This window comes from Symphalangus syndactylus, chromosome 14 (genome assembly GCF_028878055.3).
Source record: "Symphalangus syndactylus isolate Jambi chromosome 14, NHGRI_mSymSyn1-v2.1_pri, whole genome shotgun sequence".
Taxonomy (NCBI): Eukaryota; Metazoa; Chordata; class Mammalia; order Primates; family Hylobatidae; genus Symphalangus; species Symphalangus syndactylus.
In genome coordinates, this window is record NC_072436.2 from 68,761,359 (window position 1) to 69,011,772 (window position 250,414).

General features: G+C 49.0%; 1 protein-coding gene across 15 annotated transcripts; it reads right to left on the bottom strand.

Annotated features, from left to right (window-relative positions):
- Positions 1–1,074: 1,074 nt before the first annotated feature.
- DYSF (dysferlin) lies at positions 1,075–233,455 on the bottom strand. Of its 15 annotated transcripts, XM_055241797.2 has the most exons (58): positions 232,917–233,455; positions 206,079–206,134; positions 205,042–205,133; positions 183,632–183,737; positions 174,813–174,927; positions 173,403–173,495; positions 172,802–173,007; positions 170,656–170,784; positions 170,165–170,227; positions 169,383–169,433; positions 166,206–166,236; positions 165,509–165,624; positions 160,030–160,156; positions 157,965–158,068; positions 150,921–150,989; positions 150,699–150,742; positions 146,806–146,888; positions 138,313–138,354; positions 136,522–136,637; positions 135,958–136,071; positions 134,495–134,672; positions 133,757–133,881; positions 131,616–131,722; positions 125,702–125,894; positions 123,431–123,586; positions 119,543–119,674; positions 119,287–119,453; positions 117,591–117,705; positions 117,191–117,296; positions 116,788–116,930; positions 112,621–112,794; positions 98,928–99,021; positions 98,334–98,411; positions 89,896–90,077; positions 87,793–87,933; positions 87,100–87,129; positions 85,816–85,845; positions 80,024–80,065; positions 77,282–77,383; positions 77,002–77,163; positions 75,821–75,986; positions 75,216–75,292; positions 67,291–67,353; positions 44,324–44,422; positions 32,109–32,237; positions 29,365–29,520; positions 27,748–27,839; positions 23,936–24,106; positions 23,071–23,213; positions 20,850–20,989; positions 19,527–19,615; positions 19,159–19,254; positions 18,620–18,761; positions 14,060–14,159; positions 9,126–9,304; positions 7,234–7,343; positions 5,671–5,818; positions 1,075–1,384 (listed from the first exon to the last, which is right to left on the bottom strand). In XM_055241797.2, the coding sequence occupies exons 1-58, from the start codon at positions 233,002–233,004 to the stop codon at positions 1,346–1,348; spliced, it is 6,441 nt and encodes a 2,146-aa protein (XP_055097772.1). In that variant the 5' UTR covers positions 233,005–233,455; the 3' UTR covers positions 1,075–1,345. The 15 variants fall into 15 exon arrangements, with proteins under 15 accessions (XP_055097772.1, XP_055097778.1, XP_055097774.1 ...); XM_055241803.2 differs by lacking the exons at positions 80,024–80,065; positions 173,403–173,495; XM_055241799.2 differs by lacking the exons at positions 80,024–80,065; positions 138,313–138,354.
- Between the last annotated feature and the right edge of the window lie 16,959 nt (positions 233,456–250,414).

Genomic DNA, 250,414 nt, shown 5'->3' on the forward strand with positions numbered 1-250,414 from the left:
AGGCTCAGCACCAGACTGACCTTCCCAGAAAAGCTCTGACCCCAGTCCCTGCTGTGTCCTACGTGCAGTGTGACCCCTGGCTCTAGGGTTCAGGTGTCAGGGTCTCAGGACTCATAGCCACCTCTAGCCTGAAGCTCTCCTGATGTAAGAAGCACCCTGCTTTCAAGGTGTAGCTCCCTCACCCAGGCAGGTTCCAGACATCAACCCTGTCCCAACCACCCCCAGTCCCGCCAATCAGTGAAGAGCCAAGGAGGACTGGGCCAGGATGCAGGGTCACCGTGGAAAACAGGGGACACCCGCTGGGTAACAGGAGTGGGGGCTGCCAGCACTGCGCTCACAGAGTTCAGCCCCTCAGGCGAGAGACGCAGGAGACTCTTGGAAACGTGATGTTTTCAAGCTCTTGGCTTTCTCTGCAAGTATGTTCCTGCTGCTCCTGTAGATTAAGCCTGATTCCTGCAGGAAATGTCAAACCAACGGCTACAACTAAGCTTTAGACCACAAGAAAAAGGTGTCTTTGTCCAGATCAGATTCTTAAAGCAGAGGGAGGAAGCAGAGAGAGAGAATTGCAAGAAATCCCAGGATTCTATGGGAATAGGCCAAAGCCAGAGGTGCAGTGGCCTCCCCTCCTAGGGGATTTCTGGCCGAACCCTCCCCGCTGGAGTTCCCTTTCTATAAAATGGAACCTCTTCCCCAGCATGGTCAAAGAAACCAGAAGATACAGGTAGCTGCGCTCCTAGGCAAAGGGCAGCCTGGGAAAGAGACGGGGGTGCCCGAGTGAGGAGAAGGCAGGAGGAAAGGGGAAAGTTCTGGATTGGAGAGGAGGCACAGAGAAGGCCGAGGCTAAGGCAAGCCAGACACCAAGCCCCAAGCCCACCCCACCCCCAACCAGTCTTGTGAAAGCAGCAGCAGTTCCACGGGGCCCCACCCACTGCTTCTCAGCTGCCTCTCCCTCCAGAAGGCTGGGCCGGAAGTAGCACCCACACCCGGTCCACCCTCCCCGCCCACCCAGGCACATCCCCCTTCACAGTCACACCCTGTTCAGGTACTGTAGAGATACACACACTGACACTGCTGTGTGGTTCAAACTGTTTTATACTGAAATATGTCCGAGCTGATCCAAAAAAGCGTTGGGTTGGGGGAGAAGGAAATGATGGAAGTGGGGTGATCTCAGAGCTCCATGTTAGCAACTCTGGGAGTGTGGGCCGGTCCATGTGTCCGTCTGCCCACCCTGGCAGGACAATCAGGCCTGGGAGGTCTGGAGGAGCTCGCCGAGCTGGGTGGAGGAGGCAGGCCAGTCCCATGCTGGAGGGGACCCCATGCCCCCTTCTACAGGGCAGGAGAGTCCTCAGCTGAAGGGCTTCACCAGCTTCATGGCAGCATAGTTCTGGAGGGAGGGAGGAGACAGGGACCCATGGTGATCCCACTGGGGCAGGCACAGCCAGAGCAGCTGTCCAAGATCTGGGGCTCAGAGGATGCGGCTAAGCTGCCAGCAGGCAAGAGGTTGGGAGAGGACGCTCGTGGCTCTTCAACCACCTGCCCACGCCTCGCCCTCACCACTCGCCATCCATCCCATGTGGGGCTCAACACTCGGCCCTGCCTAGTGCTCCAGCCCATCAGGCAAACCCATACCCTCCAAAACTCCACCCGCACCCTCCCACCTGGGGGCCAAAGCTGCCCAAATTGCTCTGTCTTCTCCCCCATCAAGCCAGGCCCATTTCCAGGTACAAGCTGACTGCCCAGAGGACTCTGAGCACCCTGGACCTGGTCTCTTTCATCAGACAGGTGCTGAAGGCGGGGCCCAGGGTCCTCCCCCACATGGCAGCCCAGGGCTTACGGGTCATCACACCCCTGTCCAGAAAGCAGAGAGAGAGAGTTGGGGATGGGCTGTCATGGATGACCCACGGCACAGCCCAGCACTAGAGACAGGGCACCCTTGATTGAGCCCTGCCTGCTGCGGGATTGACAGTATCCTCCCCTCCCCACTTCTCCCCCCAAAAACCATGAAAACACATACAACACAACACAGGGCTCCTAATTGGGACAGTATGTTCCCCAGCGCCGGCTGGGGAAAGCCAACTCTGGAAACAGAGCTGGCCCGCCTTCCCCGCCAAACGCCTCCTGCCTCCCCACGCTGGCCCTGCTCCCGGCTGGCTCTGAGGGGGAAGCTGAGAGGAATCAGACAGGCTGCCCCCTCATACCCCTCCCAAGGGAATTTCCAAGAGGGTAGGGGATTAGGCCAACTGGAGGGAGCTGCCCTGTCCTTGGGCCCCTCTCCACTAGGCCCTGGCTTGGGGCAGGCAGCCTCTGTCCCACGGCCTGAAAGCCAGGTGAGGGTCACCAGGGCCCGGCCCTCATCGTCTGGTACTGGCCAAATGATTGAGTGACTTGGGTGGAGGAGGCAGGATGTGCTCAGCTTGTAGCAAAGACCTGTGAGCAAAGCCAGTCTGCAGACTCAGGCCCAGGCTGCCCGCTTCATCCCTAGACTCCTTACCTAGGATCTGACACCCCTACACCAGCCCTGGGAGAGGTGAGGCAGGGTCCATATTTTAAAGGGGACAACTTCCTGAAGAACTCAAAGGAGAGTGGCCCACTGCTGGGGGGGCCAGGAGACAGGGAGGAGCTCTGACCAGGCCCTCCACAGGGCCACTCTGCTCCTGCCCACAGGGATGAGGAAGGACCACAGGCTGGAAGTGACTGGAATCTTTCTTTCCTCTCCCAGCCAGGCAGCAGGGCCTCCTTCCCCAGGCCCCTGGAGGCCTAGATCTGCCACCCAGTAGCCTTGCAGTGCAGGGCGCAGCTGGCAGGGGCTGGGCTTAGGCATGTCATGGGTGGTGGCGATGCCACTTTGGACCTGCTCTTCCCCTCCCCTTGGCTTTTCAGAAGGAGGCTTGGCTTAATGTACAGCACCCAGGGAAGATGATAGTGCTCCCCTAAGCACAGTCCCAGCCACAGAAGGCCAGAGCTGACCTAGTGCAGCCCCTTCCTCATGTGAGCAGGAGGAATTTGCCAAGGTCACAGGGAGAGTTGGTAATCCTGACTCCAGTGACAGAGCTCTGTCACATCCAACAGGGTTTCTCCAACCAGCAGGTGCCTACATGCAAATTCCCCCTCAGCAGGGCGGGGCCGGCCCGGGACTCTGAGTTTCTAGTGAGTTCCCTGGTGCTGCTGCTGCTAGTCCTCTGACCATACTGAGGGCAAGGGTCTGCAGCAGCTCTTCTCTTCCTAAACTCCCACGGCCTGAGCCTCCCAAAAGAGCATTTGATCATCCACAGTATTTTTCCTTACTCTCTGGTTTCAATGTCTCTCCAGGGGACTGAGCACTCCCCAGTGGCATGAGGCCTCATCCTCTTCTCCCTCATCCCCAAAACACGCCCTTACCTCCCAGACGCACATGCGTGCTTAGAGTCTCTGTGGCTAACTGAACACTGGCCAGCTGGGCTCCAAATGGGAGGAGGAGCTTGAGGTAGGCTGGGAAGGGTGCCGCCTGGGCAGGAGACACCAGGCAGAAGTCCTGGGGCCTGACCCCGGATCTCAGGTCACAGCAACAGCTCATGCTGCAGGACACCACACGTGCACGCACCCTTCCATAGTCCTGTATCTCAGCCTATATTTGTAATCCCGTCTCTCTTTGCTTAAAGAGGCCTCCCACATCGTACACACCTCGAGTCCCTGCAACCTAGATCTACCCTGGACCACAGTCAGATTTTGCTGATCAACAAACCTCAGAACCTCAGAAACATCTCTCCATGGCGCCTCAGGCAACCATGATACTTTAGACCTTGAAGGGGTTGCAGCATTCTCAGGCTGACACCTGATTTCTTTTTTTTTTTTTTTTTTTTTTTTTTTTTTTGAGACGGAGTCTCGCTCTGTCCCCCAGGCTGGAGTGCAGTGGCGCAATCTCGGCTCACTGCAAGCTCCGCCTCCCGGGTTCACGCCATTCTCCTGCCTCAGCCTCTCCGAGTAGCTGGGACTACAGGCGCCCGCCACCACGCCCGGCTAATTTTTTGTATTTTTAGTAGAGACGGGGTTTCACCGTGGTCTCGATCTCCTGACCTCGTGATCCGCCCGCCTCGGCCTCCCAAAGTGCTGGGATTACAAGCGTGAGCCACCGCGCCCGGCCTGACACCTGATTTCTAATGCTCTTTAAAATTTAAAAGAAATCTTTTTAATATGAAAACTCCAACCCTATATAAAAGTGGAGAGAATGGTGTAATCCACCCCTTGAGGACCTTATATTGGTGGCAAAGATGCAAACACCCAGAGAAGGAAAGGGCCAGCCAGCTTAGCAGGCCTGGCCTGTAGGCAGACCCTTCACCACCCTGGTTCTAGACTCTCCGTAGTCACTGTGGCCCAGATGGTAGCTAGTTTGGACATCCAAACCAGACATCCTTTCCCCAGTTCCTCTCAGTTCAGCTGTTAGGAACTGCATGGAAAGGTGTGTGGTTTTAACTCTCTTCCCCTCTGAGATGCATTCTGCAGACACAGGCATAGCCAGCTACAGTGGAAGGGGGGGCTCTTGCCCTTTCCTCCTCCTGGAGGACTCACAGAGCAAAAAGCTCACCTGGGGGCAGTTCCCCAAGCAGCCTGTCTGCCATGGGAACAATGCTCTGGGCCAGTGGCCTGGTGCTGACCAGGACCGAGGCCTGAAGTGGGAATCACAGTAAGCCCTGGATTGGGAGTGTGTGCGGAGTACTGTGCAGCCTACGGCCAGGCCCTTTCCTTCTCTGGGTGTTTGCGTCTTTGCCACCAATATAAGGTCCTCAAGGGGTGGATTACACCATTCTCTCCACTTTTATATAGGGTTGGAGTTTTCATATTAAAAAGATTTCTTTTAAATTTTAAAGAGCATTAGAAATCAGGTGTCAGCCTGAGAATGCTGCAACCCCTTCAAGGTCTAAAGTATCAGAGACACTGGGGGAAGCTCCCTGGTGATCTGGGTTCCCTGATGAGCTGTGTGGGCTGGGGAAGCATAGGCAGGGACCTTCCTCCCCAAAGCAGGGCCCCACAGAGCAGGGGCACGACAGCCGCCTCTGGTATGGCCCCTCAAGCTCATCAACTGGCTTCTTACCAAATGAAAGGAAACCCAAATGGGCACTGAGCCAAGTAAGGGCTCCTGGGCCAGCCTCCCGCTCCCCAACAGCTTCCCTATGCCCACCTGCTGCAGGAGGCAGGACACCCTCTATTAAGGGCCTCAGGTGGACCCTGAGATGCTCTCCCAGCCCCAGCTCCTCCCTTCCTCTGGATTTGCAACTGCTGTCAAGACAAAGGGACCTTCTCCGCTCTGCCATCAACATCTCACCTTCCTTTCAGACCCAGTTCCACACCTCCCTTCCAGAAAGTCCTCCTGCCCACCGCAACCCAAAGGGCCTCATCTTCTCGTAACCCCTTGATTACATATTCTAGGGGCTTGCTGAGGACAGCTTTGTCTCACCATGAAGGGCAAGAACTCAGTTTCTCTCACTGGACTGAGAGCTTCCAAGGGTAGAACTTCGTACAGCTACCAGACTGGAGACCCCCCAGAGCCGGGCTCTGTATCCTCATCGGACCAGGGGCTCTCCAAGGACAGAGGTTACTTCTCTCCATTAGACTGGGAGAGCTCTTTGAGGACAACGACGAACCCCCCCATTAGACCCAGAGTTCCTCCACCACAGTGTCGTCAGGCCTGCTTACCGGGAAGGCGTAGATGAAGATGGCCAGGAACAGCAGCAGGATGAAGAGGATGATGAAGAGGATGATGGCCCACCGGAAACGCCGCCACAGGATGAACTTCATGGTCTTGTATGGGGAGGTAAACCACAGGAAGGAGGTGTCGGGGCGCCTGGAAGTGAGATCCCGGAGGTCAATTGGGCATCCTCTACTAGGGCTGCTTTCTCCAAACTCTGCTCCCAACAGCAGGTCCAATGGCCTGGCCCTCCACAGTCCAGCCCCAGCGTCTGCCCAGGCCCTGTCCCTAAACTAGCCCTTTGCACTTGCATTCCCTCTCCCCCAAGCCCTTGCTACAGTGTCACCCCCACCTGTGCTGCCCTCCTCTTCTGGGTGCTGCCAAGCCCTAAGCATCCTCAGGGGCCCAGTTCTCTGCCATCCACTCCAGGACACCTTCCTTGGTGCCCTCACCCATTCCTGACCCAGGACTTAATCACAAACTACAGATTTAGGAGCTGGGCAGTGCCTCAAAGTGCTCTCCAGCCCACTGAGCCCCAGATAAGCCAAGCCACCTGTCCAGATGCACATGGCTAGTCCACGCTCAGGGAAGGATGGTGGGAAGAGAACGTAGGAAGCTGGTTCTCTCACAACCAAGAACCTCAAAACCTTTCCCTAGGCCAGCTCCACAACTCAAAATATGTGGAGGATTCTGTGTCTCCATCATGACCCTGTTAACATCAGATTGCACACTGGTGTCTCATGGGTCTCTCTTTTCTTCCTGTGCAGATCCCAGCATCCTTGGGCAAGGGTGCCTCTCACTGCTCTGCCAGGCCCATGGCACTCAGGCACAAGGTGCTAATCATAGCACTGTGACTAACTGAGCCATCTATGCTAAATCCAACTTGAGCCAAGTAGGCTGGTGGGGCGGGATCCAGCAAACACATTCCTGAGCCCCCACAGCCATCTTTCAGTGACCCTGCCCCTGTAACTGCCTTCACAGCATCTACATCCATTGGCTTGGTCTATCTCCCTAAGAGGTCTGTGACGTAGGGAAGACAGGGATTGGGCTCCCCATTTCACAGATGGGAAAATGAAGGCTGAAAAACCGTTTGAAAGTCACACTGGCACCATAGGAGAGCCACGGAAGGCAGCTTGGTAGGGTCAAGACCTTGATCGGACTCTGGAGCCAATCAGACCAGGTGAGAGCATTTCCGCTTCACCACTGTCCTAGCTGGAATGCCCTTATTTAACTTTGCTGAGATTGTTTCCTCATCTGTAAAATGGGGATAATAACAACTACCCTGCAGGGAAGGTTCCATAGCACAATGTACACATGCATATGATAGCATGCTTGGCACACAACCAACAGGTACCCAGTAGCACCTTCGTCTTGAATTCACTGAGCCATGTTCTCTGGGAAGATGCCCGTCACCTGCCCCCTAACTTACTATGTGGTCTTGGATGAGTCATGCCCCTCTCTGAGCCACGTGGGCTTTGTGACTTCTACATGGCCATGCAATGGGATGCCTCCTGGATGTGGCCTATACCCCTAGACCTGTGGGCATTGGGGCTCAGGGGCTGGGCACTGACCTTGGGTCCTCAAGCTTAGGGTTCATGTTGGGCTCATCCCGGCCCTGGCCAGCGGGCCGCTCCTCATGCTCACTCTCTGTTACAATCTCCAAGGTCATTTCCAGCTTGCCCTGAGGGGACAGAGAGCACCTGGTTAGGGGCACAAAGGCTCTGCTCAGTGGCCTGGAGAGTAACCAGGCCAGGAAAAACATAAGGACCACTTCATTATTTAAAAAATAAAAAAAAAAAAGACGTAGGGTTTCTGAACATAAAAGCAGCACCTGCTCTTTGTAAAACATTTGGAAACCTCAGAAATGTATAAAGAGGGGAGACTCTCCCCCATACTTCCACTACATGGAGACAAGCACTGTTAACATCTGCATGCATCATAGCTGATTTTCTCTGCAAGTGTATGAAATGTCACACTGTGCATATACAGTTCCATATCTGGCTTTTTTCACTTCGGAATATATTTCACTATGTAGTTGTCTATTCTTTAAAGTTTGGTTTTTAATGACTGCCAAACATTCTATGGGATGGTTGACCATAATTATTTAGTAAACTACTTATTTTGGTTCATTTAGGTTGTTTCCAACTCTTTGATAGGATAAATAATGCTGCAACAAATATCCCAGAACCTAGATTTTTTAAATTTATTGGGTTATTTATTTAGAAGAGATTTTAGAAGTAGGATGACAGAGTCCAAGGGCATAAAAATTGTTAAATCTGTTACTATATGTTATCAAATTGCTTCCTCCACACAGTAAAAACATTAGCGCTCCCAGCAGAAGTAAAAGGGGGGCCTGTCTTCTCTCTGCATGCTCAGCAGCAATGAGCATTTCTATTTTAAAATATATATATAACTTAATAGACCAAAAAAACACATTTTAAAATACAGTAGTCCTCCCTTACCTTTGGGTTTGATTTCTAGGGTTTCAGCTCCCTGTGGGCCAGTACGGTAAGTTATTCTGACACACAGAGAGAAAGACCACATTCACCTAACTTTCATAACAATATATTGTTATAATTGTTCCATTTTATTATTAGTTATTGTTGTTAATCTCTTACTGTGCCTCATTTAGAAATTAAACTTTCTCATAGATACGTATAGATGGGAATAAACATAGTACATAATACGGGTTTAGTAGTATCTGCAGTTTCAGGCATCCCCTGGGGGTCTTGGAACATATCTCCTCCAGATAAGGGGGGACTACTGTATCCCTTTATTTAATTACTAGAGAGACTAAACCTCTTTAAAAATGTTTTGCAGACATTGGTAATTATTTTGTGAATTATCTATGCATGTTGTTTTCTCATTTTTCCTTTGGGGTACTAGTATTTCTTATTGTTACCACTCTTTATATAACAAGTATATTCAATTTCAAGGACCACTTTCAGGGTTGGCTGGCTGCCTGCAATTTCTAAGTAAACTTTCAGGGATTAACTTCCTCTCCGTGGCTGCTGTGGACTCAGGGGAAGGATGGTTCTCTCGGGCCCTCCAGTCACCCCTCTAAGCAGACCTCTCAGAGAGTAGAACAAGGATGGTCCCTTGGAGGGTCCTGCTCAAATGGGAGAGGCATGACCCCTGTCCATTCACCCAGGAAGCCCGGATCAGAGGGAACCCAGGACACAGGTCACTATTAAAGCCAATGAGCAGAGTATAAACAGAGTAATCTTTTGATTTAAATAGGCTTCCCCTGGGATGTGAGCCTCAAAGGAGAAGGCGGCTGGGAATTGGGAGGAAAGAGGGAGAATGCCTTGGAAAATAGAGAGAGAGGGGGGACGGGGGCAGGAGAGGGGGAGAAAGGAGGAGGAACAGTAAGCCTGTATTTTCTGATGATGTATTTTCCGACAATTTCTATGCAAGAAGCTGCCCCCATGCCCTCCACTGGGGCTGGAGGAAGTAGACTTACCGCCAGTATTTTCTTCTCACCCTCTTGTGCTACACAGGGCCACCAGCCCTTCACTGTTTTCTGCTCAAAAAGGGACACAAACCATTCTGGGTGGAAAGTATCATCCAGCTGGTCCAAGGAGCACTTCTCGGCTGTCTTGGCTGGCTTGGGCATGCGGTTGAGATCGAGCTGCAGGGAGCCTGCAACAGACAGGTGGTTTTTGGCCAAGGCTTTCTCGATCACTGCCAGCCTGTAGCCACCCTTAGGCAGGGCAGGTTCAGGAAAAACTCAGTCACCTCCTCTGTCATCAGCTTCTATCCATGGCCGAGCCACAGGTAAAATCTCACAAACTCTCCATCTCCCCACCCATTGTCTCCCATTCCATCTATACAGCTTCCCATTCATCTACTCATGCATTCATACACATGTTCATCCACTCCTATTTACTCACCCTTAACTAAGCCACCCACCTCTTCAATTACTCATCTATGTACAAAGCCATTCATACACCGTCTATAAACAGCCATCCATCAATTTTTTTAAAATTGTTTTTATCATGGTAAAATACATATAACATGAAATTTGTTATTTTAACCATGTTAAGTGTACAATTCAGTGGCTTTAATTACAGCCACAATGCTGTACAACCATCACTACTATTTCCAAAACTTTTTCATCCCCCAAACAAAAACTCTGCGCCCATTAAGCAATAACTCCCCATTCCTCCCTCCCCTTCGCCCCAGTAACCTCTAGTCTACTTTCTGTCTCTATGAATTTGTCTATTCTAGATATTTCATATAAGTGGAATCACACAATATTTGTTTTTTTGTGTCTGGCTTATTTTGATTTCCATAATGTTTTCAGGGTTCATCCTTGCTGTATATATCAGTAGTGTTTTTTTAATCCATATTATTTTTTATGGTTGAATAAGATTCCATTCTAGGTATATACAGGTTGAACATCCATAATCTGAAAATCTGAAATTTGAAATGCTCCAAAGTCTGAAAGTTTCTGATTGCCAACATAATGCTACAAGTGGAAAACTCCACACATACGTACTTAAACTTTGTTTCATGCATAAAATTATCTTAAATATTCCATAAAATTCCCTTCAGGCTATGCTTACAAAGTATATACAAAAAAAATCTTGTATTTAGATTTGGGTCCTATCCCAAAGTTATCTTATTAAGTATATGCAATTATTCCAAAATCCAAAAAGCATCAGAAATCTGAAACACTTCTGGTTCCAAGCATTTCAGATAAGTGATATTTAACCTGTACCACACTTTGTTCATTCATTCATCTGTTGACGGACACTTGAGTTGTTCCCACCTTTTAACTTCATATTGTGAATAATGTTGCAGTGAACGTTAGCACACAAATGTCTGAGTCCCTGTTTTCAATTCTTTGGGGTGCATACACACACCTGGAGTAGGATTCTTGGTTCATTAGTAATTCTATGATCAGCTTTTCAAGGAACTGCCGAACAGTTTTCCACAGCAGCTGAATCATTTTACACTCAAACCAACAATGTCCCAGCACACCAGCAATTTCTCCACATCCTCAAAACACTTGTTATATTCTGGTTTATTATTATTATTATTACTATTATCTTAGTAGGCGCGAAGTGGTACCTCACTGTGGTTCATCCAACAGTCTTTTTCATCTACCACCTAGTTATCCAAGCGGCCATCTTTTTATATTGTTTTATCTAATCATCCCTTTTATCTGTCATCTCCCAGGATACCTTCAGCTATTAGGTTGAACCATATGAAAATTCTTGTATTTAACTATCTTTGACCCATTTAAACAGTAATTTCATGTGATTTCACCTAATCTAATCATAATCTGATAAAGTCGATGGGATTGGAGCATAGGTTGCTGAAGGGATTAAGAGAGATCAATAGAAAAATTGTTTTCCGAAGCCAAACTAAAGAAATTCTCAAACACCATGCAAAGGTGATTCAATTTTTTTCAGTGTAGAATGCATAGTTACTATAACTGAACAGAAAATATAACTCTTTTTCTACTTTTCTTTCTTTCCACTCATCCATTTATCAATCCGTCCTTCCATCTGTGCATCTGCTTTGACCTAACTATACACATTTCTCTATAGCTACCATTTGTTAAGCACTATATCTATCCATTAATCAGGTTATTATTCCACCTGTCTGTCCACTTATTCAACTGTATATCGGCATTCATCTATGCTCCACCCACCCATATATTTCTCCATCCCTCCAGTGCAGATGAATGAATGTTTATTTTCTATTTGAAATGTGGTGCCAATATACTAAGCAAATGTCAGAATATTAAAACACACACACACACACACACACACACACACACACACACACACACTATCTCAGCATGATCTACATAAAAGACTGTAAGGAAACACAGGCTATCTGGATGGTGAGCTTATAGGTGCTTAACCATTACCTTTAAAATTAAAAAGTAATAAATATTCAAAAGACATACATTATGTAATTAGAAAACAAATTATGAAGGTGGAAAAGAAAAATTTCATGTATAAAAGCTAGTATTTGTTAATGGTTTTATTTTTTAAGACGAAGGATGAGTCTGTTTAACTTTACTTTGAACATGATTTACTCAGTCAGTAAAAAATACAGGGTTTTTTTGTTTTTCTTTTAAAAACTAATTTTCTAAAGCCTCACTGCCTAAAGGAAAGATTGATGCCATAAATTCATAAAGTCTGTAAGAAAAAAAGACTCCATAAAAATTTTAAAGCATAAGAAAAATTGGGGGAAATTATTTGCAATGTATTCTTAATACATAAAAGGCTCTGAAAATCAATAATAAAAGATGAACATTGCAAAACCATGAAGAAAATTCCACAATACGGATAATAAATATATGTTAAAGTTCTACCTTAAATGCAATAAAAAAATGCAAATAAAAAGGAAATATCTTATTGGCAATTTTTTTTTTAATGTACAGTGGTAGCAAAAATTTAGGGAAAATGGCACCCTGTACAAACAGGGCACAGGTGGGAGGATAAACAAGTAAAACCTTGCTAGAGGGCAACTGAACAAAATGTTTCAAAAACCATTTAAATGTACAAAGACACATCTACTTCTTAGAGTTAAGGAAAGATATGCACAAAGGATCCAAAGATGTGCATACGCCGAGGGTCTCACTCACATTGGAAAACCTGGAGATGACCTGAATACCCACCAAGAGAGGATTAATCAAAATGAGGCCCATCTCTATGACAAAACATAGGCAGGCATTAAGTGTGATGATGGAGATATAAATGCAGATCGATACCTACTGACCAGAAAGGATGTTCTTGGAATATTAGGTTTACCAAAAAATCAGGATATAAAACAGTCTGTGTAATAGAAATCCATTCATATACATATGAATATATGTATATATTGTATATGTATGCATGTATATGTGTATATATAAGTACATATATAAAATACTTATGTTTAAGTCTCAAATAATATATAATACAATAAAACATGCCAAAATGTGAGTGGAAATTGGGTGGTGAGATTAAGGTGGGGAGGAGGCATTACTTACCTGCATTTTCTAATTCCTCTACAGGAATTATGTACACAATAATAAGTAAAATAATAGAAGTCAAACTTGGTGCCACCCTTTTTACACCTGATGCTTTTATAACAAAGTTCTCTGTGCATTTGGCCAGGCCAGGTGCGCAGGGCGGGGAACAGTCAAGTGAACAGGCAGCCTTCTCCCCACTGCCGGAAGCCACGCCTCAGAGTATCTCCTGCAGGGGCCCCAGGGCTCAGCTAAGAACGACTCACCTTCTCCAATCAAGGGCTACCCCAAGAGGGCTCCAGGCCACCCCGCTCCCAAGTGGCAGAATGGATCTAGAAACCAGGGATCCTGACTTCCTGGGCTGCCGTTTCATAAGCTCGCTTTATTTTTTAATCAAGGTAAAATCCAGCTCACGTAAATGCACCACTTTAACCACTTTAAGTGTACAAATCAGTGGCTTTGAGTATATTCACAGAGTTGTGCAACCGTCACCACCATCTAATTCCAGAACCTTTCCATCACCCCAAAAAGAAACCTCTTACCCATCACAGTTACTCCCCATCGCCCCTTCCCCCAATCCCTAGCAACCACTAACCTATTTTCCATCTCTATGGATTTGCCTATTATGGACATTTCATATACATGAAGCCATATAATATTTGACCTTTTGTGTCTGGCTTCTTTCACTTGGCATGTTTTCAGGTTCACCCACAGTGTAGTATGTATCAGTATTTCATTGCTTTCATGGCTGAATACTATCCCATTGTATGGATAGACCACATTTTCCAGAGTTAACCTTTATAGCCATGACAGGGCTATCTTGAACTCACTGCTCTCAGAGATGAGCGTGCTGGCCCCATACAATGTCTTCCTCCTTGTGCCCATATCCTAACCCTACAAGGCCACCATCACCACCTTCCATTCAACCCAGCCTCCCTGCTCCCCAATCCCAGATTTCATCACAGCCCTTCCCACTAGAATCCTGTCTGGGGGTAATGGGGATGGATCCTGTGTTTGTTCACCCAGTCGGTCACACACGCACAAGGATAAAGACTGACTTGAGACCCTCACTCACAGGGCTCAGTCTGTGTCAAATGTGAGGCCAGACAGCTGGCGACAGGCAGCACACACTTGCGTCCCTCGCATACTTACATATCTGAGTCCCATCATCCAACATGGCCCAGTGTTCAGTGCCACCTCTACTGACAGGCCCACCCTCAGTGGCCACCAATCACTCTGACACTTCTGTATGTCATACACCTCACTTAACACTGGGGACACATGACCCTGAGCTCCCTGAAAGCAGAAAGCGGGACTACTCCTCCTGCTAGGCTTCCCCAAGGGTCCAACAGTGGCATAAACACACAGTGTGGGTTCTGGGGCAGCCCCCGTGTGCAGAATGGGATTCTAGCAATGGTGCTTACCCAGAAAATCATCAAAGGAGAACTTGTCATTGTCCCAGATCTGGAATACCACTCGTGCTGGGATTTTGCTCTCAGTCTTGTCCAGCCTCCAGAAGGCATCCTGACCCAGAGGAGGAACAGAGAAGGATGCAAGGAAGCAAGGTTAGAGAGAGGCAGTGTTCCCTTCCAGCCTGGAAGGCTGCCTGGAGGAGGCAGAGGAGTAGGACGTCCCCAAGGGACCTGCCAGAGCCAGGTCCTGTGGGAAGACTGGGAAGGGCAGATCCCAGAAGGCAGTGTTCAAGGGCCCAAAAGGGTACCATGCAGGCTCAGTTCACATAAGATGGCTCCATTAATCCTCCCAAATCTGTAAGTCAAGGTTATCACTCCCATTTTACACATGACGAAGGTGAGGCTTGGAGAAGTTAAAGGAATGTGCCTGAGGTCTGACCACTAATAATAATAACAACATTAATATCATGCTTCCTATGCGTTGGCCCTCTACTGCTATGAACTCATTTATCCTTCCAACCATCTACAAAGGAGATACTATCTTTACAGTGGAGGAGACCAAAGCAAGTAATTTGTCCAAGTCCAAGACCACACAGCTAGGAGGTGGCAAGCTGGACTCAAACCCTGGCAGCCGGGTTCCAGAGTCCTGCTCTCTACCTTAAACCTTGCTCTGTACCTGGCATCTCAGGGTCAGGGTGGGGTAACTGAGACCCTGAAGGACCCCACCCTACCCTGGCTGTCATAGAAGGATCTCCCAGCGTGCTGCTGTAAGGAGCTGGCGCTGGAATCTAGACCCCAGCTCCTCCCTCTCCACCCCACCCAACTTCACTCCAAGAGCTTGACCCAGGGAAAAGCCAAAGCCTAAAGTGCTGGGAAGTTCCGTCTCCTGCTGAAAGGAGAGGAGGGGCCCTTCTCTCCCCACCCACCTCCCTCAGACCAGCTCGCCTGGAACACGGTCATGTTGGGCTTCCTCTCACTGAGGCTTCATAGAGCAACTGAGTGGTGTGGGACTGCACATGCAGAGGCCAGGGAGCACCCCTCAGTCCAGCCACACTCAACCCACGGCACTGCCACGAGGGCTTTCCAGCACAGTCTTGTTCTCTGTTTTCTCACTATAACTCTCCCCTGGGTGAGTGGCAAGGACAGGAAACAGTGTGACCACCCTGCAGATGGCGGGTGCCAAGTCCTGAGTGCCGGGTCAGAGCACGGGCCTGGATCCAACTCTGCAGGGAAAAGCTCCACCGAATGCCTGGTAAACCCACCCTTGCTGTCCAGCCAGGGCCTGCTGTGTGGCCACCCCAGCCTCAGAGGTTGGCCTTGGAAATCCCAGTGAGCTCCCGAACCAAAGACCACGACCCCTGTCCCGTGAGGACTAGTCCCCGTGCAAAGCACCCAGCCACGGCCTGGACTGCTGCCTGGGTTGGGGAAGGGGCTCAGGTCTCCAGCTGGCCCCTCGCCTCCAGCCCTCTGTCTGGTGCCTCCCACCTTTTCCGGGCCCCAACCTTTCTGCAGGTGCCTCCCTCCTCTGGCGAGCTTTTATGGCCAGCTCCGCAGGCCCGCCTGCATGGCCCGCCAGCAGCCTCCATTCCTCTGGCCGGCTTGGTTTATGGGCTCGGTAATGAGCCAGAGGTTCAAATGGCCCCTGGTGGGAGCAGCTGGGCTGGGGCTCCAGCCTGGGGAATGAACCCCCCCAGGTCCCAGGCGCTCATTATGCTCCTGGCCTGGGCGCTTTTACTAGCTGTTTATTTGCAGGGTGGGTGCCCGACGCACAGGCAGGCCCCAGTGGGTGTGCTGGGCTCCAGGTGGGGAGCCGGGCCGGGGCAACCAGTGGTGGTTCAAAGCCGCCGGATGAAAGGAGACCTTGTACTTTACGACAGTCTCGTCTGGTTAATAGGTTCCCTGGAGGGCCTGCCTGCCAGAGGCCCTGAACCCCACGGCAGAGGGCTGGCTCTGTGGCAGGCCCAGGGAGCCCAGAGGCTGTGTAGTGCCCCTGCACTCGATCCTTCAGCCCAGCCCAGCTAACTGGTGCCCCACTGTGGCCACGGCTCTGCCTGCCTCCCAGGGTCCCTTCACTCCAAGAGGGACCCTCTGGCTCTACCTTCGGCCAAGCCAGTTTCTGTCTCCGCCTTTGGCCGAGCCAGTTTCTGTCTCCCACTTCTGGTTGACTTCAGAGCCACGTGGCCTCTGCTTCTGTTTCTCAGCCCCGTCTTCTGACCTTCTCCGCCCCTCCTTCCAGCCACCTTCTCCCCAGAGTCTGGCATCACGGAGAACGTCCCTTCCCCTCTGGCCTTCCCTCCCAGTGAGCCTCTCCTTCCACTCCCTGACCTCTCTTCCTCCTCTCCACCCCTGCTCCCCCATGGGCTTCTCATTCTCCCAAGTCTGACCCAGACCCTGTTGGCCATCAGGCAGTCCCTTCCATATCCTCAGCCCCTGTCTTCCTCTGGAACTCGCCCACGGGTTGGCCCCACTCTCCCCTTCTTCCTTCCTCCTGACCAGGCCCTTTGATGCAGAGACAAAACCACATCATTGCCAGAATGGAGCCACCCCAAATTCTTAATCAGCAACCACAACTGGGTCCCCAGAACTGCCGGGTAACCCTCTCTGTGCTGCCAGTCGCATTCCCTCCCCATCTCTCTGTGTCCCTCCCCCACTGTCACTCATAGCAGCTCTTTCCAGCCTTTTCCACTGGTCTCAAGTCACCTGCCCCAGTACCAGATCATCTCTCCTCTTACTTCAGAGACAAAACAGCCACTCCTTATCCACATCTCCACCTGTCATGAGGAAGGGGCTGTCCCACCTCCCACTCCTCTCGGTCTCAGTCTCCATCTATGTCCAGCCCTTGTAGGTGAGCCCTGGGCGTGCCACGGGGTGCACAGCCCTCCCTCTCCACTCCCAGGCCCCCTCTCCCTCTGTCCACAGCAGAGCTGGCCAGGGCAGTGCTGTGTCTTGGGGCAGATGCAACCTTGGCTTTCTGATGGAAACAGGCTCCTGACAGGGAAGCACACTGAACAGCAGCAAACGAGGCTCAACCTGCAAACGGCCCATGCTCTCCTTGACCTCCCAGAACCCTGTTGCTCAATTCTGCTTTCTGCCAGTCACTCCACAGCAATGGCTCGGTAAAGGGATCCACTTAACCCTGTTGAATTCATGTTTTCTTTTGTTTCATGGTTTCAGAATGTTCCGTGGAACATTTTGCTTTCTCCAACGTGCAGATGATCCTGCATGTTAGGCTGGGAAGGGCCATGCAGAGGGGATGTAATGAAGAGAATTAAGAAAATCCAGGCACTGGAACGCGTCATATATCCCCTTTCTTTCAGGAGACAAGGAGTCATAGGAGCTTTGAGGCTTAAAGCCTTGAGCCACCTCTGGAAGGAAACCAGGCCAGCAGAACCTAGACACCAGAGAGGCATTTACCCCCTTGAGTTGGAGAGCACCTCAGGGTGGAACTTAATGCCAGGTGGGACAAGGATGCCCAGAAGCTATAGCAGAGACCCCTCTGCCTCCAACCAGCATAGCCCTGAAGTCTCCACTGCCCTCAGCACCTATTCTGTGCTCTGAGGGCTGCTCTCTGAGGGCAGGCCTGGTCCTACCAGGAAGAGGCCGGCTGCCCTCGAGTTCTGCCTAGTTCAGGGGTAAAAAGTTGATGCCCCAGATGAGACCTAAACTAGCAGTTGCTGAGACACAGAGACCGAGGTCCCTAAATCCAGCCTCCCCTCTGGCTGATGCAAGCCAGGTCTCCCTAGGTGCCTTTGGCCTGCAGTCAGAGGTGGGAGTGGAGAGGAGGGTGATGGCTGTGGGCCTTGCAGGCACACTTGGACTGTGACCTAGCTTGGACGGTGACCATAGGCACAGATGTGGAAAATGGGATATGAGACTTAGCCAAGCAACTCCCAATCCTGTGGACACCATGATCTATAGGCCAGACTGGCCTTCTTGGGAAGCTCCCCGATGGGGTCTGCCCCACTGCCCCTTTGAAGGCCATGCTGGGTGTCCCTACTCTACCCACTCAGACTCCATGATCCTTCCTGCTGCTTAACTTGCCTGAGGTAGGGAGGGAGGCAGTGACTTTGGGATCCGGATTTAGCTGCAAATGATGGATATGGCACTGTGTGATCATGAGGTGGCCGTGGGGTGGCAGCAGGGCTGGGGATGGGAAAGATGGTGGAAGAGAGTGGAAAAGGGGTGGATGCAGAGACGGTGGAGGTGGCTTTGGGGGTAATGAGAGCAGGGGTGGGACCACGGTAGTGCCATGAATGACAGAACAGTGGTGGTGACATTTGGCAGTGAGGAGGCAACAGTCGTGATAACACCAGTAGTGATGGAACAGCAGCCACAGTGACGTTAGCTGTGATGGGACAGAGGCCATCACACAATGCTGAGACAGCAGTGGCGGTGACACTGGCAGTGCTGGGACAGTGGAGGTGGTGGCCATGTGGAGATGGCAGTGGTAGCTCCAACATGGTGAGGCAGCAGTGAGATTGTGACAGTTGCCGGGCAGTGACTTGGTGGTCAGGTCAGGCTAACTTTAGAAACCCTGGTGCTGGCACCACAGGGAACAGGAAGGACACTGACCTTCTTGGCAATGGTACAGACTTGCTCAGCCGGCAGGTAGTCGAAGGGGAAAATGAACCTCCAGTTGAAGTTGCCTTCACCTCCCAGGGAACGATAATGCACGTCTGTCTTTTGCTTGTGTTCTTCAAAGCCAATCATCCAACTAGACATACATGTTTTTAGAGAACGGTTCTCATTAAGATTTCCAATACAGTATATACATCGTCAGCTTAGGCAGACCAGGAGTTAAGAAGGTAAATGAGCTTATTGCAAAAAGAATTCCCAGGAAATCGGCATGATGTACAAAATGTGCCATAAATTTGAAAACATTCTAACTTCCCAGCCACTAAACTTGTAAGTTCAACCCAAAGTTCAGTGCAGAAAAAGAAATCTGGTGGGAGAACGATTTCCCCAAAGGCAGGGACCACCCCCAGGAGCCCTCCTTGGAACCTTGTTTGTTCTCCTCTTCCCTAAGCCAGAGCCCCCCATGCTGTGCACAACCCAGAGGGAGCGCGGGAGCTGCGGCAAGCTGGACAGGCAAGAGGACGCTGGCTCCCTACCCTTTCACATAAATGTCGCTCATCTTCTCCCCCGTGAGGCTCAGGTCATCCAGGATCACATCTCTGGTATTCCAGATAATACAACGCAGGAAAAACCTGGGGAAAGGTATGACTCTAATCCACCTAGATTTCCTACCAAAGGATGGGAAGGGCTTGGCCAAGAAGCCAAGAAGCCAAGAAGCAGACTGGTCCAAGAAGACTCGATGCCTGCCTGGCTGGACACTGGCCCAGGCCCAGCGAGAACTGTATTCCATGGCCCAAATAGCCTGAAGCCCGGCAGAAAAGAGCAACCGCCTAGTCCCACCCACAGCAGGGTGCAATGCCCCCACCCCTCAGTCCAGCTCAGAGCCTGTGGCTGGGCAAGTCACCTTCTGGCTCTCCGTGGGGTGATGTTGAAGGGAGGTCCAGGCCGCCCCAGGGCCTTCGGAAACAGGTCGACCCACATCTGCAGCTTCCCCTGTGGAGACAGGGTCCATTCTCTCCCCAGCCTTGTCATTTAACCAACTGTTACCAAGCACCTGCTCGGGGCCAGACGCCGAGGACACAGAACAGAGAAACCCAGGCCCTTCCAGAGAAAGCCTCACTGCCCTAAACAGGGGACTACAGGGTCAACTGCATAGGTGACCACTGCCCCACAGGCCTCTGACTTGGGCTTGTGCCTGGGGGTCAAGGGTCAGGGCGGGCTTCTCAGAGATGGTGGTGGTTGAGCTGAGTCTTGGCAGCTAGGGGAATGGCATGTGCACGGTCGTGGCGTGTCAGAGAGCACCATTCAGTTAGGGAGGGCTCAGAAGGCTTCCATGGCAGGACATCGCTCTCCCTGCCCACCCCTTATCCTCCTCCCTCTCTGCAAGCGAGGTGTGAATTTGTCTCATCTTAGAGCAGAAGGAGCAGAGATTGAAGTAATTCGATTAAGTCACTTCTGCAGGGTCACAGAACTAGAAGATGAAAGAGCCAAAGTTTCCACACCCATTGTGCCACTTTGGGGAGGCCGGTAGCCAAACCACCTAGGTGGAGAGAGAGCTCAGTTCCAAACAACAGAGGTAATATCCTCTGGCATTCACAAGGGCATCCTCATGCCTCACTTTGGCCTTTCTCTTTGCCTGTAACCTTGTCTCCCCTTCTCCTCTTCCAAAACCCAGCTCTGAGCTCACCTCTTCCAGGAAGCCCTCCCTGTCACCATCCCAAGGCTGCTGGCTCTGTGGTCCCCACCCTTCAGTGTGAGAGGATTCCCCTCCCACTGAGGACTGTTCTCTGTGGGTGGCTTTGTCATTTGGTCATAGGATGCCAGGGCCACCTTGGCTGCATACCCCACAGCAGCCCAGCACAAGGCCAGGCATCTGAGACTGAGTCACTGACAGATAGCGGTTGGATGGGGGAATCCTGAAGTCAGGCTGAAACACAGAGGCTTCAGGATGACAAGGAGAGGTCGGAGGCCAGGCCTATAGGGGTGAAGGGGGAAGCTCAGACTCGTTTCGCAGACCCTGAGGGATGGAGGCAGCCAGGGGAAGCCAGGCCCTAAAGATCCCCTCCCAGGCCAACCATGGCCGCACTCAGACTGTGAAGAAATGGGTCAAGGAGGGATTGACCAAATCTCAAGGGACCCACTGGCTCCTCTGGGATATCCACGTTGTCCCTGGGGTTAGGGCTATCTGGAGTTCAAGGACTCTGGGGCCCAAGGGTCAAGGTCCTACCTGCTCGATGTCTGGCTGCAGGGGGCTGTAGAGGGGCCGTGACTCCACGTGCTCTGGGACCAGGCCCTGCTGCTGAAGCACGTGCAGAGCCAGACGCTCCTCCACTGGGCCCAGGTGTGGGTTTGGGATCCTGCCAGCTTCTGCCCCAGAGAGAAGACAAAAAAAGTTGCAGGAGCTGGGGAAGCGAGAGATAATGGGCCTGCCCAGTGAACAGGCTGAGCAGGGCTGCCTGAGAGTCATAAGAAGCCCCTAACCCCCACAGCCTCACCCCCAGCACAGATGCACTTGTTCTGGTCCTCATGTCTCACTTTCGATAGGGGAAATCTTGCTGTCCACTAGCTCCAGGCTTAAAATCCAGATTCCCCATGGCCATCATTTCTACCAAGCCTTTTCTATAAAGTTTTTCTTCCTATTTTCCACCATACAAATCCTCCTGTCTCCAAAGCCCACTTCTTCCAGGAAGCCCTCCCTGACTGCTCCCAACTCTAAGCCTCAGCAACCTTTATCCCTAGATCTGGCATCTTAGTGCTGTTAGTATTATGCTCTCGTTCATGTAAGTTGTTCTATTAGTAGCAATAGCTAAAATAATAGCAGTAACAGCAAACATTTCTAGAGCAGGAACCATGTGCCAGGCACTATTCTTCAAGCTATTAACATATTTAATCTTCATGAGGATCCTAGAAGCTGAGTGCTGTTATTATCCCCATTTTATAGATGAGAAATTTGAGGCACAGAGAAGCCACACAACTAGCAGCAGGGCAGCTGAGATCACATGCTCACTTAGGAAAGGTGTGTGACTAGGCATGAACATCCCTTCCTGCCCCCTAGGTGCGTCCCAGGTACAGCTCCTCCCTGCTAGGGGATGGGTCAAAAACTGGTGCTACAGGTGGGGAGAAGATATGGGGTATTCCTGACCCAGAGAAGCGTGGCTGACCATCCAACAACATGAACTTGGAACCCACTATCTCAAAGGCCTTGGCTTGGGGAGCCGATGGTGGACACACACATCTGTACATGTACCCAGGTGTGCTCATGCACACCTATATATACACACACATGTGTTCACCCATCAGACCTACCCTGCCCATTTCAGTAGGGGCCTCAGAGGAAGAGGCATGCACCTCAGAAGGCACACAGGGCCAGGAACCTGGCTCTGCCTCTAGCTGATTGGGTGACATTGTGCAGGTCATTCACCACTCTTGGTCTTACCAGCCTCATCTGTAAAAGCAGGCAGATGCTGGGCCTCACCATCTCTAGCTTTCTGGCTTTTGTTTCCTATGACTTTATGACCATGAGCCATGGCCCTGCGCTAAAGTTGCTCACAGACTCGTAGAAGGAAATGAGACTCCCCCGAAAACAGATGCACATTCTATGGGAAAACGGAATGAAGGGGGGTGGGGCGGGGGGCGCCTTATGGCCGAGCCTGGCTCAGCCATGACCTGGGAGAGTCAGGAAAACAGAATGAGAAGGAGGAGGGGTTGGGGGATGGGGGCATCAAAGCCATCATTTCCCTTTTATAACCTTGGCACCAGCTCTGACATCAAACATCTCTGCAGCAACCAGGAGGCGAGGGGCCAGCTGGGCCTGTAAACACCTCTGGGGAGTCTGAGCTGCTCTGAGTGGGTGATGCAGGCCTGCGGGCATCTCAGACACACGGAGAGCACGTGGTGGGATTCTCAGCCAGGAGTGCTGGGCAGGACCCAGGGCAGGGTGGGGGCACTACAAGGCCTGCCTGCCTTGGGATCCTTTAGATGCAAGGGCTGTGAGTGGGCAGCTTGGAAGGTACCATCAGGGTCAAGCTGCCAGGCTGGTGCAATTCAAGTAGAAAACTGTTTCTGAGAAGTGGACTGTACCCTAAACTCCAACCAGAGTCAGACCAGCCAATGCCAGAAAGAGACTGAGCCTAACTCTGACCCTGACACTGGCTTCAGACTCACCTCTGATCCTGCCCTCAGATGGGCCCCAACCTGGCCTTGGACTGCACTCTGACCCTGGCTGTGCCCTGACCTCTAATTTTCACAGTGGCATCACAGGTCAGTACTGGTCCTCAAAGTACCAAGTGCAAGTGGAGCCCATCTGTGCTGCCCTGGAGAGACCCATGCCCACAGCCTGCTGATGTGGGTTATGTCCGCTTGGGTCTTTTATGGCAGCAGAGTGTCTTATGACAGAGGGAGGAATACAGCGAGAGCCCACCATGGTTTGGGGTCATGTGGCAGCTCACCTATCTCTTCAATGGAGTATTCTTTATCCTGAAACATCACATGGTCTGTCCGATACACAGGTGCCTTGACTCTACGCTGCTGGCAGAAGAGGTGGAGGAGCTGGGAGGGGCGGAGCTGGTCCCGCCACTGGTTCGGTCCAGAGCTGAGGAGCAAGCACAAGACATAGATGAGATGCTTCAAGGACACTCATGAGGGCAGAAGGGCATGCAGGGACTGGTGTACCCCATGCACAGCATTGCCCACCCCTTTCTTTTACAGTGGGTGTCCCATCTGATCGCTCACCATGACTGGGCATCCCCATTTTACAAATGGAGAAATGGAGGCTCAGAGAGAAAAGGACTCGTTTAAGTATGGAATTGCAACTTAAATGTTTTCAATTTCCAGAGTTAGAGAATCAGACCCAGAGAAGACTCGAGAGGGTGGGAAGAGGGGTGCAGTCCTCACATGCATTCCCCTGACATAAACCATCACAAAATTCCCCTTTGGGCCCAGTTGCAGCACACATGTCCTCCCATCTATTTTCCCTGCTTCTTTCCTGCCTTCCTTCCCTCTCTCCCTTTCCAGGTACCTAGCCCTCTCTAGGCCTTATACGTGCATTACAGATAACTGGATTCTAACAATGTGATGAGCCAGGTTCTTGGTTCAAATCCTAATTCCACCACTTACAAGCAATAACATCTCTGGGCCTCAGTTTCTTCATCTGTGGAGTGGGGATAGGACTCCCACGGGACTCAATGAGAGAATGCCTAGGAAGTGCTAAGCCCGGGGCTGGCACACAGTAAGTGCTCAGTGGTGGTGTGCTGTCAGAGAAGACAGGGGTGGTGTTTTGTCAGAGAAGCGGCCAGCCAGCCCCCATCCACGTACACACAGTAGGTCTGTGGGAGTCCACAGCGAGCCCCAAACTTGGACAGCAGCCTGTTCTCCAGGTCGATGACCGTCTCACCGATCTTTTCGTCCTTGGAGAGGAGGTCATAGTCATAGAGAGTGATCTTCAGGTCCTTCTCCAGAGGCAGAGTGCAGGTCAGCTCGAACATCCTGCAAGAGGGGCAGATTCCCGATGTCAGCCAACACGGGGCATCCAAGGGACAGACAGGCAGGGCAGGACAAGAGCTCGAAACTACCCCAGGGAGTCTTCCTTCCTTGGGCCCCCTACAGCTTTTACAGGCCCAACCACCCACAGCACTGCTGTACTGGGCCTGAGTGTGTGTGTAGGGGGAGGGGGGACAGGACTTTCCCAAATAAACTGTGCTGGGCATAAGGCAAGTGCCTGCCTGATGGACTACAGACCGAAAGAATGAATTGGTAATGCACATTAAAACTGAAGCTTTGACCGTGACACCAGGAGACAACAGATGCAAGAGATGTGAAACTCCAGAGCCAGGGGCCAGAGCTTTGGAATTTACCAACAACTGGTACCTCCAGTCCAGGGAGGACTCCCGGTAAATTGGGGGACTCCAATTTACCGACGACTGGTACTCCAGAGCAAGGGGCCAGAGCTTTGGAATTTACCGATGACTGGAAACTCCAGGCCTGGACCTGCTTTCTAGACTCTTCACACCCACTTCTGGGATGGGATGGAGGGAGAATTTGTGAAAAGATTTCTTTGGCGAGAGCTCTTGCTGTATCTGAGACCTCCATCTACCATGGGTATCAAAGGGAGAGGTATTCTCCCTTCTCCCCCTAAAATGAGCTCCCTGCAGGTGGGAGACACAAGCCTGGCACCTAGTGCATGCTCAGGGAAACTTAAGCAACTTGTGGCATGGAGAAGGAGGGCAGGGGCCACATTTGGGAGGAGCTGCACTCTGGCCCATGCCTGGGCAAGGAACGCAAGGACTTCCTGGGAGGAGAAGAGACCACCATGAGGCTAGACTGGAACTGCTCTGAATCCTGCCCTGTGAGACCCCCAGAGGGTTGCAGCAGCGACAGATTGCAGAGTGGACCATCTGAGAACCAGGGGCTGGGGACAGCAGCTAAAGGCACGCAGCATCTGCCATATCCCAGAAAATACAGTGGGAGGGCTCACAGGGGGCTCTCTGAGGAACCTCTGGAAAGCACCCACAGGAGAATAAGTCGGCTTTCAACATCTGTGGTCCAGAGAGTACCCGGATGACAGCGGTGGTGGGCACATGAGACGGGCCCTCTCCCCAGCCCAGACACTGCAGGAGTCAGAACCTCAGAGGCCAGCCAGAGCAGGAAGGGAGAAACACTGGACCAGGAAGGGAGGAAGACAGGGCCCCTCCTTCCCTACACCACACACACACACACACACACACACACACGTATACATACACACATATACACACACCACACACATATGCAGACACATGGACACAGACATACACACACACAAATACGCACACAGACACACACATGCACATACGTGCACACATATACACACACGTACACACATACATACGTACACACACATACACACACACATACATGATGGACACACACACACATACCCACACCCACACACACATACACACAAATGCACATATACACACACCACACACATAGACACACAGACACAAACACACACACACACACACAAGTACACACACAAGCACATACACGCATACATATACAAATACACATACACATACATACAACACACATACATATACACACACCACACACATACACGGACACATGGACACAGAGACACATACACACACAAAATACACTCATGCCACACGCATAGACACACAGACACACAGACACACAGACACATACATACACCTACACACATATATACACACAAATACACATGCACACATACATACACACGCCACACACATACACACACACATACACATATACACACACATACACAGCATGCACATATGTGCACATATACACATATACATACACACACATACACACACACATACACATATACACACACATACACACACAGCTGCATCCAAAGAGGGGACACACTCCCCTAGAGCTATCAGGGAGCTCGGGATTCCATACAAATGGGCAGTGAGTTATGGCCTGAGACTGGGTTCATGAGTTAAAGTGGCTGAGCTCAATGTGGGCAGAAAAGTCACCTGCCTGTCAGTTTCCTCAGGGGAAAGCAGAAGCTAACGCCATGGAATACATGCTGAGAAAAACCACCTCATGCGTTGTGTTTGTCTGACACATGGGTTATAGAATGGAAGGGTTTCTGTTGTGATCTGAAGGAGGCTTGAAGCACCAGGCAGACCAGCTTGCCCAGGATTCGGGGGAGATGGGAAAACAGGCATGGGAGGGGTGTGTTCCTGCACTGGCTCCCCTATCTCCCCTGAGCCCTGACACGCCCCCACCCACTGTGGAACAGGCCCTGCCCACTGCCCCATCAGCATTAGCCTGAGGCCCTGCTCCAGCCCCTGGAGCTCGCCAGCCCCTGGAACTCATACAGAGTTCCTCTCTCCCACCTACCACTTCCCTCCAATCCCTGCTTGGTGGGGGCTCATCACTGGCCAGGGCTGATTCACCTTCAAAAGCTGCATTTCCCCAAGGAGACTGGGTCCTCACTGCAGGGTGAGTGACCACAACTAACTCAACAGACCCCGGTTTATAAGTGCAATATGTGACTTGATGACATCAGAACAGTAGGTGTCTTCTGCAGGTGCGAGAGAAATAGCTGCCACCCTCCCTCTGCATCCTCCCCTCTCTGGCCTAAATAAGCTCACATCCAAACAGCAATTCAGGATGCCTAGGGATTACTCCCATGTAATGGGCATTGATTCTTCCTTTCCTTGTTCTTAGATTCCAGGAATCATTTTACTATCTTGGGTCTACATTCTTCCTCTAGCTCTTGCTACAGACACATGTGGGACACTTACAGAGAATTAATTACTAAATGCAATGTCGTATAATAGATTGGATCCTGAGACATTAGTAAAAGGATATTAGTGGGAAAACTGACGAAATCCTTTAAAAAAAAAAAAAAAAGTCTAGTTTGGTTAATCGTAATGCACCAATGATGATTTCTTCATTTTGACAAATGTCCCGTGGTTAGGTAAGATGTTACCAGTGGGGGAAATTGAGTAAGGGGTATGTGGAAATTATGCGCTATCTCTGTAACTGTTTGGTAAATCTAAAATTATTCCAAAGTAAAAGTTTATCTTAAAAAAAAAAGAATTAGCAAATGCATCTTCTGAGCTTACATACAGATTTCTACTTTTTCTTTCTTTTCTTTTTTTTTTTTTTTTTTTTTTTTGAGACAGGGTTTTGCTCTGTCACCCAGGCTGGAGTGCAGTACTTTGATCACAGATCACTGTAAGCTCAAACTCCTAGGCTCAAGGGATCCTCCCACCTCAGCCTCCCAAGTATCTGAAACCACAGGCATGCACTACCATGCCTGGCTAAGTTTTTTTTTTTTTTGTAGAGATGGGGTCTTGCTATGTTGCCCAGACTGGTCTCAAACTCCTGAGCTCAAGTCATGTAGATTTCTGATCTTAGAGGTAATTGTTTAGTGTTTAACTAGGAGCTTCTGTTGGGATCAAGTCTTTAGCAGCTAAAGAAGGGCTAGCTGATGCTATGCCCCCATAGACATGCAAGATTTAAGGAACACAGTTCTGCTCCAAGAGATACGGACTTCACAGTGCCAGTCACATCTCCCCCACTAGACTGTGGGTTATCCTGTCTGGCTCCTCCACCCCAAGACCCAAGATGCCCCAATTTACTTTCCAAATACAGGCTCCAGCGTGCAGGGGATGTAGTTATCCTGGTCACTCACTGATTTCTTCCCTATGGAGATCTTGATGTAAGGATCACACTGGAGGAGGAGACAAAACACTTCTGTGAAAACACTTTCCCAACCTGTCTTTGGGGCTTCGTGAGTGCCTTGCCTCTGCATGGGATGAGGGAGCAGCCATCAGGAAGTTGAGATGTGGGCTGTGTCCTGCCAGGACAGGGCCCCCTCCCACACACCACACCACTCCACTTGGCCCCTGACATAGGCTTCTGGTCTTGGCTCCAGCTGTGGGAATGGGGCACCTGAGTCCTTCACACTCCCAATCTACTGCTCCATTGGGAGAGGCCAGGCCCTTATCAGAAACACAACAGTCTGCATCACACACATGATGAGGCCAGGCTGGGGTCCTCTCTGTGACCTCTGCTTAAGCATATGGAAAAGGAGAGGGGCGGTCAGCCTATGTCAGCCTAGGCTAACCCAGGGAGGTCTCCCCCCATGCTTCCTGGAAGCAGCAGCACCCCTCAGCCAGCGGCCCAGCAGCTGGGGCTGAAGAGTGCCCAGGGTTAGTCTGGCATCAGGAAGGCTTCAAGCATATAAACCAATCCGCCGGCCATGACCACCCTTGGAGGCCGTCAGTGGTGCCTAGGCTGAGAACTGCTCCATTCTGTCCCTTGAAAGGTGAGGCTACAGGGTGGGATACCAGGCCTCCACCCACCACCTGAAGGACACATGCTGGGCCTAAACCTGCCTCAGGAGACAAGAGGGGACCCTAGCCTTATGCCTGTAAAGGCAAATCAGGCCCCACCCCTGCCTCTCTTCTTTCCTCTTTCTTTCTCTTCCCAACATTACTCTGCCTCCCACCTCTGTCATCTCCCCATTACTCCAGACTCCTTTCCTCCTTCAAATCTCCCCTCTCTATCTCAGGCAATGACTAGGGAGAAACAGCTCAGGCACTTATCTTGGGCACAAAATGTAAGGAAGGGCCAAAATAGTTATTAAGATAAACAGTATTTTAATGAAATATTTTAAAAATTAAAATCAATGTCAATAGTCCATGATGAACAAAATATCAAAATTTTAAATAAAGACAGGGTGAGTGTTACCAGCATTCCCTTTTGCCTGGGGCTCTGCCATGACTAGGCATAGCAGTCACTAACCCTGCTCCTCTCCCCCATCACTCCTCCCCATTCACCATTGAGAGTCCCAACCTATACCTTCAGCCTTACTTATCTTTATGCTTTATTCTTGTTCTAGACACACATTAAGCAATTTTCTTTCAAACCTTTGCCTATGCTTTTGGCCCCTCTTAAAACACTATTTTCTTCTCCCTCCCAGCCTATCAAAATCTCATCTATCCTAAGAGTCCTGTTCCTTCCAGGAAGCCTTCCCCATTTTCCCAAAGTCCTGTACTGACATTGGCCATCCCTGACCTTCTAGAGCACTTGGTCCTTAACACAACTCCATCCAGGCACCTCTCGGTTTTGTGTGTTTGTCTATTTCCAAACCTACTATGAACTCCCTGAGGCAGAGTTTGTGAGCAGGTTCTATAGGCCACTTGTACCTAAGCCTGCTACTCTGGGGGAGGTGAGAGCTCTAGGAAAGTTACCTTCCCATTGGGGTCCTTGGGCTGCAGGCCAAATGCTCGGACAATGTAGATACGGACCAAGCACTCCTGGGGTCCCTGGGCGGCCAGCTGGTGGAATTGTCTTGGGGGCATAGGGATGGCTGGGTCTTCTGGGAGAGGATAAATTTTGAAGAGGCCCTGAAAAGAAGGAAGGGTTAATTTTCATTTTATCATCATTGTTGATATGGTTTGGCTGTGTCCCCACCCAAATCTCAACTTGAATTGTATCTCCCAGAATTCCCACATATTGTGGGAGGGACCCAGGAGGAGATAATTGAATCATGGGGGCCAGTCTTTCCCGTGCCATTCTCATGATAGTAAATAAGTATCATGAGATCTGATGGGTTTATCAGGTGTTTCTGCTTTTGCTTCCTCCTTATTTTCTCTTGCCACCACCGTGTAAGAACCGCCTTTCACCTCCTGCCATGATTCTGAGGCCTTGCCAGCCATGTGGAACTGTAAGTTCAAGTAAACTTCTTTTTCTTCCCAGTCTTGGGTATGTCTTCATCAGCAGTGTGAAAACAGACTAATACAGTAAATTGGTACCAGGAGTGGGGTGTTGCTGAAAAGATACCCAAAAATGTGGAAGCGACTTTGGAACTGGCTAACAGGCAGAGGTTGGAACAATTTGGAGGGCTCAGAAGAAGATGGGAAAATGTGGAAAACTATGGAACTTCCTAGAGACTTGTTGAATGGCTTTGCCCAAAATGCTGATAGCAATACGGACAATAAAATCCAGGCTGAGTTGGTCTCAGATAGAGATGGAGAACTTGTTGGGAACTGGAGCAAAGGTGACTCTTCTTATGTTTTAGCAAAGAGACTGGTGGCATTTTGCCTCTGCCCTAGAAATTTGTGGAACTTTGAACTGGAGAGGGATGATTTAGGGTATCTGGCAGAAGAAATTTCTAAGCAGCAAAGCATTCAAAAATTGACTTGGGTGCTGTTAAAAGTATTCTGTTTTAAAAGGGAAACAGAGCATAAAAATTCAGAAAATTTGCAGCCTGATGATGCAGAAGAAAAGAAAAACCCATTTTTTGAGAAGAAATTTAAGCCAGCTGCAGAAACTTGTATAAGTAGCAAGGAGCCTGATGTTAATCCCCAAGACCATGGGGAAAATGTCCCCAGGCCATGTCAGAGATCTTCACAGCAGCCCCTCCCATCACAGGCCCAGAAGCCCAGGAGGAAAAAGTGGTTTTGTGGGCCAGGCCCGGGGTCCCTGTGCTATGTGCAGCCCAGGGACTTGGTGCCCTGTGTCCCAGCTGCTCCAACCATGGCTGAAAGGGGCCAATGTACAGCTTGAGCTGTGGCTTCAGAGGGTGGAATCCCCAAGCCTTGGCAGCTTCCAAGTGGTATTGAGCCTGTGGGTACACGGAAGTCAAGAACTGAGGTTTGGGAACCTCCGCCCAGATTTCAGAAGATGTATGGAAACACCTGGATGCCCAGGCAAAAGTTTGCTGCAGGGGTGGGGCCCTTATGGAGAACCTCTGCTAGGGCAATGCAGAAGGGAAATGTGGGGTCTCTGATGCCCCACATCTGGGGCACTGCCTAGTAGAGCTGTGAGAAGAGGGCCACCTTCCTCCAGACCCTAGAATGGTAGATCCACTGACAGCTTGTCCCATGAACCTGGAAAAGCCTCAGACACTCAATGCCAGCCCGTGAAAGCAGCCAGGAGGGAGGCTGTACCCTGCAAAGCCACAGGGGCAGAGCTGCCCAAGACCATGGGAACCTACCTTTTGCATCCGCATGACCTAGATGTGAGACCTGGAGTCAAAGGAGATCATTTTGGAGCTTTAAAATTTGACTGTCCCACTGGATTTCAGACTTGCATGAGCCCTGTAACCTTTTGGTTTTGGCCAATTTCTCCCTTTTGGAATGGCTGTATTTACCTAATACCCGCACCCCCATTGTATCTAGGAAGTAACTAGCTTACTTTTGATATTACAGGCTCATAGGTGGAAGGGACTTGCCTTGTCTCAGATGAGACTTTGGACTGTGGACTTTTGGGTTAATGCCGAAATGAGTTAACTTCGGGGGACTCTAAGGAAGGCATAATTGGTTTTGAAATGTGAGAACATGAGATTTGGAGGGGCCAGGGGCAGAATGATATGGTTTGGCTGCATTCCCATGCAAATCTCAACTTGATTTCTATCTCCCAGAATTCCCACGTGTTGGAGGAGGGACCCAGGAGGAGGTAATTGAATCATGGGGGCCGGTCTTTCCCGTGCTATTCTCGTGGTGGTGAATAAATCTCACAAGATCTGATGGGTTTATCAGGGGATTCTGCTTTTGCTTCTTCCTCATTTTCTCTTGCTGCCACCATATAAGAACTGCCTTTCGCCTCCCGCCATGATTCTGAGGCCTTGCCAGCCATGTGGAACTCTAAGGTCAATTAAACCTCTTTTTCTTCCCAGTCTTGAGTGTGTCTTTATCAGCAGCGTGAAAACAGACTAAAAACAAATACAATTGTCACCGACACCATCACCATCACGACCACCACTCTCATCTCTACCAGAGTCACCACCACTGAGATCACCAAGCCCAACACCATCCCATCACCAGTCAGATTCTGCGTCAGCGGCATCACCATCACTACCCCCATTACCCACGTGGTCACCAACATCAGCACCAGGGTCACCAGTGTAGGTACAACCCCTCCCCTTCACTTATTGCTCCAACACCATAGTCTTAGGCCCACCTGGGTTAGGGACATGTCTTTGAGGATTTACCTTAAATTCGCCAATGACAGATGGATCTTCTGTCTCCTCCTGCGTCTTGCCCCGGTACAGCTTGAAGGTGTTACAAAAGTCAGACAGGCCGTCAAAGGCCTCCACATTCTCCAGCTGTGTGTCATAGACCTGCCACACATGGGGATTAGAGGAGGGGACAAGAGACAGAAAGAAAGTAGAACAACAGCAAAGGAAAGGAAACAAGAGAAGGAGGGGAAACATGACAGTGTGAGAGTGAATAAAGAGAGAGAAGGAAGAGAGAAGAAGAAAAGGAGGGAAGGTGACCAAAAACAAAATAAAGGAAAGAAGGCAAAGAAGAGAGCAGGGTTGGAGAGGTGGAGAGGTCACAGAGGGAGCCAGGAAGGAACAGAGGAGGAGATGGACAGAAAATTCCAGGGGAAGGGAGCAAAAGGAAAGATATTTGTTCAGCTCCATTAGGGAATAGGGTTTTCTGGTCAATCAAATATTTTAAGTACCTGAGAGTCATCAGAGACATGGGCAGTACATTTTTTAAAAGAACAAGATTATGAATGAGCAAAGGGTGGACTGACATTTTATTTGAAGACTGTGATAGATGTCTGGAAAATTAACAGGTCAGCATTTCAAGCAAAAATGTTCACATACAGGATATCCAATGACAATGGTATCAAATATCAATCCAAGTGTATCTTTGGAGCATCACTTTAAACTTGTTAGCTCAATTGATTTACTTGTCTCTTCTCAAACAGCCAATGATTATTATTTGTTAAAGCAGTGCTTTAGAATTGCTTAGGATTTAATAAAGCAGCAAGCTGTTTTTTATTATGCTGATAAAATGTACCTAATAAACAGTAACATTAAACAGGTTAACATACATGCTAAATTCATCATATCTGAAATCATCTTTCTAAATATTATTTCTCACTTAGGCCCAGCTCAAATTCTGTCTCTTCCTTGAAGGTCAAGTTCTATCTTTTCTAATAAATATTTAATTATGCAAGGGATACAGGTTCATTATTAAAATTTAGAAAAATATAAGCAAATATTTTTAAAAATTAATATTGTCTTAAATTCTAATTCTCAAAAATAACTAGTTATTTGATAAGTGTTTGGTATATGTCCTTTTGAATATTTTCTTTATATATATAATTTTTTAACCAAAATTATGGACTCACAAGATATAAACCTATAACTTGTTTTGTGGATGGGGGGCGCAAGTGAGGGGAGAAGTCTCATCTGTCACCCAGGGTGGAGTGCAGTGGCGCAATCATGGCTCACTGCAGCCTTGACCTCCTGGGCTCAAATGATCCTCCCACCTTAGCCTCCTGTAGCTGGGAGTACAGGCGTGCCACCACAATGAGCTAATTTTTCTATTTTTTATTTTATTTTATTTTTGTAGAGATGAGTTCTGGCCATGTTGCCCAGGTTGGTCTCAAACTCCTGAACTCAAGCAATCCTCCCACTTCATCCTCCCAAAGTGCTAGGATTACAGGTATGAGCCACTGTGCCTGGCCTGTAACTTGTTTTTTAACCTAATGATGTACCATGAAAATCTTTGCAAGGTCAAAAAATATACTTCTATAAAACCCTTCCTAATGGCAATATGATATTCAATTTTATAAATGTATCACAAGATATGACGAACATTTAGTTTTGCAGTATTTCAATATTATTATTTTATTTTCTGTAGAGACGGAGTCTTACTATGTTGCCTAGGCTGGTCTCCAACTCCTGGCCTCAAGCAATCCTCCCACCTCGGCCTCCCAAAGTGCAGGGATTACTGGCATGAGACACCAGACCCAGCCATCAACATTATTTTTTAAAACCACTTCTAGGGTATAGGAGTTTTAAAAACTCCTATCCAAGTGTTTTGTGCACTTGTTTAAATCATCTTTATTATAAGCTCCCAGAAAAAGAATTCCTGGACAAGGAGCATGCACATTTTAAGACCTCTGATGTGCACAAATTGCTCTCTGGAAAAACTGTATGGATTTATATACTCCTATCTACAGTGTTCAAGTGTGCCCACACTCCCAGCCTTTCACCATCACTGTACACTTTCACCCCTTTTTAACTTTGTTAATTTGATAGATGGAAGATGGTATGCTGAATTTTAAATTGCATTTATTTAATAGAGATAATAACAATAGAGAAACTTGCACGGGTTTATCAGCCATTTGTATTTCTTCTGCTCATCCTTGTCATTTGTACATTTTCCATCTGTTGGTGTTTGTTTTCTGTTCTGTGGTGATTTGAGAGACTTCTTGGTATATAAAGGATATTAAACTTTGGTCTATCAAATGTTTGTCTCAGTCTGTCACTTGCCTTTCAGTGATTTTTATGTTATATTTATGATATTTTTATTTATGGTATGTTTATGTTTGTGTTTATGTTATATTTATGGTTATGTTTGATCATCTTGTTTATATTTACAATTTTTTAGCCATACCAGAAATTTCTTTTTTTATTTTTTTTAATTTTATTTTTTTATTATACTTTAAGTTTTAGGGTACATGTGCACAACGTGCAGGTCTGTTACATATGTATACATGTGCCATGTTGGTGTGCTGCACCCATTAACTCTTCATTTAACATTAGGTATGTCTCCTAATGCTATCCCCTCCCACATTCCCCCACCCCACAACAGGCCCCGGTGTGTGATGTTCCCCTTTCTGTGTCCATGTGTTCTCATTGTTCAATTCCCACCTATGAGTGAGAACATGCGGTGTTTGGTTTTTTGTCCTTGCAATAGTTTGCTGAGAATGATGGTTTCCAGTTTCATCCATGTCCCTACAAAGGACATGAACTCATCATTTTTTATGACTGCATAGTATTCCATGGTGTATATGTGCCACATTTTCTTAATCCAGTCCATCATTGTTGGACTTTTGGCTTGGTTCCAAGTCTTTGCTATTGTGAATAGTGCCCCAATAAACATACGTGTGCATGTGTCTTTATAGCAGCATGTTTTATAATCCTTTGGGTATATACGCAGTAATGGGATGGCTGGGTCAAATGGTATTTCTAGTTCTAGATCCCTGAGGAATCGCCACACTGACTTCTACAATGGTTGAACTAGTTTACAGTCCCACCAACAGTGTAAAAGTGTTCCTATTTCTCCACATCCTCTCCAGCACCTGTTGTTTCCTGACTTTTTAATGATCGCCATTCTAACTGATGTGAGATGGTATCTCATTGTGGTTTTGATTTGCATTTTAGCCATACCAGAAATTTCTAGATCATCTCATCTAAAGATCTTTTTCTTTATAGTGTCTCCCTCTCAAATTATACTTACAATGTCTTCATAGCAAGATTATTCAACACTCAATTCAATTTGGTACCCAGCGTGAGGCAAGAATCTATTTTTTGCTAAATGGTTAGGCAATTATCTAAGCATCATATTTGTTTAAACTTCTCCCTTTCCCATGACTTGTGTCATATGCCAAATGCTCACGCCTCCTTTTGTTTGTTTGTGATCTCTTCTCTGTACTATTGATCTGTGCGTTTTTTTCACCAATACCATGTTTTAATCACTGTGGCTTCATAACCTGTTTCGTTACCTGATGTTCTTCCAGATGAAATTTTAAAACATTAAGTTCCATTCTCAACAAAATGTTTCTTTGGAATTTTTGTTAGGCTTGCATTAAACTGAAAACTAATTTTCAACAGGGGAATTGGTATCACTATGGTACTAACATTTTAATACAGGAACATGATCTGATTCTCAACTTACACAAGACTTTTACTATTTATAGGCATCTTCATACAGAGTCTATGTGTTTATTGTTGAGTTTATTCCTCATGAAGCTTTTTTTGTTGGTATTATGAATGTGAATTTTTCTTCCACTAGATTTTCTAAATAGTTGCTGCCATCTTACTGGGTTCTCCTGATGGTTCTACTAATTTTTTGGTTGGTTCTCTTCAGGTGGTAAGCAAGTCAGTCAGACACAGGGATAATTTTGTCTTCTCCTTTCTAAAATGAACGACCTGTTTCTTTTTGTTGACATTGAAATGGTTAGAAGATACGGACCAATGTTAGTGATAACATGAATGTGATCACAGTGAATCTTGTCTTGTCTTTGTGAAAGGACTGCCCTAGTGTCTCACTCAGTACCTTGACCTATATTGAGTCACAGAGCGCTTCCGTAATCTACAGTCAATAAGCCATGGACTCTCTCCCCAGACAAATGCACTTAGGAACATTCTTGAGAAACACAGGTTCAATTTCTACAATAAAGAAACCTTCTGAAGTTATGAAGTTGGATGTTGGATGTTGGCTGTTGGCTTGAGAGATGTTCTTTTTAACATGAAGGAAACTCCTATTTCCAATATTTTACTTGATCTTAGAAATCATCAATAGATATTAAACTTTACTGACCGCTTTTCAGCACCAACTGAAATAATCTTTGTTAATGTTACCTACTGATATGATGAATACTGTTCATGATTTCCTAACGTTGAACTTTTTATATTCCTGGAACGAAGAAAATTCGGTTATCATGACACTATTTTAATATGAGTTAGATTTCATTTGCTATTATTACTCTAAGATTTTTCATATATACTCATGTCATAAATGATATTTATACATATGGCTGAACTTTATCAGATTTTGGTGGTAAGGTAATTCTAGCTCTGTAAAAATTGAGGTTTTCTACATTTTAATATTTTCTCTGTTGTGAAATAGTATATATAGCAGAAGAATTATTTATCCTTTGAAAATTTAGGAAATTCACTTTATAATTCCCTGGCTCCAGCTCTCTCTTTGAAGGTAATTCTTTGATGATTTTCCTGTTTCTTTCATATTTTTTGCTGCTTCTTGAGACAGTTCTGTTTCTCTTTTCCTTCACATTATCTCATTTTAAGGAGCTTTTCAAATCTATTAACATAGAAATATACTTAGAATTTTTCTAAAATTCCTAACTCCCAATTATCTCTGCTGTTATGTTCCTGTTTTCATTGTGGGTTTTGGCTTGGTTTTCTCTACTTCTCTAAAGTAGATTAGCTGAAGAGTTATCTATTTTAGTTGATTCATTCCAATCAAAATGCCAATTATTTGATTTTTTTCAATTCAATTCAATAATTTTCTCTTTTCTAATTTTTTCTGCTTTTCCTTTTTCTTTTCTCTTTTTTGTCCTGCTGTTTTAAGGGCTTTTCATTATCATTATTCTAACTTCTTGAATTGAAGCTTTATTTAGTCCCTTTTTCCAGATAATGAAAATATTTACTCATATGAAATTGCCTCTGCTCACTAATGACTTGGCATTGCCTCATTTATTTTGATACATGTTTTCATTTTCATTTTCCTGGCATTCTGTAATTACAGTTTTATCTTTATTATTTGATCCAGAGTTAGATACTTAATTAGTTTTCTGTTTTTGTAATTAACATAATTTCTTAAGCCACAAATTTCCTCCAAATGCTGCTTTAACTATAATCATTAAGTTTTAATATGTAGTGTTTTAGCACTGTTTCCTAGATGTTCTGTGATTTCTGTTAGAATTTTCTCCTTCACCCAAGAATTGTTAAAATAGAGAGTTTTTTAATTTTCCAGGTAGAAGAGGCCTTTTGGGCTTTTGATCTTGTTACAAAATTCTAATTTTATTGCATTTCAATCAGAAAATGTTGTCTGTGGTATTGTCACTTTCTGAAATTTATTAAAGTTTTCTTCATGGCCTGTTACATGGTCAATTGTAGTAAAAGTGCCACACATGTAGTCTTTATTTTCAGGCTACTGGGTTAAATCAGGTTACTAATCATGCCAAGCCTTCTACATCCTCTGACCTTTTTTTTTTTAATTTATTTATTTTTTTTTTAAGATGGAATCTTGCTCTGTCACCCAGGCTGGAGTGCAGTGGCACCATCTTGGCTCACTGCAACTTCCACCTCCCGGGTTCAAGCGATTCTCCTGTCTCAGCCTCCTGAGTAGCTAGAATTTTAGGCGCACGCCACCACGCTCGACTAATTTTTGTATTTTTTGTAGAGACAGAGTTTCGCTGTATTGACCAGGCTGGTCTTGAACTCCTGACCTCAAGTGATCCGCCTGCTTCGGCCTCCCAAAGTGCTGGGATTACAGGCTTGAGCCACCGCACTTGGCCTCCTCTGACATTTTTGTCTCCTTGATCTGACATGAACTGAGAGAAGGGAATTAAATCTCCCCCTACCAACCAGTGTGTTTCTATTGCTTCTCATATCTCCTGTAAGTTGTGTTTTGTAAGTATTGATGTTGTATTATTTAGCACATAGATATTCTCATAAGTGTCATATCTTGGAATTGTACCATTTAGCATTATAAAGTGTCATCCTTTGTCTCATTTAATTTTAGGAACCTGAATACCCTTTCATCTAATATTAAGATTATGACTTCTGCTGTCGTTTCATTTGCATTTGCCTGGAACACATTTTCTTAATCTTATTTTCAAACTTTATCAATCTTTTCATTTGAGAGTTAGATTTTGCTTTGAGATCTGATTTAAATTTTGTAATTAGTAAGTGACTGATGTAACATGTATTGACAAGACAGATATGTTTGGTCTTGGTTTTAATTGTATAATTATATAGTCATGTAATGTATTTATATCACATTTCCTGATTTCATAGGTGTTTTTTTTTTAAATCTTTGCACGGTCCACTTTCTGTGTGTGGGGAGGAGGGGAGTGGTGCATGTGACAGTTCTTCTGATAGCTGGAATGATCTCAGCTTCTGTTCTAGTATTATTATACATTTATATATTCTGATAATACTTAGCCCTCTATGTCTTTAGGCATAGTATTTATGGGGTCCCTACTGTAGCAATAATAAAATAATCCAATTTTATCTCCCTCCTACTCCCTATCACCCAGTTTTAGACAACATCTTCCTTAACATTTACCTTTGTACTATTTGCTTGTATCTTGCTTCTATGCCTATTATGTGACTTGCCAATTTCAAATAATATCTGTCCACTGTATTTATTTTATCATACGGCAATCATTGTCCTTACTCTATATTCCATACTCTTTTGTCCTTCTCCACCTAATTTTTGTCAGTTTTACCATCTCTACATTTTCAGTATATATGATATTTACATTCTTACCTATCACCTTAACCCTTCCATTTGTTTTCATTTTGGTTCTAAGGTAAAATATGACCATATTCGCTTTTTTTTTTTTTTTTTTTGTGGAGACAAGGTCTTGCTCTATTATCCAGGCTAGAGTGCAGTGGTGCAATCATAGCTCACTGCAGCCTCGAACTACAACCAGTTCTTCTGTTGTGGTTTCTCCGGATAACTTCCCAGGTTAGCTGAAGTTCATCCCCTAAGAGGTCCTTCAAGACAGGCTCATTGGAACCATATTACCCCAGTTCCTGAATATGTATAACTGGTTATCTGTAGCCTTTATGCTTGGAGGGAGCTTGGCTGAACATATAATCCTCAGGTTACCCTGTTTTTCTTTGATGATCTTGTATCAGTGTGTTATTGTCTTTGGATATGGAATGCTGTTACGAATAAATGGAAGCCACCTTGATTTAGTTCCTATTTTAAATGACTTAATATTACTTTTTTCTTTTCAAGGGGTGGGGAGGAGGTATGACTACCCAAAGAATTATTTCTTTATCTCTAAAGTACAATAATTATATTAGAATATGTCTCAGATTGACCAATCTTTGTCAGTTTTTCCTGACACACCATGAACATTTTCGATATGTATATTCAACTATTCTTTCATTTCAATAAGGTTTTATTAAACCATTATGGGTTTTTTTGTAATTTTTTTTACTATTTTCGTTGTCTTCCTCGGAGACTCCAATTATGCAAATGTTAGGTTTCCTTTCCCTGACGTCTATATCTGTCACTTTATCTTTGTTCCTTTATAACGTTTTCATTATTTCCATTTTCGTTTGCTTACTTTTATAGTTTCTGTCCTCTGTGCCCTTGGTTGTGTTTTCCATGTGGCCATTCTGCCCTGTGCTCCTTCCAACTTCACGTTTTCATCTCTTTCTTTCCTGAGTCCTGCCGGCTCATAGTTTATCACTCGTTTTATCAGCCCTTGACTACTTTCATTTTTGCTTTGCATTCTGACTGCCCCATTTCTAAAAAGTTCATAGCAAAGCATTTCATATCATCTGCTCCTTGGCAAAATTTTTCAAGTAGGTATATGTCCTCTTCTATTGATAAGTTTTCATTTTGATTTTCTTTTCTTTGTTGCAGGATTTTTGAACCCAGGCTACACCATTTTTAAAAATTATTTCTCACTAAATGAGCTGAATTTTGTTCCCACCACAGAGACAGACTGCTTCCTGCAAATATGGCTGATTTGTGTAATTCTTGTGTAGCTCCACCTCTGCTTCTCTGAATCAAATCAGGTCTAAGAGGCTTCTGTCATCAGCTTCAACCTGTCTCCAAAGTTTCCATATCCATGGTTGTAAACAAAGGATGTAACATTTATATTTCATGGTGAAACCTCACTTTCAGGAACTGTATTTTGAAACTATGATGAAAATTTTCAAACACACACAAAAGTAAAGAGAATAGATAATAAACCCCTATGTAACCATTATCTGTCCTAAATAATTTTCAACATTCTTCCATTAGAAAGTATATTTTTGCTAGGGCTTTCTGAGATCTGCTACCACTCTGATCTTTCAACATTCTGCATGTATCTTCTCTTCACTTACTGCTGAGTGGCCTCTAACCAATTTCAGTTGTCTTTGAGCAGCCCTTACATATATTTTGAAGTCTGTGGCTTCTATTTGTTTCCAACTTTTCTGAAAATGGATTTTGTGGGTTTGAATGATTTCCAAGAGAAAAGGGGAAAAATGCTGACTTATGCAGCCATGTTCATACTGGAAGTCCCAATAAAATATTTTTTAAATTTCTAAGCGGTTGAACTTTTTGTTTAAACTTTTGTTATTAATTTCTCATTTTATTGCATTATAATCTGTCTTGTATGATTTCTGCTTTTGGTAACTTACTACAAAACTAATATGTGATCAAATTTTGTAAGTATTCGCTGAGCATCAGGAAAAAATGTATTCTCCATTTTTTATTATTTTTATTCTCTATTTTAAAGCTGTAACTTTAACTTCATGTAGCTTGAAAAACATTTACCTTGTTATTCAGATCTTTTATCTTCTTATGTATCTGTTGTCTGCTTGATAGTTAAGGAGAATGGTGTAATGAAATCCCCACTGCAACTTTAATTTCTGTCATTTTGTGCTTTTGTCAGTGTGAGATATTAGTTTATACATTCTTATCCATTTTTGCTTTAAGTATTTCTAAGCTTTACTATTCTATGCGTAAATATTTGAGAGTCTTTTCATTGAAATATACATCTTTTATTTATATAAAACACTCTATTTTGTTTCCTTTGCTCTTCACTTTAAATTCTGTTTTCCTTTGGTTTACACTTACCTTGTTTGCTAAAATATTGTTTTCCAAAATCTTTATTTTATAGCCATTCTAAGTTGTATTGTTTTAGATGTGTCTTTTAAAGACAGCACAATGAATTTTGACTTTTGATATAGTCTAAGAGTCTTTGTCACTTAATGGGGAAGTTTAGTCCATTTTTATTAATTAGGAACATTAAGATGTTTTGTTCTTTTTTTACTATGCGTTTTCTGTGGTTTCTGTTTTTAATGCTTTCTTGTTGTGTCTTTTGTTCCTATATTTTTCTATTTAGATTAGGAGCTGTTTCGTCCCCCTATGCTAGTGATTTCTAAAATCTGTTTTCCTGTACCCACTGTGTGCGCCACTCTCTCCATAATGTGGCAGGCTATTTTTCAAAGACCCACGTTGGTGATGGTGGTTTTCTTCCATTTACTTATCTTTAAAGAACCAGCGTTCCTTCCAGGTCTAATTTTCCCCTAGAAATAGTTTGAATGCATTTTTCTTTGGACAGCCTATTTCCACTTGGACGCTGTCAGAGACCTCCTCCAAGAGGTCAAGCGGGAGGGCTGGGTGCCAATTCAGCATCCGCACCTGAGGGAGCAGCGAGGGGCCAGGGCCATGGGCCGTGCTGGCAGGAGTCCTCATTCTTGCTTGGGTTGTCTGACTTTTTGGCAAGGCCACAAGACCACATGCCAGACCTAATGTGTCAGACCTTCTTCCCGGTACACAAATAGTTCTGTCTCTTTGCCCAACCTCACACACCCAACTACCAAGTCGAGGAGGAACTTGCTGCCTGAGGATCGCAGCTGCTGCTGCCTGTGCCTCATCTCTGAGCAGCCAGGTCTCCAGGCACAATTCACCAGGCAGGCCCATAGAGCAGAGACAACTTTTGCTGACTGGTGAAACTGCCCTCCAGGGTGCCTAGCAGAGACTCTGCGCCAAAAGAATCACCTGAAAGCCCAGGCCACCTGCTACCCTGACAAGCTTCAACTCTCTCTCATCCAGTCCCCTTCAAAGGGCTCTTGGGGCCTTTCCTATGTGTCTAACAGCCTGTGCCCACCTCTCATTTTCTCCTCTCCAAGCCTGGGAGGTAACTGCGGGGTACAGAGTCTCCCCCATTTTTAATCCAGAAGTAGTGTTGCCAGATTTAGTAAGTGAAAATACACAATTCCCAGTTAAATCTGAATTTCAAATAAATAACTGATACAGAATGGGGTCAGGGAAGCGCTGGGTAGAGGAGGATGGGGTCCCTGGCGAGGGCTTCACCCCCGGGCCTGTGCCCACAGACCTAGGGAGGACAGGCATTTCTGTTTTCTTGCCCAAATGCTGCATTTCACAAGACCATCCTGGCCTGCCACACCCCCATCCTGTGCCTATAAAAACCCCCAAGACCCTAGCAGGCAGAAACACAAGTTGCTGGACATCGAGAGGAACACACCAGCAGAGGAACACACGAGCGGCGGGATGTTGAGAAGGACCCACTGGCATAGGAGCACACCAACAGGCTTCAGCAGGCCAGCAGGCCATTGACCAGCGGAACAACGTGGAGTTTGGTCCCAGTGGTGGGAGGAGAGTCCAGGCCACTGAGCAGCATGACTCCAGGGGAAAACCACCTTCCCATTCCATCTCCCTTCTGGATCCCCAATCTGCTGAGAGCTACTTCCACCCAATAAAACCTTGCACTCCATCTCCAAGCCCACGTGTGATCCAATTCTTTCAGTACACCAAGGCAAGAAGCCCCGGGATACAGAAAGCCCTCTGTGCTTGTGATAAGGCAGGGGTCTAATTGAGCTAACACAAGCTGCCTACGGATGGCTAAGCTGAAATAGCCCTCTGTAACACACGCCCACTGGGGCTTCAGCTGTAAAAAAAAAATTCACCTCTGGACACTGCTGTGGGGTCAGAGCCCCACAACCTGCCCATCTGCATGCTCCCCTAGAGGTGTGAGCAGCAGGGCACCGAAGAAGCCAGCCACACCCCCACTGCACGCCCTGTGAGGGGGATAAGGGAACTTTTTCTGTTTCATAACCAATAATTTTTAAAGAAATATGCTCTGTGCAATATTTGAAGCATGCTGATATTAAAAAACTATTCATTGTTAATCTGAAATTCAAATGTGACTGGGCATCCTGAATTTTAACTGGCAACCCTAGCCAGGAGACCACGCAACTCCTTTAAGGAGTAATTTCTGAGTCACCTCTGATTATCTTCTTTAAAAGTAGTCTACTTTTTCAAAGCATAATTATATTTGTATAATTTCCTCAAAATACCACAATTTGGCTGACGCATTTCTGTTTTTTTCCACAGAAACAGGGTTTCCCATATTTTCAGATGTGTAGGTAATTTTCTGGCCCAATTGTAGGAGTTAGGCGTCAGGAGTACATTCTCAAACCGACTCTCTTTTTATTTTAACACAAATTTTCTATTATAGAAAAGTTCAAATAACACCGAAAGACATGGAATAGGACAACAAATCCCTGCGTACCCATCTCCAAGCTTTAACAATTTTCAACGTCATGCAATATTAATAATGTTGACTATTTTGAAAATCGGTGAGGGGACCACCCCGATTTTGGGAAGGGGTAGGGGGCTGGGGCATGTTAACACAGGTCATTTCACCTCTAAACACTTCCGTATTTCAGCATTCTCCGGGGAATACTGTCTTGGTTATCCCAGCCCACACTCGCTTCGGGCTGTAAATCGGTGGGTGGCTTTCTCACCCAGCTGGTCTAGCAGCATTCATCACCCTCAGACACCAAATGAGGAGACAAATGCAAATAGATCTACTGCATGAGCTCTCTTTCTGTTGTGTCTCCCACTGCCCAGCACACACACAAACAGCGACTGTCAGACTGAAGAGAGACCTTACCTTCAGGGTGTCAAAATCCTTCTCCAAGTAGGAGCCGCATTTTTCTCTCTCCCCTATGGAGGCAAAGAATTTGCTCCACCAATCGATGAACTCTTCCTCCTGAGTGAGTAGAAAGAAAGAGACCATTTCAGAAACAGGACTCGCCAAGCAGCGTCCTTCAGAGTTGGAAACCCTCCCTGCCCTGCTGGGCCGCTCTGGACCACAAGGCTTTCCTAAGGGTGATTTGGGGGAGCAGAGAGAGGAAACCTCTGCCTCTCCTTCGGCAAAGACTGCAGACTGAGGAAGAGGTTTCAGCATTTGGTTGGTGTTGAGAGGCGGAGGCTCTAGCCCTGGCTCTGCCCCACAAGCATGTGTGTTTCTGTCAAACTCCCCAGCCTCCCTTTTCCTTTCTGTGAAGTGGGCATAAGCATCTTCGTAGTTCCTGCATCCCAGGGACACAACACACTGAGACCAAAATCAGAGGGTACATAGGGTAGCTCTTAGGGGAAAATGTCAATAGCGTATTATTTATGAACAAAATGCAGTAGATCCAGGAAAATCCAGACCCAAAAGAGTTTTATCTATTCTGCCCACCCACGTCCCTACCCAGGCAATAAAGGAAGCATTGGAAATCAGCACTTAACCTCCCCAAGGTCAAATCAAGGCAGAGTCCCTGAAAATCAACTAATACTAAGTGCCCTTTATTCCAAAGACACTGCTAAATGCGAGGTATTAGGTGAGAAGAAAGGAAGTATATGACAGCACAAATTTTCTGTGACATCCGCATCCTTCCTCCAGTCACTCCTATTTGCAGGAAAAGATGGACAGGCCTGTTGTGGCAAATCCTGACCTCCCCACCTTTTAACTCCTCCTGTACATGGTGTGTCTACAGGCCCTTTTAGCTCTGGTGTCTAGAATATTCCTTCAGCTGTGTCCTGTCTCGGCGGGTGGGGTGTCCTATCACCTAGAGGGTCACCAAGCTCCCTGAAGGTGGGATGGTCAGCCCACCCCAAAAGCCCACCAAGGTCCCATCACTCAGTCTGAGCCCATCTGTACCATTAGAGCTCATCTGACTTAGTGGGAAGAGCCAAGGACACGGCGTCAGGAGCTCATTCTGGAACTCGCTTTCCTCCTCTGTATGAGAAGGTAGGCTAGAAGATCTCCCAGGAGCCTGCTCTAATTCTCCACCAGGAACTGAACATCTATCACAGAGTTTCTGAAAATGCTGGTGGCCCCTTCAAACTAAAGGCAAGTGCTCTGAGCTCCAGCTTACTAAAGGCAAACACAAGCTGGTACCCAGCCAAGTGTTCCTGAACAGGCATCCTGGGGAGAGGGTAGGATGAGGTTCTCAAGTCTCCACCCGTCCTGGAAGTGTGGTCCTAACACACCTTGTGTGGCCAGGTGGTCTCCATACACACCACACAGGGAACGTGTACCAGAGTGAGGCTGAATCTGCAGCCAGGCCCTACCAGACCCACTTACCCGGAGGGTCTTCTGCAGCCAGGAGAGAGGAAACAAGGTCAGGTGGGGTAGGGTACAGCATGGCAGAACTTTCTGACTTGTAACCACTCTAGAAAAAGCCAGCTTAGAGCAAGGCAGACCCAAGCCTTTATGTTTAAAGTTCAATTTAAAGAAAAAGATGCTATGGGTGACACACATATACAGACATACATATCAAACTCACAGGATGACCCACACGCAGAAGAACAGACTTACACAGTCACGTCCAAAGGAGATGTGTATGCTAAAACACACATATGCCCCCACAGAAACACACAACTGCACATACTGGCACACAGGCAAACGTGGACACTTAGGTAGAAATGGTTAGAATGGAATCCAGTTTAGCTGTTGAGTCCCCCTAAATCTTTATTTTTCTTTCCCAGCCCAAATACTTAAAGGTTTGAGTTTATAACTCAGGCGCAGAGTCAGGCACAGACAGACAACCAATCAGTAAGTTCTGTACAAAGAAAAGACAGAAACAAGAATTGTGGGGAAGGTATCACACTTCCCTCAATCCTGAATAACCAAGTAAATTTCCAAAGGAATTAGAGGCAGATAGTCTGAATAATACCATTAACAGTGACAACTAAATAGACAAACATTATTTACACTAAAAACAGAAGATATACCTTCTTTTCCAGCATCTTGAGAGCACTTAGAAAAAAATTAAAAAGCCACAGAGCAAATCTCAGTAAAGTCCCAGAAATAAAACCACTATCAGTCACATTTTCTGACCATACTGCAATAAAACTAGAAAAATGAGAAATTTTAAATAAAATACTAACCTTTTGGAAATTTAAAGGCATATGCTTAAAGCCCTCCTGGGTCAAAGAGAAAACTAAAACTAAAATCTCAGATACTTAGGAAATACCAACAATAAGAGATACATGTCCCAAAACGTATGGGTTGTAGCTAAGCCTGTATTCAAAAAAAAAATTTATCTTAAGTGTTTTCACTTTTATACAAAAGGAATGAAAATAAATTACCTGATAATTCAAGAAATTAGAAAGGGCAGAAAGACCAAAGAAAATTATAAATAGAAATGAATATATTAGAAAGGAGAATATTACAATTGATAATTAAACCCCAGAGCAAGATTTCAAAAGACCATTAAAATAGGTAAACATTTATCAAATCTAATTTTTAAAAGTAGATATACTATTTGGAATGAGAAAAATCAAATAAAAAGATATTATAGCAGACAATGAAAATATTAATAGGTTTATGAGGCTGAAACCAATGACAAAATCTTAGAAAATGTAGATGAAGTGAGTGATTTTCTAGGAAAATAAAAATTGCCAAAATTGATTCAAAAGTAGTAGAAAACATGAAGAGATCAATAACCTTAAAAGAAAGTAGAAAAGATCTCAATGAACTACTTCCAAAAAAAGACAGGAGGCCAAGATCATTTCTTTGGGGGAAAATTCTATGAGTGTTTCAAAGAATAAATCATTCTTTGTTCCACAGCACAGAAAAAGACGAAAGTTTTTACATTCGTTTTGTGAAGCAAAGCTTGACAAAGCAACACACACACACACACACACACACACACACACACACACGGACTAATCTCATTCCTGAAGAGAGACATAAAGATCCTAAATAAAACACTAACGAACAGATGGCAGCAGTCAATCTGGCGTGATCAAGCTGGGTTATTCCAGAATACAAGAGTGGCTCAGCATCAGTGAGTCAGGAGAGGAAACCCACAGGATCATCTACAGCAGAGATCTGAAAACTATGGCCTACTGGCCGGCCACCTAGTTTTGTAATTTAAATATCAATATATTTTGTAGCAGCTTTCAGCTACAATTGCAGCGTTGAGTCATTGCAACAAAGACCTTATGTCCCCCAAGACTAAAATACTTACTATCTGACCCTTTAAAAAAAATTTGCCAGCCCCTAGTTTATAAGATGCAAAACAAAAACAAAAAAATGGATATTTAAGAGGTTAGAATTTTTCATTTATTCTCAAATGAACCTCTCAGTGAATTAAAAATAAAAGGAAGCTTTCTTAGTATTATAAAGAATATTTTAAAGCAATAGTCAGCATTGTGTTTGACAGTATCAGGCTTTCTCCCTTCTGGGCTCTTGCACATATAGGTGCCTCTGCCAATAATTTTCATGTGATATAGACATAAAGAAGCAGTAAAGCAGGGTGGGTGAGAGTCAGGACCCAGAAGCTAGACTGCCAGTGTTCAAATCCTGCCACGCTCAGTGGTGTGACATTGGGTCACTACTTAACCTCTCTTGGACTCAATTATCTGTAATGGAAAAATAATAGTATCAATTTGACAGTTATTGTGAGGAATCAATGAGTCAATATAGAGAGAGTGCTCAGAACTGTGCCTACACATAAATGCAACATAAGTGTTTATTGCTCTTACTGATAATAGTAATATTGCTGTTGTTGCATGGACCTGGTTAGCTTCTTGGCCAAGAGCTAATCTCCTACAAACTGCTGGTGGGGCACGGATGGCCACAATCATTCCAGAAGGCAAATTGGCTGCACATTTCCATAGCCTAAAAGAACATGCACTTTGATACAGCAATCTTATTCCAGAATTCTATCCAAAGAAAGTAATCATGGATATGCATAAAGATTTTACTTCATTTAAAACAGTGAAAAATTGGGAGCAACTTAAGTGTCCAACAATAAGGAACTGTTTGGACCTGAACTGTTTGGAACTGAATGGTACCTCCATATGATTAAACATTACACAACCTAAAAAGTGATGCTGGAAAAATATATTTACTGACATGAAAAGTTACTCACAACTGATGAGACTTATAAAGGGTTAAAAAATAATGTGATCTTATTTTAACAAAAGGACTAAACCCCAGAAGTTCATAGTGGCACTCTGAATGGTAAAATTGTACATGTTTTATTCCTTTTATTTTGTGCATAACTCAAAAATTTCTAATTTTTCATTGTATGTAAGTATTCCTTGCATAGCTTTAAAAATTAAAAATTTTTAAATAAAGAACAACAGCAAGATGCTTCAAAATACATTACCAATAAAGTGAAAAAACAACTCACAGAATGGGAGAAAATATTTGCAAATCATATATTTGATAAGGGATTTGTATCCAGAATATATAGAGAACTCACAACTCAATAATAAAAAGACAAATCATCCAATTTTAAAATGGGCAGTGGATTTAAGTTGACATTCCCCAGAGAAGATGTACAAATGGCCAATAGCACATGGAAAGATGCTCCACATCATTAGACATCACAGAAATGCAAATCAGTACCTCAATGAGAAACCACTTCACACCTGCTAGAATGGCTATCATCATAAAGTCAGATAATAAGTGTTGGTGAAGACACGGAGAAATTGGAACTCTTGTACACTGCTGGTGAGGATGTAAAATCTTGCAGCACTTTGAAAAACAGTTTGGCAGTTCCTCAAAACATTAAACGTAGAGTTGCCATATGGCCTAGCAATTCCATTCCTAGCTATATATCCAAGAGAAATGAAAACTTATGTCTACACAAAAAGTTGTACATGAATGTTCAAAGCAGCATTATTCATAACAGCTAAAGGGTGGAAAGACTCAAATATGAATCAACTGATGAGTGGATAAAGAAAATGTGATCTATCCTTACACTGGCACATTATTTGGTAATAAAAAGAGAATGAAGAACTGATACATGTTATGACATAGATGAACCGCGAAAACCTTAGGCTAAGTGAAAGAATTTAATCACAAAAGACCACATATTGTAGGATTTCATTTATATGAAGTTCCAGAATAGGCAAATATATAGAAACAAAAAATATTTAGTGGTTGCCAGGGGCTGGGAGTGGTTGGGAGGGACTGCTCACTACTTAACCTCTTTAGGATTCCATTTATCTAATCTGTAATGGAAAATTAATAGTATAAATTTGACAGTTATTGTGAGGAATAAATCCTCTTCAGTACTTTTTTTTTTTTGTAGTGATGAGGATATTCTAAAATGGATTCCGGTCATGGTTGCACAACTCTGTTAATATACTACAAACCATTAAACTGTACACTTTAAATAAGAACCTGTATTCACATGGATTATCTCAATAAAGTTGCTAAAATTAAAAAGAACAAATGATCAAATACAACCATATAACATCAAACAAAAGAATAAAAGCAGGAATCTCAAGTGTTTCTTTCTAAGGAAATAAGAGTTCAATTTTTTTTAATAGAACAAGCTATTTACCACCAACGGGACCTAAATCTTACCACACTCTGTTTTCCCCAAGTTCCCCTCTTGGCTGCAATTCCCTCTTCCTTCAAAGTTCCAGGTGATGTCTGGTGGCTGCTATTCCCCAGCAGACTCACAGCTGCTGAGATGAATGGCCTATGACCTTCCTCCTGGCCACGCCAGCTGGCCGGCTGCTCAGTGAGTTTTGCCCCCATTTTCTTCCTGCATCCCACAGGCAAACCCTCTTCTAATCAATGGCCCCCACCTTTAACAGCAATTATGCATGTGGCAGAATCATGATTTACATATTAACTAATATTTTCTTGGCCCTACAATGCTTTGTTTACCCCCTCGCCCTTTCCTTCTCCTAAACTCCTGGCACCTCTCTTGTTCCATTGTACTTCTGGCCAACGCCACCTGGGGTTAAATCCAGCTCTTCTCCACTTCACATCAGCCCCCCACAACCAAATGTGGCTGAAGGAAACCATGAAACCAGCTTCTGGGTCTCACACCAAGTTCCTGGCACAGCTTCAAGGAGCCCCAGTGCCGCCCAGCACCCCATCTCACTTCCCTGGCCCTTTACTCACCCCTTCTCCTGATACCACCTGCCATACTCACCCTCTCCCCAGCCCTCTAGCACCTCCTCCCTGGCCTGATGCTCAGCCCATGTCCCTGCTTCCCTTCTCCTAAAAGCAGAAGCAACCAGAAGAGACTTCCCCAAGCCCCCACCAGCCATGGGCTACCTTCCCTTCTGCTCCTGTGGGTGCTCGGCTTGCACCCCAGCCCAAGGCCAACCTCTGCCCTCATGCCTGGGGCTCATCCCCTCTGGTCCATTCAAGGCCATCACTCCATGACTCTCCCCACCCTCTCCTGTGTCACCAACATCCCTCTCCTCTAGGTCATTCCAGTTAGGCTTCACACACAGGCACCAGTGCCCCACTATTCACAGAATATGTCTCTCTCTCTGCCCACACATTCCCTTTTGGCTTCCACCTCATTACCTTGGCTCCTTGACAGAAAAACTTCTAGAAATAGTTGTCCACACTTATTGTCTCTAATTTTTATCTTTCCATTCTCTGTCCTCCCTCAAACATTCTTGTCAAGGTCACCAATGACTCAGGCCTCAATAATCAATCCAGGAGCAGTATTTGGCAAAAGTGGTCACTCCTCTGTCCCTGAAGCATCTCCCCTTGCCTTGCAGAGCTCCACTGTCCAGAGCACCACAGTGTTGTCCTCCCACCTCATCGGCCACACCTGCGCAGTCTTCTTTGCTGCCTCCTTCTTGTCACCCACACTTTGGCCATCTGAGTGCCTCGGGACTCAGTGCTTGAGCCCTTCCTCTCTATCCACTCTCGCTGCCTTGGGCTCTCCCTGGGTCTTAGCTCTTTAAATAGCACACACGTTGATGAGTCCCACCTTGAGCTCTGTCCAGCCTGGGTGCCTTCCCTGGACTCCAGCTGCCCATGTGACATCTCCCACTGGACACCTGATAGGCTTCTCAAAGGTAAGTCCAGATTCCTATCTCTGAACATCTCTGCCCAACCTGCTCCTCCCACATCCTTCCTCATATGAACTAATGGCAACTCTCTCCTTCTAGATGCTCAAGCCAAAATCCCTGCACTCAGCTTTGACTCCTGTTCCTCATGACCTGCACTCACTCCAGCAGTCACTCCTGCTGGCACTACCTCCAGTGTATACTCAGAACCAGACCACTCTGTCACCACCGCCCCAGTCCAGCCCCATCATCCCCTGTGGGATGACTGCAGCAGTTTCCTAACTGGCCTCCCCGCCTTTACCTTTGCCGTCCTGCTCCCTGAATCCATGCTCAACCCAACAGCCATGTATATCAGATCCTGTTACCCTCTGTGCAAATCCCTCCAGTGATTTGTCAGCTCACTCAGAATAAAACTAAAGCCCTTGTAGTAACTTCTAAAGTCTCTTGTGATCGAGCCCTCACACCTCCCTGACCTCACGTCCTTCTGCTTTCTTCTTCACTCATGCCGCTGCAGCCAACAAGCCTTCCTGGTCCTGAACACTCCCAGCATCCTCATGTCCTTCCCCTGGCAGGAACACTGATAGATCCCTAAGCCACTTCCTCACTTCCTTCTTGGCTTGATTCCAGTGCAGCCTCAGTCTCACCCTCGTTATTTTCCATATTGTAAATCACAATCCCCTCTCAACAATTCCTATTCCCTCTTTGTTGCTTTTTCTCCACAGTGATTATCTCCATCTGATATCCCATAGATTTTACGTGGGTATTAATATTTGTTTATTGTATCTCCTTCTCCATGAAGGCAGAGCCCTTCATCTTTCTTCTCTTTTTTTTTTTTTTTTTTTTTTTTGAGACAGAGTCTTGCTCTGTCACCCAGGCTGGAGTGCAGTGGCACTATCTCGGCTCACTGCAAGCTCTGCCTCCCAGGTTCAAGCAATTCTCCTGCCTCAGCCTCCCAAGCAGCTAGGATTACAGGTGTGTGCCACCACGCCCAGCTAATTTTTGTTATTTTTAGTAGAGATGGGGTTTCACCATGTTGGCCAGGCTGGTCTCAGACTCCTGGCCTCACATGATCCACCCGCCTCTGCCTCCCAAAGTGCTGGGATTACAGGCGTGAGCCACCGCACCCAGCCCCCTTTATCTTTTGTAACACTCATAACCTCAATGCTTAGAACATTGCCTGAAAGACATAATTGCAGTTTTGTCAATATTTGATGGATACAGGAATGCCTAAACAGCAAAATGTGGGGAAAGAGGGGGTGATCCTTGGCTTTTAAGTTTACAAAGGCTGGTCATGTGCCATTAAAATAATAGGTTTAAAAGAATGTTTTGTCCAGCCAGTTTTTCCCCATCATAGGCAAAAGAAATGAAAGCGTAGAAGGAGAAAGGAAGCAAGAACTAGAGACTTGTGATGGTTTCTGATAAGGCACCACACACCCTGCCTCCAGGTCAGCTCCAAAGTGTACACAGAAGAGACCCCTCCATAACTTTGGGTGTCCAGGCAGCAGCAGCCACCCATAAGTTGCCAGAGGAATTGGATGTGGGGCAGTTGACTGGAGATGGCTGCGTGGGTGTCATGGGAGACAGAGCCTAAGCCCTTGGAATTTCCCATAGACCCCAGAGTGTCACAGGAGAGCTGCTTAATGGTGCCCCACTCCCTGTAGGGCTTGAAAGTTAGTGGAGAGAGAAAGAGCCAGGAAACCTAGAAGGATTTGGGGGCTGAAATGAGAAGATGCAATATGGCCTGTGTGCCCAGAAATCAGTGGGTCTCTCAATGTCAGAGTAGACACATACTGGTGACCAGGACTTCCTCCCTGTGGAGGTCATGACATTATGGAAGCCCAACCCAGAACTGAGCTGCCTCCCGGGGTTAAGGAGGAAGATAGAAAGCCCAGACTGCCTAAGTTTAAACCTAAAATGTTGAAGATTACCGGGGTTTTTCTGCCATCAGAAAAAATGTGGGCTCACAGGAGAGATTAAGTTGATTTACAGAAAAATAAAGTTATATTTTTAACACACTCACAGATGTGACTTGAAAATATCATTTCTGCTATTTCACTAATCTGGCTTCTGATGGAATTATTTCAAGCCCACTTCTCCCTTCTCTTCCCCAGGAAGTCCAGGAATAAGTTAGCACATAAGAAAGAGTCCCACAAAAACAGGACAGCTATTCCATGTCTGAACTCAGAGGTGCCAAAGCCAACTAACCCTCTGATGTTAATGGAATCCCATATTCCAAAGCTCCAAAAGGGAAATGGTCGTATGTTTTCTCATTCCAAATGTGTTTTTTACCTCATTTTGCAACAGCTAAGCATCCAGTTTTGGAACATGGCAAGGAGGAAAAAGAAACACAAAAGGTTTGATATTTGAGGTATCACCTTAGGCTTTAACAAGAAGTCTGGCCATTAAAACACCACTCCCCCATGCTCAAGGTTCAAGGCCCCTCATTGTGCAGTCAGCCAACCCAGTAAGTCTGATCAAGGCATGGACTGGAAGCCTCTCCAGTTTCAGCTAATAGCCAATATGCAGTTCCTGGGCAGCCAGAGCAAAATAGCGGAGATCTATTTCTCCAGGCTTGATCCAGTCTAATGAGCACCTTAATCCCCCTGAAGACTCAAATCAGTATGATACATTCCAAATATTTAATCTCCCATCATCATTCAGTAGACCTAACACATTTCATGAATATGGCTAGAAAAACTGGCAATAATAATTCCTTTCTGTGAAGTCAGGAAGCAGGAGACAGGGGGCAGGTACAGAACTTGTTTTCTCTCCCCAGGATGACCAGTTGAATCAAAGAGAAAAATTTCTGGTCAAATCCATTTGTCACCAAGGTTATAACATTAAACCTTGGGTCACTATACAGAACTATATGCCCAACTCTTTAAAAAAATGTGGTCTATTATTGTTTATAATTTTAAGTAGGCCTTCATGCCTATGTCAACCCAGAGATAGATATCCTAGACTGTGCTGAAAGTAATTTCCCTCTTAGTACAAATCATCATCATCAAGATAATAACATAACAACCCAACACTGGGGTTACTGTAAGGCTCAGAGTAGATATCTACAAAGATATGCTGTAACCTGTAAAGTCTACCATGATTAATGTTCTTGTTGATAATGCCAGTGTCATCAGTTTGATCTCCAGTACTGCTACCCCATAGCTCTACATCTGTATTACTGGAATCACGGTACAAGGGTTCCTCTAATTCTTTCATGTCCTAAGATTTAGGAAACGAACTATTTACTCATGCACACATGAATAAACACATAAGTAACATAAAATTACTCATGCCTACATGTAGATCAGACAAACCCCCAGACACGCAAATACCCTGACTTCAAACCTACCCCACCCTGTGTATACCAAATCACTTATGACCCCCAAAGCCACACAGACATATGCCCACAGCCAGCCACCGTGTTGATTCAGCAGAACTCCACACACTCATAACAAAAGTCACTTAATTATTTCTACAAGTGGAACACTGGGCTTTCAACCTCTTGTTGACACTCCCTGCAGTCCAGCCTCCTAGTCTGTGGAGGGGATCATTACTCCACCTACTCTGACTTCTGGATCAGCAGAGGTGGGAAAGAAGTGAAGACCTTTAACCAAAATGCTGAATTGCTTCCAAAGGCCCAGAGACTACATGGGACTGAAATCCAGTAAAGTCAAACAGATGGCAAGGGGACCTGATCACTTGACTATTGGCCTGCTCCAGATGGGGGACTCACAGAGTGTCGGGGAGCTGTGGGGAACTCCAGGTTGCTGGTGCTTTCTCAATTCAGGAGCCTAAGATAGATCCTTGGGGGCCCATGATTGGATTGCTCTGAGGGCACCATGACCCCACACAACTATGCAGAAAGCCTAGAGGAATGGAACCTAGCCCGTAGGTGAATGAAAGAAGCTCCCATCAGACTCTTCAAACATATGAAGAAAGCAACAAAACATGACTAATTCAGAATCTGTGACAATTCCAATAGGGCCTGGGCAGCATACCTTATCTTCCTTCTGCTTATGTAGACAATTTTGCTTAACAAGAGTTCCAACTACTTAAGAGAAAAACTATTTTTGAAGGCCTTCCCAAGACTGCAGAAGCATTCATCAAGCTACAGACACTAATATTAGCTCTCCTAAATTCAATTTTAAGAGGATTTGGGGGGAGCCTACTATGTGCCAAAGTCAACCTACTTTCTAGTTACTATGTGCATTTTCATATACAAAATCACATTACTTTTCAAATATTTTATATTTTGAACTTGTTGCTAATTTGCTCTGGTTTCCCTGTGCCTTCGTTAATGTAGAGAAGAGTTAAAGACAAAAGGTGGGTTAATAAGCTTCACCAAGCACACTCAGAGGGGTCTTGTGCTCAGCAGTGAGCACTGCACCAACTTCCAAGGACTATTTTGACCCAGGCTAGGGAGTAGCCAGTGCATAGGACCAATAGGGATAGGAAGACATCAAGTTAGAACTCAGAGAGAGTTGCCTATCCTGTAGATTTCCAAGGGAAGCCGAGAATATCCCTCTAGGAAGAGATGAGTGTTTTTTCTCTAGATGGGAAAACAGATCCCTCTCAGACCAGGGGAAAGACCTCTTGGGGCAATGGGTGGTGGACGGGTTATGTCAGGATGAGGTGGAGGCAAGGAGGGCTGGATGGTGGGAGGCAAGGAGGGCTGGATGGTGGGAGCCAGGGCCTCCTCCTCCCTGATGGAGCCCTGAAGTTTGCCAGACAAGTTTCACCCCAGGCTGTCCCCCCTGCATTGTGCAGCGAGGGAGGAGGGGTGCACCCCCGAGGAGACCACAGGAATGCCAAGCAGGGAAAAGGCGCCCCAAGCCAAGGGCTCCGGCAACGAGGATCCAATATCGGAGGGTGACTCCAGCCCCTGTAACAGGAGAGACCGTGAAGTATGTGCTCTGCTTCCCAACCAGCAAACACAGCAAATAACCAATTACTCCAAATAGCTAACAGATTTCGGCTCTGATTCCCCCCCTCGCCTCCCCTGTGCTTTCACTTGTCATTTGATGGGCGATTTGTATTTGTTCTGAGAAAATGAGAGAAAGAATGAGTCACAAAGGAAGGTCCAGATTACACCAGTGACGGGCATCAAACCTCCCTAATCAGAACTAATAGGAGTGGGGGGAGGCCAGGCTGCACTGGCAACACTTCTGAACGGGTGATATTTTTAAAGAAGTACAGTTATTTCAAGCACATACAGTAATTCTTGCTAAATCAATATTGCCAAATACATGTCCTTAGGAAATTACTTTAAGGAAAAGATAAGTGTCTTCCTAATTAGCACATCTGATATGTACAAAAGTACAGGTAAAACCATGAATGTTATTAAAGTTAAAATACTCCCCCTCTAACTCTCAAGTTCAGAGGTGCAACCGTGAAGTTCAGAGACAAACTGCTTTGGATGCCTTCTGAAAATGCTTCCTCACTTAGGAGCCACACCCTGTAATTGATTCCTTTGCTCAGAAAACCTTTGCTTCAAAGTCTTGGAATAAATTGTTGTCAGTACTCATGAGCTGCAATAAGGCATCCCGTATCCCCCCAACCTGGAATTAAGGGAAATAGGGCTGCCCTTGGAGAATTAGACCATGAAATAACTTCATAGTCGGTGACAGCAAGGAGAGGCAAAGTCACCTCAACAGGGAAGAACGCCTCCTACACTAAGACTTAACCATAATTGGGAAGAATGAATTAATCCAGAGAAAGAGCATATCCATGAAGAAAGGTACTAATCAGGCCTGAAGAACAGGCAAACAGGAGTAAGGGGTAAACACTGACAGGTGTCCACACCAGCACCATCAGGAGAGAGGGGACCTAGGCTTAGGGACTAAAGCTGCCCCTACCTTTGGAGATGGATGTGCCAGGCCATCTTGTTCAGCTGGCACTAAAGTTCAAATTACAGAACTCTCTCTCCTCATTCTGATTTCTCACTCTTAATCACAATTTGGCTTCCCACTCACTGAGCCTACAGGAGACTATGGGCTGGACCAGACACCAAGGTCACATGCCCCAGGGAGCTATATTTCTCATGTAAGTGTATGCATCTGGCCGTGAGAAAATTGACCCAACAGGTGTCTGAACCCACAAGGTTAAGGATTCACTCAGCCAAAACTGTAGAAACTTCCCTAAAGAAACACCCGGCCTGGTGGGCCTAGTGGGAGAGGGTCAACTCTACTTCACTTAAGAAATTCCTATATAGGAGTTCATTGGTAGGGGCAGCAGCTCTGGCCCTCTGGCCTACCCTAGCTAACCCCTGACTACCATAACAAACATAGGAAATAAACGCTTCAGCCCAGAAGAATAGCCCCACATAGCTGCCTCTGATCCTAGTTTCCTTCTTACTTCTCTCACCCTGCTGGATTTCTAACCAACAAAGTGAAACTACTGCAAATCTAAACTATTTCCTTCTTCCTTTTGTTTCCTTCTTCCTGAGTTTGAGATTAGAAGGGCCCATGAATTTATGGAAAGAATCTAACTGAGCTCCCAGTATTTGACAAGCAAGGACTTCCCTCTGTAAGGATAAACACAAGGAAAAAAAAAAGAAGATATTAAGGGCAAAAGAAGGAGAGCGATCTGAAGACAAAGGCAAATGTCTCCCAATGCTCTTAAAGAGTTGAGTAAAAAGCAGAAGAAAACAAATGGCTCATGTATATTCATAGGATGTCTTAAGAGGAAACTGCAAACAAGAAATTAGAGTACACAACCCTGAAGGAGATAAACCTGCATGATGAAAACCATGACTTCAAATTTAAACCTCTAATAAAGACATTGATTTCCAGCAAAATGATAAATTAGACAACCGGAGAAACCCTCCAAGTAAGAACACCTAAATTAACAGAAAAGATACTTCTAAAATCCATTTTAAATGCATGGCTGAGCTGATGGGAATGTAAAGAAAATCCTTAAGGGCAAATGAGAAAGGAGAAATCCAGAGAAATAAAGAGCCAAAATGCATACTAACTAGTGGACCCAAAAAGCCACACACTGAACATTTAGTTTTAAGTTAATCTGGGTTTATAGTGTCTCCAGACATCTGGTAAAAGTAAACACATATCCTCTCTAAAAGAATGTAACTTCCACCCAGGCCCCAAAGAATTCTCAGATAAAGTTCCAAGGAACATGAGTTCACAATCAAACACATAAGGAACTAGGCACCATGAGCAAGAGCCAGCTAAGAGCCAATCAATTGCAGAATCAGACAACAGAAGTCAGAGTAGTCAGAAATAGGGCTTTAAGGAAAAACTGTTTAAATAAATAAAAGGCATTAAAAATATGCCAAAGGGACAGGAGACCTTCAAAAATAAACAAGCACATTGGGGGAATAAAACTTTTAGAAATAAAAATATAGTACTTAAGACTGAAAACTCAATACATAGGGTAAAAAAGCAGATTAGAAACTGCTAAAGATCAAGTGAACTAGAAGATACATCTTCAGAAATTAGCCAGAGTGCAACCCAAAGAAATAAATAATATGAAAGAAAATTTAACAGACATGAAGAATAGAAGAGGTCCACTGTATATCCAGAGTTCCAGAAATGATGGGAGAATGGAATCTGTAACATTTGAAGAGATAATGGTTGAGAATTGCTCAGAACGAATAAAAATAACATCTTTTAAAAATTAAATTAAACTAACTTTATTTTTTAAATTTTTTTTTTTGAGACAGGGTCTCACTCTGTGGGCCAGGCTAGAATGCAGTGGCACAATCATGGCTCACTGCAGCCTTAACCTCCTGCACTCAAGCGATCCTCCCACCTCAGTTTCTCGAGTAGCTGGAACTATAGGTATGCACCACCACACCTAGCTAATTTTTTGTATTTTTTGTAGAGACGGGGTTTTGCTGCATTGCCCAGGTTGGTCTCGAACTCCTGAGCTCAATGATCTGCCTGCCCCATCCTCCCAAAGTGCTGGGATTACAGGCATGAGCCACTGCACCCAGCCAAAACTAAACTTCACTTTAAAATAAAATTTTTTTAAGTCCTCAGATTTGTGAAAACAATAGCACAATGGAAGCCAGAAAAGAGTGTTGACAGAAAATAACTGTTAGTGAAACTATTATTTCCAAAATAAGGGTGAAAAAAATATTTTCAGCCAGTTAAAAAGTGAGAAAGTTTATAATGAACTGACCTCAATTACAGGAATTTCAATAGGCCCTACTTCAGGAAAAAGATGACAGATATTTTTTAAAAAAGTAAATGTGAATATAGATAAAGGAAATAAATGATTACTTAAAATATAATAATGCTTTAAATAGGTAAAAAAGATAAAACTAAAATATTGTACAAAAGTTTGCAAATTGATAGGTGATTGGAGTTAAAGCAGTCTAAGTTTCTTGTAATATTCTGGAGGAAGATATAAATACCAATTAAATTTAGACTTTGCTAAGTTAAATATGCATGTTAAAATTTCTATACTAATCGCTAAAGAAATAGAAACAATATATAGTTTTGAAACTAAAAAGAAGAGAAGGGATGGAAAAAAGAGGTGAATATTTTAATTAAAAAAAGGCTGATAGAGATACAAAATAAGATGGCAGAAACAAATTCAAATATATTAGTAAAGATTGTCAGAATGCATTAAACTCAAATAGAATCTATTTGCTGTTCACAGGAGAGATAGTTAAAGACAGAAAAGTTGAAAGTAACAAGATGGAAAAAGCTATACAAGGAAAATACTAACCAAAAGAAAGCTGGGGTAGCTATATTAACATGACTTTAAGAAAAACTCATTAGCAGAGATTTTAAAAGACAGAGATGGGCAGAGGCTTGCTACATATTGTTAAAAGATTCAATTCTCCAGGAAGATATAAGAATTCTCTATAGAGACAGAAAAAATATAGACAGCGTCAAATATATAAAAGTAGGTGGAATTATAAGGAGAAATTGACAAATGTCACATCAAAGCAGAATACTTTTATATCTCGCTCAGAAATTGATAAATCACACACACACAAAAATCAGGAGTACCGATTTTAATAACAATTAACAAGCCTGTTCTAAATGCACATTAAATATAGAAGACATCTGGACAATACACATTCTTTTCAAGCATACACAGGACAGTTACAGATTTAAACTAGACCATAAAGCAAGTGTCAGGCCATTCCTAAGTATTATATCATTACACACAGACTACATTCTCTGGACCATAGAGACCATTCCAGTTAACCTAGAAATCAATAACAAAAGATAACTTAAAATATAAGTTAGTAACTTCCAAAAACCATATTTTTAGACAATTTAGGTGTCAAAAAGAAATAATAAAAATCCGAAAATACTCAGAATGGGAAATAACAAAAATATTACTTGTCAGAACCTACAGGACGCATAAAGCAGTAGTGAGAGGGAATTTTAGAGCCTTAAATGTTTACATAGAGGTTAAAATATAATAAACTCCCCCAAAATAGAATGAAGAAAAGAAATAAAATGGAAGGAATAAAATAGAAGAAAAGAAGTTAATAAATTATAAAATAAGGAAATAATAGAGAAGATCAACTAAAAATTCTTTGAATAGACTGAAAAAAATCTGATAAATTCTGGCAAGAATAATAAAATATAATCTTGAGAATGAAAGGAGGTATAACTAGATGGAGAAGAAATTCTTTTTGAAAAATTAAGAGATCATAAAAAATGTTACACCAATATTTTTAGGAAGAAATAGATAATTCCTAGAAAATTTAAATCACCAAAAATCACTCTCATAGAAACAGAAAATCTCAAAGGTCCTATAAACATTTTTAAAAGTTGCATCAGCAGTTTAAAATATTCCCAAAAAGAATACTAAGTCTAGACAGTTTTATGAGTGAATCTACCAAACATTTAGGCAACGGATAATGCCAATCTTATGGTTTACACAACAGAAGTCATTTTATAAACCTGAAAATAATAGTATGAAAAAGAAAAACTTTTAAGCCAATATCATTCCAAAAAAGATGCAAAAAAAGTCCGAAACTTAATGTTTGCAAACTGAGTCCAGCAATGCAGAAAAAAGATAATATATCATGATCAGATTAGATTGTTTCAGAAATGCAAAGTTGTTTAAGTACTCATATAGATATATTTATTAGTGTATATTAAGCTCTCTAAATCTGAAATTCCTGTTATATATATTTTAGATACCTTGGGTTATCTAATTAACATATATGTAAATATATTATATAGTTATGTATTATATATTAATGTAATTCACTACATCAACAGGTTAAAGCAGCAAAATTATACGATCACTTCAATGGATACTTTAAAAACATTCAATAAAATTTAACGACATTCATGAAAAAACAGCTAACTAGTAAAGTTCTAACAGGTAACTAGGTTCACCTGATAAATTTGATGATCAGTGGTAAAACATAAAAACATTCATTTTTAAATTAGGAGCAGAAAAGAATACTCTCTATGACCAAGTACATAGAACATCAGCTGAAGGTTCTAGTCAATGGCAATAAGACAAGAAAATAAAATAAAAAAAGTAAAAGAAATATAGACAGAAGAATTAAAATTGTAATTAATCATAAATTATATGATTGACTCTATAGAAAATCCAGGAGAATTCTCAAGCCAGTATAATTCATAAGAGAGTTTAGCGAAGTTTCTGGATATAAAATCTGTATATGAGAATCAATTTCATTTATATACAAGCAAAAACCAGTTAGAAAATGTACCTTTAAAAATTCAAGTAAAGAGAACCATAATGCATAAAATTGCTAGAACTAAATATAATAAAAGTTGTACTAGACTTTTTTGGATAAAATTATAAAAATTCATTAAATTACCATTAAAGAAGGCCTAAATAAATGGAAAGATATATTATGTTCATGGTTAAAAGGCAATATAATAAAAATGTCTGCTTTCCCCAAACTGATCCAGAAATTCACTGTAACTCTATCACAAATCTCACCTTTTTTTTAAGTTGACAAGCTGATTCTAAAACTGAAGCGGAAAAGCAAAGGACTAGAATAGCAATGGTACTTCTGAAAATGAACAAAGTACTTCCTTATCAGAGATCATGACCTATTAGAAAGCTATAGTAAATAAGATAGTAAAATAGCCCAAGGAAAGACAAATAGACCAATGGAACAGAATAGAGAGCCCACAAATAGCCCACACTTATATGGAAACCCAACAAATGACACAGCTGTCACGGTGGATCAATGAGAAAGGACAGGTCATTCTATGATGATATTAATTCATTGGTTAGTTACATGAGAAAAAAATCTCTACCTCACAGTTAACATGCATGCAAAATCAATTCCAGGTGAAATAAATACTTAAGTGTGAAAAGCAAAACTTTAGAATTGTTAGCAGAAAATATAGACAAATAGCTCCCTTTAACAGTCTTTTCTAAACAAGAGAGAGAGAAAGAGATAAAGTGATAACCCAAGATATCTAGAATACACATAATAGGAATTTCAGATTGAGAGGGCTTAAAAATGACTTGAACGTAGAAATTAAAGAAACTAATCTATTATAATATCAGCAGAATTTTTAAAGAGCTGATTCTTTGGATGGAAAACAACTATAAAATAGATGAAATGATATGAAGCCTAATAAAAAAGGAAAATAACATAAATACATAAAATTAAGAATGAGGATGAAAACAGAATAGATACAAAGCTTTTATTATAGTAATATGTACAAATTTATACCAATGTTAACAGGCAGTATCTGATGACATCTCAGCTACCAAATTGATTGAAGAAATACAAAATGATCAAAGAATCCCCTCCCAGAAAATGTGGTGAGCCCAGTTTTACAAATGCGTACAAGACAGTTGCATCTTATGCAATTATATAAGATATGCATTCCTGAAAATCTTCTATAATTCAAAACATATAACACCATTTTAGAGAAAAAACGATGGCTATCCTGTGTTAGCTAAACCATAGATACAATTTCACCACCTTTTAAATTACATGATTGTCAGTCATTTTTTTTAAATTTAGGTTTCCTACTATTACACATTTTGTACATAAAGCCAAACTACTGAAATATTTGTATCATATAATTTCCAAATTGCATAATTTAAGTTCATAAACAGTGGCTCTGGTGTATTTTAGGGCCTTTCAGCAACAATAATGATCATGCCATACAGCCTGTTTAAGAGCCTGTTTAAGAGCAGAGAAAGTAGAAGTACACCTGAAAAGGATTTTAAGGGACTAGTATAACCCTGATATCAAAGTGTAACAAAGACAACTTGAAAGTAATACTTATTAATAGAGATGTAAAAATCCTAAGTAGTAGCAAATCCAACTCAATAATATATAATAGAAGCTCTCCTTAAAACTTCTTCTTAGCCAGGATTAACAAATGCTGTCTGTCCTGTCTGCCAACAATCTGCCTGAGGTCCAGAACCACTGACTGTCCACAGCTGTTCTAGGATGCCCACTGCAGCTCTAGAAGATGAGCTGGGTGTTTGCCATCAGTCAACTGTGTTTCCTCCAAGACCTGTTTATGCCAGTTGTACTAATATGGTAATTGGACAAACAAAGTATATATTTAAAAACACATAGAATTTGAATATAAAAAGGAAAGGCATTGTATCTATGAAAACTAATTTAAGGCTTTTGTGTTTTGGTGAGGTTGTTTGTTGCAACAAGGTCTCACTGTCACCCAGGCTAGAGTGCAGTGATGCTATCACGGCTCACTGCAACATTGTCCTCTGAGGCTCAAGCAATCTTCCTACCTCAGCCTCCTGAATAGCTGGGACTACAGGCATGTGCCACCACACCTGGCTAATTTTTGTATTTTCTGTAGAGACGGGGTTTCACTGTGCTGCCCAGGCTGATCTCAAACTCCTGTGCTCAAGCAATTTGCCTACCTCAACCTCCCAAAGTGCTGGATTATAGGCAAGAGCCACCACACCTGGCTTGCTTTTGATTTTTTTTTTAAGTGATGAATATCAAGTACAAGTGAGATAACACAAAAGGTGGAAGGGCATCTTAAACTTTAAGAGGACTCTACACTCAGATTTTTTTTGCAAGTATTGTTAAGTTCTCATCAAATTTTAATAAACCTAAAACTAAAAATCCTAGATAATGCATTTTGGATATGATTTATACCAAAAGGATGACATGACACGCAAGTAAGCACATCCAAATTCAAAAAGAGGGTGTGGCACATGTCAAATGATTGGCAAATAAAGTTACATGGATATGGTTAAAAACAAAATGTTTGTGGTACATTTGTATGACTTTTAATAAGTCCCTATTTAATCAACTTTTTCAATTAGCCAATCAACTACCTGTCTTGATTGCATTGGATAAGAAGGTTGCAACTGTAGTAAACTATAATACCATGACCAATTGACTGATTTGGGTTTACCCCAGGAATATAGCACAATTATACACTATATTAACAGACAATGGAAAATAAAATTATCATCTAAATAAATGCCAAATGACATTTGATAGAATTAAACTTCCATGCCTAATTTTTAAGCTATTAATAAACTAACAATCAGCTGGGTGCGGTGGCTCACACCTATAATCCCAACACTTCGGGAAGCCAAGGAGGGTGGATCACTTGAGGTCAGGAGTTCAAGATGAGCCTGGCCAACATGGTGAAACCCTTTCTCTACAAAAATACAAAAATTAACAGAGTGCGGTGGTGGGCACCTGTAATCCCAGCTACTCAGGAGGCTGAGGCAAGAGAATTGCTTGAACCCAGGAGGCAGAGGTTGCAGTGAGCCAAGACAACACCACTGCACTCCAGCCTGGGCAACAGAGCAAGACTCCATCTCAAAAACAATAAAAAAAAAATAAACAAACAATAAAGGACACAACCTTGCCAAAATCAAATATCTGTCTGAAACCATCAATCATTATCCTAATTAATGGAAATCTGGCAGAGGCAGTCTCATTAGAATGAATGACTAAATAAGTCTGCTCAGCAGCATCTCAAATATCAAATGGTATTTGGAAAAAGGAATAAGGCATTACTATTAGAAAGAAACTAACACGTTTATCATTATTTGAAGAAAACGATCTTACCTACTTGGAAAACCAAACAGAATCAATTAACAATAGTCAGAACTAATAAATGGGGCTTAACAAAGAGTCAGTCCCAAAGTAAATATACAAAAATATTGTTTTCCTATATTCTAGCGATAGTTCGACAAAGTCATGAGAAAAACATATATTCCATTTAGAACAGCACCAAAGACCAAAAAATGCCTAGGAATACACTTTAACAAGAAATGGCCTGAACAGGTGTACCTGGGCGTAACAAAAAACAAACAAACAAACAAACAAAAAAAACAGAAAGAAATCGTCTGGATGGACATATATAAAGTGAACTAAAATAAGTCCTTTAACGGACAAAAGAAGACAATCGGAGAAATAAACAAATTAAATGCCAAATGATAAGGAGTAGTTAAAAGTTTACGAATGTTCATGTGACATGCAGCCATATCTTTAAAGAATATAAGAATAGGCTGGGTGTGGTGGCTCATGCCTGTAATCCCAGCACTTTGGGAGGCCGAGGTGGGCAGATCATGAGGTCAGGAGTCCGAGACCAGGCTGGCCAACATGGTGAAACCCCGTCTCTACTAAAAATACAAAAAATTAGCCAGGTGTGGTGGTGCACTCCTGTAGTCCCGGCTACTCAAGAGGCTGAGGCAGGAGAATTGCTTGAACCCGGCAGATGGAGGTTGCAGTGAGCCAAGATCGTGCCACTGCACTCTAGCCTGGGCGACAAAGCAAGACTCCATCTCAAAAAAATATATATATAACATATATAACATACATATTATATATATATATAATATATACACACACACAAATATGGAAAAATATTCATATATACTTTTAAATTTTAAAAATCCAAATTATAAAAAAGTATGATTCCCATTTTGTTTTTAAAAAGTATTCATGTGAGATTAAAAGATATCTAAAAACTCTAGGCACATCAAAATCCTAACAGTGCCTATTATTAACTGGTAGGAATGAAAGTGGTTTTAACTTCCTACTTGACACTTTTTGTGTTTTCCATATTTTATTTAAAAAAGATAAATCAGAAAAATATATATATATATCGATAGCCTCCTTCTAGAAGCTCATGAGACCCCCAGTACAGCAGTGCCTCCTCTTGACACCATAAATAGAATGTAACTCACTGCCTTTAGCAAGTTCTGTCTCTTACGCCACCCTCCACAGGTCAGGGGCTCCCACTGGCCCTCAGCATGGGACTTCAGGGGCACATGCTGAAGGCTAGACATCAAAGTCATCTTCCTAGAGGGAGCCACAGCCCAGAAAGATGACACCTAAGGAATCCGCTCAGGCAAGCAGAAAGGAGCCCTGCCGGAAACTGCAGGAGCAGACTGTGGGCCCAAGCAGACCTCTTAGCACCCGAGGGGACCAGCCAGGGTGCCTGCCTCAGTCACACACACCCTTCACGCATCAGGGAGGAGCACAGAAAGTCAGCCTGCCATCTGAGGTCCCATGCCCAGAAGAGGCTTCTGGGGTCCCACGCTCCAGAAGTCAGAGTCTAACTGAGAGATTTCCCTGCTTCCACTGGCCCACGCAGCCCCGCTTAAGCCCCCAGCCCTCACATAGGTAAATAAAGTTAAGGTAAATCCCAGAAAGTAACCTAGGGGTGTCCATTTCTGAGCATCTACTCCATAGCTTTTTCTCCCCCTCCTTTTCGGTGAGGCAAAGATAGGTGACTTCCCTGCTAGGGCTCAGGAAACACCTCCTTTCTTCCCTCCCACTCTCCCTTCCCATTTCCCTCCTAACCCCCCTGCCCCCAGCCCCACAAGGGAATACAAGGAGCCCACAAATAAGTAAACAATACATACATGAGGACTGGATGGAGGAGAAGCCATGTTAGTGGGGGCCAAGCTCGACAGACCGTCTGCAAGCTACAAACGAAACATGCTGGTTAGCAACAGGATTAGAGAATCCACTTTAGGGAAGGCTGGACAGTCCCCAGGAGGTAGCGCTCTCTGACTAGGCACCCTCTGCTCTTCCTCCAGGGAGAACATGTGCTTTGGAGGTGGACAAGCCTGGCTCCAACACCTCACCAGATGTGTGACTTTGGGCAAGCCCCTTGACCTCTCTGGGTCAGTATCCTATCTGGAGAATGGGCCCAAAGCCCACCTCACAGGGCAACAGTGAGTATGAATGAGATGAAGGCTGTGCACGCCCAGCACTAGGCAAGGCACGTGGAAAGGGCTCAGCCAATGCCTGACTCTTGCCCACTCTCTCACATGTCCTCCCTCCCTCTCCAAAATCTGCCTATTTCAGGGACACTCCAACCCCAGCATCCTAACCTCTGAGCCACACCAACACTGCAGGGCATGGTTCCTAAGCTACAGCAGGTTGCTCAGTCTTCCCGCCTCCAGGACAAGAACCAGGGCATCATATGTCTTCCCCAAAACCTGACATCAATGGGGACTTCAGGAGTCTTATAGTCCAACCTCCACTCCATGCCACAAATCACTTTCTGCATCCTTTTCTGAGCATTAGCTCCTTGCCTGCAATCTCCCAGTACTGTGAATCAGTCTCCCAGTACTGTGAATCAGTCTCCCAGTACTGTGAATCCCTGGGCTGTAGCCTGAGGAGGGCCTCAGGGCTGAAGGCAGGGAGACTTGTTCAGAGACCACTGCGATACTCTAGGAGAAGGGGATGGGGCTCTGGGTGGATGAGTACCAGGCTAGCGGGTGGGCAAAGTGAGAAGACGCATGCTAGGCAGAGGGAATCGCAAGCGCAAAGGTGGAGGGGAAGAAAGAAGCACAGCCCATTCGAGAAAGAGCAAAGGGGTCAGGAGGGTAGGTGCTGGGGAGCAGCCAGCTAGGACCCAGAGCTGCCGGGGCTGGCCCCTCAACCTCCTAAGCCTTGAGCAGGGGGCTCTGGGAGGACTCCAAGGGGCTAAAGCCCAGGCTGCCCTGCCTTCCTCAACAGGAAGATCCTGGGAGACACTCCCCCGATGCCCACAGAAACCCACGGAAGGTGAAGCCCTGCTGGGCCCAGGAGGGGCGTTTGGGGACTCAGATCCCTCCCTGCTCTGTGAAAAGACACATCACTGAGGGGCCCCTCAGGGCTGTTCAGAGCCAGAAGCATACGCAGGAGGGCAGAATCAGCCTTGGGCACCTAGCCAGGGCTGCTGGATGGCCCTGGGGTGCTGGCCACATGTCGTGTGACCCCTGGAATAGACCGGGTGAACTCCACGTGCCACCCCTAGCTGGCCAGAGACGGGCCTCGCCAGGCAGCAGCTCTGCCCCTCCCATTTGCATCCTGAACCCCACAGAAGCCTTACTGTTATTTTTAATGCAGTTCTTTTTTAGAAAGGTGAGAGGGAAACCGGCAGTTCACCAGAGCAAAATAAAGCTAAACATAGTGCTCCAAAGATCTGGTCCAGCTTCAGAAATTACACGTTCCCCTTTGGGATTCGGGCATAATTTGCCACTCTGGTTCTGGGAGCACGTTCCCACCTTCACGGCATCCCAGAGACTATAACTGGAGCAGCAGGCTCAAAATTAGCCCCAGCCCTAGCGCCTGGGAGCCTGGGAGCCTGGGAGCCCGAGAGCCGGCCAGCCCCCAGCACCCGCCCCACAGAGTGAGGAAACAGTCTCCTGAGGCCTCTTGCACACTAGCAGGACAGGCCTGTCTCCTGCTGGCACTCCACGCTCACCACACACACAAAACACACACACACACAGACACATACCGACCACCTCTACTCCATATACACAACCACCTCTGCCACACACACCATCTCTACCATGCACATACAGTCACATCCCACCTCTACCACACACACACACACCTCCTCTACCACACACACCACCTCCTCTAACATACACACCACCTCTACCACACACACACCACACCTCTACCACACACACACCACACCTCTACTCCACACAAACACACACACTCCACCTGTACCACACACACCCCCCACCTCTACCACACACACACCCCCCACCTCTGCCACACACACACCCCCCACCTCTACCACACACACACCACACCTCTACTACACACAAACACACACACACCACCTCTACCACACACACCCCCCCACCTCTACCACACACACACCACACCTCTACCACACACACACCACACCTCTACTCCACACAAACACACACACACCACCTCTACCACACACACACTCCCCACCTCTACCACACACACACCACCTCTACCACACACACACACCTCTACCACACACAACCCCCAACTCTACCACACACACACCACCTCTACCACACACACACACCTCTACCACACACACACACACACCTCCTTTACCACACACCCCACCTCTACCACACACACACCTCTACCAAACACACTCACCACTTCTACCACACACACCCCTCTACGAAACACACACACACCTCTACCACACACACCACCTCTACCACACACACACACACACCTCTACCACACACACACCACCTCTACCACACACAACCCCCCACCTCTACCACACACACACCACCTCTACCACACACACACCACCTCTACCACACACAACCCCCCACCTCTACCACACACACACACCTCTACCACACACACACACACCTCCTTTACCACACACCCCACCTCTACCACACACACACCTCTACCAAACACACTCACCACTTCTACCACACACACCCCTCTACGAAACACACACACACCTCTACCACACACACCACCTCTACCACACACACACACACCCCTCCTCTAACACACATATACCATCTCTAACACACACCTCCTCTACCACACACACCACCTCCTCTACCACACACACACACACCTCTACCCCATACACACACCATCTCTGCCACACACACACACCCCATCTCTACCACACACACCCCACCTCTACCACACACACACACACCCCACCTCTACCACACACATACCCCACCTCTACCACACACATACACACCACCTCTACCACACACATACACACCACCTCTACCACACACACACCACCTCTACCACACACACACACACACCTCCTTTACCACACACACACATCCCACCTCTACCACACACACACACACACCTCCTTTACCACACACACACATCCCACCTCTACCATGCACACACACATCACCTCTACCACACACACACACACCTCCTTTACCACACACCCCACCTTTACCACACACACACCTCTACAAAACACACACACACCTCTACCACACACACCACCTCTACCACAGACACATACACCACCTCTACCACACACACCCCCCTCCTCTACCACACACCCCCCCCTCCTCTACCACACACACACCATCTCTAACACACCCCACCTCTACCACACACACACATCACCTCCACCACACACACCCCACCTCTACCACACACATACACCACCTGTACCCCACACACCATCTCTAACACATACATATGCTTCCTCTAACACACACACACACCCCACCTCTACCACACACACACCCCTCCTCTACCATACACACACACCACCTCCACCATATACATCACCTCTACCCCACATACACACACCCCACCTCTACCACACACATACACACACCACCTCTACCACACGCATCACCTCTACCCCACATACACACACACCACCTCTACCACACACACACACCACCTCTACCACATACACTCATACATACACACATGTACCCCTTTGTCACATAAAACATACACACAGAGTCCCACTTCCAAGCCTTTGCCCGAGCCCTTTTGCCCGCCAGGAAAGCCTCCCTGTCCTCCCCTGTTCACCCAACTGCCTCAGAGGCCGCCTCCCCGGAGAAGCTTCCCTGGTTGCTTAGCCTATGATGAACTTGCAGGGCCAGGAGACTCCAAGAGCTTGGTCTCCTTGTTAATGAAACATCTCCTCACTTTGACATCACTCATTTGAGATCTTCTGGACACCCCCTCATCCCTTGTCTCTTTGTGACCAGAGTCGGAACTTCCTAAAAGTTATTTCTCTAATTCTTCAACACTCACATATTCCCACCTCCCGAAATTCTCCTTCTCGGAGGACTTGAAAAGGAGCCCCTCTACCTAAGTGTGCTGTCTCGGAATGCTAAGCAAAAGCCGCCCTTGCCATGCCCAGCTGGCTCTGGGGGCATCTCAGTGCCTCAAAGGTGCGATTTCTGGGGGCACAGCCTCTATTTGGAGCTTTGAGACCCTCTATAGGAAATGGACAGGGGGTGGCAGGCTCTCTGTGTGTTCCTGAACATTGTTTTTCTTCCCCTAATCATAATCATAACACCAAGAACTGCCTTAATAAAAAAAAAAACAATAACTAGTGAACAAAGGCCTTAATTTTATTTTAAAGGTAGAAATGAAGTCAGAGACAGAATCAGAGACAGAAAGAGAAACCTAGAAAGAAGAGGAAAGAATGAGAATGAAATGTTGGGAGCAGTGCATTCGAACTGTGTGTTTGGTTGGAGGTAACGCCTATTTTTTCATTATTTTTCTATATTTTCCAAATTTTATATAATGAACACGTATCATTTTATTATCTGAAAAAAATGAATATATCGTTTTCTAAAGCAGAGAACTAGATGGAATAGGATACTTCTGCTCTCCCTGTGTGAGGACACACCCAGGCCTGCCCTCAGAAAGTTCAAAGTCAAGGCCACAATTCCTGTAACGCCACCATCAAGCCTAGACACACCTCTGGCCAGCACCCATGGGAGCTCTTGCACACACCTGCTCCTATCCGCACCTCTCATGCTCACTCATGTGCACACACCACCCCCCACCCCTAGTCTGCCACTCTAAAGTCTACACATAGGATGGCTGCACGGACCAAGAACAAGTGGTGGAGTTAATACGTTTGAGTATTTCTCATCCCAATCCTCATCACCACGGAGAACAGTTTAAAGACGCCAGGCACCCCCTTTAAGCCTAGAGACAGACACTGATCTGCGAGCCCTGGGATGCTGAGCACAGACCTGCCTTATACACTTTTTGAGTCACCTCCAGAACTGGCCACTCTCGACACAAACCAAAACATTTCTAGAAACCTGAGAAATGCTCCGTGTTGAGTGCCAGCCCATGACCTGAACATCAGGCAAGGGTCTCTGGTGACATGTTCTAAATGTGTGGCCAGCTCATCCCAGGACCTGGGCAGATGCTGGTAAGAAGGCTTCGGGAGCAGACAGAAGGTGTCACTGAGGAAAGAGACAGGAAAGGACCAAGATGCAAGGGTAACTTTGGCAAGAGCAGGTTTGAGCTAGGAGGGGTCCTAGGACCACAGCCAGGACACAGTGAACACATCCAGCACCAGCCAGGGCTGCATCAACTGTGAGGATGGAACAGGCTGCTGAGAAACACCGGTGGGGCAGACAGGAGCCAGCCAAAATCCAAATTCTGCCAGACCTCTCGTCCCTCCTGTCCCCAGAAGCCAGGGCCCTTCATGCTATCTGCTTTGGGGGAAGAGGGAGAGGAAGAGAGCCCAGCCATAGTTATCTAGCAAACCATTGGAACTGTACCCAGGGTCAGCTGCCTCCTGGGTTGGCCTTGGAGCGCCTGTCCTCCAGAGTGCCAGGGACAGGGAGGAGAGGCGAGCGAGTGAAAGATTTCCTGGATCAGCCAAATCAGAGCAATAGATCTCAGAGAAAAACATGGAACAAAGTCAGATACCAGAAAAGGGGCTTCCCCAGAGGGCCAGGGCTCCCTGCAGAACAGAACTGGTCTCCCTGCTGGGTTCGAGGCTCTTGAGAACAGAGTTTTGTTTCCTTCATCAGACAGGGAGCTCCATGAGGGCAAGGTCCAAGCCTCCCCCATCAGAGCAAGCCAGTGTCATTTCCTCCTCCTCCCCATTCCCAGGCCAGGGGAGGCCCAGCCCCTCCCCAGGTGGAGACACCTCCAGGAGCCCCATCCCAGCTCCCACCAGTGCTGCTGGTCTGGCCGGCAGCTCTAGCCAGAGTGGCCGTGTGCTCCCACAAACAGCACAGGCCTGGCTCTGGCTCAGACCCCAGCCCCAGTTCCCTCATGTCAACACCGGGAGGATGGCCAGGCTGGGCCTCCTCATCGTCTGCCTCTGGCTGTGCTTGTGGCCAGCAGGACCTAAAATAGTCCCTCCCCATCCGAGTGTGTAGACATTTTGAGGGCAGCACACACAGAACGGAAATCCTGCTGGGCAGGCCCTGCACTTCCCTGCACAATCTCAGACAGGCCCATGGAGCAGCCGGGAAACAGGAGCCAGGAGCAGGCAGCCAGAGTTTGGGGCAAATTATCTGCCTAATTTAGCTATAAACACCCAAGCAGGCCAGAGGCACTAGCACTGAGTTTAGCTAAATTTCACGTAGGGACATCTGAAATTTCCATTTGGGTTTCCCCAGCCAAGAGAGAGATTCCTCCTCAGATCCATACAGACAGTAGCCAGAAAATCCGTCCATCCATCCATCAACCCATGCGCCCATCTACCCACTTGCCCAGACAGACAGACTTTCATTAACACCTCCGCTAAGCGAGGCATTGTGGTGAGCATTGAGAATACAAAGAGGAAGGAGCCACAGTTGCTCCCCTGAGCTTAGCCTGGGGAATATGCTAACATTGACAGAGACGAGCAGGCCCTAGAGCAGCACAGTGACCCAAAGATGGGCAAGTCTCACAGGAGAAGAGGAGGAGCCAGGAAAGACTCCCCCAAAGAAGTGACCATGCCTAAGCTAAGTCTTAAAGAATGATCAAGAGTTGGCCAAGGGACAGGGGGCAGGAGGTCTTCCCAGCAGAAAGGCTGGCAGGGCAGAGCCCTGGAGAGCCACAGAGGCTGGAGAGATGGAACGCAGGGCTTCTGAGGACTTTTAGCATCAGTGAAACTACAGATGCAGCAAGGCCCGAGGACACAGGTGTTGTCTACACAGGCCTGGAGGCTCCGCCTCTGGGTGGCCCAGAAGTTCTGGGAGCCCCAGGGTGCCAGGGGTATGACCAGTATCTTGCAAAGCCCAGAGAGGAGGGTGACAACCTGGAACAGATGGTGAGTTCAAGGCTGGTGCTCACAGTGAGACCTTTCTCCATGTCTACTGTGGGAAGGACCAGATGGGCTCAGCCCTACAGAATCCAGAGCCACTCCATGGCCCACAGTGGGGGGAGCGCTGCCCCTCAGCACAAGATGCCACAGACCTCCTGCCACGCTCTGTGGCATTGGCATCTGCATCACCGGCTGGCCCTCAGTTGCTGAGTATGCAGCAAAAGGATGACTCCTACCTCCCCCAGGGCTGGAGACCTTAGAATAAGGCCCCTTCCTGCCTCCTTCCTCCTTTTCCCTGCAGATGGAGGAATGGGGCGAGATGGACTCTTGGCTTGGACACAGCCTCCTCTTTCTAAGCTGTCTCCAAGGAGCCACCAAGCACAAGCCCACAGAATAACCTTCCCCCTAAGAAGGGGCCTGTCCCAGGTAGGGAGATGGGGCTGGAGGACCCCAGAGATGGCCCACTCACTCCCTCCCCTGTCATCTTTCTCTCATTTGCTCCTCACCCTGATTTTCTGGTGATCTCCAGGAGAAAGCCCTCACCATGGCCCCCAGGGTAGAGGGGCTATTTTTCACATATGCGTCCAAGAAAAGGGATTGAGTCTTGCCCAGATGAGCACACCCCATTCCCCTCAGCCAGACTGAAAGCTCGCATCTGGGTCTCTCTACTGGACAGTGGCCAGCCACTGGAGCCCAGAAGGGGATATGTATAGAGGCTGTGTGATAATGAAGGGTGGGGGAGAAGGGGGTGGGAAGAAATGAGGAATGAAGGGGAAAGGTGACCCAGGCCTCCCTGGAGGATGCCCATCCTACCTGGATGGGGATGAGGGGCTCCTTGTCATCAATGTCGATGAGTACGTCTTCCCCAGGACTGAGTAGGCTCACATCGTCTGCAGAGGAGGGAGCCATCCAGGCCTGAGAGGGGCTCTCTCAAAAGGCTCGCCCCTCACCAGCCCCAGGGCTCAACCAAGGGACCAAGACAAGACCCTGCAGTCTCTCCACATCTCTCAGTCGGTATCGCTCTCTTCCTCCTTCCCAATAAGTCCCTCTCTCATCTCCATCTCTCCCATCCTCCTTCACATGCTCTGTCTCCCACTTCTGTCTTCCTCTCCTCACATTTCTTTCCTCCCTCCCCGCATCACTGTCTCCCTGCCCTCTCTCTCCCTCCCCCTGGGCCCACTTTGAGCCCTCGCCCCTCAGCTCCAACGGGTGTACAGTCACCTGCTCCTGGTGCCCCCCAACCAGAACTAGGCTCCGCCCTAAGGAAGGTCTCCACCCTGTGGTCTAGCAGAGCAGAAACCACTTCTCATTCAGGTCTCCATAAGAGAAGGGCTTCAGGATGCATCTCAACTAGGAAGGGTAGCTTGGCCCTGAAGTCCCCCCTTTCCTGACCTGCCCGTCATCTCCCCTTCCCCTACCTGGGCCACCCTGTGGGGATGGACTCTCCGCCGAGTAGGGGTCACACAGGAAGCTCTCCAGGGAGCGGATGGTACACTGGCCCACCACAGGCCGGCGGCCAAACTGGCGATTATCAATGACCTTGATGGTGATGGGGGGGCAGTAGAGCTCCTCCCTGGGCAGCATCTGGGTGGAGGAGGAAGAATGCACTGGCCTGAATCCCTCTCTGGGAAGTCTCCAGGTCAAGCCCAAAGAGCAGAAAATGACTATAAACCTCAGATAATCCCCACAGCCAGAAATCCAAAATGATGGCTGGCCCAGAGCTAGGCAGTCGAGCGAAGCCACACACCTTTTCTGTCGGCCCCTTGAATGCTGCATGCAGAGGCTGGCTTTCCCCCCACAGCTTTAGCTTCCAAATACAACCCGTTCAGCCTGAAGTGAAAACAAGGCTGCGCTCCCTCACTGGCTGGGGAGCGGGCGAGGGGAGTTGGCCCGGGACTCAACATTTCTTGCAGACAGCCCCCCCAAAGTGGATACTCAAGAGTTGGCTTACAGACCCAGATTCTTCCCCCCACACACCCCAAAAGCACTTTGAACACAACTTGAAATAATTTATATGCTCTCCTTCAGGGGCGGCTTTGGCTCGGCCAAGAGGAGGCTTCTGTTGACAGTCACTGGGCCTGGAATTTCTACAGTGCTTTCATCTTGCAAACCATTTTCTTTTCCTCAGATCTGCCTTACTCCAGTCACTAGGTCTAAGCATCCCAGAGAGCTGGAGAGGCCTGGAGGACCTGAGGACTGTGGGGGTGAGCTCCTTTGAGGGGGCCAAGGCTGAAGGAGGACATGGTCAGAAAAGGTTTGGAGGAATCCTGGGAAGCCAAGCCCTAGCAGGTCCCTGAGGGCGCTCCAGCGGACTGAAACCTGTCCCAGAGGGAAAACAGCCAGGGGATGTCTCCTTGGGACTTTCGCTGATCTAGGATCTGGGTATAGGAGGAGCAGGTTGGCCCCGTTTGTCCTACTCAGAAGCCTGAACCCTTCCAGTGAGGAGGGTATGAGCATTTCTCTCCATGTTCACAGGAAAGTGAAGGGTCCTACCCTGGATCCCGCAGGGAATTGGAGAACAAGCCCCAGGCTGCTCAGGGACATGTAGAACTTCTAGCCCCAGGACTCTGGAAGGGGACAGTAGGGAGGTGGGGCTCACCACTTCCATGAAGAGGGTGCAGATGTCAAAGTTGGGGTTCTTCCGGAGGTTCCTGATGACACAGGACTGCACCGTCTGGCCCCCACACTCTACCACGAGGCTGGGGGAGGAGATGTTGGCCAGCTGGTAACTCTTCATGTTCCGCAGGCCCCATGCCAGGATCTAAGCACACAGAATGAGGAGAGTAGCTCGGAAGGCCCCGGGCCCCAGGAAAGGCTGGGGCCAGGAAGGGGAAGGGCAGGCTGCTCCCAGCCTCCACGCCCAGGCCCGGCCGGCTCACCTCGATGGCGGTACGCTGAAGTGCTGGCTTGATGTTCTGAGGAACCATGTAGATGTTGGCCTCCCTCTGGGGTGGTGGGTAGGGCAGGTCTGTGTCCTCAGACTGCAGTGGACAGCAGGTAGAATGGAGACAAAGGTGGGAGGAAGACCAAGGCAAAAAGACAAGAGAAAAGGACAGATAGGGCAGAAAGAAATGCCAAGTGCAGGGAGAAACAGAGAAGGAAAGACAGAAGTGGACAAACAGGGAGGCAGAAACGAAAAAGCTAAGTCAGTTTCAGCCAGGCACCATCTTCTCCAGCATCACAATTCCAGCACCTTCACCCAGGGTTCGGGTCACCTTGTTTCAACTGAATCCCAAGTCACCCCTCCTCCCATAATGCAGGCTCTGATGCCCCCTGAGCTGCTTCGGGTCTGCCCCCCCTGAAACGCAAACAGCACATGCGTACACACACTGCCTGTTCCATCCTGGCAGATCCACTTCAGCCCCTCTCAGTCCCAGAGAGGACCACGTGCCTGCCTCCCAGCCTGGTTCTCCTGCCTTCTGGCTCAGACCTTTCTGGGTTATCATCTGCCCTGGTATTTCCTCCCCACCCCCATCCCCACCCCCAGACACCTTCCAGTCCCAAACCCCACCTCTCATACCTGTCCCCTGTGAGGACAGAATACTTGTACTGTGAGCCAGAAAGAGGAGAACAATTGACCAATGGGAGAAGGGGCTCCCCAGAGCACCAAAGCACACTGCTGGGGAGGGTCTCTCTCCACTACAGAGACGAGCAAGTGTGTGTCAATTCTGGCCTACTAAGGGTTTGCCAGAAAGAGTTGGGCAGGAATCCTCAACGATCACAAAGAACTACATGAGGAAGCAAGGTGGGGCAAGGGAGGCAGGTACTGCCTTAGATAGTTAACCACCAATAACAGCAGTTAGGAACACAGCTGTGAGTCCTAGCTCCACTACGTATGACATTAAATAAATTATTTCACCTCCTATAGCTGAATGTTTTCATCTATAAAATGGTTAGCAAAAGTTGTCAACCTCTAAAGGTTAGGGTGAGGGTTGAGGAAGTTAATACCTATATAACATTTAGAGCTTCATGTAAACCTTCAACAGGTCTATTAGCCCATGTGGTGCCTTTGTGACGATTAGAGAAAGATGTGCATAAGACTCTCTATTTCCATGTCAGAAAATCATCATATCATATTTTCTGAGTTTATTAGAACAAGACACTTTACTGCCACCTATTGGGAAATTGTTATAATAAATACAAGTATATGGTGCCTGTGCTAGAAATGCAGCCCCTTGGACACAGTATCCTTGTGCAGTGCCCAACCTGCACATCCATACGTGGAGGGCCTGACACTTAGGAAATGTTAACTATAATTAAAAGGACTGTGATGGACACTCTACAGAGCTTGCCTCATGTAATCTCATTTATTAAACAATGAAATCATTGGATTCATTCTCCAAGTGACTTGTGTTGGGTTCCTTCTGCAAGGATGGTACATCCATATACAGACGCTCCGCCATAGATGGTGGGAGCAGTCAAAGCAGAGAAAGATATCAGCTTCCCCCACCTCCATGAGTCACTTCTCAGCCAACCCAAGCCACACTCCTGTGCAGTGATGAACTGATGACACCATGTTTCCCCTGACCTACAGCAGTTGGAAGCTTAGTCCTAGAATCAGACCTCAACTCTAGTTCCAGCTCTGCCACCTCCTCACCGTTAGACCTTGGGCAGATTACTCAACTTCAGTGACTCAGTATTCTCAGATGAAGATCTGAGATAAGCTGCTCTGAGAATTAAATGAGAGAACAAATCTGAAGAGCGCCTGGCACACAGGAGGCGCTTAGTAAATGGCCATGACTGTAACTATTACTAGAATTGTTGTTAGTACCATTTTTTTTGCCATTGGTGTTGGTGTGGATCTTCCCAGGGTGACTTCAAGAGAGCTGAGCCATCAGAATCATCTTTCAGGGCAACACTGGCTTTATTACTATCTCTGAGTCACCAGGGCATAAAGCAAAAAAACTTATCATTTTCCTCCAGACCCACAATGCAGGTGACATGATACAGGAAGCACCTGCATTGCTGACTGCCTGATAGGGAGGGGTGATGGACAGGGCTGCTGCAGTGCACAGCTCCAGGGACTGCTATGCATGTCACAGTCCACATGAAAGGTGCCCTTGGAGGATGGAGGCAGGGCCTGCACAGCTTCTGCAGTGACCTGGCTGCTATGGGGACCCCCTGTTTGATGTCCCCCCTGGGCACTCCAAGGCCACCAGCTGCAGGTGGCAGCACAGCAGGGTGTCCTCTTTAAAGACAGGGTTGCACTTATGGCCTGTTCATGGCCCCTTATGGCTAGTGCCCAACCCAATATGGACCCAGAGCCAAAAACCCAAGACAAAGAGGGGCCAAAAAAAAACCATCAGGGAGGGAACAGCCCCAGGATCCCCTGAGTGGAGTGGCAGAAAGACCAATCTTTCTCATACACTTGTTCTCTTAAAAATCACTAAGGAAAACTCAAGAACACATTCCTCCCAGAATATTTCCTCTCTAGGCCCCCAAACGCTGGGCAGTATCCACTTCATCCCTCGTTTCCTTGGTCTGTCTCTCCCTCGGGGCTCCCTCGAGCTCCGTGGTGATGACATTCCTTTCTAAAGGCTGGGGACCAGGCTCCCCATCTTCAGGAGCCTGCTTGCTGAGGACAGGAGAACAAGAACCTGGAGAAGGTCAAGCTCCAGTACCGTTTGGAGAAGGCCCTGGAGGAAGAAGGCAGGAGCACACAGCTGTGGAGCATCGGGCCCAGCGGAGGCAGAAGGAAGAGACAGGCAGAGACAGTGGTTAGAGGTATGTCCAGGCAGCTTCCTCAGCACGAGGCCACCGCATGCATCCCAAGGCCACCTCTGTCCACCGTGCTGTCCCCAGGGGTCCCAGGACATGCTTCTTCCCTGCCATTTCCTGCCACCTCCCAGGGTTGCCTGCCTCTGTGGCTCCCCCTATCCTATGACCATGCATCCAAATGCTCCTCCCCAATTTTTCACACTATCTCCTGGATCTTCTCCTTCCCAATTCAAAGACATCCCCATCTCCCAAATCCACCCGCGCCCTCCTCTCTGTGTCCCCTCTGCAGGCTCCCTCCTCTCCTCTCTCTAATCCTGTCTCCACCCACTACCTCTCCTCCCTCACATCCACACCATCCGCTGCCCAGTGCACCCTGCTTCTGCCCTCAGCACCCCTCCCTGGAAATTTGTCTCCAGAGGACACTCATGGGCTCTTCTCTCTCACCCCCTCAGCAGCATCTGGCCAGCTGACCTCGTCTCCTTCCCAGTCTCTCTGGATCCACACCGCTGGCCCCCACCCTGTTTGCTGAGCCTCCTCTGCAGCCTTCCCATCTTTCTCCACCAAGCCCTGATCTGCTCCTTAGCCCTCTCCTAGACTTTCTGTTCCCAAACATCTCTGCTAAGCCCCAATATCTTACTGTTTAGTTCATTAATGTGTCCTACTGGCCTCTCACACTGAACTTGTCCAAAACTGGATTCTTCATCTTCCCCCTGAGAACCTGCTCTCTTCAAGTCTGACCCCACCATCTAGACAACCAAGCCAAGAGCTCCCATGCCACCCTTGGCTCCTCCTGCCCCTCATCGCCCTGCCTGACTGATCACCAAACACTGGTGATCTTGTCTCCTGAACATCTCTCACGCCCGCCCACCCATCTCCTTTGCTCAGTGCAAGCCACCACCCTCTCTCGCCTGGATTCACCAGCATCCCCCTTTCACTTGGTTTTGACACCCTCTCCCAATAGCCCACGCGTGCTACAATCTGCAGCCAAGGCGGGCTTTCTAATAATGTCACTCTCCTTTTCAAGTCCTCCAATGTCTTCCCATCTGCTCAGGATGAAGTGCAGACTCTTCAAAGTAGCCTCCACAAGGCCCCTAATCTTCCAGCTCCTGCTGCCTTTCTGGGCATGTCTCTCATGAGAAAAATTTCCCCTTGATGACCCCAAGTAGTGATGAACCACCTCCTGGGATACACGCAACCCCTGCCCTTCTGAATGCTAGCAGGTTGCAGGAGGCACCATGCTCTTTTACCTTTGAGGCTTGGAGCTCAGTGGTCCCTCTGTCTGAAATGCACTTCTATCCCCACTCCTTCTGTACTTCCTATTCAGATGGCAGGTGTCCATTTAAATCTTCCCTGGTGCCCCAAGCTTAAGTACTCCCGTAGCTCCCATAGCAACTTACACTTATTCCCATAGAAAGACACATCAATCCATCACCCGTGCTATCTCCACGTGTTCATTTGATTCTGTCCTTGGTTAAACCAGCAATTCTGTACACAGGGACCATAGATGAATTCCCCCTTCCAATAAATAAATGATTATGAATGGATAACTGAAGGGGAAGAGGGAAGGTGAAGACAGAAGAGTGGGTGGATGGGAGGATAAAGGAATGAATCCAGCACACACTCTCCTCCTTCCTAGCACCCATGCCTGCTCCAGCCTGACCCCGGGTCCTCCCCGGGCCTGTTCATTACTCCCTCTAGTTCAGTGGGCTTTCTTTACTGCCAACTGAATCTAACCCATTTTTAGGGCCTAATTCAAGGTCTCTAGAAAATCTCCCCAAGACGCTCCAGAAATGTCTCATAACCTGACTCTGACTCTCTTAACCCCGTCTACATGACCCTTTCTCCACATACCCCATTCCCATGGTCCTAAGGGATCTCTGATCATCTCACAGGCAGGAGTCCTGAGGCCTCTGCCAGCTCTTGAGCCTGGTTTTCAACTTTTTTTTCTGGTCCAGCCCACTTGAGGGGTACAGCACCACTCCCTCCAGGACAGTAATTCTCAGTGAGGGTGCTGTGACCCTCACTGCAACTGGGAAGCCTCCCAGCACTGCTGGGCAGATGGGGTGTAGACTAGAAGTGCCACCAGAACATCCTGATTCACTGTCCTATGGGTGATGGTGGACTCTGATAAGCCTAATTGGAGGAAGCCATATTTGACCAGCTCCCATCTTACTCCCTCAAATGCAGGGCAGACCAGGGACAGCTGCAGAGATGGGTTCTACAGGTGTGCAGGATGTTGATCAAGCCAGCCCAGACCAAGAGGACCCCAGGAACAAGTGAAGCTCTCTCCCCTACCGGAGCTGAAGCCATCCTCAAGCCCACTTCAGTCTACCTGTCCCGCTGGCCAGTTTAGCACAAAGAACCAAGGCCCTGAGCCATGAAAGGGGCTCCCCCAGACCAGTCTAGGGGCCACCACGTTAGACAGGAGTCGCTCCCAGGGCAAGAGAAGTGTTGGCAAGCCTCCTGGGTCAGCCCAGTCACCAGTAGCCTATGGACCCTCACCTCACCCAGCAGGGGACAGAAGACTCTGCAGTCACATCCTGGTTCCTTGGGGAGCTCCAGGCAGGGGGCAGCCAGGCAGGCTGGGAGGGCTCCATTGTCTGCCTGCCCCACCCAGCTCGTTAGGAACAACATGTTGCTCTAATTACACTTCCCAGGAAAAACAGTGTTTTAAATTAAGGCCTTGGGGGAGGAATGGGGGATGGGGGACCACTAGCTTTATTTTCCTGATTGCAAAACACCAAATTTTTCCTTCCAGTGGATTTAGGGGTACAGAAGAGTACCCCAGGTACATCTCAAAGTAAAAGCCATATACCCTGCAGCCTGGATGGGTGGATGGAGTGGTATCCAGTGGCCCCCACCCCTGAGCTGGCAGTAAAATCAGCCACAAAGCATACAATCCCTCCCACCAGGGCATCCCCTGCCCCAGCAGGAGAACAGCAGCAGAAGCAAGGGTAATACTCTAAACCACGCCCCCTCCCCTCCCCACCTCCCCGAAATGGTTAGGACCGCAAGCCCCATGGGTCTTCTTCTATACATGTTCTGTATCCTAGGGGGCCCTGGGCATTCAGGGACCCACCATCACCTCTGCTGCTGTGTGTGCGTGCATGTGTGTGCCCTCGAGAGTGTACATACTCACACACGCTCACACGTGCATGCACACATTCTCCAGTTCTCAGGAAATCTAAAATTGCAGTTTCTTTGAACTCATTCCCCTTGGCAGCAAGGACTGCCTTTGTTCTCCAGACAAAAAGGAAAAGAAACGAGACAGAGGGCTCAGAAGAGGCGGGGAGAAGGAGGAAGCTGGGGCCAAGGAGCAAACAGGAAGAGTGAAACACGAAAGGAGAGTGGGAAGAGACTCAGGAAGAGAGGGAAAGACAAAGAAAATGCAGACTGGAGAGCGAAAAGGAAACCCTTCCCTCCATCTGCTCTCTCTGTGAAGACCCAGATCTCCCGGACATCATCAAAGCCTCAGACACACCGTGCAACAGCCTCACTTCCTGACCAAGAGCCGCAGAGAGAGGTGTACCAGATGGGCATAAAGCCTGGGAGAAGGGAAGCTTGTTGTCCAACAGGCCACATCCAGGAGGTGACATGCCCCCAGCCCAAGACACTGCTGCCTGGGCCACCTCCCCACATTTTCTACCAATCCCAACTTCAAAAGCTAGCTCAGTGGCACCTCTTCCGGGAAGTTATCCTCACTCTCCTACTCTGGGAGCCTTTGACAGGGGCAGAAAGTACTTCACCTCATTCACAGGCACTGTGGCTTGGGAATCTCCGCACCTGGCTGCGCTAGCTGAAAGGCACTTCCCACAAGAGAGGATATACTTAAACCATCCTTCAGAGTCACTTGCCCCTTCCGTTCCTACTGGCCTGTCTCCAGTCCAGGCCCCTATCTCAACTGGCTCAAGAGCCTCCTAGCTAGTCTCTCAAACCCACACCCCCTGCAGCCAGACAGCTCCCCAACACACCCATCCTTCCCTCGCTGCCCCTGACTCTTATGGGATCCCGTGGCCAGGAGCTCAGGAGGAGGCTCCCAGCCCTCCAGGAAGGCTTGAGCACTCTTCACGGGGATCGGGCCGGGAGCCTGGGAGCAGCCAGATGGGAGATACAAGGCAGGAGCTTGGTCACAGCAAAGACAGAAAAACCCTGCTGCAGGACTGGCGGCAACAGAAGGACCACCCAGTCCCGGGGCTTCTTAAAGCGAAGAGGACTCAGCATCTTGGCATCAGGCTTAGCCTTCAAGTGAGAAGGACATGGGCTGAGCTAGGGGGGTCCCAGGGCTGTCCCCTGGGACTGAGGGAGATCACAAGGTCATCTTCTGGGGCAGGTCCCTGGACCAGCAGATCATTCATCCCACTGGGATAGGTCCTCCTCGGACCCTTTGATCCTGCTGGCCTGGCCCAACCCTGTGCCTAGCACACTCCTAGGACTTGCTCTCCCCTGGCCCTGCTGACCCACACCCACCCTCAGCCCGCAGCCTGCTTGGCGCTGCAGGGGGCACTCGGCACTCTTCCGGCTCTGGCCCATGAGCTACAGTTTTGATTTGCTTTCTGACTAGACTGCAGCCAGATCCCTGCCCTCGGAATCTTGAGCCTTCACTGTTATATTTTACGAATCTAGTTATTAAGGATTTTAACTTTTTTTTAATAACTCATCCCTGGGCTGGGTCTTCTTCAGAGCAGGCTGTGGGTTTTGGCCACAAAGTGCACTCAATCAACAGAGAGGGCTCCGGGCTGCTTCCCTGGACAGGACTCCACCTCCCTTTCCAAATCGGCAGTCTTTCGCAACTGCAGCCAGAAGCAGGAGGCCGCCTGTCAGGCGCAATTACGGCGAGCTTACTTGGCGGACCCCACCTCGGTCTGGGAGCAAAAGGAAGTGAGGTAAGCGGTGCGGGGCCTGTGGATCCCACATCCTGACTCTGCACTTCCAGTCCAAATTGCACTGAAAATGTCAAATAGTGTCCGCTGTCAGTCTGGGGATTCCCTAATGGCAGGAAGTGGCTGCCCTTTTCCCAACGCCTCATCTGACCAGGGCTCTCCTTCCTGTCTCTCCACCCAGGTCTCTGCCACCCACTCTCTGGCCTGGCTCATGACAATCCACCCACAGATGCACAGGAGGCCATAGGGAACATGCGTCTCTCCTCCCATGGCAAAGGATACAGCCTTGCTTTATCTAAAGGCAAACTCTAAACTTCTTCCAGTCCCTAGGAGGTCCCCAACTTGCCCCATCCCCCAAACCAGCCAGGACCCAAACTGGTCCTTGGCCTTTTGAGCCAAAGCCATGTTTCTCACTTTCTTCCTAAGTGCTGATGGGCATAAAGACATTTGACTAATGCCACCTCCACCAGAAAGGCTTCCTTGACTACTCTAGCCCCTTCCAAACAATTTATTCTTCAAAATGTGCCACCTGGTACTTAATCATTTAAGACTCTGTATTGCTGTTCATGTTGTCTGGGTGAAATCTGGCCTCCCAGCAGGACAGCAAGCCTTCTTAGACCAGGATCACCCCCAGGACACACTCTGGGAGGCCCTGAATCCATACAGAGCATGGGGAATAAAATACAGGCAGGTCTTCATGTGACAGGTGCCTGCTGGGCACCAGGAACCTGGAAGCCTCCAAGTGTGTGCTTGGAGGCTGGCTTCACCTTCCCTCCACCTCGGCCCACCCACCCCAGCCACCACGCCCAGCTCACCTCATCCAGGATCCTCGATGTCTCCTGCACCTGGCCCACAGCCATGGGATGTGGCACATCCAGGAGATGGTGAAGGGGGGTGGGAGAGGAAAAAGTTCTCTATTAGTATCAAGGAGCACTAGGCAGGGCCAGAGGTCAGCATGCCAGATGCCAGCACTAAGAGGAGCCAACAGAAGCCACCTCCCACCAAGGGTAAGAATGATGCACTTCCCAGCCATGCCCCCAACATGGTCCCTGAGAAAGAAGGTGTGATGGATGTCAATGCAGAGGGATGCCTGGAAAGGCTAAAGCATAAGCCTGGACGCCAGGAATCTCTGGAAGCAACAAGAGGAAAGAGAAGAACAGCAGGTGGTGGGAAGGGCCTGGGAGCCTGTGGCCTTGGCAAGCCGAGGAGAACCAACCTAGAACCCCCCAGAGCAGCAGCAGCACCGAGAGCAGGAGCTTAGGACAGGGAGGGAGAGCTGGAGGGACAGGGCTGGTGAAGGAGGGCCTGCATGAAGGGAGGGCCTCCCAAGAACTCTCTAAAAATTGTGTGGGCTGCCTTGTGAAGGACCATGGAGGTATCCAAACGCAGCCCAGATGACTACTTCTCATAGATGCAGCTGAACTTGGCATGGAATCAGGTAATGCATCCAGTGCACCTGGGTACCAGTCAAAGCTCAACATTTTCTACCAAGACCCCCAGAAGAAGGAAGGAGAGCAGCAGTAAGGGAATGAAGCCCCCATCACAGGAAAAGAAAAGAAAATGAGGTCTTGGTAAGAACAATTCAGTGGGAAATGTAGTCTGAATCAGAGCTTCTGAAACTCGTGCGTGCGTGAGAAGGCCCTGGAGGGCAAGTTGATACAGAGGTTGCTGGGCTGCTCCCTCAGAATTGCTTCAGTGGGTTTGAAGTAGGACTCAAGAATGGGCCACACTTTCGGAACCCTGGGGCTAAGTCAGTGATTCTTAGTCCTGGATGTGCATTAAGATTCCCTGGGCAGTGCTGTCTGGGAGATTCTAATGCTCAGGCAGCTGAGAGCCACTGGGCTGGACAATTATGAGGATCCTTCCATCTGGGATTCTGTGGTTCTTGGACTTCTCAGAGAAGGGCAGCAAAGGCCTGAGCTGGGCAGAGAGACTTTGAGCTCCCTCCAGCCCGGGCCCTCCTCTGCTTGAAAGAGCTTCCCCGGGGGCTTGAGGCAGGATCGTGGTAATGCATGACCGCCCTTCCTAACCCAGAGAGATGCCAAACACAAGAAGACTGGCAGTCAGTTTGAAGAAGGAAAGGTCAGAGCAAGACTTACCTCAAAACCAGGAATATGGTGGATGGCCGGCTGGAGTGAAGAAAAGAGAGCTCTGGTCATGTGCTTGTCACCTAAGGCCCCCATCACCCTCATGACACTCATGGACTATGTCACTGATCAGACAGACCATGGTTTGCAGCCTCTATTCCTTGGGTGTAGAAGGGATGCTAGGTTGGCACTGTGCCCATCCCTCCAGACACTTCACCCAGAGCAGCCCTACTCCTATTCAGTCTACATATTGCGGTTCACATCATACAAAGAGGAAGTTTGAAGGTATAGCTCCAACCCAAACCTCTCATTTTACAGCAGGGGAGTGGCTGGCCCAGGGCCAGGTCATGGTGAAGCCAGCACTGCAACGGGGATCCTGCCCTTGCCTGTCCCTGGAGTCCCTCACACTGTGGCAATTAAGGCTCCCTTAATCAGACCACAGAGGTCCTCCTCCCAGAAACCACATCAGGATATGACCCAAGGAAGATTAAATCCAGTGACCAGAGGCCTCAGACATTCCTGATCCCCAACTTTCTATTCCGATGTTAGATGGTGTCCTGACTTAGGGTTCAGAACATGGGTCTCAGCAGGAGGCCTGGCTTCAGAAGAGGCGTTCCAGGCTCCCACAGAGGGTTGGCCCCCACCCCACCCCTGCCATGCACCTCCTGCCTGGGCCTCCTGGATCTGGATACAGATCAGCCTCACCTTCTCTCTCTGGATGAGCTCAAAAGAGGCCAGCAGCTCCCCCGATGGCTGGCTGCCCCTCGTCAGTGGGAACCAGGCCAGCCGGGGCATCCGTTCCAGACTCGGTTGACAGATGCAGCGACCCATAAACTCGTCTGCACCCTAGACCAAGCGTAGAGAGACAAGAATCAGCATCCCTTACCCAGGGCTCTGGGGAGCCTCAGAGAGATCAGGTCTACATGTGCCTTCTGAACTAGAAAGGGCCTTGGTAGTCAGGGCACCCCCTCCCACAGAATGGTGAATTCTGCTCTCCTTAGCAGGACTCAAGGACAAAACAAGCTGTGAGCCGCCTGTGGTGACTGTCACTAGGTTTGAATTCCCATCATGGTTGGGAAGTCCCTCTGGACAGTTAAACACTGTCCAACTAGTGTTTGCCCTGCTATAATTTAATCAGCGCTGAGACTATTGGAGACCAGAGAGACAGCCTCCTGGCATTTCTCTAATGCACTCAGCAGTACAGTGTTTGCAGTTCCAGGGACTTCTGTATCTCCTGCTCATTTCACCCTTAAATTCCCCCCCACTTTGCAAATGGGGAAACTGTGATCACGTTCATCAAATTAAATGAGCCTGGACAAAATGATGTTTTCATTAAGGAAGGTGCCTTTTCTTCAGGCACCTTCCTTGACTCCCTGCTGCCCAGAAGACACATCCGTCATACTGGATGCAGGGGCAAGCCCCCTCAGGGCTCCGGCAGCCTGCAGCTCGTACCGCTGCCCTCCCGCCCTGTTCTGCACTTGCACTCAGTCCTGCCGAGTCCCCCTGAGAAGTGCCAGCCCTGCCGCCTGCCTCCCTCCTGCTCCAAAGGTGCCAGGGCCTGTGCCCTTCTCCAAACAGTCCCACATGGACTCTTCTTCCGGTTGCTCATTCCTCCCCATGATACCAGCTTTTCCTTCCAAGCACCCCAATGCTGGACCCCCAGCCCAGGCCCACCTTACCCATGGCCAGCTGCCCCTGCCATCTGGTGAGGCATATAGACAGCAGCACCTTCCCCCACCCCTGTTCACCACACCCACCCAGGGAACCTGACGTCTGGTCAGGGCAACTCTTACTGACAATGTCTTCCAAACCCAGCCCCTCCCCTTTCATCCCACCGCCACCTCCAGCACAGGCCGGGCCTCTTTGCTGTGCGCCCAGTGGATCTCTTCCAGCAGCATCCAGCCTCCTCTTCGGAAAATGCTGCCCTGACGTCATCACTCTCCTGCTCCCCTGGCCTCATACTCCCTTCTTCTCCTTCCAGGCCTCTGGCTCGTGCCAACGCCCCAACCCCACATTTCCTCCAGGGCCTGGGTCTTTCCCAAAGGCTTCCCTTTTCCTTTCATTCCAGCCCATAGCACTCTCTCCCTCCTGGGAGTCTCCTAGAGCTGCTCTGTCCAATACAGGAGCACCAGCCACCTGCAGCTATTTAAATTTTAATTTTACTTCGTTAAAATGAAATAAAATTTACAATTTCATTTCTCAGCTGCACCCGTCCCATTTCCAGTGCTGTGCAGCCTCGTGCAGCTAGAGGCTCCCTTTTGGGACAGCACAGCCCTAGAGCTCGCCTGTCACCACAGGAGGTCCTGTGGGACAGTTGTGGTAAGAGGCCCTGCCTGTGGCACAGAGCTGGGAGGCACTCGGGGACCCGTGCTCTCACATGGAGGATTCTCTACTGTGTGGGTGTCTCGGCTCCCACCTAAACAGGGAACCCCAAGTGAAGGGCCACTCAGCCAGAAACGCAAGTGTTTGATGTACATTTAAGGATTCCACGCAGCTCCTCGATGAGAAGAAGGGACAGGCCTGGGATCACACAGGCAAGGCAGAGGCAGAGAAAACCCAAGCCCCTGACCCACAACCAAGTGCCTTTTCCGGATATGTTCCCTTTCACTGACGAGCAATGTCTGCTGTGGGAATGGCATCTGTGCTAGCAATCCATTTTTAATGACTCTAAAATAGTTTTAATTGTTCTAGGGCCCGCAGGGTTAGGGAAGCACCCATCTGGCTGGGCAGCCACGAGTCCCTGGAGACCCCACCTTTGCACATGGTCCCTCTCTATGAGGGGACGAGGCAGGAGCTGGGCAGACTCACGTAAGTGTCATGGTCATACAGCTCCACCACGATGCTGGGCGGCTGCTCAGCAACTGTGGCCGGCTCGCCGAAGATCTCGATCTCGTAGAAGATGAGCGTCTGGTCCCAGGTGGGGTTAAGGGTGTTCTTCACCACCACTGTCTTCTGGCTCTGGTGCAGGAAGGAGACGATGGCATAGGGATCTGCATGGGCCGGAGATGGGGAAGGGAGACAGGACACAGCAGGTACCATGAGAGATGTCTGCTCCAGAGCCATGTGGGGCCACAAAGCTGGAGCAGGGCTGTGGCTGCCACTCTGGAGCAAAAACATTCATGCTGGGATGCATCTTCCCTATGGGGCTCTCCTAGCCCCACCATGAGGCCAGCTGGGGGCCACAGTGGGGACATGGAACCTGGGTCCTGGCAAATGGGCACAAGATCCAGAGAGCATCCCCTTTTGTGCCGCTTCCTGAGCTGTGGCTGCTGGAAGCAAGGTCCAGCTGGGGGAAGTGAGTGCCTGTATGGTCTATTCATTTATTCATTCATTCATCCAACAAGCATTTATTGAGTGCCTTCTTTATGCCAGGCTAGGGGCTAGGTGCTAGGGGCTGAGAATACAATTTGAACTAAATATAAAATATCCACACAAGCTAATGTAAAATTACAATTTGGATCAGAGCCTTGAAGAATAGACATAAAATGCAGTGAAATGTGTTAGGGAGGGATCTGGCTTCCTTGAGGAAATGGGAGCAGAGCAGAGCTGCTGGTGTCTGTGAGCTCTGGGATGCCACCAGACTGACGTGTCTAGGTCTGCATTTCAGCAAGCTCACTCTGGCTGCCACATGGAGAACAGACTGGAGGGAGCATGAGGTCTAGGGAGACCAGTTCTGAGGCCACTGCAGTGGTCCAGGGAGGAACGATGGTGGCTTAGATGGGTGTGGGGTGCTAAAGGGAAGTGCACAGACTCAGCAGCTATTTAGCAGTAGGGGTGTGAGAGAAACCCAAAGGCCCCCGCAGCTCCCTGCTGCCCCCAAACTCCTTTCCAGCCTGCCAGCCTTGGCCACGCCAGCCTGGGACCCAGCCACAAGTCATCCCCTCTACCTTGTCCCAAAGGCAACTTGGTGTCACTAAAGCAGACTCTAGGGCAGTGGTTCTCAAATGTGAGCATGCTGCAGAATCATCTGGACAGCTCATTCAGGCTGCTGGGCACTGCCCCCAGAGACTCGGATTCAGCAGGGCCGGGGTGGGCCGGAGAATGTGCATTTCTAATAAGTTCCTAAAAGTGATGCTCATGCTGCCTTCTGGGACCACATTTTGGAAACCAATGCAGGAGAGGGACTGAGTGCATATACCTTGGGAGAGGAACACAGGGCTTGGAGGAGGGGATTCCCTTCAGCTTCTCCTAATGGGATGTCACCTTGAGGGCTGAACCCAGTGCCTAACCATGCACTCAATACTCTTGGCACCCTACTCCATCCTGCAATGGCCTGTGCCCTCTGAGCCCCACAGTCCAGCCCTAGCACTGCCATTCACTCCCCATGTGACCTCAAGAGGGCCTCAGTGGCCTCAGAGGTCATGGCTTCTGTGTCGCTGGCCTCAGAAGGATGCAGGTTCAAACACAACCCAGGGGCTGGGATGGGGAGACAGGGCTTCCGCACAAAGGGGAGAAGAGCAAGACAGGCTCCCTGGCCACAAGAAGACCAAATGGGACACCATGGCCACTGCACAGGTGGCAGAGAGAAAGGCTGGCAAGGAGTGACCAGGAAAGAGGTGGGAAGGTTGGGGTGGGCAATGGCAGGAAACCCATCAAGCGATGGAGAGAGCAGGGTCCAAGGTTGTGCCTGTTGCCCAAAGAGCTGGTTTTAAGAGCAGGAGGTATCTAAGTTAAGGGGCGGACTCAGCCATGGCCACCCACTGGCTGAGCAATGCTGGGTCTGGTTAATAGAAGGCAGCCACCAGCCTGGGATCAGCCTGACAGCCATCAGGCACGAATCATGGAGGACTTCCTGCAGGAAAATGGTTTTGAGCCTGATTCTGTGGAACAGAAGAGGGCAATGGGAGGCCCTTGGCAGGGGAAGGAGCCAGAGAGAACTGCCCACCCCCACCTGGTGGGAGCCTCCCTGGCATGGGGCTCCCCTTTCCATGCACTGGACCTGGTAGGGCTGGCCCTGAGCCCTTTCCATCCTGCCCCTGGCAGGGCCCAGCGGCATCTGTGCATTTAATGAAACCGTCTGGCTGTGATACCATCAGCTCCAAGCTCGGCAGAGAACCTCTCCAGGTTCCAGTAAGGAAAGGAGGGCGCGTTCCGATAAATAAAACCATATTAGAGAGCCAGCGAAAAAGCCCCTTTTGTTCCCGCCCCGCCCCGTGCTTCCCTACGCTTTATTTTTATAAGCGTGCGGGCCCCAGACCGACCGCGTTTACACAAAGATCACAATTGCACATTGTAGCGGCTGTGCACGCTGTATTGGTGTTGGCAGCACCCCCCACGCTGGCCCCCGAGCAGGCTGACTCCTTCCAGCAGCCCCATCAGCCCAGGCAATGAGCTCAGCGCTGGGGGGAGAACGGAGAGGGGGTGGCTTTCAAACAAAAATCACCCAGACCTACACACGTGCCCCACCCGCCCATGGGAGGAAAAAACACACAACAAAGGCATTGTAAAGAGCAGGCCTGGAGGCCTGGGGCCTCAGACACTGGGCTACTGTGTGCAGGGGCCTGGCCTCTCCCTGCATGGGACCCCACCCCTCAAAAAAAAAAAAAAAAGGAAAAAGGGGAGTAGGGGTGTTGCTAGAGCAAGGTGGTCAGATGAAGGACAGCCAGACACACTCACAGACAAATCCCTCTTCCAGGAAAGCTAAGAGGAGGGAGAGGCAGATTCCCAAAAAGCAGTGGAGGGGAAGGTGAGGGGCTGGGTTTTGCGCATGCATCACAGCATAGGGCTCTCCCCAGGCCACACCCACAAGCCATATGCAGCGCGCAGAGTGCCCTAGCTGAGGCAAGCACTTTGGATTGCAGCTCTGAGGACCACGGCTGCCCCAGGGAGGATCCAGCCATGAGCACACGAGGATTCTACCTCACTGCATCACCACAAGGGAGTCAGGGACCTGTCACCAGGCCCCAGGCAGACGATTCCTTAGCTGGATCCAGAGCCCTGCACCAGGCTGTTCGGGCTGAGCCCTGCTGCTCAGACCTTCCTGGAGCTCTGGGGAGGACCTTCTGCATTCACAATACACTAAGCTTTCCTCCTCGGCCTTCCCACCAACCACTCAGACCACCAGGGTCGGGGACAGAGTGGGAAGTATCACCCCATTTTTCCGAGAAGGGAGCTTTCCCCAGGAAGACTAAGGCGCTCGGCCATGATTGTATGTACTAGACCCCCTGACTCCTAGTACAGTGCTCCTTCCACCATGCCACCTCATAGGAAAGGGCCCTTAAGAGAGGGTGGGATCAACTGCCAGTAATCAAGGCAATGCAGATTAAAACTAGACTCCAGCAATATTTTTCCTATAAAATTAAGAAAAATTGTTCAAAATTATAAAAAGCCAGTATGGGCAAAGAGTTGATGAAATAGGTACTCTCCTTTATTGCTGGAAGCAATTCAACAACCCTTCAGAAAAGCAACTGGGCACTATGCCCTGAAAAACATAAAACCATTTATACCCTTTTCCCATATTCCTGGGAGTCATCCAGATTCACCAAAAAGCTAGATGTATGTACAAAGATGTTCACTCTTGCGTTACTTGTATGCATCATTCATTCACTATACAATTATTGACTGGCTACCCTGTGGGAGGTTAGCACAGTGCTAGGAATAGGAAGATGAATGAGACGTAATCCAGGCTCTTAAGAGTGTGACTACTGGTTGGAAATTGTAACCTAAACGGGTATAATACAAGGTGATGTGCTACTTAATAGTGGAGCATACAGGGGAAGGGGTGAGGAGCGCCTGATGTTGCCTGCTGGCATCAAGTCAGGCTTCCTAAAGCAGGTCTCAAGGATGAGGAGGTAGGCCATGCAGACCAAGGAAAAGGGGGCATTTCAGGCGCAAGCACGGCATGGGTAAACACACCAAAGATTTTAGGCACTTGGGGAGCAGCAAGCCATTGGTCTGGCTGAGGGGATGAAGGGAGCACCAGGGCAGTGGGGACAGAAGGGCAGGAGGGGAGGAGGGGCAGGTCACAAATGGTCCTGGATCCCTGCTGAGCAATTTGGACTGAATCCTGTAGATCAGTATTTCCCAAAATGTGTTCTTTGAGTGGTGGGTTCTCTGGGGAGCTAATGAGTGCTTAAACAGATTAAACAGGCTCCTTCCCTGCAGCCGCCTCAGAGCCTCTCATATGCCACTGTGCATTGTAAATCTCGAAGCGTGCAGTGTTTCCCAGTCTCTCTTACTCAGGAACCCTTTTTAAGTGGAGCATTTCACAAGCCTCCAATGCACTTTGGAAAACACCTCCTTAAGCTCGTCTGGTGGATTGCCCCAGCCAGAGCCAACCTTAACAAAAAGCTGTGCTTAAAAAGGGGTTGGGAAGGAAGACTGGAGGTCAGACTTCGGAAACCCAAAAGCAAGAAACCCCCAGCACCACCCAGGACTGAGTCTGAATCTGAGGGAAACTAAGGCACCAGCCATCAAGACGTGGCCCCAGCTGTGGGCAGCTCTGGCTCATCAGACCTCACTGCGGCCTGGTCTGGCAGGACCATCCCACAGGATCACCTACCTGGCCCACCGCTGTGACTTTACCTGGAGCTGTAAGGCCAGCAAAGAGGGCACAGGACCTTCTAATTTCTTGAGAGGTACTCACCCCTGTAAATTAACAAATGATATGGCATCTGGTCTATCAGCCATCTCTCATTGGCTTGGTTAGCCAAGTTGGACCCCCTGAGCCCAGTGACCTGGGAGGCCCTCAAAGAGGGATTTCTGGGCCCCTCCTAAGCTGAGGGCCATCCCTTGGAATGTGGTGACCTCATGATAGAGCTGCCTGAGGGTCTTCCATCTGGGCGGGCAGCTCTATAAACAGAGCTTATGATCCCTCCAACCACAACAGCAGTTCTTAGCTGGCAGAGGGGGCCAAACTGACAACTTCCTCCCTGGTTCCCTGTGAGACATGCCAATCTACAATGAAGAGTAACTCAGCTCAGGCTACCATTCAGGGAAGCAATGCTACCCACTCCACACCAAAGGGGTGGGCACGACGGAGCTAGGTGTGGTGTTGGTGATGTGTTCTAAGTCCTCTCAAGTCATAGCTTTTCATTTCAAAGCAAACCCAGTACATACAACAGATGTTCACAAAGCAGTGGCAACCCCATCCCAACAACAAAAAGAAGTCATTGAACTGGCCAGGCACGGTGGCTCATGCCTGTAATCCTAGCACTCCGGGAGGCCGAGGTGGGTGAATCACCTGAGGTCAGGAGTTCAAGACCAGCCTGGCCAACATGGGGAAATCCCATTTCTACTAATACAAAAAAACTAGCCGGGCATGGTGGGGGGTGCCTGTAATCCCAGCTACCTGGGAGGCTGAGGCAGGAGAATTGCTTGAACCTGGGAGGCAGAGGTTGCAGTGAGCCAAGATAGCGCCATTGCAGTCCAGCCTGGGCAACAAGAATGAAACTCTGTCTCAAAAAAAAAAAAAAAAAAGTCACTGAATTAAGTATCACTTTATGTTTTTTATGACTAATTGCTGCACAGGGCACACACATTAATAAACACACAAGCACACACCACAGATGCCCTTCCACTGGTCCAGAGAATTGATATCCCAGCCATACACTCAAACCCCACCCAAGGTGCAACCCTCAGGCCATCTGGATGGCAATAGCTCTAGGAGAGCCTCCCTCTCCCAAGTTCAATATTATTCAACAAGTGTTTTCTGGGCAACCCCTGCCTATCTCCTCAAATATTTGACCGGGGAGAAGGAGCGGCCATGGCCCCAGTGTCCACGCAGCCCCGAGACCCACCATATAGAGAGAGGCAAAGAGCACAACAGAGGGCTGTAGGAGCCCCTGGGGAAAGGCCCAAAGAGCCACAGGTCAGAGGCACTGGGAGAGTGGCTCGAGGAGGGCCCTCTCTGCCCCAGACACCCAGCAGGCAGCTGGAAGCTGCATCAGCGACAGACACTGTGCCAGGCCCTCTGTTGGCCCCAGACATTCCGGATTCACACATGAGTTTCCTCAGAGAAATGCCAGCCGGTGGCCGTGCACAGCCTCCGGCCGCCAGCCGCCCCAGGGTCAGTTCCAGGGGAGAAATTGCTTTGGTTTAGGGTTTGGGAGTGAAAATAAACACTCTGGGTTTTATAGGTTCACCCATGTTGGCTGCTGTTTTCCTTTCCAGCAGCTGCTCAATCGGGCCTTTCATTCAGAAGCCAGTGGCCTCTGAGGAAGCCCTGGGCAGTGCCCTCAAAGCTCAAGGGATGTTTATTTGGGGGAGGGGGTGGGGCCAGGATGGAAAGTGTGACGTCTCCGCAGACCAGTGCCACTGCCCTACCAATGCTGTCTCCAGAGGGGAGCATAAGCTCCCAGCACTGGGCCCTTGGAGGAGTTCCCTCCCCTCTTTGCAGGGTCCTCGGCCCGCAGGGCCCACAGACAAGGGGGCTTCTGCCTGGGCCCCACCTGGCCACCCCCCTCTCACAAACCTGCTCCCAGCACCCTCACCTCTCACACCCTTCCAGGAAGGGAGAGGAAGCAAGGCTATAAACTCATCCATGTCCTTTTTCTCAGAGTAAGCTCTAATCGTCAGACTCCTGGACAAGTTTCCCAGGACAAGTTAGCCACTGCAGATGCTTATCTGGCCTGGGCCTGTCAATTCTGGCGGGCTGCTGCTGTATACACTTGCAGAGGGAGCTCTCAGGACCCTGGCCTCAAAGCAAAACGGGGTAGCACTTCCTCATCCACCCCGCACCTGGCTGCACAGAGCTGGACGATGGGCCACTGAGGGCCACAGCTGCTGGAGAGGAGGACGCAGAGTGGACCCCACATCGGGGAGGAGAGTGGACCAGCAAGGAAGCCGGCAGATGGCCATCAGCTGCAGAGCCATGCTGTGACCAGGAAGTCACTCCCATGGAACTCAGTTCTACTCAACCAAACAGCAGGCACTCAGACAGTGATAGCCTTGGGTTCCCTTCCAAGCTCTGTCACTTGGTAGCTATTTTAATGCAAGTATTTAGTTAACCTATCCGAGTCTCTGTTTCTTCACCTATAAAATGGGGATGTTGACCACCTACTTCACAGGACAATTATAAGGGTTACATGAAATAATGTCAGCAAAATGCCTGGGCACATAGTGAGCACTCAGCAAGTGTTTGTTCTTTAGCCATCAAGTGCTGCAGGTTCAAAGGTAAGACGAGACCCTTTCCTGGGGGAGCTCATGGTCAGAGCAGGAAGGAGATGGCAGAGATAGACCACTGTTGATCTGTACAGAGGGGAAGGCCTCTGAGGGAGCTGCTGGTGAGGAACTGGCCAAGTGCTGAGGAAGGAGCAACCAGCTTGGCTTGGGAAAGTCAGAGGGCATCTGGGCTGGGTCTTGAAGGATAACTAGGAGTTTGCTGGTTAGAAATAGTGAGCAAACGCGTTCTAGACAGAGAGAGCACTGAGTGCAAAGGCCAGGCGTGGGCAATGTGGACAGAGTTGGTGGGGCTGGAGCTACTGGATAGAGGGCAATGAGCAAAAGGTGAACCAGGTGAGGACCACAGGGTCAGATCACAAGGGACTTGTCTGCTATGCTGAAGAGTTGGAGGTTATCTGTCAGTGTCTATACTTGAAATCAGGGGAGGGATGTGACCAGGTGTGTCTGGGGCAGTGCGGAAGGTGCCAGGGAGATCAGGAGATAACCAGAATGACCTAGATACAAAGGGGCAAGGCCAGTGTCAGATGGCAGTGTGACATTAAAGAGGAGGGAACAGATCTGAGAGGGATTCAGGAGGTAGAATCCTCAGGACTGGGTGACTGAGAATTTCCAGCCTGGGTAACAGATAGCTGCCAACCCCAGGGCCACAGCAGGAAATGCAGAGGCAGCCTGGATCTGGGTGGGGGGAGCTGGGGAGCAAGGTGACATGGCAGTTTGCACAGGATGAACTGAGGTGAGTGAAGGTGGAGAAGTTGGGGGACCCCGGTGCCCAGAGAGAGGACACAGACACGACTTCCTGGAGCATCAGCCTTATAGGGCAATGAAGCATCAAGGAGGAGCAGGTCAGGGAGGAGGCTGCAGGGACCCTCCAGAGACTGGCAGCTAGAGCCAAGGCCAGAGGGGCTTTCAGGAAAGACGGGACAGTCAGCGAAGCCTGATCCTACCAAGGAGTCCAGCAGGCCATGGACAAGAGTTTGCTGCACCTGACGACCAAGAAGCCACAGGACCCTGGTGACAGCAACCACCTCCATGCAAACAGCACCCCTTGTTGCCCGAAAGCCAGATGTCTCCATTCCCAGCTCTCAGCCCACAGTCTCTGACTCTCCTGCCTCTCTCCCACCTACCAGAAAAAGAGTCCTTGTCCATCGCAGCCAGGTCCCGGGCCTGGTACATGTAGCAGCGTAGATGGTAGCGGTTCCCATCTTCACCAAGGGAAAAAATAGAGGTGCCAGAGTGAGTAGCTGGGGTGGTTAAGAGCTGGGGCTCGGGGGGAGGTGGAGTCTGTCCCTAGAAAGGGCAGCAGACAGAGGGGCTGAACAAGGGAAACCACGCAGGCCACTATGCCAGGTCAGGAGAATAGACCACAGCTTGAAAGCGGACACCTGACTAATTAGCGTGTCCTTGGGCCAGGCTAGGGCTGGGGAGAAGAGGTAGAGGAAGAGGGGAGGAGGGGAGGCCAAAGAGACAATGGGAGCAGCCACAGAGCACAGGGCCTTAAATGCCTGATCTCAGATTTGAGTGGGTGGACACACACACAGACAGGCACGGACACGTGCGCGCGCACACACACACATACACACAGCACTGACCCACCAAAAAGCACACTGACTCAGCTCCCCAGAGCCCCACATACACATCTGATCATACAACTCCATCCAAACAGAAGCATAAGCTGACACACCCCTATCACCCCATAGAGGCCTCGAAGCCTCACTTACAGTCGAATATGCAGGAAATCGTGGGTCTGTTCACACCAAAGCTCAAGGTGGAGACGGACATGGAATCTTCACTCTTGTCATCCATCACGCCGCCCTGGAGACACGAAGCTGGTTATGGCAGATTCTGCCCCCAGGCCTGGGGGTGGCAGGGAGACTAGCCCAGAGAGGCAGATCCCCAGGGCCAGGAGATCTCTCCGCTGCTGAAAGCTGAACCATCAGCCTCTAATTTCATTCTGGGGAGCTCATCCTCTCCTAAAAAATCACCAGACTCCAATGTCAAGGCACCAAAGGACTGTAGGAAATTCTTCTCCCTCTCTAGTGAAGACCAGATGAGCCAGAATGGAATTTTTAGTTGTTCCAGGCAAAGAGATTAGAAGGAATGACTGGAAGGGGCTCTCCAGGGGAGAATCAAACGGGGATCTGCCCACTAGGGACAAGTCCAGCAGAATCGAAATGTGGAGGTTCCAGGCCAGCATCTCTGGGTCCCCATCTCTGCCACCCCCTGCTAACATCGAGCTGGGTCCCAAGCTCTGGAGGAAGCTGCACCACACACCCACCATCTCTCACCAGTTCCCACTCTGCTGAGGGTGAGCAAGGCTCAGGCTGAGGCCAGAGGTGGCAACAGGAGTGGGTGGACAGTCAGGCTCGGAAGCCAAGCTGTCTGTTTACTGTGTATAAAGCTAGATGGTCAGCCCTGCCACCTCGCCCTCATTAGCACTGGGCTCCAACCACTGAGCCACAAACCACTTTGGGGAGCACCAAGACCAGACCACTTCCCTGGGCCAGACACCCAGCTCTCCGACGCACTTTCTCAGCCCAGGGCCAGAAGCCCAAGCCACAGCCTACAGAGGGACTGGGGAGAGTCGGGGGCCATTACTAGACACCCCGCGCTGTCTGCTCCCTCTGCACTCGCTCAGATTTCTCCAGGTGCCTCTCTCCTCTCCCTCCTGCCCACTACCCAAATTGTCGCCTGCTCCATTTCAGAGGGGTGGGGTTAAGTAATAAAACGGTCTCTGCTCCACTTCCTTGTTCAGTCCCACATCTCACAAATGTATACACACCCTTGAAAGAAAACCCTGGCCTCTTCCTCAGACAACCCGTTCATCCCACCCAGGCCCACCCAGAGTGGCCAGTTCCCAGGATTCTTCTGCTGGGCCACCCTGACCTTCACCCTGGAACCATTTCCCAAGAATTTCAACCTCTCCCCAGGCTCTGAAGCTACAAAGCCCCCCAGTGCCTCCAACACAAGACACCACTGCCACTACTGTGCCCCTGCTCTCCAAACCATGCCCACCCTCAAGGCTCAGTCCCAGACCCCCTTGTCCAAGAAGCCTCCCTGGACACCTATTCTCCCACCTCTGGCCAGCCCATCCCCAAGCCAAAACCAGCTTCATCACCCTCAGTCACTATGCGGCTCCTTGGCCTGAATCCTTCGGTGGCCTGAAAGGTCCAGTCCAGCCTTCTCCCAGTCAGACCCCCAGTGACCCACCCTATCTTTCCCTATCCAACACCAAGGCTTTCTTCCCCCAAACCCGGCCCTTGGCTTCAGGCAAACCACGCTCCTCAAAGCTGTCCCAGACGCACTCACTCCCATAGCAAGCTTATGCTGTTCCACAGCCAGAGGTGCCGTCAACCATCCCAGGCCTCCCCATCTTCAGATCATCTTAGGACACCTAAGCAAAGCCTGCCCTGGTCACTCTGGGTCAACAAAGAATTGCATCCTAAAGGTAGGCTGGGTCTTCCTCTGCTCCCTTGCTGCAAAGGGCCTGCAAAACACACACTTGGGAAAGACTGAGTCCCTCTGTTCTCCCAGGGGACTCTCCAAGGTCCTGCTATCCCTGGGTGGTCTCTGACTTCCACCACAGGACAACCTCATTTCTGTCAGGGAGATGCCCGGACTCTCCTCTTCCTTTGGCCACAACTTCAACATGGGCTCTGAAACCAGATTCCTCTGGCTCCAGTTCTGGCCCTGCCGTTTACTACTGGCTGTGTGACTTTGGGCAAGTTGCTTAACTTCTCTGAATCAATCACTTTATAAATCTGGGATAATTATACAGTATCTATTTTAGAGAGTTGCTTTGATTATTAAAGAAGACAGAGAACATGTAGTTCTTAGCACACTTCCTGGTTCACAGTAAATGCTCAAGAAATGCTAGCTATCAATGACCTTACGAGAGAAGGCACAGGGCTTGGGGAGGGGGCGTGTCATAAACTATAAAGTTTGTCATGTGCGGGAAGTGGTGTTCACATCACTCATATTGTTCAAAATGATTCCAAGGTGTAAAAGTGGACATTTCAGTAAGAATCAAGCACACCAGCAAGGGCCTCTCCCAGTGCCTCCAGGCAGTGGTGGTTTGTACATGGAGTTTCTTTCTCCCTCTCTCGCTCTCTCTCACGGACCCAAAGGCCTGAAATCCTCCCTTGTGAACAGGTATGGAAGCCCTGGGCCCCTGCCAGGAGAGGCGTTTGGCCTGGCCCTGCGGCGCTGGCAACCCACTGGAGGGAGCACCAAGCCCAGCAGTGAATAACCACAGAACACCCCTCTGGCTGCAGGGTGTGCAACACCAAACGCAAAGCAAACCTGGGGACCCAGCAGGACTCTTAGACTTGGGAGGCAGGGACACTAAGGAAAGCTGGTTAGGACGCTGGAAATAGGGCTTGGCCAGCCCCGAGGTGCAACAATGCGTGATGCCTGCATCTCCAGCACCTCCAGCTGCTGGGGCACTGGTAAGGGGTGGGAGCAGTGGGAGTAGGGAGGATAGGGGGTGGACTCAGCTGCAGGCAGGCGGGATGGACTCTGTGGTCTGTCTACCTCAGTCCGGCCGCACACATGTGCCCCACCCACAGGTAGGGGGCTAGGGTGAGCATAGGGAGGGAGGCGCCTCCAGCTCCAGGGCCCCATCCTTCCTCTCTCCCTCCCAGCGCCTGCAGGGACCTCCCTGCTCGCGGAGGGCTGCCAGTGCACATCCCCACTCACCTCGCACCTCCTCTAGATGGCCCCCCTCACCGGGCCCCTGTCAGCACCACTCCCAAGGCCTCTGTCTGAGGTTCTGGCAGCACGTTCTGGGTCTCTGTCCAAGGGCAGGGCCTCCTGCCTGCAGTCAGAAGCAGCATCTCCCTCCTTGGGATTTCCATGTGGACCTCACTGAGTCCCTGGCCCTGCAAGTGACTGTTCTGCCGGGGGAGGAACCAACGCTCCCTCTGGGAATGCCTCTCACGCTGCCTGGGTTCCAAAACCTGACCTGGCGCCAGAGGAGGGGCCCAGCCACATCACACCTAGTCCAGGGGCCTGCTGCCCACTCTCACCCCATCTGCCACCCAAGTGCCGACCTTCTCCCTCTACCTCAGGGAGACAGATAGGGATTGTTGGGAAGAAGCATTGCTGGCGGACCAGGGGAGACACACCCCACAGAGCCAGGCTGAGGGAAGCCACTAAGCTCAGTCCCTCTTTGTACCTGATTCACAATCTGGGCAAAATTCCACCCGCACGCCTGGCCAACATCCTTATATCCTCTGGTCCACTGGCCCTCCCAGGGGAGCCTGGGCTCTCCATACATCCCCATTAGACCCTGGGAGCAGAGGGAAGGCCACCCCTCCCTCCTGGCCCACTGTGGCCTCTAAATTGAGTCTCTGGCAGTCAGGACACTACAAACCCACAGACCCCCAAACCCCTACACCCCCTACCTGCTCACACCAGCTGGGACACTCTGAGGTCTCCTTTCTTGCCCCCAGGCCCTTGCCCCATGTGTCCCCTGATGTTTCCGTGCAGTCTTATCATCAAGGTCACCCTTCAAGGATGTGTTAGGTACCCCTCCTGGGCACTCCCACTTCGCCCTGAATTTCCCCAGCCCCTGTGCAAGCCAAGCTGCAGGAGAGGCTGATGCCCTGGTTTCTTCACCCACTCACACACACACACTCTTGCCCAGCCCCAGGGCCAGGCCCAGGGCATTGGGTTTCCCACAGTCACATTCCTGCCTTGATAGCTCATGCCACCACAACTCCCAGGCTGGGGCTGGCAGCCACGCGGTCTGTGGCCACGCACTCCATCTTGGGCTAGCTGTGTAAGGGATCTTGCTGCTCGTCCAGGGGACTGGGTGGCCTCCAACCCGCTGCTGCCCGGCTGGAAGCCACGACTCCCTGGAGGAGCCTGAGCATAGGAATATGAGGAACTCTCTGCCTCCCAGAGCCACAGGGCTCCCCCAGGGGTCCCCAGAGCCAATGGCCAAACTCACCTGAGTCTGCCAAGGACTAATATCCAAGGACCACAGCCGGGAGGAGATAGTCAGGTTCTGGGGAAACACAGCCTACAAAGGGGACTCCTCAACCCACCTAAATCAGATCAGTACCAAGATCGAGCCCACCAGCATGTCTGAGATTCCTTCTGCACCACGGGGTGTCTGTGCCCTCTGTCTGCAGACCCTCTGTTTGCAATGGTGCCTTGCTCTAAACAGGGCCTAGAGTTCTGGCTCAGGATATATAAAGTGGAGATAGTAAGGTGACAGAAGGGCCAGAGCAGAGGTGGACACAGCAACAAGTCACAGGCTAAGCAGTAGGCTTCCTGGGGCTGAGCAGGCAGGGGAAAGCCCCACAGTGGCCAGAAAGGAAACATCTCAGGGGCCACCAGGGAGGCCACAGAGACCTTCCCTGCCCCAGCAGAGTCAAGCAGATGGGTATGGACCAGCTGGAGGCTGGCTACCCTCCTTCACTTTATGGGGAGGACTCAGCTCCTACACAGGATGGGCCTGAAGAGCACCTGTGGCAGGGTTGTTGGAAGGGGCACTACTGTTGGGGGCCATCCACTATCTCTTATGTAAAAGGGGCCAGGGGGCCCCTGACAGCAGCAGGTGCTGGAGTGAGCATGTGTGGTTCACAAGAGCAGATTATATTTTCAGGAATTCTGCAAGCCAGTTTTTAAACACAGCCATTAGTGAAAATTAAATCATATACACTTACCACTAAAGAAACTATATTTAAAAACTCAAGGTGATAAATACTTGAAATCATTCTAATTTCTGAGCAAGAGTTTTTGGAGATGGACTCTTGCTCTGTCACCCAAGCTGGAGCGCAGTGGCGCAATCACAGCTCACTGCAGCCTTAACCTCCCTGGGTTCAAGCAATCCTCCCACCTCAGCCTCCCAAAGTGCTGAGATTACAGGCGTGAGCCACCACGTCTGGCCCATTCTAATTCTTGTACTACCTTTTCCCGTTATCTCTGCTCCTGAGGCTGCTTCCGTCTCATGTATCTGTGATGGAAATATTATGTATCAGTGTGCTACTGCCCGTCTCTTCCCAGCTCTGTGTTCAGTGGTGCCACATTGCTAGCTTGAAATTGGTCATGGCAGGAACAGCTACATCATGGAAATCAGCAAATGCTACAAACCAGGGCTGGGGATTGTTTTGTTTTGTTTTGGAGACCTGGTTGTTAAACATTGACCAGCACAGTTCTAGGGTGACCTTCCAGGTCTTCACCACCTTCACTCTCTTCACTATGGGCTTTGCTGGGACATCCAAATGCCAACAGGATGATGTAGTGTACACTACCACAAACCCTGCGCAACCCAACCATTATCCATAAAATTTTTCACAATATTCATGGGAGGAAACACAGCTAAACAATTACGACTTGGCTTCTCGGTTGCCTCAGTTTGCTTAAGTGTAAAATGAAATGGGAGTGCTGACAGACCCTATCTCCTAGAATTGCTGGAAGGGTTAAATGAGATACTATGTGGACAGGACAGAAGGCAATGGCTGGCCCATGGTACATGCCCTAGAACAGAGGTTGACAGACCTTGTCTATAAAGGGCCAAGTACTAACTACTTTTGACTTTGTGGGCCACAGGGTCCCTGCTGCAACTGTTTGGCTGCTGTTGTAACACAAAAGCAGCCACAGGCACTACGTAGGTGAATGAGTACCAGCTGTGTGCCAATAAAGCCCTTTTTTTTTTTTTTTTTTTTTGAGACGGAGTCTCCCTCTGTTTCCCAAGTTGGAGTGCAATGGCACGATCACAGTTCACTGCAACCTCTGCCTCCCAGGTTCAAGCGATTCTCCTGCCTCAGCCTCCTGAATAATTTTTGTATTTTTAGCAGAGATGGGGTTTCACCATATTGGCCCGGCTGGTCTCAAACTCCTGACCTCAGGTGATCTGCCTGCCTTGGCCTCTCAAAGTGCTGGGATTACAGGTGTGAGCCACCGGCCAATAAAGTCTTATTTACAAAAGCAGGCAGAGGGCCAGATTTGGCCTGTGGGGCATAGTTTGCCGACCCCTGCTCCATAAGGGGAGGTTATTATTTTTGTTGTGTTTTTAGCATTCCCACCTGATAAGCAAGAAAACTGGGGCCCAGAGAGATTAAGGTCTTCCCTGGGGCTACACAGCAAATTAGCTGGCAGAACCTGGGGTCCTCCTGCCCACTCTCAAGACTCTTCCCAGGCTCCTACTACCCCATCAGAGCTCAAAGCACCTGAGCAAAGTTCTGGAGCTACAGATGGTTGAATGCCAAGTCAGGGCTGTGGGGAACCCAGGGCCCACTTCATTTCCCTGGCTGCTCCAGCCTCAGCTTGCAGGGAAACCCCACACAGGCCAGGAGCCCAGGCCAAAGGAGGGGAACCCTTTAAAAGACAGAATGGAACGCAGGAACACACAGACTCCCTTTCTAATCAGGGCTGATTGCAACCTTAAGTGGAATAGCAGGCGAGAGTGCAACCCCATTTAATTTACAGCTGGAGCCAGGGCTTGGAAGCAGCTGCTAAACTCCTTGCAAAACTACTGGCTGGCCCCTGGGGAGCTGAGGGTGGAATCAGGAAACCTGGAGAATCCACGATGCCACGTGTGGGCTGGCGCGAGCATGTATGCGTGTGTGTTTGTCCCTCTAGGGTTTCCATGTCTCCACATGTGGATGTTGCAGAGAACACTGAAGCAGGTTTCATCCCATGCCAGGGTGCCTTGGTAATTAGGACAACTCTATGGCCCAGTTTGCCTAGAATGGTCCTACTTACGCCTGTTTTTCCAGTGTGATTATTAATAGTGTTCCAGACTGGACAGTAAATTATATGGTCACTCTAGCAATGGCAGATGAAGACCCTCATGCATGTACAATGACCCACATGGGTGATACCCAACACACGCGCCCGACTGTAACACACTCCTCTGCAGCCATGAATCTAGGCGCTGGCATTTTGCCTGAGGCACGTGGATATGCAATCGAATCCTCCAGACCTTGGGGTTCAAATCTTGAGTGAGACAGATGCAGGGTCCACACATTTAGAGTTACCCAAATTGTCCCCTACTGTGGGGCAGTAGGAAGAGCAGCGAGGCCTCTGCTTGAGAGGAGACCCAGCCCTCAAGCCGCCCATGCTAGCACAATGCCAGGTATAGAACAGGTGCTCAACTTGAATATTGGAGAAACAGAGTCCAGAGATCCACAGAGCTGCCTTCCAACACCCCAGCCCCAGCACCAGCCGTAGGCCTTGTTTCCTAATGAGGTAAACCCCTCGCACCTCCTAGGGCCTGCCCTTGCTCACAGTGCCAGCTCTGGGAACCAGGCCTGGGTCCCCTGCCCACAGCATGGCTTCCTTCAGGCGCAGAGCCGCCCCTCCCTCCCCATCCACATCTGACCTCCTTTTCAGCCAGCTCAAGTCCCAAATTACTCCTCTCTGGAACCAGCCTTTCCCTGACCCACTTCCCTGCACTTCTGACTCTCAACTGGCCTTGCTCGCCGGCCCAGGCTTGAGCCACCTGTCTCCGAGGGTCCTCTCTACTGCAGTCGGGACACTGGCCTCCACCAACCCTCTGGAGGTTTCCCAGGGTTGGGGCCCAGGGGCCAGCTCCTCTCTAGCTGCCCGACTGCCCTAGGACTGCCAAGCTGCCTGGCTATCAGGTGAGGAGAAGCCTGCCCAGGGCAGAGGCCTCTAGCCAGCAGCATCCAATCCTCCCACCCTGGGACTCCACCACAAAGGGACTCCATGGAGCAGGAGGGACATGATGCCATCATATAAGTGAGGGAATGAAAGCGCCAGATGGGGGTTTGGCTGCAGGTCAGGAGACACCTGGAGAGAGGGGCAGAAGAGCCACTGCCTGGACCTTGGTTCTAGCACTGACTCGTGCTGTGCTGCTGGACATTCCCACTCAGGCCTCTTCCAGGGCGACATTAGGGCTCGGAGTCGTTCCAGAGCAGCATTGTCCAGTAGACCTCCCCACAGTGATCAAACCGTCAACGGCTGCACTGCCCAATGTGGTAGCCGGCTGCTCGGCAGGTGTGGCTACTGAGCACTGGAAATGTGGCCTGTCTGATTGGGGAATGAAATTTTCTTATCTGATTACTTTAACTGTAAACTTAAGTAGCCACCCATGGCTAGTGGCTACTGTGTGGGAGAGCGCAGCTCTAGAGCCTCAGTCTCCCCAACTATAAAATGGGGCTAATAATAGAATCCAGCCTTCTGGGGTCACTATGAGATGATGCATATAAAGCCTGGTTTTTAGTACATGGTAAAATCAATATTAATAATTCTTATCCTCTGTGGGGTCCTGGAGCCCCTGGAGAACTGGATAAAACCATGGCCCTCACGCCAGATCATACATGCGTGCATGCACATGCATGACTTTGCATCCAATATCAAGAGGCTCCTACACCTCCCAAGGCAGGTCAGGCACGCCTTTAGAAAATGAAAGTTTCTTCCAGCAGCAAAAATCTCCAAGACTCTGAGCACACGTTGCCGACGTTTCTGTCCCTCCCCTCCCTGCCAGGCCCAGGCATCTCATAGAACCCTTCCCAACACAGGGCCATGCACAGAGGCAGGGCTTGGAAAAATCCTCGATCATGGAGGGCAGGCCCAGGGCAAGGGCAACAGGATGGATTCTGTGAGCTCATCCCGGCAGCCGTCACCAGAGTTCCCAGAGAGGCCGGTGGCGTCAGGAGGGGGTGACTGGGTGGGAGGCGGCGGTGGTGGCTGCTGTGGCCACAAGGGGTGTGGGGTGGAGAGGGAGGCTGGATGGAACGCGCTATAATAGCGGCTTTGTGCTCTGCTTCCCAGCTCCCTGGGAACGCCAGGAAGATTATGAAACCCGGTGTCTTTGGAAATGCCAGGATATTAGCTGGAAAAAGAATAATACGAAAATAAAATAATGCTCGGGATGGAGACAGCAGACGATTAGCAGACGGAGCCAGGGCCTCCCGCTCCGTGGAAGGAGCCAGGCTTGGCCCCTGCAGAAGGTTTCAGGGAAAGGCTGCCCGTGCTAATGAGCAGACAGGGCCTGCCTTCCAACAAGACGTCTTCCAGAGGGGAGCTGGCAGGCAAGGCCCAGCTCGCTGGTGGACGTGTGGGTCAGGGAAAAGGTGGCAGGAGGCAAGGGGGCGCCACAGACCTGGTCCAGAACTGTCAGATTACCTGCAAGGCTACCTGGCTTCCACCCACGGTCCTTCCCCAGCCCCTGTAAGGCCTGCCTCCCAACATCCTTCTTCAAGAAGCCTCCCCTCATTAGACACTGCCACTCTGGAATGACTCTTATTCTACCTCCAACACTTCAAAGACACAGATTCTAGGGGTTTATTTGCACTCACATGTGAACATCTCTCTTCTTGATCAGACAGGAGTTCCCCATGAGCCAGGCCTCCACCATCAGATCAGGGGATCATCAGAAGACCACGTTTCCCCCACCAAGCAGCAGGGAGAACATGTCATCTTGCCATACCTCCCTCTCCAGGACCCTGGCCACACACCTCCCAGCAGGAAGGCACATGCTCTGCCTCTCTCAGAAGGGCACCCAAGTAGGGGGCCAATGGGAGCCCCATCTTGATGAGGCACTTTGTACTTCACATCTGTGCTACTCTGAGATGGCCCCTGGATCAGCGGCATCAGCATCATGTGGAGGCTTGTTAGACACAGAGACTCTCGGGGCCCACCAGACCCTGAATCAGAGTCTGCATTTTAACAATATCCCCAGACGGTGCCTACTTTTGCTAAGTCTGAGAAGTGCTTCACTACATGCATCGTCATTCATCCTTAAAATGGTCCTGGGATTCAGTTACTTGCACGAGTGAGGTAACAGAGTTGCTAATGGCGTGAGTGACCCGTCCACAGCTAGTAAAGCAGGGAAAGCAGAATTCGAGCCACAGAGGCCTCACCCATCCCACCCATGAATCACCAGGCATCAGGGACCCGTGGGCAAAGACCAGCTCTCAGGACAGAAGCCAGGTCCTAGCACCCAGAAAATCCAACCACCTTCCCCAGGAGGCAGGGAGGACCTTAGCCCCAGTGCTGTGCTGGGGCATCAGGACATCCCGGGACAAAGACAGCAGCTTGGCAGTGGGAGCCCAAACTGTTCTGGGTCCCAGGAGGCAGACAGAAACGTGACTGTGGAGGGGGGGTGTAAGTGTGAAAGAGTGTGTGTGGGGGGGGGGTTGTGCATGTGATTGTGTATGTGCGAGTGTGTGTAAGAGTGTATGTCAGAATGTGTGTGTGTCTATGTGTTGGTGTGTATGTGTAGAGTGTGTTGGTGTGTGTGAGGGTATGTGTGTGATTGTGTACGTGTTAGTGTGAGAGAGTGGGGGGTGCATGAGAGTGGGGGAGTGTCTGTTGGTATATATGGGAGTGTGTAGAGAGAGGGTGTTGGTGTGTGTGAGGGTATGTGTGAGAGTGTGATTGTGTATGTGTTAGTGTGGATGGATGTTAGTGTGTGGGGGTGTTGTATGAGTGTGTATGTGTGCATTAGTGTGCTTGTTGGTGTGTATGAATGTGTGGAGAGAGTGTGTGTTGGTGTGTGTGTTGGTTTAACAGAGTGTGTTGTTGTGTATGAGTGGAAAGTGTGTGTGTTGATGTGTATGAGTGTGTTGGTGTGTGTGCTGGTGTGTAAGACAGTGTGTGAGTGTGTGTCACTCAGGTATAGAGTCTTCCAGACAGTCAAGTGGGCCTGTGGCCCTGTCCAAACGCCAGACACACCTAAACCTTCCAAAACTCTCTGGTCCTCCAGCTGCAGGTCTGTGGGATCCACCCTCTGAAGCCACTGCCTCCCTCTCTGGTTCTCTCTGCCAGCCAAGCTGTCCCAGGACTCGGGGCTTTGCCACTTTGGTTTCTTCCATGTATCACAGGCAAGTCACAGGTGAATTACAATCCATCACCCGCCCATGGCTGCTGACTTCATGCCCAGTTTCAGCCATCCCTCAGGACAGTCTCTTCCATAAGAAGAATACGCAGATCGGTCTCTCTGCTTCTGGGAAGTGCCCCCCTCATTCTCCCAGGCGCTGAGCCATGAAAGCTTGGCCTGGGTCCCCCAGCCTTGTCACTTTCTTCCTCCAGGCCCTAGCCAGCCCCAGGGCCCATCCACGCTTTGTCCACGTGTCTCCAGTCACCTCTTCCCCACTCCCGGCCCCCTCGGCTCCCCGCTCCAGCCTTCCTGCCCTGGGCCGCCTGGCAGGCAGCCGTCAGCTCTGTCTCCCTCACACAGCACTTCACCGTGTGTGTCAGCCTTGCCAGGGCCAACCGTGAACTCATCACAACCCGCTCCACCCTGCCCTGCGGCCTGGCAACCACAGGGTCCCCATTGTCCACCTCTGACCCTTCTCTCCCCAAACCCTGCGGTCCCACCTCCCTCCACCTCAGCCCCACGGCCTCACACCAGGTGGTCACCTCTCCCAGATCTCTACCCAAGACTCCTGGGATTTCCTGATGTGAGGCTGTGCCTCCCAAGCATCCTCCATGGCTGCTTGACTGATGGTCCTGAAGCCCAGCTCTGACCAGAGCACTCCTCTTGTCAACAACTCATACTGGCTCCCTACTGCTCTGGTCACCGTCTGGACCATCTGAAGCTCTTTGCCCAACATTGCTTTGGTTTTTGTTTTTTGTTTTTCTTTTCAGAAGCTCCTCTCCCCAATCTGGTGGCACTGTCAATCACAGAGAAGGGGCATGACCCATGCCGGCCAATCAGAACGCTCCATCCCTCACCCAGGTGCAGGGGCTGGCTGGGCACCAACAGGCAGAGCCGGTCAGTCATGCCCAAGACTTCACTAACATTACTGAGAAAGCAGCACTCAGGGGTCTCTCCAGCTGCAAGGAAAACAGAGTGTGGCGCTGTGGGCTGGGCTACTTTATCTAGCAGGACTTTGCTGGCTGGAGGGATGATGTTGGCCTTTCGTCACCAGCAGCATCTTTGCTACCACACAGAGAGAGCCCGTGTGAGACAAGGCCAAGACACGGGTGTGAGTCCTGGGGACACTGTGTGAACCTGTTTCCTGCCAGGCCTAATGCCTGCTTCACCTCTTGGGTTCTTCCCAGTTCTGTGAGTCCACAAACCACTTTTCTTCTCAGCCCCTTTGAGTGGAGCTCTGGCTGATGAAAACAGATCCTGATTACACAGCGTGCTTTCCTGGCCTTCTCAGACCTGGCCCTGACTCTGAGGCCTGCCAAGGTCTTCACACTCCACCCCTCAGCTAGAGCCGCAGGACCATCACCAGCCCCTGCCCAGTGCCCAGGCCAGGCCCTTTCTGACTCAAAGCAGAGGGGGCCACAGAACACCAGCTGCACCCCAGGAGGCTCCCCAACTGCCCTGACCTGGGCAGCAATTCCATCCTATCCTGCCCCACCCTGGCCAGAAGACCAGTCCATAGCCCAGAGAGCCGACAGCTCCGCTACCTCCCCTCAGACTCCCCTTGACCTGGCCCCAGGACAAGCGAGGGGCTCTCTCCGAAGCCTATGGCAGCCTCCTCTGACGTCCTCAGGCCCCCAGAGAGCTTCCTCTTCTACACTGCCACTGCTGGGCCTTGCCCACCATCAAGGCCTGAAACTGACAGAGCCTCCCCAGCCCACCCACCCCTCTCAGGGCCGTGGCTGGCTTCACCTCCCTGCGGGTGCCCAGCCCGACAAGATCCTGAAGCTCCCCACAGCACTCCTCCAGCCTTCAAAGCCAGGCTGTCCTACAGATAGGTGCCCAGCCTGACCCCAACCACACAGCTGGCTTCACATGGACACCCTCACATCCCATGGGACCCGCTCTGTAGGGCCCCAGCCCAACCCCTAGGGAGGTGCCAGTCCTGGCTGGATTTCAGAGGGAGCGGCTCCTTCCCCAGAGCAGCAGAGTGGGGACTGGTTGTGTGCCAGTACCGAGTGCTCGCTCAGACTGTCCCCGAGGCATCTGCTCCTCTCTTTTGAGGAGCCCGTCACCCAGGCCCTGGAGAACCTTGAGCCTACCCCAGTTCCACTGGCTACAGAAAGTGCACCCTGGGCAGGAAAGCCATCCTGGGGCTCAGCTTCTAAGACACACCTCTTCCCCAAAATTGCTGAGGATGCCCATGAGATGGTCTCTGCCTCAAGAGGATGCACATGCAACCAAGGACACTGTGGGGCCACAAGACCTCTCTCACTACTTCCATGGACCTCCTCGCCCATCTTCATGCCAGCCAGCCAGGGACAGGCCAGCCAGACGGCCAAGGCCATCTTCCCCTCTGCTTTCATCTTGACACCTCAAAGTAGTAGCAGCAAGTGTTTCAGTGCCAAGGAAGGAGCTTTTTCATTTTAGAAGAACACTCAGACTGGGGCTGCTTTCCCCACATGCCACCCCACAGGTACTGATGCCAGGATGACCAGCCAGTGTTCCATCCAAAAGTCCTAACCTGGGGTCCCGGCACCTCTCCCACATCAGCCCGAACAGCCCTGGGAAACCAAGATACACCTCACCCGACCCAGAACAAGTGCAGCCCCACGTACCAGGGCCCCCTCAAGGGCAAACACAGCCGCAGGCCCCGTCTTCTCCAGTGGCTCCATGCGGCGGCGCCAGCGGCGGCGGCGGAAGGCATCTGTCTTGCGGTACTCCAGGTGGAACTTCCAGCCAAAAAGAGAGGCGTACTCCCAGCCCTCACCCTCCGCCTCCGCCTGCCTGTGCTGCACAAGAGAAGGGGCAGACTCAGAGGCCGGTGGGAAGGCTGGGGGAGTCCTGTGCTCAGCTCCACCTTTGCCTTCCTGTCCTCCATGAAAAATCCCCACCAGCCCCCACACTAGCTGGGAAAACCTGGGAGCGCCACCTAGAGGAGAGGGGCTTTCTGCAGCCACAGGAACCCCAGGTCAGAAAATCAGGAGGAAAGGCCAGGCGTGGTGGCTCATGTCTGTAATCCCAGCTACCAGGGAGGCTGAAGCAGGAGAATTGCTTGAACCTGGGAGGTGGAGGTTGCAGTGAGCCAAGATCGTGCCACTGCACTCAAGCCTGAGCGACACAATGAGACTCCACCTCAAAAGGAAAAGAAAAAAAGAAAAAAAAAAAGAAAAATCAGGAGGGGAGAGGAGGCTCCATGGGTAGCGGGGAGAACCAAACAGCCAGAAAGGGAAGGTAGGCTGATGCAGTGACGAAAACACTGGGCTTTTGACTTGCTTATTTGTTTGAATTCTGGGTGGATTTCATGAATCCAAAGTTTTCTTGTCATTTCCTTTTTCATCTTCACATCCTGTAGTGGGTCTGCTGCTCAGAGGTAAAAGGAAGATCCTATTTCCCAACCACAGCCAATTTCACCCCCGGGAGCTAGACCCAACTCAGCTGTGGAGGCACCCCTGTACCTCATTCATGGGGTCCCTTTCCTGGGCCTGAAGGGAGTCCTGGGAGCCCCCTTGCCATTCAGCTCCTGGGAGAGGGTGACCTGGCACTGTTGTCAGACACCACCTCAGGTCTGGGCCAGAAGCACAGTGACAAGGGCCAGTCCTGGAGGCCAGCTGTGCCACTATCCAGGAAGGACGCTGGCTGTGGGGTGGTGGGCAAGGCACATGAGCCTGGGCAGGCTTTGCCTCTGTCTGCTGGGTGCCCCTTCAGGGAGAAAGTTGAATCTGTCTGGTTCACAGCACCAGGAACAGCTGGTTGTCCAAACGCCTTGCCCCTCCCTGGACCCAGCAACGGTCCTCTCTAGGTTCTCTGCCCCCAAGGAGAAAAGAAGGAACCTGGGTCATACCACAGGCTACTCCTGGACTAAGGGAGGTCTGGTTCTTGAGCCAAAATTCAAATGTGTGTTTAGGAAGGAAGATCGTAGACCAAGAAGGTCCAGGGCAGGCGGGCACAGAGGCTGTGCAGCGCACAGGCCCCTGTGTGACCCCAGAGCAAGTGCATGTGCTTGCGTGTGCTCATCCATGTGCACGTTGGGCGTGACAGTGTCCCGTGGCATCTGTGCTCCACTGTGGGCATGTATGCTTGCATTGCATGAATGCCAGCGGGGCCCACCCCAGCCCCCTCACCAGCCAGTGTACACGTGTGGTGCACCCATCCCCAGCTGCCATCAGCATCGGCAGCTCCCAGCTCCCAGAAGCCACCTGCTCCAGGGAACCCCCATGCTAAAGGAAACCCCCTCACTGAAAAGCTAGGTATGTGCCCCAGCTCACCCCAGCAACCCCAAGCCTAGACAGATGGCTGAGGGGATACAAAGCCCAGCCCTGCCTCCAGGTGAGGATTCTGTGGTGTTCTGAGTTGTGCACCTCCCCAGACCACAGCTCAGGCCACAGCTGACCTGCCTGAAGCTGCATCCTTGCTCCTCACACTCCCAAGGGCACTGCCCCAGTAATGTGCAGCCAAATCCACGTCTGAGCTTCTGCCTCCAGGAAACCCAGCCTAAGACACAGTCCGTGGGTGTCTTTCCATCTTCCAGGTTGGTGTGTGAACTTTGTATGTGACCTCCTGTAATCATGGGCATCTGAATGTGTCTGTCTATAAGCATCTGTGTGTGTGCTGGGTGCGATCTGTGGGTGTGATCTGTGCTGGGTGTGATCTGTGGGTGTGCTGGGTGTGACTTCTGTGTGCTGGATGTGATCTGTGGGTGTGCTAGGTGTGATCTGTGCTGATTGTGATCTGTGCATGTGCTGGGTGTGATCTGTGCTGGTTGTGATCTGTGCATGTGCTGGGTGTGACCTGTGGGTGTGCTGGGTGTAATCTGTGTGTGCTGGGTGTGATATGTGCTGGGTGTGCTGGATGTAATCTGTGCCGGGTGTGCTGGGTGTGATCCATGCTGGGTGTGATCTGTGGGTGTGCTGGGTGTGATCTGTGCTAGGTGTGCTGGGTATGATCTGTGGGTGTGCTGGGTGTGATCTGTGTGTGCTGGGTGTGATCTGTGCATGTGCTGAGTGTGATCTTTGGGTGTTTTGGGTGTAATCTGTGCTGGGTGTACTGGGTGTGATCTGTGTGTGCTGGGTGTGAACTGTATGTGTGCTGAGTGTGATCTGTGTGAACTGTGTGTGTGCTGGATGTGATCTGTGGGTGTGCTAGGTGTAATGTGTGTGTGCTGAGTGTGATCAGTGCTGGGTGTGCTGGGTGTGATCTGTGCTGGGTGTGCTTGGTGCGATCCGTGCTGGGTGTGATCTGTGGGTGTGCTGGGTGTGATCTGTGCATGTGCTGGGTGTGATCTGTGTGTGTGCTAGGTGTGTTCTGTGTGTGTGCTGGGTGTGACCTGTGCATGTACTGGGTGTGATCTGTGTGTGTGCTGGGTGTGATCTGTGTGTGCTGGGTGTGTTCTCTATGTGTGCTGGGTGTGATCTGTGCATGTGCTGGGTGTGATCTTTGGGAGTTTTGGGTGTGATCTGTGCTGGGTGTACTGGGTGTGATCTCTGTGTGCTGGGTGTGAACTGTATGTGTGCTGAGTGTGATCTGTGTGTGTGCTGGGTATGATCTGGGGGTGTGCTAGGTGTAATGTGTGTGTGCTGAGTGTGATCTGTGCTGGGTGTGCTGGGTGTGATCTGTGCTGGGTGTACTGGGTGTGATCTCTGTGTGCTGGGTGTGAACTGTATGTGTGCTGAGTGTGATCTGTGTGTGTGCTGGGTGTGTTCTGTATGTGTGCTGGGTGTGATCTGTGCATGTGCTGGGTGTGATCTTTGGGAGTTTTGGGTGTGATCTGTGCTGGGTGTACTGGGTGTGATCTCTGTGTGCTGGGTGTGAACTGTATGTGTGCTGAGTGTGATCTGTGTGTGTGCTGGGTGTGATCTGGGGGTGTGCTAGGTGTAATGTGTGTGTGCTGAGTGTGATCTGTGCTGGGTGTGCTGGGTGTGATCTGTGCTGGGTGTGCTGGATGTGATCTGTGCTGGTTGTGATCTGTGGGTGTGCTGAGTGTGATCTGTGCATGTGCTGGGTGTGATCTGTGCATGTGCTGGGTGTGAGCTGTGTGTGCTGGGTGTGATCTGTGTGTGTGCTGGGTGTGTTGGGTGTGATCCATGCTGGGTGTGATCTGTGGGTGTGCTGGGTGTGATCTGTGTGTGGTGGGTGTGATCTGTGCATGTGCTGGGTGTGATCTGTCTGTGTGCTGGGTGTGAGCTGTGTGTGCTGGGTGTGATCTGTGTGTGTGTTGGGTGTGATCTGTGTGTTCTGACTGTGATCTGTGCATGTGCTGGGTGTGATCTGTGGGTGTGCGGGGTGTGATCTGTGCCGGGTGTGCTGAGTATGATCTGTGTGTGTGCTGGGTGTGATCTGTGTGTGTGCTGGGTGTGATCTGTGCATGTGCTGGGTGTGCTAGGTGTAATCTGTGTGTGCTGGGTGTGAACTGTGGGTGTGCTGGGTGTGAACTGTGGGTGTGTTGGGTGTGATCTGTGTGTGCTGGGTGTGATCTTTGGGTGTGCTGGGTGTGATCTGTGCATGCGCTGGGTGTGATCTGTGTGCTGGGTGTGATCTGTGTGTGTGCTGAGTGTGATCTGTGGGTGTTCCCAGTGTGATCTGTGTGCTGGGTGTGATCTGTGTGTATGCTGGGTGTGATCTTTGGGTATGCTGGGTGTGATCTGTGAGCACCTCCAGTGAGTCCCAGGTGTCTGGGCATGCTGTGTGTACACATGCATGTGTCTGTGTGCATGCAGGTCTGCATCTGTGCCTGCTGGCCACCTGTGACCAGAGGCCTCACTCCCACCCACCACCTGCTGGCTCACCCTCTTCAGTGCTTCCATTTGGCTGAGATCCCTCCTGCGCAGGCGCACCCAGCGCCGCCGTCGGTGTGTGTAGTACATCTTCTCAGCAGGGACCCAGTGCTTCGGCTTCCGCTCCGGGGGGATGGTGATGCTATACTCCCAGCCTGGGGAGAGGGAACCCGTCACTCATTGCCTGGCAGTTCCCCATCTCTCCTGGGACCATCTCTGAATTTGGGGCATGGTCACAGATTCTTGAGTGGCCACTGACTCTCGGTCCTAATTTGCAGCTTGGAGTGGGGGTGCCTTCAAGAAGTGTCCCTGGGTGAAATAGCCCGGTGAAGGGCCCTGGCATTCAGTTGTCCCCACCAGCATGGCTTGAGAGCTTGCCGGGGATGGGGCTCGCCAGGCTCCACATGCTGCCCACCTTGCTCATCGACAGCCCGGTTGAGGTCTGTGGACCATTCCTCATCTTCCCACTTCCAGCCCAGTGGGCACTCAATGTCATCCTTGGGAAGCACCTTCTCCCCGTTCTAAGGACAAAACCAAACAGGCAAGCAATGAGAGGAGACAGACAGATGTGAGCAGGGAGGCAGAAAAGATGCAACTTGACAACATACGTCCTCCAAGTCCCAGGTAGAAGGGCAGAGCCCCAGAGTCAGTGTCCTGCCACCACTGCACCCCACACTTTCCCTCTGGAAACCAAAGCATGAAGCCTCCGGAGGTAAGAGGGGGCAAAGAGGAACATGCCCCACCCTTCCCTGAGTACCAGGTGCCTCCAGAGACCAAATGTCTAGACCCCACCTGCCCCTGAGTGCCTGCTTTACCACATCGGTGTAGTTGTCACTCATATAGATCCACTGGCCTCCGGGAAGCCGGGTCTGGTTCTCAAACACCTCCTCCACGAAGCTCAGGTGACCGGCGTCCATGTCATGGAGCAGACTGTGGAGGAGGGCTGGTCAGAGTCTCTGCTGGAGAGGCCCCCATCCATCGACCACCTCCTGGAGAGCAGCCCTGCCTGTGTCAGCCTCACCCCAACCAACAACGAGAGACATGGGGGTGGGCAGGGAAGGGTGCAAGAGACCAAGGCAGACAGTGAAAAGGAGACCTAGGGACACTCCGAGATAATCAGGGACAAAAGAGCACATCACCCAAGATAAAGAGAAAAGGAGGCCAACTGAAGACAGCAAAAGGAGGATGGGCAGTCGAGGCTTGATGGATAGTTGTAAAAATATCAAGTTTTATCAAGTTGTACTCATAAGATTTGAGTGCTTGACTGCATAATATGTTATACTTCAATTTTCTTAAGTAAAAAAAATTAAACACCACAGAGTTGAAGCCCAACCAAACAGGAAAAGGAGAGGAGAGAGAGGCAAAGGCAGCAATAGACATGGAGAAGGACCACGTGGATCTGAGAGGGACTGAGAGAGAAAGGACCACTCAGGGGATGTGTGAGCAGCCCAGACACGAGAAGGGTTCATGTGCAGAGGAGGTGATGGGCTTGTCCTGGGTGTCTTGGAGGATGGGGCCACATCCAATGAGCACCACACAGAACGGAGGCTTAAGAATAAAGGCCTGGGCCGGGCGCGGTGGCTAAAGCCTGTAATCCCAGCACTTTGGGAGGCCGAGGCGGGCGGATCACCAGGTCAGGAGATCGAGACCATCCTGGCTAACACGGTGAAACCTCGTCTTTACTAAAAATACAAAAAAAAATTAGCTGGGCGTAGTGGCAGGCGGCTGTAGTCCCAGCTACTCAGGGGGCTGAGGCAGGAGAATGGCGTGAACCCGGGAGGCGGAGGTTGCAGTGAGCCGAGATCGCTCCACTGCACTCCAGCCTGGGCAACCAAGCGAGACTCCGTCTCAAAAAAAAATTATAAAAAAGAGAGAATAAAGGCCTGGCCGGGCGTGGTGACTCAAGCCTGTAACCCCAGCACTTTGGGAGTTCGAGGAGGCAGAATCACTTGAGCCCAGGAGTTCAAGACCAGCCTGGGCAACATAGTGAGACCCTGTCTCTACAAAAAATTTAAAAATTAGCCAGGCATGATGGCTACTCATGTGGTCCTAGCTACTCAGAAGGCAGGAGCAGGAGGATCACCTGAGGCCAGGAGGTTGAGGCTGCAATGAGCTGTGATCATGCCACTGCACTCCAGCTTCCAGACAGAGTGAGACTGTCTCAAAAAAAATTTTTTTAATGAAAAGAATAAAGGACTGTCTGACCATCCAAGCCCTTCTGGAAAGGATTGCTGCCTGGCGAGCCTCAGTCCTGGGAGAGTTCAGTGGAAGTTCCTATGACCAGCGCGGGAGCAAGCAGAGGGATCAATAGACCCCAGCCTGCCTCCAAAAGGGAAAATTTTCACCAGGGAAAATTTTCAGTTTGCATTTCCCTGAGGCTACATGGCCAAGAGGTCAGAACCCAGAGCTCATCCCCTCCCAGCAAGTCCACCAGGCACAAGTGCACCAGGGTGCAGTCCATGGTGGGCAGCCTGGCCTGGCTCTCCCCAGCCCTCCCTGCCCACGACTCACGTCTTCTCTGGACACACGAACCAATCTCCAGCCCAGGTCCAGCCGGCCGAGGGGCGAAAGCTGTCCTTGGGTAGCTTGATCTTGCCCGTGACGTCAGAAAACTTGGGGTAGGTGAGGCCCGTTGTGCCCCAGTTCCCAACCAGGGCCAACTTGGTCTCGTTCTCATACTGGAGGGCCAGAAAGAATGAGACGTGAGCAGGGGGCCAAGGCAGCTCCAGGGAGTGGGAGGCAGAGGTGGGGGCTAGCAGGTACTCACGGTTTCAGCAAAGACAGACAGCTTCCCCTCAGCAAACTGGTTGAACTCCTTCTCATCCACAGAGAGCCCAAACCACAGCTTGACCCGTATCTGCACTGGCATCCGGGCCCCAGGCACCTTCTCCATCGGATACTGGGTACCAGAGAAGGACAGAAACCCACACTCCCCTTCAGGATCCGGATGTCCCAATGAGAGGTTGGGGAGGAGGAGTCCTCCAGGACTGGGTAGACCAGCCTGACACCCTCACTGGGAGTGTCCCTTGTGGGAGCGCTTACCAGAATTGCATGGAAGGGGAGTGTACAACTAAGAAACGCCCACCCCACCCCCTACCCCTCACCAAGATTCCTCCCCATCAAAGGCAAAGGCTACATCATTCCCTCCCAGGAGCGCTCTGCAGAGAAGAACCACGTCTAGCCCAGGACCTCTCCTCTCCCCTTCTCCCACCACATCCTCGCTTCCATTTTCTTCTGGAACAGTGCTTGCCAATGGAACTTTCCGCTATGATGAAAATGGTTCATATCTTCACCATCCAATATGGTAGTCAACTAGGCCCATGTGGCTACTGAGCACTGGAAAGTGTCCAGTATGACTGGGGAGGTCAAGTTTTCAGTTCATTTACTTTTAATTAATGTAAATTTACATAGCCTTCCGTGGCTACCATATTGGACAGCACAGTTCTAAAACTTGTCTCTAAAGGAGATACAACGACACAGATGTGGAAGGAGAAGAAATCAAAGCCTCCCCCTTCATGTTTAGTATTTTATTTCTTTGGTTAGTGTATCATCTAATATCCCTACCCTTTCAAGTGACTATCAGCATGTCAACCACTATTCACTGGTCTTCAACTGCTTTTTATCCTGAAACTTTCAGAAGCTCTGCCAAATGGAATAACCACAACAACCCAACATGAAACAAAAATTATTCTCCACAATTACTTCACCATTTGATTGAAACCAAAGGTCAGACATGGCCTGAGGAGCAGAAGCTCCTGCTCTTAAAATTCACATTGTCCCCTAGAGGAGGCAACACATCAAGTACCCAGGCCTAACGTCATGAGCTCAGAGCAGTATATATCCTTCGGGGCAGGGAGCCGAGTGAGAAAAGGGGTGGGTTCAGAAGACGAAAGGGCAGCTGAGGTAAGGGGTCCCACGCTGGTCAGGGAGGCCTGGATCCCTGGAGGGAGAGCCCAGGGCAGGTAGGAGGCTCAGGAAGGGCCAGAGGACATGCCAAGGCTGGGGCCACCTCACACTTCCCTCCTGCGGACACAGCCCCCCTTCTTTTGGTTCATCTTCAATGAAGCCTGGAGGAGCCCCTGAGTCCACGTGTCATGCCCCGGGGAAACCTCTCCATGGCTGTTCGCTTCGGCTGTCCTCTCCCCAGAGTGGTTAACTGCCTTCACCCTCCAAACCACCAGCCCCAGGGAGATGGCAGGAATGCCTGACCCCCACTTCCCCCATCCACCCCCGGCTCTCTCCCCTGTCCTCCCCCAGACGGGGCCGGCCTGCCGGACCCAAAATAGCAACAGCAAATAAAGAAATGTCTAGTTTGGGGCTCCTCTCTCTCTCTGCTGGTGCTCATTTTTTCCAACTTTGGTTTAAGTTAAGAAACACCAATGTTTTCTTGGTCTCTGCTTGCTGCCAACATTTTTGTAGAGCTTGCTCAGGAGCTACTGGCGGGGCTCATAAACTTAGTGGGGAAGACTTCGAGAAACAATTCTATATCTTTTTTTTTTTTTTTTTAAACCAGGGAAAATTTTCAGTTTGCATTTGCCTGAGGCTACATGGCCGAGAGGTCAGAACCCAGAGCTCATCCCCTTCCAGCAAGTCCACCAGGCACAATTCAGTAGCACCCCCCACCCCCCACAACTCTCACAGACAGGCTTCCCCGGTCACCCTTTCCCGGTCAGCCCCACTCAGATATGGCCACTCCTTGACTTCCTTTCCTTTCTGCTCTACCAGGCCAGGAACTGGCTTAGGAGGTAGACTCTCAGAGGTTAGACTCTGACAAGCACAAGAGGTTAGAATCTAACGGGAAACATGCCCCAGGTGGCCTGTGAGCAGGTGGATGGGGGCAGCCTACTGCCCAACACACACACACACAGACACACTCACTCACACAGCTGTGTGCAGACATCTACTATCCTTGGCCTTGAGTTGGCCTCCAGTCATGGCATGCATAGAGCAGGGGAGCTCCCCAAAAGGAAAAGGGGAGAGGTGGGGAGAGAAACTGACATCCACTGATCACTTAGTTCCAGCAAGACCCACCACCTGTGTCACCTAACTCAACACTCAAAACTTGTAAAGTAGGCAGCCCCACCCACCCTCATTTTACAGATGATAAGACAGCAGGCAATTCAGAGAGGTTAAGCAACCTGCCCAAGGCCACACAGAGCTCCAACCAGCCCTGGCATCCTCTGTGCTACTGAAACCTGCCCTCTCCACACCCTCCAGGGGACAACAAGACGACTGGCCAATATACGAATGCACCAGCATCACTCAGGGGGCTCTGCTTCAGGGTTCCAGGCTAAAGTAAGTCAACAACGACTTCCTGGAAGAGGGGAGGAGGGAAGAGAGATGTAGGGAAGGGGAAGGTCGAGTGCAGAGGGGCTTTGGAAAGGTAGACTAGGCTGGATGAAGGCCTGGTGCCTTAGGCTGAGGAGTCCTTGAATGCTAGTAGAGCTATTCAGGGCAAATGAAAAGAGGTAAGGAGGGCGGGCGCAGTGGCTCATGCCTGTAATCCCAGCACTTTGGGAGGCCAAGGCAGGCGGATCACCTGAGGTCAGGAGTTCGAGACCAGCCTGGCCAACATGGTGAAACCCCATCTCTACTAAAATTCAAAAAAAAAAAAAAATGAGCTGGGTGGGGTGGCAAACACCTATAATCCCAGCTACTCAGGAGGCTGAGGGAGGAGAATCCCTTGAACTTGCAAGGCGGAGGCTGCAGTGAGTGGAGATCACACCACTACACTCCAGCCTGGGCAACAGAGTGAGATTCCATCTCAAAAAAAAAGAGAGGTAAGGAGCAGGCCTGCTTCTCAGGGCCACTCCTCCCCAAGCAGGGGCAGCCTTGCTGACAGCCCTTCAAGGAGGGCTCTCCCTTGGGCCTGGGCAGCCATCATGCAGGGAGGGATCTCCCACATTGTGTCCTGCAAGCCAGGCCACACCATGACCACAGCAGCTTTGGCTCTATGTCCACACATGGGCCTAGAGAGGAGCACAGATGGGCTCTCCCCAAGCACCCGCTCACCTCCCTGTCACCCATCCCCAAAGCTGGTGACTCTCCTGGAAAGGAGGAAGAGGGAGCAGGGATAGGTGTTAGAAGAGGAGAAAGGGCAGGAGAGGTGGGGACTGGTGAGACCGAGGGACAGAATTACATGCTCCCAGCTCTCCAGTGGGTCCAGATTGTGGTGTGCCTGTCCCAAGCCCCAGATACCAGCCTTCCCAGCAGGGGGGAACCTGAGCCTCAGAGTGGCTCCAGCTCCAGTCCAGGGCACTCGGGTTGGTGTGGAGGCCAGGTCATGCAAGGCCTGCTAGTGCCTGGGAGCTGAGGACTGAGGCCTCCCTATAAGGGACCTGCCTGGAAGGACAAACACAGCCCCAGGGGTCAGCCCTCCCAGATGGCCTGGGCCACAGACTCCACCTCATTCACTCCCAGCGCCAGTGATTCCAGCTCAAACCTACTAACTTCCTAGACTAGGTGCAGGGGCCTGGGGACTTTGGGGGGAGCTGAGGAAAAGAGAAATTGTTTTACCCAAAGACCTCCTCTCCTTCCAAGACCACAGCCTAAGAACTAAGATAGGTCAAGAACAGGAGGGGGAAACAGAAGAGGTGGGAGAAAGGCCTTGTGTTGGGAAAAATACGATCATGACTTGGGAAAAAAGAAAACTCACTTTCAGAAAGATTGTCTGCAGCTTCCCACAATTCTTGCCACAGTAGTTGGCACCCCGCCGGGAGAAGAGGACTTGGTGGGCGGGCACCCGCTGGTATGCCACACGCTTGTCTCCCTGCAGCATCCAGATGACGATGTCTGGCAGGCTGTTCTGGGGCTGAAGAGAGGGTGGTGGTCGGGGTGGAGATGGTGACACACCAGGCCCATGCCCCACAGCCACACCGTGAGCTGACCTCTGACTCAGAGGCCACAGAGGCCTCTCTTCTCCCAGCTTCCATCCCACATGCTGTCCACCCTGGCCTTCCCCCAGACCTCCCAGGGCTGGCCGGTGTCTGGCTTGAGTGGCGGTGAGCCCCCAGAGGACAGAGCATAAGGCTGCCCCCAGCTCACATGAGAAGTCCGCCAAGGTTACTGAGCTGAGTATATCCTTCTGGGAAGAGACACTCCTGCCTGGACCTCAGAACTTACATTCTTAGGTCCTCGCTACCAGGTAGACATTCCCAGGGGGCAAACATCAGAGAACTAGATTTGACCAGGGAGGTAACATTACGCCTAGGACACCACCCGCCTTCCTCAGCCCCAGGAGTGGGAACAGATCCACGGAAGGCATGTCCTTCCCAGAGGACACACACCCTCCTCCCCTAGCAGCAGGACTCCCATGGCCTGAAGACACTGGACTCTGAAAATGGTGACTAGTCCAGAACAAAACTGCGAGGCCCGTAAGCCCCTCCAGCATGATTGACAACTGCTCCCAGCTGCACACTCTGGAGAGCAGGCTCATTGGGTAAGGGTCCATTTGCTTCCAAGGATGGTGAGCAAAGTGAGCCCAAGAGGGGCCAGGTCTCCACCCAGGGCTCCTGCTGAGCTGATGCTCCTGCAGCGCGGGTGAAGCATGCCCATGCATCGCTTCACTGAACCCCAACAGCGAGCCCAGGAGGTAGGACAGGCAGCCCCATTTGACAGGTGAGGAAATTCAGGCTTCGAGAGCTTAGGAGCCAACGCAGCTTTTTCTGACTCCAAATATGTGTTCCTAACCACTATACCAGGGGTTCTCAAAGTGTGGCGCCCACAGCAGCAGCAGCAGCTTCCGGGAACTTGTTAGAAATGCATATTTTCAGGCTCGCCCCAGTTCCAGGCCGGCAGGAACTTGAGGGGTGGACCCTAACCTGCTTTTCACAAGCCCTCCAAGGGATTCTGATTCACATGCAAGTTTGAGAAGGGCTCTCTCCACGGGGCCCTTACAGTGACAGCACTGTTTGACCTTAACCCCTTCCAACCATATCACAATTTGTGCTTACAGTTCACGGGTCAGTCTGGGCTGAGATTACAGAGGGAAGCCCGTGACCAGCCTGAGGGGTTGGTCTGCTGCCACTGTGAGGGGTTGGTCCACAGCTGAGTGACACAGTGTCCACCAGGAACCAGCCTGTGCCTATAGGCCCTGCTGACTCCAGGGACCCACATCCCTTCCTGAGCAGCCTCCCTTTCCCCTTCCACAGCTTCCTCCAGCAACCCCTCTCCTGGCTCTGCCCTTCTCACACTCCTGGGGAGAGCCCCTAGCTCTGCCCTGGGAGTCCCACATGGCTCTGGTCAGAGCAGGCAGCAGCTGTGTCTGCCCACCACTTAGGAGCAGACCCTTATCATTCCAGACAAATCCCTGACCTGCCTGTTTGCCACAGAACCGGGTGGGTGCATCTGGCCATACAGATCTCAGGGGGAGGGTCTGCAGGTGGGGAAATAGTTCCCCAAAGAAAAACCAGAGCCAGTTCTCTCTGATCAGATACAGCAAAACTCAGAGTTACTGAAAATGTAGCCTCCTTGGGCCTGGGGTTCAGAGGCATCCAGGACAACAGGAAACAGAGGGTCTGGGCAGAGCAGGTTGTTGGCCAGGTGCAGACAGGCACTGGCTGGCAGGAAGAAGGAGTCGGGAACCTGGGGAAGCAGGCCCTGGCACTGAACCTAGAACCAGGTACCTTGGATTCTGGTCCCAGCTCTGTCTCTGACATATTTTGGCAAGCAGAGGGCATTTATTAGTTACCTTTTGTGTGCCAGGCTCTGTGCCAAGCCTCATAACACCCAGTATTCCATCGTACCCTCTCTCTTCCTTCTGCAAATTGGTCCATTGAGTTTCAGAGAGGTTAAGTCACCTGCCCAAGGTCATCCAGCAATGGAACCACGGTGGGTAATAATCCAGACATTCCCCTTGTCCCTGCCAGTTCTGATGTCCCAGGCAGCAGGAGAGCAGGAGAAGAAAGGCACACACAGGCTTAATTACCTCCTCTGCGAGGGCACGCAGACGCTGGAGAAAGTCCTCAGCCTGCTCCAGAGCTGCAGGGAGCTCACTGTGGCTGAGCTTCAGGGCAAGGGCAGCCTCAGTGATTTGGCTCAGGTGACAGGTGCGCAGCTGGTACAGGTACTGGTCCAGGTGGGTGGCAGAGGGTGTCTCACGGATATCACCCAGAGGCTGGCTGTGAGGGACAGACAGATGGAATGCGCCTGATGAGCCCAGAGGTCCCCTAGGTCCAGGCATGCACATGTGCCAGGTTCTCACAGCAGGCCCCATCCCCTCCGCCTGCCTGCTGGGTGCCTTCTTCAGCCCGCTCCACATGCACAGCCATCTCTGTGTGATGTGCTCCATCCTCACCTCCTCCAGGAAGCCTTCCTCACCCATGTCAGCCTACGCGCCTCCTGTTCTGGAGCCCCCATCCCTCGACTCCAGGACTGCCAGTTTGGAATCTGTCCTCAACTCCAGTCCAGTGAGTTCTTTTTCATGTGTGTTCCCCTCTGCCCCACTGACTACAGGCTCTCGGAGGGCCCAGGGGGTCCCGCTGCTGCCCCCTGGATCCTCCTAGAGTAGAGGCTCCAGCGCTGAGTGTCCTGCACTGAAACAAGTCTGCTCTGTGCTGTGTGTCCACATTCTTCAAGGAAGAAATTTAGGAACCCCTGACGAGCTACTGCAGGCACTGCAGGGAGGCCAGCAGCTCAGATGTATCCACCTGAGGTGGGGTGGGGAGCCACAACAGAACCCTTCCCAGAACCCCCTGCTTTGGGAAGCCTTTGGAGAGGAGGTGGGGGGTACACGCAATGCCAGAAACACAGCCCTGAGCCCCGAGAGGTAGGAGGTCAGGTTTAAGCTCAATCCTGTTTAGAGGCAAAGAACTCTGACCTCCCCCATCCCACGGAGACGCCCTAAAAGTCCTTCATGTGGCTCCTCCTCGCCATTCCAAGCCCAGGGGTCGGTACCCACACAAGGGCCATGCAGAAATGCGGCGGGGCGGTCGGTGCACTCCCTAACCAAGCGGGACTCCTCTCCATTTTCCATTCTCCACTGAGGGTATGGGGGCTGCCCTGCCCCCACCCCACCCCCTTGACTCCCAAACAGGACATTAGTCAAACCCGCTCCACCAGGTCTGCTCCCACCACTTGCAGCACCCCCACCTCCCCTCCCTGCAGCGTCTGACTCCCGGCTCCCGGCTGATTTATTTTTCTGCCAATTTCCCCGAGCTATGCAGAACCAATTACCGCCGGAGCGCAGCGGCACCGCCGCCGCCAGATACACCACTGTGGCAGGCCCTCGGCGCACTACATTTTTCCTGTTATTTTTTTTAATTGAATTTTTAGGATGGGGGGAGCAGTACGCAAACTCCATCTCGGGAAACTTAAGCCCCGGGGCCTGTCTCAGGTCACGTACTGCACACGCTGTAGTAATATAATATTTACTGCCCCGAGGGTGCCGCGGATGGGCTGCCCCAGGCCGCTCCTTGGTGGTGGAGGGGCATGCTCGGTGGGTAGCGGGGCCGGGGGCGGGGGGCCTGGGCCAGAGCCTTGGGCTGGGGCCTGCCTGGGAACCAGGCCTGAGTGGGCCTGAGGGTGGGGGCAGGCGGGTCTGGAGAGGGATAGGGAGAGCAGAGCCAACCAGGGTGATTTATGCGCCCAGCCTGGGTCGGGAGCCGGGAGGGGCTGCAGTACAGACCACCAAAGGGAGATTTTCATGGAGACCACAGCCCAGCCAAGACTCCCCAAGAAACATTTAGGACCTGTGAGTGCCACTAACAAGCTGTCTCCGTGCTGTCTCGGCTCTTTCCCTCCTCAGGAAAGCCCAAGGCAGGGGGTACGGAAAGAAGGGGAGACCGGGAAGAGGAGGCTGATGGCGCTCCACCCAGCCCTAAGCAAAGCCAGGGGCCCCGCCAAAGCCGGCTGACTTGGAAGTTGCAGGTAGGCCCAGCGCAGGGCTCAGCAGGCTGAGAGCAGAGTGGGCTGGGCTGCTCCCAAGGTCCCTGCCTGCCTTTGCGGGGCCAGGTGGGTACCTGTACCCTGGGCAGTGTCCAGCCTGAAAGATGAACTGGCCTCGGGGCATTCATTTCACTCCTAGTGAGCTACAGCTCTGCCCTGGGCTTGGGCTGGATGCTGCCTCCGGAGATGAGACCTGGCCCTGCTCTCAGGAAGTCTGCAGGACAGAGACGCAAACAGATCCCCGCCTGAGCAGCCTCAGAGTCAGGAGCCCTTCCTGGAGAAAGTGGCCTTGAGCTGCACCTGGCAGGGCCAGCAGGAGTTAGTAAGGCCCAAAGAGCGGGAAGGGCATCCTGGCTGATGGAGCAGCATGTGCACAAGTGCAAAGACACAGAGGCAAGGGGGAGCCTGTAGGGGTGGGGGCGCTGAGGGCCGGACGAACGAGCGCAGAGCTTCAGAAGCGCTAGGGCTCCGTGACGCAGGTGGTGGGACAGAAAGGCCTGTCCACCAGGATGAGAGCAGGGGCTTTTCCTGGATGCAGCAGCAGCCACTGCAGGGCTGACATGGAGGCAGGCATGACACAGCTTGAAGACGATGGGGATACTAAAGGAGGGGTGGGAGAGGAAGGAAGGAGGAAGGACATGGGTGAGGCAGAGCCACCAGGGCTGGGCAGAGAAAAGAGGAGGAGGGCAGTCAGAGCTGGCTCAGGTTTCCAGCATGGGTTCTGGGGACCCAGGAAAAGACAGTGCTGGGAGGTGATGAAACCTGTCTGGAACATGTGTAGCCCCAGACGCAGCACGGATGTGCTGGTGGGACATCCACGTGGACATGTCCAGCACGTTGGGTTCATAGGTCTAGAGATCAGAGGAAAGGGCTGGGCTGGAGGAACAGAGTGGACACCACCGGCCCTGGGGAAGGGGGAGGCTCCCGGAAGATGAGCCTGGAAAAGGGCTGAGATGGAATGAGGAACACCGATGCTGGAGAAGTGGGCCAGGCTGGCTGGAGAAAGGGTGAGCTACTGTGTTCAGCTGTGGGCCTGAGTTTGCTCAGGGCCCCCGTGCCCGGCTGCTCTGCCTGTCGGCTGTGATGGTGCTCAGCACTGGAGTGGGAGGTGGAGTAAGCCCTCTAGCTGAGGTGCTGGGCCACTCACTGGCCTCAGGTGGAGCTGAGCGAATTGCTCCTGCTGCCTGGAATCCCTCCCCTAGAGAGCCATTATGCATTCCCAAGAGGATGGGAACCCAGCTCCACTCCCAAGCTCCTGAGCTGGAACCAGCATCCCTGCTGGGAGGCCCAGCCACTCTTCCAACCCCGGGAGAGTGACTCAAAGGGGCCAGAAGTGTTTGTAGGCAGATCCTCCAAGAGCAGAGCCCTGCGGAGGTCACTGAGGGCAGCCAAGAACTCAGGGCCCACAGGTCTCAGATGTCCCAGGCCCCTCAGACCTGCCAAGCTACAAACAACACACGGATCATATGCAGGGCCACGGGTAGAACCCAGAGTCCTGGCCCACCCACCTCACCCAAGGTGGTGCCAACGTGGCACCATGAGTCACCCTGCAGGTGGGGTCTGGGGCCCTGGGGATGCCCTGGGGAGCTCACCCAGTGGCTGCAGCCACCACAGGCTGACCATGCCCGTATGTGCCCTTCCAACCCCACTCTGTCCTCCCACCTCCAGACCTCAGGCCAGCTTCCTCACAGATGCCTCAACACAGCCTGTCCTGAATGCCTCACCTCCCCCTCAACTGGCTCCTCCTCCTGCTGGCCCTCTCAGAGCACAGCCCCCATGCCCACCTAGCCCCCCTGGCCAGGACCAGGGGATCATTCTGAACCCTCCTGTGGCTCCCACATTCACCCCATCATCAGGTTCTGTCCATTACAGAGCAGCACAGCAAGGGGGTCCTGCCATTCACTAGGTGTGTGAATCTGGGCAAGTTAACCTCTCTGTGCCTCAGTTTCCTATCTGTAAAACGAGGGTCATTTACTTTTTTTTTTTTTTTGAGACACAGTCTTGCTCTGTCACCCAGTCTGGAGTGTAGGGGCACAATCTCAGCTCACTGCAACATCCACCTCCTGGGTTCAAGCAATTCTCCTGTCTCAGCCTCCCAAGTAGCTGGGATTACAGGCACCTGCCCCCACACATGACTAATTTTTGTATTTTTATTAGAGATGGGGCCAGGCTGGTCTTGAACTCCTGACCTCAGGTGATCTGTCCGCCTCAGTCTCCCAAAGTACTGGGATTACAGCTGTGAGCCTCCACACCCAGCCTACTTTCTACCTCATAAGATTTCATGGTTGGTTAATATATGTAAAATTCTTAGGACAATGCCTCGCACAGAAGGCTGTTGTCATCATAATCCCTCCTAAATAGTCCATGCCGCCCGCCATTTCCCTCAGCCCCCACCCCTCCCACTATCACTGCCTGAGTTACACCATCATCACAGCTCACCTGCCATATGTCCAGTCTCCCCTCGCCTGGTCCCAGCATCTGCCACTCGCCGCCACCACCAGTCCATTCCTCACATTGCAGCATTTAGACCCTGGGATCACCTTGCCCTCCGCCTTGCTCCCAGGGCTGAGCTCTCCTTAGCACAGACCCTCGGGGCCGCCCAATTGGGCAACAGCCTCTCCTGCCACCTCCCCCACCCAGGAGGCAGCAGGCATTTCAGGCTTCTGTGCCTTTGCCCTGGCAGCCCCCTCTCCAAAGGGGGCTCTTGCTCTTCCCTCAAAGTCCACCTCGGGCATCCCCTTCTGCAGGAAGCGTCCCTGAATTCAATTTGTGGGAATGAGATGCACCTGCTTGGAGCTCCTACAGCGCACCTCTAACTTCCTAACACACTTTACCTCCTCTGCCCATTTTTTGCATCCAACCATCCCTGGAGGGCTGAAGTTGTACCTTTGTCAGTATGCTCTGGGCGTCTGGCACTGAGCCTGCCAGGCTTCAGGAAGGTTGGGGGAAATAGGTGAATGGCCTGTCTGGAATTCCACTGCTGGGCTGGGAGCATTTCTCTGGGGTAATATTTTGATAAAGATATAATTCCTAACTGAGCCACAAACGATAGAAAGGATGCTGGATCAGTGGCCATGGTTATCAATTTCTCAGATGCGTTCAGCAGGGCTGTACAGCCAGGCCAAGGGAGGGGTGATGAGGCATATGGAGCATATAATACATTTGCATATATTCACACATCTGCATATATTAACCCCATGGAGAGCAGGGGGGCAACTATTTAAGTCCATTTAACAGCTGAGAAAACTAAAGTCCAGAGAAGAGAAGCTTCCCAAAGTCACAAAGTCAGATAAAGAGACCAGGAGCTAAGTCTCCTGACATTTCTTCTTCTGAGCAATAATTATAGCTACCATTTATTAAATCCTTCCCAAGGGCTGGGCACTTTGTTTAGAAGATATTATGAAGTAGTTATTCTTCATGCCAGGTTGAAGTTGAGAAAACCAAGGGTCAAAACCCATGGGCGGCTCCCCAAAACCGCATGGCAGCGGAGGAGATGTGAGATGTACCCCTCTGCTGGGCCTCCACACCCCGGGCCCTCTTTTCCTGAAGTCAACAATCAGCCGTGTCAATAGGAGGCTAAACAGAAACCATGATCCCCGACATGGCCTTGAGGGAATGAGGGGCGCCGTCACCCCACCCCCCAGCCAGCTCCTCCTGGAGATTCCATCAGGGAAATAAGAGGTCGGGGATCAGAGACACAATGCTCCCCATTCAGGTGAGCCGGCCGCCGGGCCCGCAGCTGCCGCTGCTGCAGGGAGATTTATGACCTGCTCTCAATGTCACCTTTTCAACTCCTGCGCTGGCTCCACCACCTTTGGACTCAGCACGGGCTGGACTGCTGGCCAAGCGTGGCTGGGAGACGTGCCATTGCTCACCGCCACACAAGAGCACTCCCAGCGAAACAGGCCCAGTTGAGCCAGGAGAGGAGGGCACCGAGGGCGCCAGGTCCCCCCTACCTGCAGCCTGCAATGAGCTCATCCATCAGCTGAGCCACCAGCGAGTCCACGTCCTCCGCAGAGCACTGCGCCTTCAGGGCCAGGTGGACCTGCTCCAGGCCAGCTTCCTGTGGAACGGGCAGGCAAGGGTCAGGTGTGTCACCACAGGGCAGAGGGTGCATGCTGGACCCAACCCCTAGGCCTTGTCACTGCTACTGAACCAAAAAGGAGTGAACAGTTAGAGCAAAGAAGGCAGAGTCCAGGCCCAACAAACCAGGGTCTATCCTGGCTCAAGAACCTTCCAAGGCTCACCGCACCCAAATACATCCAGTCTCATGCCTGTAACTCCAGCCTCACAGGTAGTCATGAGGAGCTCAGGGGGTGTCTGCAGACTTGGACAGAACTTGATGGCTTCTGACTCCTCCCTGCCACCCTCAAACCAGGCCTGGCTTCCCACAGGTGAGTGGCCCTCTCCGAGCCTGCTCTGGTTCCCCACCTGGAACCCTCTCTCCTTTCCAGATTCTACCACCTGATGAGGCTTAGACCAAGAGCGCCCTCCTCCAGGATCGGCCCTGCCACCTCTAATCACAGGCAGCTCCTTCCTCAAACTCCCGTGGCCTGCTCACTCCCTGTGCTGCCTCCCAGGGAAACAGGCCCTTACCGAACTCTTCTCCAGCCCTCTCCATGGGGCCTCAGCCCTGAGCTGAAAGGCCAAGGACTGTCCCTCAACCCCCAACACACCCCTCCCCACCCACTGGCCTTCGTGAGCAAGGACACGTGCTCAGGACTTGGACTACCAGTCTCGTAGAACTGGAAAGAACACGGTCCCTGCCCTCTTGGAGTCTGGAGTCTTGCTGTGAGCCAGTGATTGGCCCAGAAGGCAGAGTCTGAAGCTATATAGCATCGACTCCATGTTCTCCTCATCTCAGCATTCACTGGTCTCCTCTTTCCCCTAGAGCTGCCAGTCTCTGGGAAGGTGGGGCCACCATGGCCTCCTTGCCTTCTCTGTCCACCTTTCCTTCAAGCCATGCTCACCTCCCCACCCACAGACATGCCCAGGCCTCTCCAGTCCCCCTTCCCTCCACCTGCTGATCCAAGCATGCTCCTGCAGTGGGGCCTGTACATGTCTCTTCCACTTTCTCACCAGCTGTCCCCATCCATGCCACAGAAACCCCTGGAGCCACCGCCAGGACCATCAGCTTCCTGCCCAGCCTCTTCACCTCCCTTGGCCTCTACACCTCTGCCCACCTGTGATTCTCCTCCATTCTGGCCAAGTGCCAGGACTGCAGCATCCACCATCTGCAGGGGGCTCCCCAGAAGGCTCCTCTTCACCCCCAAAACAGAACCTCACCTCATATGCTCTGCTCTTCTCCCCAGCTTCCCAATTCCCCAGCCACTTGAGTTCCTCCTTATAGCCCTTCCTCAGCCCCAAATCCAGTCGACCACCAAGGCCTTGTAGCTCAAGTCCTGCAATTTCCCCCCGAGGCCATCTCCTTCCCAGGGCTTGGTCACCCTCCCCCAGGCCCCCGCAATGGTGGCCTAGCTGAGTTCCCAGCCCCCATCTCCTTGCACTGGACACAGCCCCCTCGCTGGCCTATGATGCCTTCTTGATGCTCCTTGGCCACCCGCCCTGCTCTGAGCCCCACATCTCTTTGCCCCTGGAGTGTCACCTGTACCTAAATTTGGAAAGCCCTGTATGAGAGGCACAAGTGAGCCTATGCCCTCCTTTAATAAACTGACTCCCTGAAGACAGAGCCAACTCCTTGTTCACCTCTAGCCTCTAGCTTCTGGCTAGAAGTTTCTAGCACAAGCCCTTGTGTGCATTAAAAGTCCAAAGGCCTGTAATGAGTGAGTAGGGGAGCGAGAGCCAGGCTGTGCCCTGCTGCGTGGCATAGGTTTTCTTTCTGCTCCCTTGCTCTGTGTCCTACTGCACACTGGGACTGCCTCAGGTTGCTCACATCCCCTCTCTTCTCTTCCAAGCGTGCAGGACAGGACCACAAGCCTGGTATTGCTAAGACACAGAGGACACCAACCACGAAGGTCAGTAGGCACAGCCATGTGTCAGTATGTGCACCAGTGGGTGGTGGTCTGAGACACCCCATGCAGCAGGGGTAGCAGATGCATGCACAGGCGTGTGCAGCTTTGGGCAAGTTTTCACTCACCAGCCGGTCAGCAATCCCAAGCAGCTGGTTCTGAGTCTCGATTCTATGGCTGATGTCCTCCCAGTAGGATGACAGCACCACCACAGGTTTCACATTACCCCAGGGTAGGTAGTAGTAGTGGCACCCTGGAATGCAGAGACAGGCCTGAGCGCTGTGCCAGGAGTGGAGGGCGGGTGGGATGGGGTGCTAAGAGTGTCGGCCTCCTGGGCACTCCAGAGCTACGACTGGCAGAGCTGGGAAGGGGACCACACGTGGGACAGAGACAGGCACCTGCTCACCCTTCCCATCTAAGAACCCCCTTGGACACACGTGGAGTGACCCGTACCCTTGTTCCCCAGTGTCTGAAGAGGTGCCTGAGCTCCCTTCGTGAGTTGAGCAGACAGCTGCAGCTCTCATTAGGGCTCCTGGGCATGTCAAAACTGAGGAGATGTTAGAGCCGCCCTGGGAAACCCAAGGCCACACTCCCTAAAATGTCCAAACCAAGGCTGGCTGACTCCTTGAAATGATCAGAATGGGTCAGGGTCAATGCTGGCCACAGCTGGTCCCAGGAGCCGCATCTGTGGGCACTAGTAGCAGCGCCCCTCACCTGGAGGAGAGCAAGGGCGGCTGGAACAGGTTTGCCAGGGCCAGGGCCTTTGAGTAGCCTCCGGCAGCTTTCCATGGGAGGCGGGATTTAAGGTGTGGCCCCCCTGCTCTATGATCCTGTGATCGGGGTCCCAGCCAGGAGCACTGCCTCACCATCAAAGACTGCACGGCTGTACTGAGTGGTGGAGGCCAGCGGCAGGCAGGTCATGTCGAACTTGTTCCCATAGTTCCCAATGCTGACCTCAAACTGGATGGCGTCATCCACATCCTGCAGCATGGTGGCTGAGTAGAAGGCCGCAAACAAGGAGTACTTGCGCCTCCTAAGGTACTTCTGAGAGCAGAGAGTAGACCAGAGGGTCACAGGAGGAGCAAAGGAAGGCACCAGGGCTGGGGAGGGGACATACATCTGGCAGGCCCTGGCCATAACTGGCACCCAATAGCTCCTGGCTGGACTGATGGGTGGCAAGTAGCCCAAGAAACAGCATCCAGATTTCACTGCTAACTGAACAAGTTCATTCCAGGTCTGCGTGTGTCTGGCCATGTTTCCCTGATAAGAGCTGCTCCTCTAAGGTCAAGCTGCCCCTAATCCAAACCAGCAGCCACGGTACCACCACGTCAGCTGAGTGGGGGCTCCCACTGGGCCCGCAGGGGCAACCTGGGCCTTATCTGCCATTCAGAGGGGCTGAAGTCTCTAAGCCATCAGGCGCCTGCCCAGAGCTCCTGTCCCATGCCACTCAGGGTCTCTCCCTCAGCAGCCAACTCTGCAGGACACACGGGCTGCCACTGTCATATGCCTGGGATGAAAGGGTCTCATTGTCCCCTCCAGGCTCTGAGCACAGGGTGGGGACAGGGCAGGAACTCTATCCTATGATTGAGAGAAGAGGAGTCAGACAATTAGGTGTTAGGTGAATGTAAATAGTAGCAACAGCTAGCACTTAGTAAGTGCTTACTGCATATGTGTATTAATTTCCTTAATTCTCACAACCGTCTTACGAGATAAGTATAATCATTACCCCCACTTTCCAGATAGGGAAACTGATGCAGCCGGTAAGTGCTAGAGCCAGGATTCAAACCAGAGCCATCTGACCACTGTGTCTAAGAGCTTAAAGCACCACACAGACTCCGCACAGCTGCCTCCTGGACACAAGGCCCAGCTCTACGATTTGTTGCTCTGATATATCTGAGCCTGTTTCCTCATCTGTGAAATGGGGATAATAATAATAATAGCAGCCACCTCATGGTGCTGGGAGGAGTCAGTAACGGCAGAGGTGTCAGCAGCACAGTGCCTGATACATGTTCAGTGCTTATTTGACTTAACAGTTAGCTATCCTTATGTTATTATTATAAAATCGCATCTCATTTTGCATCAAGCTCTAGACTTTTTGAATATTTTCATTTATCTTCTCTGAGCCTCTGATCATCCCTCTAGGGAAGCAGAGCAAGTGTTGATTTATTCCTACTTTACAGCTAAGACCTGAGGCCCAGAGAGGTAAAGGCACGATGCATGCGGGCAGAGCTGAGTCCTCCCTCTGCCATGACACCTCAAGGCCAGTCCCGGCCTGGCCATCCCTTCCCCGCCCCGACGCCCAGCTCCCACCCAGAGCCACACCCCTCACCTCCACCCGGAGGATGTCATCCGCAGGAAGGTCCTCCACCTTTTGTTCACTGTGCTCCACCAGCTTGGTCTCCAGGGAGAGCAGAAGCCGGCCACGATAAGCCACACCTTCCCCCTGCCAGGGAGGTCAGGTCACCAGGAGCAGGGGAGACAGAGGGGAGGAGGGGAAGGAAAGGGGCACCCTCTGGCCCTGAGGTAGCTCATCTCTCTGGCACCCAGGAGGTCCCTCAGCCAACCTCATCCCCCCTGCAGGTGAGAAAAGCATGGCCCAGGGAGTTCAGGGGATATGACAAGCCACCCAGATGGACAGTGCCAGATTGCAACTCAGCCCAAAAGACAAAGACAGAGAGACGGGGCCTGGGTGCTTCAAGGCGAGGAACATGGAAGGATCAGACTGGCACTCAGGCAGAGGCAGCGTCAAGGGGCAGAAGGAGAACTCCCTGAGGGGGTGGCTGCCAAGTCATGGGCCCCCAGGAGGGGCTGGAAGACCCTGCATGCAGGCCTGGGCTCCCGAGGGACCTGGGCATCTGGCATCCTGCCCTTACCAGGGCTCCAGCTGGCTTACCTTGCCTGTGTTGAGCTCTGCATAGGGGTCCGGGAAGCCCGTGAACTCTCTGGGACTGCCATAGAGGTTGATGTAGCAGGGCCCAAAAGTGGGGAGGAAGCCCAGGTAGTCATCCACTGGGAGACACAAGTGGCAATCAGAGGGGTCGGCCCAATGGGGCTTCCCAATGCTCAACCCAGCCACCTTCCAACCTGAGCCCACCCCTGGCCCTCAGTCCCCGTCCACATGCATCAGATGCAGCTCCTGTCAGTGTATAAAGAAGAGCGCCACGAGCGATAGCTCTCATGCCCTCCCCTAAGTCTCTTTAGTCATCACCATCATGCTGAGATGCAATCATATTTTTATTAGTCTCATTTTACTGATGAGGAAACCAAGGCTTGGAGATGCAAAAAAACACAAGACTACAAGGTGGCAGGGTCCAGAATGGTGATACGGTGGCAGGGTCCAGAATGGTGTCACCTCAAAGCCCATGCACTCAGCCAGCACACAAAGTTGGGGTTCGAGGCCCTCCACTGCTCGTGCCCCTCCCCAGCCCCACCCCCACCAAGTCCTGCATCTGCTCTCCATCCTACGCTTCTATAGGCACTGTAGGCCCTGCGGCCAAAGGGGAGGGGCTAAGAGGTCCCAGAGCCCGGTAACCAGAGAAACCATCTCCCAGAAGGCCAGGGATGGAGCCCAGCTAGACATTCCTCCTCCCTAGGGCAGCCCCCAGGCACATACCCCCTGCCCTAACAGCCTTGCTTCATCCCAGAATCTCCTCCCCACACACACATTGTACAAAGAACAATTTTTTAACAGAGCAGGTCAGAGGAGAGTTAGAGAATTACACTCCTGAAGAGAGGAAATCTCTCCACATTCTTTCATCCTTTTTTGGAGGCTCTCTTTTACTAACATCATTTTCCAGCTCACAGCTGAGTTTCCTGGACAGGACTTTACTGGCCATGCTCTGAAAACCCTAAAATGCCACAGTGTCCCTTTCAGAGGAATGGGGAAGAGGTTGTTTCCAAGATGCCAAAGGTAGAAAGCAGGGCCAGAGACAAGAACCCTCTGGAACGACCCAATCAGTCCACACAAGCATGGGCCGAAATAGGCACAAAACAAATGGCCTCAGCAAAGAAGTGTTTGAGCTAGACCTAAGGTCATGCACTGTGAGTCCAGCCCCTGCCGAGACCCTAGGGATGAGGGAGGGGCCAGGACAGGGAGGGACCAGAAGGCTGGAGCCTCACCTACCCTCTCAGCCAGGGGCCTCCCCACCTCCTTCAACACCTTCTCTCTCCTAGACCCCAGCACAGACAGGGCACTGGCCTTCAGGAGAGGTGGGAGGCCCAGGTAGATGGGCTAACAGGAGCATTACTAATTATTTGCGTTAATCATCTCAATTATGATTTACCTTGGGGATTTCAACTCCAAGAGTTTTTAACTCCTCTTGGCCTCCTCCTGGCCCCTGAAACACCTCACACTCCCCCTGCCCCACTCCAGACCCCCATGCCTGCCCCTACCCCTCACTACCAGACAGAGTGGTCTAACTTGAGCATCAGCCCAAGCCTATCCCATTTAGGAAGGGTTGGGGGAAGTGGGAGGAAATTGTCCCTTAAAGCATTCCAGACGATTTACATGCTCCACAGAGGCCGAGAGGCGACAGCAAAGGTAAGTCCAGGGACTTACCTCTGTGGGGGAATCTCAATCCCACCTCAGGCAAATCAAAAACCCCATGCCTCCAGCACCCTCACCCCTCCAGCCAAAACCCAAGGCCCCGCTCCCCTGGTTGTCCCCCAGGTGACAGCAACGTACAGTCTGAGGCTTTCGAAGGCTTGACAGCACCTGCAGGCTCCTCTGAAGCGTAAAGAAATGGAAAAGGGGTTAGGGTGGGCATGGCTGGGAGAAGGACCGGTTACATGAACAGGCTGTGGATGGATTGCTGGCAGACAGACAGATGGAAAGACAGCTCCCGGGTGTGAAACAGATGCGGCCCGAGGCCCCACCCTCTGCCCAGCTGTGAATTTATCATAAACTAAATCATCACGGCCCCTCCAGATGCAGCCCCCAACACCCCATGAGCCCCGGGGGTCCCACCTGGCCTGCCCATCACTGTGGGTTCCGTTTGCCAGTTGAAAACCGGGCCCGAAACTTGATTCAATACACTCAAGGAATAATTCAGAAAAGAAAATGTGCTTTTCCATATGATAGCCAGATAAGTGGGGGGAACAAAGTACAGACACAACGGAAGGGTGGGGAGACACAAAGGGGCCAGAGCTAGGCAGCGAGGCACACCCCACACTCCAAGCCCACAGGCAGGTCGCGCTTGGGACCAGGCGCGCTGAGCAGGGACATTTCAAGGCACAACATCTCCACCTAGTGGCCGTGTCCAGGATCACCCCTGAAGGCTCCGCGTTGCATTTTCACAACAGCAGGCACTGGCATCTGGCTTCTGACACAGGCCACTTCCAGGGAAGCGCAGAGCCAGACACTGTCCACAAGCTGAACACGCTACACACCTGGGTGTGCCCCTAAATGTTGGTAAGGAATGTCTAGAAATAAGAAAAGCAAGGAAGGAAATGCTCTGGCACATGTATGGACTCTGAATCTGTCCCTCACTGCTAGGCAGGTATGCAATGCCGCCAAGGAAGCGGACACCCCTCAGTCTTCTTCCACTGTCCTCTGATTTCTGCCCCTTCCCAAATCTGACCTTCCTGTTCTCCTTCTCCAACAGTAAAGTGTAATACAGTCTGAGGTCACGTGCACACTCGGGTCGTGGTTGGTGAACTTGCTGATTACTTCCCTTCCTTGTTCACCTTTACCTGTTGCTGTCCTCCAGAAAACACTTGTTTTGCCCCTAGCTCTGTGACTGCAGTCAGAAGTCAAGGGTTGAAGAAAACTTTGTGAAGGAAGAATGCACAAAGACACAGAAAGAGTGGAGAAGAGAGAAGGGAGCGTGGCCATCCAGAGTGAGGACAGGGCAAAGGCAGCAAGGAGGGCCCGGCCCAGCCCCTCGGCCCTCCTCGGCGAGGCCTCAACTATGAATGCCAGCCAGCAGACACCAGGGCTACAGAAATCATAGTTCATGGTCACCTTCATCTCCAAAGCAAGAGGTTTCCTTCCATGGGTGAGCCAGGGCTCTGCTCAGAGGGAGCTTTCTGCAACAGCGAGAGGGCCAACACAGGCACAGCTGCAAGCCCGAGGAGAGCAGTGGCCAGGGACCACCGGAAGGAAACAGATCCCATTTTAAGCTCCTTCTAAATGATTACTAACAGGCCTGGCCTGTTATCTCGGGCTAATGAGGCCAAGGTCACAGTTCCAACCCCCATGCGCTTCTTACAGAGGCAAAGTCGGCTTCCCACCCAGACTGATTGTGAATTCTGGCTGCAGACTGGTGCCCAGCCCAGATGCAGATGTCCCCCTAATCCCATCGGCCATCTGACCAACACATGCTTCTGGTGGCTCAGAGGATCAAGTGGGTGGCTGCGGAGCAGCCTGCCCCCCAACCACACCTTTTCATTAATTCACCCATTCTTTCTTTCTTTTTATTTATTTATTCATTTATATATTTTATTTATTTATTTATTTAGACAGTGTCTCACTCTTGTTGCCCACACTGGAGCACAGTGGCGCAATCTTGGCTCACTGCAACCTCTGCCTCCCAGGTTCCAGCAATTCTGCCTTAGCCTCCCAAGTAGCTACAATTACAGGTACCCACCACCACGCCAGGCTGTTCTTTGTATTTTTAGTAGAGATGGGGTTTCACCATGTTGGCCAGGCTGTCTCGGACTCCTGAACTCAGGTGATCCACCACCTCGGCCTCCCAAAGTGCTGGGATTACAGGTGTGAGCCACAGCACCCAACCTAATTCACCCATTCTTTCATTCATTTGTTCATTCAGCAAACCTAACCAGGTGTAGGAGGAGGCACTGGGAATGTGTAATAAGACACGGCCCTGTTGATGTCTTAGGTCAATGACTCCTGACTTGGGGGCGGATCACAGTCTCTGGGTGTGAAGGCCCATCCCGGGCTGTCTGCAGACAGTTCAAGAGCACAGTGACCAGTGAAGCCACCCAAGACAAAGCCTCTATTTAGTCCACATCACCGTTCTGCCAAAACACAAGTGTTTTATTGTGTTTTCCCTCAGCCCAGGGAGCTGGGGCTGTGGAAGTCCAAAACACAGATGAATGCTCCCAGTTCTGTGGCCCGAGCAACGAAGCCCAGCAGCTGCCTCACCTGGGGGAAGCTGAAGGAGATAGACAGCAGGACCTCCCAGCCCAGTGAGCCCCAAGTTCCAGCCCTACACACAGTCCCCAAGACGTGCATGAAGAAGCTGAGGCCGTCACCTGCGGTCTGCCCCGCCAGCTCCCTCTGCCTCTCGGCACATCCCCAAGCCCATGGCGGCTGGCTGCCTGACTCTCACTTGCGCCAGGCAAGAGGAGAAACTGAAAACTGCTGGGAAATCAGCATCATCTACATTCCAGAGACGAAAGGAGACTAACTTTGGATTTCTTAACTATGGAAAACACTAGGATACAAGTGCTATTTATGGAGCATGAGTTTCCTATGTATAAAGTTATCAAAGAATCTGTGTATGTTTCACAGAGCTCATGTGCCTGTTACCTCTCAAAAGACCTGCAGCTTCTAAGGAAAGCACTCTTTTTTAAAAAACAAAATTCTTACTTAATACTTCAGCGCACAGGGTCCAAGGAACACTCTAGCATGCCCAGGCAAACTTGTGGGCAGAGGTGTTTAAGAGGTTAGTGTCAGCTCTTGTCCTCACTGGAAACAAAAACAGAAACAGAAAAACAAAACCTCCTGGTTGAACCAAATCATCTAGTGAACCCTGAGGCGGGGAAATACAGAGAAAGAACTTGTTTGGTCTTTGAGAGCAGTGAGGAAATAGAAGTGTTGTCCATCGCCCCAATGGGCTGCAAGCCCACAACGTGGAGAAACAACATAAAAAAGGGCTGAAAGGAAAGTTGGAGCGACGCGTTCTGAGGGGGCTGCGGGCAAGTCGGGGAGGCTTGGCCAGAGCAAGGCAAGGGCCCAACCTCAAGGCCAGAGAGAGGCCCTGGCCCCAGAAAGGGACCCATCTCTGCAGGAACGGGTCGGCAGGGTCCGAGAGTCATCAAGGACAGCTCCAGTTGGATGCACAAGTTTAACTCTTTTACTGCCACTTAGATCAAGCTATTTAACTGCATGTTCAAAACCGGTTAGCTGGTTGCAAGAAGATTCTCATTTCTTTCCAGAACCATCTGTGATGGAAGATGGTCCCGACTTTGAATGCCTTCCGAAGCACGCTGGGTTGCCCGTGACCTGAGCGCCATCTAGTGACCATATAAACATCTTTCTCGCCTTCCCACCAGCACACTCATGCGGACACAGAGAAAGGTGAGGGCTCACACAGCATAGAAATGAAGAAAGGTGGGGGGATGTGAACTCTCCGTCAGGGGCTGGTGGTAGGCACGGCTGCAGCCTCATGAAACACGACTGTCGGAAAACAGTCAGAAATGCCACACTGTGCCTCCACCAGTGTCTGCCCCTAGATCGAGAGACAAGAGACAGTGCCAGTCAGAAAACTGAAGACGAAGTTCCTTCCATACCAAGAGTGCTGACCTGTGAGGTGACCCTCTGTCTGCATTACCACCCTCAAATCTCTCTACCTGTGCAGGAGACAGCCCTTCTCAGAAACTATCTGAACAGCAATTAGTGAAGGGGCCACATCCCGGAACAGATGGTTCCCCCAGCAAGGAAGGGAGGGGCTGGGGCAGGAAGAGCAAGTTCGCAGTGCCTTCAGGAAGGTCGTTTCTGGGACTAGTCCAAAGTCCCAACAAGGAAATCAGAAGGCAGACAGCAGCTAGATGTGGAAGCTCAGGGAGGATGTCTGGGAGTTTACTGTACAATTCTCTACTTTTGCGTGTACTTGAAATTTTCTATAATTAAAAGTTGCCCTTTAAATGTTTCAGAGAACTCAGCCAAACCAGTCTTTTCATTTCTTTCTTGCCACGTGGCCTTGGAATATGTCATCACCTCTGTCTGGAACTCTTTCCTACCTACTCCTCACATGCCAGTGGCTTCCCCTCTGGCAGCCTAAGACACTTCCTCCTAGAAGCCTTCCTTGACTCTATCAGGCAGAAGCAGCTCTCCCCTACTCTGTTATTCTCTTTCACTATGCATGTCCTTTTCTTCGAGGGCACTTAAGACAATTTATACCCATATTTTTATTTGTCTACTTGTTTGTCGCCTGCCAGGACTCTAAGTTCCCTGAGGATGAGATCAAGAATATTTTGTTCAATCCTGTATGCCCAGCCCCTGACAGAAGGCATACGCTCAATAAACATCTCCTAAAAGAATGAAGTGAATGAAAAACAGTGTCAGGTATATGCCTCTGAGAGCTGCCTACATTTATGGAAGGATATGAGGACATCAAGCAGTTAGAAGTCTAAGTTAACAATGTCTTGCTTAAAAATGATGTAACATTTGGAAGGACAAGGCGGGTGGATCACCTCAGGTCAGGAGTTCGAGACCAGCCTGGCCCACATGGTGAAACCCTGTCTCTACTGAAAATACAAAATATTAGCCAGATATGGTGGCAGGCAACTGTAATCCTGGCTCCTTGGGAGGCTGAGGCAGGAGAATCGCTTGAACCCAGGAGGCAGAAGTTGCAGTGAGCCAAGATCACACCACTGCACTACAGGCTGGGCGAAAAGAGCAAGACTCCATCTCAAAAAAAAAAAAAGGAACATTTTTAACAATGGTATCTCCTCCTGTCTCCTCTTCTAGAAGAACCCCTAGAGGTCTCCTACAGATCTAGAATCTGGAGACGATCTCCAGCTTCAAGAGCACTGGGTAGAGTTGGCCAGAAACTGGGCACGTTAACCTGTCCTCCAGCTAAAGATCTGAGGAGATGGATGGACAGAGAAAGACCCACACACCCTATCTGTGGGAGATACCAACACTGAACAGATCTTGTGGGAGAGTGAATAAAGCAGGGAGAGGGCAGAGAGCCAACCAGGTTATGGAAACTGCAGCCATAAGATTCAGGAAAGCATTCACCTGCATATTGCAGAAAATGATTTGGAATCCTCAGTAGAGTACAAGAAGATGTCGTTTTTGTGGAACAAAGCAGACTGCCAGGAGAGAACAGACAAGGAACAAAGAAGTAAAGGAAAATATAAAAGGAGTGACAGGGGAAAAAGAAGGCTTGACAAGAAACTACAAATGCAATAGCCCATTTTAAACCATGTACGAAGCAGTAAAAGGCAGAATTGGTACAGAAAAAAATCAGATTAGCAACATAGAAAGCCCATCTTGATGATGATAAACAGCAAATGTTACTTTAAGGTTATTGTGTACTAGACATTATAAGAACCTTACTTTTATAACCTCATGATTTTTACAACCGCCTCATGAGGGTTGGGACTTGTAAGAGCCCCATTTTACAGAGACTGGAGCAACTCAGTTACAAAGAAGCAGAGCCAAGAGCATTTGAACCCAAGTTGGTGGGCTGGAGAGCTACAGCTCTCCCCACTCCCCCACTCTGCCTTCAGCTGTCCATGGCATAATGTCAGAATTTTTAAAAAACAATCCTCAACTCAGATTTAAGAATTCATCATGTCTCAGACAAAATTCAATGGAAAGTATCCTGTACCAAGATAGATTAAAATAATTTTCTAAACTATAAGAAAAAAGATAAATTCCTATAAGCAGCATCTAGTCAGGGAAAAAAATAGACTAACTATGAAAGAATCAAATCAGACTGCTGTCAGAAAACACACAAAAATAAATTCAAAATAGATCAAATGTTTAAATGTCAAAAAAAATTAATAGAGTTAAATATAACCTTAGGGTCTGCTGAATCTTAGGATTTGAGTGTGACACACAAGGCAGAAACCATACTTTCATTATTTAAATAAGAAATTTTAAAAATAAAGACAAGAAGCTAGAAAATTAAAGAAGGAAACAATAAAATCAGTCTAAAGAGAGTTAGAAAGTGCAAAGATTAAAAGTCCAATAAAGTTTTAAAATAAACTTCTAACCAGCTAATCAAGAAAAAAAACCTCAAATACATAGCATTAGAAATAAGAAAAAGTAAAACACCACAGGTAGAGAGAATTATTCAAATTATAAAAATTTGCTCTGTACAACACTATGTAAATAAATTAGACCTCAATGTAATGGATGCTTTTCTAGGAAAATATAAATTATCAAAATTGACTAGAGTAAAAGCGACGAACTAAAAATAACAATCATCACAGGAGAAATTGAAAAGTTTTTAAAGAGCTATTACTATACCCACTCAAAAAGGGCACCCAGCCCATATGGTTTTATGGGTGACTGTATTCTTATGTTATAGAAACTGTTCCAGATGTTAGAGAAGACTTTAAATCTTTACAATTAATTTTACAAAGCCAGCATAACCCAGATATCAAAACCAAAGAAATAATAAGCAGACATACCAATTGGAGATAATAGAGAAACAGGCCCAAGAACACATTTAGAAATTTAGTAGGTGATAAAGGCAGCATTTCGAAATATAGGGAAAAGATTACTCAAAATACAGTGTTTGTACCACCAAAGAATAATTTTGAAAAAAGTAATGCTAGATCCTTGCCTTATTCCCTAAGGAAAAGACTAACAGATTTGGCTACATAAAAATTTTAAATTTCTATAGGTCAAAAACTATTAATTGGTAAAATAAAGCCAACAAGAATTATTTACTACATATATGACAGGGGAAAAGTTGATATCCATATATATACAGAACTCTTACCAAAGTATGAGAAAAAGATAAACATTTCCTCATATGGACTAAGAACATAAATAAGACATTTATAATAGAATGAATATAAATTATATAAACATGTTATATATAAATATAAAATAATTATTTAAATATATTCAAATTGAAATCGGTCAACTTCACCAGCCATCAATAAAATGAAAATTAAGGCAACAATGAAATACCATTTTCACCTATAAAATTAACAAAGTTCTTTTTTAATGTTATTATTTTACCCTGTGTTGGGGAAGGTATAGCAAAATAAGCCTAGGGGCATAAAGAGAGTATAAAAGTAGTCCAGCCTTTTTGAAGGGCAATTTTGATAAATATCAAAAGTCTTAAAAATGTTGAAATCCTAGGCTGGGTGTGGTGACTCATGCCTGTAATCCCAGCACTTTGGGAGGCCGAGGTGGGCGGATCATGAGGCCAGGAGTTCGAGACCAGCTTGGCCAGCATGGTAAAACTCTGTCTCTACTAAAAATACAAAAATTAGCCGGGCATGGTGGCACACACCTGTAGTCCCAGCTACTCGGGAAGCTGAGGCAGGAGAACTGCTTGAATTGGGGAGGCGGAGGTTGCAGTGAGCTGAGTTTGGGCCACTACACTCCAGCCTAGCAACAGGGCAAGACTCCATCTCAAAAAAAAAAAAAAAAAGTTGAAATCTTTTCACACAGCAATTCCAATTTCAGGTATTTATCCAAAAGGAAACTCATGAATTATATAAAGATTCAGCTACAGAAATATTCATTGCCAATTTAGTTGCTTATAATGTGGAAAAATTTGAAAACACCTACATGTTCATCATTAACTAGTTAACGTGGATCATGATACATTCACATAATAAAATATGTGTATTCATTTAAAATTGTATTATAGAAGAACTTTTAATAACAGGGAAAGAGATCTATGTTGTATTGTCAAGTATCAAAAAGCAATTTTCAAAACAGTTTGTTCTAATGTATATATACACATACCCATGTATTAAATACACACATCTTACGTGCATGTACAGATATATACATACATACATATATACATACATACAGAAAGGTCTGGGAGTGCTAATAGTTCTTGTCTGGAGGGGAGGGCTTGTGGGTAATTTCAGGTAAATTTTATTTTCTTTCAGATTATTTCTTTATTTAAAATTTTACAAAATGATGATGAGTTGCTTTTTTAATAGAACAGTAAGAGCTATTTCAATAGCTTTTGAAACTGCTAGAGCACAGTCGGCCAATGCAGGACCTGATGGATGGCTTGGCCACAGCCAGCCAATATTCTCTGCAAGAGTGAATTATCCTCTTTGTGCCCTTCAGTGGCATATCCCACAATCCAAGTGTGGAGAACCCTAAATGTCTGCAAGACATCTCTTTCATTGCCAGAGCCCTTCTCAGTGGAAAATGGGCAACAGAGGCCTTATAATCTCCCCTTTTCTGCATAGTCTCAAAACTAGAAGTGTAAGCTGGATAGAGGGGGGACAGGGGAGAGCACAGGGGGTCAAAGGGCAAAACGAAGAGGGAACATACCTTCTATTTCTCCTCCAGGGGCAGAGATTTTTGACATACTCAGGTAGGTTGTAGCCACGATGTCATTGTGAGTGAGGCGGTCCCTAGAGCAAGGGAGCAGAGAGGGCCTGAACACAGGAAAGGAACTGCAGGCCACTGCCCACCCGGGAAGTATGCGGCCTCGGTTACACATCACAGGGGGACAGGGGGCGGGCAGAGAGCACTCCTGGTCTTCACTTTGGTATGTTACTGAGGCCCGGTACTCCCAGAGATGAAGAGACTGCACAGAAGGCTTGCCCAAGACTCTCTGAGAGGGAACTAGTTCATCTCGCCAACCACCAGCATCCCATCAGGCAACCAAACCCAGGCTGCCGGCCTGGATCTCTGCAGAGACATCTGCAGGCTGACAGGGAGGAGGCCAGAGGCAAGGAGGCAGGGCCAGGGACTGGCCTGTTCAGGGAGCCAGATTCCCAGACCCAGGAAGAACTGAGAGGCTCCAGGAGCTAAAGAAATGTCCAGATCAAGGAGAAAACTAGGTGACCAGGAAGAAACTATCTCCAAGGCCACAGTCTTGAAGTAGCCAATGGTAATACACGATTCCTTTTTGTATCTGACTTTGTATGTAATGGAGCACTTTCAGCCTTTATCACACAGGAGGCTCACACAGCCTTGAGAAACAAGCACTTTTATTATTATCTCTGTTGCACCCATGAGGAAACTGAGGCTCAAAGCCATGTAGGTACTTGCCCAAGGTCATCAGGGGAGGAAAGGCAAGGCCAGGATGGAAGCCCTAGCGTCCTGATTCCTGGAACACTGGTCCTGCATGGCATAGGGCCTGCTTCCAGGGGGACACTTCTTGGCTCCCCAACCAGGGTAGGGGACTGTGGCCAGGAGCTCAAGGAGGTTAACTGCTTGATTCACCTATTAGCCAACCACATCCTATGCAGACCCTCCCTCTGAACGCCACTCCTGCCTCCTTTGATAATAATAAACAGTAATAGCTAACATTTATTGAGCACGTACTAAGAGCCAAGCACTACGCTAAAACCATCAGGTGACTTAACTCACTCAAACTCACATCAGCACTACCAGGTAGGTACCACAATTAGCCCCAAATTCAGATGAGAAAGCCAAGGTTGAGAAGGTTAAATAATTTGCCAAGATGGCAAAGCTGGGATTTGAGGCCAGATATGCTGACGTGGAGACCAGAGCTTTGATTGCAGCCACCTGCAGCTTCCCAGGTAGGCTAGACCTGGGGTCAAAACCACTAGGTTGAGAACCCCTACAGCAAAGAATATTCCAGCCCCAAATGCCAATGATGCAGAGGCTGAGAAACACTGGGCTGGGCAGGACCCATCTCCTTCAGGAAGTTCCTCCTGGGTATTTTCCCCTTCTTCTTGGTGCCCCTTAGACCCCCTCTCCCTGTTGTGAGTGCCTTAGCCATGGGCAGCTTCAGATGACACATCCCAGCTCCATTGTGAAAGGCACACCCTGGCATGGTGCTTCGATCTTTCTTTGAAATCCTAACCCTACGAGGTACCCTAATCTCTGCGCAATTTCTGTGCTCCTTTCTTCCTCTTCGTATTTCCCAGGGAGGTGATTAAGCTTTGATTTTTAAAGTTTTCCATCGCCAGCGCTACATTAGGAAGAATGAATTGTCAGCACAGACAGATCTTTATCATTTTTCCAAGTGAATGATGTTAATAAGAACTGAAAAGCAGGGTGTGGTGGCTCATGCCTGTAATCCCAGCACTTTGGGAGGCCAAGGCAGATGGATCACCTGAGATCAGGAGTTCAAGACCAGCCTGGTCAACATGATGAAGCCTTGTTTCTACTAAAAATACAAAAATTAGCCAGGGGTGGTTGTGCGTGCCTGTAATCCCTGCCACTTGGGAGGCTGAGGTAGGAGAATCACTTGAACCTGGGAGGCAGGAATGCAGTGAGCCAAGATCACGCCATTGGACTACAGCCTGGATGACAAGAGCGAAACTCCATCCCCCCGCCCCCCGCAAAAAAAAAAAAAACTAGAAAGTAAAAATTTCCTGGAACATTTTACAATGATATTCTCAGCACCAGATGACTGACAGTTGATGGCATTTGTACCCGGTCTTCATGACCAAACCCTAGAAAAGGCCAGCACTTAAAAGTCCAGCCTTCTCTGAACTGGGAGAGGAGGGAAGGAGAGTGGGAGGAGAGACGTTTTGTTTTATGGAGGTAGGGGGTGGTTTGGGGTTTTTTTTGTTGTTGTTGTTTGGCTTGGTTTTTTAATGAAAAAGGAATTTCTGAAGAATTAAATGGAAGATTAAGTTACAGAGAAAAGGCCATATGGACTATATCCTATTTCCAGGATTCAGGTAATAACAAGAGCTTATCTGCATTGTCTGGGAAGAAAACACTCTTCTGGATAGGAACTTGAAGCAGCAGAATGCTTTCTGGCCAAGAGCTGGGTTTTGGGGCTTGGGGTTGCTTTTGGAAAATACAGCAAGTCTGAAAATAGACTCACAATAAAAATGCCACTTCAACCCAAACCAGAGATGCAACCACCAGATTCTGTAATGTGTTTGGATTGTACAGTATGCCGATGCCTTTGACACAGCTCACCCGGACTCGGGCCAAACACATCCACAACACAGGAGACAACCGCACCCATTCACATCCACATGCGCAAACACGCAGGGACACGCACAGCTCATCGCCCGCAGTCAGAGCGGCACACATGGAGAGCAGAGATGAAGAGATCATTCTGGGATGTAAAGCACATCTTTCCTCCAAACCGCTTCCCCATGGTACATACCCGTGGTCACTGCCCTCGCAGCCTCTCCCTCACAGGCCCTCCTGGCGGCTCTCTTTTCTCTCCTCTAATTCTCACAAGCTGTTTTCTTTAGGCCTGGGGAACTGGCACACAGCTTAATGGCTCTGTGGCCTGGGGGTTTTTCCCTAGCCTCTCATTATCCTCCTGGTTGGGGGTGTCATGGGCATGAGACCAAAGGAGAACACGCTGGGGAACCACATAGCCAAGACTTCTTGGGGGCAAAGAAAGGACAACTCTCTCTTTTTGGGAAGCCCAATGCCCGGAGATCACACGTGTAGGCCCCGAATGTTCCCCTCAAGTGTAAGAGAGAGCTCCCCTCAACTAGTAGGAGGTGGCATGGCCTAGTGGTTAGGAACACAGGCTTTGGAAACAGCAGGCTTGGGTTCAAGCCTGGCCTCAGCTACTTTCCAGCTAGCTGTCAGCTCGGGCAGGTCACTCAATCTTTCCCAACCTGCCTTCTCATCTGCGAACTGATGTCGGTGAGTTGATGGTCAGATGAGATGACTCGTATCAAGTGCTTGCTGGGAACAAGGTTTGGTGTATAGCAGGCGCTCAACAAGTATTAGATGCTGTGATCTTTCTAAGACGCCCGTGAGCTGCTGTCCTCACCTGCTGCACAGCTGCCGTGGTGTCTCCTGCTCAGGCAATCTGGTCCGCTCCTCCAGCCTGGGGACCCTACCTTTTCATCCCACCAACCCAGGGCAGCACCGCAGCCCATCCTCCCTGAAGCTCTGCTCTTTTCAGCCCCTTCCCTTGGTTTGTGAGCCTCTCCTCACTGGAATGTCTTTATCGTGAGCTTAGCAAAACCCCACCCCTCCTGTCAGGCCATCACCTGCCCCACCTCCTCCAGGAAGCCTTCCCAGTTCCTTCTGCCCTGAGAGATGATTCCTCCTTATCTGCCTACCTCCCAACAAGCAGGTGTGAGTAAGCTTCCCAGGAATTGCCCACACCCTCTCCATCCCTGGCTACCCCAAGGGGACATTACCTCACCTGAAACTTCTCCCTCACACTCTTACTACCAGTCACTGAGCCGAATGAAACTGAGGGACCCAGCGCCCCCTCAGGACAGCCCGCCCCAAAGACTCCAAGACTCAGAACTCACCAGTCTATGACACGAATCCTCATTTTTTCGCACATGGAGGGAAACTGAGGAGGGAATCGAGGCGTGTCGGGAGAAGAGTCCTTTTGAAGATAGAACAGCCCCTCCCCACCCTGAGCTGAAGTCTGGGATAACGGCAGGATGCTGGGGAGGCAGGAGCCCTGGACCTCCCGAAGCCCAGAGCCCCAGGGGCCTCCTTGGGTGTGCTGGGGGCAGGAGGCTCACCATGGCAGGCAGTGTGATGTTCTGGTTCCACTGAGGGTTGGCCGTCTTCTCCAAGATCTTGCTGCAGAGCTAGAAGACACAGGGAGGGGACAAGTGGATCGAGCTCCATGGGGACTCTGGGCTCCCCCGGGGCCACCATGCCAGCCAGTGGCCATTCTCTGCCACGCTGGCTGCCATTAGGGCTGGGTGTAAGACCCTGGGGTTGGGGCCTAGTGCAGGGGGCTGACACAGGGAATCTTTGCAGAGACAAAGCTCAACGGAAGGTCAGACCCAGAGCTGGGGAGTGGGTAAGGGTGGGGTGGGTTGTCTGAATGCCACAGCCCTTCTACCCTTAACTCACATCTCTGGCTGAAAATCCCCCTCCATACCTCCTATTATGGCCATGACCCTAAATGTGGGGGCCCTGAGTCCAGTCCAGACGGGCTTTCCCAGAGGCCCTTATGGCCCAGAAGTCTCTTTTGCCCATTACCCCAGATCATCCACCATGTAGGAAGACTGTGACCCCTAGGAGATCAGAGATGGGGGAGGGGAGCCATGCACAGAGGTCAGAGAGTGAAAGAAAATTCAGTGAAGATACAAACCCTATAAGCCATAGTCTGCCTCCAACCAGCCCTGCCCTAAAGACCAGGCTTTTCCCAAACAAGAAACCTCACAGGAGTGGAAACCACGTCCAAACCAGCAGCTCACAGGCCAGCCCTGGCCTTGGAGTCCATAAGGAACACCAGGCCCCTTAGCCAGCCCCAGGGCATCCTGTATGCACACACGGGGGCAGCAGGTAAAGACTCAGTTTCAGATACACAGAGCCTGGTAGATTTCCATGTTCTACACATGAAAATAATGAGCAGCCTTTTCAGAGCATTTAGTATGATAAGCCCTGCATTGTGCTAAGCACTTTATGTGCATTATCTCATTTAATGAGCATCTGACTTAAATCAGAGACTTCAGGTCCCCAGGGGTGAGGATGATGTCTCCATTCCTGGTCCACCCAGTGCTGGCCCCTGCCCCCACCTTCCCCCTCCTCCCTGTAAAAAGAGCCCCAGACAAAGGCCACACAGGGCTGGGTGTGGGGCTGAGTGCCAGGATTTGGCCCTTGTGTTAGTTAGCAAAGAGAGGAGTATGGAAAGTAGAGAGACCAACGATCCAATCCAGTGGAACAAAGAGCAAAGAGCAAAGAGTGGAAGAGACAGTTCACAGAATGAAGACGCAAGGCCTTGAGACATATAAAAAGATGCTTCATCCCACTCATAAAGAAACACAAAGAAAACCAACAAAATACCATTCCCCACCCATCAGATTCATAAAAATCTCTAAAGTCTGATAGACCACTGTTGGCAAGGCTATGGGAAAACTGCATGCTCATGTTTTGCTGGTGGGAAAACAAAATAGTTTGACCCCTCCAGAGGACAATTGGCCACTATCTATTGTAGTTTTAAATGCATGTTCCCACTGCCCTATGAATCCTACCTCTAGACACCCATCCTACAGAAATACTTGCACATGTGAGGAATGACATATGTGTGAGGCTATTCACTGCAGCGTGGCTTGAACTAGCAAGGATTTGGAACAACCCATGTGTCCACCAATGGAGAGCAGGTTAAATGAAGCATGGTCCATCCATACAATGCAGTACTAGGCGGCTCTCAAACAGAATGAGGATGCCTCTAGGTAGTGACATGAAACAATCTCCAAGTTATATGATTAACTGAACAAAGCAAGGCGCAGAGCGGTGAGTGTGATGCGCAGCCATTTGTGCTAAAAGGTAAAAGATGAAAATCTGTAGTTGGCCAGGCATGGTGGCTCATGCCTTAATCCCAGCACTTTGGGAGCCCAAGGCAGGTGGATCACTTGAGGTCAGGAGTTCAAGACCAGCCTGGATAATGTGGCAAAGCCCTGTCTCTACTAAAAGTACCAAAATTAGCCAGAAGTGGTGGCACATGCCTATAGTACCAGCTACTCGGGAGACCAAGGCATGAGAATCACCTGAATCCAGGAGGCAGAGGCCGCAATGAGCCGAGATTGCACCACTGCACTCCAGCCTGGGCTACTGAGTGAGACTCTATCTCAAAAAAAAACATAAAGGAACAATCTGTAGTCATATTTGCTTGCATGTGCATCACAAAACCAGAATAATATAAAAGAAACTAATTGCAGTGGTTTTCTTTGAAAAGGAAGAAATGGATTGATTGTTGGATGGGGTACAGAGCAAGAGGGAGATTTTTCATGAAAGATAGATAAAATAAATGTATATAGTACATAGAATAAATGTACTACCTAATTCAAAAATTAGATAAACAAAATTTTAAAACAGAAGACACTTTAGCAAGACCCAGCTGAGCGGCCCTGCCAAGTCTGTGCCCCAGGTCCCTGGAATAAGAAGGCACAAAGGCACAAGCTGCCCCAACACACACACAGGATGCACACGGGCTGCTTCGGCCCCTGCCCCAGGCATCTGGCCCTCCTCCATCGCAAACACTTCAACCTGGCTGCCTTCACCAGGATGTGGGTCTGGGGGCTGAACAGCAGCTGGTCCATCTGCCACACCCCAGCCAGCACTGCCTCTGGCCCCAGAGATCCCTGCCAGCCTTCCCCCATCTTGTTCCACCCACAGGCACTCAGCCAGGGCCGCACCCTGCTGCTTCTTCCTCTTCCTCTGCTTCTCTTTTTTTCTTCCTTTACCTTTTTTCTTTACCTTCCTTCACTCCCCAATGGAGTATTATTAGCACACTCTCTCTGGAAGGCTATTTGTCCATCTGTATCAAATACTTAAAAATAAGCCCTCTGGCTTAGCAGCCCCAATTCTAGAAACTTCCCTACAGAAAAGCAATCAGAGTGTGGACAAAGATTCCTGTATGCTGTTGTTTGTCACAATGTTGTTTATAAAAGAGGAAAATTGGAATTATATATATCCAAAAATCGGTCAAATGTTATGGTATACTCATTTGACAGAATATTATGCAGCCATCAAAAAAAATCATTTCAATGACTATTTAATAACCTGAGAAAAGATGAGACAGCACAAGCAGTTTACCAAACTGCATGTATATAGTTGATTCTCATTATTCATGGCAGTTACAATCTATAAGGTCACCATGAACCCTGAATTAGTGAATACTGACTCATTACCCCAGAGGAAAAGCAGGGTTAAATTCCTGGCAACCTCTCTCACAACGTTTTTGTCAACTGATCAATACGTAACTTTGGTTTATGTGTGCTTCTGTTGAAGGACACCTTACTTTTTAATATATATTGCTGAGTCATCAGCATTGAACTCACAGCCAATGACACTGTGACTCAAGCCTGCAGGAAGCTTATCTATCACACACACTTCCTCCGTAAGGCACATCACAGCCTTTTTGAGCTTAGGAACGCCAGACAGCACTTCAGCACGACATTTGGGGCCATTTTAAACAGCGAAGTCACCAACAAAAGGCACAAAAATGTGAAAAACATGAGACTACACAGGATACGTATCAAAGGACAAGTATTTTGTCTGCGTCCTTTGATACGTGTCCTGTGTAGTATCGTGTTTTGAGACTCTCTGCCTCCCTGTTTCAACTCTCATGGAGTAAATGCATGTCCTTTGATCATGGACATATTGTATTTAATCCATGAAAGTTGGAGCAGGGAGGCAGAGAGTCACCTTATTCAATCTCAGCAACCAACATACGTGCCGGGAGACTCAAAGTTTTCAAAGCCCTGAAAGTGTCCACAAATCATCACCAAAGTGCCATGAGTGTTGATTTTGGGCTTGCAAATACATTTTAGTGAGTAGGCAAATTGGCAAATACAGAAGCCTTGAATAATGAAAATCAATGTTTTCATTATTTTTTCCCAGCAAGTGGGAAGAGGGGAGGTAAGAGGGTAGTGGGAGCTAAAGAGAGAAAACATACTAGAAGGAAATACAAACCAATGTTATCAGTAATTCTCTCCAGGGTGGTGCAAGGTACAGAATATGGTGCAGTGGGAGTTTTTGTTGTTTTCCTTTTCTCTGATTTTTTTTCAATTTTTTGCAATTAATGGGTTTTATTCTTGAATTCAGAAAAAAAAAAAAAAGGTTGTTTTAAAACTTCGTGTCCTGCCCTAAAGTACCTACCTTTACTTTCTTCGATACCATGAAGTGCACAGTCGCACACACTCTCCCACACTATCTTCTTAGTAGCTTGGCCAAATCAAGTATTGTTCACATCTTGGATAATACTGCCACCAAGTGTCCATAAGGGGAAATGCAAAGAAGGCCAGCTGGGGTGGGTGGGCACACAGAACGTAACCTCAGGGCTCTTCAGCTTAGGATGTAAAGAGAGAAAAGGGACATGCAAGCAGGCTAAAAGAGAGGGACAGGCAGAATGAGACACGCCATAAGAGCAGCAGAAGCCGGGAGGCCACAAGGAGGTGGCTCAGGGCAGAGAGGACGCAAAGGCCTGGGGCCCAGCGGAGGAGGCTGGCCAGGTTGAAACTTTCAAGACGGAGCATTCCAGCTGCCTCCTTCACCATAAGGTCATTCTTCAACTCCCTCCACCTCCTTCTAGAGGAAAAATGAGACGTACAGCTTCTTGCATGAGCCCAAATGCCAATCCACTGTATACAGTGCCTTGCCTTGGCCGCCTTTGTCCTTTCACCTCCCCCTAGACACTGGTACCTTCCTAAAGAAATCCCCAGGGCCAGCCAAGGGCATCTCAGAACAGAAGACCCTGGGAGATCAAAGATACTGGCAGGGACCCAGGAGCAGCCAGGAGCCCCAGAGCTCTGAGGCTTAGTTCCAATGAATGTGAAGGCACGTCGGTCTTGGTTCTAGCCACCATCGAAATACTTTCCATGTTGGGAATGCGAAATAAGAACAATCTCAGGATGTGAATTTCCCCAAGTGTCAAGTGGAAAAATTAATCCTAGTCCTTGGAACTAGTGTCCCACAAAAACGTACAGCCGCAGCTTCCTGTTTCCTTTCTACATTCAAGCAGCTGTCCCCGTTCCTCCTGATGCCAGGCGCAGGGCGTAAGACCTGGACCCTGAGCCCACACCAAAACCTTCACTCAGGTGAGAATCTGCAGTAAGCATTTACACCTCCACATGAATGAGTTTAAAATCTACATTACATCGGCCGGGCGCAGTGGCTCATGCTTGTAATCCCAGCACTTTGGGAGGCCGAGGCGGGCGGATCACGAGGTCAGGAGATCGAGACCACGGTGAAACCCCGTCTCTACTAAAAATACAAAAAATTAGCCGGGCGTGGTGGCGGGCGCCTGTAGTCCCAGCTACTCAGAGAGGCTGAGGCAGGAGAATGGCGTGAACCCGGGAGGCGGAGCTTGCAGTGAGCCGAGATTGCGCACTGCACTCCAGCCTGGGCGACAGAGCGAGACTCCGTCTCAAAAAAAAAAAACAAAAAAAAAAAATCTACATTACATCCCCGTGTACATTTTCATTGGGACCCTGTGCTAGTCTCTGAGGAGAGAGAGCCCAGCTCAAAGGGGCTCCTGATGGCCACCTTCAGTATAATTCATACATCAACACAATAATGACTGATTTAACACATTAAAAATAAAAAGTATTGAGGTCCATACTAATACTCAACGAAGCAGGAGGTAGAAAGCTCTTCTTTACAGAAAAAAAAAAAAAGTTGGCTAATCAAGAGAAAAAGAATGATAATGAGAAAATCACCACTTTGCAGTCCCAACTAAATGACTTCTTCAGACAGGAAGGTCAATGGATGCTTAGACCATTAGGTAAGAGGTAGCTGAGAAGTAGGATATCCATATAGTGCCAAGATATCGCCCACAGTTTACTTGCTAATTACAAAGTGGGAAGATTTACTTTTATAAGGGAGCTGTCTGGAGGCACCATTTTAACTGTGTGATCAGGCGATCATCCCTGATGATGGGACAACCCGACATTATGGCTCTCTGTTGTGATGCCATACGACATGCAGATCACCTATGCTGAGTTCTTGCCGAAATACTTCATCTGAATCTAATGGAGTCTCTAGACCTAACTTCCAGTTTACAGAAAAGAGAGGAGCCAGAGAAACAAGTTAAGCAACAGAAGGAAACAACCGAACAAATCCAGTACTTGGACAAATGGCCTGGGCTGTTCAAAAATTCAATGCCATGAGGTGAGAAACAAGGGAACAGTCCTGGGAAGAGCTGGCAGTGGCTATGGGGGCACGAGGTAGGGATGGGCCGTGGGGACAAGTTTAAAGTCAAAAGCTAGAGATGGCATGTGGGATGTGGAGAGAGAAAAAAGAGGGAAGAATCAAGGCAGGTCCACATTTTCTGCCTTTGATGGTTGTACCTGGTTAAGACAGAGGCTTTTGGATATGGGGCAATTTGTGCAGAGAAAATGACTCCCTCCAGGGCTCAGAGGGGCAGCAGGCAGAGCTGTTTAGAGGCACAGAGAGGCCTGGGGTTGAAGGGAGGGGTCGGAGAGCTACGGAGTTCTCTGCAGAGAGGTGATGGCTGAAGCCTGGGGAGGGCTGGGGCTGCCAGGAAAGCCTGTGGGGGGCGCACAGACATTGGGGAGTGGGCAGCCTGTGTGGCGAGAAGGGCTGGGACAGAAGTCAGCAGGGACTGGAGCCACAGCCCCACCTCAGGGCAGGAAGGTGGGCTGCAAGGAAGAGGCTAGGGTGCCCACCAGAGGGGTCTTTCTCTGCCCAACTACCTCCCACAACATTTTTAAATAATCATTATGTTTTTATCCCACATCTTTAAAATACAGTTTCCCTATCTTTATGCCTTCATGTCTAGTTTCCATGCAATTGCTCCATTTTCCCCCAAATGTTCCTCTACTATCCACTGTCCGACGTCCTCTCCTGGGCCATCAGCATCTATGTGTGTGTCTGGGACACCCCAGGGCAGACCTGTCCACATTCGTGTGCAGGGCAGCCCCTGAGAGCTGGGCCTGTGTGGGTGTCTCACCACACACCAGGATCAGCCCCTCCTTGTGCACACACCTCTGGTGGGGGCGCCTCACTCTGTCTTGCTCTCACCCGGCACCATCCACAGGGCGCCAGGAAGTCCCCTCCCAAGAGAACCCTCCTGCTCCCTTGCTCCTTACCATTTTCCCCGCAAAGCTGACCTCCACAAAGGGGTCCACCAAGTTCTTCTTGTTACTCTCAAAGCCAAAGATCTGTTTCACGTTGTCCATCACGGCATCGTCCACTGGGAAGAGGGACACACCAGTCACTGCCTGCCTGCTGTCTCTCCTCTAAAACCCTGACTATACCTTCTCTGTCTCCAGGCAGTCCTGGGACTACCTCAGCAAGAAGCTTTGGCCCCTTCACACAGGGACTCAGCCCAGGGGCTCCCCAGAGGGAGGACTGTCTCAGAGCAGCAACTCCTGAGAGTTCCCAGCCACTTTGTCACCAGTCCCAAACAGCTCCTTCACTGTCCCCACCCTGCATTCAAAGCCTTTCAGATTGAATCTACCAATGTATGGACTGCCTGACTAATTAGAAATCTACATCACTAAGGGCAGTAAGTACTCAGAAAAGGACTGGCAGTTGTTATAACAATATCCCATTATTGGTGCCTGGTTGACATTTTCCTTTAAATCTATTAGCGCAGTGATTTACCTGAGGTTAACCAAGAAGTCAATTCTGTCTTTTTTTTTTTAAGAGTTTTTAATCTATGCTGCCCCAAACCAATTATTTTTTGAATCAGTCAGATTATTTATATATGTAGATACAGATAGATATGTATATGCGTATACACATACATATGTGTATAAATCATGTTATGTTTATAGACATATGAGTGGGTGAGTGGAGGGGGGTAATTAAAGATTATACGCTAGCTAATATCTACATGAATACAAAAGGCAACAACAATTGGCAAACATTTATGATCTGTTTGCCCATCTATTTTGGTTTTTTTAAAACAACCTTGCAGGGAATTCAACACAAAGCTTTTTCACTTTAAGAGAAGCAAACATTTCTATTTCCCCATGCCCCTCTTGAAGTTCGCCAGCCTCACTTCTACATAGTTGCAATCAATAAGTGCAGACTATTTTTAAGCATGTGTTTTAGTACTGAATTAATACCCATTACTTATTTACAGGCTTTCTTCAGGATTTGGTCCAAGTAAGCTTGTACATTTCATTTCTTGATGTCAGCAGCCAAAGCAGAAACTCTCAATAATCTTTATGGAAAAGTTGTAACCAGGGACCCAAGTTGCAAACCTTCTCACTGACTCTGCGGTGGACAGTGGCTTGGTTTTGTTAATGCCATGCTCTAAAATAGTGGCTCACCACGGGGCCTCACCACAGAACAACCTGGGGAGCCTTTAAACCCTACCAATGCTGAGCCCTGCCCTAACTCGAATCAACCTAAAATGCTGGAGGTGGGGCCCCGGCATCTGGACCGTTTTGAATCTTCCCAGGGAATTCTAATATCATGCCCAAGTTGATAACCAGAGCTCTAGAATATTCGGTATAATTCCTCAGCATTTACTAAACACACAGATGGGTCTACTACTGGGCCAACCACTGTGAGAAACCAGGCAGTGGCCACATTGGCCTTCCTGGGAGGAAGAGGTGGTTGCAAGTCGGGTGCCCACTGTCCCAGTTTGCCAGAGACTGCAGGGTTTCCTGGAACAGGCACTTTCAGTGCTAAAACCAGGACAGTCTCAGGCAAGCTAGGATGGTGGGTCACCTTGTGGATCCATGTCCTTCATCTGTGAAGACAGTGGGCCCCAGGAGTCCTTCATGCAAACCCTTCCAACGTTAGAGCAACTGCTCCCCAGCCCAGCTCTGCCACTAGCAGGAAGAGCTTCCTCATAGAGGGAGGGAAAATCAGTGAGAGCCAGCCCTAAGGCCAGAACAGGGTCCAGATGGTGCTGACTTCTCCATGAGAACCAAGAAAATGGGTCCACAGAGTAGCCAAATATTGCCAGACCAGGCCCAGAGGACACTGGAATGGAGCTGAGGGGCAGCTATTACTCTCAAGAGTTCTTGAATCTTTGTAACTCCACCAGCACTGATTACTTTTCATTAAATTCTGATTGTTTTCCTAGACGCCTCTCCTTCCCCCAGGGAGCTGACCCCGCCCGCCATCGCCCACCCTCACCAGCCCTGCGCCTTCAGCCTCATGTAGCCCTCCCACCCAAGGGCACGCCCCACGCACTCTGCGGCAAGTCTTCGGCCCGGAAGACCTTCAGGCAGAAGTGGGCTCCTCGCAGGGCCACGCCTGTGGGCCGGAGCAGGTTGCTTTCAATGTCCTCCTTGTCTTCAGAGGGGTCTTTTCTCTCCAGCTACAAAGAAAACCAAATATGATTCCTTCACGCGCTCCTGAGCACAGGGTTTTACTTTCCTTTTCTAAGAGTTCCACCTTCGCCGCATAAATGCTGCATTCTGCAGTAAGGCAGACTGCGCTCCGCCACTTACTACCGCGTGGTCTCGGGCAAGGTCCTTCACCTGAGCCTCAGCTTCCTCTTGAGTACAGCAGAGACCATGATACTGACCTTCCAGGACTGTACGAGGAACGTCTCCAATAATGATGTAAATGCATGTGGCACACAGCAAGCATTCCACCAACCTCAGTCTCCTTCCCGCTCTCCCCAACCTCCCAGTTAAAACATGGTACAGGAGTAACTGAGGTCTAAACTGGCCACTCTGTCTTCAATAACATACAGGTGTTCATTCACCCAGCCATTAGCTACTGAGTGACTACTAGGTGTCTGTATGGTGCTGAAGGGCAGGGGATATGGCAATGAATAAGGGGACGACATGAATAAGCACCCTGTTCCCATGGAGCTGACTATCATGCAGGGAAAACAGACTTTCAGCAAACAAATCCAATAACATGTCCTGTGTCTTGTGGCTGGAGCAGTAATAAAAAAATCACATCCCACATGTATTGGTGTGTACGCAGTCTCTCATTTAATCCTCATAGCACCCCCACCTTGAATGGGTCTCAAACTGGGCTGCATATTAGAAACACCTGCGGAGAGCCAGGCGCGGTGGCTCACACCTGTAATCCTAGCACTGTGGGAGGCCGAGGCATGCGGATCACCTGAGGTCAGGAGTTCAAGACCAGCTCGCCAACATGGGGAAACCCCGTCTCTACCAAATAATACAAAAATTAGCCAGGCATGGTGGCATGCACCTATAGTCCCAGCTACTCAGAGGCTGAGATGGGAGAATTGCTTGAACCTGGAAAGCAGAGGTTGCAGTGAGCTGAGATTGCACCACTGCACTTCAGCCTGGGCAGCAGAGTGAGACTACCCATCTCAAAAAAAAAAAAAAAAAAAGGAAAAGAAAAGACACACCTGGGAAGCCCAGGTCGCACCCTAGACCAATTAAAACAGAATTTGTGGGAGAGACTACCCATGCAGCAGTGGCTTGTAAAGCTTCCCAGATGATTCCAACTGGCAACAGAGGCTGAGAATCAGTGTCTTCTAGACCACTGCTGTGCATTCCAATTAAAATGCACGTTCTAGTTCAGCAGGTCTGGGGTGGGGCCCAAGATTCTGCATTTCAAAAAGTGTCCAAGTGATGCCCACGCTGCTTGCCCACAGATGATGCTCTGGGTGCAAGGGGCTAGAATGCCCCCACTTTGCAGATAAGAAAGCTGAGGTTTAACACAGGCTGGAAGCAGAACCCACATGCTTGGAGAGCACAGAGCAAGGGGGCTTGTAACTAGGTGGGGTCAGAAATGCTTCCCAGCTTGAGACCTGGATGATGAGCAACAGGTGGAGGCATCCAGACGAGGAGGCAACTCATGCAGAGGCCCTTGCACAAGGGGAAGTTGGCAGCTGGAGGAACAGACAAAAGATCTGGTGGCTGCTCTTGGGCTAGCGAGCAGCGAAGGGACAGGAGAATAGCAAGGTCAGGCTGTGCCCAGCAGCCAACTCCCTGGACAGTTGCCTGGACTAGCCTCACCCCATTTCTCACGCAGTCACACTTGACACGTAGAAACCTGCTTCAGGATCCTTGCTGCAAAACACTCAATCCCAGAATTGCCCATATCACAGCGTGCCCAAAGGGATGTGTTCTGTGTTTATTCTCCTCAGCTCATATCAGAAGAAAACAATCATCTTTCAGCCATCCATAAAAATATCTATTCCCCTAGACAATAAGCACTGATTGAGCACCTACTGTGTGCAAGACCTACCATACTAGGCAAGAGGGAAGATAAAAGATATCACATTTGCTATATTGTCCCCATCATCAAGAAACTGAATCTCAGTGATGAAGACAGACACATAAGCTGATTAGACTACCAAAGGGCTGGGTGGTGGCCCAAACGAAAAACCAGTAAATTTTCCTGGAAGACGAGGCAAGCTTCAGGGAGGAAGCAGCATCTGAACTGGGTCTGGAAGAACAAATCGGCTCTTGGTAGGCAAAGAGAGGAAAGGCATTCCAGCAGGGGAAAAGGCCGGAGAGGGATAGAAGAGCATTCTGGAAAGAGTCACATCATCTGGTGTGGCCACAGATGGTGCCCATGAAGATACATAACAGCAAGTGGGACTGGGAAACTAGGCTGAGGCCAAATGTCAAGGGCCTTGAATGTCACGCTAAGGATCTTGTACTCTATCCTAAAAGCAATGGGAAGTCACTGGACATTTTTGTAAGAGGAGATGCACGTGATTCTACCTGGGTTTAAAAATGATGACTGGAGGCCAGGCGTGGTGGCTCACGCCTGTAATTTCAGCACTTTGGGAGGCCGAGGCAAGTGGATCACAAGGTCAGGAGTTTGAGACCAGCCTGACCAACATGGTGAAACCCCGTCTCTACTAAAAATACAAAAATTAGCCAGGCATGGTGGCGTATGCTTGTAATCCCAGCTACTCAGGAGGCTGAGGCAGGAGAATTGCTTGAACTCGGGAGGCGGAGGTTGCAGTGAGCTGAGACTGCACCACTGCAGTCCAGCCTGGGTGACAGAGTAAGATTCTGTCTCAAAAAAAAACAAAAAAAAAGATGACTGGTGATAAGGTGGGGATAGGTGGAGAAGTATAACATAAGAAGTTAGGAGACCTCAGAGGACACTTAGGAGGGATGACAGAAACTGCTAGTTGTTCTCCCAAATCCAGTCTTTTCTGCCTCCTCTAACAAAACCTCAATTTTTAGCTGGACAGCATTAGGATGGACTTTATTTCCCAGGCTCCCTTGTAGTTAGATGTGGCCATGTGACTAAGTTCTGGTCAATGGGACCTAAGCAAAAATGTGTACAACTTTTGGATCATGCGTTTGAAGGAAGAGATGTGGCCTCCATTGTCCTTTACTGTCATTTCCCTGGCTGGATTACAAACATGGTGATGGGAACTGGAGCAAGCATCTTGGGCCGTGTGACGGAGGTTACATGATGATCACAGCGGAGAGAAGACCAGGAGCCTGGGTCTCTGATCATTGCCGAAGCACTGTGCCAATTCTGGACGGTGGCATTCATGAGAGAGGAATAAACATCTGATCTCCTTAACTCCTATTATTTGGGGCATCTTTGTTAAACCAGCTGAACCTATATTGCAATTCACAAAGAGACCCAGGTGAGAGAGAGTGGGAGCCGGGCCTCAAACTTGGGTCTTGGGATGGGAAAAAGAAGAGGCGTACACTGAGGTTTTCATACCATCAAGACTGGCCAGCTGCTTGCATGGGGTCTGAGGGGTAAAGAATGAAACTCTGGCCTCTGGTTTGGGGGACTAAGTGGATAACCATGCAATTTCCTAAGATGTCACCTGATACAGGATGGGGAACAGGTGTGGGGAGTGGGCAGCAAATGATACCAGGCTTTGCTATAGTAAGTTAGACTTACTATAATAAGTTAGAGGGGCCTAAGGGACACGTTAATGTGGCCTGATGACAAGGCAACTGAAACTGAGCCTCCAGAGCTCAGAAGATCCAGGCTGGAGAAGAGCAATTTACAAGTCTCAGATGGTGTCTGAAAGAGACGGACTCCTCAACAGTGAGGGGCAGGACACAGCAAAGGAACAGGGACTGGACTGCACATCGAATTTGAAGAACCCACTGGAAAAGGAGCAAGGAAAGTCATGAATGCTAAGGGAGGAGACAGTTTCAAATAAGGCGTGGGCTCCAGAATCGAACGCTGTGGAGCAGTGGTGCAGACTAACAACACAGGAGAGCTCCTAAGCTGTGGTAATGAGTGACCCTTACACCAGTGGTTTCAGGGAAGGGAGGTGGTGGGATTCCTACCGAAGAGGAGAAGGAATGAGCAGCTGGTACTGGAGTGGAAAAAGGGGGATGCAGTGCACCCTTTCAAGAAGTTGGTGATGACCAGCAGTAGGAGACAGAGAAAATAGTAGTGGAGAGGAGGGGTGGGGAGAAATGGGTCAAGAAAGGGGTGTTTTAGGATGGGGAAATCTTGAGCCTGCCTGGTACAGATCATGGAGCAGGAGGCAGAGGAGACAAGTGTGAGAAGAGATCAGAAAGAGGAGGCAAAAGAAGACAGTGGAGGATGTGAGGTCACGGCCAAGGAGGTGGTGGGATGATGGAGCGGGAGGGGCGGAGGAAGGGAGGGAAGGCGGATGAAGATGGGGGGCAAGTTGAGGACCACAGGAGCTCCCACAGCTCTCACCACTCATCGCTGTGCAGCTCTGCCTGTCCAAGGGAAGCTGAGGTTGGAGCTTAGGAAAGGGAAGAAAGTCTGGAAACAGCCAGGAAAGATAAGGAGTAAGGAGATGAGGAGAATGAGATGAGTAAACTACACCTAGGTAAAGGAAGAGGCAGACAGCACCCGGGGCCCAGCTGAGCGGAGCAATAGAAACCCACATTCATCCAAGCAGCACGTCCAGGTGGCCAAGGAGCCAGTGTGTGGTGAAGATTGGGGGGGACACAAGGCATGGCATGAGACCCCAGGGGCCCTGTCCTCCTCTCCCTCCCTGCACAGTGCCATCAGCCATATTCAGGTACCTCACCCCTGACCTTCACCTCACCCCTGACCTTCACCTCACCCCTGACCTTCACCTCACCCCTGACCTTCAGCACTCCTGGCTTGCCCTCGCGCAACATGTCCACCATCCACCTGCCTCTCTTCTGCTTCTGCGCTGCTGAGCACCATGAGGGAAGTGAGTCCACTACAAACAAAGCATCCAACCCAGAGTGGGTGCTCTGGTGTTTGTGCAGAAATCCTTTCATTAAATCTAACCCCTCATTCCTCTCCCACAAAGATGATTCCAAACCTTTTCTCCTCTTCTCAAACATAGAAAGATGCAGATACCTCTCCTGCTCTCAACACTTTTCTCATTCTTACCACCTCCAACTTATAACTTTACTTACTGACATGTAGAGATGAGCATGATACATTCTTAGGCAATGAAATTCAAGTCACAATATAATATATATATACAATAATCTCACTGTTGCAAAAAGAAAAATATATGTGTATATCCTTCCAGAGGGATGTGCAGTGACATAATAATAGCTCTCTCAGAGTGGTAGGATTATGAGTGATTCATTTTTTATTAATACCTTGCACCCAGAGCATTCATTTTTTATTAACACCTTTCTACATGTTCTACATTTCTCATTAATTACCATGTATTAGTTTAAATCAGAAAAAAAAATAGAGTTTTTGTTTGTGGTTTGGTACCTCCACCACCAAGTGCTGCATGGGGGACCATAAGGAAGACCCAGGAAAATATACTCACAGGTGCTTCGTCCCCAGGCCCCAGCACACAAAGGCTTGTTTTCAGGTAGCCTCTGGCCCCAGCAGAGAAGTCATCAGGGTCTGAGAGCAGCAGCCACTTCCTGAGATAGGCGTGCCCTAAGAGAGAAAACATCCACTGGTGATCCCAGAATCAGAAGACCCCAGCCTGTGACCACATCCAGGAGCCCAGGATGGACTGCACAGGGGAGGTAAAGGACTCATCCACTGGGCCGTGAGTGCAGGACTCAGATTCTAGAATCAAAAGGTACTTTGAGTGTTCATGTGGTCAGAGTCAGAAATATTAACAGAAACCCCTGTAAGAGGCTGGCAGAGCCAAACCCAAGGCCATTTTCCTCCCCTTCAGGAAGTGACCAGATCAGAATGGAAGCCAGGGTGAGGAGAAACCCTGGCTTGCCACCCAAATGACCTGTCCCTGTCTGCCATGAGCCCAGTCTCCAGTAATGGGGCCTTTCAGATCTAGCCTCCCTGAATGGGCCAACGGAGACACAGGCGAGCGTTACACCCTCCCGAGCGCCTGTCTCACGTGGAAGATGAATGACCTGCTTTCTCTCCCGAGATCAAACCCTTCCTCTAGATTCTAAAACCCCCAGGAGGGACAGTGAGGATCCCAAATGGGTGTCCCCAGTCAGCCTCCAGAACCAAAATGCAAGGATACGGCCAAAGTGGTGAGAACTCACGGGGCTCTCTGTAAATGGTGCCCACGTCCATCTGCAATCAACGAGAGGAGACACAAATCAAACTCTTGCCACCAAAGCGTTAAATAAAGTGTGGTGCATTACACGATTCCATTAAAACCCATGTTTTTGAAGAACATTTGGAAACACAGGAAAACAGTCAACATTTGATACTACATGAAAAGAAAGTGAAATATATTTTGATTCCAGTTTGATAAAGACTGATTATGTACAGAAAAGAAAGAGGAAAGGAGGCTGGGTGCGGTGGCTCACGCTTGTAATCCCAGCACTTTGGAAGGCCAAGACAGGTGGATCACTTGAAGTCAGGAGTTTGAGACCAGCCTGACCAACATGGTGAAACTCCATCTCTACTAAAAATACGACAACAAAAAAAAAATTAGCCGGGTGTGGTGGCGCATGCCTGTAATTCCAGCTAGTTGGGAAGCTGAGGCAGGAGAATCACTTGAACCCAGGAGGTGGAGGTTGCAGCTTGTGTGCTACCATTGCACTCCAGCCTTGGCAACAAGAGCAAAAATCTGTCTAAAAAAAAAAAAAAAAGAGGAAAGGAAATTCAACACAATAGGACTATGTTATCCCTGCATGGTAGATTTGGATGATTTTTACTTCATTTTTTATTCCTTCCTGTGTTTTACAATTTTCTATTAAAAATCCATAGATGATTGGGATGATGATAGTGGGGAAGGCTGCAGGGGGCAGCGGGGGTGGGGGCAGGGCGTATATGGGAACTGTGTACATTCCACTCAATTTTTGCTGTGAACCTAAAAGAGCTCTAAAAAGTCCTCTATCTTTTTAAATCATAGATTAGTTTTATAATTAAATACAAGTAAAATAATTTTTTGACTTAACCCTTGGGTTCTCAGAACAAGAATGTAAAGGGACTCAAAACATAATTAAGATTTAATTTGCTACAGAATGACTCAGGCTCAAGCTCATTCTTTTATAAAATGCTTCTCCAGGTAAACAGACTTCATTTTTTATCTTGTGATTTCTTCCCACAGGCAATGATTTGGGAAGATATCACAAAGACAAAGAAATCTCACCTGCTGATCTAGCCATCAGGTCCAACCCAGCATTTCTTTTTTCTTTCTTTTTTTTTTTTTTTTTTTTTTGAGATGGAGTCTCGCTCTGTCATCCAGGCTGGAGTGCAGTGGTGCGATCTCGGCTCACTGCAACCTCTGCCGCCCAGGTTCAAGCGATTCTTCTGCCTCAGCCTCCCGAGTAGCTGGGATTACAGACGCAGACCACCACACCCCGCTAATTTTTGTATTTTTAGTAGAGACGGGGTTTTACCATGTTGGCCAGGCTGGTCTCGAACTACTGACCTCAAGTGATCTGCCCACCTGGGCCTCCCAAAGCACTGGGATCACAGGCATGAGCCACTGCGCCTGGTCCCAGCAATTATTTATTGGGCAGAATAAATAATTCTAAGGTAACTGTTCTGACAACAGGCAAAACCAAGCCCCTTATTTTAAATTCATATTTAAAATACAAATTTAAAGAAGGAAGGCATGATATACTTGGATAGAGGGGAGAGGGTAAAATAAGTTTGTGCTCTTTCTTTCCTTTTGATAAATCCTTGAAAATTTCAAAATGAGAAAATTAGTAACAATTACATCAAATTACATTAAAACACCGTGCAGGCCAGGCGCAGTGGCTCATGCCTGTAATCCCAACACTTTGGGAGGCCAAGGTGGCCAGATCACAAGGTCAGGAGTTCAAGACCAGCCTGACCAACATGGTGAAACGCTGTCTGTACTAAAAATACAAAAAAAAAATAGCCAGGCATGGTAGCACACAACTGTAATCCCAGCTACTTGAGAGGCTGAGGCAGGGGAATCACTTGAATCCAGGAAGCAGAGGTTGCAGTGAGCTGAGATCGCACCACTGCACTCCAGCCTGGGCAACAGAGCAAGACTCCATCTCAAAAAAAAAAAAAAATCATACAGGCCTCCTTTAGTCTGTGCAATTACTAGTTACCTTTACTTTACGTAATCTGTTAAATCCATTGGCTCTCGGTTCTCAAACAGGGCTATTCACTTCTGGACTGTCTGGGACAAGTGAGGAGGCTGGGGCAGGGTTCCCCTCTCTCCACTGCCCCTCGCTCCCCCAGGGATCTACATCTGAACCCCACTCCCATCCCACAGTGAGAGTGATGTCAGGGCAGAAAGCACTGGGTCTCACTGGCCCAAGACGGCCAGGATGAGGAGGAGGGCTGCCCAAACTCAGATCTCACACTGCCTTCCCAGAGGCGGGGGAAAATCCAAATTACAAATAAGGGTCTTGATTCTGCCTGTTGGAAATAAGGGAAGAAGTACTTCCATCCCCTCTCTTTTTGTCAGAACACTTACATTAGAAAACTTATAAATACATTACACTTTCCCTGTCTCTTCGAAATGCATCTTTTTAAGAAACTAAATAAGCCTTTTGTCAGCTTTAGTATACAAATGTCATTCTCAGGACGTCTGAAATGTAAACACCAAGGGAGACGGCTCTCCTGTGTCCCAGCTTCTGTGGGAAGATAGGAGCCTAACTCCCGTGGGCACCTTGCTCCAAGTTGTAAAACTACTTCCTGTCATAAAAATGTGAGTTTGATTTTTGTTTGGTCTTCTAGATACAACAAATTAGCTAACATAGATGGTCACCCCCATTACCAGGTGATTTTGGGATGAATTCGGTGTGACCAAAGGTACTGTACATCTTTTTAAGAAACTAAATAAGCCATTTGTCAGCTTTAGTATACAAATGTCATTCTCAGGAGGTCTGAAATGTAAAGTCCCCTGACCTGAGGGTGGGGCATGGCTTCTCTTGAGAACGTATGTGGTGGGCAATTGGTTGGACCCGCTGGCTAAATTAGCGTGAGATTTCTTTCTTTCTTTGCAGCATCTTAGCGGATCATTGCCTGTGATGTGCATCTCACTCTGGTTTAAGGCCTCTTCAATGATAAAAAGTGCTTTTTTTCTCTTCTACCTTTGTGGAGAGGTTTTCTGGGGTGAAAGGACATGCTGTGCAGAGGGTTTGGCGTTGTTTTTTGAAATTATATTTTCCCAAAGCAGAGACACACAGGATCTCTAGAGTGCCAGCCCCTGCCCATGGTCCACAGAGGGTCCACCAACACCGAAAAGTGAGAACTGATTGCTTTCATAGAAAATAAGCAATTACCCGGAACTCCCCGAGGAGAGCATCTGTCCTGAGAGAACGGGAGTCTACCACCTGCAGAGAAAGATCACGGAAACTCACATTCACAGGGAACACGTGGCCCACACGGCCAACCCAATAGCTCTTCCCTCCCAAACAATAACTGCCAACACTTCACACTTACTCAATTCCAGAGATTGTTCTAAGCAATGTTTAGCCCTCACAGGAACCCCATCAGCAGATACTGTCCTTATCCCCATTTCACGGATGAAATCTTGTACAGAAACACACAACCCCTACACGGCATAGACAGAGGTGGAATCCACTCTAGTGCCAGAGCCTACACTTTCAGCCACTAGGCTGCAGTGCCCTTCAGAGGAGATAGGGGAAGAGCCAAGGCCCTGAGAAAGAGAATCTCGGTCAGAAGCAGGCACGTGGATTAACAAAATAAGATGGAAACTTAAACGTTCATTGCCACAAGTGATTTAAGGACCCTGACCTGAGGCCCCAGGGGGATGCTGAGCAGTGGGGTCTCCCGCGGCTGCTGCCTCCCTGCTGAGCTGTTGCAGGCATTTCTGTGACCCGTAGAGCCTGACTGTGAGTTACTCCACATCATCCACGTGTCAGGCTTTAACACACCTTCCTCTCATGCACATACTCACATGCACACCGACAGGCACACACACGCTTGCCACCGATGTGCACATGCACACACATGCACAATCTCACACACACACACCTGTGCGCACTGACACCTATGTGCATACATACAGCCCACGGAGCACACTTTGACTGCTGAGACGCACCGTGATAAAGATGGGCTCATCAAACAGCTCTGCAGGAGAGTCAAACAAGTTGAAGAAAAGAGTCTGTTGGTTCAGAGCAAAGGGAGACATATCAGTGCCTGCTGACCCCTCAGGCCAGGGAGAGGGAGGACCACCTCCCCCAAGCCTCCACGCCTAGCAGTTTAGTCCCCTCAGAAAACATGGATTGGGCTCAGTTCTGGGGATTGGACAAGTTCTGGGGTGATCTGCCCCTGGCCTCACAGACCTGGTCATTTCAGGGTTGGGTGGGTGGCTGGCCCTATAGGGTGACAGGGATGTTGAGCAACAGGAGAAGTAAGAGCAGGAGCCCTTTCTCCAGTCCCACAGATAACCTCCTTAGGAGCCAGCACATCTCACCACCCAAGTTCAGTGCCATACGTAAACACTCTTGAATGAATTGCCAGGTGTCTGCACTGGCCTTCCAGATCGGAAGGCCCACCAAGGTTCTGGCCCTCATGCCCCGTGTCTCCCACCTCATTGAAGAGTGGGCTGTTTCCCTTGTGGATCCGCGTCCGCTTGGTCTGCCCTGCAGCGGTAACCTTGACCACAGGCTTGATGTTCACCCCCAGCAGCTGGCGCCCCTCAATCACCTGGACCCTGATCTGAAAGCCAGAAGGAGGAAAGAGCAGGAGAAAGGGGGAAGAGTTAAGGACCACCCACCATCCACCCCAAGAGTCAGGAATCTCAGGGACCATCTCACCACTGGCTTCTTGGGAAAAGTATTAAAAAGGAATTAGGAAGAGCATTATACGAACTATCATATGTTCCCACCAAGGCCCCTTACATCTATAAAATTCCACAGCTCCACAGAAGAGCTGCCAGGCTGCCCCTCATCAGCTACCCACATTAAACCCCAGGGGTGGGCAGATACAGCCCCCATTTACGTCATTCGGCCATTGGCACAAGCCCCACCCAAGACCCCATTGATACTGGCGTTTTTGAATGCCTTGAATGGCTTGAATATTCTTTATTGACAATTCCCTCAGAGGTCGAACTTACACAGTGAAGTAACCCCAGAAATAGTCTTTATTCTTTATAAGATGCAATGCTTTCTTACATTCTGAGAAATAAATTAAGAATTTTTGCCATTGAGCTGTAAGTAAATAAATACTTCAAGAACATCAATGCTTCCAAATATTAGGTAAGATATTTTAAAATATGAAATTTTACAATATTAAGCAATTCTATGGAAAAAAATAAGACATTTACTGGCTCCACTTTAGAATCAACTGTTATTTATTGACCAACTTTTTTTTTTTGTAAATTGCATAATATGGAAGGATATATTCTTGATAGCAGTGGGAAGATGGATGAGTGATTTTTAATCTCCTCATTTTAATATATTTTCCAAACTTTCTAAAATAAACATATGTTATTTCCATAAAGAGAGCAAAGGCAATATGAACACGTTTGGGGAATAATAGTATGGGGGCTAGAATTTTGTCTTTTGGGGCAAACAGTGGTTAGAGCTAGGACTTCTGCTTAAATTACCATGATTTAGAATAGAAATACAGTTTTGCAATTTGTTGCACTTAGTATTTTTTTTTTTTTTTTTTTTGAGACGGAGTCTCACTTTGTCTCCCAGGCTGGAGTGCAGTGGCACAATCTCGGCTCACTGCAAGCTCCGCCTCCTGGGTTCACGCCATTCTCCTGCCTCAGCCTCCCAAGTAGCTGGGACTACAGGCGCCCGCCACCACGCCTGGCTAATTTTTTGTATTTTTAGTAGAGACGGGGTTTCACTGTGTTAGCCAGGATGGTCTCGATCTCCTGACCTCGTGATCCGCCCGCCTCTGCCTCCCAAAGTGCTGGGATTACAGGCGTGAGCCACCGCGCCTGGCGCACTTAGTATTATAAATAGAGATTTAAGATTCTTGCTTTTAACCTTAAAAGTAGTTGTAAAGAGTTAAATATCACTGTGTGACTACATCAAAATAGAAAATTCTTTTGAAAAGAAAAAAAAAATAGGCAAAGGACCAAAGTTAAAAGCAAATAAAATGGGATGGATTTTTGGATAAAAATGTGTCAAAGTGTTAATATTAATAGTTTTTATTCTGTGATGAGCTTGAACAAATTCAAATTCCACATGACTCTCAGAAAAATCCATGGCTATATGCAGGGGGATAGATATAGGGAGAAGAAAAGATGTTAGACAGAGCTTCTTTGATGTAAAGATCTTGTTAAAATGCAGATTCTGGTAAAGCAGGTCTGAGTAGACTCTGCATGTCTATCAAGTACACAGGTGATGCGGAAGGTGCTGGACACAGACCACACCTGAATAGCCTGAGCTTGCTGGCTGGATATACCCTGGTTAGAAAAATCAGGTTTTTCTCTGATCAGAGATGCAAAGACATGCTGAATCTCTGCAGTGCCTTTTTTTTTTTTTTTTTTTTTTAAGTACAAAACCACGGGGCTGGGCAGAAGCTTATTCTGTGGACCTAAGATGTGAACTCCCTGTTCGGCATCTGCCCAGGCCCAGGAAAACTACAGATTCCCCCCACAGGACGGCCCCGAGGATCCCACACACATCTTCCCCTGAAGCTGGACAAACCAGGCAGGTGCCTGGCACCCGTAGCTGATGGCTGAAGAGGAGCCTGGGGTCAGAGAAAGCCCGTTCATCACCTGGAAATCCTGCGGTTTGTCTGACAGCAGCTTTCTAGATGTAGGCACACTTCGCTTTCTTTTGATCCCGGGGTAGTGGGGCGGAGGATGTGAAGGTGGTTTCTTTGGGGTGGTGGGAGCCCCCAGGCCTCCGCTTTGATCCAGGAATGGCTCCGCCTCATCTCCAGTGAGTCCCTGGTCCTCTGTGTCTTCCTCTCCTCCTGTGTCTAAGAGGAGAGGGCCCTAATGAGGCCTGGGTCCCTCTGCCCCTGCCCCTGCCCATGCCCCTGCCCCTGCCCCTGGGACCCAGCCCAGGGGGCAGAAGATCCAAAAGGCATGGGCACTAAGACTCACTCCCTCTTCCTCTCCCTCCTCCCTCCCCATCAGTGAGCCAGGATGGATAAGGTAGAAAGAAGAGGAGCTTCCAGCAGCTGAAACTTGAGGGCAGTCAGTCCAGTTAGTCAACAGGAAGAAAACAGAATGGCCCTAGCCCTCCCACCCACCAAGTCCTGCAGGACGAGTCCTCTGCCACCTGGCCCCACTCCAGCAAGCTGACCATGGCAGCTAGTGAGACAGTTACAGGGAGGGCCTGGGATGGGGACAGTCTTGGCCCGTGTCTCACCCGTGGGGGCCGGCCACTTCTTTCCAGAGTATCTCGTGTCCACGGTGCTGTCACTGAGCAGGGACCAAGTCTCGGCCCGGCTCTGTCCCCCGCCTGTCTTGTGGGCAGGGCATAACCCCGGGAGGGGAGGGAGGAGGTTGGGGTGAAGGAAACCAACCTACTGCACCCCCAGCCCCAACCCTGCCTTCCCCACCCACCCCAGCCTGGTACAAAGCTCAGAAATAGCTGTGGGGCCCAGTGGCACCTGTCCCTTCTCACCACCTCCCAGGCGTGTCCCGAAGCCTCCTCTGATTGGCCTGCACCTAACTCTGTCAGATCCACCTCAACATGGTCCCAGAGCATTCAGACCTTCCCCGCTCCCCACCCTGTGCCACCAAGGGCACCTCTCCTTCCTCCCCTGAGCCCACTCCAGCTGCACAGCTCAGGATTACCAGGTTACTCCAGCCCAGGCTGATCTCCCATCTCTAAGCTCGGACAGTGCTGAGCCCCAACGAGATGGCTCTGCTCTGCTCACCTCACCACAGAGCCCTGTGCTGGGCTGGCCCCAGGTCAGGCACAGGGCACACTCAATTGAGACATGGGCTGCTGTGGTTTTAATGCTGTGCTTGCTTCTAGCTCCCTTCACTAAGAGAAAAACTCTAGAATCTTTCCCATGGGCAAGTGCCCACTAGCCCGTCTATGTAGCTTCCTCCCAACTCCAGCAGGCTGGACCACATGGAGGCTCCCACGCCCAGGCCCACCACTGGAGAGCCAGCCACCCCAGGCTGGGTCCTCGCTTGACCAGCCTGGCAGAACCAAGTGAAGAGAGCTGAGACAGGCACAGCACTTAGCTAACTTAGTCTGCTCCCTTCACAAATAATCTATGGGCCCAGAGAGGGAAAGTAATCAGCCCAAAGTCACACAGAGACTCAGTGTCAAAGGGAGGACTAGAACGCTGAAGTTCAGCTCAGGGCTCTTTCAAGAAAAAAAAATAGTTCTTTTGTCACATACCATCACTGAAGGCCTGCTGGGTGCCAAGGCAGGGAAACATTTGGTTCTGGGGAGTTTGTAGGGCCTTAGGTATCACCTGGGCCAGACCCCGTCCCCACACACCCTTCTCGGAACTGCACAGCTCAGAACACCCAGCCTGGGCTCAGCCCCATCCCCAGGCAGCTGGGGCTTGGAGGCATCCTCACACTACTCCCTGCAGCGCCCAAGGGAACATGCCTGCTGCCCCTTCTTTCTGCACGGCAGAAGGCAGCCCTCAGGACTTCCCACCCACTGCACCCTCTTCTCTCCAGGCCTGGGCAGCCCCAACCTGGGGAGGGCAGCAAAGGCTGGGAAGCCTCGCTGCAGCTCCCAGCCCCCATGCCCAAATGTCACTCCCGGCCTTCTTGCTGGGGCCCGGCCAGGCCAACGTGGGCTACTCACCTGCCACTACATCCAGGTCAGGCAGAGTCGGGGAGGGCTCCAGAGGAGTAGGGGGTGGGAACAGGGGCACAGCTCCAGGCAGCGGTGTGTAGGACACCTGCAGGACCAGTGAGGCCTGGAAGAGATGAGACGTGGGGGACAGGTTGGTGCACCGGCCTCGGACCACTGCCCTCCAGTATCTTCCCTGTTTCTGGCATCCCTCCACCAAGGAATATGGCTCTGACAAGAGCCACGTTTGCAGGAGGCTGTGGCAAAACCACCCCAGGGACCTATCAGCATAGTCAGGTGGTTCAAAGCACAGAATCTGGGGTCAGCTTCCACCACTCAGGAGCTGTGTGACCTTAGGCAAGATCTGTGACCGCCCCGTGCCTCAGTTTCCTCATCTGTAAAACTGGGGTTAGTCATAGCAATAGCACCTTCCTCACAGGTCAAATGTGGAGCAAATTAGTTGATGTAGCATGTAGTGGGCTTCTGCAAATGAATCAGGGATCCAACCTCACCTGCAGGATTTTTCCCACTATCCACTTGGCCTGTCTTCAGGAAAATGTCCCTTTGGCCACTCTGCTCAGTCAATGGCTTGCCCCTACTTCTCCAGGGACAACTCAGCCTTGCTCTGCTTTGCTCAGGCTGCAGCTAGCACTGAGAGGGTCTCAGGGTGCTGCCAGCCTTGCAGAGCCCTCTTCCTTCCTGCCCCTCGTCCCCCCACATCCTCAGCTGCTCCGGCTTGCACCGGCCAGAGAGGAGAGGGACTGGTGACATCCCTCACAGACAAGGTCGGGTTGCCCATGTGCCCACCCCACCCCAACCCTCACCCTGAACCTGGGAACAGCACGACCTCAGCCGGGTCTGCAGCCTGGCTGCTCCCGGGCCTGCCTGAGCCCTGCCCTGGCACCATAGGTCCAGCAAGCCTCTTGGGGCAGCCATTCTCTCAAATTAGCACAACGGATATACTCTAAGAAAGTTTGGGAAGCACAGAAAGCTTAAAGAGGAAAAATAATGCAAAAGAAAACCAATTGTCCATAATTCCCTGACTCCACATTCCAGTTCTCTCCAATCTTTCAAACAAATAGTAGACAGGTCTGCTGTATGCAAAATGATTTTCTTTTACTGAATGTCAGGCAATAAGCTCTCCCCAGGTTTGGACAAACCCTTTATAAACACAATTTTTACTGAGGCATAATGTCCCTCTGAGTGGGTCTGGCACAGTTCACTGGACCTTTCTGCTGAATGATGTTAGGGACGTCCAGGGACTCATGGAGCAAACTCAGTCCTAAGACAGAAGGGCCTGAAGGCTCCCGACATACTCAGCTCTTGAGCTTGAACCCTCCAGACTGGGGCCTGGGGACAGCCACACTAAGGGAGAGCAGCACTGGTGGAAAGCAGGGCTCAGAACACTGAGGAAGGAGACAAGAGCCAGCTCAGCGTCCCAGGAGACTCAGGAGGAGGTCAACAAAGGCAACTGAGACCTTTGAATTCCCTCACCCAAGGAATGGACATCACCTGCCCTGTGGGTTCCTGAATCACCACCAGGTGTCGCCACTTGAGAAGCCAGTCCCTTCAGCTCCTGCAACCCGTGGAGGGGAAAAGAAGAAAGGGCCTTCCCCTCCGCCCAGATGCCACACCTGACTCCTAGAGGTGCCAGTTCAGTAGGTCTAGGGTGGCCTGGGTATTTGCACTTTTAACAACTGTCCTGGGACTTTCTTCCACTTCAGCAACAGGTAAGTTGGGCTCTTTGGAGAAATAACTACTTCTAGGGCTAGGGCAGAGAAGATACAAGATAAGCCTGGACCATCTTCTTGCACTAGCAAGAAAGGAAATGCTCAATGAATGAATGATTCTTAAAAACACATCAAAAGAGGCTGGGTGAGGTGGTTCATGCCTGTAATCCCTTTTGGAGGCCGAGCCAGGCGGATCTCTTGAGGTCAGGAGTTTGAGACCAGCCTGGCCAACATGGTGAAACCCCATCTCTGCTAAAAATACAAAAATATTAGCCAGGCGTGGTAGCGTGCACCTGTAATCCCTGCTACTCGGGAGGCTGAGGCAGGAGAATCGCTTGAACCTTGGAGGCAGAGGTCACAATGAGTCGATCAAACCACTGCACTCCAGCCTGGGTGACAGAGCAAGACTCCGCCTCAAAAACATAAAATAAAATAATAAATAAACAATAAAAAGTAAAAACATGTCAAAAGGACACAGAAGCCAACTTTCAAGAGCTCCCACAGGCCAAATCTGAGACAATAGAAACATGAAAATACATAATAACAGTAACAGATTAAACAATTGAATAAAATAGAAATACACAAATCCATATTGCAGTAAATAAATAGGAGAGGAGAAAGCTTTTCCTGACCACAAAATGCCAACTGACTAATGCAGGAAAAATAATGAGAATATCACTATTTAGCAATCATCAAAGCAATAATGAATTCAACCAAGAAACAGCAGCGATGTTAAAACTCCTGGGTATGGCCAGGTGCAGTGGCTCACAACTGTAATCCCAGCACTTTGGGAGGCTGAGACAGGAGGATTTCTTGAGCCTAGAATTCAAAACCAGCCTGGGCAACATAGTGAGACCCTAATCTTTACAAAAAATAAAAAATTAGCCAGGCATGGTGGCCCACGCTTGTAGTTCCAGCTACTCAGGAGGCTGAGGTGGGAGAATCACTTGAGCCTGGGAGGTCAAGGCTGCTGTGAGCCATGATTACACCACTGCATTCCAGCTGGGCAACAGAATGAGACCAGTCTCAAAACAAAAACAAAAACAGTTCATGGAGGCTGGGCACAGTGGCTCACACCTGTAATCCCAGCACTTTGGGAGGCCAGGGTGGGTGGATCACCTGAGGTCAGGAGTTCAAGATCAGCCTGGCCAACATGGTAAAACCCCCTATCTCTATAAAAATACAAAAAAATAGCCAGGTGTGGTGGCATGCCCCTGTAATCCCAGCTACTCGGGAGGCTGAGGTGGGAGGACTGGTTGAACTCGGGAGGCGGAGGCTGCAGTGAGCCAGGATCGTGCCACTGCACTCCAGCCTGGGCAGCAGAGTGACATACTGTCTCAAAAAAAAATAAAAATACAAATACAAAAATAACAGCTCATAGAACTCATGGGTAAAGGTTAGATGACAAAGAGGATATTACAGAGTCACAAAATTCTGACATGAGAAAGGGGAGTAGATGAATGATTAGCGGAGACACTCAGCAAATGCTAGTGTAATCAAATGATCACAGTTAACGGTGTGGTAACCAAACGAATCACAATCATCCCACCCGATAGGGCACAAAGACAGCCACGCGGCATCAGTGCTACACTCACACCCAAGACACACAGCCTAAATCTAAACACAGGAAACATCGGACGAAACCAATGTGGGGGACATTCTACAAATAATTGACCTGAATTTCAAAAAAATATCCAGCTACAAGGTTATAAAAGCCAAAGAAAGACTGAGGAATTATTCCAAATGGAAGGAAACTGAAGAAACAAAACAACTAGGCTCACCACATGAGCCTTAGTGGGATCCTTCTGCTACAAAGGACACTGTGGGGAAAATGGATGAGCCGTGACTGGGGTCTGGGGATTAGACGAGAGTGCTGTGTCCACGTTAGTTTCGTCCTTTGGAAGGCTGTGTTTTGGTTATGTAGGAGAAAGTCCTTAACTGGAAAACACACACTCAAGTTCAGAATGATGGGCCAGGAGGTTGGCGCCCTCAGGTCAAATGGCTCAGGACAAAATACTCTTTGTACCATACTTGGCAACTTTTGTCTAGATCTTAAATATTTCCAAATAAAAGGTTTTGAAAATCTGCTTCTTTTTAGGAATAGCCACAGGAATCTCCTGAGGCAGAGACAAATAAAGCCCCCTGCCCATCCATGCTGGCTCCGGCCCTCCAAGAGTAGCATGAGGTCAGGACCAGCTGCATAATGTGCAAGCCCAGCGCAAATGAAAATGCAGAGCCCCTTATTCCGAAATCAAACATTAGTTGGGCACGGTAGCCACGCTTGTAGTCCCAGCTACTCAGGAGGCTGAGGCGGGAGGATCACTTGAGCCTACTTGAGCCCAGGAGGTCAAAGATGCAGTGAGCTTTAAGAATTTCAAGATGGAAACAGTAGAGAATTAAGCCAAGCACGAGGCCCTTGTGAGCGCAGGGCTCCGTGCAGCGGCCCCAGAGGCCAGGCCTGTGGGGGTGTTTGTTTGACTTGGCCTGAGTTGGGCCCACATCTGAAAGATGAGGACTGAGGGCCCTGCCTGACATGTCTGGCCTGACCCATTCATTCATTAACTCACATATTCATTCCCTCTACGTGAGTGTGTGTGCACACGTGCATGTGTGTTGGGTACCTGCCAGGGCCAAACACACTGTTCAAGATTCTGGGGAAACTTGGCCGGGCGCGGTGGCTCACGCTTGTAATCCCAGCACTTTGGGAGGCCGAGGCGGGCGGATCACGAGGTCAGGAGATCGAGACCACGGTGAAACCCCGTCTCTACTAAAAAATACAAAAAAATCATCCGGGTGTGGTGGCGGGCGCCTGTAGTCCCAGCTACTCGGAGAGGCTGAGGCAGGAGAATGGCATGAACCTGGGAGGCGGGGCTTGCAGTGAGCCGAGATTGCGCCACTGCACTCCAGCCTGGGCGACAGAGCGAGACTCCGTCTCAAAAAAAAAAAAAAAAAAAAAAAAAAAGATTCTGGGGACACTTCCATAAATAAGGCAAAGGCCCCTGCCTCCATGGAGCTGATGTCTTGGCAGAGAAGACAGACAATAAATAATAAACACTTATGTTAGAAAGAAAAGAAAAAGTAAACCAGAGCAAGAAGGATCAGGGGAATGAGACGGTTTGCAGATTGCAGTGTTAAATCAAGCAGTCTGAGTGGACCCCAGTGAGCTGAGGAGAGTTAAGCAAAAACTTGAAGGGGCCACACCTGGGCTGCCCTTGGGCCTCTGACGGGCTTCTATACACCATCTCTGTGAGAGGTGGAACCACCGGAGTGTAACTCCTCCACACCATGCCCAGTGCCAGCTTCTCAGCACTGGGGCTTGAGAGCAGCCCTCTCCGGGATGCAGATAGGAGCAGCCCTCTCCAGAGAGAGGGCTCCAGAGACCACTTAGGCAGCCCCTCCTGGGGTTTCCTGAGCATCCGGTGTTTCTACACCGACAGCTCCACACCAACCTCCTGAAGAACTGGCACCATCTGGGTGGCTGTGGGCCCTTGAATGAGACTTCCAGCACAGAGCCAGGTCTGTCTTCTAGCTGCCCATCAGGAAGCCACGGGGGCATCCCTGCAGCTCCAGAGGCTCTGGAGCTCAGGGTCTAGAACAGACCTCAGCACCAGGGGGCGGGCCCCGGGGACCACAGCTTCAGGATCTGATGGTGAATACTGAAGTTCTTTGGCTCTGCTGAGGCTCTTAAGGGAAAGTGGGCATGTCTGTGGGCCCCACCCAGGACCGGGACCTTGTACCCTCACCATGACATCACAGCTCAGCCCCTGTCTCCTTCTCTAGACAAACAGAGCTGAGATTTTCTTCCTGGGGGATATATATGAGCCCTGTGCTCTCCCAGACTGCACAGCCTGGGCCTAGAGCTCCCAGTGGGACCTTCCTCAAGGTCCTCCACATCACGGGTCCTGCGCCTGACAGCCCAGGTCCTCAGGTCTCCAACCCAGCAGCACTCCAGGGTTCTCCACGCACAAGGCCATTGTCAGTCAATCGTGTGTCCACCAAACACGCTGCCTTGGAGCAGGGTAGCCTCGGTCGCCCTCGTCTGCTGCCTTGGGGCCCATAATCAACGAGATCAGCAGAACTTGAGACCCCTGTCTGGCCCCAGGATAAGAGGGCTCAGGAAACTGAAGGCAAATGACCTCCTCAGACCCTCCCTGGCCGTGACCCTCCTCCAGGTTATGTGGTCAGGCTCTGGGGTCCTTCGCCCACCCTGCCATGCCCAGCCCATTGTGTGCCGCCTACTTCCTCAACCACAGCTCTCCAACACTGAGCTCATCAAAACCAAAACCCAAACCAGCCCACTCTCACCTCCCCTAACACACATGTCCCGTGTGGACAAGACAGGCCTGATATGTGCCTGGCCCTCACTAACCTCTCCCTCAGACAACCTCCAGAAGCAGGCAGAGGGTAGCTTTGGCCCTGAGCTGATACAGAGTTGGTTGGCAGAAGCTCCAAACCCTTGAAGAAAGCTCAGGGACTCACTGAGCACTGTCCTGCCCGCCTCAAGTCCCGGCTCCCAACACACAGTGCCCTCCTGGCTCCCTGACCTGCACACCACTGGGCTTCGTGGGCTCTTGTCCTCCTTTGTGATCCGATTCTGGTTTTAAGGCCCAGGTGATGCCTACTGAGTTTTCTCCACGTGTCCACACCTTCCTGAGTGAGCTGCTCTTAAAACACATCTGAGAGGATGCTAATTCTTTTCCTCCGTGTGTACCCTAAATCCCCATGGCCTGGAGGTTCCTCCAGGACAGGGTGAGTGTTTTCCCCATCAACCTAGCAGCTGTCAGAGGGTAGATTTGACACATAGCCAGATCCTCCATGGCACACAGCCCAGCCTGCCGTATCTGAAGGGACTCGGGTGAGAACACTGAGCAAAAGGTAAACGGGGTCTGCAGTCAGCCTGCGGCAGGACTCCCAGCCTCCCCCACGCCTCTCAGTCTGCCAGAGTTTCCTAAGGATCCCACTGGCCCTGGATTCACTCCTATCACCCCATCAGCAGGTTCCTTTGGTTCTTAGAGGCGACTGACCTACAATGAAATGGGGGCACCTGGCATGCTCTGCTGATTGGGTTCAGCTCAGAAATGAGGTCTCAGTGAGCAGCCAGAGAGAACCCTCAATGTTGTTGGCTGTCTGTCCCTGCCAAGCACACCCCCAGTTATCCCTGCCTAGCACTACAGTGCAGCCAGCCCAGGTCCCAGGCAGGAAGCCTCAGCCCAAAGGGTCATATGACCTGTCTGGGGCTGCACTGTGACCTTAATGCCATCACATGGGCTAGAATCTGGTTCTAGACCCTCTGTACAGGTGAGGACTGCCTCCTGGTCAACAGGGAGGAGGCTCCCCCACTCCATTTCCAGCCTGTGCTCAGCTAGTGGGGCTCAGCCCAGCAGGGTCTAGCACTGCCTCCCATCCGCCACCTCCTGGATCTCACACACTCTTTTTGGAGACATGGTTGGTGAAGGATTGTAAAGCTCTGCAGACAGCCAGGAATCCCCAGCCAGGGAAGAGAAGGCAGCAGGCTCCCCGCTGGTAAGCGTGAAGCCCAGACAGTGTGGGAACGAGGAGCAGGAGGAGGCCAGGGGAGGCATGGAGGGGATGGCCCCAGCCTGGCACGGCCCCATGAACAGGGACCAGCTATGGAAAGCTCTGCCTTGGGGCTGGACAGGCCTTTGAGGTTGGAAAGGACCGAAGGGCAGGAAACACCAGAGTCATGGATGCACACAGAGCTGGAGGGGAGAGATGCTGGTGTTCCAGCAAGGAAGTGAGAACCAAGCCCGACCCCAGGGCTCTCTCTCGCCAGCTGCCTTGATACCTGTCATCCCTCCATCTGTGTTCTGTGCCGCGAGGGTTGGATCTGAGCCTCCTCGGGACCCCCGAAGGGGTAGTTCCAGAACTCCTTGAGGTCCTCCTTGACCACAGGGTGTGTTTGTTAAGAGACTGGAGGCTCAAACGGAGGGTGAGAGGGGACTCAGGGTGATGGAGACAGGCTCAGTGAATACTGCTCTAAACCAGAACGTTCTGCCAGTGAGCCCTGTGTGGGAAAGGCATGGACTCTCCTGGAAAGTGACATCTCCCATCAAGGGAGCAGCCCAGCCATCCGCAGCCTAGGACCCCTTGGGAGCAAAGTCCAGCACCAAGAGGGCAGCAGACTGAGATTTCAGTGAACCAGGGGTCCATCCACAGCCATTCCACCAGAGGGTCTAGGGGTTGAGCTCCTGGTCCAGGCCCCCGTGGGGACAGCCACTGAGGTGACTTCAGTGGTTCCTTTTCTCTAGGTCTCAGCATCCAGTCTCGTTCCATTCAGGGATCTGCCCAGACCGGCCACTTCCTGACTCACCCAGCCAGCCAGGAGCCCCGGCCTTACACACCCACCACGGGGCAGTACAGCCGCCCTGTCTGAGAGAAGTCAGGGCCCGAATCCCCCAGGCCTCACAGGGAGGAAGTAGTTCCAATCCATGGTTCCTGGTACATCCTGGAAGGCGGGGCTAACCCACAGGAGAGGTCAGGAATTCTACCAGGAAGAGAGAACCCTCCAGGGTATATTTAGCTCCCTAAAAATAACAGGCAGAGAGGAGGGCTGGGAATTGTCTGATTGGGGAGCACTGAGAAGGCCAGGGGAGGGGCAGGAAGAACAACGGAGGAAAAGGAAGAGGGTCCCGGTGGGCAGGGGAGAGGCCTGTTTCCCTCCCTCCCTCATGCCCTGTGACCCAGATGGCTCAGAGATTCTGAATCTGGAGAAGAGGGCTGGGTGCTGAGGGAGAGGGGGAGGTCTGCCAGGGAGACTAGGTGGGCTATAGCCAAGGCTGACCAGGAAGCTGGGGACAGGAGGTGGCCAGACCGGCAGCACCAGACCAAGGGGAAGGCCAAGCTGCTGTGAGCCAAGGCTGACTTGAGCCCTGCAGGTGGGGTCAGGGCTCCCTCTGCCCTTCCGATCTCCCCTAGTCCAGTGCCCCTCCAGACACTGCAAACTCCGGTCAGGGAGGGCCAGCCCTGCTTCAAGGGAGCTGAAGTCAGACACGTGTCTGGGGTCAGAATGACAAGGCCCAAAGAGGAAGCCACCCGGCAATGCCTTGGACCTTAACCTGGCAGAGGCTGATGGGCACTTACCCCCGTGGGCTGCTTCTTGGTGTCCAGCAGGGGGGCATTGAAGCTAGCGGACAGACTAGGGGTGGTGAGGACCTCTCGGAGTGGGACCTTGGCTTCCCCCAGGAACCTGAGAGGAGAGAGAAGTCAAATGTAGAAAACTAGCGTAAGGCACCCTGGCTCTTCTGCCAGATCCCTCACTGCCACCACTCAGATGAGGCTGGTCTGCCTAGACCACACAGTCACCCAGCACCCCACGAGGGCTCCCCTGCACCCCCACCCCCAGTCACCACCATGCACCATCCCTGGAAGGCCTGGCCCCTGGGGAAATACTTGACCTGGGGAAATCCACGACCTGGGGAAATCCACCTTGACCCCTTCCTGCCCCTCCCCAGAGGCCCAGCCACGCCTCCCCAGAGATGAAGGGTTGTCTTCCCATGAGCCCTTGACAGTCCACCAGGTCAGTATCTCATCACCCCCACACTGCCCCTGAGCCCCAGCAGCTCATACGACCCATTTACACAGGCCGTCTACACAGGCCGTCTGTATTGGAATCCCGGGGCTCAGCCAGCAGTGATTGATTGTACATGAAAAGCAAGGAAATCTTCCTGTCTTCAGGGACAGGGAGAAAAGGATATTGGGGCAGGGGAAACAGGCCCCACTCCTGAGAGGCCCTGGGCGGTCCACACCACACGCACCAGAGCCTGCATTTCTGACTGACAAGAGGCTTGGGGCGCATGTACAAGCTATTAGGAAAGAGTAGGTCAGCAGCACGATGGTTGGCACATGCTCCCTTCAAAGACAGCAGAGGAAGCTATGAAGTGGGCTCACCATGTAGTCTGCCCCTCTGTAGAGGCAACAGGAAACCATGGGCAGTGAGTGGCCTGTGACTGTCGGAACCTGTCGCCTGGCGTCTGTGTGTGACTTCTGCTTGCCTCCCTGAGAAATGGACTTACCCTGAACATTACTGTCAGGGCACAAGGCCATGTTAGGCTAGTGAACAGCCACAGGTGTACTTATTAACTGCTTTTTCCTGATGGATGAACAGCATACCTGTCATCTGGGCTCATCCCTTTTCTGGTCTCTGCAAATATTGATTGGAATATACATTTTTATGACCCTATGAAATAAAACTGCAACCTCGACCTAACTAGGTGATTTTTAAAACTGACTACTCACAATGAGATACTACTTCACATCCATTAGGATGGCTATTATAAACACACACACACACAGAGTCATGGAGAGAAAAATCACAAGTGTTGGCCAGGATATGGAGAAACTGGAATGCTTGTGCATAGCGCGTAGGGAGGTAAACGGTGCAGCCACTGTGAGAAACAGCATAGCAGTTACTCAAAAAATTAAACCTAGAATTAGCATATGATCTAGCAATTCCACTTCTGGTTATATACCCTCAAAAAAATTGAAATCAGGGACCTAGATATTTGCACACCTGTGTTCACAGCAGTATTATTCACAAGAGCCAAGATGTGTAAGCAAACCAAGTCTCCATCAACAGAGGAATAAACAAGATGTGGTCCATCCATACAATGGAATATTATTCAGTCTCAAAAAAGAAGATTCTGACACATGCTACAACACGGATGGACCTTGGAGACATTCTGCAAAGTGAAATCAGCCAGTCACAAAAAGACAAATATTGTATGAGATAGCTAGAGTAGTCAAATTCATAGACAGTAGAATGGTGGCTGCTACAAGCTTCCCCAGGAGGAGGAAGTGAGGATTTATTATTGAACAGTTACAGAGTTTCAGTTTTAGAAGATGAGAACATTCTGGAGGTGGACAGTGGGAATGACTGCATGACATCGGGAATGACTGCATGACATCGTGAATGCACATAACGCCACTGAACCATATGCTCACGAATGGTTAAAATGGTAGCGTTTATGTCTATTTATCATAATAAAACTTAAAATTAAAAACTAACCACTTATTTAAGCTTCTCAACAATGAAATCCCTCTTTTTCCATCCTTCTTGAAAGCAACAGACTCTGTCGCCTTGCACGTGCCCTTGCTAGCAAGGCAGTAAATGTAATATATGCTCAAGGTCCATTTTCTAACCCTTCCTAAAAGGGGTAGATGGGGAGAGATATTCACTAATATTCAATCCAGGGTTCGAAACCCCCTCACAGTGCTAGAAGCCATTTTTTCTAGAATGTGAACTGATTTGTGTTCCATTCCTTCACAGCATGGAGCAGGATTTTTACCATCACTTAATAAGCTGGGGCTCCTGGAGTGTCTCCATCCCAGGGGCTAGTGCCAGAAGGCACCCATCAGTATGTTGACTGAATTGCCCTCAGGACCCAGACAATGTCAAAAAGACCAGACAGTAGGTATAGAGGATGCATGAGTCCATGCGACATCAGAGATCAGAGTCACCCTGTCCATCACGAGAAAACTGGGGTGGCAGAGGGGAGTGACTTGCTCAAGCAGGAGAATGGCTGAGTCAGCCCCAGGACCCGAGCATCTAGGTTCCCTGTCGATCCCCCAGAGCGCTGAAGCTTCTCTCCTTGGAGACTGGGAGGCAGGGCCCAAGGAGGCCTCATGGACCAGAGAGCTGTACATGGCAGCTGGAGCTCCAGCTTAGGAACCCTCAGGACTGAGCAGAGCAGAGGAGCAGCCAGGTCATAGGGTGCCGAGAAAAGCCAAACCTCCTCTGCCTCCCTTGCGGTTGTCCAGCCCTCCCAGCCCAGGGAGAATTCCCGGAAGTGGGTCAGGGAACAATGGCAGGAAATGCAGAAGGAAGTAGCACCCCCACCCCTGCCAGTCTGGGGTGCCTCTTGGATGCCCAAGAGACAGCAGCCAGGGTTGATTGCTTGTTATTTCCTCCCTGAAATGCCTTTTGGGGCCATGAAATGCACCCCCAAACCCCTGCTATTGGCCTGGGGGCAAGTCCCTCCAAGAAGGGTGGCTTCACCAGCCCCCACTCCTGTAGGAGGAAGGGCTGGAAATAGCGGGGCAGGCTGCCTCTCCCGCAGTGTAAGGAGCAGGCTGTGGTAGTCAAGTTCACAAGAGTCAGAAATTCAGAGCCTCCCAGGAAGCATTGCTCAGGGAGGAGAGGTAGGGGGCGCAGAAGAGGGACCCCTGGGAGGCTAGAGGGGTCTGAGGCTTGGTCACAGAAAACTCAGAAGGCCACTCATCATTCATCCATTCATTTTACAGGGGATGGAGGAGATGTGGCTTTATCCAGGGGCCTCTAGGTCTGGGGCCCTTGAGGAGATCCGCCCCATCTGGAGTCAGACTGAGGCACAGGCTCCAGGGCCAGGTGCCCTCTGCTCATCAGGGATGCTGCACTCTCAGTGGGCACCAACCAGGGGCCTGGCAAGTGGCAGACAGGATTCCAGAGGGTCGGATGAGGCAAGGAGGGGGCCAGGGGTCCTGCACAGGGCCAGCTCTGAGTGTGTGCAGAGCAGAGCCTACATGGGTAGAAATGACACCCGTGGGCCCTGGCCACACCCCCTGCAGCCCACATGGAGGAAAACACCACAGGCGCTCCCATCGTCCTCAGACCTCTTGGCTAGCTATGCTCTAGAGCCCCTGGAATGTGAGGGCTGGAGAAGTGTGGGGACTGAAAGAGCCGCTGCCATCCCAAAGAAAGAGAAGGCAGGAACTGGCATGGGCAAAGGAGGGAGAGGCCAAGGCAGCTTGTGGTCTGACAGGGCACATGCTTTTCCTCCATAGAAAAAGAACTAGTTCCCAAACTCACCATCCAGGGGTGCTACTACTGCCCTATGGCAGAAGGGAAGGAGGCACGGGTGACCCCCAGACCTTAGCCTTAGGCAGCATGTGGGAGGGTGGGAATCATGGTGGCCAAGTCAATTTATTTTAATAAAGCACAAAGAAATCAAAACAATTTTATTTTAAAACATTGGGTCTTATTACATCATTGTAAGAACAAAACAAAACACAGGAGGCAATTCACATATCCATCATAGACAACAGGTAAATAAAGTACAGTACATTCATACAATGGAATACTAGACAGCTATAACAATAATGGGGAATTATTCACTTATATGGAAAATCTTCAAGATACACTGTTAAGTGATAAAACAAGGTGCAAAAGAGCATGTATAATAAGCTACTTGCTGCATAAAAAAGAGGAAAGTTAGAATCTATATGGGCGACTAAGCAATAATATAAGATCTCTGGAATGATCCATAAGAAAGTAAGAAGAGGGGTTACTTTTTGGGGAATAGCAAGAACTGGGCAGATCAGGGACAAAGAGGCCAGGGAGAATTTTCACTGCATTTTTAAATATAGTTTCTGTTTTTATAACTTCTTAAAGTTTTTACCAAATAAAAAATTAAATTTAAAAACAAAACATAAAAACTCCTTAAAAATCTTAGAATTCATTCATTCAACAAATACTTATTTAGTATGTCCAACAAAATACAGTCTCTGACCTCATGGAACTTGCACGCTAATAAAGCAACCCTCCTACTAATGAAAACAGCTTTGCAAAAATTATAAAAAATGAGAGAATTATGACAGTGAAAGGGATCTGACCTAACCGATTCCATCTTGCCTTTAATCTCCAAAATGCCCTTGTTCATTCTTGGGCATAGGCCAGCTAACCATAGAAAAATTTAGCTTATAGTTTAACTTTGAAACAAAGATGATAACAGCCCTTTCCAGAAACAAACCTCGTCCTTGCCTGGAGACCAGAGTAACTTTGTAAAACTCAGATTAGCCACAAGCTTGGGAATTATGGCTCAGGAGTCATGCAGCCAGAGGCCACGGGATTCCGAGCCTCCCCAGTTGCTCCTGTGGATAACATCACTACGGTAGAACCTAAGATTGGTGTTTGAGGTATTTTTCAGACCCTGTATTCCTGCTGGCACTACCTAGACTGGTAAACTGGCTCATCTGATCATGTGGCCCCCACCCAGGAATTGACTCATGGGAAGAGGACAGCCTCAATTTCCTGTGATTCCATCCCTGACCCAACAAATCAGCACTCCCATTCCCCAGCCCCCTGCCCACCTGTGGCAGGCCGGATCTCACTAACAGCTGTACAGGCAGGCCTTCCTTACAACTGTTTCAGCACTGACTGAGTGGTGAAGTTAAATATTCAAAGCTGATAGAGCCAGTGCCATCGTACAAAGGCTGGAATGTAACAAAAGCCCACCAAGAGTTTTGCCCAGGCCTTTCCGGGGCCTTGAAGCATGACAAGATAACAAAGGAATTCTTAACAGGACCCATTTAGGATTAAACAAGTTTTTACTGGGGGTCTGAAGAAACTCCCCAGGCCTCGACAATCAAGTTTTATTGGCGGTCTAAAGGAATTCCCCAAACCTCCATGATTTAGCAGGAGACAAGAGAAGGGTAATCACCCCTGGCCCATGGACGCACCTAGATTAAGTAAATTTACTGAGGCTCCAGAGGAAGGTCTGCAAAACTCAGACCTTAGTTATAGATTCAAAGAAGTTAGTCACTTATGTCTTTAGATGAATGCACACTTACATGTAGAGATATAGCTTAGAAGGTATATAAGCTCTGGAAAACTTTGTAATTTCGAGTTGATCTGCTGATATTTTCCAGGCCTTCTGCCTGTACCTGGTTACAGAAACAAACTCTCTTCTTTCCCAGTTCATCTGCATCTCGTTATTGGGCCATGAGAATAAGCAGCCAGACCCTCGGTTTGGCCTGGGAACACACCTGTATTAGTCCGTTCTCACACTGCGAATAAAGATATACCTGAGACTGGGTAATTTAGGAAGGAAAGAGGTTTAATTGATTCACAGTTCAGCAGGGTTGGGGAGGCCTCAGGAAACTTACAATCATGGGGGAAGGGGAAGCAAACATGTCCTTCTTTACATGGCAGCAGCAAGAAGTGCAGAGTGAAGTGGGGGAACCACTTTATAAAACCTCAGCTCATGAGAACCGGGTGGAGATAACTGTCCCCATGATTCAATTACCTACCACTGGGTCCCTCCCACAACACATGGGGATTATGAGAACTACAGCTCAAGATGAGATTTGGGTGAGGACACAGCCAAACCATACCACCACCAAACAATCTTTAAAAAACTCTAGCCTCTGAATTTTCAAGGAGGCGGATTTGAGTAAGAATAACACTCCAGTCTCCCATTTAGCCAGCTCTGTATGTATTAAACTCTTTTTCTGTTGCAATTCCCCTGTCTTGATAAATCAGCTCTATCTTGGCAGCCAGCACGATGAATCCGTAGGGCAGTTACATTAACTAGGTACATATTAGATACACTACCTCCTTTAAACGGACACTAGTCCTGTGGGGTAGGTACTGTTGTTAGTTCAGTCCACCTCACAGACAAGGAAACTGGGACTTGGGAAGGTGTTTGACTTACCTGATTTCACACAAATAAAAAGGCTGACAGAGCCTGACTCCAAAGGCTTTGCTTTGAACCCTACAGTGAGCCTCCTGTGCCACCTTAGAGGCCCATGAGTGCATCATGAAAGAAACAGAAAGGTCATTGGTTTGCTTAATCCATGGGAAGGGGAGCCCAGTCTATATACTTGACCTGGCCCATATTTTTTTTAATCTTATGCCAAGCTATATTTTTTGTATTTCTGATGCTTTGACATCTGGAGCCTTGTTGACCTTGGAGGCACTGTCTTCCCACAATTCCTGGAGATGATAAAGGACTCCCCACTTGCCAGCAGGCCTTGCATATGCAAACCAGCCACTCTGAGCCCATACCCCACACCTCCTCCACGGCCTGTCACACTCAGAGCCCACATTCCCCTGTCCTAAGCACTGTAGGGCCAGGTTCCAGCAACTCAGGACAGCCCCTGCTGTCTATGTCTGTACATAGACAGCTATATGTCTACATGTAAGTGTGCCCAGAGCCCACAGAAATTATTCAGACTCGCCAGTCCCCAGGTCTTACCCTGCCTCGCCCATTCCTTCCCTTGGAAACCACAATAAAGGCTCTTGTCCCCGTGTTCCCCTCACTCCCTCTGCCTCCTGATCGACCCCTGCACTGATTCTGGCACTGACCCCAGTGCTTCCCTGTGTGGCCCTGCACAGCGTGGCCTCCCACTCTGCTACCCAGACTGGTCTCAAACTCCTGAGCTCAAGGGGTCCACCCACCTTGGCCTCCCAAACTGCTGGGATTACAGGCATAAGCCACCATGCCCAGCCTTGAGTGGCCATTTTAAAAAGCTTTTAAAAGCTAATTAATTGTATTTTTCAGATGGGTTAAAGTATCATATGAAGAGGAGGTTGGGAGGTCTAATAGTCTACGCTGTGCAGGGATGGCATTTGGAGTTTTCAGGAGGTGGCCTTGAAGGCAGGGCCCTAAAAGAGGGAGGGGAGGTGGAAGAGAAGGGTGCACTGTGGGTGCAGCACTGCATCACGGTAACTGGCAGAGACCCCAGAGAAACAAGTGGGTCAGAGAGAGGCAACCCTGTGGCGGGACACCTGAGGACCCAGAAGAGAGCCACCAATGAGAGTGGTCTCCATGTCTCCGCACCCACAGTGAACCCTTCTCTTCCACCTCTCCTCCCTCTTTTAGGGCCCTGCTTCCACACCTGCAGAGGGTAGCAGAGCCCCTGCCCCAGTGACTCTGGGCCTTCCCCTATGCCAGTGGCAGTTTAAGCTGAAGAATGTGGGTGTGCAGCAACCAGGGCTGGGGCAGCCCAGAGGACCACAGCCCCTGGTGCTGAGAGCCATGTTAGCAGCAGGAAGATGGGAGGAGTGGGTACGGCTCAGACTGAAAAAGAAGTGGACAGGAGACAAGCTACCTTCCCCCAAATGCCCCAAAGGAAAGTGATCCAGAAAGGCTGGCAGGCCACATAGCTCCTGTTCTATTGGGTTCATGGAACAGCCCAGGTGGTTGACCCTAGGATGTCACACTCACCAACCCAGCGTTTTCAAACTGTACCTTTCAACCTGCAGCAACACTTTGAAAATGTTCTTTCTCTCAACTATCTTCCAAAAGTATTAATCATTCAGTGATTAACAGTAAGAGCCCTCAAGTCATCCTACCATGCCAGAAACCTAGCCCTGCAATCCGACCAGCTGCGTGGCTGGGCACACATGACATAAACTTTCTGAAACTGTTTCCTCATCTGTAAAAGTCATTCATTCATTCATTCAACAAATATGTAGTGAGCACCACTCATGGGTCAGGTACTGTTGTAGGTACTGAGGATACTGATGAGAATAAAATGGACAACCCGCCCTGCACTGTTGGAGCTTGGAGGAAATAATGCATTCTTTTCAGAGGGTTCTGGTAAAATTTCAGTTAATGCACCTATCGCCCCCCACATGTGCCTGGAACCTAGACAGGACTTGCTGGGGGTCAGTTCCCTTCTTCCCCTCCCCACTCACCATGTTCCTGTGCTTCTCTGCACATTCCCATCCCACCCAGTGACTGTCAGGACCACATTAGACCATGACTTGAAGTGCTGTCATGTGCAAGAGGATTAGATTTCTTTTCGGTCATTCCTGAGGGTAAAGAAATAAGATCCTCAAAATATCAGGGAGAAAAACTGTAGCCAATAGAAGGAAGGACTTTCTAATGAATAATCCAGCCCCAGAATGGGTGTCTGTCTCACTCCAACACTGTCTATCAAGGATGGAAGAGATGAGACACCCAACCTAATGACCCAGAGGTCTTTCAACTCTGAGAGAATGGCCTTGGGCCAAGGGGTGAGGCTCAAGGCATGAGTCACCAAGGCACAGTGCTAGGCACAGGTAGGGATCAATGCGTTATGCCAGCACCACTGTGACCACAAGAGCCTCACACAGCCCAGCCTGGTACCTGTGGAAGGAGTGCTGGAGATGAAAATCAGCTCATACCCATCATGGTAAGGATTGGATCATGCAAGGATCATCCATGGATGCTAAATTTAGGGGGATATTTTCTTGAGAAGCAGGATATTTGCACCATCTTAAAGTATATCTTAACGAACTTCAGGGGGGAGAAAAGAATATTAAATATGCGGTGGAAAAATCAGACAACGCCTTGACCAGGTGATTGAAATTAACGTTCCCCAGTAAGGAACATCACGTGCCTCCAGATGCGGAGATAGACACAGCATCACTTAGACAGTGTTCTGTCCAGGGATGAGTAACCTAATCCAAGCTGGAATCTAAGCATGAGAAAACATCAAACAAACTGCGACGAAAGTTGTCAGAATCAAAATGGAGTCACTAATGTTAAGAAAACCCTGACAAAAAGAGCTAAGGAAGGCCATGAAGAGAGGGTTCTCATGCTTGTATGCCTGATAACAAAAACCCTCACAAAAGACTGCAAAAACACAATTTTGCACAAAGGCCATAACAGCCTTACACAAAAAGCATTTCGGCAAGAACATCTGCCCACTAATTACCTGTCCAACCTCAGACCGGAATCACCCTTGTAATTGATTTTTATAGCCAAGGATAATATTTCAAAATAATTATGTAATCCTCATTGTTTTCCTCTAAAAACTTTTGTGTTTCTCTTTTTTTTTTTTTTTTTTTTTTTCCAAGACAGAGTCTCATTCTGTCACCCAGGCTGTAGTGCAGTGGCACGATCTCAGCTCACTGCAACCTCCACCTCCCGGGTTCAAGCAATTCTCCTGCCTCAGCCTCCCAGGTAGCTGGGATTACAGGCGCACGCCACCATGCCTGGCTAACTTTTGTATTTTGAGTAGTGACGGGGTTTCACCATGTTAGCCAGGCTGGTCTCGAACTCCTGACCTCAAATGATCCACTCGCCTTGGCTTCCCAAAGTGCTGGGATTACAGGCGTGAGCCAGTGCACCCAGCTGAAAATCTTTGTGTTTCTTTACCTCCTTAAATACTCACATGGTTTACTATGGCATGCATATTCCCATGGCTGGCTCTATTCCCTCATAAATATCTTTTTTCTTTAGAGAGTCTCTCTCTGTTCATTATTTAGGTTGACACCCCAAATGAGGAACATTCTATTAGAAAAAAGGGATACTATATTATTCAAAAATGTGAATTGTCATAAAAGACAAAGACTATGGAAACGTTCCAGATTAAAAGAGGCTGTGGAAACACAATAAATTCAATACGGACCACAGACTGGATCCCGCACTGGGAGAGAGCGAAAGGGAAATTGCTATGAAAAACATTATTTCATCCATTAACATGACTGAAATATAAACAATATATTAGATAAAAGTATGGCATCAGCCAGGTGCTGTAACTCACGCCTGTAATCCCACCAGGGACTGAATTAAAAAGGAATTACTTTAGGAGGCTGAGGCAGGAGGATCCCTTGATCCTAGGAGTTTAAGACCAGCCTGGACAACATAGTGAGACTCTGTCTCTACAAAAAAAAAAAATTTTAAATTAGCCAGGCGAGGTGACTTGTGCCTGTGGTCCCAGCTACTCGGAAGGCTGAGGTAGGAGGATGGATTAAGCCCAAGAAGTCAAGGGTACCGTGAGCCTTGTTCAAGGCACTGCACTCCAGCCTGGGCAACAGAGTGAGGCCCTGCCTCAAAAACAAACAAACAAACAAAAAAGTATGGCATCATGTTAAATTTACTGAAGTTGATAACTATGTCCCTATTCTTAAGAAATACACACGGAAATATTTAGGAGTCAAAGACCATGATGAATATAACTTACCTTCAAATGGGAGTAAGAGAAAGACGGAGAAACAAGAAGGGAGAGAAGACAGAAAAGAGAGAGAGACAGGGAGGAAGGGAGATAATAATAATAAATATAATAAAAAATATATAATAAAACTAATAGAGTAAAATGTGAATAAGCGTATCTGAGTAAAGAACATATGGATATTCTTTGTACTATTTTTGCAACTTTAAATTTGAATTTAAAAAAAATGTTCCAGAAGGGTTACCGTGTATCCATTTCTCATTCTTTCTTTGAAACTAAGAAAAGGACATGCCAATTAAAACTATATACGTATTACAACTAACTCATCACTGACTCACTGCATCTTCCCCTGGTTAGCGTCAATGAGCCAGGTGACAGGAAAGTGAGAGAGCCCTGTCCTGGAAGGAGACACATGCCATTCACGGGAGGAAACACCTGTCCTCTGAGCCCCTCCAGCTCTCCGCTATGCGTGCCAGGCAGTGAGGGGCAGGAAACGGGGGACAGCAGGACATTCCACAGCCTCTGATTCCCTTGGCCTCTGGCAGCCTTCCTGCCAGTATCTGATTCCCCAGGGCCTGCCCAAAGGTAACTCTAAATAGTTTTCCACTTCAGTCTAGAGAAAGACAAAAGAAAAATGATTCTGAAACCCAGGGATGTCCTGGATAGAATCCAGGGCAAAATATAGTCATAAAAATCCTTGAAGATAGGATATGGTCAATGCTTTCGGGCCCGCTGAAAACAATGGGGCAGTGAAGAGTAAATACTCCTGCCCAAAACAGCCTCCCAAGCATGTCAGAACCGGGGGCTGGCAAACCAGCTTGCTAAAACCAGAGGCCTAGCCTATGCCTTTTCCCAACTTCTAACACAGCAAACTGCCGCTCTGCCTTTGTAAAGGTCTGTGTGCTATGTATGTTCATTGCAGCACTATTCACAATAGTAAAGACATAAAATCAACCTAAATGCCCATCAATCATAGACTGGATAAAGAAAATGTGGTACATATACACTCTGGAATACTATGCAGCCATAAAAAGAATGAGATCATGTCCTTTGCAGGGACATGGATAGAGCTGGAGGCCAGTATCCTTAGCAAACTAACCCAGGAACAGAAAACCAAATACCAAATGTTCTCACTTATAAGTGGGACCTAAATGATGAGAACACATGGGCACATAGAGGAGAAGGGCACATACTGGGATCTTTCAGAGGGTGGAGGGTGGGAGGAGGGAGAAGATCAGTAAAAATAACTAATGGGTACTAGGCTTAATACCTGAGTGATGAAATAATCTGTACAACAAACTCCCACGACACAAGTTTACCTATATAACAAACCTGCACTTGTACCCTGAACTTAAAATTTTAAAACAAACAAATAAAGGTCTGTGTGCACACATGCACCTCTGGGTAAATGCCTGTTGCCATATGAGTGTGCAACTGACAGGTGAGAAGCAGAGAGAAAAAAGTTTTATACAGATAGAACAGAGTGAGGGTTCGTATTCCTAATAATATTCCAAATATATGTAATCATTATGAATTAAAAAGAAAAAGATGAGCAACCCAAAATACAATGATTGGCAATCACAAAAGAAGAAATAGAAATGGGCAATCGGCACAGAAAAGATGCTGAACTTTACAAATAGCCAAGGAAACACAAATTACAACTTTTTTGGTCCCTCATACTAGCAAAAATAAATTGGCAGCCACTTTATTGCATTGTTGGTGGACATTAATTGGGACAACATTTTTGAAAAGCAATTTGGCAGAATCTACAAAAATGTTATTTGCTTATACCCTTTGATCTAGTAATCCCACTTCTAACGACCTATCTTAAAGAAAAAAATGGCATAAGAACATAAAAATATTTGGATAAAGATGTTCACTGGATAATCATTTGAGAGCAAGACATTGGGAAGAAACTAAATATCAGTCAATGAGAGTACAGTGGGGTAAATTACCATGCACACATACCACGGAATACCACATAACCATTTAAAAATGTGACGTACTGACCTGGGAAAGAGTCAATGATGAAGTGATAAAAGCAAAGTGCAGACCAATACGTATAGCAAAATTCCATTTTTGTATAAGTAAACGAGTATGTATGTATATAAACAGATGCCTGTAAATAACTCAGGAAAAGTCCAGAAAGATATGCACCAGGCCGGGCCCGGTGGCTCACGCCTGTAATCCCAACACTTTGGGAGGTCGAGGCAGGCGGATCACCTGAGGTCAGGAGTTCAAGACCAGCCTGGCCTACATGGTGACTACAAATACAAAAATCAGCTGGGCGTTGTGGCAGGCACCTGTAATCCCAGCTACTCCAGAAGCTGAGACAGGAGAATCACTTGAACCCGGGAGGCGGAGGTTGCAGTGAGCTGAGATCGTGCCATTGCACTCCAGCCTGGGCAACGAGAGCGAAACTCTGTCTCAAAAAAGAAAGAAAGATACGCACCAAATCGTTAACAATGGGCACCTCTGGAGAAAAGAGAAGAAATGCATGGGTAGAAGGTGGGAGAGCTTGTACTTTTTCCTTTATAACTTTTTAAGAATGAAGTGACTTTTATACTTATAAAAGTTACTTAGGTTTTTTTATACTTTTGTGAAATTTTTTGGTTGTTTTAAATTAAAAAATAATGCATGTGCACATATTATGCAATGCTAGTGTACACTCAGGTACAGCCGGGTGTCCATACGGGCCATGCACATAGTGTTCACATGTTTGTGTGGTTTATGTAAGTGCATCTATATGGATCCTGCTCCCAACAGCCCCCATATATTGCACCTTCAGTATTCCAAGCGCTGAGCAGGCATTTGACACACATGCATTATATTATTTAAATTTCACAGCAACCTTGCAACATAGGGACTGCTTTTGCCATTGTCCTGATGAGGAAACAGTTTCAGAGAGGTCCAGGTCACAAACAGTGCCAGGATAGGACTCTGCTGACAGTGAGGTCCCTGAGCAAAGCCCCTGGCCCTCATTCTTATTCCACCACCCCTGCCTTGCAAGCTCTGATGGGCAGCCCGAGAATTAGAATACCTGCTCCTCCCAGTACAGAGCCCCTCAATCCCACCAGCACACTCCAGGTGTGGGTGACAGGCCTCAACTGGCCAGGCCTCCTCCCCAGGCGCCTCTGTCGTCTCCCGTGCATGGCTACCCTAAAGAACTAAAAGCATGTTCAGCCCCTTCCTGGAAACCTCCACATTCCCTCAACAAATGAAACTCATTGTCATAGGAGGCATCAGGCCACCCTCGCCTCCGCCCCAATGACACCAAGGCCAGGCTCAGAGATGGCCCTATGTCAGGAAGATACACCATTCCTAAAATATCTCCTCATAATCTATTGCAGTGGCTGGACACCTACCATTAACACTTCCCTTTTTTCTAAGCAGAGTCTGAGCTATAAAGCAGCATCCCCCCGATTCCTAAAATAGAGTGAAACATGAAGCCATAGGCTGCCACCTATGCATTCATATGATTTGGTGCTTTTTCAACCCACAGCTGGCTGACAGCAGCCTTTGGTGGGAGAAGGCTGGGTCAGTGGGACTTTGAGTGGTGGGGGCAGCAGAAGGAAGCACGGGAGGACAAGAGCAAGGCAGCAGTGCAGAACTAACATTTAGGGAGCCCCCCCTTGTGGCAGGTCCCTTGATTTGATACTCCCTAAGAATGGAAGAAAGCAAGGCTCGGGGAGTGTAGTGACCTGTCCAAGGCCATAGAGCGTTGCAGCTAGACCCTGGCTCTTCTCAAAGTCCACGCTTGTTCCACTGGGCCAGATCATCCAGCTCAATGTGGGGGTGGGAGGAGGAGCAGCTGAAGGAGGAAGGAGGAGAAGGAGCATTGGGGCTCACGAAGGTTCTCAGGTTGTCTCCTGGGTCCCCTCCAGTTGCAGGCACCATGATTGATGCTCAGACCATGGGGAAGGGTGAAGGCAGAAAGGCATCTGAATGCAGGTGAGAGGCCCCTCAGTGACCACTTTACAGAGTCACCAGGTCGCTAAAAGGTACAGAGTAGATCACACTATTCCAAAGAAAATGCCACTGTGAACATCTAAGAGAGAGCTTCTTTAAAGGCAATCCTGTGCTTCCTGACTAGACTTCCTCCTGTACCGCTTGATTAAAGCAGGGAGGCTGGGGGCATGGTCAGGCTGGAGGGTAGAGTGACCAGGAAAAACACAGGGGGCCCACTCAAGTCTGTATCTCAGAGAAACGATGATTAATGCCTTAATATAAGGTGTCACCTGTGGTATCTGAGACCTCCTCATTTAACAGGGTGTTCTGTATGTTTCCTTGTTGCATCTGGGCCCCCTGTCTTGGGGTCCAGTTAGGCCTGGGGTTAGTGAGTCACTGCAGTCAAGGTGAGAATCATTTTGACCCTGGTGCTTTGCCAGGTGGATGTTTTGACCCCATGGAGATTTGTGCTTCCATGTTTATATTTACCAAACATTTAAATATAAAAAACACCTACAGTAATTAATTTCCACTGAGTAATTAATTTCCACTGAGAAGACATTTTTCCAGAACAAATTAAATGAAGCCAGTTTAATGTGTTGATACGTTTTGCATACAGAGCAATTAAAGTGTTTTCTTTTTCTCTGTTATCAACTTTATTTTCATTTTACTAAAATTCTTTTCACTGGGGACAATTAATCCCTGTTTAAATTTCCCAACACAGATTTGGCTCACAGATTTTTAAATTTTTTTTTTTTTGGTTGACATTAAGTTTTATCAAATATTGCTCCCTGCCATTTTGAGTTTTCTTTTGTGGAATTATTTCCACTAAGTCCAGTTTCCCAGGTCAGTGTTTGCAGTTACCAACAGGATTCCTCTGTTTTTCAGTCCTGTAACAATTTTACCATGTGCAGTTTCAGCCATTATTACTTGATGGTGATTATTTTGCCAATAATCACATACATAAACAATTACAAGAATGGCCATTTCTATTTTTTTCTTAGCTAATCCATAGAAAAATTGAGAGCAATTCCTTTCAGAAGTGCCAGCATCAGACCAGGCACAGTGGCTCACACCTGTAATCCCAGCACATTGGGAAGCCAAAGCAGGTGGATCACCTGAGGTCAGGAGTTCAAGACCAGCCTGACCAACATGGTGAAACGCCGTCTCTACTAAAAATACAAAAACTAGCCAGGTGAGATGGCAGGCACCTGTAATCCCAGCTACTCGGGAGGCTGAGACAGGAGAATCGCTTGAACCTGGGAGGCGGAGGTTGCAGTGAGCCGAAATCATGCCACTGCATTCCATCCTGGGCGACAGAGCGAGACTCTGCCTAAACAACAACAACAACAAAATGCCAGCATCTCTCTAACACAGTGAATTCTCTACCCTGGGGGCACACTGCCCCCCTGCCATCCTGGGTGGTTTCCAAAAGTGCTGACTCCTGCAGCCCACGCCAGAGGTTCTTGTTTAATTAGTTTAGTGTGGCGCTCAGACACTTTTTTTTTTTTTTTTTTTAAACTCCCAGGTCATTTCTAGATGCAGCCAGGGTGGAAACACTGTTCTAAAAATCTAAAGCTGCTCTGTCCAACACAGTAGCCACTAGCCACATGGAGTTAATTAAATCTAAGTCATTAAAATTAAATACAATTTAAGATTCAATTTCTCAGGCACACTAGTCAACACAGAGACAACATTTCCATCATCTCAGAAAGTTCTAGTGGACAGCGCTGGTCTAGAGTACAGATCAGTGGCTCTCAGCCCAGGCTGCACAACAAAAACACCAGCACCTGGAGAGTAGGTGATGATGCACAGACCCTGTCCCAAACCAATGAAATCAGAATCTCGGCTGAGGCCCAGGCATGAGTGTGTGTAAAAGCCACCCAGGTGATTCTGTTGTGTGGCCTGAATTGGGAACCTCTGGGCTGAACATCCCAGGGGTCAAAACACCTGGTCAGGGACCTGGATCATCTCCCCTTCAGCTTCTCTCTGAGAAGCCTCGAGTAAACAGGAAATTGTCCAGTGCAGTCTGGAACAAGATCCCAGGACTGCCCGCTAGGTTTGCCTGAGTGTCTTCCATCCTAAGGAGTGGAGCTTCCTTTTGTGTGCATTGGAAACCTGATTTTAGCCAGATAAAGTCATTCCATCCCTGAAGTTGGCTCAGGGGTCCTCGGGCTTAGGGCTGCCCGTCTCATGGGTTAGTGGCATGCTGAGCAGCCCAGACAGTTCCCAGATGGAGATTTCCTTCCCGAGACATGAAAGGATTCCCCAGATCCCACTCTGGGCCAGCAGACCAGTCTGGTTTAACAAGGTCACCCTAAACTGCCAGTGATCATCAGGGAAAACCCAGAAATGCCAAACGCCCCAGGAGCCATAGGAAAGAGAGGACAGTGGCGGTGAGGATGGTGAGGATCGAGGAGGGGCAAGAGAAGGAGGAGAGAAAGAATAAAAGGACGGGCACAGGAAGGAAAAGAAGCAAAGCAGGAGATGCAGAGACAGAGTGAGAGGCTGTAAAGAATGAGGGAGGCTTGAGGGCAAATCTAGAAGCAGAGAGAGCCAGAGGGTGGAGGCGGGGAAGAGGGAGGGGAGGCAAGGTGGAGGGGGACTGAGAGGGTTAACAGATGCAGAGGGCTGTGATCCCCTCACTTGGAAGAGGACGAGGTTGGACAGCGGGTGAGCTCACAGAAGACACGCTCGGGACTCTCACAAACAAAAGGGGTGGCTGCATGATGACTCCGGGGACCCTCACTGGAACCCACCAACCGGAGAGGCCTGAGGACAGTTGCAAGGCACAACCACCTAACCCTTGAGTCCCTGTTTGCTTCCTGACCCAACAGGCAGGACTGGAGGGCAGTGAGGAGGTCTTCAATTTAAAATGCTCATTGAAGGGCTGGGCGCAGTGGCTCATGCATATAATCCCAGCACTTTAGGAGGCCGAAATGGGAGAATCACTTGAACCCAGGAGGCGAAGGTTGCAGTGAGCCAAGATCGCACCACTGCACTCCAGCCTGGGTGACAGAGCAAGACTCCATCTCAAAAATAAATAAATAAATAAAATGCTCATTGAACTGGATTCCCTGAAGGTTTTTCCTTTTCTTTCATAATTTAAAATGTCATGCGGTCGTTCTGGTCACTCCCTGGTATGATTTTCTTTTTACACTCTTAGAATTTGTATTGCTGCTTGTCCTTGGTTGTTTTCTCACATCCATGTGTAGGCTGGAAGTACTTTGCCATCTGCTCATGGGGTGGGGGTGACAGAATTACCTTGCAGGTACCTGTGCTCTCTCCCCTGAGGCATCACACCTGCCTGCAAACAGCTGAGGAGGCCACAAATCCCATGTTCTCCTGGCACAAAGCCAGTGATCTCGGCTCACTGCAACCTCTGCTTCCTGGGTTCAAGCGATTCTCCTGTCTCAGCCTCCTGAGTAGCTGGGATTACAGGTTGCCCCCCACCACGCCCAGCTAATTTTTGTATTTTGAGTAGTGACGGGGTTTCACCATCTTGGCCAGGCTGGTCTCAAACTCCTGATCTCATGTGATCTGCTGCCCTCGGCCTCCCAAAGTGCTGGGATTACAGGTATGAGCCACCATGCCCAGCCACGAAGCCAAAATTCTATCATTTCCTCTCATGACAGTGTTGCTTTCCATATTCTGAGAGTCCTCAAGTATGTATGAATGTATGTGCACATTTCAATCTAGTTTAATTAAGACAAGTTTTAATTGCTAGAAATCTGAAACTGAGAAAAATGTTTGGAAAAATCAAAAATTACATTTAAATGTTATAAGAAAGGTGTTTCTGGTAAGTTGATGAGGTTGGTGAATTGGCTGTCCTGTAAACTGATCTTTGAGGACCTGATGTCTGGCACACAGCCCTGCAGTGAACTGCTCATGTGGGGCACTGGTTTTTAGGGAGCCAGCTGCCCCCAGGAGCTAGAGAGCATCCACAGGGGCGAATGGGAGGACCCCAAGGTTCGAAGCTTCCCGTTCCCCGTATGACCTCTGCTCCACACAGCCAGAGCAGCCTGCATGTGGCCCTCACCTACTGTTACCCTGAGGGCTAGCCTGGTCCTTGAATTGATCAAAAATATGTTCACAGCTCTCATTTTGCCTTTGTGGTCTTAGAAATCTTCCTACAGAGAGCTAATTTTTTAAAAATTGAACTTCCGGAGATAGAGTAGAATCCAGAGGGAGGGGAGGGTAGCAGGGAGAGGGGGATAAAGCAAGGTGGTTAATGGATACAAAAACACAGTTAGATGGAATGAATGAGATCTAGTATTCCCTAGCACAATAGGGTGACTACAGTCAACAATAATCTATTGTATATTTTAAAACAACTAAAAGAGTAGAATTGGAATGTTGCTAACACAAGAAATGATAAATGTCTGTGGTGATGGATACTCCAGTTACTCTGACTTGATCGTTATACATTATGCCTGTGTCAGAACATCACATGCACCCCATAGATATATACAACTATTATCAACCCATAATAATTTTTAAAAAAATTTAAAGGAAATCTCTGGCCGGGCGTGGTGGCTCACACCTGTAATCTCAGCAATTTGAGAGGCTGAGCCAGGAGGATCACCTGAGGTCAGGAGTTCAAGACCACTCTGGCCAACATGGAGGAACCTTGTCTCTACTAAAAATACACAAATTAGCCAGGCGTGGTGATGGGCACCTGTAATCCCAGCTAGTAGGGAGGCTGAGGCAGGAGAATCGCTTGAACCTGGGAGGCGGAGGTTGCAATGAGCAGAGATCGCACCACTGCATTCCAGCCTGGGCCACAGAGCAAGACTTTGTCTCAAAAAAAAAAAAAAAAAGGAACTCTCCCCACAGAGACTGTAAAAATGCTGGATAAGATAATGAAAATGAAACATGTGCTTCTGCTGCATGGCCTGCAGTAACCAGACTGTCCTGCCTCTGCCCCTCTAAACTCTGTCAACACCAGCATTGCCAAGGGAACTGAACTCTCCACAAGAGACCAACACCATCCTGGGGCTTCCAGGAGCCTCCGAGAGGCACATGGTGCTCAGTGACTATGATCATATCCCAGAAACCTGCCCTCCAATCACAGCTCTGCCATCACTAGCCTTCAAGAAAGTTGCCCAATCTCTCAGAGGCTCAGTTTCCCCATCTGTGACGGTGACAGTTAAAATAGTCGTGCCTAACTGATGGGAAAAGGTCTTGCATGTAAGACAGCACGAGGCCAAACACTCAGCTTTGTGGCAGTTGTGTGATTTTGCTGCTCTTCTCCTCAGCCTGGCATTGGAGACCCCCCTCTCAATTCTTCCCCACTGCCCACTTCTCACAGGGCTGCACGTGTCCTGAGACTGAGTCCCACCTGTAAGGCCTGAGCCTGGCTGTCCACCACATCCACACACTGGAATACCCTCCCCTTCTTGCCTTTTCAAAGCCTACCCCTGCCTTCAAGTCAGTCTGAGTGACCCTCCTCCAGGAAGCCTTCGAGGACTGCCCACTGTCCAGGGCTGCTCCCTCCCTGATCTGCAGGTCCACCATTCACGCTTGTTAGCGGCTGCCTTGCCTTCCACAGTGTCTGCGTTGGAAGGTAGCTGAACTGATTCCAATCCCTGTCCCCCGTGCAGGTGGAGATGGCTGAGGTCAACAGCTGGAAGAGATGGGCCCAAGATGCCCTGGCCCACAGGCCAGGGCCCCACACCTTGCAGCCACACTTTTGGGAGCCCAGTGAAAGTGCCCCACCCTCCCCACACCATGCACCCATGGCCAGCACAGCCACAGAGAGAAGGTGGCAATTGGGTTTTTTTCTGAGTTTTTAACATTTCAAACTTTCCAGGTGTTTTGCAGCCAGAGACCCTGATTGCCCTTCCCTGGGTTCCTGAATTCTCCTCCTTCCCCAACCCCTTCTGCCCCACCCCAGGGCAACACAGCCAGGCTTCCAGGCCTCAGATGCCACTGACCCAGTTCCCAAACAAAGACTCCCCTGTGAGCAGGTCACAAAACAGCAAGCTCATCCCTGATGCTTGGGCCTAGACCTCCATAAATGGCACTTGAAGCATGAACCCACTCCTGCTGGCATCTAACGCAGGTGCCACCTCTCATGCCCAGCAAGGACAACCGGACTCCCACTCTGATGCTTAAGGCTCATCACGAGCAGTTTCATGTGCTGTGTCTCCCAGCCCACCCACAGCCCCAGTCCAAGACCCACCCATCTGCAGGTTGGGTTGAACCTGTCCACCCCACCGCCTCTGTTGACAAGGCCCAGGGGCTCAATGGCAAGAGAAGGGATTCCTCGCCTGCCTAGGGGGAGCCTGCTTTTGCCACCACAACTTTGCTCCTGCTATTCCCCGCACCAGGAAACCCACCCACTAGGTACATGAAAAACTCAGCAGAAACCCCAACACAGGGAGGCGCCCAAGCCGGGCTACCCATTTTTACTGTTCTGATTTCTAAACCACGAATCTTACCTCTAGTCCTACCCCTTCCATGAAGACTTCCTGGAAAGCTCCCTGCTAGCTGCAGCTTCACTTTGCCTGCCTGCCTGCCTCCTGGAGTGGGCCTCTGCCCTCACTGGCCTGGGCTGGGCTGGGAGAGACAGCCCACCTCAGGGAGCCTCTGGGCTGGAGCAGTAGGCAGCGAGTCTTCCTGCTCCCTAGGGCACACACTGTCTGTGCAAATTCGTAGACATCTGATTCCAGCCCATCTTCCCTCCCCTGTAGCCTGGCAGCTCAGCTGTACCCACGGCTGAGTTCCTGAAGCCACAGCCGGATTCTCCCAGCATCTACCACTGGGCCAGTCCCACAGGAGGAGGTCCTTGATAAACGCTAATTGAAACCCCAGCTCCCTGGGGCCTGGATTCTGCAGTCTGCATCCTCCACAATCCTACCTGCACCTTCAAGTCATGGAGCATCCCCCTCTGGCCACCTTACCTGTTCCTCCCCATCGTCTCATGGTCTTTGACCACCACATGAAGCTCAGAGCCCTGGTCCAGAGGGATGCCCTTGAGGTCCCATTCAAAGCCCTGGAAGAAAAAGAGAAAAGGCACCTTAACCTTTGGCCCTCTAGGAGAAGAGACTGTGTCTGGTTCTCCTTCATGCCCACAGGGCACTGAGTAGGCATTCATGAATGATTCTAGTGGATAGGCAGATGAATTGATGGACGGATGGAAGGATGGATGGATGGATGGATGGATGGATGGATGGATGGATGGATGGAGACCACAGCTCCAGAACTTCAGAGGTGACAGTAAGAGCTGAAGACAGCAGAAGGCAGAAGGAGAGAGGGCTCTCACAGGCCCCTCTCCCAACTCAGTTTCAACCCATCCCCAGGAAGCCAAGTCAGGAGTGTGGCTGGGAAAAAGCCAGGTGACCCTGAAGCATCCTCAAGGACCCAGATTATTGGGCTCATCCAGAAGCCAGGCCCTGGTAGGCAGCACAAGTCAGTGCCATGTTCGCTAGGCCCCCATGACCCTCCTCATAGCAAAGGCTCCCCTGTGCATCCAACCCCATCCATGCAAGGCAGCAGGGCTTCCAAAGGACCACCCAGGAGCCATGTATGCAGGGAGCTGGTTGAGGGGACAGGGCCAGCAGGAGCCAGAGGAGGACCTGCCTCATCAGGGAGGGCTGTGGGGAGAAGGTGAGCTTTGAGCAAGGAAAACGAACAGCCTGTGTGGGAGAAGCAGGCAAGCAAGAGAGTCCCTGAGCACCCTTTACCTGGCTGGCAGAGCTGAGGGGAAACAGCAACAAAAAAATATCTAGCTCCCCTCCATTTACCTAGTAGGCCAGGCCACCAACCCTCCTCCCAGGTTCCTAGAGCCAGAAGGATTTCGTTGGCAGGCTAGACCATCAGCCCCTCCCCACCTCAAGGACACTGCTGAGAAGGCACCTCCTCCACGAGCCCCCTAACTTGTCCCTGCAGACACAACTGCAGCAGAGAGAGAGAAAACGAAGGAGAAAACCTCACATACCTCATTCCATACAGGGTTCACGCTGTTCTTGATGACTTTGGTTCTCTTCTTCACCCCTACAAGAGACACAAAAGGGAGAGTGGAGAGACACATCCCGCCCTGCACCTTCCACTGAGTTAGGCTCAGCTTCTGAGACCTGTGCTTCAGCTTGGTCGCCAAGGGAAATCTTACAAAATCAACAGATTCCCTGAGAACCCACCAGTCTGCAATGAATCCCCAATGCCAATCACACAACTTCCCCCTCTCAGCAATGGGACATCAGAAACATGCTTTCAAAACAAAGTATCCAGGCTGACTCTCCATAATGAGTTTGTTATTGTTATTTCTGACTTTTTAAGCAATTTCTTTAATTATAAATTTTCTGATTGTAGTATTTTTTTTTTCAGAGACAGCATCTCACTCTGTTGCCTAGGCTGGAGTGCAATGGTGAGATCATAGCTCACTGCAGCCTCAAACTCCTGGGATCAAGCTATCCTCTCACCTCCGCCTCTTGAGTAGCTGGGATCAGCTACTGGATCACTAGATCCAGCTGGTGTGTGTGTGTGTGTGTGTGCATGTGTGTGTGTAGATGGGGGCCTCACTATATTGCCCAGGTGGGTCTCGAACTCCTGGCCTCAAGGGATCCTCCCACCTTGGCCTCCCAAAGCGCTGGGATTACAAGTGTGAGCCACCACATCCAGCCTTCTAATTCTAAAAATGAACAATCTTCCTGGAAAGTATTTCATTTCTCTTTTGAACAATATCTACCTCCAGAAATTATATGATTCCATCTATAAGAAATGTCCAGAATAGGCAAATCCATAGAGACAGAAAGCAGATTAGTTGTTTCCAGGGGCTAAGAGAAGGGAAAGGGAAGATGGAAATGAGGAAGTGATTGACTAATGGGTATGGGGTTTCTTTTTGAGGTGATAAAAATGTTCTGGAATTAGATCATGATGATGGTTGCACAACACTGCAACCTAAAACCATATAAATTATATATGTTGAAATGGTTAAAACGGTGAATTTTATGATATGTTAATTTTACTTCCATTAAAACAAAATCCACTTCACCCTCCAAGGCCTTGAAGGGGTCCATCTGAGGCAAGCTGTCCCAAGGAAGCTCTATGTGGCTGGGAGGGCTGGCTGAGAGAATGCAGAATGGCTTTGAGGTGGACAAGAAGAACTAACACTTTGATGGCTGAGAGCTGACCCACTGTGCCCCAGACGATGCACGGCAGAGGCCCTTCCTCTGGAGCAGTGGGCATGAAGGGGCAAGTGCCTGTCCCCAGTGAGGTGGGCAGGTGAGGCTTGAAAGAAAGGTGGCGAGGGAGACGCACAAGGAGACCCTCCTTCTAGGGTAGGTTCTATAGCAGTGGGCAGGGAGGTCATTTCCATGGAAGAGCCATAGGCTGGGAGAAACAGGCAGGTGCTGCAGCCCCTGGTCCTTTACTGGGCTGGCAAGTGCATTTCTCTCTCTGGATGATCCACAAAACAAGGAGTTTAGACAGAGCTTCGGCCCTCTCTTCTTGACGGCCCACCAGGTGGACTGACAGGTCAGAGTGAGGGGTTCCCCCACTAAGCCCAGTAGGTCTGGAGACACATCTTCCATGAAGACACTGATCCACAGAAAAAGAGTGTTGAAGGTCCCAAAGAAGAAGAGAAGGCATTTAATGAAGCTTTGTTCTGCAGTGCCCTGGGGAGCACAGGAAGGGCTAACCATGTCTGACTTTTCCAGTAAGCATCAGGAAATGAAATGATGGGGCGCTCAACAGACAATTCAAAGGGTTCAGCCCGACACAGAACTTTTATTTGGGTCGGCTCTTAAAGATCACCTCATTCCACCCAACCTGCGCAAGACTCAGTGGAAAGTCTTTGGTCTCCACCTGGATGGCTCAGCTTTCAGAGAGTCCTGCCCGGACCACGAAAGCCCCTCGAGCCTCTGGCCACATCTCCCAGGAGCCCCAGTAGGCTTTAGAGCCAAGCACATCAGTGTCCATCCAGCCTGGAGAAGTGCAGCCTCCTGTGGGGTCAGCCCCGCCCTGCCAGGTTCAGAGCCTGGAGGAGAGGAGGAGGGAAGCAGAGAGGGATCAAGGAGGCAGGCAAGGGGTGAGGGAGGATTTGAAGAAGAGGAGAGAAAAAAAAAAGAGAGAGAGAGCATGTGAGAGGGAGCAAAAGACCATCTGAGGGAGGGAGGCAGAGAGGGGCTCGGGGAGATTCTAAGGGAATTATCTTGTAAATATTTGCTCGTTGTAGTGAGTCCCCCAGAGATTCCGATAAACCTCCCTCCAGGGAGAGGGTGAGCTCCCAAACTCCCTCTCCCTCTGTGAATCACTGATCATGGAAAAAATCATGCAATTTGAAATCACAGGCCACTATAAAACACTTATTTCCTGTGATTCTGTGGGGCAGCAGTTCAAACTTTTTGGTCACAGGATGTCACTCTTAAAAATTATTGAGGATGCCAGGGCGGGGCACGGTGGCTCACACCTGTAATCCCAGCACTTTGGGAGGCCGAGGTGGGTGGATCACAAGGTCAGGAGATTGAGACCATCCTGGCTAACATGGTGAAACCCCCATCTCTACTAAAAATACAAAAAATTAGCCAGGCGTGGTGGCAGGCACCTGTAGTCCCAGCTGCTCGGGAGGCTGAGGCAGGAGAATGGCGTGAACCCGGAGCTTGCAGTGAGCCGAGATAGCACCACTGCACTCCAGCCTGGGCGACAGAGTGAGACTCCGCCTCAAAAAAAAAAAATTATTGAGGATGCCAAAGAGTTTTTATTTAGGTGGCCTGCATCTATGAATTTTTACGTTAGAAATTATAACTGAAGCATTTAAAAATAATTATTTAGTAATTTTAAAATCACAATAATAAGCCCAATAAATATTAACATAAGTGACACATCTATAGCAAAAAAAAAAAAAAAACAACTATAACTTCCCAAAAAAGGAAAGGTGACACTTTTAGATTTTTGCAAATCTCTTTAATGCTTGGCTGGATTCTCATATCTATTAATACCTCAGCATTCAAACTGCTGAGACTCCTCATTTTGATTGATGTCTATGAAGAAAATCCAGCCAGATATGTAGTTGGAAAGGGAGGCCTATTTTCATAAACTTTCAATAACTGTGAATATCCTTCTTTGATACTACATCAAAACTCAACAAGTGGTAGTTCTTAACTTCTTAACAGTAAGTTGCAATGTGAAATCTGAAACCAGATCAATGAACATTTTGTACTCTGCTACATTAAAATTCATTGTTCTATCTTGCACTTTGAATGAATCTTTCACCCATGTATGATTCTGTAACAGCTGCAATGGTCATTTGGAAAATGTTTGTTCAATCAGTTATGTACATCTTCCCAGATGTTGACACATTTCACAATGCCCTACCAAAAAATTACACTCATTCATTAATGTCACCATCAGCCTTCTGTAAGCAGGTAGGGAGATTGAGCAATCTGCCTGCTTTACAGCTTTCTGTCTTACAGCCTGTTTTTTTCAAGCTTTGTGTAGTAGGCAGTCATCTAGTGGTCTAAAACCAGCTCCTGACAGAGCCCAGCAACTTATAGATGAGCCCCAGTGAACTTTCCTCATGACCATGCTAAAGCCTGCACCCCAGGAGAACTGTAGCTTCATTACCATAACATGCAACCTATGTGCTGGCACCATGACTCACTGCATCTGTGTCACTGGGAACCCTCCTCTACGTGCGATGATGCACCCTCTCCCCTCTCCATTGCACCATAAAGCCCTCCTGTCACTTTCCCTCAGGGAGACACTGCTTTGTCCCAGTGCTCTTGCTTGTGACAAGTAATAAAATTCCTATTGATCAAAACGTGCATTCTCATGGAATGTCGTTTGTTATTCACCATGTGAACAAATCCCAGAGTTTTGGGGGAGTAACACTTTCAGTACTGGGAAGCTGGAAGTTACTTCTCAAAGTTTTCTAAAACTCCAATTTCTGCTTGAAAAGCTCCAATTTTTTGATTGGCAGCAAGTGGTATTTCAAGCCATTTCCCTTGAAATGGCAGGCTCACTCTTTCATTTTTAAGAAAATATCTGCCCAATGCCTAGGTCAAATAACTATAATTTGTCAGTCATTCTTTAAAGTAAAAACAGTATTCCATGAAAAAAAAAAAAAACAGCTAGTTGGGTTTGTCACTCAAGCAGTGACTCCAGTGCTTTTCCTGGAGACAATCATCATTTTGTGATGTGCAGCAGAGGTGCTCGATACATACTTCCCATTTCATCACACAGAACATTCTCAACACGTGTACAGGAGGATTCAAACTAATCCTTTTACTGCTTCATCAAGGACACTCTTAAATGAAACTGCCTTTTTATTTTTAATTGTGAGTGCATGCAATCTAAAAAACACAACAAGAAGCACAATTTAGTGCCAAGGCCTTTTTTTTTTTTTTTTCTTGAGATGGAGTCTGCTCCAGTCATCCAGGCTGGAGTGCAGCGGTGTGATCTCAGCTCACTGCAACCCCCGCCTCCCAGGTTCAAGCGATTCTCATGCCTCGGCCTCCCGAGTAGCTGCGACTACAAGTGCCCACAACCTAGCTTGGCTAATTTTTGTATTTTTAGTAGAGATGGGGTTTTACCATGTTGGCCAGGCTGGTCTCAAATTCCTGACCTCGGGTGGTCTGCCCACCTCCGCCTTCCAAAGTGCTGGGATTACAGGCGTGAGCCACCACATCCAGCCTGCCAAGGCCTTGATTAGTGTTAAGGTGCCAGTAGCGTTAGCTGCCATTGCTGTTGTACCATCAGTACAAATGTCCAAACAGTGAAAAAGGCAGATAGCTTCTTAGTGTTGCTGTGAAGGAGTTTTGACCTTCTGACCTGCTCAAAGAGTCTTGAGGATCCCCCCAGGTTCCATGTACAACACTTTAAGAACTTCTTAGGGGCTGGTGAGGTCCTCACACTTGTAATCCCAGCAGTTTGGGAGGCTGAGGCGGGAGGATCGCCTGAGGCCAGGAGTTCAAGACTAACCTGGGCAATATAGTGGGGCTCCATCTCTACAAAAAATTTAAAAAATTAGCCAGGTGTAGTGGTGCATGTGCCTGCGGTCCCAGCTACTCGAGATGCTGAGATGGGAGGGTTGCTTTAGCCCAGGAGTTTGAGGCTGCAGTGAGCTGTGGTAGTACCACTGCACTCCAGCCTGGGCAACAGAGCAAGACCCTGTCTCTAAAAAATAAAATAATCTCTTAGGAAATTCATTTAACATTTCTGCCTCAATTTCATATCATAATATCTACCTTATAAGGGGTCGTTGTGAAAATTACCAAGATAGAACGTTGAGGTGCCTGGCACATAGTATGCTGATTACATGTGAGTTTCCTTCCCCTGCCCTCCCCTCTGTGCCCACTCTGATGGATCTAGTGAACTCCTACTGACTCTTTAATACCCAGCACGGTTGTCTCTCCTCTGGTAAGACTGCCCTGACTCTCCCAAAAGAGGTGGCTGGTCTCTTTTTGGTGCTCCCTAACCAAGCTGTGACCACATGTGCAGGACAGCAGTGTAGCAGTGTGTTTCTAGCTCTGAACTCCCAACTGGGCTGGGAGTTTCTGGAGGCAAACAGCATGCCTTACTCACGTTACTAATAGTAAGCCTGGTCTATAGCGAGGTGGCCAGTAATCGGGTGCTGAACAAATGGGTCGTTTTCTTTCCACGTTGACTGCAAGTTGACTTCCTCACAAGAGGATAGAAGTGCTGTTTCCAGGGAACGCCCCAAGACTTCATTCATGGTGTGGCTGTTTGTCAGTGGAGGGAGGATAAAAGGAGGCGGTATGTGGGGGAAGGGTCCTGGCTGAGCCACTTTGAATTCTCTGTGGCCCATATTGGTGTGGCCCCAGCAGGAGTCAGACACACCGCTTTGGAGTCACTCAACTAACAGCCACTACTATGTGACCTTAGGGAGGACTCTTAACCTCTAGGCCTTGCTCCTCAGCAATCAATGGATCATAATAAAAGTGTCTGCTGCACAGGGTTCTGAGGGGGACTGAGATGCAAGCTACGTGTCCACTTCCCCTCCCCTATCACAGATCAGCTTCCTGTGACCTACAGGAGTAACATGGAAAATTCCATCTGCAGCCTCTCTTGAGTTGCACACTTGGAAACTCATTTCCTGGTGCTCCAGGCTTTCTTAACTGAGCGATATCTGTGTGCCAAGCCCTGTACTAAATATCTTTTAATCATTTTCCGCTTCCTACCTTCCCTGAAGATGAGGAGAACAAAAGCCCTCAATGAGATTTCACTAAGTCCTGGTTAGAAGGGCCAACTCTGGGACCCTCTGGGTAACATGAAGGAAGGGGTCACTCATGGGTGCTGCAGCCCCAAAGAGGAGTAAGAAAGAAACGAAACATTCACTCAGCACAATCACATGATTTACAGACACCAAGAAAAGGGAAGGCACATTGATAATTAGGAAACAGTTAAGAAAATAGTTCCTCATCATGGATTTCGACCTGCCCTTTTCCTGATTATTAATTTACGCCTTGAGAGATGTGGCTTTATGCACGTAATTTAACAGAAGTTTAAGATACAGGAGAGCTCACAGCTTATGCTGGGTGAGGAAAGGGGGCCACGCCCTCTTCCCAAACTGCTCTGAGGAACTGGGGACCAGCAGCAGGTGTAAGATTCATGATGAAATCCTGAGGGTTCCTCTAGACTGAGTGACTCAGCCAGTTACAAAAAGACAAATAGTGTGTGATTCCATTTATATGAGGTACCTAGGGTAGTCAAAATTGGCTGGGCATGGTTGCTCATGCCTGTAATCCCAGAACTTTGGGAGGTGGATGCGGGTGGATCACCTGAGGTCAGGAGTTCCAGACCAGCCTGACCAACATGGAGAAACCCTGTATCTACTAAAAATACAAAATTAGCCGGGCGTGGGGGCACACACCTGTAATCCCAGCTACTCGGGAGGCTGAGGGAGGAGAATCACTCGAACCCAGGAGGCTGAGGTTGTGGTGAGCCAAGATCGCACCATTGCACTCCAGCCTGGGCAACAAGAGCAAAGCTCTGTCTCAAAAAAAAAAAAAAAAATCATACAGAAAGTAGAACTGCGATTACCAGGGGTGGTGAGGGAGGGGAATAGGGAGTTAGTGTTCAATGGGTATAGAGTTTTGGTTGGGGAAGATGACAAGTCTGGAGATGGTGATAACTGCACAATGATTAATGCCACAGAACTGTATACTTAAAAATGGCTAAGATGGTGCATTTCATGTTATGTGCATTTTACCACAACTTTTTTTAAGTCCAGGTGGGAAATGGTATGGACACAGATGGTGGGCCTGAGGTCTACCGGCCAGTATCCCCATTCCTTGGGGAATGGGAAGCAGGAGGAGCAGAAGAGGTCTCCCAGGCTCGGATGTCCCTCCTAGAGAGGGGACAGAGAGAAGGAGAGGAGTTGTGGTGTCACAGACTCCCAGTGAGAGAGACAGAGAGACAGCTGCATCTGCCCATGAGTCAGGCAACAGGAGTTACTCTCAGAAGCTGCAGCGGGCTTCGGATCCTGCAGCAGCCTGGATGCAGACTCTTGCTTATCCCCCAGATATTTATTGAGGGCTTGCTTTGTGCAGGGCGTTTCTTGACGGCCCCATTAGAATACTCATAAGACCAAGAAAGTGACAGAAATTCAAAGAATCAGCAGAAAACCCAAAGGCAGCAGCAAGTGAAAGAAGAAAAGATGGCCCTATCTTGGGCTGAAGGAAGGCCTGTATTACCTCTTGGTACAGACACCCCCAAACAAAAAGCAGAGGTAGATGGTCATTCTAACACCTGCCCTGCCATGGTGTTCTCAGGCCTGGACACCCCAGGAACTGGGCAGCTGTCTCCCCTATCACCAGCAGAGCACTGCTCCTCTCCCCCTCAACCACCCTCCACCCCACCTTTCTAAATCCTAGCTGGAACCACAGAAGTGGCCAAAAAGGGAGGGAGCCAGGGTGAAATACACTTCAAGAAGGGTGGTCTTTAGACTCAGAAGGCCAATTAGAACTGGGGAAGATATTTACATATAATTTTTACTTGCCAATTAAAGAAAAACAGAACTGGGGAAGATACTAGAAACATCTATGACAAAAATGGTAACATTCTCAATATATAAAGAGCACTTGCAACTAATGAAGAAAAAGACAAACATGCCCCTCCATGGGCAAATGAAAAAGTAATTCAGTAAGAATAAATACGAATAGGTGATAACAATGAAGTATTCACAAGTACTATTTGAACCTTAAGAAAGTGTCAGCTGGGCGTGGTGGCTCACGCCTGTAATCCCAGCACTTTGGGAGGCCAAGGCGGGTGGATCACGAGGGCAGGAGATCAAGACCATCCTGGCTAACACGGTGAAACCCCGTCTTTACTAAAAATACAAAAAATTAGCCAGGCATGGTGGCGGGTGCCTGCAGTCCCACCTACTCAGGAGGCTGAGGCAGGAGAATGGCGTGAACCCGGGAGGCAGAGCTTGCAGTGAGCCGAGATCGCACCACTGCACTCCAGCCTGGGCGACAGAACGAGACTCTGTCAAAAAAAAAAAAAAGACAAGAAAGAAAGTGTCAAAGATTTACAGAACAATGCTGTGTGTTAGCAGGATTACTAGAAAAATAAGCCCTCATACTTGGCTGACAGGAGAATAAAGTTGATACAGACTTTAAGAACAATTTGGGAAATGCAGCAACGCATTAAATCTGTCTATAACCTCTGACATAGCAATTCATCTTCTGATATTTACCCAAAGGAAATAATTAAATATGTGGCCAAAGATTTAGTCACCAGAATATGCCTCACGGTGACTATATAATTTAAGCACTGGATATAAATATAAACACTTATATAACCTAAATATTCATCAGTAGGGGGTTGAGTAAATTAATGATGGTGCATCCGTATAATAAAATATTGTGCAGATATTTTTAAAGGTGTTATAGAAGAATACTTACTGACATAAAAAAAGCCCCCTTTTTTTTTTAATTAATTAATTTATGTTTTTGAGACTGAGTCTCATTCTGTCATCCAGGCTGGAGAGCAGTGGTGAGATCTCGGCTCACTGCAGCCTCCACCTCCCGGGTTCAAGCGATTCTTGTGCCTCTGCCCCACAAGTAGCTGGGATTACAGGCACGCATCACCATGCCTGGCTAATTTTTGAATTTTTTAGTAGACACAGGGTTTCACCCTGTTGGCTGGCCTCGAACTCCTGGCCTCAAGCAATCTGCCCACCTCAGCCTCCCAAAGTGCTGGGATTACAGGCGTGAGCCACCACACCCGGCCCCCCGGTTTATTTTTCAGCAAATGTGCAAACATTTGGAAAAAAAAAAAAATCTATGATGGGATTACTTCTGGTGGAGAAATGGGGCTGGCCAGGTGCTATTTCTTGACCTGTTTGACCTGGGCGATATTACATAGGTATTCTCTTCACATACATATTTATTCTCAACCGTGGCATGATTACTATGTGGGCTGAATCACTCTGTGGTTGGTGTGGGGGACCTCCCCTTGCACTGTGGAATGTCTAGCGGCATCCTGGGCCTCTACCCTGTACATACACACCCTGTGCCCCCAACCCCTGTGGCAACAACCCAAAATGTCTCCAGACATTGGCAAATGTCCCCTAAGAAAAAACTGCCCCCAGTTGAGAACTACTATATTAAATCGTATATTTATATCTTCTGCACTTTACTTGTATGTTAAATTTTATAACTAAAATTTTTAAGAAAAAAAGTCTTGGATGTGTCAAATTGTTAACAAGTTAATTCAAAGTGGCAAGATTTGGGGCTATTTTTTACTTTTGCCTCATGCCTTTCTGTAGTTTGTCATTTTTAACAGCAAGTACATATTATGTTTATAAAAAGAAAACAGGCTAGGAGGGGTGGCTGACACCTGCAATCCAAGCACTTTGGGAGGCCAAAGTGGGTGGATTGCCTGATGTCAGGAGTTCAAGACCAGCCTGGGCAACATGGTGAAACCCCATCTCTACTAAAAATAAAAATAAAAATAAATTAGCCAGGCATGGTTGCAGGTGCCTGTAATCCCAGCTACTCGGGAGGCTGAGGCAAGAGAATCACTTGAACCTGGGAAGCGGTGGTTGCAATGAGCCAAGATCATGCCATTGCACTCCAGCCTGGATAATAAGAGCGAAAGTCCATTTCAAAAAAAAAAAAGAAGGAAGGAAGGAAGGAGAAGGAAGGAAGGAGAAGGAAGGAAGGAAGGAAGGAAGGAAGGAAGGAAGGAAGGAAGGAAGGAAAGAAGGAAGGAAGAGAAAGCTCTTTTCTTTTCTTTTTTTTTTTTTTTTTGAGATGGAGTCTCACTCTGTCTCCCAGGCTGGAGTGCAGTGGCGCAATCTCGGCTCACTGCAAGCTCCGCGCCTCCCGGGTTCACGCCATTCTCCTGCCTCAGCCTCCCGAGTAGCTGGGACTACAGGCGCCCACCACCATGCCCGGCTAATTTTTTTTGTATTTTTAGTAGAGACGGGGTTTCACTGTGTTAGCCAGGATGGTCTTGATCTCCTGACCTCATGATCCACCCGCCTCGGACTCCCAAAGTGCTGGGATTACAGGCGTGAGCCAACACACCTGGCCGCTGTTTTCAATATTTTAAGTCATTTGTAATGTGTAAACAGCTAGGTTCAGAGAGTCCGGGGCCTTCAGCCCACTTTCCCTACACAGGTGAGTGAAGAGTGTTCCCTGAGCACAGGAATCCACCTCCAACTAGTTCTATAAGATCCCCCAACTTCTGCCCAAAATCTAGAGACCCCCAGGAGATCAAGAAGAGAAGAGGTGGGAGGGGGAGGCTGGAGGAGGAGACACCCTGACAGGATGAGAGAGAGGGAAGTGTCAGTAATGACTTCTGGGTTCCTGGCTGGTGACACAGGGCAGAAATTCACCAAGTGGGGACACAGCAGATCTGGCCTTCAAGGAAATAAGATGTTTCAGCTTTAAAGCAGTAGGGATCTGGTTTTGTTCTTGTATGCATCCAAGCACCTAGAATGGTACTGAGTACCCACCTACTATGGTAGGTACTCAGTAAATATTTGTTCAATGAACTAAATGCATGAATAGAGGGATATAAATAATCACATTACGGAATGGAAAATGGGCAGGGCAGAAGAGAAGTACAGACGATTAAATGCTATAGGAAATTAAGCTGCTCGTTCACACAGACAGTCAAAAATATCTACTATGGCCCAGTTACTCATGGTATTTTTAGTTAATGAATTAATTAATATAAAAACAAAAGAATGAGAAGTATTCATTAGTAGCCTCTACTATTAATAGAGGTCTTTAGACAGGGAAGCCAAAAAATTGCCCTCAGAGTCCAGCCTCCCAGAGCTCATAGTCTATTTTGGGAGGCAGGTCCTGAAATTACATCTGAGACAGGGAACAACTGCAAGGAAAGTGGGGCCAGCCCAGCCCCATACATTTCAGGCTGCCTGTAGGAGCCAAACACACAGTGCAGGCTGGCTTCTCTGCAAGCAGGCCACTGTCCCATCTGTGCCATGAGGAGTTGGGCTCAGTGGTTCTCAACCCTGACTGCATAGCCAAAACACCTGGAAATTTGTCAGAAACAACACCTATGCCTGGGTCCCCACCGGAAGGGATTTGGCTTCAGAAAAGGCAGGCAGGGAGGTTGGCAGTGGTCTTTGGCAAAGCTCCCACACACTATGTTGACCTGTAGCCAGAGTTGAGTCCCCCCAGCCTACATGCTCTGTAAGTTCTGAACCTGGTTCTAACGGTTTCCCTCCTTAGGCATCAACTCAGCCCCAAACTCCATGGTGAATGCTCCCACAATGGGGAGCACATTAATTTCACCTGCCATCACATCTCAGACCCATTTTTCCCAAGATGTGGTTCCAAAATAACCTGCATCAAGTATTTGTTAAGTGCTGATTCTTAGGTCACCTTCCAGACCTGCTGCATCAGAACCTTTACAGATGGGGACTCTGGAATCTGTTTCTCAAACACATTCTACAAGTGATTCTCAGAAACAATCAAGTGAGCGGGCCATGTCCCAGACTAAGTGAAGCTCCCAGGCACACCTGGAGGATGGCTAGAGGCTGGGCCAGAAGGCACACAAACACTAGAGAGCAACTACTTGTGCTCAGCACTGGGACAAACCAATGAACAAATAGGACAGGTCACTGCTCTCAAGGCACCCTGATGCCCTAAGCATGGAGCTGAGCACAGGCCAGTGGGGGCGAGGGTGCTAGCATCCCTAGCAAGGTGCTGCTGCTTGTCATCCAGAGAGGAGAGACTCTTGACAGCCAGGGGAATCCTGGGTATCCTCCTGGAGAAGATGGCATTGCCCTGGGCTTTGAAATACAAATAGACTTGAAATGGTTGGAGATGTTACATTCTATTATATGGTATTTCTGTTTTCCGAGGAGATCATCAGTGCAAATAAATAGGCATTACAAAGAAGGAATACAGAGATCTGGGGGGAGATAGCAGCTGCACGTGTTCGGGGTACTTGGGCCAGGGCAATAGCAAAGAGGGGCCTCAAGGGATTTGGTCATCTTCCCGACTCAAGGGCAATGCCCACTCCAAGCGCTGGTAGCTCCCTGCCATGACAACTGACCTGAACACATTTAACTTCCTTGGGTTTCAATTTCCTTATTTGCAGAATGGAGACATCGGTAGCCACCACAGGACTGTTACAGGACAAGGGAAAGAGCTGTGAGCAGACCCAAACGAGTGTTAGAGCATCCAGAGCCCTATGCTAATGTGTGCCCTGCCCAGTGTCCTTAGGGAATTTCTTTTCCTGCCAATGGTGACGCCGCAATTTCTGCATAGCAAAGCCTTAGGCAACATCTGATGGACACTGGAGAATGAAGGACTTTGTCTTGAAGTTGCTCTTGCATAGTGAACTCCCAGGCATGTCACCAGTCAATGAAAATAGCGAAATTTTCTTAAACGTTTCAAATCACACTTTTCAAAAGAGGAATACATATAACTTGTCCCACAGCAAAGAATAAAAGCTACACATACATCTCCCTTTGCCAAATCGTGTCTTTCATCTATCATTATTTTGGGGGTGCTTGGAGATATGATTCAGATCATGGATCAGACTTAAAAGAGCTCCCTTGGTGCCTCCACTGAAGGAAGCTCATGAAAACACCAGCTACTCTTCCCTCTTCATTTGACTATCTTTTCTGATACATAGATTTTTATTATTATTATTAATTCCACAAAACTACAGGGTATGGCTCCTGGCTAAGTGGAAACCCTCTCTCCTCTCCTTATTTATCTTTCTCTGCAGAACCGGGGTCCTGACTCACAGCTATTGTTCCTTCTCTTAATTTTGACAGATCCTTCCTCTTCCCTTTCCCCTCCTGAGACACCCGCTCCCTTGGGAATCTGCCTTGGAGGGGTTGGGGAAGGGGGTTCAGGACGCCTGGTGAGAAGGGGAGTGTGTGTGTGATTTCTCTGCTGCCCCACACAGAGATACCTGTATCTATTCTAAGCACTACATGTAGGGACTTAGCTTCTTGAATTTAAAGAAAATACCCTTGACATTCCTCAAAATTCCTGTGTCAAGGCCATTTCCATCCTATTCTGTTCCTTTTCCTACTGATTAAGACGGGGCAGACTCAATATAGCCAATGTTGGATAAAGATGGGTGAATGAATGAGTGAGTGAATGAATGAATGAATGAATAAAAAAGACACAACTTTCAAAGCACATCATCTACACGCCCCGTTTTTCAGTTGCCCTGATTCCTCTCTACCTTCTGCACCCATCTTCCAACTTAACCTTATCCCCACTACCCAGTAAAAGCTCGGACTTTATTTCCTCTGGGTATCAGTCTTAGAAAAGTGATAACCGCTGACCTACGGCACTTTCGCTTTTCCAATTTTTCAAAGCCCTGTGGCATTTATTGTGCTCTGCTTATTCCTCATCGCCCCCCTGCAGAAGTCGGGCCTGGGATTTCTGTCCCTGCTGACAAGGGGAGAAACTGTGGCCTGGACTAGGGTTAGCTCCCGAGCAGGGGCTTCAGACCCGCCAGTGAGCGCCGAGAGTCGGGTAGCACCCGAGCGGGCGCGGCAGCCACGGGGATCTCACCTCGGAAAGTCAGGCTTGCGACAGGGTCGCTGCGCCGGTCCTTCTTCGCACTGGGGAGGTTGCTGGCCCTCACCAGCAGGCAGCACAGCATGGCTGGGCAGCCCCGGCGGCGCACAGGCGCGCAGTCAGGGCGGGAGCGGGAGCACCGGCCCCGAGCACCCACCCAGCAAGCGCCCGGCTCCCAGGCAGCCGCGCCAAGAGAGCTGTCGCCTTCGCTGCTCCTCCGCGGGGAAGTGGCCAATGCCTGAGAGAGGCTGCAGGGAGGACACCGGACACCCACTGGGCGGACCCTCCCCTCCGGCTCCTACCCAGATCCGCCCTGCCCGCGGCGCGCGGGGAGGGACAGGGGTCAGACGGGCGCCTGCGGGGGCGCTGGTCCCTAGCTCCGCGAGTCCCAGCTCCCGGCCAGGAACGAGGCGCCGCTGACGCGGGCGCGCAACTCGGCCTCCGAGAGCGCACAAGGCGCCGCGGGGCCTTCTCCGCGGGAGCCTCCGGTGACCAAGGCTCCACATCAACCAGGGCGCCCGGGCCCGGTGCGCACCGGTGCCGACTTGGCAGCCGCCCTGTGCGCTCGACGAAAGGGTGAGAAGGAGGCAGGAGTGCAGGCGGAAGGAGTGGGCGATCAGCGGCGGGGAAGAGAGTGTGTCTTCGGGGAAACCAAGTCTGAGGGAGCGCTGAAGGGGAAGCGTGCGGAGCGTGCTGTGCACCCCGAGCCCCCCGCCTCCCTGCCTCTCGCCTCTCTCCACCCGCCCCATGATCTGCGCCCGGGAGCCGGTCCTCTCCCGTCCGCAGGCTGCCTAGGCGGCCGTTCTGGTTTGCTGGGACCCCTGGGCCGGGAGAGACTCCGAGGTTCGAGTCACCGCCAACCCGCCTCGGAGCCTTCTCCGCGGCGGTGTCGAGTCATTTATCTCTGGAGGCAGAGATCTGTATTCAAATCATACTGCGTTCCCTGGAGAACTAGGGTCCAGCTGCGGCCCATTCTGTCCCCTGCAAGTCCCCCATCCCCAACAATCTCTACACGCCCTAGTCTCCACAGTGGGAAAGCTGTTCAAGTGTAAGACTTGAACGGTGACAGTCGTTTCGCTTATTATGTCTGGTTCCTTTCCAGCGTATGAACTTCTTGACACAGGGGCCCTGGCTTCACACTTCTATCCCCCAGCACTCCAGCACCTAGCCCTGGTCAGGGCACTGTCCGTCTTCCCACTGCCCAAGTCCTCACTAACCAACCTGCTCACTTAGCCTAAATGCACTGCTGTGCAAAATCTCAACTCCGTTTCCCCTCTCTTATTTTGAGGGATACAGCATTCTCACAGGGCTAAGCCATAACCCTGGCGAATCCAACTCCGCCTCCTCCACACCTGCCCCCAACCACTGATGTGTTGGAGAGTAACACAGCCAGTGTGAGTGGTGCCTTTTGTAGTTATGACCCTTAACTCAAGGGAGCCCTCACTGCTGGGGGCAATCATACTATGTGTCTTGTCTCCCTGTCTCCCGGATGCCCCTAGAACACCCCATCGCCCAACCCCACTCTCAGTTTGCTTCCTCTTTACGGAGCAGAGAACTTCTTCAGGTCCCCAGGCTCCTTCTAACGCCCGCCCTCGGCATCTGCGCCCAAATCCTGTGAGTTCTCTCCTGTTCTTACAAATGAATCACCCGTACTCCCCACTGGGAACAACTGGACACTCGGGCATAGACCCCATCCCCTTTCGCCCATTCAGTGGTGAGCCTGCAGTGATTCTCTCCCTCTCTTGCCTTACCAAGTTCCCCTGTTTACCGGATCATCCCATCGGCACACAAGCATGACGTTATTGCTCTCAAGAAAACACACCCTTGACCCCACGTCCCCTTCAGCTACTGGTCATTTCTCTTTTCACAACAATGCCCTTTGAAGGAGCTCTCCTTACTTTCTGTCTCCAATCTCCCTCCTCCATTCTCTCTTGAACCCACCCAGTGACACCTTCAACCCCACCAGGTCATCAAAAATGTAAATCCCCCTCCCACTCTCCTTCAAAATACGTCCAAAATCCCACCATATCTCACCATCTCCATTGTAACTGCCCCCCGTGGAAGCCTGTCATCCCTTGCCTGAGTCATTTAATCGACTCCATGGACTCCCAACGTGTCTCCTGCTCTGCCCTTGCCCCCACGGTCTATCCTCAATCCAATTCTCATGACCTGGTTCTACTCAAAGTCTTCCGTTGGCTCCCACCTCACTCAGTGCAAAACTCAAAGGCCTTACGTGACCTTGAAAGCCCTGGCTGACCTCGCTGACCTCCCCAGGACCCATGCTAGCCTTCCAGCTGTTCCCCAGACAGGCCAGACCAGTGCCTCCCCAGGGTCTCTGCCAGCTGTTCCCTCCGGCTGGCATGTCTTCCCTTCCTTCAGATATCCACTCCAGTGAGACCAACCCGGCCACACAACTGAAAACCACAACTTTCCCTCTTTCATCTCCCTTTCAGGCTTCTTCTCTAGCACCAATCACTGTATAGCATATGTGTCTTACTTGTTTTCTGTCTTCCCCATCAGAATGTCTGCTCCAAGTAGGCAGGGGTTTTTGTCTGTTTTGTCCACTGCTGTTTTCTCAGTGCCTGAAACAGCACTTGGTGCAAAGCATGGTCTCCATAAATTCTTTCTAAATGATGGACTGAAAGAATAAACATTCACCCATCACCTCTGACTTGCTGGGAATAAGTCACATCCCTGCCCTCAGGGAGTATCCAGTCAAGGGGTAGAGACCACAGAGGGTGTCAACCACATCTACAGGCACTGTGGGAAGTGCTCCCAAGAAGTGGAAGGTCGGTAAAGGACATAGCTGGGATGAGCATGGGGGTGGGGAAAAGGAAAGAGAGGAGGGTCTGAGCCTGTTCTCATCACAGCACCTTCTCTAGCTGCTTGGACCCTCACTCCTTCCTCCCAACTCTACCCTTCTCTTCTCCCCTCAAGATGAGGCAGACATTTGATTCCCTCAACATCCATCCAGAACCCCTTCCCTCATAGCAGAACCTGACTGCTCAGTTACGCAGCCCCAGCTCCAGGATGGATCCCACTCTATCTCAGCATATTTCTTGGCAATGGCTATTGGTCTAGCAAGAGGTATGTGTCCTAAGTTGTTCCCCTGGAAAGACCGATTTATATGCCATGAATAGAGAAGCCCAACTCCCTCTCCTGCTTCGTGTGCATAAGGAACCTTGCAGATCCAATTGCTGACCAGTTGAGGACATAGCAGACATCATGGACAGCAGATCAGAGAGAAAAATGGAGCCTGCCTGGGTACAGGATGATACTACGGAGTTGCTGGCAGCAGCAGCCCATCTGGAGTGGCCACTGCCAAGACGCAGGCTGCAGTGGAGAGGCTGGCCAGTGTTGTGCACTCTGCAGAGCCGGTGGGGGCTGGGAACAGGTGGGAGCCCCACCCCCTACCAAGTTGGTGGGGTGGGAGCCCCGAGCTCCCAGGCACAGCTGCAGCCGCTTGGCTGCAGCCCCAGACCCAGGCATCCCTGCACTCTCTGGGGCCCAGGAAGCTTGCAGGCTCAGAAGTGCCTTCTCCCCGTCTCTGGCCTCTCCCCACTCCAGTCACCCACTCCAGGGTGGAGCAAAGTTGTGTCCAAGCCCACATGCTGTTGCAACCCAGCCAGATGTGTGCACACTTGTGGTGGCACTGACATGCCAGGCCCCTGCTGCCCCAACCCCCTCCAGACTTTGAGTGCTGACAAGCTCAGGAGGGAAGCTGAGGGGTAGCTCCACCTGGAACTGCAAGCACCCCTCTGCGTGAACAGCCTAGGTGCCCTAGATGACATGTTGATGGCAGCAGGAGGTAGACAGGCTCCTGGGCAGAAAGGGGTGGGTCCCCAGTGAAACCCCACCTACAAGCCAGGGATGGCCTGAAGCCTGGGGGCTGGGCTGCCAGTTCCAGGTGGAGTCCTCAGCCCGGAGTGAGAACTTATGGTGCTTTTTCCCCCAGCCCACTCCAGGTCACCCATGGACCAAATAGCACACACTTGCTCCCTTCTGAGCCCATAAAATCCCAGGACTCAGCTAGACTCAGACAGATGTTGGGACTACCAGGTACAGGAAGGAACTACCCACTCCAGGTCAGGTGTCCTCCACTCATCGGGAAGACCTGCTTGCCGTGACGAGCTACCCTCTGTGGGTCTCCTCTCTGCTGAGAGCTAGACACTCATCAGGAGGACCTGCCTGCAGAAAGGAACTACCCCACTTCGGGTCTCCTGGGAGCTGTTCTGTCACTCAGTGAAGCTCTCTCCACCTTGCTCACCCTCCAGTTGTCTGTGTACCTATTCTTCCTGGACATAGGACAAGGACCCAGGACCCACCGAACAGCAGGACTGAAAGAGCTGTACCACAAACAAGGCTGAAACAGCCGGCCCCCCACCCCAACCCTGCTCGCCATGTTGCAGGCAACAAGAATGAGAGAAAAGCTTCAGCTCTTCGGGGAGCCCAGACCTAGGGGTCACATGGCTATGACACCCTCTTTGGGGCTCTGCAGTTCCTGGTGCCTCCAAGCTTCTGGGCACCACCATGTTCCCCAGTAGCCACAGTGGAAGCCCCTTGCAGTATGCCTGGTCCAGCCGCAGTCTCGCACAGAGCCAGTGCCTGTGCCAGCACCTGGAGCTGCCTGCCCCACCACAGCTGGCATGCCTGGCTGTGTGCAGTGGCTGGACCCTGCACTCACTCACACACCCCTTGCTGTTCAGTGCCTGGCTTGCCCTTGGCAGGCGTGGGATCGGGGCTGTTACTGTGAGCTGAGCACAGCCTAGTGGGCCCAAGCAAAACTCAGGCAAAGGTGCTACCAGCCACACACGTTTCCAGCTGGAAAAAGCAACACCCTAAGGATCCTGTGACAGAGTTGTCTAGTCTATATGCCCAGAGCTCACTGGGTCTCTGGACACCAGTTAAGTGAGCTGATCCCCTTAAGACTATCATTTAATAAATTGATTTTCCCAAGGCTTAAACATGGGGTGTCCAGGAGGCAAACAAACCTTGCCTCTCTGCTCATTTAAGTCTATTTGAGCCAGGATTTCAGTTGCTTGCAGCCTAAATCATCCTTACTGACCCCTGTGACTTTGGTACCGTCTATGTGCCCACAGCATCCAAGTGACTCCACCAAGTCTTACCACCACCCTCTCCTGCCCAGGCCACTGCAGGTGCCTCCTAGCTGGTCAGTCGCCTCATCACATCATCACTCTGGCTATGTCTGGCCCATTATCCACACTGCAGCCAGGTGATCTTAAATATGATCAGGTCAATCTCCTGCTAAAAGCCTCTTGGGAGGTTTATCCAAAGGCCTCCTGTGCTCTTGGGATGAAGCCCAGATTCATTTCCTTGGGCCAAAGGGCAAGGCCATTCCACCTCTTGCTCTCTGAGCTCTAGCTCCAGTGCCTCGTCAGTTTCTAGAATATGCCAAGCTTCCTCTCAGCTCTGAGGTCGGCTGTGCTCTCTGCCTCCAACTGCCTTCTTCTTTCTTTGCAGAACCACCTATTCATACTTCAGGCCTCAGCTTAAAGATCACCTCTCCAGGAAAGCAGTCCCTGATATCCTGGGGTCTAGACAGGTCCCTCTGGCAAATGACTGCACAGCAGCGCTTTTCCTTCTTGGCATGCATCACAATGGTCAGGAATAACTATCAGTGTAATCACCCGTTTCGTGTCTAGCTAGACTGTGGAGTTGGTCAACGAGGGAAGAGACCAAGGCTGTCTTAGTGACTCAGGTATTCCCAGCGTGTAGTACAGGACTGGCCTGGCATTGGTATAGTGGACACTGCACGTGGCTCCCGGGTGTGGATTCTGCCCCCCCTGGTGAGTTCAGCCAGTGGTTCTCAAAGGGGATAGTACTGCCCCCTAGGGGAATTTTTGGATATTACAAAACTTTTTTTTTCTTTTTCTTTTTCTTTTTCCTTTTTTTTTTTTTTCTGTCTGTCACAATGATTCCTGGCTTTGCTTTTGCCGCTATCATACCCCACCCCACCCCAGCTCCAATCCTTCAGAGTCACCACAGGAAATGGAAATCTGTAGGGGGTATAACTAATATTTCCATAGGACATTCCAAGGGACTTCTGCCTTCCCTTGGCTTGTGTCCAAGGAAAAGCACATCTGTTCTGCAAATCAGAAAAGCAGCTGCTGGTGATCTGACCCCTGGACACTTCCTGAGGCCTCCTTTTCATCCCAGCCTCCAACTTCCTAGTCTGGCTGATGTTCACTGCCCTGGACTTCTCCCTAATCAGATAACTGACTGTTGCCTTGCAGACTTCATACTGAGGCCTAGTAACTCAATAGGGCTTCCTCCCGAGGGGACATTATCAGGAATTAAGTTCTAATGGAGAGTGTAGCTGAGAGCTGACCTCCACCCCCCAGTATATGTTCTCCCCTGCATCCACAGAAATTTCCCACAGCACTTTACTTGGGTACATGGTCACCCAAATAAAAACATTTCCCAGCCTCCCTCATAGCTGAATGTAGCCAGGAGACTAATTGATGACTAACAGAATATGAGCAGAAGGGCTGTATATAACTGCCTGGATGTGTCCTTAAAGGGAAGGGGCATGCCTCCCCGGCCCCCTTTCCCCTCTGGCTGGAATATAGACAGGGGCGTGCGCCATCATGGACCATGTTGTCAAAGGGAACTTCTGGGGATAACAGAGCAATAAAACAAGAGGAGCTGGGGTCCTGGACAGCCTGTGGGTCAGAGTCTTACCTGTCAGGACTGTCTACATTCAACTATTATTTGAGTGGAGAGACCATCATGCTTATACCAGTGTTAGTTAGGGCTTGTTTACAAATAGCTAGATCTGCATCCCACCTGAGGCTTCAGGTGAGGGCAGCTCCTCGGGACCCCAGGCTACTCTAGCCCCCCTGTAAAGGTGATGGGGCCAGCTTAGGAGCCATAGCATGGAAGGAAGGGCTTGAGGGGCCTGTTTGGAAACTGAGTTTCAGGCTTATTGCAGTGTTTCGGGGCTGACAGAGGTAAAGGGGAAGGGGACTAAAGCTCTCCCACTCACTCCATCCTGTAGTCACTGATGACAGGTGCTGCCTGATGAGCCCAAGGGAGAGGACACTGGCTCTCTGCTCTCCAGAGAGCCCAGGCCCAAGGTCTCCAGGATTGAATGAAATACTGTGTCTCAGAAGCGGTCACTGGTGTTCTCTGGGACGCATCCAGCCCACAGACATGTTGTCTTTAATCAGTACAATGTTTTATAACAAAATTGTACCTTAAACATTAGAAGATTTTTCCATATAAATCTGGATTTACAGCTTCTCTTGAAAAAAATCAGAGAATGTGGCACCTGGGCCTAGATTTTCCACCTAACACTGACCGTCTGGCACCTGTAGACCAAGTGTCCCCCCCTCAGCTCACTCCCAGTATGCACATATGATTTCCCCTCCGGCTTGATCTTAGTCCACCTGCCACGTTTCTGAAAGTGCATGAGTTTGTGACCCCTGTCACTTATTTGTGGCCCTACCTTCCTGACCATCGAGGAAGGCATGCTTCTAATCCTCTCTTGCTGCTGGAGTTGGGCCAGTTCTCCTCTGGCCACATTCTCCTAATGTTAGCTGGTCCTTTGTGTTTCCCAAGACCTAAACATGGGGTGCCCAGGAGGCAAACAAACCTTGCCACTCTGCTCAGTGACACTGACCTTGAGAGGAACATTCTACATGAGTTGACAGGACTCCTTCGGGCATATTTGCCAATGTCCAAAGGCTTCCAGAAGTATAGATGAGGCCTTCTTCCCTCTCCCTTCACATTTATTTAAGAATATGTGTCCGGCGGATATCCCAATCCACCAGGTGGAATTGACAGGGCACCTGTGTGTCCAGCAAGAGGGTAGAACCCACATGCAGTCCTGGTTCTGACTACAGCCATGATTAGGGCCTGTCAGGGGAGAAATTGTCCATAGTGGAAACAATCAGACAGTCCTGGGCTTCTGTCCCAGCCCACCCTTTCCCAGTGGTGTGACCTGAGGCATGTGATTGGACCTTTCAGTGTCTGTTTCCACTTCTGTGCAATCAGAGAATGAGGACAGTTTGCAGCGGTGTTGGGAGGATTAAACAAAACACTAGCAACTCCAGCACAGTGCCTGGGGCACAGCACATCCACAGTAGATGTGAACGCTCTCTCTGCTAACATCCCATGCTAGTGGACCAATCTGGAAAGAGACTAGCATGCAGGAAGTAGAGAAAGAAAGTGAGTTTGGCCTGGGGAGAGGGACTGAAGAGGTTTGTGGGCTGCTAGGGAGTCACCAGAGGAATACTTGTTCCCAGAAGGAGAAAGTACCCCAGTGAGGGCCACTGCCAGCCATCAGGCAGGTGGCCAAATGCCTTCGCCTCAGAAGGGACTGCTCTAAGAGGTGCAGCCGGAGAAGACAGGCCCAGTGTCCCTGGGGGCAGACAGACGGCCACCCACCACTTGGCCTGTTGTGTCCAGCCTGGCAGGACAGTGGATGGACAAACAAAGCTGAGGATAGAATTCACCAAGCAAAAAAAGACATTGAAAGCCTTTGTGGATGTGTACAATTATTTCTTAGTACGTGTACAATATATGTTAATAATGATTATTATAAATTTATGTAAAATTATATGTAATAATTATTACAGTTAACATTTATTGCTTGCCTGGCTGTTCGAAGTGCTTTATGTGGACTGACACATAAACTCTCCAGAATGATTCCTCCAAAGCAGGTACAAGCTATTGTTATCAACACTTTACAGATAAGGAAACTGACACAGAGTGGTTAAGTAACTTGCCCAAAGCCACACAGCTGGAAAGTGGCAGACCTGGGATCCCGAGTTCAAGATGCAGGCAGTCCTTCTCTCCCTCTTGTTCGATGCTGTTATCCCACTGGACTGTGATGCAGGCTGCCAGCTAGCCGCTCTTCTGAGCCCCCCGCCCAACTTTTACTTTCTCCCAGACTGGCTAAGCTTGAGATCCACAGTTAGATGACCCCCTCCCTGGAAGTACCGGAGCACTTGCTATACCCACCACAGGTTGTCCACCTCGGTATCATGTGACCATTGCCCTGACCTTGGCTTATCAGACCCTAGGCAGCCACCATAGCCCTGTCAGAGCTGTGAGCCGGCCCGGAATGAGTGCAGTGCCTGGAGGGAGCGTCCTGCATCAACTGGTGACTGATTGGTCCCATCAGATATAGAGAGGGTGAGGCAGAGAGCAAGGACCCCCTGAGATAAGAAAGCATCTGCAAGACCAGAACATAAGGGCTGAGGATGTGCGTGCTTGGGTGAGCAAGCAGCAGTAAGGACCATGCACGTGATGAGAAGAGTCAACGTGCAGACCGAGGGGGGCATCAGGGTCTCAGCCAGGCCTGGGTTCAAGTCCTGCCCCTCCACCTTTTCTCACTTGTCTTTGGTAAATCCAAGCTAAAGCCAGATGTAGATAGCAGAGTGGTTAAAGCTGGGGATATTGTGGGGGCTCAGGAGCCAGATACTTAGACTCGAATCATAACCCACTACTTACCAGCGTATAACCTCAGGCAACTTACTTAACCTCCTCATGCCTCAGTTTCCTTATCTGTAGAATGGCAGTGATGACAGTTGCTACCACATATGCTTGCTAAGAGGATTGAGGTGTATGTGTCTACATATAAGTACCTGGTACAAATTATAACTGGGTCATGATGTAGCTTATATTAATGTTCTAGTTAGAACAGTATCTGCCATAAAATAACCATGGTGTCAGTTAAATAGATCTCTTTCATAGGACTGTTGGTGTGATTTTAAAGAAACACCATCTGACAATGGTATGCTTTTGCGCTTAGCAAATGTCCATTCCCTCTCTTTGTGAGGAACACGCATTTGAAACCCCAGAATCCTCCATCTTTTGGTCATTTGTTTCACAACATGCTCCGGCAGCCCTGCACTCCCCCTGCTCTGACTCAGCCTCTTGCTGGGGACCCCAGGCACCGCCCTCCCTGCCTGGCTCAGGTCCGAGTGCCCTGGTGCTCTGGGTGTGGGCAGCACATGGTATGCTCTCCACAGCAGTTTCTTATTCATGCGCCAAGGATGCTGAGAACAACAGAGGGCACTGATGAGGGGTTGGGGGTGGGGACGCTGTGGCCACTATGTGACCTTGGCCAGGCTCCTGCACTTCTCTGGGCCAATATCCTTGTCTTTAAGGGGGGATAATATCCTTGCCCTTTACCTCACAAAGCTTCTGTGGGCTTGAAATGAATGTATACATGCACAAAGGGGCTGCGAAGTGTGGCTACAGGGTATTATAATCATGTAACGAAAGGAAGGGCTTTATGGGACAACAGATAGAGTCTGGGAAGAGCAGACCCAGCCCAGCTGGGGAGAGAAGGCTTCCCACACTGGTGTTTTGCTTTGAGCTGCATCCCTGAGACCGAAGTCTTCTGTGTAATCATTCACCAAGCTGACCCTGCCAGGGAGAAGGAGAGCGAGCAGGGCTGAATGTCACAGGGAGGCCAAATTTGGACATGGGTTAGGAGCTTAGCTAATGCAGGAGGTGAAATGTGGCCAGGGGCTGGGGGAGGGGAGGGACTGCATTCCCCAGGACTGCCTGGCGGTTTCAGTGATGACTAGGGGTGGGGGCCCCAGCCAGTCTCTTCCTAGGCTCAGGGGCTCATGATGGATTGGCACAGAAAATGTACTTCCTTTCCCCAAGGTGAGCTGTGTGCTCTGGGCCCTGGAAAGGGGGAGCCTACCCCAATAGCCAGGCAGCAGGCAAAAAGCAGGTGGGGGTGGGGAGAGGATTCAGCCAGGGATGTGTAAATGGGAGGATGCAGGATGGGGGGATCTGCTCCACACACAGGCCCTTGGGGCTGAAATAACAAAAGAAAAGCCACACCAGCAGCATTTCCTGCACTTCCGGGGTTAGAAAGTGCCTGCCATTTATTATTCATTCTTTCCTTTCTCCAACCAGAGATCTGAGCCTAGCCTGGGTGAGGGACCATGAGGTAGGAGCTAGTGTATTGAGTGTATGGGGATGCAGAGGGGGCATGTGGTCAGGGAAGGTGGGAGAAAATCTGGTTCAGGCTGAGTGGAAGCCAGAAACAAAGCCCCTGACAGCAGGGGCTGTTGTAGCTGAGTGTACATGTGTGCACCTGGGGAGGGCACCATTCACAAAGCCTACTCAGCCCCCAGGTTCAGGGGCTATAAATGGGGAAGAGGTGCTGGGGTGGGAGGAAGCTGCTTCACCCACAGAGTGCCTGTCCTCCCTCCCCTCCTCCAAGGGGCTATTTACAGTATGAATGGTGCCCCCTGGAGTTGTGCACCAGGAGCCCAGAGCCCTCAGCCAGGCTGCTGAACGGGGCCACTGACCTGGCCTGCCCAGAGCTGAGGATGCAGAGAGGAAGCATGAAAGACTCCCTTGTCCTCTCTGCTGGAAACACCTGGATAAAGCTCATTTCCGGAGGCCATGTGGGAAACTGATTGAGAGCAGATCAAAGCAGCACGTTAGGAAAAAAAGCACACCTGGAGTGCCACCACCACCCCCATGGCCCCCGCTCTTGGTGCACACTGCTTTCCAGGCCTCAGGACCATTCACCAACTCCTCCTCGAGCTCTGCTCTGGTCCAACAAATCCAGAAGCCCTGAATCTCTCACCCAGGAGAGGGTACTCATGACACGATCCCCTGCACATGCTAAGCTGGACACGGGCCTGTGCTTTCGGAGCTTCTATTCCTTGGAACATCGCAGGTGTCCCACACGCTCCAGGGTGTGCATGTGCCTGGGATCATATGTGCAGATGGTGTCTGTGAACAGGTGTATCCAGGAGCTTGTGAAACTGTGCTGAATGGCCAGAAACCAACTAATGCTATGATTTCTGGAAGCCTGGGATGTAGTTAGAAGTCAGATCTCTGGGGAGAAGGGGAGTGGCAGGTAGTGGAGGCTGAGAGGAAAACCTACAGGCTGGGTGAGAGGTTCACACTCTTTCCCCCTAGTTCTTCTCCCCCAGTATGGTTCCAAGCCCAAAGAGCCAGCTGTGTAGATCCTAGCTCTGGCTTGGTCCTGAAGGGTTCCTGGAGAGCAGACAGGGCCCAGCCCTCAGCTCCTGGAGGAAAAGTCAAGTCATAACTCTATGAAGGCCCTCCTGTGGAAGGTTCCAATCTGATAGGGGAGTGGCTTCCCGGCTCAAGGAGGCTTCACTCTGATGATAGAAACCAGGTACGACCCCACCTCCCTCCACCCACTGGTCCGTTGGGGGCAGGGGTTGGGGGAAGAGAAAGTCTGTAAAGGTTGGTGCTGTGACCGCTGTGCCCAGCTGCTAAATTTCCCCCATCCTGTGCCCAAAGCAAGGGTAGGGTGCCTTCGCCTTCAGTGGCTGCCAGCCTGCCAGGCCAGCCTCTGAAAGAGAGCAAAGGGCCAGGAAAGCAGCCAGGCGCAGAGCGGGGCGGGAAGAGAGCTGGGTTATAAATAGGCCTGGGACCAGGCCTGCAGGGGAGGAGGAGGAGAGCCCTGCAGTGCAGCGCTTCGCCGCCCGCAACGCAGAAAGACTTCTTTCCAGAGATCCCGAAAAGGCGAGAAGAGAGATGCTGGTCCCACCTTCCTGGCCTACCTCAGTACCAACCCGGGCTCAGCTTCCAGGAGAGGCGCCAGTCAGGCACCTCTCTCCTTCCAGCCTCAGTTTCCCTCTGGGTCGCCCTCTGCAGACCTGTGTGGTTGCAACACTCAACGGCAGTCTGGCGGGGCCAGAAAGTCTCCTGTCTCTCAGCTCTAGGTGCTCTCCAGGGTTGAGAGCCGCGGCGTCCCCTCCTCTACCCGACCCCGACCCCGACTCCGACCCCTCGCGGGGGTGGCCGGCCCCTCCTACCTGCAAACACCGCGGAGCAGTAGGCATCGCTGATGTCGGTGTCGGGTGTGTGGACGTTCTCGGCATAGAGGATGAAGACCCTCAGCATGCCTGGCGCGTGTAGGGCCCCGTGCGCCCAGGGCGCAAAGAGGGCTCGGAAAGGTCGGGAGGGTCGAGGCGCCGCTTGTGGGTCCCCTCGCTAGAGAGGGCTGGCTGGGCGAGGTCGGCTCGGATCTCTGGCTCCTGACTTAGAGCGGTTGCTCTTAAAGGGGAACAAGCCACCCCCGGCTGCTCCAGTGGGCTAGGCTGGGTCCCCGCCCTGGCTGCGCTCACCCCGCTTGTCAGCCGGCGTTCCGAGAACAGGGGCTTCTGCTCATCTTCCACCCCCGCCGCCCTTCCCGAGCTCCGTCGAGCTGTAATCTAATGCTCCGGCTGCCGAGTCTCCCAATGACACGGCATTTTGCACCTGGCTGGGCGGCGGCCGCGATGGCCGGGGGCTGGACCAGAGCTCCGGGCGCCCGGCGTAGCCCAGATCTCGCTCTTGGACAGGAGAAAGGCTCGGCTCCTCCCCTGAGCTTCTACCCCCTGGCTGAGTGCTGCGCCAAGTCGGTTGCCTCCTTCCGCCTCGGGGATTGGAGCAGTCTCTCCAGAACTCAACCCGACCGCCTGGGGTAGGACGGGGGATCCTGGGGAGGCTCTTTCCCTAAGAGAAGCCTGGAGCTGAGAATTTCATTGACAAGCAAGGCAGCTGCCTTAAAAACTTTGCCCCCTTCTTCTGGCTGTAAAAGCAACACATGCCATTTTAAAACAAAAAGCATAAAGAAAGAAATCTCTGGTTCTGAAAAAAATAGTATATTAACATTTGGGTATTTGGCAGCCCAGGCTTTCTCCTCTGAATGTATATACACATGTAAATTGCAGTATTTATTATATATCTGAGTGTAGAATGCAGTCTGTGTCCCACGTTTTCATGTAACATCTTACATCATTAAAAAATTATTCATAAACACTATTTTCAATAGCTATATAATTGTCATATGAATGTACTAGATTCACAAACTTTCTCGTTTCACATTTAGGCTCTCCCCAGATTCTATTATAACAGTGAGAAAGGGAGTTTCTTTTTAATAAAAAAGATATAAACTCATTTTAGCCCTCCCCCTCTCCCCACCCAGTTCTTCAGATTAGATTGTAAGGTCACAGGATATGACTTTTTTTAGGTTCTAGTACCTATTGCTAAACTGCCTTCCTGCAGATATGTAGATCCACACTCCTGGAAGCCTGTGACTCATCTTCTAAAGAGGGCCAGTTGGATGGGTGTGCAGCTGTCAGCAAAACTCCCACAGCAGCCCCTGGGGGCAGTAGACACACCCAGGGCAGGATGGGCTGGCCGCTGAAAGGTGGCTGATTTTTTCCCCATAGGGAGATACTATAAGAGAGCAATCCTCCCCAAAAAGATCTGTAATTTCAAGATTAGAGAAGCAAACATTTCCTGTGGTCACTTAGGGTCCTTCTGTAGTGATCTATGCCTTCTTTTCTTTGCCTTTAGCACAATGTGTGGTGGGGAGAGGAAGAGGAAGGGGGGAGCTGAAGTGCAATCATTCATTTAATGGGAGTGTATCAAGTCCTAAAATAAGTCAGGCACTGTCCTGGGTGGGGGACACAGTGGTGGGCACAAGTGACACAGTCAGTGTTACGGGCTAAATTAGGTCCCCTCGAAATTTCTATGTGAAAGGCAACCTCCAGTACCTTGGAATGTGATTCTACTTAGAGATAGCGCCTTTAAAGAGGTGAACAAGTTAAAGTGAGGTCATTAGAGTCATCCAATCTGACCAGTGCCCTTATAAAAAGAGGAAATTTAGATACAAAGACAAACCAGGGATGCATGCACACAGAGAAAAGGCCATGTGAAGACACAGGGAAAAGGCAGCCATCTGCAAGCCAAGAAGAGAGGCCTCAGAAGAAACCAAACCTGCTGACTATACCTTGATCTTGGACTTCCAGCCTCCAGAACTGTGAGACATAAATTTTTGTTATTTAAGCCCCCAAGCCTGCAGTATTTTGCTGTGACAGCCCTAGCAAACAAGTAGAGTCCCTAACCTCAAAGAGCTTCCACTTCAGTGAGGGAAACTGACACTTATGGAATAATCACGTCAGTCACATACCATTACAAATATGTAAGTGCCATAAAAGACAGAAAATGTGGGAGTGTGAGAACAGAGAGCAGGGAGTCCTCATCGAGTGCCCAGGACAGTAAGAGCTATTTGAGATGAGATCTGAAGGCCAGCTAGGAGTTCACTGGGCAGGACTGAGGTGGGGGCAGGGAAGAGAGTATTCCAGAGAGAAAGAAGGAAGCGCTCTGTGTCAAGGCCATGGGAGGAGAGGAGTGTAGATTAAGGGGTTGTGGGATGGGGCAGGCAGGCTGGAGGGCACCATGCAGGGCCTGGGGGAAGCTGCCTGAGGCCTGCTAAGTCCAGAGGAGTGGCAGGATCTGATTTACTTCTCAAAAGCTCCCTTTGGCTGCCTTTGGAGAATACAGTGCAAAGGATCAGAGTGGAAGTGAAGAGTTAAAAGCTACAGCAGAGGGTCAGGGTGAGAGTTGATGGTGACTTGGACCAAGGTTGTGAAAAGGGGGATGGCGCAAAGTAAGGCAAAGCTAGGAAGAAGAAAGGAAATTCTGCAAGAACAGGTGAAGCAATCAAGTTTCCCACTACAGAACTTAGCCATTATGTGTTGCTGGAGAAAACAGCTTTGGCTTGGATGTAGTAATTGATTGACTCAAGTCATTCATTCATTTACCAACATTTATCGGTACCTTGTCTGTGGCAAGCATTTTTCAGATTCAAGTTTTACAGAAAGATAGCAAGGAGGGAGTAAAATTTAATTGCTTTGGGAAGAAGGGCAGGAGGCCCTGTTGATGTAGGGAAAGCCCAAATTATGGTCTATTTTTAAAGAAGTACAGTTTGGCTCTATTCAGATGTATAAAGTAACATGAACCTGCTCTGTGGCAGAGCTAAAATTGGACCTAAGAAGCAGCTAGCTGCTTGCAAATATGGTGTGGCTACAGTGATTTGAAAAGAGCCAGTTTTCTGTATAGGTTAAACACCTTCCTCGCAACTTCACTACTTTATTCATACAGAAGGCTGTCTTCAAACTTTTTCTGCACAGCCCAGTCTGTACAGAAATAAACCTCTAGTGAGCATGTCTGCCCCCAAATTGTAGGACATGTTTGGGGTATCTTCTCTATTTAAAAGAACCATTTTCTCTGAGACTACCCAACCTGAATCAATCACATTCTCTCTCCCAAAAATGTGGAATTGGGACTGAGAGAAGCTAGCTTCTGTGTGGCTGGAGCTAAGATGAACAAAATGGGAGGCTCAGAAGGGGCCCCGCACATGGAGAAGTGGAGGAAGTTCCGCAGTCAGAGAAAAAGAGATCACGTGTACGGGGTGAGGTGGGGAAAACAAGACCCAGAAAGAGACCCTTCTGGTTGTTGTTCCTGGCTCTCATTCCTCGAGTCTCCCTGCCTGTGAGTGCTCAGATAGCCCTCATGGTGGATATTTGCCATTTTTGGCTTCCAGCTTTTAATCTCCCTCTTCCTAAAACATCCTTTTCCCACCCCTCTTGGTGGGCAGAAGTGCCTGCCTTTTTTCTGGAAGCTTCAGAGATAGGGCCTCCCTCTCTGTGTCACTGGGCAGTGTGGCCTAGGCTCAGACAGTTGGATGCTCTCTCCCAAGACTTGAAACAAGTTCTTGAGCTTCAGGAAGTCAGACATGGCAGCTGCCATGTGACAGCAAATGACCAGGTAGGGTGCCTGCTGTCCAAGTCCTGTCCATAACCAAAGCCAAGTTCTCCAACCTCCCTCCATTCTGTGAGCCCCCAAAGCTCTTCTGAAATCCTCTCTTGCTTCAGATATCCAGGCTTGGCTGCTGTAGCTAGCAGCCAGGGAACCAGACTAACATGCCCAGTGTCTTTATAGTGAGTCGCTGCACATTTTACTTAGGGTAACTTGAAGCGCAATTCTTTTTTATTTTTAATTTTTTTAGAGACAGTCTCCCTCTGTCACCCAGGCTGGAGTGCGGTGGCAAAACAGCTCACTGCAACATCCAACTCCTAAGCACGAAGCACAGTTCTGTTTCTTGCTATAAAAGAACAAGTTCTTGTGGCCCTGATGACAGTTTGATCTTGAATTTCTGGCCTCCAAAACTGTGAGAATAAATTTGTTTTTAAGCCACCATGGTTGTGACAATTGTTAGAGCAGCCACAGGAAACGAGTACACCAAGGCTTTGTTAACACAACCAACCACTGTTAAAGAGGGCTGGTTTTCAGGCCACTTTTACTACTTTACTGTTTCAGGACAGAAATGAAGGGGAGGGAGGTGGCTCTCCAATTTCACTGAGAAACTAAGGGACAAGTTTGACACTATTTTCCAACAGAAAATAGAAAAAAAATAAAAAACAGAACAGATTTTTCACCAAAGAGGTAATGTGAACACACTACGTTATTTCTATGTTCTCTGTCTTCTGTAAAAACCACAGATCCTTGCAAAGCTTGCTAAGAACCACAGACCCCGGTAACAGCCTGGACGTTTAATCTGCTTCCCCTAAGAAGAAAAACTAATGGTAGTGTCTGAGAGTTTCAATTTCCCAAGAATCTACCATAATAAACAGCATTCAATAAATAGAAACTACTTTTTGTTCAGGCATGGCTGCTGATACAATGGAAAAGAGTGAGCTCAGCGTGAAGGTACAGGGGCTTCTGAAAGCCCTCACTCCCCTTGAGCAGGGAGTGAAGAGCAGCCTATCTGCTGAGCTGCAAGAGCGCCGCTCTGGGACTAATGTGAACAGGTCAGTCTGTGTGCACAGTCCTCCTTTTGGATTTAGTCCAGAGGGTGAGGAGTCTCTAGACAGCACGAAGGAAAGCCTACACACACAGTGATTGTTAGAAGAGCCACTCTTTCTTCTTGAGCTGGACATTCATCTCCTGCTTTTGGACATCACAGCTGAGCTCCCCGTGGCCCCCCTACCTCCATTCCCAACGTGTGGCCTTTTCTGATTCTCCAACATGCAGATGGCATATTGTAGGACTTCTTGGCTTCCATAATAGCATGAGTCAAATCTCGTAACAGATATTTATTTACTCTCCTTTCTACTCTATTTTACACTCTCTCTACACACACACCTCCTATTGGTTGTTTCTCTGGAGAACCCTGAGTAATACACACATAGAAGGCTTCTGAGAAGTGAGGGAGATCCAAACCAGGGTGATAAGAGTGAGGAACAGAACAAGAGTTCAACTTCTTTCCAAAGTGGTGTTATCTCATCTTCCGGAAGAGGCCACAACATCCCAGGATGCAGCAATCCTAGCAAATGTGAGGAAACCTGTTATAGGCCCCAGCAGTGAGAAGAGTCAGGTGCTGCTGATGGCTGGTTCCCGGCTGGGGTGCAAAATGAAGGCACAGGCAGAGCTGATGCAGGCAAAAGGAGCAGGTTTGGGTGTCCCTATTGCATGTCTCAGGGCAGAGAGGGGCCAGAAAGCTTTCTGAAGCTCATATACCAAAGGACTCCTGTTGATTCATGGGAAGACATCACCAGAAAAGGCCTAAGGATCATCTTTAGGAGTTAAGAGGGCAACAAATGTCTCATTTTGTTTCCCCCTTGGCTGATGGCCAGGACTTTGGAAAAGGGGCACCAAGAGAAGTGAATATTTGACTTATGTGATTTTTTTGTTGTTGTTTTTCAGAGAGACAGGTTTTGCCATGTTGCCCAGGCTGGTCTTGAACTCCTGGGCTCAAGCAATCCTGCCTCAGCCTCTCAAGTGCTGGGATTATAGATGTGAGCCACCGCAACTGGCCTAGTGTTTCTTAAAGTACTATCAATCTAAACGTCTCCTGCATCAGAATCTTCTTGTAAAAAATGGAGATATCTGCGTCCCCCTCCACTCCCAGACCTACTCAATCAAAATCTCTGGGAATGGCCCAGGAATCTGGCTTTAGAAGTTCTCACTTATTTTTATGCAGACCAAAAACCAGGAACCACTGACTTAGGTTGTGTCAAAGAACAGACTTTGGCTCTTTGGATCATAACCTAAAATGCCAGATGAATACACTCTTTAATTTGGATGGAGTACATTTCACAATGATTGAGAAGACTGTCTGAAAATTGGCTTTAAGTGAAAAAAGGGGGACTCGGGAGGCAGGGGGAAGACAGTGGGAAAGATAATATTCAGCTAAAAACTGTCAGTAGGACAAGACAAGAACAGTGACAGTGGTGTAAAAGGATGACGCTACAGTCAGACTACCTGGATTCACATCTTAGCTTTCTTTACCTACTAGCCGTATGGCCTTGGGCAAGTGATCTTACCTTCCCGGCTGGGTTTCTTTATCTGTAAAATGAGAACTATAGAAATACCTGCCTCATAAAAGAAATGCTTTACATACATTATGGTGTTAAATATTAGCTAATATTACTGTTATTGGAATGTGTGACGAGTATTTCATAGGATTAAAACTTTAGAAATGAAGCCACAAATAATGTCTATGATCTCTGATATCTATAAAATGTTGGAATCATTTGAGGTTTGAACAACAGAGGTATTGAAAATGGTGCAAGATACTTCTTGTTCAAAGAAGAGTTACTACCAGGGAGAAGAGAGTTCTGCAGATCCTGAGGACAAATGCCTGCATGGAAATCCTTACCAAGACTCATGCAAGATAGGCTCTAGTTGAGGATGAAAGGAGAGATAATCTGAAGAGTATGATCAAGGGAGGTGCATGGGCAAGCTGAAGTGGTGAGAGACTTCCACTCTCTGGACATTTGGGGAAGTTACATTAGCTCAAAGATATGCATCTGATAATGTCGACTTATTTTGGGGACAATTCCATCTCTAAGATGAACTGAGAGAAGGGACCTCTTAGAACCTAATCCTGACCAACAAGGAAGAACCTGTTGGAGAAGCAGATGCAGCAGGAAACCTGGGGATAATTATCTTTGGGATGAATGCTGCCAGAGCCATGTACAGTTTTCAAGGCTCAAATCCTGCTACTTTGGTGGGGCTCTGTCTTTCCACAACATGCCCTATTAACCAGGCTCCCCAGAACTCAGGGAACCCACTTAATTCCTTGACATTAGCAAATCCCTGGTCTTCCTAAGAGCTTTCTTTTTATAGAGCCAGCTGAGGAACACTTCTTGAGGTTCTTCATTATTCAGCTTGAGAAAAACAGAACTGAGCTTTATAAAGGTCCTGCTGAGACTACAGGATAAAGCACAGTACAGTCTTTCATAGTCAGTCCTTCACAGCAGCCATGCTCCCTTGCCCAATCATTACCCAGTCGTCTGATCCAGAAATCAGATCCTACTGACACCCCTGCCATTTAAGAATACCTTCCCCTCCAATGTGATCCCCTTCAAGCCTATAGCCTGAGGTCAATCTTTACCCATATTCAACCCTCCTCAGTGGTTTTAGGATGGGCACTTGTCAGAGCATCCTGAGTTTGTCATCCAGCATATAATGGAGGGGAACGAGATTAAAAACAACAATCACCACACAAGGCTGCTGTAGTCTCCACTTCTGTAACTGGTGGCAAGGCCTATGTTGGGAATCTGAGTTAAATCTTCCCACTCATGTTTCTCTCACCCTCTGCCAGCATGAAGGCTAGGCAGACTGGAGTCCTTGGTGGGATTATCTTTATTGGATTGTCAGTTTTCCAATGACCAGGACTATCGGGCAGGAGAGACCTAAGGGGTGCTCCCATGAATTTCCTGGGTTCTGAACAGTCCCCACTGTGTAACAGCAATTCAATTTCCCCCTGGTAAACAGATCAATCATTCCCATTAGGCACAGTAATCCTTTTCCTATTGGTTTACTGGCATGAGGAACTCCAAAAGGTGAAAGGGCAGTCTCAGCTCCCAGTTCATTAGTCACGTTCTTATTTCCTGGTATATGAATTCCTCTCTTGGGCACTTGGGCTTCCAAAAACACTGAGGCCAAGATCACAGAGATGGGAACTAAAATCCTACAAGTGGGTCAATAGGTCTAACAGGGAGAGGGGGCACTCTCACCTCTACTTCTTGGTTCCTAAACCCATAAGTTCTAGCCATGGGAGAGACAGCACCACATGTTGGCCTCTGTTTTAGGCACGTAAAGTTTCCACAAGACAACAGCTACATTTCTTAGGATGCTGTATCAGGGGAACCCGCCCCCAATATTTCATCATAGGTTCTATTTTCCCTAAGTGTTGGCCAGCTGAGAAAGAGTACAAAAGAGAGGAATTTTACAGCTGGGCCTCTGGGGGTGACATCACATATCGGTAGGACCGTGATGCCCTCGAGCCGCAAAACCAGCAAGTTTTTATTAGGGATTTCAAAACAGGAGGGGGTGTACAAACAGGGATTAGGTTACAAAGATCACATGCTTCAAAGGGCAAAAAAGGAGACCAAAATTCACATGCTTCTGAGGCCAATAAAGATCACAAGGCAAAGGGCAAAGATCACAAGACAAGGGCAAAATTAGAATTACTGATGAGGGTCTATGTTCGGCTGTGCACGTATTGTCTTGATAAACATCTTAAACAGAAAACAGGGTTCGAGAGCAGAGAACCGGTCTGACCTCAAATTCACCAGGGTGGGATTTTTTCCCCACCCTAATAAGCCTGAGGGTACTGCAGGAGACCAGGGTGTATTTCAGTCCTTTTCTCAACTGCATCAGACAGACACTCCCAGAGCGGCCATTTACAGACCTTCTCCCCAGGAATGCAATTCTTTTCCTAGGGTCTTGATATTTAGTATTCCTTGCTAGGAGAAGAATTTAGCGATATCTCTCCTACTTGCAGATCCATTTATAGGCTCTCTGCAAGAAGAAAAACACGGCTCTATTCTGCCCGACCCCACAGGCAGTCAGCAGACCTTATGGTTGTCTTCCCTTGTTCCTTAAAATCGCTGTTATTCTGTTTGTTTTCAAGGTGCACTGATTTCATATTGTTCAAACACCCATGTTTTACAATCAGATTTCATATTGCTCAAACACACGTTCTAAAATCAATTTGTACAATAGTGGTCCTGAGGTGACGTACATTCTCAGCTTACGAAGATAACAGGATTAAGAGATTAGACAGGCATAGGAAATTATAAGAGTATTATTTGGGAACTGTTAAATGTCCATGAAATCTTCACAATTTATGTTCAGAGACTGCAGTAAAGACAGGTGTAAGAAATTATAAAAGTATTAATTTTGGGAACTGATATATGTCCATGAAATCTTCACAATTTATGTTCCTCTGCTGCGGCTCCAGCCGGTCCCTCCATTCAGGGTCCCTGACTTCCCGCAACAATGCTGTCTCCAACTTGTGCCATAACCAGTCTTTAGCAGGTCATTCCACCTAAAAAGCCAGCTGCTTCTGGGTGATGGATTGTATGGTAAAATTTGTCAAGTCTGCACGCATGGGCCCATTGCCCACATGCCCATTTACCAAAAAAATGCATCTCCTTGTTAAAATGAAGTTGGATGGTATTCCATGGTGATGGAGAAGTCCATCCATAAATCTATAGTGTGCCATCAGAAGCCCTCAGTTCAAGGAAGGCAAATCCATATCCACAAATATCCTGTGAGGACAAAGCATTGTACCCTCCATGACAAAAGAGACTGAATATAGTCAACCTGTTACCAGGTAGGTGGTAGAAGAATGTGTCTACCAGAGGCTCCTCACCCTTACCCGCTCTGTGATTCCAAGAGATAAGGGACTCCTTCGAAGCTACCATGGAGGCCTTCTGGTTCTCCGTACCTGTCTTAATTGTATGTTCTTAACTTTTATTTCTCCTATTCCCAAAATATGCTCAAGAGGGCTATAAGAAACAGGTGACCTCAGTTTTAATAATCATTATTGTTGTCATACTGACTTAAGTGCCTCAGACACTTCATCTCCCAATGCCTTGTCCTCTACCTGCACTTCATTCCATGATGCTATTGGCAATAATCTAAATAACTGTGATGACATTGCATATCACAGATTACTATGTCCCACTCACCCCGACAAAGAGGTTATCAATGCACTCCTTGAATATATGACCAACCCAATCCCAGAATCCAATTATTTTAACTTTTTCTTTTGAAATAATTACAGATTCATAGGAGGTTGCAAAGAAGTACACAGGGAAGCCCTGTGCTTCCTATCTCCATCCTCTCCCAAGGTTAACATCTTAAACAACTATAGTACAATATCCAAATCAACAGATAGCATTGGTACAATTCATAAAACTTCTTTAGATTTCACCAGTTACACATGCACTAATTTTCGTGTATATGGCTCTATGTAATTTTGTCATGTGCAGCTTTGCATAATCACCACCATCATCAAGATACTTCACTAACACAACATTCCTTACTAGTACCCTTTTATGATCCTCTCATTCCAAATACCTGGCATTAAGTAATCTGTTCTTCATCTTTGTTATTTAATGAATGATACATAAATGAAATCATGTGGCATTTATCCTTTTGATATGAGCTTTTTTCACTCAACATAATTTGAGGGTCAATTTGTTGCATGTTATCAATACTGGCCAATAGCTTTCCTTAAAAACAAACAAAACCGGCCGGGCGCGGTGGCTCACGCCTGTAATCCCAGCACTTTGGGAGGCCGAGGCGGGCGGATCACAAGGTCAGGAGATCAAGACCATCCTGGCTAACACGGTGAAACCCCGTCTCCACTAAAAATACAAAAAATTAGCCGGGCGAGGTGGCGGGCACCTGTAGTCCCAGCTACGCGGGAGGCTGAGGCAGGAGAATGGCGTGAACCCGGCGGGGTGGAGCCTGCAGTGAGCCGAGATCGCGCCACTGCACTCCAGCCTGGGTGAAAGAGCGAGACTCCGTCTCAAAAAAAAAAAAAAAACCTGTTAAATAGTATTTCATAGTATGGATGTACCCACGGTTTGCTTAACCAGTCACACATTGAAGGGTATGTGGATAGTTTCCACTTCCAAACTACTATGAATAAAGCTGCTATGAACATTTATGTAAACATTCTTGTATACATTCTATGTGAAAATAAGTCTCTATTTCTATGGGATAAATGTTCAAGTGTGTAAGTGCTTGGTCATATGGTTACTTGCCAGAGTGGCTGCACCATTTTACAATCTCATCAGCATTGTAAGAGTGATGTAGTTTCAACTTCATCCTTTTCAGCACTTGGTGTTATCACTATTTTTCATGTTAGCCATCCTTATAGATGTGTAGTGTTATCTCATTGTGGTTTTAATTTACATCTAACAGCTACTGATATTGGACATTTTTTTCAGGTGTTATCTGTATATCCTCTTTAGTGAAATATCTCTTTTGCTGATTTTCTAATTGGATCATTTTTAAACGTTAAGTTTTGAGACTTCTTTATGTATTCTAGGTAAAAGCCTTTGTTGGATTTGTGATGTGCAAATATTTCCTATTAGTCTATAATTTTTCACAGAACAAAAATTTTGATGAAATCAGATTTATCCATTTTTCCTCTTATAAATTGTGCTTTTGATGTCAAGTCTAAGTACTCTTTGCCCAATCCTAGGCCCTAAAGAATTTCTCTTATTTTCTGTAAGTTTTATAGTGTTGTTTTACCTTTAAACCTATGGTCCCTTGAGGTTTTTATAATTTTAAATATGCAATTTTGAGTTTTTTAGTTTTAATATAAGATGTGAAGTTTAGATCAAGGTACAGTATTTTCGGCTGATGGATGTCTAATTGCTCCAGCATCATTTATTAAAAAGGCTCTCCTCATCTGCTGAATTGCTTTTGCTTCTGTGTAAATAACTAGATGTATTTGTGTACATTTATTTCCAGGTTTTCTATGCTATTCCATCTATCTATGTTTCCTTCTCTCTGCCAATACAGCACGCTCTTGATTACAGGACCTATGTAGTAATAAGCATTTGCATCAGAAAGGGATTCCTTCCGTTTTATTCTTCTTTTTCAAAACTGTTTTAGCTACTTGCATAATCTTTCCTTTTCCATATAAACTTTAGAGTAAGATTGTCCGTTCCTACAAAAAATTTTTATTGGATTTTGGTAGAAATTGCCTTAAACCAATAGAACAACTTAGGAAGAACTAACATCGATATTGAGTCTTCCAATCCATGAACATGATAAATCACCTTATTTAGGTTTCCTTTAATTTCTTTCATCAGCCTTTTATAATTTTCATCATATAGATCCTACAAATGTTTTGGTACATTTATACCCAAGTAATTTTCTTTGGTGTAAATGTAAATGTACTTCATTTGTTATTTTGGTTTCTACTTGTCTGCTGTCAGTACACAGAAAACATAAATGACTTGTCTATTGATCTTGTGTCCTTCAACCTTAGTCATTGATTCTAAAAGTTTTATTACATATTCCTTGAAGTTTTCTGGGTAGACAGTCATGTATCTGCAAATAGAGACAGTTTCATTAAATTTCTCATCTATATGCCTTTTCTTTTTCTTGCCTAGAATTGCAGTGGCTGGAAAACTGCAGTACTAAGTTTGTTGCCTAACGATGGCAAGAATGAACATCCTTTCATTGTTCCTAATCTTAGAGGGAACACAGACTTTAAACATTAAGTATGAGGCCAGTTTTTCTGTAGATCCTCTTTATAAAACTGAGGAAGTTCCTTTTTTATTTATGATCTACTGACAATATTGATGAGTGTTGATTTTTATATCAAATGCCTTTTCTAAATGAATTGATACACTCATGTTTTTTTTTTTTCTTCTTTAGCCTATTGATACAGTTTATTAAATGGACTTTCCAGTATTGAATCAGCCCTGCATGCCTGAAACAAGTTCCTCATAAAATGTAATCCCAGCTACTCGGGAGGCCGAGGCAGGAGAATCACTTGAACCCAGGAGGCAGAGGTTGCAGTGGGCTAAGATCGTGCACTCCAGCCTAGGTGACAGAGTGAGACTCTGTCTCCAAAAAAAAAAAAAAAGAGTTGAGAAGTGTTCCCTCTTCTATTTTCTTTGGAAGAGGTTGTACAAAATCAATTCTTTTGAATGTTTAGCAAAATTCTCCAGTGAAACCATCAGGACTTGGAGGTATCTTTTTCAAGGATGCTTTCATTACAAGTTCAGTATCTTTAATGGTTTCAGAATTATTCAAGTTCTCTATTTCATCTTGGCCAAGTTTTAGTACTTTCTGATTTTTGAGGAATTTGTCCATTTCTTCCTAGTTATATTTGAGTAGAGTTGTTCACAGTACTCTTTACTATTGTTCTCATGGCTGCAGGATCTGTTGTGATATTTTCTATTTCATTCATATGAGTGGTTTGGGTATTTTTTTATTTTAGTCTAGTTGGAGATTTATCAATTTTATTATTTTGAAGGACCAGCTTTTTGTTTCATTAATTTTTCTCTATTGTTTTCCTGTTTACAATTTCATTAATTTCTGCTCTATCATTTCTTTGCTTCTGTTTGCTTTGGATTTAGTTTGTTCTAACTTTTCTAGTATCTCGAGGCAGAAACTTAGATTACTGATTTGAGATCTTCCTTTAAAATTTAAGCACTTAGTGCTATATATTTCCCTCCCAGCATTTCATTAGATGCATCTCAGAGTTCAATTTGTTCTGTTTTCATTTTCATTCAATTCTATGTATTTTTTGAAATTTTCTTTGAGAAATCAAGAAAGTAATTCCATTTACAATAGCTACAAAATAAAATACCTAGGAATTAACCAAAAAAGCGAAAGATCTCTGCACTATAAAACACTGATGCAAGAAACTGAAGAGAACACACAAAATAAAAAGATATTCCATGTTCATGGATTAGAAAAATCAATATTGTTAAAGTGTTCATATATTGTTACAGTATTCATGCTACCCAAAGCAATCTGCAGATTCAATGCAATTCCTATCAAAATACCAGTAACATTCTTCACAGAAATAGAATAAACAATCTTAAAATTTATACAGAACCACAACAAAAGATCCAGAATAGGCAAACCTCTCCTAAGCAAAAAGAACTAAACCAGAGGAATCACATTACCTGACTTCAAGTTATACTACAGAGCTATGGTAACAAAAATGGCATGGTACTGGCATAAAAACAGACACATAGACCAGTGAACAGAATAGACAGCACAGAAATAAATCCAATAGGCCGGGCGCGGTGGCTCACGCTTGTAATCCCAGCACTTTGGGAGGCCGAGGCAGGCGGATCACAAGGTCAGGAGATCGAGACCACGGTGAAACCCTGTCTCTACTAAAAATACAAAAAAAAAAAAATTAGCCGGGCGTGGTGGCGGGCGCCTGTAGTCCCAGCTACTCGGAGAGGCTGAGGCAGGAGAATGGCGTGAACCCGGGAGGCGGAGCTTGCAGTGAGCCGAGATTGCGCCACTGCACTCCAACCTGGGCGACAGAGCAAGACTCTGTCTCAAAAAAAAAAAAAAAAAAAAGAAATAAATCCAATAAATCTATAGTAAATTCATTTTCGCAAAGGTTCCAATAACATACCTTCAGGAAATGAGTCTCTTCAATAAATGGTGCTGAGGAAACTGAATATCCATTTGCAGAAGAATAAAACTAGGCCCCAACTTTCCCCATATAAAAAATTAAATCAAAATAGATTAAAGATTTAAACCTAAGACCTCAAACTATGCTACTACAAGAAAATATTGGAGAAACTCTCCAGGATACTGGAGTGGGCAAACACTTCTTGTGGCAAAGACCGCACAAGCACAAGCAACCAAAGTAAACATGAATAAATAGGATCACATTAAATTAAAAAGCTTCTGCAAAGTGAAGGAAACAATCAACAAAGAGACAACCCACAGAATGGGAGAAAACATCTGCAAACCATCCATCTGACAAAGGATTAATAACCAGAAGATATAAGGAGCTCAAACTACTCTACATGAAAAAAATAATCATTCGATAAAAATAATGGGCAAAAGATCTGAATAGATGTTTCTCAAAAGACATACAAATGGCAAACAGGTATATGAAAAGGTGCTCAAAATCACTGATCATCAGAGAAATGCAAATCAAAACTACAATGAGGTATCATCTCACCCCAGTTAAAATGGCTTTTATCTAAGACAGGCGACAACAAATGCAGCTGAAGATGTGGAGAAAAAGGAACACTTGTACACTGTTGGTGGGAATGTAAATCAGTACAACCACTAAGGAGAATAGTTTGGAGTTTCCTCAAAAAACTAAAAACAGAGCTATCCTACGATCCAGCAATCCCACTCCTAGGTATATACCCAAAAGAAAGGAAATCAGTAAATTGAAGATACATCTGCACTCCTACATTTGTTCCAGCACTATACAAAATAGCCAAGATTTAGAAGCAATCTAAGTGCCCACCAACAGATGAATGGATTAAGAAATGGTTCATATACACAATGTAGTATCATTCAGCCACAAAAAAAAGAATGAGATCCTGTCATTTGCAATAACACGGGTGGAACTGGAGGTCATCATGTTAAGTGAAATAAGCCACTTACATAAAGACAAACATCACATGTTCTCACTTACTTGTAGGAGCTAAAAAATGAAAACAATTGCACTCATGGTGACAGAAAGTAGGAAGATGGTTACCGGAGGCTGGGAAAGGTAGTTGGGGAAGAAGGGGATGGTTAATGGGTACAAACAATAGAAAGAATAAATAAGGCTGAGTGTGATGGCTCACACCTGTAATCCTAGCACTTTGGGATGCCAAGGTGGGCGGATCACTTGAGGCCAGGAGTTCAAGACGAGCCTGGCCAACATGTCAAAATCCCATCTCTACAAAAAAATACAAAAATTAGCTGAGGATGGTGGCACGCACCTGTAGTCCCAGCTGCTCCAGAGGCTAAGGTGGGAGGACCACCTAAGCCCAGGGAGGTTTGAGGCTATTGTGAGCTGAGATAGTGTCACTGCACTCCAGCCTGGGTGACAGAATGAAACCTTAGTTAAAAAAATTTTTTTAATTGTACATTTAAAAATAATTAGAAGAGCATAACTGGACTGAACCACAAAGGACAAATGCTTGAGGTGAGGGATACCCAATTTACCCTGATGTGAGCATGCCTGTATCAAAGTACCACATGTAACCCACAAATATATACACCTAGTATGTATACACACACACACACACACACACACACACACAAAATTCCTTTGAGACTTCCCCTATGTGAATGTATATTCTTAATGAGGTATTCCCTGAGGACAAAACAAAACTGAAAAAAAAAAAAATTTTAACTGTTTTCAATAATCACATTGTTGGTTAAGGTCTTGGCATTGTTATTGTGACTGTGATGCGTATAAGGTGAGATAAAAGCTAAGCAATTTTGTGACAGTTTATGTCTATCATCCTGATGTCTTGGAGAATTGTAATATCTGACACAGGACAAAGAAAACCTACATTTAAGATAGAAGACGTTATGAATTTGAACCAGAAGAATCTGTATAATGATGATGAATTTTCTCTTAAAAACAAAACATACATGCATTGACAGGCCAAAGTGGGCAGATCACTTGAGGCCAGGGGTTCAAGACCAGCCTGGGCAACATGGTGAAACCCTGTTTCTACTAAAAATACAATTAGCCAGTTGTGGTAGCACATGCCTGTAGTCCCAGCTACTTGGGAGGCTGAGGCACGAGAATCACTTGAACCCAGGAGGCTGAGGCTACAGTGAGCCAGGATTGCGCCACTGCACTCCAGCCTGGGTGACAGAGAACCCTAGAAAACAAAACATACACTTCAATTTCCATCTATGGGAAAGCAATAACCAGCCCAGAAGCAATGAACACACCTAATCAGCCACTGTTCTTTAGAGAAGTAGCTGACCCCAGGTCTGGAGAAGTGAGCCGGAAACATCTTGACATACAGATAACTACTAGTAGAAATGAGGAAATCAAATCAAATGTGGGACATATGAGGATCAATAACATACTGCAGAGGTTTCAAACATCAAATATGTTAAAATTTACAAGTTCATACTAATGCTTAAGAAAAAATTTATCACAGTTGGTGGATGCCAAAGAATCAACTCATTCTGAAAAAAATAGGTAAGTGAAGGAAAAGCACCCCATATCTGTGTCTTTCTTACACAAACCGTACCACTAGGCAGCCAAATAGCAGATGAGGGGGAGTTTCTCCTTGCAGAGAAATATTTCTGCTTACACATGAAAAAGGGATATAGAATTAAGATATCCTTATTTTGCAACCCCTAATGAATAAGTGGATCAAAACTAAGCATCAGCTGCTACTCAAATCCCAAAGAAGGCAATCAGTTTGCGCCTCCTATCAGGAAGACCACATCACTGCCTAAAGCAGTCTCATCAAAAAAAAGAAAGAAAAAAACAAGCTCTAATCAAGTGTCTATATTTACTTACCAATTTATGAGCTACAGAGAGGGCAAAGGACACATTAAAGGTACTACATGGTTGCAAGCAACAAAGTCAGACCTGGGGAAACCTGCCAGCAGTGCTTCTCAAACTATGTGCTTGATCAGTTTTTTCTCCCTAATTTTCAATTAACTATAGACCAATAATTCTGTAAAATACAAAAAAAAAAAA

Bases quoted from the DNA above. Each gene is read 5' to 3' on its own strand.
- DYSF (XM_055241797.2), bottom strand. From the start codon at position 233,004: ATGCTGAGGGTCTTCATCCTCTATGCCGAGAACGTCCACACACCCGAC. The intron at 169,434-170,164 runs GTGCGTCTCAGC...CTTTCTCTGCAG, and splicing joins ATGAGCCCATCTTTATCACG to GTGGTAGACTCCCGTTCTCT. The intron at 9,305-14,059 runs GTAAGCACCATT...TGTCTGTTGCAG, and splicing joins CTCCTTTGATGATTTTCTGG to GCTCCCTGCAGCTCGATCTC.